Source organism: Miniopterus schreibersii (genome assembly GCF_964146895.1).
Source record: "Miniopterus schreibersii genome assembly, chromosome: 4".
NCBI classification, from domain to species: domain Eukaryota; kingdom Metazoa; phylum Chordata; class Mammalia; order Chiroptera; family Miniopteridae; genus Miniopterus; species Miniopterus schreibersii.
The window spans coordinates 83,212,759-83,501,116 of NC_138105.1; the positions used below are offsets into that span (position 1 = coordinate 83,212,759).

General features: G+C 45.5%; 1 protein-coding gene across 1 annotated transcript in view; it reads right to left on the reverse strand.

Moving 5' to 3' along the window:
• Nucleotides 1-285,585: 285,585 nt before the first annotated feature.
• The window catches only part of NMUR2 (neuromedin U receptor 2), a gene marked incomplete at both ends in the record, with an annotated part of 12,902 nt that continues 10,129 nt past the window's right edge, over nt 285,586-288,358 (reverse strand). The window contains one exon of the mRNA XM_081135489.1: nt 285,586-285,860. Within this exon, the coding sequence (XP_080991615.1) occupies nt 285,586-285,860 (275 nt within the window). The remainder of the gene's footprint in view (nt 285,861-288,358) is intronic.

The following is a 288,358-nucleotide window of genomic DNA, read 5'->3' on the forward strand; positions in this document are numbered from 1 at the left end:
GAACCAATTGCTGTTTCATTGCTTTTGGTTAATACTATAATTCCAGAGGAAGCTGGCCTGATGGGATGGTTTTTAGCGTTTCTTCCTCATTAATTTGGATGTTCTTTCCCAGCTGATGAACATTTTTGCTTAGCAGAAGTTCATTACCGCTCCCCTCCCCCACTCATTCCAGCAATGCAATTTAAACAACACTTAATCCCGTATTTAGTGAGAAAATGGAGTTTTTATAATGGGAAACACTCAGTTTGTGAGTTAATCTTCTCTTTTTCTTCTTAAACAACATTAAAAAAAAAATCCGAATTGACTGATGAATTTTCCATCGCTTGTCCTGGAGAACATTTGAGAGGGGATCCTAGATGTAGGTTATGCAGTTTGAGAGTCAGACGGACGCTTGTCCAGCCCCCTCGGCCTATAGATGAGGAACTTGGGCCTCAGGGAGGCCGAGTTGTAGGTTCTAGGCCACCAGAGTAAATGGCAGCGCTTGGGGGCGTGAATCTCTTCTCGCTGGTCCAAGCTGCGTCTCACTGTTGAATGAAGGTGTAATAAGGTTGTTACTATTCGTAGTTATCATTTACCTGAGTGTTTCCCATGTGCCGAGTCCTTCAAACAACCCTCTGTGGTAGGTAGTATGTCGCTACTTTTTAGGAGAACCCTGGAACTGCTGTTATTTCCCCATTTCCGTCTTGAACGTTACCCCCCCAGACCTCATCCATTCCCTATGGATGCCCCTAAAATGGGAAGTTCTGGGGGATCTGTTTCAGGACGGCAGGGAGGTGGTTCCTGGGGCGATGCCTCTGATTCCTCCCAGTACGGGGTGGGGCTTGGCAGCTGTGAGAAGCAGAGTAGGGAGAATCACTGTGGGCCCAGGAGGAAGAACTTGGCTAATCAGACCTTGTGCTAGTGGATCTCAGCCAAGGACAATTTTTCCCCCTATTCCCCCCAGGGGACATTTGGCAATGTCCAAAGACATTTTTTGGTTGTCACAGCTGGCAAAAGATGTGTGTGTGTGCATGCGTGCATGTGTGCGTGGGTGTGCGTGGGTGTGCGTGAGTGTGGCATCCTGTAGATAGAGACAAGGGATGCTGCTAAATATCCTACAGGGCACAGGACAACTCCCACAGCAGAGAATGATCTGACCTAAAATGTCAGTAGTGCCAACGCCGAGTTGTCCTGCCTTAGGCCCATCCTATGATTCGATCTTCATAACAAATTGTGAAGCTGGAGGAAGGGAGCTAATATTTAATAAGGGTAATGGGACCGGCCTCTTTCGTGCCAGGCATTGAATTAAGCTAAAGTTGGGAGAGTAGATTTTAATCTGCATGCCAACTTGATCAGTTCATTGGGGCTTCTTGGGCCGTGCTACTGACAAGGGCTCTGAGGCTCAGGAGGAAGAGAGGTTGCAATCATTTGGCCCCCAGCCCTACCACCTTTTAGCTGTGTAGCACTGGGCAATTCCATAGCCTTTCTGTGCATTAGTTTTCATCTCTATAAAATGCTAATGATAATAGTATCTCCCTCACTGGGTTGGGAGGGTTTAAGGAATGAATATACCTAATATACTGCAGTGCCTGGCACCCTGTTAGTTACCACCCTTCTCCTCCTCACTATTAGGGGCATCACCTTGCCATGTATTTACCATCCTTGTTCTTTTCAAATTGTATACAGAATCTTATGTCAATAGGCAAGACGTGTAACTAGTCTCATATTTAGGATGAAGAAGTTGTGTTTCATGTTGGTTAGAGAGCTCAGAGAAAAGACGCAGAGTGTTGAATGCGGAGGAGAGCCTGCACGAAAGGGTGTCATCCTAATTCATGAAATACTCTGTCAGCCAGCTTTATCCTTTGCACAACTCAGACATGTGTACAGATCCCCAGGGACACTCTTTACTGCACCTTTGTATTGTCCAGACTTGTCTGAACCGTGTTCTTGTCATCAGGCAATAAAGGGCACTGTAGCACTGACCTGCCCACGGGGCTGCTAGGAAAAGACAGAAGAGGAAGCATGGGGGCCAGACGTTCACACGGACGCAGCCCACATGTGGCATTGTTTTGCTTGCCTCTTGCAATTTTTCAAGTTTGAATTTGTAAAATGTCTTTAAAAATGTAAAGACAGCAAATAAAAATGTAAAGTCTCAGTGCCTTTGAAAACGAGCATGTCTGGTTATACTAGGCTCACATTACTGAATGGCAAAAATTGGTTGGGGTAGCCCCTGTTCCCTTCAGATGCCAGACTTGCTAATTTGGGCAAACAGCCCCACTTCCCACCATGCCTCAATGTCTCCTCAGCACTGAGACTGTGAGTGGTTCACTCACACTTGGTCTGTTTTCCATTGCCCCCTTGCCCTGCAGGCACAGGAGTCCATAGCGGTTTGCACAGAGCTGATTAGAACTACCCTTTATATTCAACCCATTTTCACATATGTTGACCTTCACCCAGTCAGAGCTGGGATTATTGTGCCCATTTTCCAGATGGGAAAATTGAGGCTCAAAGCTAAGCCACTTGCCTGGGATCACACAACAGCTTCAGTGCTGAGCGGGAATAATTTTATGGATGCTCAAGCTTTGGATTTGGTTTGTAATTGATGATGAAAACATGGAAACGTTTTACTTTTTTCCGGGGACCTCTGGTCCCACAGGTATAAAAGAAGAAGGCCGTAGTTTCTAGATTTCGTAGGTTTCTAAAATTGCCCGAAATTGGGACCCCCAAACACAAGGTTTTCAACTGTGCTGTCAACTTTCATTTTGCTGGTAAGAATATTAAAACAATACCCCAAACCAAGTACCATCCACTGCCACCACCACTTCATAGAAGGAGGAACATAGTTTCAGAATAATGGGCAGTCTATTTCAGGAAAGGCATCTTTGCAGACACACAAAACACCATTAAACATTTCCTTATTTTTTCACTTCATAGCAGATGTAGGGACTACTTTTGAGGGAAATCGCTGGACTGGGAGAGATTTAAGCCTCTATTCTCAATCTTCCCCTTTCCCAGGCCTATAGTGAGAGCTAGGACACCAATCCAACCCCCAAATATACATCAAAATGTGACAGTGTCATGGGTAGGTCACTGGGGCACATGCTCTCCAGGCTCTGTTCTGCTCCTGTTTCCTTTCCAGCCTCGATGAGAGGAAAGAAAGCACCTGGTCCTTATGAAAATATTATTCAAGAGCTGGGAGTTAATTCCTGGTCACAAATGGAGCTTCCACCAAGGAGAACCATGCTAAGGGCTCTCCATGGGGGTGACACAAAAAAAGCTGGACACACAGGGCCCACCCTACCTCAGAAAGCACCAGCTCTGAAAAAAAGCCTTGAAGAATTGGAGAAAAATAATCTGTAAATGAGAGGTCGGGAGACAAGTGATTGAGTTCCAATTTTGCTACCAACTTACTGTGCAACCTTGGAGAATCTGCCTCCCCATTCTGTGCCTGAGTTTCTGTATTCTCTGTGAGGCGAAGGGATTGGATCTGATGATTTACCTTCCCTCCTAGTCCTGACAAGCTGTGATTCAATCTAATTCAGTTCATAAAATCAAAAGATGAAAGGGGGAGGCCCTTAAAGGTCATCTAGCACAAGTACCCTGCAGTCTGTTCAATTAAACGCCAAGGAAAACTACTCAGCCTCAGCGTCAGGAACCGGAGCTGTCCCTCCCGTCCCTCAGAGCAGTGCTTTGTCCTGAGAGGCAGGGCCGCGGAGTAGGGAAATCACCCTGTGAGGCTTAGGTGGGCGAGGAGAGGGCCTCATTGTTACATTTGAATTCAGTTTTCCTCCATCACTGGGCTGCAAGGCTCTTACCACGGGTGGAGTCTTCCTTTTCCATTGCATTTGTTAAGACTCCGGTTCATCTTTTCTTTTTCATTTCAGGTAGGAGCAAATTGTGACAACCTCTGTGGGTTTACATCCCTGCTGTAGATTTTCTTTGGAGCCTCTGGGAATGAGGGAAGGATGGTGGGGTGGCACTCACTGGTCCATATAAGGTTTGGAGGGACGCACAGCAACGATTCGGTTTGGATCCCCAGCTGAAGCGAGAATCTCTCAGGTGCCTTCCTACCCAGTGCTTACCCAGCCTCCGTGTCAGTACCTAAGGGACCACTCTATATTTTGGCATAACACTGAGTGAGGGTCTTTTTACTGAGCCGAAAACTCCTTTCTGTGATTTTTTCTTTTTACCAGTTGTTTCTGGCTCTGTCTCCTGCAGCCACTTTGATGAAATCTGTTTCCTTCTCAGTTTTCAGGCCGCCCTTGCATCTTTTCTCTCAGCTAAGCATTCCCTTCACCCTCAGCTGTTTCTCATGCTATAATTCTGGACTTCTCATCACTCCTTGGGTCCCACCCAAATGGACTCATTCAATTACTTATTCAACACATATTTATTAAGTGCTTACCATGTGCCAGGCCTTGTGCTGGGTGCTGGTGATGGAGACCTGGTTCCTGGCTTCTGGAGGATGGTGGGGAAAACAGACACGAGCAGTTAATTCTGAAGTTAGATTGGGCGGGTTTAAGCTCTGGCTCCACCACTTAACATGGGTGACACTGAGCAAGTTGTTTGACCTTTCTGGTCCACAGTTTTCCCATCTGTCAAATGGGAAGAAATAATAATACTTTCATTAAGGTTGTTATTAGAAGTTAATAAATGAAAGTGCGTAGAATTTAGCTTGGCACATTGTAAGTACCGAGGAAATGTCAGCTATTGCTACTACTGCTACTATGGAGCAGAAGAGATACATAGCCCGAGGGATCAAGGACCCATGGAAAGCCTCACTAAAGAAGTAGCATTTATGCTGAAGCTTGCAGGGTGAACAGGAGCTGGCCAGGTGAAGAGAGAGAGAAGAGCAGTCTAAGCAGAGGAAACAGCATGTGCAAAGGTCCTGAGGAGGGGGAAGGTCTCAGCAGGTGGTAGGAGCTGAAAGCAAGCCAACGTGGATGGGTCTTAGTGAGGGAGAGAGCAGTGGAGATATGGGGCTGGAGTGGTGACGGGGGCTGTGTGTTGCAGGCTTCACAGGTCATTTGAAGGACTTGGGTCTTCTGAGAGCAATGGCCAGCCACTAATGGGTTTCAACTGATGGAGAAGCATGATAGAGATTTAAGATCACTGTGGCTGCTCTATGGATTCTGAGTACACGTAATTCTTTGGGATCATCATCTCTCTTAATTTTTACCCTCTATTCTTATTAGTATAAAAACCTAAAAATCACATCTGCTCTTTGGGCAGTTTTATAAAAACAGTGGCTCATATCCAGTGGTTCCTATCCAGAAGGCCCTGTTTTCACTTACTAGTCTTCAAACTCCCTAAAGAATTACATGATAAAATGTCACCAGTTGCAAAGCTTCAAGTATTACCCCACACAGAGGCTGAAAATCTTTCAGGCTGGAAATCTTTAGATTACAAGAGCACAAACCCCAATAGTGTGGGTTCAGGCACTGTAACAGGTGGTGGGGGTGATGACTTTGGAAAGGGGGATCTTCATATTGTCCTGAAATCCCAGGGCAGTCCTAGCCCCCCGCTCTCCAGGCATGGACACCTGCGATTACGTGCCATTTTGGGATGCCCAGGAGTATAGTGAGAGCTTTGAACCAAGACTTGCAGAGAGACAGTTCTTTTGTGGTGATGTTGCCCTCATTCCTTTCCAAGCAGCCGAAGCCCTGCTCCGAGCATCTCTTCCTTCTTTCGTCGGTGGCACTAAAATAACAGGGCAAGACTTGGGTGGATTGTAAGTGACCTGCTAACATCAGAGTGACAGATAAAATAATTTATTTTCTTCTAAATCCGGATTACGTTGCTGTAACTCCAGGAACTATTTTTAGTGCCCATCAGTCTTGTCCTTGTCACGAGCGTTTGTTGAGGCGTGCACACACGCACACATACACACTGCTCCAAGTAACACACTCACTTACACGTACTCAAATGGAAGCAGGCACAGGCATGTACACATGAAAACCTCAATAACAGGACACGATCAGCCCTGAGCCCGCACAGTCTCGGCTTTATGTACAGACCCACCCACCCACTGACATCACTCCCTTCCACAGCCCGCCTTCATCTCCGGAGAGTTCGTTTGGCCATCCTCTGCTTTCTCTTGGGTCTTAGTTAACTGCCTGAAGAGTGGTTAGGATCTTGCTCCTGGAAGTGATGTTGGTGGACCAGCAGGGTCGGCATCACCTCGGGCCTGTTAGAAATGCAGAGTCTTGGCCCCACCCCGGGCCTCCTGGTGAGACTCAGCCTTTTAACAGCATCCCCAGGTGATCTATATGCATGTTGAAGTTTCAGAAGCCCTGGGCTAAAATATTTGCCTTCCTTGGCAAACAGAGCAGCGGCTCCAACCCGAGCAGCGCTCCTTTTATGTCTTATGTTAATAGATTCCACAGAGAGTTTCACTGGAAGAAAGGGCTCCCCTGCTAGGTTGCCCGTGAAAACGGCTGCACCACACTGTGCTGGCTTCCAGGCTTGGAGGACCTGGTCTCCAATCAGAGCCGCCTCCGTGGCCACAGTTTCCCATCTGGGACCTTTTCATATACTCTTCCCCTTTCCTGGAACCTTCTCTCCTACACCCCCTCCCATTGCCTGGCCAAATCCCATACAGCTTTCAGATCACTCAGCTTTAAATATCCCTCTTGAGGGCTCCCAGGTCACAGTGAATGTCCCTTCCCTAGCACTGAGCACGCCTGGAATCGTGTGCTCAGTACCAATCTCCCTTCTCCAGGAGATTGCACACTCCGTCAGGTGAGGAGTCGTGTTTCGTTTCCTGTACAGGCACACAGTGACTATGCATGGAAAGAAGGAATGATACAGGCAGCTTACTCAAAGAGGAGTATGAGTAAAGGCCATTCATTCATTCATTCATTCATTCATGCGGAAACCATTTATTGAGCATCTACTAGGTGTCAGGCAGTATATGGAGTCCTGAGGACACACATAGCTCAAGCCTGGGTCCTGACTGCGGTTGCTCGCAGCCTAGGAGGTGCAGGTGGACATCAAACCCTTAGGTACAGTGGCAGCCCCTATGGGTTACCATGAGACGCGCAGGAACAAGGGGGGTGATGGTACCTCGTCCCTGAGATGATTTGAGCCCTCGGCCAGGGCTCTGGGCCCCTCTGTTTCTCTCACCCCTTGAACAATCCTGCCAGGCATTTTTACCTCCACCTATCAAAGGGAACAAGGATCCGGGCCTTGTGTTTCTCTGGCAGCTCCCCAAATAAGATGTTGTTTAGGAAAGGGCTTTGCAAGATGTAAACCCCACTCGTAAGGATGATTTGAAATTTTTTTTGATTACAGTTGATGTACAATGTTATACTAGTTACTTTGAGAGTGTTTGTGTGTAAGAGAGTTGTTAAACTCATTTGTATTTATTTCTTAATGTCCACACGATAGTCTTGTATGCTATGTTATACTTCCTTGCTGTTTTAATACTTTGTGTTTTATGGAATATATGTTGTTCTTTTTGCCTGGTGATGTTAAGTAGTTACATTCTATTTGTGATTACTTTCAGTGTTTTGAGAGTGATATTTTATCGATATCTAATGTTGTCAAGAGCAAAACTGCATTTACTTTAAAACATTTAGTGTGCTTTTGGTAAACTTCTAATCTCCTTCATGCACATCTCACTCTCTGTTAATGTGATCTTGGGATTTAGGTCTAGATTATGCTAAATTAGTACTTTTATATTCTATTTCAATAATGATTTTCCTTTTTTCAATTACAGTTGACATACAGTGTTATATTAGTTTCAGGTATACAACAAAGTGACTAGACATTTACATACTTTATGAAGTGATTACCCCAATACGTCTACTACCCATCTGACACCATACAACAATATTTTTCACATTATTTTATCTAGAATTATCATTATTGAGATTCATTTCTTGTTACCTTTCAGTGTTTATTGTCAGTTTTTTAGACCATTAATCCTCCATTTCTGAGGTATTCCTACTTTTTTCTCTTCATTTCTGTTTCTTTTGGGGGTGTACCTTTAAATAATTTTTTTAAAGAGGGGAACATGGGTAGCATGTTTTTCTGAGCTCTTGTCTACTTAGCACAAATTGGCTAAGTATACGTTATAATTCATTTCAGAGTAGAAATACAAAAACTACCCGATGTCTGTTCCTTCATAGAAATTTCATTTTTTTAAAAAAAACCACTGCATGTATTAAACCCTAATTCATGTAATTTCTGAAACAATCACGCTATTTTTAATTTTTTGTGTGAGGGTGGCTTTTAATTGAATTGATCTGGAAACCGGTGGACCGTTTTAACCTGCGTGTTCATGAGTCTGTTCCACCTGAGCACATTTAATTTCTATTTCATCTTTGATTACTCCTTCGATTTCTCTTGTGCTAATGCCATGTTCAGAAATGCTGTCTACACATTAGCTTTTTAGTTTCTGTCTTCCAGTTTCCTCGAGGTTTTCATCTTTTCCCTTTCTCTTTGCAGCCCGGGAGAGCTTCTTACCTCACCGTGACGATTTTCTGCTTCATCAAGCCTGCTCTTTGACTGCCCCTCCCGTGCATTTCGATTCTGTGATTATATTTTTAGTTTTTGTTAAATCTCTTAAGAAATCTCATCCGCTTTTCCTTCACCCTACCCTTTATCTCATTGGGCCACATCGTGCTCTTATCTTCCCACACTGGCCACGCGTCCCCGTGGGTTCCTGCTCATTTCACGGACGCCAGGACTCTGTGCTCTGCTGAGAACAGAAAACAGTTGCTTGAAATTTCCTTCTGTATCTTGCAGGAGATTATTTCTGGGGTCTTTGGGATAATCGTCCTTTTCTTGTTCTGCGTCCCCCCCGCCCCCCAAAGCCTGTAACGCTTTTTCACACTAGCTATCCAACGAAGGGTCTCAACACCTTCCGTCTGTCAGTAGTCAAGGCTGTAGCCGTCCCTGGCTCTCGGCCATATATATCTGTGTGGGGTGGGTTAGCTTTGCAACCAGGGGGCGACGCGATGTGAGTAGCTCCCCATATGATCTCTAGTTTCTTTTCTTGTTTTTTTTTTAAAAATATATCTTTATTGATTTCTGAGAGAGGAAAGGAGAGGGCGAGAGCGATAGAAACATCAATGATGAGAGTCACCAATCGGCCGCCTTCTGCACGCCCCCGACTGGGGATCGAACCCCCAACCCGGGCATGTGCCCTGACTGGGAATCGAACCCCGATCGCCTGGATCCTAGGTTGACGTTCAACAGCTGAGCCACGCCCGACCGGGCGATCTCTAGTTTCATAAACATTCATCTCTGACAGTGATTCTCAACTGAGGGTGGTTTTGTCCCCCAAGGGACATTTACTGATGCCTGGAGACATTTTTGATTGGTGACAAATTGGGGAGGGGTATGTACGTGCTATTGGTACCTAGTAGAGAGAGGCCAGGGATGCTGCTGAGTACCCTACAATGCATGAGATACTCCAAACAAAAAGTAGTTATGTGGCTCCACGTGTTAATAGGGCCAAAACTGAGAAACTCTGACCTATGACACTCCGACCTATGACACTCCATTCTGCTAAGGGGGCATTTCTTCCTAGTCTCTCCACCTTTCTTTCTGATACCCCGAGTCAACGGAACACATGTAAAATCCAATTTCCAGCATATGCAGGGTGGGCAAAGGTAGGTTTACAGCCGTGAGCACACGAAACAGAGTTTATTCTTGTTATTTATTAATTATTGTATTATTGATTTGTATTACAACTGTAAACCTTTTGCCCACTCCTGTATTGCTACCAGAAATCCTTTTTTTTTTCTTTTTCAGATTGAATTTTTTTCTATATAAGAGTGACACATTCCAGGGTGCAGCTGACTATTTCCAGCTCTCCCCCTGCTTCATGCCCAGAGTGTCTGTCTCATAAAGGATGGAGAATTCGGGCATTAGGAGTAGCAGTGAGAGAATGGGTGGGCCAGGGAAGGGCTTTGTTCATTCATTTAGTCATTGAGCAGATATTTGATTACTGTGCCAAGGACCAAGCACTATGTCCCAAGCACTGTGCTCCAGCCTCCTTACAAGGCAGCGTCCATGTGATGGCGAGACGGCTGTTTGGTGGTGAGCCCGAGGGAGTCGCTGAGTAGGGCAGACAATGGAGAGATCCTTCACAGGGCTTCATGAGGTGAAGCCTGGCTATCTTGAGGCAAGACTTTGGTAGATGTTTCTCTAGCAGCATCAGCTGCCTCACCATTAGTAAACACTCCTACTGGGTTCTGTTTTCATTTTTCATTATGAATTTCTGTATGTTTCCTCTGTCTTTTGGGTATTTTAGTGGAAAGTTGACCAAAGCTGCATCCAGACTAATAAGCAGATGCATCTTCAAATTTAGTGTGATTTTTTTTTTTTTTTTGTATTCATCCAAGGATATTTTTTCCATTGCTTTTCAGAGAGAGTGGAAGGGAAAGATAGAGAGACAGAGAGAGAGAGAGAACATCGATGTGAGAGACACTTTGATTGGTTGCCTCTCGCATGCACCCAACCAGGGCCAGGGATCGAGCCTGCAACCGAGGTACGTGCCCTTGGCTAGAATCAAACCCTGGCCCCTTCAGTTCTGCAGGCCAACTCTCTAACGTCTGAGCCGAAGTGGCAGGGTGAGCTTGATTTTTAATAAGTACATATTATGTCTCCCCTACCAAACTCTTAGCTCCTTGAAAGAAGGACCCACATTTTCTTTTCTTGGTAACCCTCATGGAGTCCTGTGCATAGTGATGTTTGGCCACGACTTGTTCAGTGATTAGATTTTATCTGCATTCATAACGTAAGGGCTGGAGAGAACTTACCACATTTCTCTTTGGAATTTTTAGTGTGGTTGGACTGAGGTGAGTGACTGGGCTCTAGAGATGGGGTTTGTAGAAAACCTGGGCAGTGCTGCCTGTGGGTCTAATCTGGGCATTTCGACCGTCATCTCTGCAGAACATTTTAAGCTGCTTTCCCAACATCATCTGCAGAAGAGCCCGTATGAGCGCCAGCAGCAGCAGCAGCAGTTTTGGCTGCTTCCTTTGTGTTTTATTGGCTAGAAACGTATTAACTCCAGGACCATCCGGCCAATAAGAAGAAGCCAAGGCATTCACCGTAAACATGGGGATAGATCGTCTTTAGATAGCCACAGAATAACCTTTTCCTTCCCTCTTGCTTGTGTCTGAAGCTCCCTCCCTTCCCCGGCGAGCCCTGCAGCAACGATACCAATGGCACGGGCCTCTGGAGCCCCCAGGGAAGCATGGCATGGGGACATTATATAATGCAGCGGGCTAGACAATCTCTAGGGCATGTCTGCAAAGCACGTGGGCAGGGAAGCTGAGGAAAGAGAGCAGGGAGGGCGAAGGGCAGATAAAGCTCTCTCACCCAGATGGAAGGGGCGAAAGCGCACCTGGTTATCCCAGGCGTCACTTTCCTGTGCATTTCCCTCTCAGAGGACCTGTGTCAGGGCCTGTGGGCCATAATTTCCATTTCTACGTACTTGGCCTAGTGGATATGATCTTGGACTTGGGTTGAGAAATCCTGGTTCTAGTCCTGACTGCCACCGTCAGGTATGTGAGCTCGGGGGAACGCCTTTCCCTCTCTGGTCCTCTACTGCATCATGCGTAAGAAGGGAGATTAGACGGAGAATCTACAGAAGTCCCTGTGGCAGGGAGAGGCTTTTCCTGTCATTGTGCAGAAATGAGTCTTTGGTCAGTAGCTTTGGCAGGCCGTTGAGAGCTTTGTCACACCGCTAAGTAGATGCAAGCAGAGGGTCCAGCCAGCTGCAGAATCCTTGGATGAAGCAAAGCTGCTTCTCTCTCTCTCTCCCTCTCTCCCTTCAACGCCCTTCCTTCCTTCTGCCCCCAGCACCCTGCACACATGAACGATTCCACCCACTGCCTCTTAAGCACTGCCCTGCACGTCACTGAAAATCCTAAGTATGCCTACGTCCCTACCCTGGCACTTTGATTTTTAAGGACCAGAGTCATCCTCCCGTGGTGGGGTATCAGGGACAGTTGCCATTATAAAGATAACAAGGATGACACTATCATATTATAATAATGACATTATAGTAATGATCATCATTTATTGAGTACTTATTCTGTCAGGAATGGTATCAGGGGCTTTACTTCAGTAACCGACACTAATAATGGTCAATGCTTATTAATGCTTATTATGTGCCAGTGCCTGGTGCTGTTGTAAATACTTCACATAGATAATAAATCACTCAATCCTCGTAACTAGCAGTTGTAGCAGGTACTGTTAGTGTTAGCATTTTACAGGTAATAGCACTGAAGCACAGAGAAGTTAAGGGACTTTTCCAAGGTCACACAGCTAGTATAGTACCGCTGGGCTTAAACCCACATAATCTGCCTGCAGAGCCCACGCTTTTATCCACTGCATTATACAGGCTCCATTGTCTGTGAGTTTTCTCAACCCTGTGAAATACTTAAAAATTAATTGCCCTGTATTATAGACAGACAAGCTGAGCTTAGAGAGAGGGGGTAACTTGCTTTGGGCCACACAGCTAGAGTTAGGATTTAAACTCAGGTATGAGTGACTTTAAGCCCAATCACTGGATCTTGTCAACAAATTCTCTGATGGAACACCCCACGAGGTAGCTCTGTCTGATTTTGTGATGCCCACTGGCCATGACTTGAGGCTCAGAGAAGTGAAGTATCTTACTCAAGGTCACACAGGACTCCCTCCTTCCTTCTCTAGCTTCTGATCATTCATCCCCACCTCATCCAATGGCCCCAGAGAGTGACCACCTTCCATTCCACACTGAGAAAGGAGGCTGGGCACGAAATATTCATAGCAGCGAAAGCACAGCCACTGACACGCTCGCTCTGCTGGAAAGGACAGACGCGAGGTACCTTTTCTGCAGGCAGTCCCTGAGGAAGGGAGAGGACATCATGAAGGCGCGGAGCCCCGGGTGGGAGGAGAAGGCATGATGGATGGCCGAGAAGGTGGAGGCTGAGGTGACTGACGTCAAACCCGCCGCTGCGCAGTTTTAACTGGGAACGGGCTTCATGTAATGCACACCTTTTCTGCACCGAATCAATTTCTCTCTGTAAATGTGGGTTTCCCGCAGCGCAAGATACATTTCCGATCCCGCCTCATTGCCAAGGGTGCAGTTTCCACCCGGGGAAGGGGGAGGGGGCTGGATCTCAACCCACCTCGCTGAGGGCGGTGGAGCAGCCCCAGCCCCAGCCCAGCCCCGTCTCGGTGCCGAGACCGTGGCGCACGTGCTCTGGAGGGGACGCGTGGGTTGGGTGGCTGCAGGGATGCGTCAGATGGGGGTTGCTGGGCTGAGTGGAGAGCTGCGGCCCCTCAGCCTCCATCCACCACCCCCGGCTTTGCCTGGCAGCCCTGTAGCTTCTGGCCCAGGAGGAAGGGAGCGCTGGGCACTGCTCTCCCAGCCATGCCTGGATTGGGAGAAGGCGAGAGAGGACCGTCGCAGTGCAGAGGCAGCTACGGCAGTCCTCTGGGCTCTCACGCGGGGGGCGGAGGGGGCAGAACAGGGAGGGTGGGTGACCTGTCAAGAGCTGGGCGACTGGTCAGCAAGGGCGAGCATTCAACCCGTTTTCTTTTATGGGGCAGGAGGTGGGCATGGGGGGTGGTCAGAGCATTCTTCCCATAGATCTGGGATGATTGAGAACGAAGCAGACAGAGGTCAGGGATCAGGCAAGAGCTAAGGATGCCGGGAGTGGGTGACCTTCACTTCTTGGGTTATTAGGGCATTTTCCAGTCACCATAGAGACCCTGAGGTATTTTGGACTGAAGGGTGGGGGAGGGGGACAAGGATCCTTTCCGTTCAGTGGCTGGGAAAATAAAATAAGTGCCTAAGAATTAAATTTGCAGTTAGGAGAATGGGGTTTGCCTTCTTGCCGCTCCGCTAATCTGCTCTGTGACCTGTGGATCGTGTCACATCCCTGGCCACGTGGGATGGGGATACCTGCCGCTCGGCTTCCCTCGCAGGGTTGACACAAGGATCAAGCGAAGCTCATTGCAAACAGAGATTTGCTGTAATATCACAGTCGTGGCAAATCCCATGCCATGCTCCCTGTGGAGAGCTGTAATAGAGAGGCCTGGGCTCAGAGACATTTCACGACTCCCCACCTGGGACTCACTGTGTCCCACACGAGGCGTCTCATGGCAGGTCTCATATGGGTAACGACAGAGCCAGGATGCGTTGCCCACGTCACACGTTGTGATGGCCAGTGGCTAGAATCCCGACCTCCAGTTAGGATGGATATTGTCATCCTAATAAGCTCTTGAGTAACTAGGAGGGTTTTCTAGACCAGGGCAAACAAACCATGCTGCCCCTGGCACAGTCAACTCAAGTGATGGATTCTCAAAGACACTTGATGCTAATTCCACAATCGGCAAACATGACTGACCAGAAAGTGGGCACCAGACCCAGGGAAGAGTGGAGCTGAAGGAGACTTACAGGTCAACTAGCCCAACCCCTCATTTTCTTATAAAACTGGCTGCTGCTTACTTATCACCTACTATGTACTGTGCTGCTTATATTCTTTACGGGAATTAGCTCATGTAATTCTGTGAAGTCAGGACCTTTATTCTGTCCTGCAGAGGTGAGGAATTTGAGTCATAAAGAGGTTAAGTAGAGCCCGAGGTCACACAGCTAGAAATGGGAAAGCCAGAATTTGAGCCCAAGTTGGGGAAGCTGTTGGCCAAGCTTATTTAGCCCGTGGCAGAAATTAATTCCATCTTTGAGCATCGCTGAAAAGATTTTCTCTGCTGCCCCAGTGTCTGACAAGCCAGACTGCAGAGGTGTCTGATAGCCTATCGCCATTCACTCGTTTAAGGCAATGAGGACTCATGTGAAGAAAAACCTCAGTAAGTCATTAATACTTTAGCATGAACTGGCTTTCAAAAGAACTTGAAGCCCGAGGGCGTGGGCTACGGCACAGGGATAATTGGAAAGATGAGGACTCTGGAAGACGAGGTTCAGGATAGCGAGCTAGAGGAGATGGAGGGTGTAAACCAACGTCCCCCATCTCACTCCCCTCAGGGCAGCCCTACCAGTGCCCGCTCCCCCAAACACTTCTGCTCATTTCTTTTTCCTTCTGCCCCTGAAACTAACACCTGATACTTCAGTCCAGCTTTTTCCTGCCATCCCTTCTGCTCAAGGAGCTGAATTACTCCCAGTTGCAGGCAGTGATTCTTAATTTTTATTATCGACTCCCTTGCGTCGATAATAAAAACTGTGGAGCCTCTTCTGAGAAGTATGCACATGTCACTGGAGCTTTCCCTAGCAATCCAGAGGGCCTCTGGCCTTACGGTCAGAAGCCTCTAGTCCGTCTAGGGGAAAGTGTAATGAAGGTGGAGTTAGGGGGTTAGGTCCTAGCCCTGGTTTTTACCAGTTATCAGTATGTGTTTTGGGGGAAGATCATCTTTGTGCATGAATTTTTCTATTTATATAATCAGAGGGATGACTCCAGATGCTGTGGACAAAGCAGCTCAAGTCCTCATCTTCAGAGGGGCCCAGGGAGAAGGAAGCGGAGCGGAGGGGGCTCCTTGTACTTATCCATTCTTGAACCTGAGCAGCCTCCAACCACTCAAGCTCTGTCTGGTTAACGCTAGAAATCCGAAGGGCTATCTGGCTGGTCCCCTCAGCTCTTCATGCAGTGGAAGGGAGCAGTCAGGCTTCCCTTCGGGGTGACTCAGTCCCCCTGAACATGCATGAATATTCATGTGCTTTCCTCTGCCCCCTGCATTGTTCAGTCTTCCCAGATGGCTTGTCTCCTGGGCCTGAGCCCCCAACTCCTTTGGGAGGTCGGGGTCTTTCACTGCGGGGCGGAACAGCTTGGTTTTGTTTAACCCCTCAAGAAGAATGGGACCCAGGTTGAGGAGGCAGGAGGGGGAGAGAGCCTGGGGGAGGGGTCTTCTAGCTCAGCTGTGGCCCTTTTGAGAGGTGAAAGGAAGATTTATGATGCCATTTGTCAACTGAAAGATGGATGGAGGTACCCAGACTGAACTCCGTGTTTGAAGGGGGAGGTTATGGTGATAAATGGGGCCTGTGGAGATGTAGCTGTTGGTGGTGGGGATCACCTCTCTTAACAGAGATGGTTCCCAAGCCCCCACCCCTTTCTCTCTCTCTCTCTCCCCCGATGGGCATTCTTTGTTTCTCTGCTGAGTCTGTCACTCTGTTTTGAGCAAAGGCAACTACTGATTGATTATCTGTGTTCATGAAGGGGAGTGTCATCATGCTGAGAAGAAATCTTTCATGTTAGTGTCCTGAAACAATGAGGCAATGGAAATGGCAAAAGCAGTTTATTTTGGCTTCAGAATTCTCATGTTTTGCTTGAACTATTGGGAACAGCCTATGTGCATACGATCAGCCCCTGTTTGACGTCTACCTTTGATCTCCATTCATGTGGGCTCTCCAGCCAGGAGCCAGAGGACAGGGAGGAGCCTGGCAATGCTCTCAGAGGATGCCCCTAGAATGCTAGATGGGGCACCACTCCTGGCAAAAGGTCTAGGGAAACAAGGGCTCGGTGATCGAATGCATTTGGGAAACGCTGTATACATATGATGGCCTTACTGATGCATGCTGGCGTAGGAAAGGGTTGGCAAAGTCCCGTCAGAAAGAATATAGTCTGGGTTTAGACTTTCCCATCCTTTTGATCACAGCCCCCGCCTCCCCCCCCTTTTTTATTTTTTGCATAACACTTTCTAACCCCTTGTAGACTTAGTGTTATTCAGAACTTTACTTTGGGAAGCCTTGATGTTAGGAAGGGGAACTGGCAACAACTAGTGATCGAATCAACCCAGTCCTCCAAGTGGAGTGCAGATTAGGTGGTTGTCAGTCCAGCATTGCTGTGACCTTGATGTACGACATCTGGCAGACTTTCCATGCCTTGGTTTTTCAACAATCCCGATATGTAGAGTTTCTCCTGTTTAAAATGGTCCTTTACCGGAGCGTGGTCATAAATGGATCTATTGCTTAACATCTCTTTATTGAGGTATAATTGGCATACGATAAACTGCACCCATTTAAAGCACACGGTTTGACGCCTTTTGGTGTATGTACGTATCTGTAAAACCATCAGCTCAGTCAAGATACTGAACGCACCTGTCACTCAGAAAGGTTCCTCGTGCCCCTTTTTAATCTCTTCTTTCTGTCCCCCCCATTCTTACCCTGCCCCCCTTTCTCCCCACCCCCGGCGCCCACTGATCTGCTTTCTGTCACCATGGGGTAGTTTGCATTTTCTTGAGTTTTACATAAACACAGTTATAACGTAGGTACTTGCCTTTGGGCCCGGCTTCCTGCGGCAGACTTGTTCTGAGGTCCAGCCACGCTGGTGTGCGCGTCAGTAATGCGTCCTTTCCCACCGCCGAGCGGCATTTCCCCTCACGGAATTCCTTTACCCGGCCACCTGTTGGCGGACATTTGGATCGTTTCCAGAGTGTAGCTGTCACATCTAAAGCTGCCATGAATATCTGTGTACGAGTCTTTATGTAAATGCATGATGGTGTTTCTGGGACATGTCGTGATATACTGTCCTTTTCATATTTTATTGGATTAGATTTGCTAAAAACATCTTAAGAAGTTGTGTGTCCATGTTCATGAGGGATGCTGGTTGTTTTCATTTCTGTCATGTCTTTGTCTGGTTTTGGTATTAGAGTGATGATGCTGCTCTCATAGGAAATGAAAAGTATTCCCTCCTCTGCAGTTTTCTGAAAGAGTTTGTTTAGGATCGGTATTATTTTTTAAATGTTTGGTAGAATTTACCAGCGAAGTCATCTAAGCCTGGAGGTATTTTTTTTTGTTTTTGTTTTTGTTTTGTGGGAAGGTTTTAACTATAAATTCAATTTATTTAATATATATATGGCAATTTAGGTTATTTATTTCTTCTTGAATAAACTTCCATAGTTTGTATTTCTCAAGGAATTTGCCTCTTTCATCTAAATGATCAAATTTCTCAGCATAATGCTGTTACAACATCCCCCTATTTTCTTTTTAATATCTGTAGAATAAATTTATAATGATATCACTGCTCTCACTCATGATTTTGGTAATTTGTAAGTTCTTTCTTTTTACCCATTGATCAATCAGTCTGGCTAGAGGTTTATCGATTAAATCAATTTATTTTTAGAGAGAGTGCGAGAGAGAGAGAGAGAAACATCGACATGAGAGAGATACGTTGATTGCTTGCCTCCCACACACGCCCCGACTGGGGCCAAGCCTGCAAGTGAGGTACTTGCCCTTGACCGGAATCGAACCCGGGATCCTTCAGTCTACTAGCTGATGCTCTAACCACTAAGCAAAACCAGCTAGGGTGAGGTTTATCAATTTTATTGATCTTTTTATAAGGAGCAGCTTTTGGTTTTATTAATTTTCTGTTTTTTTTTTTCCTGTGTTCTATTTTATGGATTTCTGTTCTGGTTTTTATTCCTTCTTATCTAGTGGAAACAGGTAATTGATTTTCTCTTTTTCTAGCACTATAGATATTTAATGCTATCCATTTCCCTCTAAGTACTGCTTTAGTGGCTTCTTATAAATTTTGATGAGTTTTTAATCTTATCCTATTCAAGTATTCATGGCAACTTTATATGTAATATCTAATTTCCATTTTGATTTTTTTCTTTGACCCATGAGTTAGTTAGAAGCATATTAATTATTTCCCAGACATCTAGTTGTTTTTCAGATATATTTCTGTTATTGATTTCTAATTTAATTTCATTATATGACTTGAATCCTTTAAAATTTATTGTGACTTAATTTATGGCCCAGTATATGCTCTTTCTTGAAAAATGTTCTGTGTCTACCTGAATAGAACATGTGTTCTGCTGTTTGGAGCTGGATGTTCTATGAATGTCAGTTAGGTCAAGTTGTTGACAGTTTTGTTCACATCTTCAATATCCTTACTAGGTTTCAGTCTACTTGTTCTACGAATTGTTAGGTAATTTCAATGAGGGTACTGAGGTCTCTGACCGTAATTATGCATTTATCTACTTCTCCTCGCAGCTTTATCAGTTTTTGCTTTGTGCATTTTGAAGCTCTGTTACTGAGTTCATAAACAAGACTGTTATGTCCTCTTAATGAATCTACCTCTTATTAATTTTAAAGTGACTTTCTTTATCCCTGATAATATACTTTTCCCTAGAATATATTTTGTATGATAGTAATAACTACTCCAGGATTCTTTTGATTCATATTAGCATGATATATGCTTATCCATCCTTTTACTTTTAACCCATCTAAATCTTTGTATTTTAAAAGCTTTTTGTAGGCAATGTATAGTCAGGTCTTGCTTTTTTTTTTTTTTAATCCAGTCTGACAATCTCTGTCTTTTAATTGGGAATCTACATTATTTATACTTACTATGTTTATTGATATGGTCAGATTTAAATCTACTTTCTTACTACTTGTTTTTTAATTTATCTCATCTGTTATTTGTTTTCCTTTCTCTCTTTTTTTCTGCCTTCTTTTAGGTTAATTATTTTTTATTATATCTTTCTTAGCTTATAAGTCATAACTCTTTTAAAAAAATGTTTTTATTGATTTTAGAGAGAGAGGGAAGGAGAGGGATAGAGTGGTAGAAACATTAGTGATGAGAGAGAATCATTGATGACTTCCTCCTGCACGCCCCCTACTGGGGGCCGAGACTGCAACCTGGGCATTTGTCCTGATTGGGAATCGAAGCGGAGACATCTTTGTTCATGGGTCAATGTTCAACCACTGAGCCACGCCGGCCGGCCAGTCATAACTCTTTGTTTTGTTATTTTATTATTATTTTTAAAAATATATCTTTATTGATTTCAGAGAGAGGAAAGGAGAGGGAGAGAGAGAGAGATAGAAACATCAATGATGAGAGAGTCATTGATTGAGCCCACAACCCGGGCATGTGCCCTGACCGGGAATCGAACCCCGATCTCCTGGATCCTAGGTCGACGCTCAACTGCTGAGCCACGCCCAGCCGGGCTGTTTTGTTGTTTTAGAAGTCGCTTTAGGGATTATAGTGTACCTCTTTACTTTATTACAGTCTACCTTCAAAGTGAGGCTATGTTACTTCTCGTATGGTATAGGAACCTTACAATATATTTTCATTTCTCCCTTCTCAGCCTTTGTGATAATGTTTTCATATATTTCACTGTTCTTTATTATAAGCTCCACAATTATTTTTATTTGAAAAGTCAATGATGTTTTAAAGAAATTTAAATAATCAGAACAAAACCTCATATATTTACTCACATAATCACCATTTTTAGTGCTCTCTATTCTTTTGCACTGATTGCATTTTTCCATTTGCTATTATTGTCCTTCTGCTTGAGGACTTTATTTAACATGTCTTGTAGGGCAGGTCTGTTGATGGTAATTCCTTTCAGGTTTTGTATATCTGAAAAAGTCTTTATTTCATCTTCATTTTAAAAAGTTATTTTTGCCGGACATTAAATTCTAGATTCACCATCTAAACTTAGTGATCTACTATTTCCTTGCTAGCTTTGCTTCTGATGAGAAATCTGCTGCCATCCTTATTTCTGTGTATATGTTTCTTTTTTTCTTGGTTGTTTTTCAGATTTTTCTTTTTATGTTTTAAGTAATTTGATTCTGATATGCCTCAGTGTAGTTTTCTTATTTATTTTTGTGCTTGGGGTTGGATGAGCTTCTTGGGTCTGTGTATGTTATGGGTTGAATCGTGTACCTACAAAATTAATATGTTGAAGTCCTAATCTCCCATACCTCAGAATATGACCTTATTTGGAAATAGGTTGTTGCAAATATAATTGGTTAAGATGATTTTATTAGGGTAGGCCCTAGTATAATATGAACTAGTGTCCTTATAAATGGGGGAAATTTGGACATAGACACATACAGGGAAAATGTCATGTGAAGATGAAGGCAGAGATTGGGGAGAGCCAAGGAATTTCAAAGATTGTCAACAAACACTAGAAGCTAGGGGAGAGGAATGGAACAGATTCTTCCTCACAGCCCTCAGAGTGAACCAACCCTGCCAACACCTTGATTTCAGACTTCTAGCCTCCAAAACTGTGAGATAATAAATTTGTGTTGTTTAAGCAACCCAGTCTGTAGTATTTTGTTATGGAAGCCTTTGTAAACTAATACAGTGGGTTTATAGTTTTCATAAAATATAGGTACCTTTTGGCCATTTTTGTCAAAATTATTTTTTGTCTCTCCCACCCCACTCCCATTTCAGGAACCCTCAGTACATGGATGTTAGGCTACCTAAAGTTTGGTTTATTTTTTAATCTTTTTTTCTCTGCTTCTTTTTTTCCAAGTAAACTTGATATACAAGTTTGCTTATATTTTCTTCTGCATTGGCTAATTTGCGATTAATCCCATTCAGTGTATTTTTCATCTTAGATATTACAGTTTTCACTTCTAGAAGTTTGATTTTAGTCTTTTGAAAACTTCTTCCCCATCCCTGATTAACATCTTTAATTTTTCCTCTAGCTTTGTGCACATATGGCATATAGTTATAACGTGTCACCATTCTAGTCTGCTAAGTTTTCCATCTATGTCAGGGTTAGGTTGGTTTGGTTGGTTGACTTTTCTCCTCATTATGAGTCATGTTTTCCTGCTTATTTGCATGCCTGCTGGTGATTTTTGATGGGATGGATGACAGACACTTCGAGTTTTACTTTCCTAGGTGCTGAATATTTTTGTATTATCATAAATATTCTTGAGCTTTGTTTTGGGAGACAGTTAAGGGTCTTAGAACCATTTTGACTCTTTTAGATTTTGTCTTTAAGTTTTGCTAGGTTAGACCAGAGAGACTTTTACTCTAGGGCTTATTATTTCTCACTGCCAAGGCATGACTCTTTTGAATTATCTAGTCAGTACCCCATAAATTATGAGATTTTCCACTTTGGCTTGTGGGAAATGGCTCTATTCCCAGCCCTCTCTAAGCACTGAGTATTGTTCCTGTTCATCCTCTCAGGTGCTTCCCTGGCCTCCGGTGGTTTCATCATACACGTGTGTTGATCGGTACTCTGCTAAGTACTTGAGGACCATCTGCCCATCTCTGAAATTCCCTCCCTTCAGCCCTCTCCTTTGTTGTTCTCTGCCTTTTGAACTGTAGGCACTCTGGTCTGCTCAATTTCTCCACTAAGTTTTCTCCATCAGTGAGTACCCAGGGCCCTGCCTGCATGGCCTGCGACATGGCCTGGAAATTCTTGAAGGCAAGAAGCAGGGGTAATTGTAGAGCTCATCCTGTTTGTTTCCCATCTCTCAAGGATTGTTGTCCTTCATTGCCTAATGTAAAATGTCTTGAAAACCATTCTTTTCATGTATTTTAGTCCAGGAGGGAAAGTCAGTCCAGGCAGTATTACTTCATATTGGATGAAAGTAGAAACTAGTAACACTTTTCAATCAGTAATAATTATATCTTGAGTGATTGTCATGGTTTGGGACCTCATCAGTGCACCAGGCTCTTAAGAAAGATGATTTCTTAAAAAAAAAAAAAAAGGATCGCAGTAATTCTGGATTAAGGACCTACTGGTGGCACAAGGATGTTGAAAAAGGCAGCGTAATGTTAGATTTAAAACCATGAGATCAATAGCCAATACACTTGGTGGTTTGGGCATGAGGTGTAAGTGAGTAAGTTTATGAATTGAAGCCCCACCCGGCCTATTTATTCTCTCTCCCCATGAGAGTGGATGGTAGGCCTGATTCTAGCTGCCTCTATGAACAATTGATTGGATCAGGGCGAACCAGTATAGAATATCAGAAAAAGAACAAACCAAAGGCTTGTGAGTTAGAGGACATGATTCTGAGTCCCAGCTCTCCTACTTGCCAGCTCTGTGACCTTATGTGACTACCTTATCACTGCCGAACTGCTTGCTTATTTGCGCAGTGGGAATACTAATCTCAGCTTCTGTAATTCTCTGTTGATGTGAGCATCCTGTGAGACAAGGGATGTGAAAGTGATTTGTCTGCAATAAGCCAGTAGGGTTATGTTATCATTAAAAATCAGAAATCCAAGTGCACTCTACTTGCATAATAAAACTCAAAGGCACAATCTGCTGAGAAGGGTGCAACCCATGTGAATCATCTGTGAATCCCTCCACTGTGTTCAGCATGAAGCTTTGCACACAACATGAAGGATCGGATAGGCTCACTGCACAGGGCGGTGCTGTGTAAGGATGGAAATTTTAGCACCGCCAAGAGCAGAATAACCCTGTATCGCATCCACCCTCTACCTCTACCATGAGTAAAGAAATCACTACGTGTTAGAATTGGAGAAAGTTTAGAAGAGAAATTACAGACTTACAATCTGTGGGCCATATGTTTATAGACATTTTTTATGGTTTATTTTTTATCAGAAATTTTCATTTTACTGGATTCTTTTCTTCTAATTTTATTGAGATATAATTGATATGCAACATTATAAGTTTAAGGTGTACGGCATAATCTCTTGATATAGTGGAAAATGATTACCGCAATAAGTTTTGTTGACATCCATCGCCTCATATAGTTACAATTTTTTCATTGTGATGAGAATTTTTAGGACCCACTCTTAGCAACTTTCAGATGTACCACACAGCATTGTTAAAACAATCATCAGGTTGTACATTACACTCCCAGTAATTAGCTTATAACTGAAAGTTTATACCTTTTGACCACCTTCACCCAATGTACGGTATTTAAAAATATTTATAAAAATATTTATAGTTGCTAATGTGTTAAAATTGGGAGATTCTCCACAAAAATACAGAAATATAGCCTCTCTTGCAAAAACAAACGTTTCCGGGAAACATTTCACTGGCAGGAAGGAGCAGGTACCCTGTGGATGGGTTAGGAAGGGGCTGTTTGCGTCGGTCTTTGTTTTGGCCTTGCCGGCGTTAAGGCTGAGTGACACGCACATGGATCATTGTTTATGTGCTTATTTTGTAGTAGAGTTAAAAAGAAAATACTATATTTTTTATATACATTTCTTTATCAAAATGGGAAAATGAATGATGGACTGGGAGGGCCTTAACTTTCCAGAAAAAATGGGAGAACATGCAGTATTTGTGGAAATGAAGAAGAAATATTAAATCTGTGTTGAAAAAAATATAACTTAAGATGTCATTGCAATAAAACTCGGCTGCTTCATCCATGTACACAACCCACCAGGCATGTCAGTTTGAACCAAGCACTTTAGGGATGATCTGTAGTTCTATTTATTCTATAGGGAAAGAAACTGGAGTTCAAGTCCACAAATAGTTGGGACTAGGGATCAGATATGGACCTTTTAAACTTAAAAATAGATTTAGCATTCGATGACTTATCATCTTTGTAAATGAATAAGCTATGGGGGGAAATTTTGGGGGAAGTGGAATGATCTCAGCTGTCACCTGGTTTAATACGTTCAATTTAGAGATAAACCCAAGCCCAGAGAAAGTGAGTGTTCCTCACGACCGAGCAGTAAGTTAATGCTAGAAAGCCGGCCCCTCATTCCTGCTTCGTGACAGCCGGGCCTCACCCTCGGCACCGACCGTGCCGGCGCGGCCCTGGTTTTGCTTCCTGTCCTTTCCACTTTGACATTCGCCACACACGCTCTCTGAGAAAGGGAGCTGTGTCTATCTCAGGTACTGCTGTGTTCCCGGCACCTAAAATACTGCCCACTCCCCTGGGCCCGCACAAACATATTTCTCAAGCCTTAAAGGCAACATCCAGAGAACTAAATTCTCATTTGATAAATTCTGAAACTGAGAGGTGAAGAAGTTTAGCTGTGGATGGGAATTTCAGGGAGAGGCAGACACGACTTAGACTTTAGGCCACAGCAGTACAACTCAAAGCTAATCAATACCCAATCGAGTTGTCCTTTGGGTACGCATACAAATCACCTCGTTCTCTCAGGGATGGCAGGGTGAAAGGAGTCAAGATTTGCGAGTGCGGGTTGGAGAAAAAACCGAGCCCATGAAGCGATGAATCAAAATAAGGAAATTGGCTATAGAGAAGCTCTGGTTAAAGAACAGGCAATGAGCATAAATAGAAAATAAAGACTAAGGCACTGGAAATTGTGATTACAAATTAGATTAGAAACGTTACACGCTTTGACAATGTGAAATAATGAAACTAACTAAAAACTCTAATGTGGAGAGGGGAGGAGAGAGTGCAAGTGTGTGAATTATGACTTTTTACCATGGGGACTCAGAGGACACTATCTGCAATTGAAACACGGTAGGAAAGAAACTATAAAGACCATAGCCTCTTAATGATTTTCCATATTTTCCCTTTAAAGGGAAATTTTTTAAGAGATACCATTTCTTGGAGTAAAAAACCCGTTTTCTATAGTCCAATAGTTACTTCTTTTTTTTTTTTTAAATATATATCTTTATTGATTTCAGAGAGAGGAAAGGAGAGGGAGAGAGAGAGAGAGAGAGAGAAACATCAACGATGAGAGAGTCATTGATCGGCTGCCTCCTGCACGCCCCCAACTGGGGATCGAGACCGCAAACCAGGCGTGTGCCCTGACCGGGAATCAAACCCCGATCTCCTGGATCCTAGGTCGACGCTCAACCACTGAGCTATGCCCGGCCGGGCCAATAGTTACTTCTGATTGCTTATTTTTTTCTGTTAAATTTGAATATAATTATACTTATTACATTTAATTTCAAAGGTAGATTTATATTATAATTATTTTAATTGTTATATGCCTTATACACACACAAAGTCATATACACACAGAAATAAATTAGGTTCATCTAATGTTAATGATAACATATTAGAATAATGGGGTTTAGGTGACTCTTTTTTCTCTAATTTGTATTTACTATATTTCATCATAATGATTTTTTTCGATAAAAATAATAAAAAAATTATTTTAAAACCACAACCCAGAAAAAATGAGTATATATTTTCTTCCATTATCTTTTATATTCATATACATTATTTTACATGTTTTGAATCTTACCATATATATGTATGCCCTCATTTGTTATACCCTCACTTTTCTATGTGTTATTCTATTATATTCATGTTCTGTTATCACAACAATTTAAAAAATATAAGTATTCCTTTTATATATGATAATTTAATTTATTTATTTGGGGGCATTTATATTGCTTATAAAATTTTGCTATATTAAATACTATAATAAGCATACACATTTGCCTATATCTCTATTTTTTAACACAAATTCTTAGAAGAGAATGTATTGGGTCAAAATATGTGAAGATATTTAAAACTTGAACTATATTACTGAATTGTCTATAATGGTAATATATAGGAAGGGTTTGGAAATACAGGTAAGAGCCTTTTGGGCAAAGATGAATCCAGTGAGCAATATCACAGGAGCAGAAAAAACCAGCTTTGTATTTGGGAAGATATATATATATATTTCCTGTCTATATCCTCTGTGCCTAACTGTACATTTTGGGAAATAAAATTTCGGTAGCAGAATGGAGCCATATATTCACGAAGGACAAGTCAAATGATATCTTGACAGTTACAGAGGCAAGTCAACTGATAATATCTAAGGTGGCTTATTTTCTCTCGACCTGGGTGAAGTCAGTCGGCCAGTGTGTGTTAAGTTCAAGTCCCTCAAAACTGTGGACCTGCTGACTCTGGATGGTGCCTTAGTCCCACGGGGCTCCCATTTTCCACTCATCTTCACTGTTTGGATTTAATTCTACATTAATTTTTTTTCAACAAGGACTTACAGGTTTTATACTCCCTGAACTATTTCATGTCAATACCTGAAAGATAACTTGGTAGGATATACTGTTCTTTGGTCATATTTTCTTTCTCTCAGAACTTTGTACATATCCCTCAATTATCTCCTGGCAGTGCTGGTGCTGTGGAGAGCTATTAGACCACATGATTTTTTTTGTCCTAGAAGAAAAAATATAGAAAATATATTATATGCACTACACAATATACGCTATGTTATACATATTTGTATAATATATATGCATACACATATATGGTGTGCTTTTTCAGTATGCAGATTTAGTTCTTGCTGCATTAAAGAGAATTGCTGTTTTTACTGTGTTTTTACAGTTACATATTTTTGTAGGGGGCGCCAGTTATCTTTGAGTTAGATCACCTTTGTCCATATTGCTTATCTTGTAATTATTTTGATTTTATTCTTTATTCTTTCATTGTGATTATATTAACTCTTACTTTCATGTCAGTAATTCATTTTACAGCGTTGTCCTTCTGGTTTCTTTGGTTTCTTATTTACTTATAGTTTTATAATAAGGGTATCTTGGCTCTTAGTTTGTCTCCATAGCTGTACGACCAGCCGTTCAATCTCACTCTGTTCTTTTATCATTTGGGATCTGAATTCTTTCACTAAGTCTTACAAAAACTTTAAGTAGTGTGAAGCACTTGTGGGGGATTTTCCTCTGTTTCACAGAGCATTTTTTTTTTCCCAGATGAGGTCCTTCAACTGCCTTTTGCATCCCACCTTCCATTCTTTTAATGTTTTACTACCTAGCATGTTTGCACACTTGCCATACTCTATTTTGTTTTGTTTTTAAAATTTTGCTTACACTTAGTGTGCGAAGTTCTAGCTAGTCTTCTGGTTGCTTAATATGAGTAAATTTTCCATGACTTTTTATAATCTATTTGTTTTATTTGGGTAGTGGTGGGTCCATATTTCTAAATTGAATTGGCTTAGGTGTGACAGAAGATTGGGAGCTGGGGCTAAGGGAATTGCTCATACTTAAATTTTATGTTGCAAATCAATAAAATTGTAGGGTATTTAGAGATGAAAGTACAAAACAAGTAGTTGCCGTAACTGGATAACACAAATATTTGCTTTATATAGACAATGTGATTATATAACTACTGCTGCTCACCAGAAAATGAACTAGATCTTGGTCTCTTTTTTGAGATTTTGTCAATCTCATTTTTGATAGTGTCTCTTAATATTGTGGTGGGGTGAAAGTGGCAGAATATGCTCTTGAAACTGCCGTTGTTTCCCCATTTCCTCATGGAACCTTGAATATTTTCTTCTGCAAAAGGAAGTTAACTCAGTGTTCACTCTCACTTTTTTTCAATCATTTATATTAATTCCCTCAACACTGTTTAAATCAGAAGGGGGAAAATAAGAATAATCCTTTCACTACTTACTGCTCTCCAAATTTGGGGATATTCATGAGAATTATTGGGATGGTATTAATCCACCATCGAGTCTTCTGGGGCTGGGGTAGGTTAGGCCCCAGAGGATGTGGGCAGTTAGAACTTTTTTGCATTCCTACCACCTCATGGGCCTGAGTAGTACTGGTGCTTTTCACATTTTTATTGATTTTTACAATAAAAAAATTTTAAAACATTTGAGGGATGCTTATTAGGTGTGGGGGAAAGAGAGCTTCAATGAATTCTTTTCCTACAATATCACCCTAGACTTCTTGGTTGTTATATTTGTGAATAATATGAACATTAAAAACACTTTTATGTGTTCAGTTGCTTGTGATAAACTTATATTACTTTGATAAGTAAAAAGTCATTCACAAATTTTATTTTTTATCTCTTTTTCAAGGACTACTTCAATTACTACTTCTTCCAAGAAACCGCCTCTGATATGCCTAGCCAAAATAATGTCTCTTTCCACTGATTTTTTTACAGCATCTTTCTAGTTATTTAAAATATATTTTATTAACTGCTGTCATGGGCCAGTCACATGTTTTGGTTCTTGGAATATGATATGTAAAATGCAATTTCTTCATGATATTACCATCTCAGTGCTTAGGGGTGGTGGAGGGGGCACTGAACTGCCATCTATTTAACTGTTTGGTTTTATACACTTTAGCTTATTGAAGTATTTTATTCACTGATGTGTCACCAATCTCATACAGTGTATAGCACACAACAGGAACTGATCAATGTCTGTTGAATTAATGAGTTCAAAAATGAATGTCTTATTAGCTGGGATGTGGAAAAACAGTGCTTAAGAGTCTCTTAAGCAGGTTAAGATTTCAGGCTTATTTGGCTGAGAAGATGCTCGCACAGGCAATTTTAACAGCTTCTCAGTGGTCCAGGCATGTAAAAATAACAAAGCTAAGCTCAATGGGTGGTCAAGGCTAAGAAATGATGGGCACAGAGAATACAGATGATTTTTAGAGCAGGAGGGGCCAGCCCAGTGGCGTTGACAGAGTCCCCGGAACCTGGGGCAGGGTGAGCGTCTTCAGTGCTCTGGCTCCTCTCCAGGCTGGGCATTTTTGCCCACATTACTCAGCACAGCAAGTGCAAAATCACTTGTAACTGACTCTCAGGGGGAAAGGCATGAGTGCCCAGAGACTTAGAAAGGGTTGAATTCTCACAATTAATTTCATTTGGAAAAGCTACTCTGGGAACTTTTTCCTCCTGTTGTTCCGAGGCTGCCACGTGGCTGGCTTTTGGCAAGATGGGGTTGACATGTTTCCAAATGAGGGATCTTCGCAGGCATCTCACTTACCATTCTTTGTAATTATATGACCCAGAGCTAAAAGGAGCCAGACATGGGAACGAAAGAAACTCAGAAAGCTAGGCTAAATCAGTGTTTCCTTATATTTTGCCTTTTAAAAAGTTAGTATCTGGGCTTCCTTACATGTCAAGGGCTTTGTATGGGGCCTATATACGTGTGTGAAGGGATATGAGGGTCTCACCCACGGGGATTTGTCAACGTAGAGAACAAAAGAAAGTTTTAGGGATGAAGAAGACCCAAGAAAGACCTTGAAATAAATGGGGAAAGCTGACTCAGGCATCTGGAATGAATGCAGTTTTGAATAATCGAATATATTTTGAAGACTATTTGACCATAGAGTTGAAAGGGTCATCTAGTCCAGTGTTTTGACAAATGCGGTGATTTTAATTAGTCCACAGTTGAATCTCATTTTAATAATTGTGCATATATTTTGGCATGTATTGGGGGGAAAGTCAACTCCAAACTCATTTATATGAAAAAGTATCTAATGTAAAGGAAATATTAAATAAATAATAGTACTGGCAAAAATGTAAAAGTGGGTCTTGAATTAAGTGTAAGAAATTTGACCTGCCCAGCCGGGCATGGCTCAGCGGTTGAGCACCTACCTAGGATCCAGGAGATCGCAGTTTGATTCCTGGTCAGGGCACATGCCCGGGTTGCAGGCTCGATCCCCAGTTGGGGGCGTGCAGGAGGCAGCTGATCAATGACTCTCTCATCATCGATGTTTCTCTCTCTCTCTCTTCCTCTCCCTTCCTCTCTCTGAAATCAATAAAGATATATTTTAAAAAAAGAAAAAAAAAAAAAAAAAGAAATATGACCTGGATGAAAATCATGAGCAATGAAGGAAGTTGTTTAGCAGGGAGTGAGGTGGGGTGAATGGCCAGGAGCTCACCTCCCTACCACATAGATCACCTCATTGTTAGACAAATCCAGTCCCTGTTTGAGTATCTGAGGTCAAACATTCTTAATTCTCACTACCATTTCCCATTTGACCCTGTGTTAATTGCTTTTCTTGGGGGGGTGATATCTAGTGATATTATCCTAGATGATGATAGATGGAAACTTAGACATCATCTGGTCTGGGATTTATCAAACTGACAGCACTAGAACTCCCTTTCTGATCTTCCTGTTCTTTTTTAAAGGAAATTATTTGTAGGACTGCAATGATAAGAGATAAGCAAAGAGCTTCCCTGGCTGAAAGGCATGATGAGGAAGGCATAGAGCCTTACAGGCCAATTTATTCCCCATCAGAGGTTCTCCTGGAAATTCTACGATTCTACCAAACACAGTCTGAAAAACATTAGTTTCGGTTATCGATTGCTTTTTGTTTTGGATTGGTGGTAAGCCATCTCATTTTTAGTGTTTCCGACAACAATTTATTGTCATCTCTCATGTTCTTGTATGTTGACTAGGTTCAGCTGGGTAGTTCCTTTTTGAGGTCTCTCATAAAGTTGTATTCAGATGGCATCTGTGGTTAGAATCATTGGGAGACCTCCACTCTCATATCTCCTGCTTGAGCTGGGATGGCTGGAGGAGCTAAGGGTTGATTGGGTATCTCTCTTTTTTTTTGACATTCAGTATTATTTTATATTAGTTTCAAGTGTATAGCATAGTGGTTAGACAATCATATGCTTTACAAAGTGATCCCCCTCATATTTCCTGTATGCACCTGGCTACCATACAGTTACTACAATATTATTGACTATATTCTCTATGCTGTACTTTACATCCAGTGACTATTTGAAAAAAGTGAAGGGACTATTTTGTAGCTACCAATGTGTACAGCTCTTAATCCATTCACCCAGCCTCCCAACCCCCCTCCCCTCTGGCAACTATCAGTTTGTTCTCTGTGTCTATGAGTCCGTTTCTGTTTTGTTTGTTTATTTAGTTCTTTGGATTCCACATATAAGTGAAATTATATGGTATTTGTCTTTCTTTGTCTGTCTTATTTCACTTAGCATAATGCTCTCTAGATCCATAATGTTCTCTAGATCCATCCATGCTGTTGCAAATGGTAAGATTTCATTCTTTTTTATGGCTGAGTAATATTCCATTGTATATATGTAGCACAGGTTTTTATTCACTGTTCTATTGTTGGGCACTTTGGTTGCTTCCATATCTTGGTTATTGTAAATAATGCTTCATTGAATGAGTGTTTTGGGTTTCTTGAATGATATACCCAGAAGAAGAGTTGCTGGGTCATAAGGCAGTTCCCGTTTTTAATTTTTAATTAGTGGCTGCACCAATCTGCATTCCCACTAATAGTGCACAGGGGTTCGCTTTTCCCCACATCCTCTCCATTGGTGCCTCTCTTTTAACCTGACTTCTCTGTATGGCTAGGTTGGGCTTCCCCACAGCATGGTGCTCTCATCTTACATGGTGGCTGGATCCTTCCCAGAGTGAACATTCTAAGAAGCCCAGATAGAAGCTACAAGGCTTCTAATGACCTCTCTTTGGAAATTTCACAATATCAATTTCACCATTTCTAGTTGTCAAAGAAATATTACACCAGTCCAGATTCAAGTGGGTGGCGGAATAGATTCCACCTCAGTGGGGAAATAGCTTCTGTATATGCGGGGAAGATATTAGTGGGAGGCATTTTGAGACAATCTACTACTGGTAATATTAAGCCCAGAGAAGGCAAAGAATGAACACAAAACCACAGAGCCCACAAGAGCGGAGCAAGGATTAGAGCCAAAATCATAAAAAATGAAATCTACCTTCTGAGGAAGTTTTAGTTCCAAATCCTCCCTCCCAATACTAAAAATTCAAAACACTTAAAGGAAGCACTTTATGGTTTCTCTTGGGCATATCCAAATTGCCAGCATCACCACTCCTGTGCTTCGGGGCCATTAGTAAATAAAATAAAGGTGACTTGAACACAAGCACCATGAAACCACTACAGCCAATATGATCATTGAGAGGCCTACTAAGTGGCTAATGGGCGGGGGGCACATACATGTGGACACGCTGGACAGAGGGATGATTCATTTCTAGGCAGGATGGAGTGGGATGTCTCGAGATCTCATCATACTACTAAGAATGGCACGCAATTTAAAACGCATGATTTGTTTATTTCTGGAATTTTCCATTTAATATTTTTGAACAGCAGTTGCTGCAAGTTACGGAAACTATGGGAAGCGAAAGTCCGTATCACGGGGGAGTACCGAAAGGGAGTCAATTCTCCTAAATTTGTTCTGGAGACTAAGTGGATTTCCAGTGGAAATTACAGCATGTTTTTCTTTCTTCCTCACAGAACCTGATTAAGATCATCCTAAAGTTTATACGAAACAGAGAAGGGATGACAACAGGCAGGACACTGCTGTAGGAGAGGGGCAGAGAGGCTGTAGAACAGCGTTCACAGCCAGGTTGTTCAGAATAGCGAAACCCTGGAAATGGCCCAAACGCCCGTTTGAAGGACCGTGTGTGACCAAACGTCACGCAGTTTAATCTTCTAAGTAGTCAAAGCAGTGGCACACAGAGCCTCGCTTCGCAACAGGGTGGGAGAATCTTAGCAACTTAACACAAAGGTTTGAAAAGCAAGTTCTCACATTGCCATCCAACTAGGCAGTCACTTTATAAAGTAAAAATAACTACAATAAAGCTACTTTAAAAGAAGTCCTGTAGCCCAGCTGCATGGCTCAGTGGTTGAGGGTTGACCTATGTACCAGGAGGTCACGGTTTGATTCCCGGTCAGGGCACATGCCCGGGTTGTGGGCTCGATCCCCAGCAGGAGGCGTGCAGGCGGCAGCCGATCAATGATTCTCTCTCATTAGTGGTATTTCTATCTCTCCCTCTCCCTTCCTCTCTCTGAAATCAATAAAAACATATTTAAAAAAAGAAGCCATGTAGATATATCTATATGGTACATCAGGGTAAGTTAGCCAAGGTAAAGGAGTATGTGGATGGAGTAGGGGAAGGGTAGGGAATACCCCTCTGTGGAAGCAACATCAAAAGCCCTGAGACTTAAGTGCCAAGAAGTCAGCTGTAATGTCTAGAAGGTCTTCCCAGACAAGTGCAAAGCTTTAGGGAGAACGAGCTGCACTTATTTTAGGGAAACAATAAGGCCCAGTGTGGCTGGTGCTCGGTGAACTAGGCAGAAGGCCGGGGACGCGGCTGGGGAGAGGGGCTGGGCCAGGTCACCGAGCACCTGTAGACAAGGCGCGTGCCTGGTTTCCCAGCATGGTGGGAAGTTATCCGTTTCTTATACTGATTGATTTATCCTGCTCTTTTATGTCTTTTCACTTTGGAGTATCCCACGGCCCAGTCTACGGACCTCCCTCTCCTCTTTTCCACCCAGGCTCACTCCCCAGGGGATCTCATCCAGTCCCCTGACTTTAAATACCATCCCTCTGCTGCTTCTCCCTGACTTTATACCTGTGGGGCAGACCTAGTCAATGCCTCCACTTCAGTGTCTTCAAGAAAACTCCAACTTAACATGCAGAATACAACTCCCAGTCTTCTCCCACTGTTCCACAAATCTGCTTCACCCCAGCTCTGGGAAGGGCTACTCTACCTGTCTAGTTTCTTGGAACAAAATACCTGGAGTCCCCCTTGATGCCCCAACCCCCAGATTGCAGTCTGCCCGCAAACTTGGATGGCTCTGCCTTCAGATTATACCTGGGGTCTGACTGTTCATCACTCCCCGCACAGCTCCCCCTTAGTTCAAGCCCCGCCACCTCTTGCCTGCATTACTGCACTAACCTCTTACCCGACCTAACTTCCTTTGCTGTAGTCTCAACACACAGCAACCAGAGTGTTCCTTTAAAAATGTAACTCAGATCATGTCCCTCCTGATCAGTACCCTCCGAGGTCTCCCCACCTCCCTCAGGGTGAAGGCCAAAGTCCTCCCAGCGGCCCACACGGTCCTGCGTGACCTGGCCTCTCATTTTCCCCGGAGCTCCCCTCCGGCTGCTCTGTCCCTCGCTCACTCTGCCGCAGCCACTCCGGCTTCTCTTTGCTCTTGCTCGAGCGTGCCAGGCATGCTCCTGCTTCTAGACCTTTGCCCTGGCTGTTCCCTCAGCCTGCAGAGCTGTCTCCACATAGCCGTACGGCTCATTCCCTCACTTGCCCAATTCTTTGCTTGATGCTACTTCTCCTTGGGGCTCTTCCTAACAGTCACAGAGAAATTGCACCCCTAGCACCCTCCATCCACCCCCCACCCCCCACCCCCCGCTTAATTTGTTTACTGTCTGCTCTCCTAAGTAGGATATAAGCTCCCAAGGCAGCCATGTCCATTCAGTTTGCTCACTAGCCTGTTTCTAAGAGTTTGGACAGTACTCCATAAATGCTGAATGTTGAAGGAAAGAAGGTTTATCTTTTTATAATTTCTAAAAAATTGATTTTTACAGAGAGGAAGGGAGAGAGAGAGAAAGAGAGAAAAACATCAATGTGAGAGCAAAACGTCTATCAGGGGCCTCCTGCACGCCCGCTGCTGGGGACTGAGCCTGCAACCTGGACATGTGCCCTGACCGGGAATTGAACCTGCGCCTTTCCGTGCACGTGACCACACCCGACCAACTGAGCCACACTGGCCAGGACTGAAGGAAAGTGATGTGATGTATTTTACAAAGATCGGCTGTTGTACGACAAGGGTACTGTAGGGGAGAATTGGAGGAAGCCGGGACATCCTTTAGTGGCCATTGTAGTCAGCAGGCGAGATGATGGAAGCTTATTCTAGGATGCTCTGGGGGGAACTGCTGAGAAATGGAACAGGCTTAGAATATATTTCGGAAGAGCTGGCAGGCTTTGCTGGTGGACTGGATTTAGACTGAAAATGAGGACTCAAGGAGGACTCCTAGGGTTCTAGCCTAAACAGTTGGGTAGATGGTATCGTTAGCCAAGCTGAGCAAAATCGGAGGAAAGGCTGCCTTTCATTCGTTGTTCATTTGTTTGAGGGTGGATTGAGAGTTCTTTGAGGGGGGGGCATTTTCGAGGACTTTCATTTATTTACATATTTATTTTTGAACTAAACAACTAGACGAACGTATCAAGTAGGCAGCTGGATATACTACTCTAGAGCTCATGGGTGAGACCCCAGGCTGGATATATACATTTTGGAGCATTTGCATGTTTAAAATAAAGCAAATTGGTTGAGTTAGTCACCCCCTACTCTGCAGGAATTTATGTTCTCCGGGGAGAGGGTGGCGGGGTGGGGGAGAAAGTACACCCAGTTACAAAGTAAAGGAAGTGACAAAGAAGCGGTACTCTCTGCTTCATCAGTCAGCACGGGGCTGGCCTGTGGAGCACCGGCAGTGCTCCATGCACGGCGCCTGGGGCTGGTGCTCCTGGGTAAACGAGAGGGACGTGACCCCTGCCCTCAGGGAATTTCAGGCTATAAATAAGCCTGCTTACTCCTAGTTCAAGAGCTATCAAGGTATAGTGGTAAGAAGGCTCTATCATTTATTTTGATAGAATTTTCTTCCCACCGTCCTAGGTTAAAGAGTCCTGACAGCTAAGTTTGGGGTGTGTCCAGAATGTACCGCTGCGTAGGTGCACGTGGATATGCGGGGATTGGAACCGGGATGTAGGTTGCACTTCAGAAAGGGAATGAGCCCGGCCGGGCGTGGCTCAGCGGTTGAGCATCGACCTAGGATCCAGGCGATCGGGGTTTGAGTCCCAGTCAGGGCACATGCCCGGGTTGCGGGCTCGATCAGTGGCTCTCCCATCATTGATGTTTCTCTCTCTCTCTTTCCCTCTCCTTTCCTCTCTCTGAAGTCAATAAAGATATATTAAAAAGAAAAGAAAGGGAATGAAATCCCCGAGCTATGTGTGTCTCTCTCGGGTCAAGGCCAAGGCACAGAGTAATTGTCCTTTATTTCCAATTCTCTGTGGATAGGAAGGAACAAACATTTATTGAGCTCCTAGTGTGTGTTATATATTTAATACCTTTTACCTATATTATTTAAGCCCTCCCTGGGATGTATGAAATAGGTGGCATTGTCCCCACTTTGCAGGCCAGAGAACTGAGGCTGAGAGGCTTAGTAAATCTTCCCATGTCCAAGAGCGAGGCACTGGCAGATCCACTACCCACTCTGAGCTCTGACATGAAACACTCTTTTAACTCAAAAGCCCAAAGGAAAACAAAATATTTAGTATTTCTTTCACATTATAGCATATATTTAAATTCAGTTTACTTTTCCTTCCCAAGCTGCCTTTCCTTGGGCTAAACATTTTCAGTTCTTTCACCTAATCTGTGTGTGACATGTTAGCTATTAAAGTGCTTGGCACAGAGCCTGGCACATAATAAGTGCTTACCAGTCGAAAGTTAATATGATTATGCTGTTTGACAGCTAAGAAAACAGAGTCTCAGAGGAGAGAAGGGACTTACCCAGTGTCCCACACTTAATTGTCTGCTCTACTTCCATTCTCTAGGTACATTCTGCTTTTATCAGTGTTTATTTCTTAGGTGCAGTCCAACTAGAATAAAGCCCTTCCTCTCTCCTCCTTTATTCAGGCCTCTATACTTCTTTTAATATGGTCCTGAGTGTCATAGCTTTCAGAGAACTCTCCCTGTACCTAAGGCTTGTGTCTCCTCACAAGTTCAACACAGCAGTTTATTTATTCATTCACTTTCTGAAACTGGAGCTGGCTGGCTGGCAGAATTTAATCAGAAGATTGTGTAACCACGTCAAGAGGCTGCCCAAATCCATAACTATAATGCAAGAATGGGCGACAGGAGAATTGGATTAAAAGGCAGCTCCCTTTACAAAGGGGAAAACTCTAACTCCCCCTCCCTTCTTCTTCTTAGTATCTACCTGCGAGAAGAACCCAAGCCAAAGGCAAAAATGTGGAGTGGGATCAGCCCCGAGGGACCCCAGGAAATTCCTTAAGGGAGGGGCTGAAGCAGACACGTGGAGGATGTCTCGTTCAAGTGGTGGAGTCTCTGAAAGAAGAGATGAACTCACAATCAGATCATAGAGCAGTGGGATGCAGAGCTGGTTAAGCCCAAGACTGTGAGAAGAACCCCAAGTCCTCCCTGCATAGACCCACCTGCTCTGGTGCCTGAGCTTTACCCGGTTGGCATTCACTGATTTAGCTTAACCGCCACAGCGATATGTCTGCAACAGTTTGGAACATGCAGTGATCTCCCCCTCTGTCTTCTTGGAATCGTACAGAAGTTCTGTGAAGGATACAGGGCAAGGAGGGGTGGTCTAGTGCCAGGAATGTGAGCACAGGTTTGAGTCAAGAGGATCAGCTTGTTATAAGACCTCGCCTTAGTATTAAACTGATTCAAGTTTTGGTTTTCTCATGTGTAAATTAGATATAACAGTACAAGTAGCCTGGGGCTTTTAAATAACAATGCAAGTCATAGTGCCTGGCATGTATTAAGTACTCAGTTCATATTATCCCCATATGACAGATGGAAAAACTGAGGATCAGCTTCAGATAGTGACTGACTTACCCGAGGCTTTCCGAGCTGGATGGGAGCCCAGGTCTCCAGACTTCCAGCCAGCTCTGTCCGCTCCAGGCCACTGAACAGCATCACTCCGTCTCCCTCCACAGTAAGGACAGTGCCGTTGGGCAAGGATGCTTTCAGTTTAGAAGGGGAAAGCCTTCTTGTTTTTATCCTAAGCAAGGATTTACTCTAGTGTCATTAAAATGCTGCTATGATTTGTAAGATTTGTTGCAGTTTCTAAGGATGGTTTAATTGCCAAGCTCCAGGGTGTTTGGGTTTCTTTATGCGTTTCGAACAAGATGAGTAAACTAACAAGGAGGACCATGGTGCTCGATGAGGAGGTGGAACTGGCTGGGTGCTGAGGCCCTTCAAGCGCTGACATTCTGACAGTCTTACTGCGCCTTCGTCACTTCCCACCACAGATCTGGCAGGGAATCGGTAAGCGCCACAGCCATGCCTTCGAACTTTGTGTCCCCAAAAACCTCCCAGGGAAGAGAGCCAATCTCGGGGCCACGTGGCGAGGTGACTTCTGGACTGTGCTTGCTTCTCAGGAGCGGTGTGACCAGGATCACACACAGAGAGAAAGCCGCAGGCTGGGTTAGAACTCAGGTCTCTGGATTCTCAGGTTAGGGTGTTGTCCGCTGCACCACAGATGCCCCTAGAGCCCTCAGGAGAGTTGTGTGTGTGGGGATGTATGGTGGGGTTACTGGTATAGGACTGGGAGAAGACTATCACACTGTGCGCTCTCTCTGTTCCCCTCTCTAACACATGTATGTTCAAGGGGACAATGCATACAGTAGGCATCAACTGCAGCCTTGGGACGGGACTGGTGTTCCCAAGAGGCGAGCTGCAGTCTGAGGCTCACACACAGGGGGGGGGCATCTCCATCATATCACCTAGGAGTTTGTCCCCCCGCCCCCCAAGTGTGGTCCCTGGACCAACAGCAGCTGCAACACCTGGGAGCTTAGTAGAAATGTGGCATCTTGGGGCCCAACCTAAACCTATTGAATGAGAACCTATGTGTTAGTGAGATGCCCGTGGGACTCGTGGGCATATTGAAGTTAAAGAAGCACAGACCAGGAGGTGATAGGCGCTCATAAGCTGGCAATGTATTCATGGGCCGCAGTTTGCCAACTTCGGGTCTAGGTGGGAGAGAGCAATGCTTTTGCCCACTTGCAGCCTTGATTGAGAGGTAAGGATTTCCTGGAGCAGTATTTATGTTGAGAAGTATTTATGGACTCGTCACAATCACTTAGTGATACTGCGTAGGTGTGGGGTGGGGAACGGGTTCTGTCGGCTGGGGAGTCGCCATCACTGAACTGGACCACTTCAGAAGCTCTTCCTGCTCTGACATTGTCTTACTTTCATGCTGGCAAACCTCTCGGACCAGAGGCTGGGTGAGGCCTTCTGGAAGTCACATCAGTACCATTAGCTAGCTCTGGGACCCTGGGAAATCGCTTACATACTTGGAGCCTTAAGTTCCACATTTGCCCCTGCCTAACTCTAGGTTTACTGGGAAACTTAAATGAGGTAGAGGGTACCAGAGAGCTCTGTGAACCAAAATATGCTGTAGAAATAAAAGGTATTTTTATAATGATGACAAAGATAATGAGGACAATTAAAAAGGCCCATAGAATATCAGTGGCATTTTCAGAACACAGTGAGTAATAGTCAAGTCAGGGTCAGAATTCAAGTTTCCTGATTCCCAGGTAGATTGACTGCCTCTCGGGCTTAGTCTTATGTTCTATTCCTAAGCTTTCTTAAAAAATATATTTTTATTGTTTTCAGAGAAAGAGGAAGGGAAAGGGAGAGAGAGTTTATAAAAACATCAATGATGAGAGAGTCATTGATCGGCTGCCTCTTGCATGTCCCCCCACCCCCCCAGGGATCCAGCCCACATGTGCCCTGACCAGGAATTGAACCTCGATCTCCCGAATCATAGGTCGATGCTCAACTGCTGAGCCACTCCGGCCAGGCTTCATTCCTAAGCTTTTGAACAAAGAAATCATATAGATGAACACGTCCAATATTGGTGATGACATGGTGATGTGGTAACTGCAAATATTTATTGAACATATATTTTGTTCCAATACTCTGGTAAGTCTACTACCTGCATTCTCTCTTTTAATTCTCATATCAAATTTTTGAGGTGGGTGTTTTGCATACCCTGCTGGACATGAGGACACTAAGGCTGAATGTGTTACTTCTCACTGAACATTTTGCTTTTTAATTGAGGACGATGTTGTGGGTCAAAGGGATGCATTTATAATGGTGTCAGTTCTGACCCTGTGATAGGCCAGTTGGGGGTGGGAGGAGAGGTACGTTTGGGGCAGAGAGCAGATTGGGATGTTCCAATGCTCCTGAAATTGCACTGCAAAAGTGGTGCCTCGCCCTGCCAAGAAGGGCTGGCCTGAGCTGAGGTGGTCACCTTGTAGCAACGTGTGCTTTCCTGGCCCGTGACAGCCTGAAGCTACTGTAGCTGGCAGTCCTGGGGCAGGGAAGTGCTCTGCCAAGCTGGAAGGCAGGACCTCAAGATGAGATGACCAGCAAAGGTGGGGTCACGAGCCGAGCGTGACCAGGCTGCTGTGCTCCATGTTCACAGCACGGAGCCATCTCCAAATTAGATCTGCTGGACTTCTCACTGGGGAGAGGTGAGAGAGCCAAGCAAGAGAGCAGAGGTGAGAGAACATGAACTATTTTTCCATCCTTGATAGCTGGCAGCCCAAGTAATCCTGGGAACAGTGCATTAGTTCTGACTTTAAATCTAATAAATAGGGTCCATAAGTGGATTTTCTCCCACCATTAAGCAAAGTGGCCTAGTGGTTAAATGTCTGGCCCTGAATCATTGACCCAGGTTCAAGTCCTCTGCCATCATTTGCTAGTTATGTGATGTTGGGCGTGTTTATTTGTCACTGAACCTGTAGAAGTAACAATAGAACCTTCCTCATAGATGTATCAGGGTCAGTAAGATAATGCATTTAAATTCATCACAGTGCCCGACACGGCAAATATTCAAAACATGATAGCTTTAAAAACATTGCTATTGTTAGTATCACTGTCACCATCATGACTGTTGGGATCTGAGGGGTTCCAATAAGTAGCAACCCTTGTCCCTGCTCGAGTTCTGTATCAGTTAAGAAATAAGAGAAAGGAGTAAGTCAGATAGGATGTCACCTTCACCCCTGGAAAGCAGACACTGGATGAGGTGGCTTGTGTGTGCAGAATTACAAAGCCTGTCCCGTCCTGGCCAGCGCAAGCCCACATCTTGGGACCTACTTCTGCAAGAGGATGGCTGTTAGCTCTCTGCGGGTCACCCGGCTCTCAACAAGAAGAGAGGAAAGCTTAGAGCTTTGTAAACCTTACCCTCAAGTTGTCACTCAGAGAAGCCACTCCTGCCCCAGGTGAGGAGTGGGATGGGAAAACGGGTGAAGAAAGGCCTGGGATTTTATATAACAAAGGCTGCCCTAAGTGGACGGAATATCAGGAGTAGATAAGAAGGGTTCCCCCAACCTTCGCCACATAACCAAGAAAAGTGTATTTTCAGTAATAATTATGTAATGATCATAAATAATAAATAATATAATTTTAATAATATAATTTTAAAAAAATTATATTTATAAATAATATAATTTTTTATTCAATCTTCAGTTGGAAAACAATTGACGAAATGAAAAGAATTGTATTGTCAATGATAGTATTCAAACTCGGTAAAAGATTTCACCTGTAAACTAAACTTACCAAACAAAAATATGACACTTTGCATCTTTCACTGTTTTAAATTTCAGAATAAAATAGAAACCTAAATAAAAACTTCAAGTGGTCACATAGGAGGACAGAACTGAGTGATCTCCAGCCCTGTTTTTCCTTCTGTTCAATCACGGTGCTCTCGTTGTCTGTTCCAAATCTGTTGCTTAGACGCAGGAAGATGCAGTTCAACAGCTTGGAGACGGGGACCGTTCCCAAAGAGAGCACAAATGATTTCAAAGTTACTCTTGGAATCACTGTGTGGAGCTGAGCCTGTGTCTCTGAGTTATTTATATATTATCAAAATTAAACAGTAGCCTCAGTGATTATTTAGAATTTAGAGTGAGCAAAGGTTTTTCTTTTGCCTGGAGGAGAGATGTATATTTTATTGTTGGCATTGTTTAGAATTTCAGGCACATGGCAATAATGACTTCTGGTCACTTTAAAAATTATTGTTTTAAATTCTGTACATCCCACTCTCTGGTCATACCACTGAGTAAAAACTACACTGGGTGGGAGTTAGATTTCTGGGTGCCAGTCTTGTCTCTGCCTGTAACTGGCAATTTTCAGTTCTTAACCCGGCAATTCTCATTTCCTTGCTGGGCTGCTTTTCCTACCTGTAAATTAAGGGGGTCGGACTGGGCTCATCTCTAAAATTTCTTTTCTGCTCCAAATTCCGGTTTGAAAAGTCATCGTTCACCAGGGAGAGGGAGACGGGAGGATGCTTTTGGAATGTGAATTTGTCTCTGTTCGGGGAGCTGTGCTGATTTATGGGGACGAGTCCACGAGAGGAGATCATCTGCCTTTGATTTATGCCAGAGGCCTGAAGCTTGGGCTCCTGCAGCTCCCGGGGAGAGGGGGAAGGAAGACGTAGGTTGGGCTATGGGAGGGAGAGAGAGGGAGAAGCTGTGACCAGGTGGGCTGGGGATGGTGATGAGGGGCCAGCAAACATTTATTGAGTGGTTGTTGTAAGCTAGGTGTGGAGTCTTCATAATATAATGAAGACACTTCTGTTTACTCTTACATTACAGATAAAATTGAAGTTGTGTTCAAGGTCATTCAGTTGGTAAACAGCGGTTGTGGGATTTGAACCCTGGTTGTCTGGCTCCACACTCCGCCTTTTAACTGCTGTGGTGGAGGTTAGGGGCGTGAGTTGCTGTTCTCTTCTAGACTGTGTGTCCCTGCTCAGGACTGGCCGTATCCTGGGCAGTGTGTATGGGGTCCCACATTACAGGAAGGACCTATGAGGCTCTCTGGAAGGCAGCTTTTGGCTTTGCTCCTGTTTCTGGCACTTTGTACAACCACCAATTGTTACTGTCTGGGGGGGCGTCTTTGAAAGTCTCTGATCTGAAGCTCCACGCAGGATGGGTGACTAGTTTAAGATCACCCAGATTTAAGAACAGGGGTGGAACCAGGCTCTCATCAACTCCTCCTGTCTTGACAGGCACACTGGTCCCTGTGAGCACTAAGGGTCTGGTTGGTTCTTCTCCTGATCTCCACCCTTGACTTTAGGGTTCCCAGGCCATGTCCTTCTAGGAGTTACCCAGGCCAGGGCCCTGATGTGGCACTTGGCTATGCTCACTGTTTTAGGGTTCAGTTAACCAGGGATGCGGCATTTGGCCCTTCCTGCCCTACCCCAGGAATGTTTCATCTATGGGTAGTGGTGTCTTTGTTCCAGTAAAATGAATTTTATAATAATTTTGAAATTGATCTATTTTATAAAACACTATTTCTCTCTGTGAAGAACCTAAAAACTCCCATTATACACACGCAATTCATTCAGCAAATATTGAGCCCTTACTGTGTCTCTTCTAGGCACTGGTGTCATAGACACAGTACCTGCCTTCATCGAGCTTAGAATCTGGTGGTGGTGGTGGGGGGCAGATGTTAAATAATAAGCCACAAAATAACCCTTTAATTGCATTTGTCATTATTTAATTTACATTTGCACCTGAGGGTATGGAGGCTTGTTTTCCTAAGTGTTATGAGCAGCCCCAAAAGAACTATGAGCTCTTTTCTAATCATAGCTTTCCTTGAAATCTTATATTTCATTTTTATTATATCTCACTCTGTTTTAAAAATGTGGCATATTTTACAGTACGTTGTCAAAAATGTCACATCGTCCTCTATCCAAAACAAATGAAACTTACCTTGCAACCGAGTCTCTCTTTCTGAAATAGCTATAGATCTGAGCAGAGAACAAGGCAAGGTAATGTATCTTCTACTGTGATTGCCTTAACATTCGTCATCTTTCCTCAATATATTTTTTTTTATTAAAAACTAACATTGAGAAAGTCCATTTTGTTTGTATTTCAAAGTTTGTTGAAGATCCCAGCAGGCTAGGGTTCCCCGAGTCTGCATGCAATAAGTTGTGGTACTTGGTATATGCTATGGAGCCTTTTATTTTCTCTCTGGATGTGTCAGTGGCGGCATGCTAATTTTCCAGTTCAGCCTCACAGTACACCATGGTGATCCCATTTCACAGAGCAGAACAGTTCAGGTGATGTTTCTCATATAACACAACCAAGAATAGAATTGCTGACTGTAAGTTTGGGCATCTTCTCGCAGTTGACATTTATTTTTCTGAAACCTAGACAGACCTGAGTTGGAATCCTACCATCTCCACTTTTATCCATCCATTCATTCATTCAACAGATATTTGCTGAATATCTTCCACGAGCCTGGCACCCTACTGGATGCTGAGAATTTACAAAACAGGCCAGTCTCAGCTTGCATGCAGCTTATATTGTTCTTGAGTTGACCACTATAAGCAAGTAAATATATAAACAGGATCACTTCAAATTGTGAAAATACCAGGGTTATGGAAATAAGACTGACTTCGCTGTGGTGGTGGTGGTGAGGGCCACAGCTTTTTCTGAGGAAATGACGTTTAAGTTGCATCTCAAAGGGAAAGAAGAAACCTGCAGAGGCTCTGAGGCAGGAAATGGGTTGGTGTGTTTGTAAACAGAGGAAATCAAGGTAGTTGGAGTCTGGAGAGCAGAGGGGTGGTTAGGAGAGTGATGGGATGGGGGAGTGGAGAGGAAGCAGGTCAGATCATCTGGGTCTTTAGGGCAAGCTAGGGAGTTCGGACTTTATTCTAAGTTAGTTGGGAAGCCGAGGAAGGCTTAACAAGGGAGCAGGGATTTACATTTTTGGAAGTTCATTCTATGGGATAATTTCCTCTAAGGGAAGCAGAGTTGAAAGGAGGGATGCCAGAGCTGAAAGAAGGGAGAGTGTCACAGTGGTCCAGGCAGAAGGTGATCACAAGGTAAGAGTGGCCTGGCTTAAGATAACCGAATGGAAGTGGAGATAGAAAGTTTCAAGATATATTGGGGGTAGGGGCAAAGGAAAGAGAATTAAGGCTGTCTCACTGATGTGGCATGAGCAGTTTATTGGTTATGTGGCCTTGGGAAAATTCTTATCTTTTCTGAGCCTGAGGACTGGCTGGGGTATGGCATGAGACCCTGAGCAGAAACTGCAAGCCTGCTGAGATAAGCCCGGGGGCAGTAAAGAAAAGATGGGGAACCATGTGTGTATCTGGGTAGTGGATTCAATGCCCCCTCCACCAAGAGTCATAAAATATCACTACCTGAAGAAATCTTAAAATACCAGCAGCATAGATTACTCAAGAAATAAACAGGACCATGACATATATTGCTTTTGCTTATACCTATAGTATCTACTTGATATAAATGAATAAAAACTTGTTTTCTGACTAAAATATGTATTATTCAAAACTTTTTAGGTTACAAATGAAATAAATGCAGGTTGAATTGGTCAAAGCAAAATGAAAAATTATTGGCCTATAAAATAAAAAGACAAGAAAGTGGAGTTGGACCTCAGGCATGGGGATATCTAGGTGCACCCATATTGTTATCAGTTATTTGACTTTCTCTGAGTTCAGGATCTGCCCTCCTTTGTGTTGGCTTCTTTCTTAGGCAAGTTTTCCTGAAAGAGTAGACAAGATAGATGTCAACCTCTCCTTCTGAGCTTATATCTTAGCAGCTCCAACAGAAAGGAAGCACCTTTTCCCAACAATTATGACAAAGTCTGGGTGTAGGGTCTCTTCGACCTGGCTCGGATTGCATATTCTTTCCTGAAACAATCTCAGTGTCATGGGCTGACTATGTGGATGGGCCAAGGTCCTGCTGGTGGGAGGGGCCACCCAATCTAAGTCATGGAGATCGAAAGGAGACAGTTCCCAAAGGAAAACTGAACTATTGCTGGAAGATACAGTGGATGCTGGGAAGGCCACATAACAGACCCCAAAGGATCCCCATGAAATCCATTTCAGAATCTCACCTGCCAAACCCTTGTATCTCCATTCACACATTGATTTCCTTGCAGGTGGTCTGGATGGGGAAGCATACATCCTTACAACCCTCAGAAAGTAGAAGTAGTGCTTTTCATGCTACCCGTGGTCTCAAACTTGCAGGAAAGGTAGGGGCCTACTATGGAAATCAAGCCAGGTATAGGAACCTTTGGAGTCAAGGGTTGGGAGGCTGAGCTTTTTGGTGTGAAAAAGTAGCGGTGAATGGCACCGAGACAATTTTACTTAGCTCTTCAAACCAGGCGCTTCTCAAATCTTCCAAATGCTTGTCAGGCTCTTTAGAAGGCATTTTATCACTGTCTCATTGACTGTCAGAGCTGGAAGGCAACCTAGAAATCTTTCAATCCAAACTGATTTCTATTCAGATAAGAAAACTGCGGCCCAGAGCGCTCTGTCTAGAGAAAACTCTCGAATCCAGCTTTGTGGTTTCATTCCTGTGAATTGTGTGTCATCTATCGCTTCCTTTGGTAAATTTGCCTCACACATGGACTGTCTTTTTTTTTTTTTTTTTTGTAGAGTCTGTTAAGTTTTCCACGGGGAAGAGTCTTGGCCCAGATTTCACTCAGTTTTCTAATTCTTGAGTTAAAAACCCCCTCTGAGAATGAGGGTTCTTTGAAAGATGATGGGTGGGTGATATAAGTGACCATGAGTCACTCTGAGCCCAAAGAACATAAGATCGTGGGTCAGTGAAACTCAGTCCCTGCTTGACTCCACGGGCCCCCAGGGTTCATTTGCATCTGAACCAAATTACTAACTTGCTGCATCTCCGTTTCGTTATATTTAAAATGAACAGATTCATGCAAGCCTACCTCATTAGGTGGTGGAGATGACAAAGTGAAACGAATGCATAAAAGTTCTCAGCACGCCACCTGGGAGCGCCTAGCGCTCCGTGTATATGTGAGCAGGGGCTGTTGTCGTCATTATTACTGTTATTCCAGGAAACACTGGAGTAGAGCTTGAAATATTATGTAACTTGGTCGAGATAGGTAGAGATTCAGACTGAAGTGTGTGCAGTGTGGATTTACTGAAAGATTAACTCTATTTGGTCCAACTCCCACTCTGTCCCTCTCTCTTTGGAGTCCCCCAAATGTAGACATTCTGCAGTTTCGCCCAGAACTCCCCTTTATTTTATCATGTAATCGTAGCGGCTGGTACATCATCTCTTGAATTCATTGATTAACATTAATACCTTTTCGTCCTTCAATGCAATGGGCTCCTCCTCTGATCAATAACTCACTCAACAAGGGACTCAATGAAATAATGCACATAAAGCACTTAGCCCACAGTGGCTGGCACTTGGTGACCAATCAATACAATGTGAGCTTCCAGTATTACTCTTATGACCACTCGTGGAATTATTGCCAAGCACCTGGCACGGGGATTGCAGAAAGAAGGAGACTGATGATGAAGGATGTCTGGGGTCACCAAGGCACACTTCTTGTCTTTTAAAAAGGCCAAGCCTTATTCACATTCATCATCCTGGGTTTTTTTTCTGGCAGAAGAAATAATTTATTAGGTCAACTTCTCATCCCTCTTTTTAAGGTCACTTAATGTCAATTAAAAAAAAACAGCCCTTCTCATGGATCGCATTTGTTACCTGCTGTTCCCCATCATTTGCTCTTCACTGATCTGGTTTGGTGCTTGAAATAGATCCCAGAGGCTGAAAGTTATCCATTAGAGAGACAAGAGTTCCCACATATAAGTCTGATTTCTTCGTAATTGTCAGTTTGCAGGGCATTTTCTCAAGCATCCTGTTATTTAATCCTCAAAATAGGGTGTAAGCATATTACTGTCCCTGTTTTTCAAGGATGACATGAGGGAGGAGTTGAGTATATGTCTAGTGCCAAAGAGAAGTGTTTGCTCTTTGGATTGAAATCTGTTCTGCATGCCAGGGGCCCTCCTGGGGTTTGGGGTAAGTTGTCTCTTGTCCTGGGTCAGCACAGGGATGAAGTCATTGCATCCATTCTTTGTGTTGGCCTGGGGACTAATGTGGGGAGGAACCAGGGCATAGCAGAGACACTGACATTCAGCAGAGACTGAGCATGGGACCTGGACTACTAGCTGTGGGAGTGTAGTTGGCATCTTTTACTGTTACCCTCAAGGGTCCTTCCATTGGCTACACTCACCGCCTCGTGTCTGTCGGGTTTAGTACTAATTGTACCTCTGTGTCGCAACTGCGATGGGCACAGTGAGGGCAAGTCAAGGGTACTGAAATCAGGTAAACCTAGGCTATTTACCAGCTATGTGACCTTGGGCAAATAAAGTCTTTTCTAAGCCTCAATTTCTACATGTGTAAAGTAGAGACAAGACTGCTTGGGCATATCTTCTATGTTATGATGAGAGTAAGTTAAATGAGCTGATTTATGAAAAGTGCCTAGGAAATAGTAAGGCTGAATGAGTGCAGCTGACCATCATCACCGCCATTATTATTTTAAAAGGGGAGCCCTTGAAGCGTGAGAGTTGAACAATCATAGGTCACTTCTCACTTCTTATGTGCCCTTGTCAGTGCCCTGCTATTCAGTACTCATTAGACACTAATAATTTACAGATGTATACACATACACAACTGCTTAATTAACACTTCTTAGATGCTTCAAAGGCTCTGCAACTATGTGTAAATGTCAATATGACTAAAACTTCCAAACCTGGTCTTCTCTAGGTTTTCCTATTGCAGTGAATGAATGGCCCCTCTGGCCTGTTTTGCAGGCCAGAGGAGTCTGGAGCTGTCCTTGAAACACCCTCCCCAGTTTAGTCCCCCGGAAAGTCCTGTCTATTCTCCTTCTATAAACATTAGATCTGTTTATTTCTCGCCATGCCCAGCGTCATCCTGGTCAAATGTACCATCGTCTCTTGCCCCATCTGCTACACTACATCTACTGTAGTCTCTTCCAGGCCAGCCAGAGTGATTGTTTCGGACAGGCAAGGATCCTGTGTCTTCCCCCATTCCCAGCCCATCCCTGAACACCTCTTTTGTGGTTTCCCATTGATTTTAGGGTAAAACATGCTCAAGTCATGACCTATAAGGTCCATCATGATTTGGTCCCTGGCTGTCTTTCCAGCTTATTTTCCATCATATTACCCCTTGTGTTTTCTCTCAGACTTAACAACTGCCTAGCCGTACTTCACACCCACTGTGTTTCTACCACAGGTGCTTTGCCCATGGTCTTCCTTCTACCTGGAGAACTCTTTCCTCCCATTTTCACCTAAGCTGAACCTACTCCTCCTTCAGTTTTCATATCAAGCCTTCCCTCACCTCTTTAACTATTTCAAATCCCCCTGTTATAGGCATCCCTGATCTCTTTTTCATCACACTTAGCACAGTTGCAATTTTACATTTGCTTGCATGATTTTGTGTTATATCTGTCCACCCAGACTAGGCTAGAGTCTTCATCAGTTTTGCTCATGACCATTTTCCAGCACCCAGCACAGTGTCTGGCACATAGAAGGTGGTAAATGACTGTTTGTCCCATGAATGAGAATCCTCCAGGAAGATTCATGTTTCTGAACCATGGAGCCAGAATCTGATCTCTAAGCAGCAGTTTATATATCATTAACCAATTTGCCAGCTAGTAAGTGTCAAGGTCAGGATTTGAACCCGGGTCTTTCCTGCTAGTAATTGTCAAGGCTGGGATTTGAACTCAGGTCTTCCATATGAAAAGCAAGCACCTTAAAAGTTTAACTTGAGGTCTTACTGCTCAAAGGGCTCCCTCTTGAATTCTCTTCAAGAGAGGAAGGGGTAGGTGGGCAGAGACCTCACCCTGGGAACAGTTCTGCTCCAAAGTCAATGAGCTAGAACTGTAGGTTTAGAGATGTGGATGAGTGATTCACTGGGAAATGACTCAGAGCCTTCTGAAAGCCTCAGGAAACATTCTTTTTACTCCTGGCTGGGTATGCATAGGACTTAGAAGCAAATGGGTGATAAAGGAATACATTTTCTACCCTTTTTGACATCATCTGAGTTTTCAACGAAATCTTGTCTTCTCTAAAGGGCGGAGGTAGAGCTTATGGAGTCAGGCATAGTCTTATTTCCTGTTCCTTCCACAACCCAGATTTATGTCCTATCTGCTTATTAACTTTTGATGAGTAGTGTCCTGGGTAGAACCTGCATCTGTATGTTCCTTGGATATTATCTTTTCTATTGCTTTCTCACTGCCATCATCAGAAGATCCTTGTCACCTCAAGCATTGGCCCTGATTTGAAAGGTAATATTTGGGTTAGAGCATCAGGGCCTCCCTTAGCTGATTTATTTCTCACCTTAATCTGATGGTCTTCCTTATGCAGATAAGCTCAGGAACCTACAGTGGCTCCTTGTGACCTGCAGCATCCACAGAAAGGTCTTCCTGGTCTTCAAGGAACTTCTTAATATTGTTCCATTTGTCTTCTTGCTTGTGATTTCTTATCAGATGCCACCAGGATGCTTTTACCCCCATTGGCTATCAATTATAATCAATTACATAACTCACATGTTCAGAATGTACTTACTGAGCCCCTACTATGTGCTAGGCATAGCATCTTCCCTCATAGGCCTATGCCCCATGAGGAGAGAGAGATACTTAAGTAACTCCATTCACAATCACTTGTTTAATTAAAGTGGTACCAAGTGCTACAAAGAAGGGAGAGATGCTAAAAATGTGTTAGAAGGGACCTTAATTGAGAGACTCAGGGAAGGCTTCTTTGGGGAGAATGGTGCTGTTTGACCTGAGATCATTCCCTGTATTTATTCCCATTTTATACCTAGTCCTGTGCTTTTCTTCCCACTAGGAAAATCATCCTTTCTTCCCTCTCCCTACCTAAACGTTCTCCATTTCTTTTGTTGCAACTTGTTAGGAGAGTTGGCTGAAAAGCATGAGAGTCCAGAGCTCCGGGTATTCCATTCAGGGCTGGAGTCTAATCCTAGCTCCGCCATCTCCTGTTTTTATGCGAATTATTTACTTGGTTATGCACAGTGTATGCTCGACTGTCAGATGAGGGTTATAATACATCCCTCCCAGGGTTCTTGTGGGTGTGGGTCTTAGCACAGTGCTGCACGCAGGAACTGCTCAGTTAATATGCAAGGTTATGATAATGATTGACTCCTGGGTTGGCTGTCAGTACTTGCTTCTCTCTCTCTCTCTCTCTCTCTCTCTCTCTCTCTCTCTCTCTCTTAATCATTCCATAAACACTAGCCCTGTATTGTTCCAGACATTAGGGTTACATCAGTAAATAAGATGGCCCCGCCCTCAACCCTAAAAGGTCCCTGTTGGTCTCAGTTCCACCACCATCCTTGGGCCAAGCCCACTCTGAGTTGGGTATGAGAGCAGCCAGTCCCCAGGGCCGTGACTCGGCACCCATTCCCTCACCTGCTCCAGAGACTTGGTTCTGAAAACTGACACTCTCCCTGACGCCCTGAGCCAGGGTCCTTTCCATGGTTACCAGCCTCTGCCCGGGTTTTTTCCCAGCCTGGCAGCAGCCTTTTACTTCTGGGCACCTTCTCCCATCACCCTCAACACATAGCTGGGCTCCTGGAAGGTGCTCAGGAAAGGCTGGATCACTGGTTGCGCTGTGAGCTTGAGACTGAGGTGGGTTCTCCATCAGTGCCCCCAGTTGAATGATCCCCCTGGTACGTGGGATTTTTTCCAAGCAGCTCATGTTGGCTGTGTAGCTCTGACCCTCTAGAGTGAGGGGCAGGTGGATGCCAAGAGTGCTGGCTTCTTGCTTAGGCAAAGCACATGAAGCGTTCCGCTCTCCCCAGCACGGGCCCAGCACTCAGGCCTTCTGACCATCCATTGGTGAGAAAGCTCTCTGTGGGGACAGCTCCCATATAGCCTGACTTGGAGTGGTGGAGTCTGTATGAGAACCCGTTCGGGGTAGGGAAGAGAGTTTAAATCTTATATAACGGTAGAGCCCTTTCTTTTTAATGAACTCCTGACCAAGGAATCAAAATAATCAATAGACGAGAGGACTTCGCTCTGAGGGGAAAAGGGTGGGTCGGGCCTCTTGGATCCCACCTCCCGTTCCCAGTCTAAGGCCTGGATTTGAGACCCATCTTTGACATATGCTGACTTAGGACTTGGGGCAAGCATTCCCTTACTCATTGACCTCAGATTCCTTGTCTGTGATGTGGGGATTCATTCATTCATTCATTCATTCATTCATTCATTCACTCAGCCACATTCGATACTGGATCTGTACCAGGCACCATGCTTGTGCAGGAAATACTATGAGTTGCAAAACAGACTTGGTCCCTCCCTTCATGGGGCTTACTCAGGTGAGGGAGACATAAATGTGAGAATGAAACCCATGACAAATGCAGTGGAGGGGAGTTTGCCATCCTGGGAGAGGTGTGGTGTAGCAGGGGCTGGGGCAGGAGGCAGAGCAGGCCTGTAGGTCAAGGAAGAAGAGTCTTTGTCTTAACAGTTTAAACAAGGCAACGATACTTTCCCTTCCCACCCTGCAGGTATCTCATAGCTAAGTGAGATGATTCGGGAACTCTGGCTTCAGATACGTGTAAACACTGCTTCAGTGCCACTTCTTCAAGGCAGCTGTCCCTCATCCTGTGCAATCTAACGGGACCTCCTGCTTTAGGCTCTCATGAAATCCTGCGCTTTTTCCTTTGTAGCTTTAATTATGATTATTAATTAATTAGGTAGTTAATTATTCATCAGCATCTGCTGCCTCTCCTAGGCCAGAAGGACAGGGACTGCGTCTGTCTTCTTCATTTGTCCAACCTCAGCCCTGAATGTATCTGAGTGAATGCTTGATAATTATTACTGAGTGAATCAATGAGATGACCAGAGACGACACTCAGATCCCGCATGGGAGAACCGTAGTGTTCTGTAGATTTGTGACATGTCTCAGTTCGTGATTTAGAGGCCATTGAATCAACCTCATCTTATGGCTGGGAAAACAAGGCCCAGAGAGGGGAGGTGACTTAGCCGAGCGGCACAGCGAGTCACTAGCGGAGTGCAGGTGGTTGTTCTCTTAGTCTGGGCTCTCTTTCTTATAGCGATGGCTGTTTTATCTTAGAAGCAGTGTCTCTTAAGGTGCAGGTCTTGGGCCCTGTATTGGGACTCACAACAGGAGGAGGGGCCGCCCTTGGCCATCCCTGTGCACCGCCTGCCGTGCACGCCCAGAATGCTGCCGCTTGGGGCCATTCCACGCGGTTTTACCCCCATACAGCTGCCGGTTTGAGGAGGCGGGCGCGGCTGGGAGACGTGGCCCAAACCTCATTTGGCAAAACATGTATCGAGGTGATCTGCTGCTCGGAGTGCAGAATTAACACGAATGTGAACGTTTGTTTAGAGAGCGCTAACACTGTAAAGACAGGAGCACACACACGGGATAAACGATGGGCGGGGAGGAGGCCCAGCCGGGGGTGCAAACACACACGAAGAGCCAAGGGGAACGGTTCGTAGAAATAACCCCCGGCCAACCACGCGGTTGCTGCGGGTTGAAGGCACTGCGCTGTCTGGAGGCAAAGAAGGGCTCTGACAAATCAGAGGCAACTCCGTGCTCTCATCTTCACATTCTCGAAATTGTTTTTGCGTGTTATGAGGCACCTGAGCCCCGCGCTAACTGCGGGGGGTTCCGGAGAGCAGGGGAGAGCAGAGGAGAGCAGGGGAGAGCAGAGGAGAGCAGAGGAGAACAGAGGAGAGCGCTCCAGCAAGGCGGTGACTGATGGCAATCGACGTAATGTGTGATCACATAGTAAGGTACGTAAATGTCCAAGCGCTATGTTGTACACCTGAAACTAATACAATATTGTATGCCAACTGTACTTCTATATATATATATATATATTTTTTTTTTTGAGACAAGCCATGAGACAGAAGAAAGCAGGTAGCAAGAACCAGGGAAGGTGAGCACAATGGGTGTAGAGGAAATGAGGGGGTGATTCCCGTGCAATGGGGCTGGAGATGTCAGGGGCTGAGAGGGTGGCGTAGATCTGGCTGACCCTAGGATGCCCAGTGCTACTCAATGAGTGGTCCGTGCCCTGGGACTGTCCCCAAACCGTTAGTTATAGATCAGTGACCTAATGCGACCCGGATCCCAGTCTAACTTCCCATTTTGTAGGTGAGCAATCTGAGGCCCAGGGAGGGAAGGGACTCCTGAAAGTCACATGGCTATTAACTATCTGTCCAAGACGGGAACCCAGGGTCCTTGACTCCCAGGCCAGCGCTTTTCCATTGTCTAGTTGAGTGAAGCGTTACAATCAGTATCTCTCTTCTTCCCTGGGAAAGGCTTAAGTCTGGTTCCATGGCTTGATTCTGTGAATCCGTGTCCTCAAGGGTAACCCAGCTGAGCACGCGGAGATGGTAATTCTTGCCTTCAAGTTATTATGGATTCATGAGATTAAGTCTTAAAGGGATTATTGTATGGTGAAGTCCCACATGCTAGGTGTCCCTAGTCTGGTTCCAGCACCGCTTTGGACACACGGGGATATAGATGCTCGACAGGTGTTGATCTTCAGAATTACCTGGTGGAGCAGTATACCAGGGGCGTCGGTGCCCACTTACAGGCGGTAAATGTGTGCGACTCAGAAAATGAAATGGCTTGGATGAGGTCACACTTGGAGATAGTAGCAAAGTGGCCGCTTGACCAGGTCATCTGAGCCCCCCAGTCCAGTGCCCTCTCATGTGATCAGTGATGTCACCCTATACTTAGATGTGTGCAATGGGATTATGTTCCCGTGACCCCAATAGTCTTGGGAAGGAAACAGGGGGACTGACATCCACACGTGGGAGTAAATGACTCCATCCATTATTCATTCCTCGGTTCACTCTTTTATACATCTGTCCAGCCGTCCCCTTATTTTTCCAACCATCACTCCTGGATTCCTCTCCCATCACCCAGTCGTCCGTTCAACCTGCCCGTTCATTTATCTGCCATTCATTCCCTCATCCTCTGTTTAATCAGCTGTTGGTCCCTTCAAGCACCATTATCCACCTCGTAGTCTATCAGGACGTGCAGGGTGACCTCTGATCTGTGGAATAGACCTGGGTCTACATAAATAAAGGATGTCAGAGAATCGCAAGGTGTCAAAAGATGAGGAAGACACGTTCCTGACTTTCAAGGTGTGAGTAGGAAAGAGCAATCTGTCTACAAAGGTCTGTACTACGAGGCAGACTGAGCGAGTTCATTTAGAGAGGGACCGGGGGGTTTACAGAAGGGAGTGTTTCCTTCTGGCCGGCAGGGCTTTGGGGAGGGGGGCCATTTGATCCGAGTGCCCATGCAGAGCGATGTTTCCTAGGGTGGGTCCTGTGGGCACCAGAGTCACGTGGGCTGACTATTAACGCAGATCGCCCCTTCCACCTTCACTGAATCAGAATTTCTGGGGGTAGGGGCTGGAAATGTACATTTATGATACATGCCCCTTAGTAGTTTGGGGAGAGGGGACTGAGTGCCTGTTGTCTACGGTGAAGAGGGTGGGGAAAGAGGAGGGACTGTTCGAGACACAACTCCCTGCTGCTCGCTACATTGCAGAGGGGACCCCCCCAGAACCCCCACAGGATGGGAGTCAGCTTACTAAACTGATCAATTCATTGACCAGCTCATTGATTCACCGAAGATACTTTATCGTGACCCACTGTGGCTTTATCTGTGAACGGGAAGGCTTTCTCTGATGAGCACCTCACTGTCTCAGTTCTGTGACTTCTTCATTCCTGCTCCTAGGCCTCTGCCCCACGTCCCCACCCCTGCTTGCCCCCCTCCATCCACTCCTCCTGCCCATGTCCTGGAGGTGGAATGGCAAGTGGCCGGTTCTCCTGGAGTGAGATTCAGAATTCGTCTGACAGCGTCACGTGAATCAGTCTCTGCAGAACTGATGCCCAATACGTTGGCTTTTGCTCACCAGCTTTTGCGCCCGGGCAGTTGGCTTTGACGGCCACTCTGCCGCTCTGTGATTTCTGCATTGACCCCTCTCGGAGCCTCCCTTTGCCCTGGGTACCCTGCCAAAGCCTGGGCCTAGAGAGGAAAGGACTGTAATAATGGTTGCGAACTTCATTGGCCTCCTGCAAAGCAAAGGGCGAGGTAAATAGAAGGCGTTGCTATAGTTATTAGGTGATACCACATATATTGGGCTTTTTCTCCAAATGGTTGCCTGGGGCTCTGATTTGAAATTGGCTTTTACGCTCTTGGCTCTTCCTGCAGCCTTCCATATTCCCGCTCCATATTTCACTTTTCTGCAATTCAGCACCTGCTCTGTTAGCGCACTTCCCTTCCAGGCTTTTAGCGGGAGGCACCTGCATGCAGATCAGCCTTAGCCGCGGGGGCTTGGCGTGCCTTCCCAGCCGGGCCTTCTGGAACTTTCTCTCACTCCCAGGAGGGTGGAGGTCAAGGAAGTGAACCCCAGAAAGACCTCTCCTTTCACCCTATTTAATGTAGTAACTAAGAGCAATGGACTTGGAACCAGATCTTGGTTTGAGTCTTCCTACTGCTACTTACTTGCTGTGTGATCTTAGGCAAGTACCTTAACTTCTCTGTGCCTCAGCTCCCTCATCTGTAAAACGGAGCCCACACTAGTACCAACCTCATCGGGTTGTAAGAAAGATTAAGTGGGTTAATGTGTGGAAGGCACTTAGAAAACTGGCTTTTTTTACCTTTTTTCCATTTTTGGTGTGTTGGGCTGGCATCTGGAGACTGGGACTCTGTTCCAGGCACAGTTACAAAGTTGCAGGGTGGCTGGGGTGTGTCATTTCTCCAGGATTCAGCTTCCTCCTCAGTTAAATGTCTCAGGCCTGCCCCGTTCACCGCCTGGGGTCCCTCTGAGCATGAAATGACATAACGTGTGTGATGGGGCTTTGCAAGTGTTGAAGAGCCGCCTGCAGGAATGGCGACAGGATGCCAGATAGTCTGTGAAGGGTCGACTTCATTAAGGCCCCTTCTTGGAAGAGACGGCTTGCTCTCAGGGAACCAGAGCCCCACGTGGAAAGAGCGACCTCCTGATTCCTCTGAGCCCCGACTGGCTTGGTCCTCACGTGCCGCGCCACCTTGAGACGTACTCTCCCTGGGATCTCCTGGGAGGGCAGAGGTTGTAGTGTCGGCATCAGGGTTCTTAGTGGCCAACAACAGAAGCCAATGCTTGCTCATAGAAGCAGTAAAGGGACTTACTGAACGGCACCGGGTGGCTCACAGAGTGTCCTGGAGAACCGGAGAGCCAGGAGGCTGTGCAGCCTGGGTCAGTGTCCAAAGCCACACGGCAGAAGTGGCCCCGAAGGGATGCTGCTCACACGCGACAGGGCGGGGGTGCAGCAGGGGGTACCTGGAGCTGGTGGGAACCCATCGTGGCCTGGCAATCTCTTATCACCACTGCTGTCCACACAGTGGCTTCATTCTTTCCGACCCCTGACTGGCTTTCCTCTGGGTCAGGGAACAAGGCCACAGAGAGCTCTGTGCCCATCTCTTCTGAGCTCCACCACCAGAGAGGAAAGGGCCACCTGCTTCGGCTCTCATTCAAGCTCGGATTGGCCCAGCTTTGGGTCATCGCCCATCCTTGGACAATCCGTATATGCCTTGGGGGTGGGGTACCATTATTGGCCCAGCTTGACTCCTGCGCCCACCTTTGGGAAGGAAACCGTGATTGGCAACCCTCAGTGGAAGTACACGGTTGGGGCGATGTGAAGAGGGTGGACTTCTCAGAGCAGGGATGGGGAGGGTTAGTCTCAGTGACACTTCCACCGTCCAGCACGGCTGGCCTCTCGCCTCTTTCTGGTCACACTGTGCTACTGCACTGGACCAGGCCTTCATAGTTCCATGCTAGGATTATCTCTGTGCCTCCACCGGGCCGTCTAATCACCTCTCTCCCTGAATTGAAACCTTAATTGCTTCCAAACTAGCATTCAAACTCCTTACTATATTACTTACAGTTCAACCGTTGTTGTTGTTTTTTAAAATGTTTTTGTAAAGGTGGGTTTCAAACATAAAGAAGAATAATGCATTTTCTCAGGTAAAAAAAATGTATTTTTTTATGAGCATATAGGTACCCACGATCCAACTGTAACAGATCTTACCATTTTGCCTTCTTTGCTTCAGATTTTTTAGAAAAGAAGTTGAGGATTGCAGATAGATTTGAACCACTCCAGGGACCTCTTCTCAATCTTATGTTCCCTTTTTCTTTTCTGGAGTTTGCGTCCCTATGCAGGGTACAGTACTGCTTTGCATATTTTAAACTCTATAGAAACGCTGCCATACTATACACGTTCTTTTGAAGTTTGCTTTTTTCTCTGAACATTATTTTTGAGATTTATTTACATTAGTATATGTAGTTCTAGTATATTCATTTTAACCATTATATAGTGTTTTGTTTATCTATATTCTACTGACAGATTTTCCTTTTTCTTTTTTTTGTCACTATGAGCCCTGCTGCAGTGAGCATTCTTGTGTAAACCCTGAGGGGTGTACTTAGGGGTGGGATCACATCAGGGAAGGGCAGGCAAAAACGGAGTCATAGCCCAGCAAATTCTCCACTGTCCACAGGTAGCAGGCGACTAAGCCCAGGAAATCCTTGCCAAGGCTGGTCAAGTAGGATTTAGAAGCTTGTGAAATGGGACTTTATTTTTTTAACTAACCCCTTGCTGGGGAAGAGATCTGAGGTCTGCTATCAGCTTGCCCTAGACTGGAAGGAGCAGGTGAGCCGGACAAAAACATATTTGCTGATTGCAGGGCTGGGCCTTTTGAACACCAGGAGATTGGCAAAGTGTATCTTTGCCCCTCTTTCTTCCCTTTGAGTCACGCCTCAGGAGGTGTTTACTTTGCTTGGGATAAATGCGGTGGCGAGGAAAAGCATAGCATTTGGAGACAGAGAAAGCCAAGTTTGTGTCCCTGGTTTTGCCGCTTACCAGCTGTGTGACCAAGTTCATTACTTCCATTCTCCAAACCTCAATTTCCTCCTCTGTAGAGCAAAGCTCACTGATGTCCTCTGCTTTCAGATTCAGTGTAACCACCACCTGGATTGTTGGGTTGGGTGGTAGCCAGAAACCTCAGGCCTACAGCGCCATGGTTCCTCGTGTCAGGTCTTGCTGGCCATAGGCCACCGGTGGTCTCCAAATCCAATATTCCCTTTTTACCCAGGACTCACTCTGTCTGCCAAGCACTCCAGCTGTCTGCCAGGACCCGAATCTTTCCTTTCTCAATGCATAACCGGACACCCATCTAGTATTTGCCAGGCCTCTCGGTGAAATTGGACCCTGATTTTTATGTAGCCCTTCCCCTTCCCCTTGGCCTTTGGACTTGGGGCTGCCAGGAACCCATATGTCGCCCTAACCATCACAACCAAAAGGTTGGGAGCTGCACACGTGGAGCCCTTGCTCTCTATTCACCTGGAGTTTGTAGAAAGAGGTTGAGAGCACGCTCTTTTGGAGCCCGATAGATTCAGGGTCAGAGTCCTAGCTTTCCTCATCTTTAAAGAGGTGATAATAATAAATGTTTCTCCTGGGATTGTTATCAAGAGTATAAATAGGACGAGGTAAAGCTTTTAGCACAGTGCCCAAGCCATAGTCAGCACTCAATAAATTATAATTAAACATGCTGCACTATGTTGAAGGCTCAGTGTCGAAGCGAGAACCAGGGCTCTGCAAAAAGATAGCCAGAGTTTAAATTCTGGCCCCTCCACTTCCATGATGTAACCTTGGGGAAGTTATCGAGGTATCTAACCTCAGTTTACCCTTCCTCCCAAAGGCTGTAGCAATACCGAGCCCTGTTATTGTGAGAAGAAATGATGTAATTTATAGAAGGCTGTGGGGACAGTGGCAGATGGGAAGCGCTCAATAAATTTAGTTGCCACATTGTTTCAATTATTATTGTTATTACTTTATATATATATGTATATAAATATATAGGTATATTTGCCATGCACTCTGGTTGTCATAACATAACTTTATTTTCCTAAAAAGGAACCTGCTTTCCTCCCTGAGTGCCATTCCACCAGAAGGCAGAACATAGTTTCTAGTTGCTTCCAGGAGAACTTGGTCATTTCCGTGACTTGGGACTTATTGGTTCAAACTCAGGCGACTTTAGGATTTCCCCCTCTCCTTCCTTCCCCTTGGAGCTGACGCTTCAAGGCGGCTCTGAGAGGTGCGCTCGGCCTGCCCTGCGCTTCGGTCATCAGCACAGCGTTGCTCGGCCGGTGGCACCCAGCAGGCCCTCCCGTGGTCCTCTCTGCCCTCTACCCCAGGTGGCCGTCTCATTCCTGCTGCCCTCAGAACGGCATAAGGGTTGATAGGAGGAGAGTGCCGTCCTCCCAGAACCCAGAAACTGGGGGACAGGGTGAGGATGGTCATGAGTGGGGCCCGGGCCTGTTATTCGTGCCCGAGGTTTCTTTTCCTGTTTTTCTCCAGCTGTTGTCTTCCCTGTGAGCTCGGAGAATTTATAACTTGGTATCAGGGTGGAGGGGTGTGTGCATATCTACATATCCCTAGTCTTTCCTGTATTATATACATGAAACAGGGCTAAAAGTAAAGAACTTCGCTGCCTTTCCCCCCAACTTGTTTTGTTTTACTTCCCATTCTTGAGACAGTCTTGACTCAAGTATTCTGGGTGAAGGAGGGTCCTGTCTTGGGGGAACCGAGGGAAGTAGTGCATCACTTAGTAGTTCCCACAGCACCCAGCATGTTTCACAACAAGCTTGGTAACTAAGGACCGCTACTGTTCACCCCATTTTTTCGATGAGGAAACAAACTCGGAGAAGCTAAGTAACTCACTGAGGGCCATGCAGGTAGGGAGAAGTGGACTTGAAGCCGGGCGTGTCTGGCTGCCCACACTCCACAACCTCTCTCCTATGCAGTGAGTCGTGGGGGAGCACAGCATCTCTCCCCCCTAACTGGAGGCTGCTGCTCACCGGAGCCCTCCTAGGCCACGGCCTGCTAGCCAGGTGGCCGTGTCCCTCCCAACCGGCCGAGCCAACCCTGACACTGCACGACCTGCTGGCCACCGATCATCAGACCGTCCCACTGCCCTGCTGCAGAGTGGCATCAACAACGATGTGAACTTTCTCCTCTGTTGTCCCAGTCTGTCCCAGCTCTCTCCATTCCCTGCTTGTGCAAGATATGGAGGTCCTATCATGCCATACATACGGGAATGTGCATTTTATAAATCTCTGCTAATAGACAAATGGGTATCACAGGGTTAAAGTCCTTGAAGGTGGCTGGGCCTGTTCTCTGGGGCCTGTGCTGCAAGGGGCTCCTGAGCTCCTCCCCAGTCATCAGGTTCGTGGCCAGGGCCCTCTCTAGAGTCTCAGCCACACAAGCTGCCCCTCTGTGTGACCCAGAACAGAGCTCAGGGTGAGGTGGTATCAATTTCATAGGAAGCCAGGCCTGCATTTTCCTCTCCGGGTTTGTTGGCTCTGGCCTGTGAGATCACTGAAGGCTGTCAGTTTTGCATGTGGGATTAATGAAAACAGATCCCTTTGACTCAGGCTGCCAATAAAACCTGTGGTCTTCAGCATTCGATTTAGGATGCTGAGCAGGAAACCATGGGTCCCATAACAGGCCCTGAGGAAGTTGTGGTGACAGGCATTTGGATGCCCAGGTGGCGAGTTGTGGTAAATAAGAAAGTACAAGAACGTGTGAGGAGATTTCCGGGTGAGGGCGGGGAAGGGGGATGGTACAAGGGCCACCGTGACTCAGTGAACGAGACGAGCAGCTCATTTCCTACGAACGATCTGGCTGAGAAATTGAAATGAACATTTGTGAACTTTGCCGCCGAGATGATTGTGAGCAAATTAATAGCTAGATATCTGAGACGTTTGTTCTTACACAGATAATTGAGTTCTGAAGAGAGAGGTCACGGGGACTCCAGCTTCCCCGTTGTCTCAGAGTCCAAATTATGATAAAGTTCTAGCTGTTAGTCCCCAGATGGCCTCTCAATTTAATTCAATTCAACAAACATTTATTAGAGCCTGCTAGGGTGGTGGGAGAGACAGTGTGTACAGGGCACCCGGGAGCAGAGGAAACGCTTCGCCTTCTTACGGAGTTTATCATGCACAGGCAGACATTTTTAGAAAACATAGACTTAAATTTTTAGAGGAGTTTTAGGTTCACAGGAACATTGAGGGGAGGTAGAGAGGTTTCCCATATAGCCTCTGCTCCCCCACATATATAGCCTCCCCCATTAACAATAACCCCATCAGAGTGGCACCCTGGTGGCAGTGGATGAACCTACACCAACCCGTCGTCACCACCCAAGGCCCAGAGCTCACGTCAGGCTTCGCGGGAGCCTTTTCAGATCGACTTCTTTCACTTAGCAGTGTGCACGTAAGGTTCCTCCAGGTCCTTTCACGGCTTCACAGCTCATTTCCTTTTATCACTGAATAATACTCCATCGTCTGGATGTGACCACAGTTTATTTGTCCATTCACCTACTGAAGGACATCTTGTTTGCTTCCAAGTTTGGGGAATTACAAATAAAGCTGCTATAAACATGGGTGTGCAGGTTTGTGTTGTGTGTTTTTTTTTTTTGCGGACATAACTTTTCAACTCCTTTGGGTATAAATACCAAGGAGTGTGATTGTTGGTTGTATCGTGAGAGTATGGTTAGTTTTGTAAGAGACCATGGGACAGAGATTTTCACACATCGTTAGGATGCAGAGAATAACACTCGGGAGGGGGTAGCACAGAGAATCAGACTGAGGCATTTGAGTATAGCCTTAAATAGGCTAACGGTTCCAAAAGAGCAATCCCCGTGAGAGGCATGTGCATCGGGCCTTCTTGGGTCCTTTTTTTTTGGGAACTACTGTGGCTGGAGCTTAGATATGTGAATGAAAGATAAGGCTCAACATGCACGTTGTAGCTAAATCCTGGAGGAACTGAAGAGCAGGCTAGGGCGTCGGGATTTGATTCTGTAACTAGTGGGGAGCTATTGAAAGTCTTTGAGGAGGAAACTCTTTGAAGTCACCATCAGAAGAGCGATCCAGAAAGCATAGCCCTGCATTGTAGACAGAGTTGGAGCAAGAAGAGAGGTGAGAAGAGATGCCCGTGAGGAGGTCATCACCATAGTCAGGAGGGAAAAACACGGTTGTGATAGGGGAGGCAGGGCAGTGAGGAGACCACTCAAACCTCAGTGTTCTCATCAGTAAAATGGGAATCTACTGTTGCTGTCTCCACGTGTTGAGATGCGTCTGGGACCTCAGGATACATGGCTGAGCGGCCAGTTTGCAGACGGGATTAACCAGGTGCTACTTTTCTGCCAAGGTCACTGGGCTGGGAGCTGCAGGGGAGCCAGGCAGACGGGTCAAGAAGAGGACATGTGGGCAGGACACCAGGAGGCTCTGCCTTTGACTGCTAAGTGTCCATGCACGAGGTTCCCTCTCCCTGGCCCTCTGTCCCCCGCTTGTCATTTAGGGCTCACGCCCTGGCCTCAGGAGACTTCTGTAAGGGTGAAGGAGACCCTGTTCCTTTTCTAGTAGATCAAATGCCCGACCGCCTGGGTTTGAGTCTTGTCTCTGCTCCGTACCAGCTTTATGATGATAACCTAACTTCTCCATTCCTCAGTTTCCTTTGCAGTAACACGGGCACAATCACAGTCATTACCGGGTAGGTGTGTTGTAAGGTGGACTGAAGTAATGCTCACAGCCCCTGGCACCTCACAGGCACCCGAGGAACGTTCGCAGTGGTGACAGCGATGCCACACTGGTGCGGTCACACTGCCAGCGGCGGGCTCTCTGAGTACTCCTAGCAAAACTGCGCTGCTCCCCTCTCCTTCCAGCTCCTGCCCAAATTCATGTTCAAGCGTAATCACAGTTCAGCAAGGAAGGCCCTCTGGGGACATTTAGTCCAGCACTTCGTCTGTTCCTTGAAGTCCTGACCAGAAGCAACGTCCCCTCCCAATTACAGGGGGTGCTCTGCTCTGCGCAGCCCAGTCCCTGTGCCGATACCACTGATGGTTGGGGGCCGGCCCGTGTGCCGGTGTCTTCTGTGCGTGTGCGTGCGTGTGCGTGTGTGTGCGTGTGTGTGTGTGTGTGTGTGAAACACACCCAAAAGAATGACTCCCAGGGCTATTTCTTTGCATAGAGGAAGTGAGTGCTTAATAAACATTGACTGAGGGGGGGATAGTGATAGAAAAAAATACTAAGGTCAATATTCAAGATTTGGAAATGCGGAGGAAGTACAGTCAATTGAGAACCGCTCCATCCTTATGAACTTTTTTATTTTACTTTTCCCTTTGTGAAGGGAACTTCCCAGTTCAATGAGAGGAAATGGGCTTCATGCAGCAGGAAGGGTTTGGAATAGACTGACAAGAGCTTCCCGCCTGGGAGGTGACCCAAGGAAGGGGGGCTCCTCTTCATCGGCCACATGCCTCCCCTGCGTGCGTCAGGTTCTCTCTGGTCTGGAGACAGAGGTGAATTAAATCTGGAAGGTGCGTTCACCCCGGGAATTTACTAACTGCAGAACGGGAAGGAAGGAAAGAAGGGAGGGGGGAGGGAGGGAGGGAGGAAGGAAGAAGAGGAAGAGTCTATTAAGATCCACTCCGTTAAGGAGATGTTCAAAGGAGAGGTCGGCATCTCAGCATGACTCATGCCTCATCTGACTACTGACAGCCGGGGGGGCTTGGCTGGCCTGCCCCCCCTCCGCCCCCCATTTTCTCAGAAGGGCTCGGAGGCCTCGGACTGGCTTCCAGGTTGACCTGGTTAGCACCAATATCACCTACAACGGGTCTTGAGAAATCTTTGGTAATAAAATAATAGCAATACAGTAAGAATCTTGGCTATCTAAAATGCCTCAGGAAATGAAGCATTTCCGATAGTGGAATTTTCCATAACGCTGAGGATTTTTCCATTTAAGTAGAGAATCTTATTTTTCTTTCTCAGAAGATGGATTGGATCAATATCACATTTTTCATTTACTTGGAGACAACAAGTGAACGATAGCTGTCCTCTGACACTAATATAGCAATTCCCCAGGGGGTTAATGAACTCTGCTGTTTGCCCCCAAACCAGATGCTGAAACCTCTGTGCTCATTAGGTTCTTCGGTTTGCCTTTCAGTTTTTCTAACCCTCCAAGGCGTCATCGCTTCTCATTTCTTGCCAATATCAGTGCATCTGACTCTGGTGGTCTCATTTTTAATTTGCATTTCTCTCTCTCATCTCCATTTGTAGATCCCAAGCTACTGTTGATTTTGTGTATCTCTGTCTAGTACCTGGTATCAGACCATTCAAAGTAGAGGCTCCGCACTTATGTTTATATTCATTATTTGTTCAATAAACAAGTGTTAAGCATTGACTCTGTGGTAGGCAACGAGGTAAGGGCTGGGGATACAATGATGAAAAACTCAGCCGAACTGACTGGCTTGTTTCCCCGACCCGGCGGTTCAGGGCTGAAGGGTGCGCCCGCTCGGCCCTCCCGACAGGCCCACTCTCTCTCACTGTCTTCCAACCTAGAGGTGCCTCCGAATCCCCTGGAGGGCTGGCTAAGCACACGCTGCTGGGCTCCACTCTGGAGTTTCTGCTTCTTGGGTGAGACAGACCCAAGGATGTCATTTCTAACAAGTTCCCACGGGATGCTGATGTTGCCGGCCTGGGGACCACACCTGGGGCACCCTGTTGGCCATGCGACTTTCCCTCTGCTCCTCAAATGCCTCTCCTGCTTCCCAGCCCAGGAATTCACCTGAGCTCTCCTGTCTGTCTGACCTTGGTCTGGTTGCCACATTTCAGCACCTCCTCAGACAGGCCTTCCCCGAGCCTCGCAGTGAACGGGGCTGTCCCCTTCCCAGGGACTCAGATGCCACATCCTTGGTCTGATGTTCTTCTTAGACTTCTGTCACTCTCTGAAGTTATCTCTGTATGGTTGTCTCCAGGGTGACTGTGATTGATGAAGAGATCCTAACAGACCCAGGCAAAGGATGCGTTTCTTCAGTGCAATGAAAGGAAATGAGAGTCTAGGTGCGTGGAGCCAGCTACACAAAGCAGGGACAGAGCGGCATTGTTTTCACGGGAAGCCCCAGACCTTCAGGTGCCCATGGCTGGCGTGTCAGCCGACTCTGGTGAGGACCTGTTCGTCCTCAGGGTCTCTCCGCTCCCCAGACTCCTAGGTACTGATCTGCAGACTCGGAGTGTTTCCTGCCAGGCCAGCTTCCCAGCTGAAACATGTCCTCGCAGGATGGAACTTCCCGCCTGCCTGTGCTATCCCCGTGGTCTTATATTTTTATCAGTTTTGCCCCCCTGATCTATTCATTGGTCCGCCTGTCCCTCTCAGCACTAGTACATAAGCGCCCCGAGAGCGGGCTCCCTCCTCTACCGGGCTTTGCTCAGCACACAGAGCCCCGCCTGGCGGAGAAGGAACATTTACAATCTCCAATCTCCCCCCTCTTCCCGCACCTAATAGGAAGCTAAGTATGTGCCTCTTGAATGTAATTGAATTCTTTCAGGGCCTCGCGCAGACACCTTCCCGGGGAAAGCCTCTTCTGTGCCCTGCAGCTCATTCCGGAGCCTGCGGCAGGATCAGGGGCCGGGGCGGGCGGACCGGGCCTGGCTTTGTCTCTCACGGAGCCGGAGCGCTCGGGCAGGAGGCCGCCGGCGGGCGCGGCCAGGGTCAGCCTCTTTCCTCTTGCCCTCATTTCCCCGCTCCCGCGTCGCAGCTCTGACTTCAGAGCTGTAATAACAAGCCTATTACTGTAATAAGGCGCCAGGAGGGGGGATGAGAGCGAGGCGCCGGGGAAGAGACGCGGCGCCAAGTGGAGCCTCGCCTCGTGGCCTGTGGCCCTGCTGGCTGTCGAGCAAGGGGTGCGGGTTTAACTGCGGCTCCCCCCTCGGGACGGTCGGGACGCGTGTGTGTCTGCCTCTGTGCTCTCTGCTACATTCACAAATCTTTTTGCCATAGGATGCTACCAGCATCTGCAGACGAAGCGCCGTTCTGTGGGTGTCCGCCTCCGGCCCGGTCTCCTGCTAGCCGCTTCTCCAGCCGGACAAGAAGCTCTTTGAAGGCAGGGAACACGTCCAGCAGAGCGTCGCCTGCCTGCGGATTCTGGTTTCCTCTCCGATGACAAGCACCTGCAGATTCTCGGGGAAGCAACTTTCCTCTTTTCCTAGCCCCTTCTCCTCCACTTCTGTCGGTTGACTCAACCCACGGCGGTAATAAGTGACGCTGACTTCCCTTCCTTGCTTTGCCCAAGCAGTGCTGACAGGTAAGTGTCTACGTTGTGGCGATTTGTTCATTTATCCAAATATGTTTTTTGAGAATCCTGCTACACACGTCAGGCCCTGTGCCAGGCTCCGGGAAGTTAATGGTGATTCAGACAGACCCGGTTCTTACTCTCTGGGATCTTGGATCTTAATAGGAGAAGAAGACAGGACTGATTTAGCTAACAAGTAATTAAAAATTACTTGTTAAAAGTAATTGATAAAAGCTAGGAATTAAAAACAAGGTGATTAAGATAGTGGATAGTGACAGAGCCGACTGTCTTCCCATAAGATGGTCAGGGAAGGACTCTCTGAGAGTTAATCTGGGACCTAGAAACTGAGGACCAGCCAGTTGTGTTGATGAATGAGGGGGATAAGCACATGCAAATGTCCTGGGGTGAGCAACATCCTGCTGGAGGAATGAAAAGTAGCTGGGGGAGGGTGGGGGAGGTAGAGAATGCACGAATCCAAGCTACGGGGGCAGGCTAGGGCTAGATCCTGAGTTATATGTTCATTTCGTTTAAATCCACTATCCAGCTCTATTCCTCTTCCTGTCATTTAGATCCTGAAGAAGCCATGGTTTAATTCTCAAACTTCCTGTGCATCAGATTCTCCCAGGGAGCTGGCAAAAGTGAAACACTTCCTCAGAGCTTCCGATACAGTATACGTAGTAGTTAGGACTCTTTCTGTCGCAAATAGTAGAAATTCATCTCAAACCAACTTAAGCAAAGGCAAAATGACTGTTAATGGCTCTCCTGCTTTGGAGTTAAAGAGTGGCTTAGCTTCAGGCATGGCTGGCTCTAGCAGTTAAAATAATGTCATGAGAGCACCCTCTTTCTGTCTTTCTTAAATATTCTTCATATATGTATACTGGCTTCATCCTTAGGAATGCTCTCTCTCCACATGGTCGTAAAAATAGGTGTGGGAACTCCAGGCTTGCATCATTGATACAAGATATTGATCATAGGTATTGATCCTAGAAGAAAGAGTACCACATCCTCTCTTTAAGTTTTATATGTCAACCCCTAAAATGGACTCTGATTATCCTTGCTTGGGTCAGATGCCCACACAGAGGTGTTTAAAGAGATGGGGTACATAGGGGAGCTGCCTGAGTAGCAGAGAAAGCAGAACCCCTTGAGTGATAGCATCACCACAGTCACTGGGGGTAGGGAAGGGACAGTTTCCATCAAAAGAAGTGCAGAAGCAGGGGAGACCATAAGTAGCAAAGACTCACCACCTAAGGCCTGGGCAGGGTGGACATCTGACTTCTCAACACTAACCCCGGTTGGGATTCAAGTGTAGGAAGAAGACATGAGCTAACATTTTGTTAGTTTCTGCTAGTCCCCTCCCCCCCTCCTTGTTTTCTTTTCTGTTTTGACCACAGTTGAAAGTATGTGTATAGGATCTTGTACCTTCCCCCCCCTTCCTAACTTAGGAACATGAGCGTTTCCAAAAGTTATTACAGTTCCTCAGGATCATCACTTTTCATTTCTGTGAAGTACTCAGTCATACGGAGGCATCGCCATTTACCTAATCGATCCCTGTTGTTTGCTTTGAGGTCATTTCCAATTTGTCACTATTATAAACGACAGTACAAACATCTTTGGGCATAAAGCATTTAAGAATTTTTAGATTATTTCTTTAGGATTGACATCTCTATTTTAATTTTTTTTGGTTATAAATATGAGGGTATTTTAGAAGGTTTAAAAAAGCAAGTAAAATTTAAAGAGGGAAATAATAACAGTTATTATTATTACAGGGATTTCTAGGTACCCCGGAACTGTTCGAAGCACTTTATGTAAATTAACTTACTAATTCCCACAATTATGAGATATACATCCATACACATTTTTGGTATTTCTTGATTATTTCCATAGGAAAAAATATATGTTTAAAAAGATATGAATGTTTTTAAGACTCTGCAGACTTGTTTCCAAGCTGCTATTCAGAGATGTGGTAGCTGTTTATCCTCAAAGTAGCAGTGCGTGCGTGTCTTCTCCGCGGTTTCGCCAGCATGCTGTTTTATCATTTAAAAAAGTTTTTGAATCCTGAGTGCTTTCTATGCCATCGCTTTACCTCCAGGGACCCTTGAAACCCACCGACCGGGCCATACAATTCTAAGCGGTAAGAGCTCAACAGCTGCTTTTGTGGCCGTGACTGGCATGTTCGTGCCCTGCTGGGAGGCACCTGGGAGTGGACTTGAGGGAAGGAGCGGGAGCCAGGAGACTGGGCGCCCCAACGTCTCTGGAGTCCTGCTGGCCAGGAACTCAGACATGGAGGCTCCTCCCTGGTCTACTCCTCAAGGGGAAAACCCCAAAAAGCTCTAGGCGGTGAGATACTCGCTTCTAGGGCAGAGAAAGATAAAGGTGGTAGACTAAGGAATCTCACGTCTGTGGTTCAGGAGACGCCACAGACACTCAACTCAGAAAGTAAACACTCACGCTGAGTTGTTAACAACAAAGACATTCTACTCGCTGGGCCCCTGGAACCTGGAGGATGGAGGAAGGAAGGAATAGGTGACACAGAGAGTCATGATCTGTTAGGCCGATGCCGTATCTAAAATCCCTGATATCCACAAAGAACCAAGCGTGGTCCTGGAAACCCGTAGACATTGAAGGCGCTCCCTTTAGTTTGATCACAGGGCACAGCTCACAGGTCTCTCTATCTTTTTTCCTTGTCTTCTCACTCCTCCTGTCTTTCCTGCTCTGCTCCATCCCTTCCCCCCAAATTTTTTGGGATCTTTTCACCTGAAAATAGTGCACATTTATTTTACCACGTCAAACAATTCCGAGGTGCATGAAGAAAATATTAGTAATCTTCCTCTATCTTTCTCTAATCCGCCCCCCTCCCCGGATAATCAGCATTAACAGTGTGCTCTGTATTTTTATACACTTTTAAAAAAATGCTCCTACAAATACAAAAAAAATTTTCCCACTTAAAAATAAATGAATAATAGAACCAAACCTCGAAGTATTATTTGTTTTTCTAACTTAATGACATATCAGGTAAGATGCTCTAGGTTAGGGTATATAAATCTCAATGAAATAATAATAGCTTCATAATATTTCATTGTATGGATGCACCATAAATTTACTTGACCAGCCCCCTACTGAGGGTCATTCAAATAATTTTCAAATCTGTTTTTCTTTTCCCTCCCTCCCTCTTCTCCTTCCTCCCTTCCTGTACCAACTGAACTATAATAACTATCTTCATGTATAATTCCTTCATACAGATGCTTATATTTTTATAGGACAGAGTTCCCCAAGTAGGATTATTAGGACAAAGGAAACACAAATTTTAATTTTCAGTAGCTTGTCTTGCCTCTTTTAATTATTTTTTGTTACCTGTGTTATTTAACTTGATATTTATGGCACCTCGTACAGTGGGCTGGGTGAAGGGCACCACCTCTGTTTTGCAGGTGAGCCTCAGGGAGATTAAGTGACCTGTCCCAGGTCACAGAGCCAGCAGTGGCCACGCCTGTCCCGAAGCTCCTGTGCCTCTGAGGCTGGTGCTTGATCCATCCAATCTTTCTCCTCGGCTCCTCCCTGGGTTTATTTGTGAAGGTTCCCGAGGAAATGAAAATGAAGCTCCATTAGAAAAATGGCCACATTTATTTAAAGAGTGTGATGATACTGATGAAGGGCATGCTGGCGCAGAATTAAACACTTGTCACTGGGAAGAGAGGAGTTTCCTCACAGTTTGGAGTTGGGTTTTGAGGGCAGTTTTGAAGTTTCGAGAGCTCTCAGGGGCCCTGTCACCGCTGGGGTGGTCCCCTGCTTCCGGGCCTCTCAGCTCGAATGCTCAGCAGCCCGAGGAGATGACAGCAGGTCTCTAGCTTCTTCCCATCTTCTGCCGCTGGCCCCCCTTCCTCCTGGTGCCTCCCCAGTGTCTAGCTCCTCACACGCGATGCCTGATCCCATTTGAAGGGCTGCAGCCTCCCGGGGATGCTCAGTTTCTAAGCAAAAAGTAATACGAGGCCCCCAGGGAAACAAGCCTGGATTCAACACTGAGAAAAACTGCTCGGAAAGTGAACACACCTCCAACCTCGCCGCTCCTGGCCTTTCTCACTAGCTGTGGCCCAGTTTCCCTCCCACCTTCACACTCCATTTGTGCTTTGGGACCTCTCCCTCTCCCTGTGTCAAAGTCTGTCCTCAGAGGAGAGCCTTTTATTAGTCTTTATACCCGAGCATGACTGCCTGTCTGTGGTTCTCTCTCCCCGAAGGATTTGCATTTTAAGGCTAGCATCGCTTCGGGAAAAGGTTCATTGCTAAAGAAAGAATCAATAAATAGGCGAGGAAGGAACGCGGGGAGCAGGTGACCTTCTCCCGGTTCCTGAGATAATCACCTGGGCGGCTGACATTCACCGAGCGCTAGTTTGTGTCAGACACTGTGAGTCCTCACATCCCCTCCACGAGGTAGTCGCCACCCCACTCTGCCGCTGCGAACCTGAGGCGCAGTGTGGTTCACGACTCGCTCAATGTCACGTACAACATCTCGCCCATCTTGGCGATTACTGGGGTACACCGTTATTTTATTTACAGTAAGAAAAGTTGCTGCCAATGAACTAAGACATGTAACTGATGTTAAGAAGTGATAAATGTGAACAAATACATCTTAGAGTCCAGGACTGTCCGTGACGGAGCTGAGACTCGAACCCGGGCGGATCAGCCACAGTCCTTACAGCTTTCCCGCCGAGCTGTGCTTACACCATAAGGTAGAGTCAGCTTAGGCCACCGCGCTAGTAAGTCAGCTTTCCTCAGAATGTTTTACAAGGGCGAAGGGGTTACGCCCAAAACAACAACACTATATATGGCCAGAGGGAAAGGGGGTGAGGGTAGGTGGAGGTGAGCAAAGGGGGGTGATGGGGACAGACAGAGGCTTTGCTTAGGATGGCGGGCACATGGTGCAGTGTGCAGAGGGTGTTCTGGTGAGTCGTACACTTGAGACCTGTATGGCTTTGAGAACCAATGCCACCCCAGTAAATTCAATTAAAAAAATAAAAACAAAACAAAAGGGGAGTGGCCACTATGGAGGAAAATGTTCTGTGAACCAAGTAAGCTCGGAAAAGTCTTCATTCATCGGAATAGACTAGATTCCCTGCTGCAGGACGTCTTCCAGCCTTAAGTGCCAGCCTGGGTGTTGTCCTTCCAAGGAGGGAGACGGAATAGGCATCGTTTCCCAGACGGTTTTTGGTGGCGGAGCATTTTATGCAACTTGTTCTTTGGAGTACATGTTGGAATCCTCAGTAGTAAGTAAGTAGGTCATTTCTCTCATCTGGCAGCCAAGGTGGACAGGAGGGCAAGATTCATTTTGCTTAATGAATCTCGTCTTTGGGGACAGTGATTGTGGATCAGGCAGGATGGGTCTTGTAGAGACAGGTTTGAAAGGAAGCCTGCATCTTTAAGCCGTTTTTCTTCTGGCCCACGTCTTTCACTCAGTGTTAATAAATAACAAAACCCATGCATTTAATACCGAGACTAGTGTTTATCAAAGCATACTTTATGGCAGTGAACTCCAAACTTCTTTAATAAGGCATCTTTACTAGAAAAGAAACATGTACTTTTAAACTCAAAATCATGGTTACCCTGGGACTGAGTGGACTAATGAATGTGAAAGACCCTTTGTGCTGAGAGGCACTAGTTTCATTGTTTGATTTTTTTTTTTTTAATTGTTTTACAGAAGCCTTTTGTATAGGTTACAATTGCTTTTAGCTCTGAGTAACAATCTACCTGACTCAGGATACTTAAGCCATAAAGACATTTCATTGTCTAACTTCCTAAAATAGAAGTTTAGAGGTATTTGGTCCAGGGTCAATGCGGGGGCTCAAATATATCATGAATGACCCAGACGACCCCTCCCCACACTGTTGTCTGAAGCCTCATGAACATAGGATACTTACTGCAGCCCCAGACATCACCTCTCTCCAAAGCAGAACAAAGGATGGGGGCGCATGAAGGATGCTGTCTTTTTATTAAGAAAGCAAGATGTTCCTGGAAGTCCCCAGCATGCTTCTCCTAATATACTTGCAAAACTGCTGATACCCACGGCCACCCCTGGTTGCAGGGAGCTGGAGACCAGGGCTGTCAGGATTCGTTTCAGCCACAGGTTCTCTAAGAGAGGTCTCCGAGCCAGCAGCTGGGAACTTGCTAGATATCCAAATCCTCGGGGCCCATCACAGGCCTGAATCAGAGTCCCTTGGAGTGGGGACAGTGGTTTGTGCTTTAACGAGTTCTCTGGGTGATTCTAAGATGCTCCGTTTTGAGAACCACTAACTCAGACCAATTACTTGTTACCCGGGACTGGGTTCCTTGTTGCCAGGAACAGAGCTGAGATTCCACTGATAACACAAAGTTCAGGGATGGGTATTGGGCAGGCGTCTAAGTATCTAACCCCAGGACATTAACCTTTGATTGTAATGTATGTTGCAAACGGGGATTTTTATTATCAATGTAAAAGACCTTCATGAGACGTCAGCATCCTTCGGCTTGAGAACTGGCACTTTACATCTGTCTGCTGTGTCACCCTGGGCAAATCACTGAACCACTCTGAGTGGGCTTCCTGCTCCTTTAAAAACAGATACCCTTTCAGGGCTCCTATAAGAATCTCCCAATACAATGTGCATGGAAGGACCCCGAAAACCCTAAGGCTTAGGCGTGGTGTCTGTTCCCATGAGTGGGCGGATCGCCGTCTCAGCTCCTTAAGCCTCCGGCTCTGCCGCTCCTGCGTGGCTCAGGTGGCCCCCGAGCCGTCCTAACAGGGGTCCCGCAGGCACAGCACACCCGAGGCCAGCAGCAAAGTCCAGGTCTCCCACTTGCTCGAGGCCGAGGCCGAGGCCGGGTGATGTCTTGGGGAGAGAGATGGAGAAGGAGAGGGTCATCCTCTGGAGGGTGCCAGGGTGAGCGGTGTTTTGTCGTTGCTGCGGATGCTTTTCTCTTGGCGTCTTACATGAGTTCGTTGAATTGAACAACCTGGGGCTTTTCAGAACAGCTTGCCAAGCACCTCACCGCCAAGCCATGGCAGTAAATAAGTTCACTGGGATATTGAAGGTGGACATGGGCAGGTAATTCTCTCCTGTCTTCCAGCTTCCTGGCGCTTGGTGGTTAAGAGGAGGCAGGATGGGATTTCTTTCCCATGTGCTAAGCATATAAATGGCTGGAAGCTGTTTCTCCCAGTCTGCGTGCGTATAACACCATCCACTATACTGTAATCTCAAGCGTGTTTACAAGCTTTGAAAGTATCACAACCATAAAGACCAACTGAGCATAGCTCTCCACGGTTCAATCAATTCACCAGCAAGGATTTATGTAGTTCCCGGGAGAGGGCACGCACTGGCATCTAGGCCAAAAGGGTGCAGAGGATGGTTCTTTTGGTTTGCTGGCTGCTGATCTATCATCGGTTGTCACCTTTCCACTAGTTGTAAGAGCCATCCTTGCCTGCTGGCCATGACTGACAGGCAGTGGAGAAGGGTGACAGAGCCCCGGAGAGCGGGGGTCTCCACTGTACAGAAAGCCTTTGAAATACAAGGTGTCAATTTGAGACAAGTTGGGGCCTTGTCAGACGGAGATGTGAGGTGGTTTTAGAGTAGAGGAAGGAAAGCTGGTGAGTCCAGATATTATGGACCAAGGACCACGATGATGAATCTTTGTAGGATTCTGGAATTCTCATAAATTCTGTTCACTCCTAAATGTGTCCACATAGAACTAGCAGTCATCCTTGGGGGAAAAGACTCCCGGTGGGGTTTTTTTCCCCCCCAATAGGAAAAGTTGGAGACACAGCAAGGAATTAGAGGGAGAATTGAGGAGGTGGTGGAACCCCCAGAAATGAGATTTCCATGTACCATTCATACCCTCGGGCTTCAACGGGTCACGGGTCTGTGGGGTCAGCACCCCTTTCCTTTCCTGATACCACAGCAGGTGAGGGATTGCAAGGTCGCCTCATATCACCTGCCAAATGTTGGACCAGTAGTTCATTTGTTCAGAGCACATGTCAAATTTATCGAGCACCTACAACCGCTGAGTGCCATATGTAGTGGTGGGTGCACAGCGGTGAAAAATCACGCAAGATTTCTGTCTCATGGGGGTTATCTTCTGAAAGATAACAGAACTCAACAAAGAAATCATTATAACTCATCAGAGTAACATGAAAGAAACCGTGATGAGCGCGAGGGTTACCAGCAAGACCACTCTCAACAGCCTGTTTAATGAGGTCCTCTTTGAAGACATACGTTTGGGCCTGAGATTTGAAAAATGGGACCGGGAAAGCCACACAAGGAGTCATCAGGAGGGCATTCCCGCTGGGGGAGCGACCAACACAAAGGCCTGGAGGTGGGAGAGAGCTTTGCAGGTTCCAGGAGCAGAAAAAAGACTAGTATGTGTGCAGCTTGGTGAGCAAAGGCAGGGTGGGGAGAATGTGATGAGATGGGGCGGAGAGTCGGGGAGGGCCCGGGTCGCGAAGGACTCCGCAGGCTGTGGTGCAGAGCCAGGCATTTATCCTATGAGCAATGGGGGATCAGCAAAGGGCTGGGACAGTAGATTGTCAAAGGCCGTTGGTAAAGGCTATTCTGCCGTCCAGTGAAGAATGGGTGGGAGGGGTCCGAAAGAAAATGAGGGAGACAAATAAGAGCTCTTGTGGGGATGCAGTAAGAAGGATGGTGGGTTGGGGTGGGTGGGCCATGAGGACAGAGGGACGAGGGTGGATACGAGGTCGGCTCTGCAGGTAGAATTGCAGGTGGACCATAAGGAAGTGAGTGGGTGGATAGAGGATCTTAGGGAGGGGCCGTGGGGGAAGAACTAGAAGGAGACATGGGGAAGTGTCACACTCGAGAAGGACCCTTGAGTCCGAGCCATAGAAAGTCCAGGGTGGAGTCCCCTGACCATGAGCTTTTACACCCCTCCCACCCTCACGCTTCAACCGTGCCGGGCGTCACTGTGAGTCAGCAGCGGCTGGCTCCACAGGAGTCACGACGGCAGTCATTGAGCATTTATTGTGTCTGACATTGTGCTAAATTCCTATTAGACTAGATCTTTTATTTATTTTTTTAATATGTTTTTATTGATTTCAGAGAGAGGAAGGGAGAGGAAAAGAGGGATAGAAACATCAATGATGAGAGAGTCATTGATCTGCTGCCTCCTGCACGCCCCCTACTGGGGACCGAGCCCGCAACGCAGGCATGTGCCCTGACCAGGAATCAAACTGGTGACCTCTAAGTTCATGGGTCAACGCTCAACGACCGAGCCACAACGGCCAGGCTAGCTCTATTATTGATTTCTATTTTCCAGTTGCAAAAACTGAGGCTCAGGAAGGTTAAGAAACTTGTTCTAAGTCAGACAGGTAGGAAGTGGCCGAGCAAGCACCCAGGTGTATCTGACCGCACGTTAATGCTTTTGCTACTACACTCTCAGTTTTACAGGCTGTACTTAGCATGCAATTCATCGGACAAGTGCTTTTTCTGGACACCTACGACGTGTAGCGTCTAAGCCAAAGGCATGACTGTGAGTGAGATGCGGTTGCTCTTTTAGAGTGGACTCTGTCATGGAAGGTAGAATGTGGCTGCAGGTGACTCTCCGACAAATTAGAAAGTGCTGTGTGACATGAGGGAAGCAATAACAGAGAGAGGACTTTTTGGATCCTAAGAAGGCAGAGAGTTTCCCCAGCCTGTGGGTAGGAGGCTGCAGAGTCAGACCTCCATGAAGGACTCAGGAAAGATGGGCCCCGCTGCGGCGCCCCGGGAGGAGCCGGCGGGCGGCACGCAAGCACAGGCCGTGGTGTTGAGCAGTTGGCTTAGGGCACGAGTTCTCAAAGTGTGCTCTGGGGACACTGCCGTGTGAAGTCAAAACTATTTTCATTATTTGCTTTTATCACGCTCGTTCCCTCATGAATATAACAGCCGAGTTTTCCAGAGGCGATATGACTTAACAGTATTGCAACGGACCCAATGCATAAGCGGATATGAGCATCCGGCTGTCTTCTATTAAACCAGACATTAAAGAGATTTGTGAAAAGGTAAAACAATACCATGCTGTTCAGTTTTGTTTTTTTTTTTGCTTTGGAAAACAGTTACTTTTTATAAAAATATTATATTGGCTAATGGGTTTATTATTGGGTTATGTTCAAATAAATAAATTTTTTTTTAGTTCTCAATGTTAATTTCTAATACATTACAGATGCATAGATATAACCTATGTAAATCAGTGCTCGTTGGGATCTTCAATGGTTTTAAAGAGTGTCGAGGAGTCCTGAGACCCACAGGTTTGCGATCTGCTGGCCCGGCGTAACAGTGAAGTGTAGTCAGGGTCCAGGAGAAGGGAGGGGATGCTTTAGGTGGCAGTGTGGGCTGGCTTCCCTACTTCCATCAGGGAGGGGAGCCAGACTCCCGTCTCTGGCCTCGTGGGGCTGTGAGACGTGCTTGGCTTACACTGTGTCATTGTGTGACAGCGTTCTCCTGTTTAGCTCCAGGAAGGCTCCTCTGCCACCTCCTCCAACACTGTGGAGAGTCCTGGAGGGTGGGCTGCTCTGGGAGGAGCCAGTGGGAGCTCTCAGCTGGCACCTGAAGGCCTTTCCTATTCTCACTTTGCTGCCTGGGCTGTTTTAAAGCCTGAGCTTCTTGCATTTCTTTGCTGAAATCCTCAGTTGGACACCTCCAGAGAGCAGAGCATCAAGCCCTCTTAGTTGTCGGGAGGAGATTCTGCACCGCGGTTAAGCACAGGAGTTTTTGCATTAGCCGTCCTGGTTTCTAATCCAGACACTTCCACCTACTATCTTCTTGTGCTAGTTACTTAACTTCCCTGATCTGTCTTTATCAGCAAATAGAGATGATGCCATCTACCTCATAGGTTTGTAGAAGATATTAAATGAGGGAAGCTATGTAAGGTATATAGTTTAGTGTCAGACACATAGCTAGGCCTCAGGTGACAGAGATTAGCATGGAGCTAGGCCCCGTGGGATGAAACCATAGCAGGCAAATTTTAGCTCAACGGGAGGGTGGACATTAAGGCATTACCATAGTGCTTGGCATCTAATAATCACTTAATAGGTGGTAATTGCTGTTACTGATGTGATTATTTTAAGCATGAATTTAGACGTTGCTGTGTAGAATTTGCTTATGCTTAGAGCTGTCCCCTAAATAAATTTGGATGTATTGGATTCCATCATTTGTTTGTTAGTTCATTCATTTATTTATTCAACAAACATATTGAATGCCTCACAAGGCACCACTCTCAATGCTGAGGATTCAAAATTGATTTTTAAAGATGGGAGAATATAGGTAAAGGGTGGGCAGTCAGCCATGGGATGCTGTAGCAGGGATTCACGCATTGGATGAGCCAGGGTAGGGCTCAGGCATGTCTGAGCAACTCCCCTGCCTGGTGACTTACAAAACTGTATTCTGAGAGGACCTCAGCATTGTAGAATGTCAGAACTGATATTCTGCAATGACATTCAGGCTCTAGAGAGCACTTAGTCTCAGCAGTTCCTTGTGCACATGGAGAAATTGAGGTCCTATTTCTAAGTAAAGATCTTGATAATGTTCTTTTTAATGCTTAAGATCCCCAAAGAATTTTGCTTTAGAGGGAAAGATGCAAGAAAAGGGAAAGATGATGAATTTTGGTGAGTTTTACAACAGCCAGATCAGTTATGCAAGGAGAAGAACTATGTTGGGCACAAAGTGTCCAACATAGCCCTGTGTGCGGCAGGAAGGAGACAGTGTAGGCACGTGGTTCAGAACAGTGGTTATACTCTCAGGTGTTACGTTGCTAAATGCGTGACCTGGGCCAGTCTTTTCAGTTCTCTGAGGTTAAGGTTTCTCAACTGGAAAATGGGGGGTGTAGTTAGAAATTATGCTCAGCTACTCGGAAGGAAAAAAATTCCCCCAATAGTGACTTCAACATATTAGGGTTCAATGAATAGTTGGACCAAGGCTTGTAAGGCAGTTATACAATCCCACAGAGACTCCGGCTCCTTCAGCCTCTTTTCCCCCCGGCCATCCTTAGTGTGTGGCTACCTCCCTCATCCTTAATGCACGCGTACAAGAAGGCTGCTGCAGCTCCAGCCATCACATCCATGTTTCTTGCAGGAAAATAGAGGAAACATGGGAGGAAGAAAGGTTACCTGTTAACTGAGTCAGCCCTCTTTTAAAGACTGTTTCTCGGAAACTCTGCCCTCAGACTTCTTACATCTCATGGCCAGCACTTGGCCATGTGACCATCTCTGCCTGCAAGAGATACTGAGAGAGAGAATGCTTTGTCTGGGTACTTTGCAGCTCCTAATAAAACTGGAGTCTACTTAGTCAGAAGAAAGGGGATGATGGATATTGAATAGGTAACTAGCAGTCTTTGCCATAGGAGTCAAATAATATTACCTATCCCCTTAGGGCAGGGGGGAGGAACCTATTTTCTGCCAAGGGCTATTGGAATATTTATAACATCATTCGCGGTCCATACAAAATTATCAACTTAAAAATTAGCTATGAAAAATGTTCCTAGGTTTAGAGAATTTTGAGTCCCACCTGTGGTTGTCTTGGCAGGGCCAGACCAAATGATTTTGTGGGCCATATACGGCCCACGGGCTGGACATGCCCCACTCCTGGCTTAGGGTTTGTGAGGATTAAGTGAGATGATGCGTGTAAAGCACTTAGCTCAGTGCCGGAGCATATAGAGTGTTTATCTAAGAGAAGACAACAATCCCTGCCCTCAATCAACTTGTCCTACTGGGGAGATAGATAAATAATAATTACATGATAATATACTGGAAGGCAAATGTAAAATTCAGTCACCTCGCTGGATTATCTCTGCCAGTTCTTCCCTGCTGCCACCTCAGGACCGTGGAACAAAAATCTCATCATCTGGCCTTTGCTGAGCGCCTCTCGTGGAGATTCTTTCTTATTGCTCTACATGCACCATCTCATTTGGCCCTCAAGGCAACCCATTATGGGTGGGTGATATGAAGTTTGTACCTTGCTGGGAAAACTGAGGCTCTTTGAGGTAAGCCACCCACTTATTAGGGGCTAGTTGGGATAGGATTCCAGGTCTCTGGGAATATTAACCTGTGTCACACACTAGCCCAGGCTCTGCCCAGCCCCGAGTCCTCAGACAAATCCTGTCCCCCGTCTGGGCCCCAGTCTCCTCATCAATAAAACACATTGAGCTAGATGAGCTTTTTGGCTCTGACAATGCAGGACTCTCTCTCTCCTAGGAACTGTGAAAAGAAAATTAAAAATAAAAGATAAAATCTTTTACATCTGTATAATTCTCATACAGATATAACAAACGAACACATGTTAAAGATTTTATTTAACTCATTTAATGAGGAAACAGCTGTGATATTGCCACCAGTTCAAAGGAGAAGCCAAAGAACTGGAGTGTTTAGAAATCAGGAATATTTCATTTGCAAATGGAAACAGCAGTAGTTTCCCCCTCTGCCTCCCGCAGGCTGGGGAAGGTTGTTCCCCCACCGGACAGAATTCATTTGCACGCCTACAGACAATAATTATTTTGCACAGCTATCCGTTATCTACAACTTACAGGGTGAAATAGTTCCCAAGCCAGGTCCAGTAAGGTGGACAGGCGCTGCAGACAATGCAGTTTCCACCGAAGCACAGTTGCCCCCGAGCCTTCCCCAGCTGCCTTCTAGCCCAGACAGTCTGCTCCAGTTTCCCGCCCAGGCCTGGAGCTTCCGCCTCCCGCAAACAGGTGCTGTCCTCTCCTCCCTGCTGCTTCGTAATCACGGGCTCCCGTTGGGTTTGACTTCCAGTTTTGCTGCTTCCAGAGTTGGCATCGATTGATCCTACTCTCTCTGGATGGGCGCAGGAGAAACCACTGGAGGGCTGTGAAGTGTCTGAATCAGGAGGCCTTGCAACAGAAAGCTTCTCCATCCGTTCTGCTTCCAGGTTTTGGTTCCCCTGGTGGCTCAGTAGCCTTGGGCAAGTCACTTGACTTTGAGTCCATCCTGGGTTTAGTGCTAAGATTTGATTTCCAGTGTTTTCTCTATTACTAGCTGTGTGACTGTGGGCAAGTCCTCTAACCTTAGTTTGCTTATCTGTAAAATGGGAACAATCACTCATGTCTGCGGCAGGCTAAAAAATGATCCCCAGAAGATCATCAAATTCCTGGAAGTGGTCAGTGTCATCTCATTTGGAAAAAGGGTCTTTGCAGATATAATTAAGTTTAGGATCTCCAGAAGAGGAGATGATTCTGGATTATTCAAGTGGGCCCCAAATGCAGCCACAAACGTCTTTAGAAAGGCAGAGGGCAATTTGACACATAGAGAGGAAGGTCATGTGCAGATGTAGCCCCGGAGGCAGGGTCTTTCCCACAGCTCCCTGGGGAGCACCGTCTGCTGGGTGTTGGGCTGCCGGCCTCCGGAATTGTGAGAAAGTAACTTTCTTTTGTTTTAAGGGACCATGTTTGTAGTCATTTGTTAGAGCAGCCCCAGGAAACTTATACAATGTCCCACTGGCGCACAGGATTGCTGTAAGCTCCCAGGCAAAGGAATGCAACAGTGCTTTATAGACAGAGCATATAAACAACTTAAACAATATAAATATACAATCATTATATATAATATAATCATTTTATTTATATTATATTACCACAATATATTATATATGTTATATATTGTCATAATATATAATAGTATAAATAATATTCTAAACAAATAGGTGGTAAATACGTATATATCCATTCATATATTGCACATTCATGGGGAACTTTGATAAGCCACAATAAACAGTGCGTGGAAAATAAATGAAATAGTGGCTCAAGTAAAAATCATGTTTGGAGCGAACATTCCCTCTTGCCGTCTCCCTGGGTGCTGGCCTCCTGTTGTCGGTCCAGGTCTAAAGGGCTGAGGCTGTGGGCTCTGCCTCGCAGCTGCCCTGCCCTGGAGGGATGGGCTAGGCCCTCAGAGCATGGATCAGTGCCTCCCAGGCACCAGTCACTATACTGAAATAGCACTGTTCCGGTGAGGAGGCCTTGAGTGACAGCCAGAACAAGTGGCTATTGTTTGGTGGGTCCCATCTCGGTGAGAACTGGCACAGCAGAAAGACAGCTGGAGCGGGATGCCTTTGCCCTGCTGGGACTCACTGTGGGGCTGAAAGACAGCCGGGAGGCGCTGCCTACCAACACCGATGGCAATCCAGAGGTGCAGATGCCAGTCAGGTGGCACGGTGCTGGGGGCAGGTGGAGCTTTGCCAGGACACACCTGCTCTCACCTTGCCCTCCCAAGAAGCCCACACTGCCCACCCATGGTGCTGTGTGGGGGCGCCAGCCCAGCTCTGCACCTTTCTGTGTTCCTGTGTGTCCTTCCCTTCCTCAGTACTTAAGGCAAGGCACGCTGCTTGCCAGCACCTCTTCCTTGCGCCCTAGACCAGTCGTATGTATCGTTTCCCCCTCTCTGGCACGTTCCCACCTGTGTGCTCTGGACTCACCATGATCACACCATTATCATAGCCTTTAATTAATTAACTGACTACTTACCGAGCCTTGAGCACCGACTCTAAGGCAGGCAGGCACGTGCTGGGATATGTGGCAGTAAAACAGGCGTGGCCCCAGTGTCCGGGAGCTATGTTGGGGGGACAGTCTTTAAGCAAATGATCACACAAAGAAGTCTAATTATAAGCTATGATGTACTATAGGGAGAAATACAGGGTGCTAAATGGTCTCTTTTAAAAAATTGGAGGAATTGGGAAGGCGTCTCCGAAGGAGAGGCTTTTATTGGAAGCTCTCACGGATGCGTGAGAACCTCCTGGTCCATAATTTGGCTTTGGCGGTTGGGGTGGGAGGTGCTTCCAGGAAGGAAGAACAGGTGCGGAAGCTGACCAGCATCTGAGGGGCTGACGGAGGTGAGGCGGCTTCCATGGAGTGAGCGAGGCGGCAGGAGGCTGGAGAGGCGGCAGAGGTCATCTTAAGCATCTTCGCCTTTGTTTAAACTCTGAAGGCATCCACAGAGGGATTTTAAGCAAGAAGGGGCCATGACCTGGGTTTTGGCTGCTGCGTGAGGGGCAGGTTGGAGAGGGCCAGAGTGGAAGCTGAGACAATTAGGAGGCCGCCCCCAGAGAGAAGGACCCTACTAGCCAGGGAGCCCAACTTTCCCCACAGAGACGGAGTTTGAGCTGGTGGCTCAGGCTCCCCCAGCAAGTTGGTGGATGAGGCAGGACTTGCACCCTGGTTTGATGATTTCTAGGCCAATAAACTTACCGCTGCATCACACTACATTTAAGTTAGTGATTTCCTTTGATAGGGATAGTAATCATTGGTGTCTTGTCCTTTAGTGGGAACTTAAGGTGGGTTGTGGTCTTGCTTCAAGCCTTCCATGGAGAGCGATAAAGAAAAATTCAGAAACTAATTTTTTCATTGACTCACCACCTTCCACGTGGATGAGCAGCGTAGGCATGTTCGCCGTTGCGTTCAAGGCAGGAGAGGGTCATGTGCTGGTTAGAAGACTTAGGGCTGCAGAGCCAGACGGACATGGGATCAAATCCCAGGCCCACTGTTTATTAAGCTGTGCCATGTCAGCAAGTTATTTCACCTCTCTGAGCCTCACTTTCTTCAACTAGAAATGGGCATAGCAATGATGGCTTCATACAGCATTGTTTTATTAAAAGCAGCACACACCTGGCAGGTAGGAAGTGCTCAATAGATGTTGGTTATTAGGATGTGATGATAATGTTGGTTTATATTAGTCAAAGATAGAATGTATCTTTGAAGGGACAGGAAACTTCAAAGCAAAGACCCTTTCAGAAAATAGTTATTTAATTTCACTTTTAATCAACCAGTTACATAAAATTTATGGAGTGACTCTTTCCTAGGCATCATTCATGTCTCCAGGGTATTTAGGAAGGGGGGTAAGACAACTCCGTATGTACACATGTAATTCTAAGAGCATGTTGAAATAATGTGTGTTTTTTCTTGCCTAATTGCTCTGATTAGAACTTCTTGGTTTTCAAATTTGTTGAATAAAAGTGGTGAGAGTGAGAACCCTTATCTTTTCCCTGATCTTAGAGGAAAAGCTTTCAGCTTTCACCATTGAATGTGATATTAGCTTTGGGCTTGTTATATATGGCTTTTATCATGTTTAGGTACATTCTTTCTATACCTAGTTTGTTGAGAGGTGTTTTTTTTTAGTTTTTTTAAAAAAATATATCTTTATTGATTTCAGAGAGAGGGAAAGAGAGAGAGAGAGAGAGAGAGAAACATCAATGATGAGAGAGTCATTGATCGGCTGCCTCCTGCATGCCCCCAACTGGGGATTGAGCCTGCAACCCAGCCATGTGCCCTGACCGGGAATCGAACCCCAATGGCCTAGATCCCAGGTCGACGCTCAACCGCTGAGCCACACCTGGCCGGGGGAGAGGTTTTTTAAAAATATGTTTTTATTGATTTTTAGAGGGAGAAAAAGAGAGAAACATTGATCTGCTGCCTCCTGCGCACCCCTTACCAGGGGTCGAGCCCACAACCTGGACATGTGCCCTGCCCAGGAACGGAACCGGCAACCTTTGGGTGCACCCGATGACACCCAACCAACTGAGCCACATGGGCCGGGGCTGTTGAGAGTTTTTATCATGAAAGAATGTTGAATTTAGTCAAATGCTTTCTGTGCATCTATTGAGATGATCATGTGATTTTTATTCCTTACTCTGTTAGTTTGGTGTGCCACATTGATTAGTATTTGTATGATCAACCGATTGTGCATCCCTGGAATAAATAAATCCCACTCGATCATGGTGCAGGGTCCTTTTAATGTATAATTACATTTGCTTTACTAATACTTTGTTAAGGATTTTTGTATCTATGTTGATCAATGATATTGGCCTGTAATTTTTTTTTTTTTCCCTTATAGTGTCCTTGTCTGATTTCAGTCTCAGGGTAATGCTGGACTTTTATAATGAGTTTGGAACTGTTTCCCATTGTATATTTTGAGAAGGATTGGCATTATTTCTTTAAACGTTTGGTAGAATTTACCAGTAAAGCCATCTGGTCCTGGGCTTTTGTTTGTTGGGTGGTTTTTGATTATTGCTTCAGAGTCCTTACTGGTGATTCAGTCTTGGTAGGTTGTATGCTTCTGGGATTTATCCATTTCTTCTCCGTTGTCAAATTTGTTGGCGTATTACAGCTCCTAGTAGTGTCTTTACAGTTGTATGAGGTCAGGTGTAATGTCTCCTTTTTCATTTCTGATTTTCGGTCATCTCTCTTTTTTTCTTGATTAGTCTAACGAAAGGTTTCTATATTTTGTTTATCTTTTCAAAAGACCAGCTCTTTTGTTGATCTTTTCTATAGTCTTTTAAGTGTCTATTTCATTTTTTTCCGCCTTTGTTATTTTGTTTCTTCTCTAATTTGGGGCTGAGCTTGCTCTCCTTTTTTAGTTCCTTGATGTGTACAGTTGGGTAGTTTAAGCTGGGCCGTGACTGAGCAGAGCTGGGCTGAGTTCTCCCCTCAATGTTGTAGTTGCCCCAGGCCTCAGCATTCCCTACTGTTTTCCTGAAGGTCAGTAGTTGTTAAATGCATGCCTGGCATTTTTTCCCCCCTCTTACCTCCAGCTGGCTTTGCTCCATCCCTTTGCTGGCAGGACCTTTTAGGCATCTGAATATAAACCCCTTGGTTTACAGGATGTGCAGGAAATAATTGTGCGTTTTGGTGGGAGCCTGGAGAGAAGTGGGAAAGAAAACTGGGGGCAGCTTATGACTGAGACCGAAAGAGTCTGGAAACAGAGCGAAGCACCTGGACTCTCTTTCTCAGGCACAAGGAAGCCGCCTGGGGACCAGGAGCTCTTAACTGACACGCTAGCGCCCTGTCCTGGGGCAGCTGCCTCCTGTTCATTTAAATGTTCTTTCCGTTTGCTTTTGTTTTCTCTCTGCCATCTCGGCTCCCACCGGGGAGTGTTTTCAGAAGGCTAGACAGCTGTTTACAGCTCCTTGCTAATGAAGGCGTGAGGTTCTTCCCTCCCCGGGAGGACGTCTCTAAATTGCTCTGTCTGTGAGAGGAGCAGCCCTTGCTGCTTTCCCGGCTGCTCCTCCCTGCGAGGCGGCCGGGCACACAGGCCCAGAAGCCTGCGCTGCTCTGGGGTCCCGTCCATCGCCAGGAGGGGGTGGGGGGGCTTCATTCGCTGCTGCCAAGAGGCTCCTGGTTGGAATCCATCTGTGTGATCACTGGCTTGGGAAGTCTCTGCTTGTTCCCAGGTGAGGTTCTTGGACGAAACCTGGGCGTGATGCTGAGAAGAGCTGGTGAGGAATTTCCAAACCCGACTTCTGACCCCGGCAGTGTTCTCATGAGCTCTCTGACCCCATTTGCCGTCAGCCTGGCGAGCCCTCCTGTCCTCATCTATAAGATTAGACCAAGCCCTACCCATTCGCATTTCAGGGACAGTTTGAGGTCGGAGCGGGAGACTATACAAGAGAAGTGGCAAGTGTGACACCAACACCAGCATGGTTACCGTGAAAGCGAGAAAGCGGCTTCTGGGGAAGAAAATGGGTCCTGGACAGGCATCGTTGTAGGGTGATGGGCGCCGTGGCTTGATGCCCAGTGGACTAGGAGGTTCAAGGGACTGAGATCTTTCAATACATTGCCTTTAATGGAATGTATCCCCATTAGCTCAAAGAAGATGGCCCTGGTGACAGCCCAGACCCATGACAAAATGCTGAGAGCATGGGTCCTGGCCAACGTCTTCATCTCTGGATCACAGTCTTTCTAGCTGTGTGCCATTTACGCCTTGTTTTTTTTTCCTCATTTGCAAAGCGAGTATCTCAACAGCAGTATCTATGTTATTAATTTGTTGTGAGAATTATATAAAGCATGGCAGGCAAAGCCCTTAGCAAAGTGCATGGCCTGTGTAGGTGTTAAATAAAACCTGATGGTGTGAGAGTGGGTCTCAGCAGCTGTGGGCACTGTTGGAGGGGAGTGAGGGAGGAGCGGAGTGCAGGCCTGCTGGGGAGCAGCCCGGAGAAGCAGAGGCCAGGCCTGGGGGGGGAGGGCAGGCCTGGGGGAGGCCAGGCCTGGGGGAGGGAGGGCAGGCCTGGGGGAGGCCAGGCCTGGGGGAGGGAGGGCAGGCCTGGAGAAGGCCAGGCCTGGGGGAGGGAGGGCAGGCCTGGGGGAGGGAGGGCAGGCCTGGGGGAGGGAGGGCAGGCCTGGGGGAGGGAGGGCAGGCCTGGCGGAGGCCAGGCCTGGGGGAGGGAGGGCAGGCCTGGAGGAGGGAGGGCAGGCCTGGGGGAGGGAGGGCAGGCCTGGAGGAGGGAGGGCAGGCCTGGGGGAGGGAGGGCAGGCCTGGGGGAGGCCAGGCCTGGGGGAGGGAGGGCAGGCACGGAGGAGGCCCTGGCAGTGTGAGACAGGACATGGCCCTGGGGGACGGACGATAGGGAATCCAAATGTCACCATCTCCATGGTGTTGTCCTGGAAACCTTGTAAAGGTGACTGATCTACCCAGTTGAACCCCCCTCCTGTCTCAGCAGGTGCTGCCACCCTTGGTGGTGAGGAGGAAGGGAATCGGGCTCTGGCTTGGGACCAGGCAGCAGTCCCCGGGGAGCCCGTGATGCCTTGCGGCCGCCTGGTGCAGAACGATGCAGAAGGCGGCCGGCAGGCTAGTTGAGCCGAGCTCCTTGCAGCTGGTAGCAGGCGGCGGGGTTTTATGGCTGTGGTGGCACAGGCTTGCTGGTGGCCGTTTGTGGGAAGCATTCTCACTTGCCTTTTTATTACCAGCATCCCAGACTCTCTCTCTCTCCACAGCCTGTCCCTTTGCCCAAATTCTCCCTCCATTCCTCCCTGGTTTATCAGAAACATACACACGTCAGCAGAAGCACAGAAACCAACAAAAGCGCATGACACACACTGCATGCACGTGCACACATACATCCCATGTGAACCACCTCCTCCTGAACCCCTAGGACCCCCGCACATAGAGGACAGGGGAGCGGGCCCTGGGGTCCTAGAGAAGGCCTGCATTTCAGCACCCCCCTCGTAACTCAGCCTCTTCCTGACCTTCATCTCCTCCCTCTCCCTTTCCTCCAAAGAGTTGCTAAAAATGCAGACACAGAAATTTATAGTCAGCTTTGCTGTCTCAGCTGTCAATCCACACATATTTAGTCTGCATCTACATATACAAGGAGACCCCGCTCGCTTATCGCCAAGAGCAGTACAGGTTACCATCTAATTGGAGATGTGGGGCCCCCACGGGGACCAGGTGGGGGATGAGCTGGACACAAACCTTGGCCGTCCGCTGCTCCTTCCTTGGCTGTGTGACTTTGCATCTGCCCTGCCCCTTCCTAGGTTTCAGTCTGCACATCTAAGCGATAAAGTTTCCATGCTCAGTGAGCTCTATGTTCTGTCCAGCCTCATGCTCTTCAGTTCTGTTGCTGTGATTCTGTTGAATTTGTTGTCTTGGTTTCCTCAAACCCTCTACTCTCTCTTCAGAATGAAACGTTGCTGGTAAAAGCCCACATTGCCGCGCCTTTCATCTGCACCTGCTCCTGCAGCGTCTGCAGCCCCCGGCAAGGCCCTTCAAGCTATTTCAGGGGGTCCCCAGGGAGAGTCCCATATGTGCACACAAATAAATCTGGTCAGCTAGTCCCCGGCATCTGCCACTTCCCCCGTCTGGATGCCCTCTGTGGTGCTCGCAGCTGATGTTCTGCTGTGCTCACGGGCTGGGCTGGGGGAGGTCACTTCGTTAATTCCCCCAGTGCCCAGAGGCAGGCCACCTCCCGCCAGGCCCTGGTATTTCCTCATGGCCTCCAAGGGAGCTCTGTGGTGTCCCCACCCTGTCCCAGGGCCACTGTAGGGATCAGTTCTCGCTCTATTAGCTACTGATTCTCCTGCCAGCATGGCGAACGGGCCACAGGGCCATTCCTGGGGGGTTCTGGGGCAAGGCAGGGGAGAACACGGTCCTTCTCATTCAGCTCTCTGCTGGGTGTGCACAGCTTTGCCTCCCAGTGGTTATGGAGTTTGTAGTGAGAGTTCTTTCCATTTGTTTTTCTTCTAGACATAAACCTGCGAGAAACCGGGCTGAGGAAAAATCGGACTGTGGGATATTGCGCTGGACTTAGAATTATTCTACCGTAAAATAATAAAGGACTCGGTGAAGGGAGAACATGGTATTTGGAATGTTTTCGTAGAATTTGCTTAGAGCGCGCAGGAATGTCTACATTGTATTCTGAGCCATATCCTTGGCTCCTCATGGCTCCCGTGGGAGTTGCGGTTACAGAGACTGCGGTAAACGGAACACAAGCATCATTTTACCCCCATGCAGAACGCTAGCAAACTGAGCTGGGCGCGCAGCCCGGGCCGGGGTCTGAAGGGAACTCTGCCTCTCACTCCCACTCCAGCCCCGAATCTTGAGATGCGGTTGCCTGCCTGGTTTAGGAGGGTGAGGTGACGGACCTTGCGCTGAGCACCCAGCATACAGGAGACAGATAATCAGTACATATCGGTTGATTGAGTGAGGGACTGAATATAGGAAAGGAGAGAGGCACAGAGATGGGAGAGAGCTGGGCTCGAGACAGATCAAGTCTTTGTCAGAGTAATGAGAACCTCTAGTATTTTTTTCTCCATGGTCTCTAATTCCAGATTTCCCATTATAAGTGACTGATATTTCAGCATATACACGCATGGCATATTCCTTCCTCCCTGGGTCATAGCACTGGGAATGCATACTCTTGGCCTCTGTATATATGTAAGCCAAGATTAAGAGCTGTGCTGATAATTTTAGTAAATGGCATTACCTATGTGCAAATCCTGTTAGCTTGTCTTGTATAGCTAAGGCTTCTATGCCCTCTAAGCTTAGGGATTAAGGGGGCAGAAGCCACAGGAAGACAATTCCACTCAGACATAAAGAAGTGATTTTTAAGATAAGGTACGTGGTCCTTGGGGTAGTGAGTTCACCATTACTGGAAGTATTCAATCAGAGGCTAGATGGCTCCTAGGTGAGAATGTCGTATGGGAGATTCAGGCACCAAAGGGGAATTAAACTGACATTTCAAGCCTTTTCTAAATGTAGGCGTCTACGTTTCTACGTTTTTCATATACTAGTCTCACTCTAAGTTTTGAGGAGACATCATTGAAACCCATGGGTTAGACTTCCTCCTTACGCTCAATACAGGGATGGAAAGGAGGAAGAAAGCCTTTGTGGCCAATGAGCCACCTAACGTTATCCTTATACTGTCAGAAATGGGGTTAAGGGATTTTAGACCGTCAACGACAGCTCATAATCCAAGTCCAAGCGGACTTTTTCTTTGTCATGTCAACTTTCCAGTGGAGACCTCCTTTCTCTCTTAATGACCCCTTCACCGCTGGGCCGTATCGTCAGTAAGGTGGACTCTCTTCACACTAGACTGTAAGGTGCGCAGTAGCAGTGACCGTGTCTTTTTGATATAACTGCATCCCGAGCTCCTCGCATAGCGCTTGGCACATAGAGGACACTGAGTTCACTGAATCAACATGGGGGCTGATGGAGCACCAAGCTTCTCCGTGTAAGTCAGAGTGCCGACTGCTGTGAACCGAAGGACAGAGGCCCGCAGATCAATGCCAGAGATAAAAAATACTTCCCACCGCATTTAAAAAAAAAAAATCTTTATTGATTTCAGAGAGAGGAAAGGAGAGGGAGAGAGAGAGATAGAAACATCAATGATGAGAGAATCATTGATCAAGCCCGCAACCTGGGCATGTGCCCTGACCAGGGTTTGAACCCCGATCGCCTGGATCCCAGGTCGACGCTCAACCGCTGAGCCATGCCCGGGTGGGCCCCACCGCATTTTAATCGTTGACGTAGAACATCAGCTTCATCTCAAGGCTGATTAAGGGCCGAGTGAAAGAGAAACGTGGGCGCGTGCTTGCATGCCACGTCGTCCGAACTCAAGGGTCCCAATGCGCTGGGTAGCAATGTAAACACAACATGAGTGCATTTGGTTTTGTGTGGCTGGCTGGTAAAGGGCAATGTTCCCAAACGGTGTGCATTTGGGAATATTAACTGGAAAGAACTAGTTATCCCCGGCCAGTTAGCTAAGGGGGATAGAGGAACTGTGCTGATGAGGCAACGTTAGAGGGCTGTCCTCATGAAAAATCTCTTGGGGACAACTTCTTTCATGGTTGCCTTCAACCTGACCAGCTCTTTTGCGAGCGCCTGTCTCTGACCCCAGAAGACGGAGCTGCGAGAGTAGCAGCGAGTGCATGTGCTCCGTTCATGTAAATGGTGACAATCTAGACGACCGATGTAATAACTGTTTGGGGGATTTTGGGGTCTCAGCTGGGTCCTCCATGCAGCTTGGCGGTCCCTCCACAGGTTCCAAATCCCATCCCTTCCCTGGTTCCCCTCCACGGCTCTCACACAGTGTCCCCCCCTTTCTGAAGGTGCTCAGTTCTGTCCCGTTTCTCTTTGCACTCGGGGGCCGAGTGTGAACACTTCACCGGGAAGACGGATTCCAGCCCCTTGTCTCCATCAGTTGCCTCTCTTGATACCTACAGGCTTATCTCCTCCCCTATAACGCCCCTCCTCCCCTGCTGTCTCGGGGAAGGAGACATTCTTCTGGCTGCGGGTAATACCTTTGCCTGCCTTTCCATCCTGCGCTCCAACACTCCCTTGTGCACCGTGTCCTGCCAGTCACCCACTTTATGGCCTCAAACGCCGCCTCCGTCCTACTTGTCCTTTCTCTTCAGCATACAAACACGATCAGTCCCACGTTCCCCAAGAGATGCAGCCTGACTTCTTTCTTCCCCTTAACGGGCAGTTTTCTTCAGAGGTAGGCACTGGTTTTCAGCGTTTTTTATCGCAGGCCGTTGATGGGAACCCATTTTAACTCTACCCACGCCATGCCCTCTCCTCCCTACACGCTGAGTTGCTCCCGCTAACTGGCAGTCGCCTGTGTCTCCAAGTCCCGTGGGTGCTTCCTGCCCTTTCCTTTTCAACCTCTTTGTGGCATTTGCCAACGGCCGTCTCCCGGGGTCTCCTGGTTTTCCGCGTCTGTCCAGAAGCCTTCCTTAAACCAGGGATCCTCACCTGAGACACGGACTACAGAATATGGTTTTAGGGACTGTTTTCCCAATTCTACCATGGACAGTACAAAGTCAGTGTGGTTCTAGGCGTGTAGGAGACGCGTTAAACCCTTACATATGGTGGATGCCTTAGGGCGTTCCAGGTTAATTTTCTCCGTGCCTGGGAAGAGTGGCCTTATCTCTGCTTTCTCCATGGGCTTCCCTCTTTTCCCTTCTCTCTCCCGCTGATGACTTTATTCTTCGAACCCTAAGTAGTCTCCCTGGGTGGCCGTTTCTAAGCCTGTGGCAGGAACCGTCAATTATAACCTGATGGCTCTGAAAATAAAACTCTAACCCACGCCCCTGTGCTGCATGTATCCCCTTGGGTCTGTTGGCCTGCCGGACAGCTCTCCTTAGATGTCCCCCAGCTGACTCAAATGCAGCATTTAGAGTAAACTCAGCATCTTTTCCCTGACTTCCTTGGTCTTCCAAGTGGTAGCATCATTCACCCAGAGACCCAAGTCATATCTGGGAGTCATTCTAAACCCTTCTGTCCCATATGTCCTTCCCCAATGGAGTCATTCACTAAATTCCTTAGGACTTGCTTCCTGGGTATCTTGTGATTTAATATATGAACTAAATTTAATTCAGGTCCTTAATCCCTAGATTTCAATCTGGTAGAAGCTTCCCAAGGGTCTCCTTATTTCAAAACACACTTCCCTCCTCCCTCTCACTCCCCCTTTCCCAAAGCACAGAGTGATTTAGCTGATATTCAAATCTGATTTTTCTTCCCCCTGCTTAAATATTTTCAAAGCTCCCCCCACCTCACTGTGTTTTAATCTATCAGAATGTATCCTGAACTCCTTAGTTGGTAGGTGGGCTCATCCATGATTGGGCTCTGCCCCATCTCTTGCCTCGTAGTCATCGCACACAGCATTTATCCCAGCCCTTTCGTGTGCTTACCTACTTCCCACCTATTCCCTGGGTAATATTTATATTTACAGTTTTTTCAGTTTTGTTGAGATATAACTGACACTAACGTTGTGTAAGTTTATGGTGTACAGCTTGATGATTTGATATATATGTACATCAAAGTTAATTAACACATCCATCACCTCGCACGGTTACAATTTGTGTGTGTGTAGACCTGTTAATACATATTTTCAGGGTAACTTTCAAACATACAATACAGTATTGTTAACCACAGTCACCAGGCTGTGCATACAGTATAGCCCCAGAATTTATTCGTCTTATAACTGAAAATTTTTTACCCTCTGACTGCAGTCACTCACTTACCTCTTCCCCTCCCTAGACCTTGGCTTCTTCTAATCTACTCCCTGTTTCTAGGAGTTCAGTCTTTTTAGATTCCACATATAAGTTAGATCATATAGTATTTGTCTTTCTCTGTTTGACATGTTTCACTGAGTATAGTGCTCTGAAGATTTATCCATGTTGTTGCAAATGGCAGGATTTTCTTTTTTATGGCCGAGTTACACACACACACACACACACACACACACCCCTTCTTTAGCCACTTATCTGTTGAGGGACACTTCGTTCTTTCCATGTCTCCTGGGGACCTCTATAAACTCTTTTTCTCACAGGGAGAAGATGACAGCTGCGGGGTTTTGTGCTCACTCTGTGTTGAGCTGTGGGCGGGGGCACTATGGCATCTATCAGCCCAAGCTGCCTCCTGAGGGGGGCAGACTGTGCCGGACTCCTCAGAGCTCCAGGACTCAGGAGCAACATCCTAGTTCTTTGGGCCACCTTGGAGAAGTTGGGGTGCTAAGGCATGGATCAACTTGTTCCCTCCCCAGGAGGTGGGAGGGAACCATGACATCTACCAGCCCAAGCTGCCACCTTCACAGATGGATTGTTCCAGACGATGGGGGCTCTAAGACTGGCCGGACACAAGCCAGTCCTTTGGGGAAACCCCTTGGGAAGGTTGGGGTCTGAATATCTGAGCCAACTGCTTTCCTCTCCTGAATGACAGCTAGGAGGCCTCTTTCTGATCATATGGAGCTGTGCCAGGGCCGCGGTCTCCAGCGAGGATGTCCCGAATCTCTCTCCTGGCTTCAGCGAATCTGGTTTCTCTCTATCCTGGGGAACAGGAGCATTTAAGTTAGCTTCTGACTTCCCACTAAGGGGATTTGTCCGTGAATCAGTGTGTTGGGGGGGGGGTGTCTGCTGAATAAATGCTTATTCAATGGGCAGCAAGTCTTAACTTTCAAAGGCAAATGGTAGATTAATTATTTTAACTCTTAGTAAAGAGGGACATCTTAGATTTAGAATCAGGCACCTGGGATTTCATCCCAGCCTACTACCAACTAGTGAAGGGGCTATGGAAATACAAGGGGTGTTATTTTTTCCATATTTTGAAGGTTCGAAGGTTATCTAAATCCTCTGTACCAGGGGAAAGAGTTGCAACGGTAACACTTCTCCGTTTAAGTTTTCTCTGCCTCACTAGCATTCAAAGCCCCATCTATGACTTTTGTGTTCTAGAGTTAAAAGAATAACCAAGCTGATTATCTTGCCAGAAAACAGCATCTGACGCTATGCTGTCATTACCGAGAAAACACAACAGAGGAAACGGCGACACCCATTTCTATAGTGTAAGTTAGTCCATTCATTCCGTTAGTCTCCATTAAGAAACCTGCGGAATCAGACAGACACTGAGCTGGGAGCCCAGAGGGATACGGGGAAGAAATGGCCACGGGTTGTGCCAGTATTTATGCCTAAATCATAAAAGAGGCGCAGGTCAGAGGCCGGAGGAAGGGCCCTGGGAAGACTGCAGGAAGAAGGTGACATTGGCCTTAAGAGACGGGCCCGGTGCGAAAGTACAGGGTGGGCGATGGGGAAGGATTCTCACCCACGCCATCAGCTCCACTTGCGGAGCTTCAGGGGTAGGTCAGAGGGGCAAATGGGAAACAAGTAGAGACGGCAAATGGGGCGTTTCAGGCGTCGACTTGGGTGAAACAGAGGCAGCAGGGGGTGTGGCCCTGTAGTCCCCAGTTGCTGAAGTTTTCCTCATCAGGGGAGTGAGACCCTGGGTCACACGCCTGAGCCGTGAGCCGATATCCGCTCTCCAACTTCTGCTGGCGTCACCGGAGCCCTTCTTATTTGACCTGACTTTCAGTTTCATAGCCCCATTGTGGAACTGCTCGGGTGAACATAATAACACTTGTCTTACCTCTCCGGGGTGTCATGGAGTATAAATGAGTACGCGAGGCGCAGCATTAATTGGGTTCCTCAGGTAAAAGGTGCTCGGTAAGTGAAAACGCTAACGCTGCTCTGCGTCTCCCCCTTCTCCGTCGCCCCGGGAAGCAGAAACGATGTTGACACAGCCGTGCGGAACCATCGTCCTCAGCACTGTCACCTTAGGGGAGGGTGAAACTATGCAGGCTAATAACCGCCAAGCTGGGTGTGAAGCACCGGGATGGAGGGCCTGCCCGCTGGTGGTTCCCTGGGGTCGGCAGCTTGCAAACCCTATTTTAATCTTTGTCAACGGGAGAGATGATCCCCTACGAGAGCTGTCTGAAAAGGTAGCAAATGTTTGTTCTTGCAAATTAACAACATCATGGACCAGCCTGTGGATCTAATTTTATTTCTTGATGGTTTACGGGAAACCGAAGGAGACACTGCTTTTTTTTTTTTTTTTTAAGGCACGTATGTGGCCCTGCTAAAGTCTGTTTACCTTCCCTTTTCAGAGGGAAACTCTCCAGTCCTGTACAGAGATAGGAAACACTCATTTCCAGCAGGGAAGACAGAATAGAATTCTCCCTGGGTCTCTTGCATTCCTGCCTGTCTTTTAAGTGAGAGACGTTGACAGCTTTGTTCAGGACTGTTTTTTGTTGTTTTTTTAAAAAATATATCTTTATTGATTTTAGAGAGAGGAAGGGAGAGGGAGAGAGAGAGAGATAGAAACATCAGTGATGGGAGAGAGCCATAGACCGGCTGCCTCCTGGGGATCGAGCCCGCAATCCGGGCATGCGCCCTGACCGGGAATCGAACCGTGACCTCCTGGTTCATAGGTTGACGCTCAACCACTGAGCCACGCTGGCCAGGCAGGACTATCTTTCTAAGGATGTTTGTATAGCAAACAGCTTTGGAAGTTTGAGATAGCATCTCCCTCCAGGGCAGAGGAAAGATTTCTTCCCTGACCAGGAAAGTGAAGGTAACTTCACTCTGGGGCACAGACTGAGCAGGTTTGCCAGTACCTCTGCCCCCTTGTAAGACTGGGGTTTCCTCAGTTTTGGGTCCCTCAACTGTATCATAAACATCTTGTGTTGGCTGCGTGCCCCTGGGCACATCTCTGCATCTCCCTGTGCGACTTGAGCGGCAAGGGAAACTGAGGCAAACACAAAGCCCACGTTGCCCGCTGCGCTTTGAGTAAGAAGGTTCCCCGTCTCAACCCCAGGGGTCTGTCTTCTGCCATCGTCCTGTGTCAGGCCAAGTTCTTATCTTACAGCGTCTCACCCCCTTCTTAGACCTTGATGACCTGTTATCCAAGGAAAGAATGTAAAACGCTGCTAGGAGTCCTCTCCGCTTCTATTCTCTTCGCAGCCGTGGGAGCTGCGCCTGCCTTAAATCAGCGCCTCGTTACGGCGCCCGGAGAGGCACCGCGGTGCCTCCCGGCTGCTTTTCTTGCCTCCAGTCCCTTCCCACCCTCCGTTCATATCCTCCACCGTTGCCAGACTCAAGTCCCTAGAGCAAAACTCCAGCCACGTCCCTCCCTCGCTCCAGAGTCTAATGGTCCCCATTGCCGGAATGGGTCGTCAGCTCCTGAAGCAAAACAAAGGCCGCCTGTGAGCTGCGCTCCCTCCTACCGTCCCTCGCTTGGCGCCGGGTCCTTGAACCAAAGCCAGCCGCCCGCCGCAGACACTCTGCCCTTCCCCCGGGCAGACCCTTGCCCCTGCCCCTTCCCCCGAAACACCCCTTTCCCTCTTCGCGTCTGGCTTAGGAAGTCTGTCATCCTTCCACCCAGGTTTAAATGCCGGCTTCCTCGAGGGCTTCTCTCTTTTCCACCCCGGCCAAGGCCTCGTGTTTCTCATGGCGCTTTTCTCGTTGGGTTTTGTTCCACGAGCTCCAATATTCATCTTGCTGCAGTTGAGGGCGAAGACCCCATGGCGGCTTCTTTGCTGAACTTCACCTTGCTTATCGGTGGCTTTCAAATAGGCACGCGGCAGGTGCCGGCGGAGTTGGACTGCCTGATGGGTGACTGCTGGGATTCCGTCGAGGCTCCACAGCAAGTTAGCGAGAAAACGCTTGGCCCAGGATCTCCGTCTTCTGATTTTAAGCCAAGGGTGTTGTGCGAGGAGCGTTTCACTCCTTGGGAAACCTGATTCAGGCATTATTTGCCTTAAAGCATTGACAATTACAGGTGCCGGGGGGGAAGATGTTTGTGACGGAGATCAGACACTACAGTCTAATGAGGAATTTTGCTTCATCGCAAAGCTATCAAACATTATTTCTTTTGATTCTACCTATAAGTTAACAGAAGGAAGCCCGTGGTGTGGCAGTAATGCGGACGAGCGTGGGGAGGCTGCGCCTGGCTGGCAGCTGGACGCTTGGGGAAGCCAAGCCCTGCCTGCCCGTTGGAGATCGGGACGCGGCGGCTGTAAAACTGCCCCGCGGCAAGTCTGGACGCCCGGCGCTGGCCTCTGGGCCGCGTCAGGAGGCGCGGGAGGAGGGGTGGCTCTCGGGAAGAGAGGAGAGGGGCCTTCCTCAGGCTGGAGCTCCCCGCGAGAGGAAGGCCGCCTGACTTGTGGTTATTCCTTCACTGCTGGGCGTCCCCCGTGGAGAGGTGAACAGATAACCTCCCCCCAAGTGTAACATCCCTGATGTGGCACAGCCTCGCCGGGTGTTCACCACAAGGAGACCCATAGTCTGTGAGAGCAGCCCGAAACAGCGGGGCTAGTTTTGCCCAATGCCCACCCTTTACTGATCGAGAAACTGAGGTCCAGAGACTTCAGACCTACTCCTCTTCTACCCCAAGGCCATAGTCTTTAGGGTGACCTTAGAAAGGGAAGGTAACATTGTTTTAGGCAATTGTGGATAGAGAAACACCACAGAAATACACCTGGAATCCAGGGAGCGTGTGCTGCAGGTGAGCATACACCTCGCTAAGGGAAACAGACTGTATCCCCAAAAAAGCAAAGGCAAAGAGACAGACTCACAGATGCAGAGAACAGACTGGTGGCTGCTAGAGGAGAGGGAAGTTGAGGGACTGGGCGAAAAGGGTGAAGGGATCGAGAACTATAGATTGGTGGTTATAAAATAAGCATAGGATGTAAAGTACAGCCTAGGGAATATAGTCAATAATATTGTAATAACTATGTGTGGTGCCAGGTGGGTACTGGAAATATCAGGGGACCACTTCGTAGAATATGTGATTGTCTCACCACTATGTTGTACCCCTGAAACTAATACAGAATAATACTGAGTGTCAACTGTAATTGAAAAAAAAAATTAAAAGAAAAAAAAAAACACCTAAGGTAATTCATAAACCCTGCAATCTAGATTGGACAGTTTTTTTTGTGTTTTTTTTTTTTTAAAGACCAAATTAAGAGGCACAAAAATCTGGGACGGGGTGACGGTGAATGTGAGGAAGTGATGTTGCAGACTTATAAAAATATAGCACGAATCTGTGTAGCATTAGGTCCATTAGGGAGAGTCTGGGGGAGCTTTGTCTGTGCCTTGAATCACAATGGGAACAGTGGAATCTCTGTCATTAAAATTTAGAGGTAGATAAACAGTAAATATTTTCAGGCATAATTACTTAATGCTGCGCAAACCGCAAAGTGTTGGAAGTCCCAGCTCCCGTTGGCTCAGCGCCAGAGACCTGGGGTATTTATCTAAAGCTTATCCAAACCATCTGAGCAGCAGAGGTGGGTGCAGCCTGGCAGGCTTCACACAGTTATGTTGGAGAGGTTTAATAATAACAGTTTAAAAAAACCACCTTCCCTAAGGAGACATTTATTATTATTCCTACGACGTCACCACTGGCAGAGTTGCTTCTCTCCCTCCCTTTGGCCACCCCACTGACACATCCCTACCACATCAGCAAAGCTTGGTTTGCAAGAAGGAAATCCTCCCTGGAATTTGTTTTCTGCAAGATTCTGTATCCGCCAGAATTTTTCCACAACTGGACCAGGAACATGGCTGTTTTTGTTCCTGAGTATTTTCAAATCTGGGTTGTGTTTATAAATGCTCTTCTATTTGTTTTTTATAAAGATTTTTAAAAATTGATTTTTAGAGCTAGAAGAAGGGAGAGGGAGAGAAACATCAGTGTGAGAACGATACATTGATTGGCGGCCTCCTGCACGCCCCCACTAGGGATCGAGCCTGCAACCAGGCACGTGCCCCTACCGGGAATCGAACCGGGTGACCCCCAACCAACTGAGCCACACTGGCCAGGGCTATAAGCGCTCTTATATTCTTATTATAGAGGAAAATATAGGAGAAGAGAACAATCTGTGCCTACCCAGAAGCCCTGGGTTCAGACCCCAGCTATGCCATCATCTTCTGGGGGTTTAACCTTGAACAAGTCACCGAAAAACCTTGAGCCTTAGTTTCCTCATGTATAAAATATGGATCAGATGATCACTGAGATATTTTCTAGTTCTAAAATATACAGGGCCCCTGCCGCAGCTGGAGCGGATGGTTGATGTGCTACAGTCCACTCTGCAGACGGGGAAGCGGAGTGACTGGAACAGCCACGGTGCCTGTTTGGGTATCCAGCTGATCAAAGTGAGAAGGGAGATGTTACCTTGCCACTCAGGACAATAAATCGTGCATTTTCTAAATGTGTGGTCCAGGAGCAAATCAGCACTTCAGGATCAAACCTCTCCGGGAGGCCCCATGAAGGAGAAATGGGAATTGCCAGGAGAAAGGGAAGGATCGCGGGGCTGGACAGCCTCAGCAAAGGCACGGGAACAGGGACGTGGGGGGACTGCCTGGGCCGGTGGACGCCAAGGCAGCGTGTCCCGGAGAACCGGCTGTGCCAGGTGGACGCCAAGGCAGCGTGTCCCGGAGAACCGGCTGTGCCAGGTGGACGCCAAGGCAGGGTGTCCCGGAGAACCGGCTGTGTTCCCCTGCCGGTCCTTCCCCTGTGGTTTTAGGTGACACGTGGACTTGGTATTGAATAATGTCAAAACGTATTTTGAGAAAGTTATTGCCTTCTCAATTCTTTTTTTTTAAATTATTCATTCATTTTTTAATTTTTCAGTTACAGCTGACATTTAATATTGTTTTATATTAGTTTCAGGTGTACAGCATAGCAGTCAGACAATTATATAATTTATGAAATGACTTTGATAAATCCAGTACCCATCTGGCACTGCACGTAGCTGTTACAATATTTCCGATTATGTTCCCTGTGCTGTTCTTTACATCCCTGTGATTACAATTCTTTAAGACCAGGTCTTTGGGTGAAATAAACATACACACACATTCATTGATTATTAAGTTTTCAAATTTTGCCTCTGCTATTTTCTGTTCTTTTTTTTTTTTTTTTTTAAATATATCTTTATTGATTTCAGAGAGAGGAAAGGAGAGGGAGAGAGAGAGAGAGATAGAAACATCAATGATGAGAAAGTCATTGATCGGCTGCAGCCCGCAACCCGGGCATGTGCCCTGACCAGGAATCGAACCCCGATCGCCAAGGATCCTAGGTCAATGCTCAACGGCTGAGCCACACCCAGCCAGGCTATTTTCTGTTCTTAAGTGTGCATATATTCATGTTTCCCTTGAGTTTTATCCTGGTCTCCAACATTGAATATTCTTCTTCAACCCAGCTGATCATGTCTGGGAGAAAGACTCATGTTTGTGCTAATGTATTTTTAAAACCTGCAATAATTCTCTGCCACTTTTTTTTTTTTTTTTAATCAAAGGAAGAGCAAGTCTTAGGCTCAGAAACATCAGCCAGTAACAGTGTAACTTAATAACTTTGTCTTGTTCTTGTGTTTATGTTGTGGTTTCCTTCTATTTATGGCAAGCAACAGGGTTTTTCCACTTATGTGGTGATGGGAAGTTTCCCTTTTAAATTATTTTAAGTTTAAAAAAAAAAAATCTTTATTGATTTCAGAGAGAGGAAAGGAGAGGGAGAGAGAGAGAGAAACATCAATGATGAGAGCGTCATTGATCAGCTGCCTCCTGCACGCCCCCGACTGGGGATGGAGCCCGCAACCCGGGCATGTGCCCCGACCGGGAATCGAACCCTGATCTCCTGGATCCTAGGTCGATACTCAACCGCTGAGCCACGCCCGGCCGGGCTTAAATTATTTTAAATGGAGATAAGTCATTTTAAGATACTAAGTAAATAAGAATGCAGTTAGTATAAGGGTCTAGATGAATCCTGTGCTGCGGGCGTGGCGATGCTCGGGAAGCCCTGAGGTGTGTGAGAAGCCTGGGTTCCTGCAGTAAGGCAGGCCTGGGTTTGGACACTGTCTCTGCTATTTATTGGCTTTTTGACCTTGAGCCTGATCTTCAGGGCGACATGGAGGGGTAATTCCAGCTTCAGGAAGGCATTTGCAGGATGGTCGTGACGCGAACACAGCCTGCTTCATGCCCGTCCTTGCCCAGACTCCGACCCTTCGGAAACGGGGGCTTTCCCATAACTGCTGCCCCCCCCCCTTCAGGCCCAGGCTGTTTTATCCCCCCTCATTGTGTGCTGTAGAGCTTCAGTGAACCCTCTCCAGTCTATGCAGGGAGAGGGATGGTGACGTGGTGGGAGAAACACTGGACTCGAACCCGGGACACCAAACTTTGCATGCAGGATCTAGCCCTTACTATGGACATTTTGGAAAAGTTACTTAACCTCTCTAACCGTTAACATCAATATTAATAAAATGGAGATGATTATAGCAACGATGGAGGATGGCTGTGAGAATGGCCATCAGTGTACGAGGACCTTCCTGGCATACAGTAGGTCTTCAATAAATGGCTGCCACCTCTCCTCGAGCACATATCCGGTAGCGCCTGGCAGCCTATCTCTTTGGAGCATCTGTCTGTTTCATTAATGCTGTGGTAGGGCAAGAAACAGAAGCTTCTCTTCAGGCAGCTAAATTTCTCAGGAGCAAACTGTAGGCTGTTAAAAATGTTCAGCATGGCTGGGCAAAAGGGCATTTCAACAAATAGTTCTGCAACCCAGTCTGGCAGATTCTTGACATTGGCATGATCTTGACTCTATAATTTCCCCTTCCTGACTCTTGACCTATGGAAAAGAAAAGCTATAGAGACGTCTAAATCTAGCTTTATATTATGTACTATATGTAGCGACCTCAGGTTCTAGGTAGACCGTGCATCCTCAGGTCTCTTTTAGTTGCAAGCGATAGAAATGGAATGTGGTAGAATTAATTGAGACAGGGGACTTTTCAACCCATGCAAGTTGAAAAGGGAAGGTGACCGATTCATGTAACTGGAGAGTCTGGCTTCAGAGATAGCTAGATCCAGGTGTTCCATGATATTACCAGGGCTGATGGGTAATGCAAATGTAATCTCACCTCCCATCAGTGAAGCAGGATTAGAAAATGCTGCAGTCGACATGTGAGATATTAGGGGTTGGCACGCTCCCGTGATGACCTGCTGTGTGGCCATCGCCATTCCTAATGGGTGGCATTGACTGAACACTCACTATGTCAAGAGCTAGTGAAGTGACCATGGGCAGAGGTTTTGCACGGCCTATATTGTGGAGGAGCCGGAATTCTAAATCCTCACAGAGACACCAGAGTGCTCAGGTACCATCCCACATTTAGAAGAACCAAAAAATGCTCTGATGTTAGGGCCGAAAATGCCAGAGAATCAAGCCTTCCCCTTGATTTTATAGGAGAGAAAATGGAGGCTCGGAGAAGTTCAGTGAATTTCCCCAAATTATACAAAAATTCAGAGCTATATCTGGTTATAACTCAGATTTCCTGGGTCCCGGTTGAATATACTGTTTCTTCAGTGCCACACTCCTGGGTGGCTCAGTCTCCAACTGCTGAGTCTGGCTGTCCCTCTCACTTAACCTAAATGCATCTGCTGAGGGCATAGATTCCTCTGAAAACCTCTTGCCTTGTCCCAAGTGGACCTCCGCCCTGGGACCCAAGCCAAGGCAAGATGTGAGGAGTCAGCTAGGCAGGGCAGAGTGGACGGGACAGAGCCGGCCGAGGGAGAGCTGCGGGGCACGCAGCGCTCTCCAAGGTCCTGAGGCCTCTGCCTCCTGGAGGCTGCAGAGCCATGTGAACAGGCTTGCTGACTTGCTTCTGGCTTATGCATACTGTGCTTGCTTAAGTATTGCTCCCCCTGCTCACACTCTCAAAAGTGCCCCCCCTTAAATGGTAACCCTATCACAAGGCAATCTGCTGCGATTCTGCACACCTGGACCCTGGTTCCGCTTTGCAAAATTCTCAGTAGCCCAGCCTCCCAGAGGTTTGCCTCTGTCTTCTTTTTGGCTCCAGGCATCAGGATGCGGAGGTTGATCTTTTTGAGGAATCACTTTATCCATTCTTTTCAATGATAACTGAGGAAACGAAGGCCCAAGACGCTGAGTGACTGGCTCAAGATCACCAGTGATCAGGGATAGGCCTTCAACCGCTCATTCAAGAATCTTTCTACTAGATCTTGGTACCCCCCTTTGGACCTTAATGACTTCTGTCTAATCTTGGGTCTGCCTCACGTTTTGCTGTTTTCTTGGTAGTGCCTGGGAAGGCCCATCTGACTATGTGTCCACCATGACCCTTCGTCATCATTGTAACTCCCAGATCGCTGGGTGTCTGGCTACCTGCTCACATGTGGCTGCTACTTTGGAAGCAATGCCAGTAGACTCGGATGTTCCAGGAGGTGAAGTAGGGGCAAGTTTCTGCACGCATTTTACAGGGGAGCCATGGGGTGGGCAAAAGGAGGTTTACAGTTGTTCATATGGAAAATAATACAATAATTCATAAATAGTAATATAAGAATAAACTGTTTCACGTGCTCACAACTGGAAATCTCCCTTTGCCCACCCTGTATAAGGAGAAATTTCTGGGTAATAAAAATGATCCCTCCAATACTTTAAATTGTCTGTAAAGTTCATAATAATTCCATCTCTTCTTATGTTAGACACATCCGGTTTGTCCTTGAGCCTTGGAACAGATGGCAATTTCTTTGGTTAAGCCCCACATGAAATGATGGCCTTGTGTTTAGCAACGACTTAATACCAAAATAATATTGTGTCTTTCAGCAAAACAGTCACAGTCATTTTGTGAAGATGCCCATCCTCAGAGAGGGACGCGGGACAGACGCTGCCTCGGGGACCACGGGTCAATGTCACTCACCCTGTGCACGCCAGGGGCACACTCTCATTGGAGGAAATGGTAGGGACACCTCTCAACTATTCAAATTTTCTCTCTTTCTCTGCTGAATACAGGCTGATGCATTAATGGATATTAAATATGTATACTGCATAAATCTACTGTGCAAGACAGGTAATGAGAAAAATCTGAATCACCTAGGGGCCTACAGTCTTTTTAAAGATTTAAAAAATTTTTAAATTATTTTTTCTATTTTTTAAAATTGATTTTTAGAGAGAGAGAGAGAGAAAGAGGAAGGGAGAGGGAGAAAAAGAAAAAGAAACATCAATGCGAGAGCGAAACAGCCACTGGTTGCCTCCTACACCACCCCTACTGGGGACTGAGCCCACAACTCCAGCATGTGCCCTGACTGGGGATTGAACCAGCAAACCCTTGGTGCATGGGATGACACCCAACCAACTGAGCCACACTGGCCAGGGCAGGGCCCACAGTCTTTTGATGATAGAGGTTAATGCCTAAGAAGACAGCCACCACCTTCAAGGAATTCCTCCCTCTGTGCACTCTTCCCTTTCCTGTCTGTTTAGCCGATCTTTCTCAGCTTACTGTGAGCCCCTTGTGCCTGGGACTGTGTCCAAGGTATCCCTCTTACCTCCGTCCGTGTGTCATAACGCTGAGCACACAGTGGCCATCCAATGCTTACACAGGGATGGCCTTACTGAGGGCACTGGAGTCCAGTGAAAGCCCTGCGGGCTTGGGACTAGGCAGCCCTGGTTTCAGATCCCAGGCGCTCTGCTCTGCTAGCTGTCTGAAGAGCACTCTAAGATTTTGTTTGCTCAGTTGAATAGATTGGATAACAATACCTAGCTGTAAAGTTTTGTGAGCATACAGTGGTGAGCATACATAATTGGTGGCCGCTCACCCTGTTACAGCGAATCGTGTTGGGAGAGCCACGTCTCTTATGGTTCCCTCTCTGGCGTTTGGCGAGAACTCGGGGACTTTGGGACAATGGTCCTCATTTTTGGTCACTTATTACTATTATTAATTAAAACCTCATTCATAGGCTTCTCAGCGAACTCCCTTGACTTCTTAGGGTCTCGGTTTCATCACTTAAGAAGTTGTGCTGACCCTTCTTCCTCTTTCTACCTCCCTGAATTTTTGTGAGACAGTTTCACCAATGAGAAAACATATGTGAAGGTGTTTTACAAATACGAGCATGTGGGTCCAGGGTAAGGCCTGGGTTTGCGTCCAGCATGCTGCCTGCCTGACCCGCGGAGTGACCTCCAGCAAGCGAGGCTCTCTCTCGGCCCACACAACCCCTCTAGGTTCTTATGAAACACGGAAGAGGTGCTGAATGTGGAAGTAGGTTATAACCTCTAAAATATTATATTCATGCATGAAGCAATTATGTCATTATTAGCAAAAGTATTAAATGCTCTATAATATCAGGGACATTAATAACATCATCCCTCAAAGGAAAGATGACCTCACGAAGCTCACTGAACTGCCCACAGATCCATCTGGACCAATTTTTGTCCCGGGAGGAGAGAGAGGTTTAAGAGGATCTCATTTTGGCTCCGTCGAGTCTCCCTGGGTGCGGAGTGATGTTTTCATTTTCGTTGGGCTTTGTTTGCCGAGGACTCAGCAGCGGGTCTAATTAATGCCATCAAAAGCATGACATTTAATTAACTAAATCACATGTTGAGCCTAATGATAACATATTTCGGCACCTGGCGGGCGGTGATGGTCTCTCAGGCCATTTCTAAGGAGGCCTGTGATTTGATAAAGAGAAGCCCTTCTCAACAAAATCACGGAGTAGCCAGAGAAGGCGCAGTAAGAGTGCGGGCCGGGCACCATCTCCTACCTTTGGGATCCTGCTTGGAGAGAGGCAGGGCAGGAGAAATGGGGCCACGGAAGGGACTTGTCATCTAAAAAGGTGTGTGGGGAATCCAGAGGCATATATGGAGGAACCGAAGTTTCTAAATCGCCCACCCCGTGCCTTGGTTCATTGCAATCCCCCCTGGCAAGCAGGGCAGGGAAGCAAAGTGGGACAGACAAGGAACCCCGCAGAGGGCCGTCTGAACTGAGTGAAGCCCGAGAGCCAAGTTAGCAGGCCCGCGGCGCCGCGGGTGTGGACGCGGGTGCCCTCTGCTGGACACTGGAGAATCTACTGCGGCGTCCATCTGGGCACTCGCCCAGGGCCCGCTGAGCTCCCAGGCTCTCACCAGTCACCAAAGAGCCCGCCAAGTTGCCCCACAGAAACGGATCATGCTGCGCCTTGGTTTATGCACATCCCTCTGGTTTGCCACCTTGTCCCGTTATTGTCACTAAAGAGATATTGTCATATCGCTTTAAACTCCGCACGCAGTTCTGTTCCCTTTCGGCTCTTGTGTCTGGATGAAATGACTTCTACGTGGCATCACAAACTGTATCAAGCTGACTCATAGAATTTAAACATTTGTTTTAGAGAAGATACAAATAGATGCTTGGAGAGGCAAAGGGACCTGTCCAAAGTCACCCCAACTCATCCCCTTTTCCTTGAGACGCCGCCTCCCACTCTGGACCCCGAGGTGTGGTAGGTGACCGGGATTGGCCCTTGCACAGAACCTCAGAGGAAGACAGCTTGTCCTTGGGGTGGGACGCAAGCTGGGAGACAGGCCCTGGGTTTGAATCCTTACTTTGCCTCGTGCTCTCTGTGTGACATTGGGTGGGTTACCTGACCTCTTTGTGTCTCAGTCTTCTCATCTGTTAGACTGGTTGTGAGGGTTAAAAATCTCAGGCAGGACAGCATTCAGTATAGTGCTCGGCACTTAGCAGGTGCTCAGCAAATGACATCTGTCATTGTTGCTACTATGATTGCAGGGTAGTATTGGTTGGAAGGTATTATTGATGGTATTGTAATAGAACTACCAGAACAGGTACAAGGCATTGCCTAAATTTCGTTTGTTTGTTTTTTGCATTAAACATGAAGACCTGCCTCCCTCCAAATGGCGGGGCATTCTAGGCAGAGCGAGCAAACTGGGAGGTGGGAGCATTTGAGGGGGAAATGTGTGTGGCTGATTTTCCTTAAAGGAATGGTACAGTTGAAGGCAAGACTGGAAAAGTAAGTTGGTGCTAAAAGATAGGTGGCCTTGAATGCCAAGAGCGTGATGCAGCAGGGGGTCACAGCTGATCCCTGAGTAGGACATTTTTCCATTCTCTCCTGTGACTTCGTCCTGTTCCTATGGCGCGAGGGCTTCAAGAGCCCAGATGATTGCTGCTCCCATCACGTGTGCACATGCCCATATGCACACGAACACACCCACCGTGGGGTATTCAGTGTTCCAGTCACCTTGAGGTTGTCGCCAAGGAGCCCGGTGTTGTTTGCAGCCACATCAGGATGAAGAACGAACTGGGCCGTCGCAGTCAGCCAGTGGGGACTGCCGCTCCGAGACTGAGTGCCTGTTCCCTTGCGTGGAAATCTCTGGTGTGGGTGCCCAGACACTGAGGACACTGGCTGCTTGCAGAGAGCGAGGAGGAGATACCTCTTCCTGCAAATGCTTTTGGATTGTCCCCAGGAAGAGGGCAGTTGGTCATGTTAGCAAAGGCTGCCTCCACCTCCTCAGGGTGCATGTCACCTCCTGTTGCTGGTTCCACATGACCAAAGCCTGTGCCTTTCTCCTGCTCTTCTTGGTATTTATATTTCCTGGATTTGAGCCAGTTTTTGTTTGCTAGGGTGGGCAGGAGATAGGGTTGAGGGAAAGGAAACAGGTAGAATCCTGACAGTTGTTGCAAATGGAAGCTCAGTGGAATTTAGCCTTTGGGTTCTGCAGCTCTGTGGCCCCATGAGGGGCTCAGTGATATGAAGCTGCAAGGTCCCTGGTGACCCTGTTGGGTAGTGGTAGCAAACTGGCAGGCCCGCGGGCTACTTGTGGGTGGATTTAGATAGGTACCAGAGTGGTTTTTTTTTTTTTCCAATATTAGAATGAGATGGCAAGGTTTTAATATTGGATGCTTTCATATAAAAATACCATTTCTGGCTGCTCTTAAAAAACTGTAAGTACAGGTAACTTTGTTCTTCTTTAAACAGGCAAGAATTCTCTGGGTTCCCACTGTCCCCACCTGGCCCTTGGACCCATTAACTTGACCAGCCTGGTCTTGTCAACATGAGTTTGTGATCCCCGATTTGGGCTGAACTCTGCATTTTAGAAGTAAGGGCAGTGAGGTTCAGAGAGGGCCTGTGGTTTACCCAAGGTCACACAGCCTCCCCTGAGGGCAGAGCAGGCTCCATTTATAAGATGTGATCTGAGGGCTGATAGAAAACACTTACCTTTTTTCTCACTTCCCAGTGGAAAATGGACCTCCCACCCCTGCCACCTGTTTCATAACCTTCTACAATGGGTCCAAAAAAGAGAAATGTTTGGCCGTATACTCTGGCCTCCTTCAAATCATATCACATATCTTTCGCTGCCTCTACTTACTCATAAAGTCAACCTCGCTCTGCCCCTCAGGCTCAGAGGCATCACGATTGGGAGCAATGTCATGATTGAGAATGGTATCATGGTGTCCCCACTGGGAACTGAGCAGGGGAGCCAGAGGCCCAGAATCCTCAGTGGCAGCTCAAGCTCACAAGGGCTCAGACTGAGTCTCCTCATCTGGCCATGGGGGATCATAACCGCAGGAGACTGTTGTGAAAATTAAAAGAAATAAAGTATAGACTGTCGTGTAGTTGTCACACTGGTGACAAACAGTAACTCAATGTTGGAAGTTATTATTCTAGAGAGACTCAGAGCCAAAGGTGCCCCGAGAGATCATATCGTGTAACTGGCTCATTTTTATGGTCAAGGCCATAATGGGCTCATGGTAAACGTCAAAGCGTAGAGAAGAAAATAAAGTAAATTGTAAAAGGCTTTCCTCTCCACCCCCATCTCCATCTCCGTCTCCTTTCCCCAGAGGCGACCACTGTTCAGTTTCTGCTGTGTCCTTCCAGAAATGTTATTTGCAAATAGCTCGCATCCTATGTTTGGAGACAACTGTAATCCAGTTACTCACGCTGTCCGGTGCTCGCGTTTTTATTTACCAGTATGTCGTAGATCTCTTCATGTCAGCGCATACGGGTCTTTCTTTTCACTTTCTACGGCTGCTTATTCAACAGGAAGGATGTACTTCAGCTTATGGGTCAACCAACTTGCTCTGCAAAGAGCCAATATTTTGGGCTTTGTGGGTATAGGGTCTTTGTACCATCTCTTCCTCCCCCCTGTTCTCTTAACAATGCTGAAAAAAAATATAAGGACCACTCTTATGTCACAAGCCATGTGAAAGCGGGCTGGGGGCCAGATCTGCCCGAGGCTGCCGCTCCTCTCTCCAGGCCCAAGGGTGCGGTTAGGTGTTGCTGTAAACAACGCTGAAGGAGACACCTCTGCCGGGGTGGAACGTCTCTCAGTGTTTGGGGAGTTTATCTGGGGGTTAATTTCATAGCAGTGAAATTGCTGGGATGTATTTTTAAGCCAGGAGAGAGATTGTTCCTGCCTCCTCATGTTACAGATGGTTCGAGAAATGAAAGGAAGGGTCCGCTGACCCCCAGCACATCAGTGGCAGGAGCGAGACTAGAAATGAACTTCCTAGCACGTAACCAGGGCTCTTTCCACCGCAGTGCAGGCCCTGTCCCTGGCTGAGTCCTCACATGAAACTTGTTTTGAGGCATGGATTTGGAAAGACCCAAGTTCCCTCAAGCTACAGAGCAGGGCCGCAGAAACCAGCGACCTGAATGTCCTCAGATCTTTTCCTTCCTGCCTCTTAGTTCTGCTCCCTGCGGCCATTCCCCTCCCTGCTCTAGGGAAGCCTTTTCCATGGTGAGGGGCTGTCCCTGGCGACTGCCAACAGCTTCAGGCCTGTTTGTAGCCGGAAAGGAAAGACTCACGGAGGCTCTTGGCTGCAAGGAACAGAAATCCCAGGCACAAACATGTTTAAATAAAAATAACTGGAAGTCCAGGAGGTAGGGCAGGCTCTAGCCAACACCAGGGAGTGGCCCGAGGGGCCCTCAGGCACCTGGGTCTTTCCAGTTCCTATTTCCATTCCCAGTGCTGGCGTCATCTTTAACCCGTTGGTAGGATGTTTGAACGAGTTCCCAGCGTTACCTGCAGACCCCACAACAGTCTGCGGCTTCTGCTCAGGAGAGAGGAGACTCTCCCAGACCCCCCACCCCCCACAGGCTCCCCCTCAATAGCAGAACTGGGCCACGTGCCAGTTGGTGACTCATGTACCGATTAGAAGAGTGAGATTACTGTCACTGGCTTAGAGAAATTATCTGGGTTGAATAGAACTGGAACATCTACCATTTTCTCTATTACAAGGTATGTATTCCTCAATTCAGGTCTAGAAAGGGCAGAGAAGGGTTTGGGCTGGCTTGTCTTGGGTCACATGTCCACCTCCTGGACTCATCGCTGCGGTCAGTAAGATGGGTCAATAGTTGTCAAGCTTGGATGGCCACTGGTTATGGTGTAAGAATGGTGCAGGTTTTGAGAATGGAGGGACAGCAAGGAGAGTCTGCCTCCCCAGTAGAAAGCATCCCCATTTGAGTCCACGACGCCCTCCAGGAGACCCCTGGTCTCAGGGCCACCTAAGGAGAGCAGGAGCCTGGAACCTGAGCCAGACCTCAGGGTGAATGCTGGGTTCTGCTGCCCACCGGGCTCGAGCCACTGTCTCTGTGCCTGAGGCCCCCCACAGGGAGGTTGGGGCCCCGGCTGTGCTCTCAGCGTGCTCTGTGGACATCAGTGGGAACGTGTGAAAAGCGAGGGAGCCTTCAGAGGTGCTAACCTAAGCGAGGGATCCCGGCTGGTCCAGGGTGTCCTAGGCAGCAGGAGGAAGGACTCTTTCTTGGCTTGTGTACTTACAATCCGTTGTGGGACAGGAGTAGGCTTGGAGGAGGGGCCTGGAGGGGACCGGGGACGGCAGAGGCACCGATGCAGAGACGGAGCTTCTGAGCGAGGCTTCCAGACTCCGTTCCCTCTCCAGGGGCCCTGCCGAGAAGCTCCTGCCATATTTCTCTGCTTTTCCTCCTCTGACATCTCTTTATTTGGCTGCCCAAGTGGCTAGACTGCTAGTTCCCAACAGATAGTTTCTTGTCTTTGCTTCTAAATGATTGCTTCGTTAGCATTGAAAAGATGTATTTAAACAAACTCTGCTTCTGTCCTGGTTTTCTGCTAATTTTTTTTTAAGCCTCAAAGGTTACTTTTCTTTTGAATCTCTGAAATGTTTTTGGGACATAACTGTCAAAGTTTCACTGGGCATTTATTTCACTCATTCACTTCATTCATTCATTCATTCATTCATTCATTCATTCATTCATTCTTCATTCATTCAGCAAATATTTATTGACGATCTGTGCCCAGAGAGAGGAACACAAGAGTGAGAAAACAGACATGATTCTTAATGCGAGAAGCTTATGTTCCAGTGACATCAGTGAGCAGAAGGTCACTGCTGTCCTAATCTTCTGCCACACTCAGTGCCTTACCTGGGGGACCTGGGCCTGTCTTTTGGGGCCAGTCTCCGAAAAGGGGCAGGTGAGAAAATGTTAAGGACTAAAAAGGCAACTGAGAGAAATGTGGTCTCTTCCTTTCCCATGAAGGTTTTATAGAAAATGGCAACAATTCTGCCACTTGCTAGCTGAATAACCCTGAGTAAAACACCCTTTCTTAGTCTCAGTTTACCCATCTGCAAAATGGAGCAACGTAAGGCCACTATGAAGATTAAATTAGATCATTCAAAGGAGATGACACATCGTACAGGCTCTGGGGTCAGGCTGCCTTGTTGACGTCCTGGCTCCGTCTGTCTCTAGCAATGTGACCTTGAGCAATTTAGATGACCCCCCCGTGTCTCAATTTCCTGATTGGCAGAATGGGACCAGTGTTCATTTCTACCTTATAGGATTGTTATAAGCATTAAGATTGTTATGTCATGCAAAGTTTTGGTCCAGGCCTGTCATGTAGCAGTGCTCAATATTTATTATTATATCTAATGAAAAGTATTTTCCTCCCAAATAAGACTCTCTCATAAATTGTAAGGCACTATAATGGCATCTATTATTTCTGCTGTTTAGAAGAGGAGCATTGGTAGGAGATTATTACCCCCATCCCAGCCTTCTAAAGCCCCAACTTCAGGACACAGATGTACTGTCACTGTGTTCATCAAGTGCTGGGCCATGTTATAATTGAGCCTGCAGTTCTCACACTGAGCTGTGATCAGTGCAGACAGAGAAAGACATGGGGGATTGCTCTCAGAGAGTTGACTTGGAGGGAAAATACATGCACACGTGACTATAAACGACAACAGGTACCTCACCTGATGGAGGGGAGCAAAGGGCTTCTGAGAAAGGAAAGAAATCCATGATGTCATTTGATCCTTAGCAGTGTTAGCTGGTTGTGTGACTTTGGGCAAATTGCCAGACCTTTCTGCTCCCCGGCTTCCTCATGGAGAGAAATGGGGGGGAGGGAGAGAGAGAGAGAGAAGGCCGGGGAGGGAGAGAAGGAGAGAAGGAGAGAGAATATTTTATTAGAGATCCCAAATTGGTACCCACAGATGGTTTTTGCTTGATCCATAGAGGTTTAACATTTTAAATAGATATCAACACTGAGAATTTCATAGAAAACTCTAGATATCTAGTTTTTTGGAAATCAGAGCAGTTGGCAATAGATAGGTGGAGCTGAGTAGCAACGTCCCACCTTTAGGTGAGGTGTGTGCTTTCTAGGCCCCTCCACTCCCTAGAGACTTAGTTTCCACCCACCCGCCCGGCTCGCAATGGCGTCTGTGACCCCTTGGCCAGGCGGTGTCCCTGGCATCTTTCTGTCCTCTCAGGAGATCACTGAGTAGGGCAAGGGTTACTACACTTTGTCAACAAAGAGGAAATAGAGAGTCCGAGAGGTTGCTATTTGGACACACGCAGAGCTGGAGAGAGCTGGCAGGACCTGAAAACGGTCCCAACCCCTCATTCGTCTCTTTCCTTGCTGGTGTTTTGCTCTTTCTGCTGGACCCAGGGAGTTCTGTTTCCTCTTCTGATGATGTGAATAATAGCTACTGTTCAGTGAGTATATTTAGTAGGCCTTAGGTACCTCCTGTCACTTAATTATTTTGAGCTATTAGTATTAATATCCCCATTATGTAGAAGAGGGGATACAAGTCCAAAGGAACCAAGTGACTTGTCTGTGGCTACATATTTATTAAACAGTGAAGTAAAGATTTGAACTCAGATCTAACTGACACCAGATCCCCTGTCCTCAACCTTAAGAGAAGCCCAGCCACACGCGCTGCTCAGTGACACCGACGTGTGAATCTTAGAGGGGTTCATCCACCCCATGCGGGGTGCCTGCTTTAGGGGTGAGACCCTCTGAACATAAAAATCAAACGTGACGCTCTGAGCAATGGGCTCGGCCAGCCGGAGAGGTCAGGGGGTGTCACTGTTATAAGGAAGGAGGACCCAGCTGTCAGGCTGGATATGGGGACGAGTCATCTCCCTGCCAATGTCAGGGAGAGGGGAAGGGCTGGCCTGAGCGTCATTCGCAGAGTGCGGAGGCCGTGCTCGTGGCGCAGTTTGACTCAGCAGTCCCCTGTGAGCTCCCACGGGCCTGGCTGTCAGAGCATCGCACATGTGTAGGGCCTCGGTTCGGAAGACGCTATAGAGGTCACCCGGACCAACTCTCACGCTGGGATCTTTCTGTAAAACCGCCAACAGGGACCCTATGCTGGCAGATTTCTGGCCATGGCACATTCGGTACTCTCTCTAACAGTCTTTTCCACGTTCGTTAAGATGTTCTTTATATCAAGTTCAAGCCTCTGTGCACGTCCACTGGAGGGACAGGCCTCTATTCAGCGTCCACTGGAGCGCCGTCTCCTCTCTGCCGTCTCCATCAACCCTTCGGTGTGGGTGGTAGATATGTTCCCACCAGGTTGTCGCTCCTTGCTCGGAAATTCCCGCGTCTGCCTAACGCGCCCTACAAAGGAGAGCTCCTGGGCTCCTTACCACCTGCGCTGGTGTTCCCGGGTCGCGCCTCTCTGCATCCATTTCCACGGCTCTCGGTCCTGCCCCCTCCTTGGGAGACTCACCCCTCGGGGCTGCCTCACCGGGCTCCTTTGCTGACTTGCACCATCTGGGGTTAGGCCAGTGGAAGTAGAGGAGGCTGAATGGGAGGTGGAAGGAGAGAGGACTGGTCCCTTGTCCCACTCCTTTCCTGCTTTAGCACGACTCTCTGGTTGTGTCTGTGTCCCTCCATCTCGGTAGCTCCTGCTGGTGGTCCCTCCGGCATGAATCTGGCAACACTACTCCCTACCCTTCCCTGCAGCCTGTGGAGTTCACGGCTGCTGTCCCCCTCCCAGTGCCTCAGCACCCCTCGTTTGTCACTTAACCCCACCTGTGCTTCTATCAATGCAGACGGTCCCCAACTGATGGTGGTTCGACTTACAATATTTTGACTTCACGATGGTGCAAAAGCAATATGTATTCAGTAGAACCCATAGTTTGAGTTTTGAATTTTGATCTTTTCCCGGGCTAGCCCTGTGTGGTATAAATCTCTTTTGTGTTGCTGGGCGGTGGCAGCGAGGTGATTTTGCCCAACTGTAGGCTAATGTAAGTGTTCTGAGCACGTGTACAGGCTAAGCTATGACGTTTGGTAGGTTACGTGTATTAAATGCATTTTTGACTTACTATATTTTCAACTTATGATGGGTTTGGGGGGATGTAACCCCATCACAAGTTGAGGATCACCTGTAGTCCCTTCGTGAACATCTCCATTGTGGTGAATTCTGTTTCTTGCAGTGACCCTGAACTGGGGCTCTGTCTCATTGCCCACTGCTAAATGTGCTCATGTGCACTCTGTTGTTTTTGGGGTTGTTGATTTCTCAAATGATCAGGCCTAGTACAATTGCCAAGATCATCGTATATGCTGTTGGCCAGTGGCACGCTTGCTGGTCCGCCCTGACGTTGTGGCTGACTATAATCGTTAGGTCGTTTTTATGGGGTCAGGTGTCAAGTCCATCTTTGGACCCAGGTTATCTGGGTTCAAATCCTGGCTCTATAATAAATAATGCTTATGAGCAAGTTACCACCCTCTCTGTTCCTCCATTTTTTCTCTGTAAAATGGGATGATGATAGTATTCATCTTAAAAGAATTATTGTGAGGATGCAGGGATTAGAACTTAGAACAGCACCTGATGCACAGTCATAAAGGTCACCTTCAGCATCAAGATAGTCGTCCTGTACGTACACAATTGAACATGTTAATCCAAATGCAGACCTTTCCATTTTTACCTGTTTTTTAACCTTCCTTTCCCAGTACACAATTCTGAATGCCATTGGTGTTGCGATCTTGATATTGTCCCCTAAAACTTAGTCACTCGAAATACGGGCAACAGATCAACAGCATAAACATCACCTGAGAGCTGGTGAGAAGTTAGGAATCTCAGATCCCACTCTAGAGGCACTGAATCAGAATCTGCTTGTTAACAAGGTCCCAGGGGACGTGTGTACATTAAATTTGAGAAGCTCTGTTCTGCCAGGCCTATCGATTCTGAATCATTGCCCTGCGCTGGGCTGGAGACCATCTCACACCTCTGACAGGAAGATACTCCGTTCCCCGCTTTTACAGCCACCGAGGACACTGGGCTGCAGCTCAACCCGCCAGGCAGCCCTTCCAGGACGAAAGCTGCCCTGGGGAGAAGTTTGGAGTCGTGTTTTCACCTGTGGGAGTGGAGTCCTAGCCGGTTTTGGATTCTACTCTACCGCTTTCTCTATAAATGCGCGCGTGTGTGTCTGTTCACGTAAATGCACACGTGACAGATGCACTTACCTGGAAGGCTGGTTGTGTGGATTAAGTGAGACAACCCCGTGAAGTGTTTAGTGCGGCCGGACACACAACATTGACATCCTTTCTCTTTTCTGTGAGTTGCATGACTCATGTCTGAAGGGGAACCCATCCCTTGAAAGAAAAACTCTGTTTGACGTAAGAGGAACATTTGCTTCAAAGAGACTGGGCGGAGGGGGCTCGTCTGAAAGCTGCAGCAAATGCGCCTGCTCGTCAATGCCACTGCTCGTTTCTCTGCCTGTGTGTTTCTGAATATAAACTGTATCTGACTAGATAACTGAAACGGAGGCATGATGTAATTAAGAAGCAAGGAAAAGATTACTGGTGTATAAATTTGAATTAAACACATTGGCGTACGCTGTATACATACAAGTGTTTGTATTGTGGCAAAAGTCCAAAGGAAGGTAGTGTTGAGGTTGCTGATTAATCTCGACAGCAATTAAAATGCAACCAGTAAGAGAGGAAGTGAGATGGCTTTCTGTGATCAGTAGCTGAAAATGTCAATCCTGGGCTCATCCCGGGGCAGCTCCGTGGACACCAGGGAGCTGGCCTTTCCTTCCTCTGGAAGCAGGGCCGCAGTTCGGGGCACGGCTCTGAAGTCAAACTGTCTGGGGTCAAGTGTCATCTTCTGCCACTTGCTTCTGTGACTCTGGACAAGTTACCCCACATTTCCCCAGGGTTCAGCTTCCTTTACTGCAAAATATGGTCGATAATAGTAATTCTATTTGAGGGACACACTCCTGAAGATGCTACAGGCTTCAGAACTCACACATTCCAGAGGACTGACAAAGAAAGGGGAGGGTACGTCTGCCTGTGATATTGTGATTTATAAGAAATAGACATCTGGCTTTCATTCTTGTTTTTGGCACAGAGCTCCTAGAACCTTTGGAATTTCCAATGGAAGAGAGCCGGACACGGGCATCTTTTGTTATGCTAATGAGCGACCTTTGGATCCCACCTAAAGGTGGGCCTGGTTGTCAGTGGAGTCAACCACGTGATTAGAGGGTTGGAGTTTTCAGCCCCACCCCCTAGCCCGTGGGAGGGGCAGAGGGGCTGAAGGTGGAATTAACTGTCAGTAGCTAATGATTTAATCAATCATGCCTGTGTCATGAGTCCTCTATAAAAACCCAAAAGTACAGGGTTCAGAGAGCTTCCAGGTGCTGGGAGGAAGGCGCACCCGGAGAGGGCTCAGAAGCTCTTCACTTTCCATACGCTTTCCCTACGCATCTCTGCCATGTAAAATTCTCGGAGGACCTGTGCCAGCGTGTGAAGAAGTGGCGAGGTACATACACAGCAGAGACTCCGAATGCCCTTTGATGTCCAGAAAGGGAGAGTTTGGATTTTCTTCTTGAAGCACATTCCTTCGTTTGATGTCTCATCTCTGAGCTGTCCCTAAAGCATGCCCCTCTTTTATCTATGACATAACACACTCTTCTCTAAAAATATCCTGGGCCCTGACCCACCCATACCTCTCATTCCCACGACAGCCTTGGTAGGCCTGAGCATCTGTTCCATCCACGTACAGGCCTTTGAAAGGGGTCTCTCCTAATGGCCCCACAGAAGAACCTTCAAGTTCTGAGCTCTGAAAGACCCTTTGGCCGTTGCCTTCTCTTGAGGAGATGGGCATCCGTGCCAAGGAACAAAGGGTGTTGATTCGGTCTGCACATTTCATTACAGATTTAAAGGCTATGGTTTCTCTTCTTCATGTCCAAGTCAAATCACCCTCAGTTTTTTCCTTCCCTGGGTTGCCTTGGCCTCGGCACAATGTTCCATGCCCTGGCCATTGCTTGCAAAGCCTTGGAAACCAACAGAGCTCTCACTTCTTTTCTTTCCACTCCTTTCCTTTTTCTTGGCTCAGCCAAATCGCACTATTTCAATGGCCACGTTAATTTTCTCCCTCCAATGCTTGGTTCCAGAGGGTCACCATTCCCTGTCACATCATTCCCTAAAGATAAGTTGCTCTTTCTTTCTTTTTTCTTTTAAATCTATTCTGTGCCCTCAGGAAGCAGAAGCTCCAGCAAAGCAAAAGGAACCAAGGACTCTAGTGATGGTTCCTTGGCCTGGCTTCTCTTTTCCTCATTTTAATTTTCGGTACTGGTATTTCAAGTGGAGGAATGATTTCTTTGAGTATTTCCATCCCATTAAGTTCAGAGAATATTCCAGAACAAAGGTGGGAGGGAACTGACTGCATCCCACAGGTCCTCATTGCCCAGCCTGACAAGGGTGATTATTAGCACAACTCAAGGGAATGAAACTCTAACTTTTCCAAAATACTCACTGTCAAAAAGCTGGTGGTATAAAGGGTGGGCACTGTATTGAGAATCAGCAGCTCTGGGCTCTTTTCGGGCTCAGCAAGCAGTGAACGTTTCTAGCTTCATTTGTCTCATCCATAAAATGGGCAGATTTATTTGCAGCATGAACAAGTACTTTCTGAGCCATGACTCAATTCCAGCCATGGTATTAGGAGCTGTGACCTGGCCCTGATCACCTCTCCAACCTCACGACCTTTGACTTCTCTCGTTCTGTTCCAGTCAGAACGTCAGTTCCCCAGGATGCCAGTGTCTCTCTTCCGGCCTACAGCCCTTCATACTGTTTCCTACTAATCCTTCAGTTTTCCTAAGCTTAGATATTGCCCGGCCCTGGAAGTCTTTCCTTACTCCTAAATCGGGATTAAGGATCTTGTCCGTGTACCCACTGCAGCCTATATTTGGGTACTCACTTTGCATTGCCTGTACTTTTTGTAATCAGCTCTTGTCTGTCTTCTCTATTACACTGAAGTTTCTTGGAGTGGAAACCAAGTCTTACTTACTTTTACATCCCAGCCCGAACAACAGCAAAAATAACTATAAAAAATATTTATTTACGCTGTGCCGTTTCTCTACACACTTCATATCTATGACCTCAATTAGAACTCAACCCTTTTTAAAAATATATATATTTTTATTTATTTATTTTAGAGAGAGAGAGAGAAAGGGAGAGGAAGAGAGAGAAACATTGATGTTAGAGTGAAGCATCGATCGCTGCCTCCTGCATGCCCCCCACCAGGGATCAAGCCAGCAACCTGGGCATGCACCCTGACTGGGAATCGAACCGGCAACCTTTTGGTGCCCAGGACAGCACCCAACCAACTGAGCCACACTGGCCAGGGGGAACTCATCCCTTTGAAGTAGGAACTATTTTTACTTCATTTTACATGTGGAGAGATTGGGGGGGGGGACCCTAAGAGAAATTATATTGTATGTTACGGTCACTCAGTCAGAAAGACATAGAGTGTGGATTCACACCCCACAGTCTGACACCAGTTTCTGCAACATGGCTTAGATGCAATTCAGTTAAATGGTGACTGCATGAATGCTTCAGCCAGCTGCAGGGATAAAATAGCAACACATTTGGTGCTTAGTAGGCTCATGATCTAATTGGGATAGGAGACATGCACACATGTCATGAGTGGTCTGCCCATCCTTAGAGCTCACAGCCCATCCTCTCCTGTTCTGGGTGTCTTTGTCCCCCTACCACTGCCGGGGCTGTGTTTTCTGTGACTGTTCTGTTCTATCCTGGGGGCTCAGAGGAAGGGGGCCGTCATAGGAAATGGGTGATCGGCAAGGGTAGAGGAGGAACTCACGTGCGCTGAGCGCCCCCTGGGCAAGTCTCCACTTGTTTGCTTTGCTTTACTCTTTCCAATGGCCAGTTGGATTAATTGGTATCCAGGTTTAGAGACAAGGAATTTAAGGCTTATAAAAGAAAATTAACTTGTCTAAGATCTTACAGCTAGTGAAAGGGAAAGTCTGGCCTCACATTTATGGCCTTCCAACTGCAAAGTAGGTTTCTGCGGCAGGGTGGCGTTGTGATGGTAGGACAAGCCTACTAGGCTAAGACTCCCTCCCACCCCCACGCTCCCTTCCACACTACCTGCAACTCTCACCGGTTTGGATTTTCCGATTCCTTCCTCCTCTCCCTTTCCCTCCTCCTCTCCCTCTTCTCTCTCTCTTCTCCTTGGGTATGAAACTAAAACCCCGTAACTTGTAGCAGAACCAGATTCTAACGGGAGGTGATATGAAGCAGACGTGTAGATGTGAGTAGGACCTGTTTGGGCCTTTAGGGAAATCCCTGCAAAAATGAGGACAGGTATTCTGTCCAACTGCCTTCCAACTGGTTTCATTGGCTTGGCTACTCTCTTAGTCATTTCCCCATCCCCTCCTTGCCCTGTAACCCCCCTCTCCACCCCACCCTCCAGATTTCCCCTGTGGGCTCCAGTAGCCTCAATTTGACAAGGAACACCTAGCTTATGGAGTCATATATTGCTTGGAGTCCAGACCTGTGGTCTGCTTTTTCACAACATGCAGCCCCAAACCCGATAAACAAGAAAATTCCCAACCCTGCAGGCTTCTGGGTCCCTCTCCCAGCCATTGGTAGGAAGGTGGGAACAGAAAAGAGGCTGCCATTCCTGCCCCTTGCTTGTAATTACCACTAAAAAGTTACAACCGGAAGAAGTGGTTTCCAGCAACCCAGCAATTAGTTGATTTTCTGCCTTTCCAGTAAACACACATCCCCTAAGACTCGGATGATTCTGATGGGGAGGGGGGATGCTCGGCTGGGACCAGCTGTGTGTGTCCTTAATGATCCCCTAAACTGGAAGTGGCAGCTCGGAGTTAGTAGTCTTGGAGGCTAATGAATTTGGAAGTGGAAAGGGAACAAAGGAAGAGAGTCAGTAATAGCAACACTAAAAAAAAAAAAAAAAAAAAAAAAAGTAGAAAAATCATCCAGGGAATGAATTTTAAAAACCCCATAATCTATGGTCTCTTAATTTGGACTCCATGGATGGGCTTCGAGGATTTTACAAGCCACTTGAAATCATAAGCAAAACTTGGTGTGTTTGGGCATTTTTTCTGGGGAGGGGATCCATGGGTTTATTAGTCTCAAAATGCTTTCTGATCTCTCAAAGTTAAAGACCTGTAGTCTTATCTACTCACCACTGGGCCAATGTCTTGACACCCGATCCTGTAGATTTCCTACTTGACTACACTTCCTCTTGTCCCAGCTTCAGGTTTAGAGCTTGAATATGTGTTTGGTGGAGGCTTGAAGACATAGCTAATTCCAAAAATATAGTATATTTGGTATCATTGGTTTTCAATATCTGACCATGTCTCCCCTCTTTCACCCTATCCCTTTGCAAGTCTTTTCCTACATTAAAACCTGTTATTTGACTTTCCCACACCTGATATTTGTTAAGATGCCATCATGTCATTTGCTCTCCCTGAAGACGTGGTCACTCTGAGGTAGGGAAGGTCTGCAGCAGCACAGAAGTGGCTTTGGGCAGTGGGGTAGGTCAGAGAAAATTTTTTCTTTGAGAGAAATCTTTCCTCTTGCTTCTATCTTTGAGTTTGTGTAATGTCTTCACCAACCTATGGGATCCTTATTATTTTTTAAACGTTTTTGTTGGAGTACAACTTACACATATTAAAAAGTATAACTTATAAGTGTAGATCTTGATGGGTTTTTTACATATACATTCATCTCTGTGACCACTGCCCAGGTCAAGGTATAACACATTTATGGCAGCTTGGAAGTTTCCTTCATTCTTCTTTCCATTAATATAAACCTCTCCCCTCCAGGCAACCACCATTCTGATCTCCATTCTGATAAACTTGTCTTGTAACTTCTTGAACACCATGGAAGTAGAACGTATGGTTTGTGCTCTTTCATATCGAGCCTCTTTTGCTCAACATAATGGCTGTGAGAGTCCCCATGTCAACTGTGGCAGTAGTTCATTTTCATTGCTGCATAGGATTCCATTATGTTATGTGTTCTGTTTTATCCATTTTCCTGCTGTAGTTCACTTGGATTTTTTCCAGTTTGGGCAACTATGAAAGAAGTTTCTATGGACATTCTTGTATATGTCTTTTGATGGGCATAAGCACTCATCCCCCCTAAAGAATGGAATTGTTGGATCATTGTGTATAGATATGCTTACAATTAACAAATATTGTTAAACTGTTTTCTAAGGTAGTTGTACCGAAATCCTGAATTTTAAGCCAGCCAACCTTAGCACTTGCCTCAGACTTTTCCCAGATCAACCTGCCTATGGAGCTACCTAAATTTACCCCTGCCCTAGTTTCTGCATTAACACCTCCCCTAATCCCAAACTCTCCCACTTTGGCTTTATTGAGTTATAAAAAGTTAGGTCTGGAAGAGCCCACGGCAATCATGCAGTTCAGCCTCAATGTTTCAGAAGTGGAGAAAGTGAGGCCCGAGTGCGGGTGGGTGAAGAATCTGTCCAGTGACACAGAATGAGTTCTCAGTTGACCCGGTGTGATAGCAGCAGACACACCCCTTGTTCATCTCGCTGATCTCCAAGCCTCATAAAGCACAGGACACATGAAAGCACTCAATATTTGTCCATGGAAGAAAAATGAAATAGAAGGATTCGTAGAGATCACTGAGTTCAGTGTTGGCCAAATTGTGCAAATGTGCCAGCCTGGCTTACAAAGAACATTTTAGGTGGTACTGTGCTAAGAAATAGTGGGTCCATTGCGAGAGAGGTGTCTCCTCTGCAAGCCTGTTTGAATCACTGCAGCGACCTGGGGAGGGGAAAAATCTCCGTGCACTGCTGCATGTCGCCTCATTAATACTTGTCAGTCTACCTTCTGAAAAAAATAGAGAGCAAGAGGCTCTGTTGAGATTTTCACGGTGCTTTTTATTAATTGAGGTATAATTAGCATATAACATTATATTAGTTTCAGGTGTACAGGGTAATAATTCGATATTTATATATATTGTGAAATGGCCACCAAAATAAGTCTAGTTTATATCCGTTACCATGATGCATTTTTTCTCTACCTTTTACAGTGATGATCTCCAATTTAGAGAAGAAAATAAAAGTTTTCTATTCATGGCTGTGGTAGAAAGATCCCTTCTTTTCAAATATATTTATTTAAGCATAATCAAAAAACAAGTGGGTTCACTGAAGAAAAAGGTTAGCTAAATAAGAGTAAATGGGGTAGGTGGGTGTGACAAAAAATCGTGAAAGTGGACAGGGATTGACGGAAGGCCGACGGACATATATCCGATTCGGACTTGATGTCGACTCGATGGGAGAATGGAGCCCAGGAGGACCGGCCTGACCGGCCCTTGAAACTGGCCGCAAGAGCTCTCAGCACAGCGCTTAAGCGCAGACGCCCCGTTTCTTTGGGAAGGAAAGAGGCAGAGCTGTAGCCCTAGGTTCCCCGTTTACAACAAAGGAGACTCAAGGAATCGCCTAGGGGCATTTTAGAAGCACTTCTGCTTAATAAACGTGTTTTTCCTCAGAAGACTCTGTAGGCAGCTATTGTCTCCAGAGCAGTAGAAGTTTGGGAGGTGGGGGTTCCGCGGACATTGCTGCCTTTACTGTGTAGTCCCCACAGCAGCTCCCCTCATCTGTGCCCAGACAGGGGCTGCCAGATGGCTCCTTGAAGGGCACTGGGCTCCTGCTGCGCCCCTGCTCCCACAGCTTAGATGGCTCCCCATGGGCTCCTGGTTGTGTTCCACTCCCGTAGCCTGGCCTTCAGAGCCCTCACAGCCCCGCTCCCCTTCCAGTTCCATCTCCCCTCGCTTCCCTACCGTCCCACGCTCCAGCCCCTTGTTCTTCCTCTGTGCCTTCTTTTCTAGTCTTCCCTGTTTCTGCAATGCCCTTCCTCCATCCCTGACCATTCACACCCCACTGACTCACTCTTTTAAGAGCCTTTTATGACTCCTCCAGCTGGGGCTGTGGTTTCTTGTCCCTCTACTGTAAGCAGGACCCATTCTTGGCTGAACCACCTCCCTGAACGTAATTTGCAATGACCTCTTCAAATGGATGATCTCATTTAATTGTCACAACAAACCTAGGCGCTAGGTATCATTGGGATTGTCGTTTTATGGCGGAGGGCACTGAAGCACAGAAAGGTGAAGTAACTTGCCTAAGGTCACACTGCTGACCAGTGGCGGAGCCAGGGTTTAGACAGAGGTCTTTTGGAGTCTGGAGCTCACACTCTTAACCAGTACCCCGTCCCGATCACCTTGCTGCTGCCTGCAGTGGTCTGCCTTAGAGTTGGCTGAATGAATTATAGAAAGCTCTCCACTCAGCTTTTCCTGAGATGCTGCAGGAGTCAGGCATACATCTGAGGCGAAGATAGAAATAGTAAATGCCTTTTCCTCGCTGTCAGTGGTTTGGGAAGCTGGGCCTGGCAGTGATGTAGAGTCCTGGTAACAAAGCCATGGGAGGGGGCAGGGTGCATTTGTTCTGCTTTGATGCAGGGAGAGCTCCTGGCCCACAGGAGGAATTGTTTCAGCTTCAAGGAGAGCAAGAGTTTGGCTCTTGTCCCTGGGCAGCCGCAGCAGCAGCCTTGTACAGGCTGCTCCTGCCCAGGGACACCATGAATCGCTGGGCCATGGACTTGACAGCCAGCCGCGATGTGATCAGAAAGCCAACAGAAGCCACTGCCAAGCCTTTGGTGGCTGTTTCCTTCATGGTTCTCTCATCTATCATGCCAGATAAAGTAGCCACTGGGACAGTCACCTTCTTTCCAAATAGGGACTCAGGGGTCAGACAGTCAAGTCCCAGGTGGGGAGAACACATTAACCCTTTTAAAGCAGTAATCCTTTATCTCAACAGAGCACTTCCACATGCATTATCTCATTTAATTTTCATCCACCCATCCATCCATTCATTGAATAAGTAGCTATGATTCAACTGCCAGATGCCAGACATCTTTTTCTGAAACCTTCTAAAGAAGAGAGGGAAGAAATGTTCCCATTTTATAGATTAGAGAACTGAGAGGGGAAGCAATGGGAAGCACATCAAATCAGTAGGCAAGAGCCTTAAATTTTAGTTCCAGGGCTGCTGTTATTATTTGAGTGAAGTTAGGAAAATAATTTCCCTTCTCTGAATGAGTTTTCTCATTGCTTTTCATGAGTTACCTATCTTTGAAAATTTATTATTTAAAAACATAAAAGTTATACTTGTACATGATTGAATTTAAACTTTCTACAAGGTATAAAACCAAGCAAAGCTATTCCTTACCTCTCCTTTTGAGTTCTAGTTTCTCTCTCCAGAGATGACAGCTCCTTTTTGTGAAAACAGTGTGTGTGTGTGTGTGTGTGTGTAAAACAAATGGGAATATATTTTGCTAAACCTTGCTTTTGTAATTTTTTTATTTTTACTTTTATATATTTATTTGTGTTTAAATGAACCTTGTTTTTTTAACTTAACAATGTATCTTGGAAATCTTTCCATGTCAGCAAGATAGATCCAGCTGATTCTTTTTAAGGGCTACTTATTATTAAGTTGTAGGGATATATAATAATTTATGATTTGACCAATTTGCTTTTGGTAGAGACTTGTTTTATTTTTCTTTTATTGTTGCTTTATAAACAATGCTGCAGTGAATTTTCATGCCCATATATCTTGACATACTTTTGGGTAAATTCCTAGTAAAGAAGCTGCTGAGTCAAAAGGTAAGTGAATTTTAATTTTTAAAAAATAGTTTATTGATTTTTAGAGAGAGAAAGGAAGGGCGAGGGAGAGAGAAACATTGATGTGAGTGTGAAACACTGATCAGCTGCCTCCTGCTCGTCCCCTACTGGGGACTGAGCTATCAACCTGGGCATGTGCCCTGACCAAGAATCGAACTGACAGCCTCTAGGTTCATGTGATGATGCCCAACCAACTGAGCCATACCAGCCAGGGCTAAATTTTAATTTTTGGTAGCTATTGCTATATTGTCTTCCAAAGTTTGCCTTAACATTTCAACCAACAGTGTATGAATGTCTATTTCCAGTGTATGAAAGACAACTTTTTTTGTCTTTTGTTTTTTGCCTTTTTTGGCCAGCTTTATAAAACCTATTTTTAAAATAGGTAGAACCCTATCACCTCTAAAATCCCTCTCTCAACTTGAATGTTTTGGTTATCTTTTGAGCTGTTACATATATTCTATTTATGTTTGGTTTGTTTCTTTGTTATGTACGAGGCTAGAAAAAACAATTGTTCATATGTGTGATAGCAAAGATTTATTTACTTTTTAAAAAAAGTATATTTTTATTTTTTCAGAGAGAAGAAGGGAGAGGGAGAGAGAAATATCAATGATGCAAGAGGGCATTGATCGGCTGCCTTCTGCACTCCCCCTTCTGGGGGTTGATCCCACAGCCAGGGCATGTCCCCTGACCAGGAATTGAACTGTGACCACCTGGTTCATAGGTCAATGCTCAACCACTGTGCCAGACCACTGGGCTATTTACTTTTTAATTTACCTGACAATGTAAGAAAGAAAGGCACGTCCACCTACGGTAAACTTCTCAGTTAACCGAAGTTGCAACAGCCAAAAAGTGCGAGATCAAAGAGAGACAGTGGTGCTAGAGTGTCAGGAATAATTGTTAAGAGTGAGTTCCTAGGGCACTTAATTATTCTACAAGGGTTTGGCATGGGCGGGCCCTGGTCCTCTGCCTGTAAGCTCCTAGAAGCAGTGTTCAGATCTCCCCTGGTGCTCGTCCCTACAGAACACAGTCAGAAATGAACGAGGCCCTGATGCTGCAGGCACTGCCTTGGGCAAATGCAGCATCTTACCAGGGTGCTGTAAACAAAAACTCTGTGAGTTTATAAACTGTTAAAAGAACTAATACTTAACTCCTGTCAATGCCACTAACCCCCTGGGTGTTCCTGGGCAAGTCTCTTCACTCTTGTGGGTCTCAGGTATAGTATCTGTGAAACAGAGCTGGGGATTGGACTAGGCCAGTTCTCATTATTGAAGTGCTATAGGTGACCCTCTAATGGACCATAACAGGATGTATGTTTACTTTTATTTTTAATATAGTTTTTATTTTTTAATCAAAGCTAGAATCAAATACTTCTATCAGAGTTATTATGAGAAACACACCACTGTATCCAATAATTTTAAATATTTTGAGCTAAAAAAAAAAATCTTCTCTCTAAGTAGCATGCATATAGGGCCTCTTTATGAGTTCTTCAGCTTAGACATATCTTTTTATATATTATGGAAATAAAAAGCTGTCTGTCACCCAGGACACCTCCCTCAATGCACACAAGTGCATGTTCCACTCTTCTCCCTCCTACTGTCGTCACTGCCTAGTTAGTTGCACGAATATTCCACGTTTACATCATGGAAATGCTATTCAGTGCTGAGCCAGGTAGAATTCCATGACTCTGTTTCCTTTTCTTTCTAACTTTCTGTGGAGTAATCATTGTCTCTTTTTTATTTGTTTAGCTTTTTAAAATATAATTTTCTAAAATTTATGCCCAGGTATGGTACCTGTCCCCCCACCTGTCATTATCTTCTCTCATTACATTTACATATATTAGGCATTCTGCTCAATTAAATATTCTTGGAGCCATCACTCTTAGACACTTGACTCGCTTTGATCTGGGTGTCATGTTCTCCGGTCGCTGCCTCACTCTCACTCTGGGGCCTCCCTTTATCTTCATCCTGAGTTGTTCCTTCCCTACTTTCTTGCTTTCAATTCCACATTTTTTATTCTCTTGCTTTATTTTTTCAGCTTAAGCACTTTGTTCAGCGGTTTTCTTATAAAGGATGCACAGGATGAAAGGGAAAGTAATTTGCATGTCTGAAAAGATCTCTATTTGTTTGGGTATAGAATTCTGGTTTGGAAGTTATTTTCCCTTATGACGTTGAAGACATTTCATTTTCTTCCAGCTCCTGGTGGTGCTGCTGATAACCCTGAAGCCTGTTTGCTTATTGATTCTTAGTATGCAGCCTGCGTTTTTTCTCTTTGCAGTAAAACCCATCAATAAGTCAGATCGATTGCACAATCAATCCTTCAATCACTGAGTGCCAAGTTAGAAGGCATTTTCGCCCACCCATGCCTGGAAAATAAGCATTAAAACATTTATAAGGTCAGAGTTTGTCTCCGCCCTCCTGCTCCCCTTCAGGATCTACTCTTCCTTGACCTGGTGCCAGCCTCACATGTCTAGTGGGCACATGCTGTCCATCCGTTTGCCCTGCCCATTTCCCCAAGATCCCCCCACCTGGAATGTCTTCGTGGCATGTCATCAATCAAGTAGTATTTATTTATTCAAAAGATGTCTATAGAGTGCCTACTAGATGCCAGAGGGTTAGTGGTGTGAAAAAATAGCCATGGTACCTAGGAATAGTCAGGTCCTTGAATTCCTATTGTGTGCTTTGTAAGGGATACAAAGAAGTGTGACAATATCTCTGCCCTGCAGGAGTGTGCAGTCTAGAGGAGAAAGCTAAATAAGCACACAGAAAATTAGAGCACACTTAGGAATAAACCCAAGGAGACTTTGCATAATGCAATAGGTGCTTCAAAAAGGGAAAGAGCAGCTTGGGTCAGGGTTAAGTGTGTACCACAGGAGTGTGCACAGACTGAGGATTAGGAATCGAAGAGTAAAGATTTTCTTTATAACAGTCTAACTTTTCCACTAGAATGTCAAGACCTTGCCTGCTCGGTTACCCTGCATCACATGCCTAAGACAGTACTCACAAAAGAATTATCGAATGAATGAATGAATGGAGTGTATTTTAGGGAGGAAGAGATGGAGGTAGAGGGATGAGACAGATCCAGAGCATCTGACTGTACTTTTCTCCCCTGAGGATATGGTTCTGATGTCCCAGGTGTTACTAAATTATCTCAAACTAATTTCTAAAAATCCCTTCCTGCTGACAGAACCTCTACTTCTGTGATTCTAATCCCTGTAGAAATGCTAATAGTTGGTAATGGCTTAACGTTGTTTAATGTTGTTTTCCTCCTGGAGCTATTTACATTTTAACACTGGACTCCTAAAAATACCTGCATCCTTAACTAAAGGAATTTAGGTGCTGAGACAGAACCATGTGGGGAGATACTTGTGGGCTGCCAGGGATGGGTCCCCGAGTATTAGCTCACGTGGCTTTCTGTGCTCTATCTGCCCACAAGGAAGAATGACTTTGGCAGCCGTTCTCTTACCCCAGGGAAAGTGGAAATTTTAGAGTTTCTTTAAGTTTTCCCCTCCTCTTTCCTCTCCTCCCCTCCATTCCTCTTCTCTCCCCTCCTTGCCCTCTTATTCCTGTGTCCCTGAGTTGACCAATGTGTATCTCGTCACTCAACCCTGTGGCTCTGTAAATTATGTTTCCATAACTTGTCCGCCAGCTCTGATTTCTACCCATGATGGGCTCTTGATGGACTTCTAAGCCTCAACGCCTGGCTGCAGGTGAGCCCCCAGGTTTCTAAGAGAGCAGTTGGGCTGGTGGTGGTGTGAGTATGTGTGTAAGAGAGCACAGGCACACAGGTGGTGTGGGGTGAGGAGAGAGAGGAAGGAGGCGTGGGATATAAATGGATAAATAGATATATCAGCCAACTGATCAATTGTTGAATATGTCAGGGCCTTGGTTTCTGTTGTATTAGTGCTCACTAATGTGCAGAATGATGTCCCAGGCCTCACTAGTGTTAGTGTCCTACCCCCATGGTACCTTCCCATGTGTCCTCTTACCGTAGTCCATGAACTGTCCAACATGTTTCCAAATAGGATCCCCACTTTTCCTGCCTTATGCTTGAATTCGTGCTGTTCTTTTCACTTGATGTGCCCTCTGCCTTGATCTCAGTATCACCAAATCCTAGCTCATGAAGCGTTTTCTCACCATCTCCTTATTTGAGTTGAAACCTGAATGAACTGAAGAGCAATTTATGCAAGAATCTGAGGAGAGAGGTTCTGGGCAGAGGAAACAGCAAAAGGAAAGGTACCGAGCCTGAAACCTGCTAGGAGGATATATAGACCAGCACAGAGACCCTTCAATGTCTGATTCACCTTTGCATTGTACTGAGTGATGAGAAGATGTGGTTGAATGAATCAGTGTTATTTCAATGTTTTGAGGGTTAGACTCCTGAGTGGGAAAAGGGACATTTATTTGCTACTGTTGGGGCTCCAAGGGTTGCATATACATTTATTCCCTTTTTCTCAAAATGACTCCACAAGGTAGGTTTTATTCCCATTTTAGAGATGAGGTAATTGAAGCTCCATGGGGTTCAGTGACTTGCTCCAGGTTACTGAGTGAGTATGTGTTGAGCTGGGATTTTCTCCTATGTCACTGACATTTAGACAAGACTCTGGTCCTTCAGCTTGCAACAGAGATAAGCCTTGGTTTGCTAATGAAATTCTTAAAATCCATGGCTGCTTCTAGCAGATGTCATCTGGAAATACAGAAGGTGCCAATTTCTGGATGCACTGCCCAGCTTTTGAGTCTTCCTCCCTCACCAGCCCTCACTTCAGCCACTATACTTGCTCCTAATACTACATGGTTGGGGGTGGGGAGGAGGAATGAACACTTGACAAAGGGCAAGGAGGCTTGGGTTTCAATCCCTGCTCAACGACTTGCTTTTTGACTATTCTGAGCCACTTAAACTCTGTGGGCCTCAGTTTTCTATCTGCAAAGTGGCTGCCCTATCTAGTAATATAATAAAACTATGATAAAGACAACCACAGCAACAGCCATAACTGCCATTTATCGAGCACTTACTATGCAGTTATTATCTGCACTAAACCTTATGACAGATTTAGAAAGTAGTTATAGTCAATCTCTACCCTGATTTAACAGATAAAGATAGTGACACTAGGGTCAAGGTGACTTATTCAAGGTCACACCAGTACTGACTCTTAGGATCAAGATCCAAATCCTTACCACAGCTTACAAGGCCCAGCATGAAGTCCCTTCAAACTACTGCCCCTCTACCCCATCCCCCACACCTCTCTTTCTATGTTCCAGCCATGCCATCCTACTCCTCATTCTCCCATAAGCTGTGCTTTCTTCCACCACTGGGCCTTTCTTTGAACAGGCTTTTCTCTGAAGATGAAATGTGCCCCTCCCTCTTCTGCATGGTTAATGCCTCCTATTCCTTCTGCAGATATTAGTTCAATTCTCATCTCCTAAGGAAGCCTATGGAGGTTTAAAATAAACCCATAACTTATTTGACAGACTTCCTGTTGAGAGGAGGGGTCCATATCCCTGCTTGTGGATCTGGGCAGTTTCATGACTGCTTTGACCAAAGGGTACAGTGGAAGTGATGCTATGCAACTTCTGAGGCTGAGTCATAAGATACCATGCAGTTTCTGCCTTGTTCATGGGAACAGCTGTGCTTGGAACCCTGAGTCAGCTCACAAGAACTGCACTCCTGAGATCTTGTGCTGGAAAGGCCATGTACAGGTGCTCTGGTCAGCAGGCAAATGAGCCCCCGATGACAGCCAGTGTCACAAGCACCACATCGTGAATCAGTCAGACCCTTCAGATGACTGTAGCCTCAGTTGATTTCTGACCCCAACAAAGGATTCCCAGCTAAGCCTTTCAAGAATATCTAACTCACAAAATCATGACCAAAATAAAATGATTGTTTTAAACTGTTCATGTTTGGGGTCAGTTTAATCTATGGAAACTTATAGCTGTAACAAAATTTTCCATGGGTCCTTTCTTCCCTGCTGGTAACCAGGCCAGGTCAGTTTCCTTTTCATATGTTCTTATGCAACAAAGTTTCTTTTCTGCAGAGCAGTTGTTTTCAGTTTGCAATTCCATAATTGTTAGTGTAATTATTTGGTCATCTGTCTCCCCTACTAGACTGGATGTTCATTATAAAAGAGCTGTGGCTGTTTTTGCTTCATGGTTGTCAGTTAAGAGGGAATTTGGCTGCAAGTAACAATGCAGTGGCTGTTTACATCCAGGCTTAAACTTATGGGGGCTTGTTTCTGTCACAAATAAAATGTGGAGGTAGGTGGCTATTAGTATTAGTTCAGTTACTCAGTGATACTTTCATGGACTCAGGCACTTTTTCTGCTCTTTTTGTTTTAAAAAAAAGTTTTTATTTATCTTAGAGAAGAGGAAGGAAGAGGGAGAGAGAGAGAGAGAAAAACATTGATTGGCTGCCTTATTTTCCCTGACCTGAAATTGAATCTGTGACCTCTCAATGCATGGGATGAGGCTCAACCAACTGAGCCACACCAGCCAGGGCTACTTTTCTTGCTCTTTTAGGCCATATTCAGCATGTTGCATTTTTATCCTGATTCTTGTCCCCTCGTTTTTGCAAGATTGAAGCCTCAGCTCCAGATATATCTTTATTCAACATCCTAATAAGCAGGAAGTAAATAAAAGGGCTTTTTTTCTTTCATACAGATTTATTATTTTTACAGAAAGTCTTTAGCAGACTTCTCTTTATGAATCATTGATCAGCACTGAGTCATGTGTCATGCAGCAGAGTTAACATAACAAGCCAGAGCCTGCTTGCAAGGCTGGCCCTGGGCTGGCATCTGGGCACTTGGTGTTTGATCCATTCCTGAATGCACAAGGGTGGCTTATGCATCCTAAACTCTTTGTACAAACAATGTAATTGATGTTGAGCACCTGCTTTCCTTTCTAGAGTCTGGAATTTTGTTACATTCTGGGCAGAGGGTACTGATATGACCAGTTCCAGTAAAAATCTTGGATGCTGAATTCAAATGGGCTTCCCTAAGCCCACATGTCACTGCATTTTTGCACACATGTCACTGCATTTTTTACTGCTGGCAAAGGGAGCACATGCATGTGTCCCCTCACCAGATGGAGGTAATATAATGTAGCCTGTGTGTGGATTCTCCAGATTCCACCTTGTGTCTTAGCTCTTGCTGATCCTATTGGGTATCCTTTTGCTATAATAAACTTTAGCCATGAAGCTTCTAGCAAAGCATCAAATGTTTGCATGGTCTTTGAGGTTTCAGAACCCATGTCCACCAGGAAACCCATAACAATCAAAGAAGAATGGGAGAGATTATAATGACTAGTGTAGACCAATGCGTATCCTCTGGGCCTCGAGAAGCACCTATCTTGACACCTGGACACATATTTGGGGTTCTGGGATTAATTGGGAGGGGGGAATATGTATGTCCTTTGGAGAGTGATGATAAAGCTCAGAACAGTTCCTGGCACATACGAGGTATATAGTACACACATTTTGAGGAGAGAGAAAAATAACGAATTGAACAGAGCCAGATTTTGGCTTTAGATATCATTTATTTCACAGCTTTGGTTTTAACTATTATGTCATATATAGTTTTGCCTTCTTTATACTGTTGGGAGAGTCCCATAAAAGGGCTTTTAGAAGGACCACATGCTACACAGATGGGAAGGCTGTCTGTCAGTCCACATGCAGTGGCACAAGGCCAATTTGCTTTGTCTTCTTGGAAAATGGGTAAAAGAGCATCTACTTCCATCCCATATGGTGTTGTGTCTGGAGTGGGTATTTTGGAAGTTCTGTTGGGTTGATTTGGATGGGAATTTTAGTCTGTGTTCTTAAATTTCTGGATCAAGCCAAAATAATTTCATTTTGAGAATCCTTGCTTTTAGCATCCTTGCATTTTAAATAACTGTTTCTCCATGAGGAAAGACTAGGAACTTGTAGGCAGCCTTTTCTTTTTTGGTGGAGATGCTGGGGAAACTGGCCAACAGGCCAGCTGAGAGGAGAGTGAAGTGGGATCTGTACAAGGTGGGACTGTCTGTGAGTGACAGCTAATGCAATGCAGAGCACTAAGCACAGCACACAGCGCTCATAAGGGGCTCCCATGGCTCTTTCTTTGAAATTTGTTGTCATATCTCCCAACAATGTTCTTTTTGCTGCCTATGAAATAAAAAGATATCATTTTGATTCATAGAATATCAATTCCCAGAGTGGCCTTAGATTTAAACCAGTCTAAAGACCCTAATTTTACAGATAGAGAAACTAAGATACAGAGAAGGGAAGGGACTTGTCCAATGTCACCAAGGAAATTAGTGTGAGAGGCGTCACAATGAGAGCAAGTTCTGCTGACTCGCAGCTCCTGTGCTTCTCCTTACACATCAGAGATGACAATGGCAGAATGAGACTAATAATATTCAGGTTTATATAGATTTTTTATGACTTTTCATATTCTTATGATTTTCAGAGGTACATCTGTATTTTAATAGTAAGGAAATGGAGACACAGGATGTTGAAGGGAGTTACTAGGATTCGAGCCCAGTTCTTCTAACTGAATTTTTGCTTTTTATGCTACTCTGACTAGTAAAATTTTAGCAGTGATAACAAAAAAACAATTATTATGACTGCCAATCTCAGTTAAAAGGCTTTGGCTACAATGATCAGGAAATCAAGTAAGAGAATTTTAGGTAATGGATTATTTCCTCATCTAGCAAGAACAGCAGTCTGGGAAAGGGCAGCTCCAGGGTTGTGAAAAATTTGGGGGCTCAATGACGTCATCACAGAGCCTTCTGCCTTTTTGCTCTGCCTTACCTGTTCTAACGGCAAGGTCTTTCTTTATGGCCATAGGATGGCTTCAATTAGTGGAATAACTTCAATGACCAAGAGGCTTACAGGTATCTCTTTTGCTTATTTATTTTCTCAGCAAGAAACACTTCCAAGAAGTTACCCAGAAAAAAATCTCAGGTCTCAATGGCTAGGATCGGGTCACTGGCCCATTGACAGGATTGCTGGCAAGCAGAAAAGACTACCATGACTTTGAGACCCATCAAGATTCACTCCCTGGGACAGTGGGGCGGGGCCCTCTGCTGTTGAGAAACATGTTCACAGATGTGAAGTAACATGTCCAAGTAACATATTCAAATCCAGATCTGCCTGACTCTGCAACCAGTGTTCTTAACCACTACACAAAACCACCTCCCATTCTTATTTCTCATGCTATCTCTCTCCCACCACTTGCCAAATTCCCAGCCTGCGTGCCTAAGTCGCTTTGACTGGTGATCGCAGGATGGCCTCCTTGCCAGGTCAGTGTCAGCAATCAATCCCCATCTCCTGGGCATGAAAACCAGCCGATTAGAGCTGTAAGTAGGTGTTTAACAACACAGGGCAGCCAGAGCTCCGTCAGCAGTTTTTTCCCTTTTCGGCCGGGCATTAGCAAATATGCTGAGAGAGGCACCCTGTTCCTCTGCTGCTGGGCAGAGGGAGTCTCACCAGAGCAGGTGACATGAGCAGGTGATGTGAGGAAAATAGAATGACAGGATGTCAGAGCTGAAAGTTCCCTTAGACCCGGTCTAGGCCAGCTCCACCATTGTTCTGACAGGAAAACGGGCTCAGAGAAGGGAAAGGATTGCTTAGGATCACACAAAATCAGTGTTGGATCCAGGACTAGAGCCCGGAAATACCCTTCTAGGTATGTTAAAGCCCGACTGTCTGTACCATTGTCTTATAATTCCCACTCATGAAATCGGTCTTTTATTGAAATGACATCTGAAAAACAAAGGTATTTTGGACTGTATTGTCTAGTCCCAGTTAGGTGTCCCCTGGCAATCTCCCGAGAGAAGTGATCATTGACACTCATTTGCATAGGTTAATTGCTCAGGGGTCCCTGCCAGCTTTCCCTTTACAGACAGGACAGCCACCTGTAGCAAATCCCTGCTCCTCTCCAATTTCCTTCTTTTTTTCCAGCCACCTCAGCTTTGGTGTTTTGAACATTCAGGACAAGTCCTGGTGTTGGAAAGTTCTCAAGGCACGTAAACCTTAGAACCTCAAGATCTAAGAGAGAATGTTCCCAGCTTGAGAAGAAAAGTTAATCAGCAGGTCAGAGTGCAGGGATTCCTTGTGACACATGGGATGGCTTGAGATTGCTCATAACTCATATAGATGTAGGTTTGGGGAAGTCATAAGAATTCAAGCAGTGTTTGTTGAATGCCATTAAAGATAATAGTAGCAACTGCTATTTATTAGGCCCTACTGTGTGTCAACCACTGTGCCAGGTCCTTCACATGCAGTTTTAACTTTAGTCTTCGAATACACTGCTTTTTATAAAAAAATTATTTTTTAATGCAGTTTACATTTAATATTATTTTGTATTAGTTTCAAGGGTGTAGCATAGTGGTTAGACAATCATACTTTACAAAGTGGTCCCCCCAATATTTCAAGTATCCATCTGACACCATACATAGTTATTACAGCTTACCGACTATATCCCCTATGCTGTACTTTACATCCCCAGACTGTTTTGTGACTACCAATTTGTAGCTCTTAATCCCTTTATGTCTTTCACTCAGTTCCCCAAGCTCCCTCCCCATCAGTTTGCTCTTTGTATCTATGAGTCTGTTTCTATTTTGTTTGTTTATTTTGCTGTTTAGAGTCCACATACAAGTGAAGTCATATGGTAAAACACACTTCTTCTATTTATTTGTTTATTGTCTGCCTCTTAAGATTAGAAAGTCTGTTCTTTAGTCAAAGGAACCTTTTATTTACCGCTATATGCCCAGCTCCTGGGACAGTATTGCACAGTAAGTGCATATAGGTAACATACTGAATTAACGCCCCGACAGTAGAGTGACGAGAGAGGCATTCCTCTGCTGTTTTACAGGTGTGACAGCTGAGGCTGCGAGAGACTCAGTGTTAAAGGTAACTATATCAGTTCCCTTTGTCTGCAATGAATAGAAAACTAGTTTTGCTTTAAACAAACGGGGTTATTTTTTCCCCTCAAATGAAAATTCTGGTGGTACTGCTGCTGCTGATTCCACTTCAGTGATGCCAGTAAGAACCCAAGTTCCTCCTGACATCCTGCTCTGCCTCCGCCACCTTCAGTGTGCTGGCCTTTCCTCTTTATGCGTGTGTGCTCCTGGCCATGAGATGGATTTGACCGGGAGTGCCTGCTCCAGACAGCAAGTCTGTTTCCAAGGAGGGAGCAAGAGGGTGGGGCAGCAATAGCCAAGTGTGTTTCTTTAACAGTGCAACGTGAATGTCTTCCCAGAAGCCCTGGCTTATACTCACTTAGGTCTCAGTGACCAGAGTTATGTCACCTATCTGTCCACCTCTAGCTGAAAGGGATGCTGGGAAAATGAGAATTTGCCTTTCTCAAGCTTTATAGAAGAGGCAGGCAAGGGAGATGGAGATTACTAATAGTTGTACATTAACCAACAAATGTAGAAAACAGCCAGGCAGATAGTAGTGATAGAGCCAAGACTGGAATGCAGGTTTGTTTGCCCCCAAAGCCCATGCTTTTACCAACCAAGCATTTAGCCAACCTGACTTTGACTCCTGATCTCAATAGAAAATGACCAACCTAGGAATATCTTGCTCTATTTTGAGCCCTTATTCTGTTCCAAGTCCTAGTTTCTGTATTTGCAGAATGAAGGAATGGGTTAAACAAAGTCTGCCTTTCCCGCTGGCTATCAAGTTGAATGATTTTACGTCTCAGTCTGGCTGATGACCAGTTTCCAAAGTCTTATTCAAAACCAAATCAAAATCAAAGTTACCATCTCCGAGGAGTAATGTATTTCCCAGCATACAAATGCATAAAATGGATTGATTTTTTTGGAGTTTGTTGTCCTAGATGGTGGTGTGTGTGTGGCTATGCGTGTCCCTTTGAGATATCTGATTCCGTTTTAGATGGCGAATAAAGATTGATTTTTGTCTGTTGCGATTTGGAAAGCTCGGTTGTTGTTGAGGTTTCTGTTTAAATACCTTGTGCTCTACCCTTTTCTAGCTTCCCGAACAGCCCCGTCCGGGGAGTCCGTATGTTTCAGGGGTTCATTTGATTTACTATTACATCTTGCTGGCAGCAGCTTCTCTAGTGGGGTATAAAACCAGGGGCATGAATCCTGGTCCCATATCTTTAACCAGCTCTGGGGCCCCGAGGAAGTCCCTCTGCTTCTCTAAGTCTCTGTTTCCTCATTTATAAAATAGCCAGACTAGGCAAGATAGTTTATATCATAGGATCCTCCCAGCTCTGGTATTTACATATCTGCAAGCAGGTGAGGTCAAAGCAGATCCTGAAGAATGAACAGAAGAACTTCCCAGCAGTGTGTTGGTGATCTCAGCAAAACATGACCCCCAGTGACGTGCAAAGAACATTGGACGCAGAAGCAGGCCAGCCGGGGTTTACATTTTAACTCTGCCATGGAATATCTTTGCCACCTGGGCCATGTTATTTATCTCCATGATCCCTGAGTTCTTTTCCTGCAAAATTAGGATTAAAAATACTTAAACCCCAAGGTTACAATGGGGACAAAGTAAGCAGATTTCTGAAAAGCGCTCAGCACAGTGGCTGGCACATAGTGAGGGTTTAGCAGAACTTAGCTTTCACCCTTCCTCCTCACTGAGGCATCTAGAACCAAACAAAAGACTTGGCAGTTGTCTGTTCCCTGGGGGTGAATGTCCCTCTCTGGTGGTAGAGCTGCTCTGGCCTGGACTAGATGTCCAGCCCATGCATCTTTACTAAGATTTCTTCTTGTTTCATGCATGAATGGAACTCGAGCAGCCAGGGCCCCTAGTTCTATCCTGTTCTCTTTAGCTTATGAGACCTGTGTCATTGGGAACTTTATTTAATTTTTCTGGGCTTCAGTTTACACATGTACAAGACATTAAAACCCATTTCAGAGGGCTTTTGTTAGCCCTCTAATAATTTGGACATGCTTGCTAATTTCTAGAGCATAAGGAAATATATCACTTTTGTTATTAGTTCACAGAGATAGCTTTAAACTAGTCCCCTCTTTACCTGTTCAATTTTTTCCTGAACATCAAGGTCAAAGTCATGCCCCCTGATGTAGAAAAGCTTTCTTCTTCCCCAATTCCCCAAAATCTCCCCCATCAGTAACTTTTTATAGCCCTCACTGCTTGGACCACTCAGTTGGCCCTTAGAATGGCTGCCGTGTAATGTTAGTTAGCTCTCCTTGCGTGTGAATTGTTTCTCCCTGACTTGACATTTGTGAGGCGTTTTGTACAGCGTTCTGACTCAGCCCTCATCTGTGCTATGGGGACAGGTAAAATACGTGGTGGTTGATTGGTTCTCTGTGTTATTTTATTGTTCAGGCTTGCCAATTTTCATTCAGGAACAACTTGTTTTTACTTAAAATTTTATTAATTATGTCTTTGGAAGCATGGGCAATACATGCCCATGGCTCAAAATTCAAAAGGTGAAATGCGAAACGTGCACTCTGACCTCAGAGCATTACTGTCCCCATGCGTGGAGCACCCTTTCCCAGGGCCACCCACACGGCTCACTCCCTCATTCCCTTCAGGCCTCTGCTCAGTTCTCACTTGATCAGGGGGGCCTTCCCTGAATACCCTCATCCCACCTCGGCACTCTCCCTTCCCTTACGCCTGATTTATTTTCTGAGTGACTCATCATCACCCCAAATATTGTGTATTCCCGGGTTTATTTATTTGTTTGCCGTGTGCCATTCTCCCAATGAATGGAAGCACCACGAGGGACGAAACCTTGTTTTCTTCACTGCTGTGTTGCTAGCACCTCCGACGGTACGCAATCAAGATTTGTTGAACGAATTAATGGATTAGCTGCTGATTCAAATGGTGTGTGCATTTAACATTTGAAAGATTAAAAAATTAAAATTTCATAGATATTGGCCAATTGCTCGACAAGGAGACTGTAGATATATGAGAGTTACACTCCCACTGATAACCTAGGAGAGCCCATTCCTTTTTATACACAAGCCGTCAAGGGGTCATCTCAGTTCTTGGTTTTGTAGTCCATCCGACAGGCAGACATGATGAATTCAACATCCACACATTTATCAGGTTTCTGGGACAAATTTCGGAAATATACCATATAGTCCTGGTGTTTTAACACTAAAACACGGTAAATAACTGGCTCTCAAGGTTTGTGGGTTCATATACTTTCACAGATGAGAAGAGCCTGGCAAAGTGCTCACAGCTTCTGCGCTTTGTGACACTGAAACGTCAGTGTTGATAGAGCCACCCTGTCGTCCCACTAGCCTTTCTCTCATTGTAGCTCAGAGCGCAGGGGAATCCTCTCTGGTGACTTTCTTGTTTTTAGGAACAGCAGTAGCTCGGAGGATGTTTTGGTGGGGGTGGGGGGGAGTGGGGAGAGCGGGTGTGCAGATGAGACCATCCCAAGAATTAGACCCGAGAGTAAGGACCTTGCTGTGCGCTGTTATATGCCCACTGCTGGACCCCTAACAGGGACAAGTGGACAGTTTCTGCGTATTGCCTTAACATCTGTATTATCGACACGCCTGCTCTAACAGTCCTGCAGAGCAGTACCGTGCTCTACAACCTGGAAGGTGGCTTTAGAAGGTTCCCGAACAGGGTTCATTTCCTGAGCAGAGTCTCGAGAGGGCAGGGCGGGAAGGATGGAGGCAGAACTGAACTTGGCCGTGGCCACGTCTCCCAAGTGAGTAACTTGGAATATTAATATGTTAAACGAGTTTCTTGGCAGCAGGGGGTTTCTTAAAGCCTCTTCAGAGCCTAGGGTGTGAGCATGCTTTGTGAGTACCTAAGACGGGAATCAAGTGTGTGGCGTTTGCCAAGTTCTTTGAACAAATCTTTTATTCCCCGAAGCGCATCACGAGCTTCGGGATTCAGGGAACAGCTTTCAGGAAGACTCGCCTAGGGCCCTTCAGCTCAGGGTAGCATCTGGAGACGGATGATCTCTTATTTTCGCCTGGTTTTTCACCGCGGTTTCAGGCCAGAGCTCTCACCTTAAGAGAGCGTATTGACACTTTGCTCTGATTTTCAGGGCCAAGTGCAGAGGACTGTCTCTGCAAGGCCCCTGATTTATTTAGGGTGTTTGGAGCAGCGAAACAGCTCCAGAAGGTCTGAGATACTCAGCTCTCTGGTTGTTTGATCTCCTAATTAGCTGTCCTTCTTAATTCATTTCTCACTGGCTGGCACAGCCTGCCAACATGCATATTTGGCAGAACCTGTTCAGGTGAGATCAGCAGAAAAGAGGAAGGAGCTGAAAGCAGCTAATGAAACTTGGGGATCTTCCCTTCACACTCATTTTCCTCCCACCCACCCTTCCTGTTCTAGGTGCTGACAGTAGGAGAATCGCAGAAGTTAACTCACATGCGGGGCTGCCAGCAGGAGGGCAGGCTGGCAGACAGGCACCAACGCGGGGAGAAGCGATCTGAGGACGAGGGGGTCAGGGTCCTGCTTCAAGGGAAGCTGTCCGCTGCTTTAAAATGGCCATTTGGGAGGAGTTACTATCGATTGAAGTTACTGGGGGCAACTGGACTATCAAATTTGAAGCGTATTTATCATACTCTATAATTCCACAGAGTTGCATAGCAACTCCATTTGTAGGAAGTACAAATGCGTATTTATCGCTAGTGAATTATGATTTATCCAAATAATAGAACACCGTGTAGACAGGAGGAAGAATGCAACATCTCCATGGGCCTAATATGAAAATATGTCCATTACGCATCCGGCTGAAACAACCAAGACACTGTACATTTCATGCAGATGTCGTTTTAATTTTCTTCAACTTTATTGTTTATTTGTTTTAAATATGCTTTTCATTGATTTTTAGAGAGAGAGGGAGAGAGAAACATCCATTGGCTGCCTCCTGCACGCATCCTACTGGGGGACTGAGCCTGAAACCCAAGCATGTGCCCTGACTGGGAATCGAAGTGGTGACCTCTTGGTGCCTGGGAAGACACTCAACCAACTGACCCACACAGGCTGGGCTAGATACCATGTTTGTAAAAAAAAAAAAAAAAAAAGTCAATAGCTTATAATACAGAATATACACTAGGCTAGAGACTTAGAAAATAGATTCAGCTGCTAACTTTATCTCGGGGGAGTAGAAAACTAGGAAAACTCTCATGCTCTACGTTAAATTTTTCTACACTCATTTTAAAAATAATAAGCACCCATTATATTTATAGTTAGAAAATAACGATAAAGGTTTTTTTTAAAGTACAGTTTAAGTTTAGTTTGTGTGACAGATTTTCTTTTTTCGTTACTCAAGAGACTTTAATGCACCTGGGAATCCCTAAACATAGAGGAAACGTATAATTCCTTTTTCTTTCTCTTTCTCACTTCTTTGAGCCCTCGCCTCACCTTCTAGAGTCCCCATTTCCATCCATCCTGCCTTCTCTCTTGGACTCTTCCCGACCCTCCCAGCCCCCTCAAGCCCCCAGTATTCAGCCCACCTGCCCACCTGCCTTCCTCTCCGCCCGCCTTTGTTCCTCTCTGCGCCCTCTGCACGTCCCCATGGGAATACCACTCAGGCCACTGAGGTCTCAGTCGTCTCCCGGGCAGATGGGCGAACAGCAGGGAAAGAGCCTGGCATCCTCCGCTCCAAAATGCATTTACTGTGTGGCATGGGCCTCTATTTCTCTCCCATCTGTAAGATGATAGAGTTACATTAAATTCTAAGAATCTTGAGAAAATATATTTATTTACTACTTTTAGGTTTTCTGGCTTTATGCCACTCTTAGCTGCTAGAGGAGGGAGGCTTTTTAACACATTTCTTGAAAATGTGCTGACAGCGAGGCAGCGTTGGAAGTCAGCAAATTCCAGATCTTGACTTGGCCACCACCCCATTCTTAGCCGTAGGCCGCTCACTTTATTTCTCAGTTTTCTCTGCTTGGTAGCGGGAGCGTCTGTCTATAACCTCCTCATCACAAGGACATATTTGGGGACAAATATGGACACTGACCTGGCTTTCATCCCAAGGGCAGGATAAAAACCAAATGGGCAAAGAGATGGGTGAGTGCTGTTAGCATCACAGAGCCATTTTCCAAACTCAGCCTCCACTGACTGGGTGACAGCAACGGCCTCTCCCCAGCTGTGACAATCAAAAGCGTTTCCAGACATTGCCGATGTGCCCTGGGGCATGGGGAGCGGGGCAGATGAACCCCGGTTTGAGAACCATCGATGTAGAGTCATGGATTGACGTCAAGCGTTACATAATTGTTAGTTATATAACCACTTTGGGAGGGAGCAAAGAGAAAGAAGAAAAAGGCACAGAAAGTGGCGTTCCAGAGAGTGCCAGAGAGGACCCCAGAGAGGAGCAGAAGGTGATACATGGGGGAGGGAAGACACTGCCACATACGGCGTCGTTTCTGGGCAGTCACATTTCCTATGGGGACAACCTGTACCCTATAGAAAGATGGAGAGTCAGGGACCTGCCCCCCAAGGCACAGGAGAGCAGAGATTGCGAGGTCTCGCCAACCTCTACTTACAGCTGCTGGTGGGAGGGGACCTCAGAGTCACAGGAGGGACACAGCTCATTTTACGAGGCCACAGACCCACAGAATTCCATGGCTGGTAAAGCACTGAGTCAACTCTCCCAGCCAAGCGCGGTCCCGCTCTGCGGGGTATTCTCTTTGCTTCCATTTCGTTTTGCTATTGAACTGTAGTTGACGTACAATATTAGAGTGGTTTCAGGTGTACAACGCAGTGATTCTACACTCACGTAGCTTATGACGTGATCACCACGATCTGTTAGCTGTTTGACCTTGGGCAACTGCTTTACCTCCTCTGAGCATTTGTTTCGTCCCTTCCTCTTTGATTCCAGCAGAATGTCCAACGTGTCCAATCCCTTAATAACCTAGTAAATGGTAGTGAGCAAGACTAGTTGCGTTAGACAGGTTTCCAGTTTCTCAGTTGGGCAGATAGCAGCCCCATACATCTTGTTATTGTCCCATTTTTTGGATGAGGAAACTGAGGATGAAGAGGAGCTTTAAACCCAGCTCTCCGTGTCTCCAGGGCCCACACTCTTGCCCATCACTTCAGATGTCACCGTTTCACAGCAAAGAGCTTAACACCCAACACAATGCACAGGGCCATTGCTGGTTGTTCATCTCGCTGTCTCATCTGCTAGACTGTGAGCAACTTGAACAACTTTGGAGCAACTTGAGCAACCCCTGCACCTACTCCCAGACTCCAAGGGCTACGTTACATGCACTGTGCCATTCTAAAGCCTCTATGCCTTAGTCTTAAGGAATGAAGAACTGATGGTGGGGTTTTCACACCAGGACCCCGCAGGGCAGCAGGAGGGCATGTAAAGAGCCTGGATGAGTCAGAAATGGCAGTCTTTCCAGGCCGCAAGGGACTAAACGCTATTCATGGATTCATAAACTAAGATGAAACAGTAATCATTTTTCCAGTGCCTTGGATTTTGAAATAAGCACAGAGAAGTTAAGGTCTTGTTTGTGCTCACACAGTGTGTCGGTAGCAAACCAGAGCTGAGACTGGGCACTGGCTCCCGGTCCAGTTTCCTGCCATCATCGGGGGAAGATGCTGTGTAGGGCGATGGAGCGGAATGCAGTGTCTGGGCACGTTACCTGGGTTGTGAACTGAGATCAGAGCAAAGATGCTTAACCTCTCCGACCTTCTTTTCCAAAACACTGGCTACATGGAAAGAGTAGGTGTTGCTGCTGTGGATGATATATCACTCATCAGTATTTTAGGAATATTGATAACTTCTTCTACCAAGATTTGATTATAATTATGATCATCCATCTGTCCACCCATCGTTCTTTTTTCAGCAAACGAGTGTGCATTATGTAACAGTCACTGTGCTAAGTGAAGAGTGGGCAGCATTGTTGACTCTGATCTCAAACAACACAGAAGGGCAGTTACAGAAGGGCGCAGGTTTATAACGATGCTCAGCCAGGTGCGAGGTTTGTTTCTCAGTCTCATGAGGAGTTAATTTCTTGGGTCGGAGAAGGGAGGAAACACGAAACCTGACAAAGTCAATTCTCTTACTTTTACAGCTCAATTCAGATCCTAGGGACAAAATAATCAGGTTTTAATTGAGCCAAAGCCATCCCCAAGGACTCTGAAAATGTCCTGTAAACAGTTTTGCTAGTGGACCAAATGCCCAGGGGCAGAGAGAGTTCTAGGAAGAAACTGTTTACCCGTCTCTCTTCTGTTATTAGCAGTGCACTGTCTTTCCTGTCTGCTTGAACATCTGTAAACAGTGTTCCCGCAGATAATTTAGAAAACCACTTGACATCTTCAGGCCCGTGTACATCAACTTCTTCCCATATATGGAATAGTAGCACGTACATGGGAATGGATCCACGGTCCATCTCTCAGTAGGCAAAACATCTGGTGCATGCTTTTATTTCTTATTACCACAGTTCTCTTACCTGTAAATATAAAATATTGTGCCATCCTTTCAGGGTTTATTATCTGCAGGGTTATCTTCATTGGACAGTGAAGAAATTAAAACAGTGAATCTTCTACTGTATCATGCTGCACATAGGGTGGGTGGGATATTTTCTACGGCATTAATTCATGCGAGAGCAGCACTGTGCAGTGAGTAATTTCTATATGCCAGGCGCTCAACTAGGCTTTGGAGATGACTGTGGCAATTTCAAAACAAATATCCTTGCCCATGTGGAGCTGTGGTTTAGTGGGGAGAGTGGGAATAAACCATATAATCGTACATGTATAATTACAAAGTGGGGGAAGTTTTAGAAAGTTGAATGATAAATGGGCTGTTCTGAAATGAATATCCTGATCATCTGATGTATACCTAATACATTTTGTGGGTTGTCCCTTTTCTAAATAATTCTGTGATCTGTAGGAAAGGATTGTTTCTCAACTCGGGATGAAGTATGTTCTCATCTAGTCTTAAAAGAGTCAGAAAATATAGTAAAGAAGCTTCAGTGAAGAGTCTGGGCACAACATGAAAAGTCAATGTCATTTTGTTGACCTAAATCTTAGAGATCAAACATAATTTCTGATTTCATTTCTGTATTAAGACTTAAAGAGCAGGAGTTAATCTGTGTTTGAAAAAACACACATGTTCTTTCTTTCGAGTAGATTCTCAGGCAGTTGAGTCTTCTCATGACTCAGAATTATCATCGTGAACATTACTCTTTTGCTCTGTAGAACTTATTTGGTGGGAAGGACCACATGGCTCTGCTCTGAATGTCCTTTGGCTATAATTTTCTGGGTTCTTATATCTGCTTTTGTAGTGTTTGTATTTTTTTTCCATTGTTGTCAGCTGTCAACCTTCCTGTTGTCAGTGTGTTTACCTACAGAGGCCCCTCCAACCCTTTTCATTTCTATTTCTAACCTGCTGTGGGTTTGGGAAACAATATAACTATGTTCATTAGAATTGTTTGTGAAATGAGAACAGGCTCCGAGGAAGATCTGAAACCTTCCTTTAGCAGAGTATATCAGCTCTATGCATGGAAGATTTTGTATGTTTGAATGTCAGTTTTGGATAGATCAGCACCAAAGTGTCTTTGATAAGTGAGATTATTACTAGAAACGAGAGAAATGGTAACCAATTCAAATCTATCATGCTGTTTTTTTTTACATTTTTTTGTTTTTGTTTTGGTTTTTACTTTTAAAAGTGCTTTGTTCTGCCTCTTAGCTTAGTCATCCTCACTGAGTCAGAGTTGGGAGAGATAAAATGGATATACTAAAGCTCATGAGCAGAGATGTGAAGTGATTTATCTCAAGTCGCTTAGTGTGCTGTTGACATAATCATGGCCAGAACGTAGGTCTCCTGACTCTCAACCTGAAGAATTTAGAAGGGCAGGAAAAATAAAGAAGATGAAACTCAAGAAGCAGGCATTTTACATTAACTCATACTGGTGTATTGCCCTGGAGGAAATCTCAGGTGCCTTGGGAACAAACTAACTTCATTTTAGGCCTATATGAGCTTCTAGACATGCTTGAATCACTCATAAATGCATGCCGCTGGCTCTCTTGGCCTCTTGGATGTTTTAAAGTCCTATTTTCTCTGCCAGAGGAAATCCATCAGTGACTACCAATGAGGAAGCCGGTGAAGTGTCAGAGAGAATGGAGAATGCGTTTGAAAGCAAGAACTTCAAAATTAGGTTGCTGTGTCGGATAAAGAGAAATGCAACGTGTCATGGTTGGGCATTAAGTTTTTTCCTTTCATTAATTCTTTATTTGTTCCACAAATACTTATTTGGTGACAGGCACTCCAATTACACTGTGCCCCGAGGGTCTGAGGCTCAACAAACCATGGCACCTCCCTCAAGTTGCTTGAACTAGGAACAAGGGTGATAGAAATGTTCTAAAATTAGATTGTGGGGATTGTTCTACAACTCTGTAAATATACTACAATTTATTAAATGATACTCTTAGAATGGGAGCTCAGTGGTTAGAGTGCCTGCCTGCACATGGAAGGGTTTCAGGTTCAATTCCCGGTCAAGGGCAAGTATCTGGGTTGCAGGTTCGATACCCAGCCCGGGTCGGGCATGTGTGGGAGCCAACCAATCAATGTGTCTCTCTCACATCAGAGTTTCTCTCTCTCTCTCTCTCTCTCTTCCCTTCCTACCTCCCTTCCACTTTCTTTAAAATGGAAAAAAATATCCTCAGTTGAGGATTAACAAAAACAATGGAAGAGCCAATTAAAGCAGAGTAATTAATGCTGTGATAGGAATAAATTCAGGGTACTATGGGAACTATTAAAGGCACCCAAATTCAAAGAAACAGGAAAGGCCTCTAAAAGAAGTGATATCTAAGTAGAGACCTAGAAGATGAATAAGAGATACCTGGGCAAGGAGAGGAGGAAGATTGAACTAGCGACAAAAGGAACATGAGTCAACGTCGAAGGCACGTTAGAGCATGCACGTCTACACATGCAAGAGGCGGAGTGGTTTGGTTTCGCTAGAGTTCAGCTCATGAGGGGGAGTGACACGGCTTGAGGCTGGAGAGATAAACAGGAGTTAAGCATTATGACCTTCTAAATCATGAAGAGGAATTTGGAATTTGTTCTAAATTTATGGAGCCATTGAAAGTTTTAAGGCACGGGAATGTCATGAATAAACCGTGCTTTGGAAGATGAGCCTGCCTTGTTTAGGAAGAGACAGTTGAGAGGCAAGGAGACCGGCAATGCAGCTGCTTCTACAAACTTTCTGAGTGGATTTGAACTGCACAGATGAATTTAAAAATAAGGCAGGAGTAAAAGGACTTCATGACAAATGAAATGTAGTTGGTGCGGAGGTTGAAAATGTCGAGGAAGATTCTAGTTTGTATTGGGGTGACTACGTAGTTGAAAGTGCTACTTGCCAAGAGGATGAATGCTAGGTGTACACCAGAGTTAAAAAAGGAGAAGGTAGTGGCCCTGGCTGGGTAGCTCAGCTGGTTAGAGGGTTGTCCCGATAAGCCAAGGTTGCAGGTTCAACCCCGGCCAGGGTATATACAAGAATCAACCAATGAATGCATCAATAAGTGGAGCTACAAATTGATGTCTCTCTCCCTCTTTCCCTTTCTCCCTCCCCATCCTCTCCCCCTTCCTCTCCCCCTTCCTCTCTCTCAAATCAATCAATTAAATAAATTAAAAGAAAGAAGAGGAATTAGTGAATTCAGCTTTGGGCATTTTTTTAACTTAGATTTTTAAAAACTTTTAAAAATGTAGGACATCTGAAGGATACATAGGCCCATATCCAGGCTGGGGTTACAGATTTTGGTGGTAACCAGCACATACATGATAATTGAAGTCAAGCAATTAAATGGGGTTTCTTAGAAAAAGAATAGAATATGTGGTAAGAAGAGAAGAGGCTGATGATAAAGCCCTAAAGGACCTGAAAATTCACTGTGTGGTCCCAGAAAGAGGAAACTTGAAGGGGGATTTAGTAGAAACAGTTAGGTGGGTGTGAGAAAAACAAGAGGATGATAGTGTCCTGGAACCAAAAACAAGCATTTCAAGGACAATCCAGTGTTCAGTGTCACATAGATTTAAGGCCCGACCTTAGAAATAGACTAAAACTTGTCCCTCGGATTTAGTGACAAAGGCCATTGCTACTCTTGGAAACAGTAATTTTAATGAGTAATAAGGGAGAAAGCTGTATTAAAGAGGATGAGAGGTGGATGGAGGAAAGGGAAGTGAACACATCGTGGTAGCCAGTGTAGACGAGCCCTTCAGGGAACCTGGCTCCAAAGGAGAGGGGAGAAGTGCGCTGTTTGGTATGTGAGCATAGAATTCCGTTTGTTTTTAAAATGAGACCGGAGAGACTTTTCCATGTCTAAGTGCTGCTGGAATGGATTGACGAGAGAGCCCGGGGGTTGATAATACATGAGGAGGGGTTAATCAACAGGAGTGAAGAAGATGAAATCCAAAGGCTTCCGTTGCTCTGTGATAGGAAAGCAAGGGTATTACAGTCACAGGTGGGATAGGTGATAGCTGTCCACTATGAGCGAGAGTCAGGAAGAGTGATGGGGTAGATGGCCTGGAGGTCAAAGAAGATTTGAAACATCCCTCGTGCCGAATGGGGAGCAATGCACAGGGGGCCACAGGAGACAGGGCATTTGCAGTGCTGCTGAACTCGAATTTGTTTCCAGTAGACAGAGCTGCCCTGATGTAGGAGGAAGGAAGGCCAACTGTTAGATTAACTCAGCGTTGAGGGTTTGGATGAGCAAAGATAACTCAGGACCTTGATTAATGGTAAATCATGAAGTCTCAGTTGGGTATTCTGGACTAAAATATAGGAAGAGGCTGATGGGGGAGGTTCCAGGGCCAGGCTTGGAGGACGCGTCGTATGGTTGGAGCTTTGAGGAACTGCAAGGGCAGGGGGAGCTAGACATAGGGAGGGGTGTCTGAATTTAATGCCATGGGTGAATCAGTTATGGGGGACAGTGGTAGCACGGCTGGACGTACATGGCTGAAGGAATGGAGATGAAAGTCAATGGAGTTAAAGATTAAACATAATAAGAGGCCAGGGCATTGGATTATTGTCCAAGCTCTTTCCTTGTCTTGCCTATTAGCTAAACCAAGGCGGGCAATCAACAGATACGTCTTGTCTGTCTACTTTGCACCAGCAGTGCAGGCACAGTAGTGAGCAAGGTGGTCACAGACCCGGTCCTCAAGGAGCTTACATTCTGGTGAGCTGAGATTTAAAAATAGAAACAAATAAATAAGTGAGATACTTCAGGTTTCATTGTGTGCGGGTTGGTAGAGAATATGGACTGGGGCTCCTTTCGCTAAGGTGGTCAGGGATGGCCTCTGTGAAGGGAGGGTGAGGTGGAGCTCGAATGGCGAGGTGGCAGCCGTGTGAAGAGTGTCCCAAACAGAAGAGCAGCAAGTGCAAAAGCCCTCCCACGGGGGTGAGCTCGGGGTTTAAGAGGAAGACCGGCATGGTTGGACTGTGGTAATGACAGGGAGAGTGTTGAAACTTGGTGTCTAAGATAAGTAAATTGGATCATTGGGGACCTTAAATGGCCACTCAAGGGATTTTAAATTTTGTTCTAAGTGCCACAGGAAGCCACAGGCAGGTTCCAATGGGGGGTATGTGAACCGATCTACGCTGCTTTGTGAAAGGTAAACTATAGGGGGCCGAGAGTGGGGAGGTAGACACCACTAAGGAGGTGCTTACAATTTCTGAGGCAAGAGATGCTGGTGAATTGGGCCAGGTTGTTAGCAGGGGAGAAGGAGAGAATGGTCAGATTCAGGATCTATTCCGGAGGTATAATTGATAATGGGTGGGATTAGGGGAATGAAGGTACCAGAGAAATAACAGATGACTTCTGGGTTACTGACCTGAGAAATGGGTGGATAGTGATATGGGGGCAGGGAAAGCAAAACCTGCCATTCTATTTTAGCCACGTTAAACTTGCAATGTCTATGACTTTGTGTGAATGTAGAGTACGTACATAGATATTTGAGTGTGGATCGCAAGGGAATAGTCAGAACTGGAGTTGTAGATTTGGGCGTCTCAGGTCAGCTGATAGTGTTTAAAGTTGTGGAACTGGATAGGACGGTGCAGGGAATGAGAACAGGGAGAAAAGAGAGATCCGAGGACTGACTCTTGGAGCACGGCAACGTTGAGAAGCTTGGAAGAGAAGGAACCTCTCAAAGGAGCCTTAGAAAGAACAGCAAATGAGTGTGGAAGGAAATGAGGAGCATGTGGTATCCCACAGCCAAGGGAAGAAAGTGTTTCAAGACTCTACAAATCAGATGAACTGTTTCTCTTCCCTGCTTGGGGGTAGAGGTGCATTTGGATGGAGCAGAAAGTCAGGAAAGGGCGTTTGGGGCTCTCTCCCCTATATCCTTCCTCTGTTCATTTTCGTGAACCCATTGAGCTAACTTGATAGTCAAGGCTCTTAAGAGCAAGCCACCTCTGTAACCCTCACCTTTGAGTAAGGAGATCAATATATCTCTAGAAAGTTCTGTATAGGCAGGAACAGGAGTAATTCAAAGTAGGAAGTAATGTGTCATTAAAGAAGAGCTTCAGATGAAGTGTCTTGAGGGTTTTTGTGCTGTCTCTCTGATAGGGAATTTAGGGAAGTCTTCTTGGAGGGGATTATGGTCACATGAATGTAGACACACACACACACACACACACACACACACACACACACACACACACACACACTCGCAGGGCCTTGAGCATTCGCAAATAGGCAGAAAGTCGTTTTAGCCTGAGTGACTAGCATAAACAGGGCACAGAGGAGGAAACTTGCATCCTGCATGTGGAGGCCCCAATCGGTTCAGTTTGTTTGGCTCACAAATAGGTTGGTTGGTTGATTCTGTGCTCCACCCATGCCCAGAGCTCACACAAAAGACACTCAATGCAATGGTTTTTGTGGGTTTTTTTGCCACAGATGAAAATGTAGATAGAGCCAGAAACTCAAAGGCTTAGCTTTGGGTTTCTAAGCACCTCCACTGGCATTGTTTCCTCTCCAACCTTTAATCCAAGTTTGTTAAAATCCTTGAAATTCCCCTGGTCTCCAAAAGGCAGGCTAGCAAGGAGATGGTATTAAAGTCCTAAATCCCCAACGGCCCAGCTTAATCGAATGGACATATTTCATTAAACAAACGCCTCTGCCATCTGCTATACTCCAATTAGGAATGCATGAGGAACATATTTCTCAATTATGCTGGAGAAGATGCCTGGGCTCAAGGGCCTGGCAGACAGCCTTTCCCCAGGCAGCGCTCAATGGGAAGACCAGCCTCTAGCTTGCTGTGGCCTCATGGTTTTTTGTGCCTTCTCTCAACTCTACCAGTAACTTTGTGTTACTACATTCCCTTCTGGGTTAGAACTGATCTGAGCCAACACCCCAAACAAACATGCTACATGCTGCTTTAAAAAATCATTGCATTTATTTTAACAACTAACATTTATTGAAATCTTTGTTATGGCCAGGTACTGTGCTAAGCCTTTTGTGTGAGTTATTTTATCTAAACCTTAAAACTTCTCTATTAAGTAGGTAGACTCCCCATTCAGTAGATGAAGGGAAACAAGGCTTAGCAATCTTAAATAACAGCCATGATCCCGCAGGTGGTAAATGATGGAGCTGGGGTTTGAACATAAGCAACCTGGGAGCAGAGCCCGTGTTCTTACCCAATGTGCGTCGCTAGAAGTACCAAACTGACAATGCTCAGAGTGTGGTATGTTGCCATCCTACTTCCATGGACCTCATGGTCTGGTGTAAAAGAAATAAAGAAATTAATCAGGATGGGTGGAGGCAAAGGAAGTGCTGAGTATGGACTGGGAGTGGAGTATGTTGCCCCCAGGATGCCAAGTCAAAACACTGGTATAATGTACTCAGAGCTTTATGTCCTGTCCCAGGAATGCGGGCTGCAGAGCAACCTACCGCATCTGCTTACCCGCCTATGCCCTCAGCTCCCAAACCTCTTGGCTATTTAACAAGTCAACTGTGCTAACCCTTAGGCCTGGCTCATCCCCATCAGGGCTGCTAATGCCATAGGAGAAAAATTGCCTGGCATTGTGATTTTCTAGTTCTACAAATTTATAGGTGCCCATCTCAGGTGCCTGGCTCACATGGTCCAGTGATCCTTTTACCTGTCCCTAGTCCCTCATTGCTCGGAAAAACGTTTACCAGCCTTCATCACCAACTCCATGCCTCCAGTCTCACCGCCTTGTCTTCACCGTTGAAAGGGAGCTTCGCCATCCCCTTCGCAGGGAAAATAGAGGCCCTCATATGGTGACTCCTCTAGCTACCTGCACTTCTTATCAGCTTCTACCCCTACCCAGCTCGTTCTCCATCTCCGGAGAATGATTATATAATTCACCACTGACGTTTACTTAGTACGTTTTAGAAGCCAGACACTACTGAATCTGAATGCCTCCATGTATTAGATCATTCAATCCTCACAACCACGTTATGAGAGGGGGACTATTTTCAATCCTTATTTTACAGATAAGAAAAATCAGGCTCAGAAAGGTTAGGTAGCTGTTCCTCAGGATTATGTTCTTACAGCTTTTGCTCTCATTATATATATGGTCCCCACGAAACTGCACCTTCTTACATGACGTCGGTCACCATCTATATACTCATGGCCAAATCTATATTTCCAGCCTGAAAGTCTCCTTGAGCTCTCAGTTGGTCATCTACCTAATAGACATCCACTGACATTTCAAAATTATATTTAGCCTCCACTCCCATCCTCACTCATTACCAGGATTGCTCATTTTACTACATTTTCTGTCTCCATGGATCGTGCCACTGTTAGAAGTCAAGGTGAGGTTAAGATGATAATATGATCGTGATGGTTATGTGTGAGAAAAAAAAAAATCCTGTCCTCAGTCGGCCACTAGTCTCTACAAGATCCTCAAAGGAGATTTATGCAAAGCAAAGGGAATAATCTGGTTATTGGCTGTGGTTTTGGACCCCACACCTGGTATGGAACTGAAAGTGAATCAGGCTGCTCTTGTGGAGGATTTTTTCCTCCATTCTTGGATGAATTTGACTGGTTTGGAAATGAGGTCGGTTAGAAGATCTGTTCTATCACTAATCTGATGCCCAAACTGGAATCCCAGCTCTTATATGACAAGCAATGTACTAGGCAGTACAGAAAAAGAGAGCATGTATGTAAAAATTTGTGGGCTTTTTACAGACTGGGTCCTAGATGCTCCAGGACAGAGAAAGAGGAACGAACATGTCTGGACTCTCTCTAGGCTCTTGGGGAAAAGAGGGTTAGTCAGAGTGACCATAGAATGACACAGACGGGAAAAGTGCCCATTTATTTATATTGCAGCCTCTCGTATCCTTTTGGAAGGTCCATTCTCTGGCACTGGACCACCATACAATGTCCTGGACTTGAGCAGTCTGGACCAGCATTCCTTCTCTTTGGGGATGAAATATCATGTCCTCGATCCCAGCCCTGGGGAGGAGGGAGGAAGAGGCTATGTGAGAAATAGCCAGAGACTTTGAATTCCTACTTCTAGAAGTCCTTCTTTTATTAGCTGTGTGACTTATTTTTTAACCCCTCCTAGCCTCAGTTTCTCCATCTGTAAAATGGGGATAACAACTCTACCTGGTACATCATAAGCCACCCAGTAAATGTGCTGTGTGGGGTGGAGAGTGAGAATGAGAAGGTCGAGGCACTGGAAGCTAGAGTGGCAACTGTGGTTGTGGTGTTGGTAGCGGAGGTGGAGGTGGTGACAGTGGTGGTCCTTGTGGTGGGCAATAATCAGCTACTGTTAGTCAGAAGAGAGGACTGTCTGACCTTTTACTCCCTCCTCTCCCTTATCACATGTACTCCATAGATAGCTATAAATTTTATTCTGTTGCTTTGTTTGAGACCTTTCATAGTCATCACCCTAGTTGGAACCCATGCCATCATTTCTTTGGGCCCAACAGGTGGAATGACTTTCCCAGGATCACCAGGAAAGACCCAGTGCTGGTCTAGGGCTTCTTATTTCATGTTCTTTCCCTTCAGCCAGGCACAGCAGACACAGTAGATAAGAGCTGAATGACTGAGTTCAGCGGCGGCTCACACGCATAGTGACCCCATTATCTGGGCAAATTGCTTACCCTCTTTACCCACCAGCCAAGTGTTCAATAGTAGTAGCACCTACACATAGGGCTGTTATGAGGGTTAACTATGTCACTGGATCTAAAGTATGTATTCGTTTCCTAGGGCTGCTGTAACAAAGCACTGCAAACTGGGGACTTTAACAAGAGACATTTATTGTTTCATAGTCCTGGAGGTTACAAGTCCAAAACCAAGGTGGTAGAGCCGTGCTTTTTCTTATCGCTCCAGGGGAGGATCTTTTCCCGCCCCTTCTAACTCCAGCAATCCCTGGTTTTCTTAGGCTTGTACATGCATCATCCCTCCAGTCACACAGCTGGCTTCTCCCATGCGCCCTCATATCACCTCCCTTTGTTGAGTCTATTGTCTGTTTCTGTGTCCAAATTTCCTTTATTTTTTAATTTTTAAAAAATATATCTCTATTGATTTTAGAGAGAGGAAAGGAGAGGGAGAGAGATCATTGACTAGCTGCCTCCTGCACTCCCCCCATTGAGGGTTGAGCCTGCAACCTGGGCATGTGCCCTGACTGGGAATCGAACCGCAATCTCCTGGATCATAGGTTGATTCTCAACTGCTGAGCCATGGCTCCTTGTCTATTTTTTTAAAGACATAAGTCATATTGGATTAGGGCCCAGTCCAATTATGTCTTTTTTTTTGAGAGAGAGAAAAACATCAATTTGTTGTTCCATTATTTATGCATTCATTGGTTGATTCTTGTATGTGCCCTGACCAGGGATCAAACCTGCAATTTTGGTGTTTTAGGACGATGCTCTAACCAACTGCACTACCCGGCCAGGCCCTGATTATGTCATTTTAACTTGGTTACCTCTGTAAAGACCCTATCTCCAATAAGATCACATTCACTGGCTGTTAGGCTTCAACATATCTTTCTGGGGAGGCACAATTCACCTTTGACAAAGTACTTTGCCCAGACTTGGGTACAGGGTAGACGCTCCAGACGTGTTTGCCCCTTTTTGCCAGGGAGCCCCTTCTTGGGCGGGAGCTCGGCGCTGAGGAAGGAGACTGGCAGCTTTGGCTCCGCAGTTGCCGGTGCTACACAATTACACATTCAGCTCCGGGGGCGGGCGGCCTCTGTGTTCTCGGGGAACATCATCAATATTGTGACACTCCGACATGTGTCAGCCATGGGGTTCTCCAGGGCTCTGCGAAGATGGAAAATTAGCCTCCAGTCCTAGGCAGTCTGAGCGATCACCTGCCCAGAGGCGGGAGGGTGAGGGGGTGTCGGAGACCTTGGGTTCCACCTCACCCCACTCCCCCCCTTAGAGAGGAGGAAATGGAGGCCGGGAGGGGGAGCCACTCACCTCAGGCCACCCAGCCAGCCGGAGGCGAAGCCAGGTCAGAGCCCTTGGTTTCCTAGTTGCCGCCTGACGCTCGTTGAGCTGTGCCCACGTCCCACTGACAGCACTGTCGTTTCTGTTCTGTTGTTACCTTTGTATAAGACTCTCATGTTGAATTCCCGCCCCCTGCCCAGTGGACGAGTCGCTCTAGGCCAGCGCCATCTAATAGAAATTCATTGTGAGCCTCATAGGTGATTTTAACTTTTTCAGTGGCTATGTTAAAACAAAACAAAACTGGTGAAATTAATTTTCATAACTTGTTTAACTCAGTATAGCCAAAATAGCATTCCAGCATGCAGTCACTGGAGAAAGATTGTTAACGGGGTAGTTTACAGTGTTCTCATGGACCCTTTGAGCTCCCGCGTGTGCTTTATGGCGCATGTGAGTCCCCTCCCCGCGTTTCAGGTGCGCTATCGATAGACACAGCGGCCGGCGGCTATAGGGGGACGGCAGAGTTAGCGTTCCTGCTTTCTGAGAAAAGACGGCCCTTCCTTCAAGTTTATGTCCTTTCTCCTCTGACATTTTTGGTCAAAATGTCTTCCCCCTTTAAATTAAATAATGGGGACACACAGGAGTTTTTTTGCTGCTGTTTTGTGTATATGTGTGTGTATACATATGTGCATATACATGTATGTATGTGTATGAAATGCTGGCCTATGAAATTGCCATCGTCAATCATCTAAGATTATTTCCTACTCTGATCTTCTGTAATTGTCATTAAATTCAAGTAGAGGCAAAGTGTCTCCGTGTCTTTAGGGATCGGGAAATGGAAGCATAAATACCAAGGAAGACCTGCTGGGCTCTCTGGTTCTTTGAGTTGTGGAGCATTTGGGCCTTGCCTCCCCGAGTTGTGTGTGTTTACAGGCTCTTATAGGTGAAGCCATGGCATTGGATGTGTTTTTTTTCCCTCTGGCTTTAAGGAAGATAGTGAAGGGCTGCTGAGAAATTATTACTTCTGTATTCTGTCCTTGGGCACGTGATCTCCAGTGCCTTCTGTTCACGCTCCAGGGAATGCATCTGCTGTGGGCTCAGGGCCTGGCTCCTCCAGGTATTTCCATATGGAGGAAGTTTCATGGGAAAACACAGTCAAGATTCAAGCCCCAGTCCCTTACTGTGACTGCTCAGTCTTGCAAAGTCTGTGCTCTGCTTACCTGTCATCTCACGTCTCTGCACCTCCACCTGTTCTCAACCTATAAAGGTCTGTGTTCAGTTTCTCAAGTGTCTCACGCTTCTTCGTGTCTCAGGGTCTCTGTATATGGTTTTCCCTCTGCCTCAAAAGCTTTTCCTTCCAGCTCATCTTTCTGGGCTCGGCTTAAACGTTACTTCCTCAGGAAAGCCTTCCTTGAGACTTCCTTCACACTCAGTCAAGTCCCCTGTGAGAAGCTCCCTTAGCTCCTGTACCTTACAATATCGAGCCCAATTATATTTCAATAATTATTAGTGTGATTGTCTTTTTGATGTCTGCCTCTTCTGCAACCCTGTAAGCTCCAAGAGGGCAGATACTCACTTGTTCAAAGCTATTTGCCTGACACCTAACCCTGTACTTGACTCAATAGACACTAGGTAAATATTGGTTGAATGACTACATGAATATCCTGCATGCCTACAGGATTTCATTTTGGGGTAGTTATTTTGCATACCAAGAAAGGGACAAGTCAAATCCATGTAATCATTTTTTACCTGGACTCCCCCTGGGCCAATACTGGGCTCTGTGGCATGCGATCACCAGTTATTGGAAAATCGAGACGATTCTGAGTACCTTCTTCTAGCAGAGAAGTTGTTGTGTGAGCCTGCTATCAGCATTGCTGTGGTATCACAGCACGAGGTACATCCTGGCTATAACCCCACTGCTCATTAGCTAAGAGATTTGGGGAAAGCCACTGACATTTTAACGCAATCGACTGAGCAGTCTCAGGTTCTATTTCTAGTTGGTGGCTTCAGACTGAAATAGGTTTGTCAGAATCTGTCCAGTGCTGGAGGGGCTGGGTCGCTGACCTCTGGAGGGCTCATCCTGGCTTCAGGCAACGGGGAAATCTTGTCAGAAATTGCGTTGCTTGTGACTCAGTTCTGAGAAATGGAAACTTGTCAGAGGAATAAAGGTTACCTCTTTTTTGTCCAAGGTTGCCAATGAGTCACTGACTGTGCCTAGAATAGAAATTGGCTCAGAACACAGTCTGATCGTTTTTGAACCTCACTTAGATATTTGTAGAAAATGGATATTTTTCCTCTATTTTTTTAGATGGATATGAACAGTGGGCGCTGAGGAAACAGGCCCAAGCAGTTAGGGAAGTCCAAACAAACAGGCCAAGCCCAGGGCCCCGGTCTGGCCTGGGAGAGGTGTGCTGGAGTGGAGGGAGCACTGGATGGGGAGCCAGGAATTCTGGGTTTTAGTTCCGTACTAATGCCACCTGCGTGGGAGGCATAAGCTGTCTGACCTGTCTCCTTTTCTAGAAAGTAGAGTCAACTCAATGGTACGTTGTAAAGCTGCAGCAAGTGCTGGTTTTGAAGCAGCTCATAAACACAAAGCCGTCTACTAACAGAAGGATGCCAGGGATTGTTTCTGTTGCCAGGGAGGACATCCTATGCTTTAGACGTAGCCCATGTGTGGTGAGTGTCCTCCGGGATCAGTCACTCACTGTGAAGAACAAGTCATTTACCTCCCTGGGACTCAACTTTCCTATCTGTGAAATGGGACAAGGAAATCATTCTCTGCAGGCCCACTAATTTGCTATGAAGATGAAAATGAGCAAAGTGAGGTCAAAACACTTTTAAAAGTGTTAAAACTTTTCTTCTCTTGCTTTCTAATCCCCTCCCTTCCTCCCTCCCTCCTTCCCTCCCTCCCTCCCTCCCTCCCTCCCTCCCTCCCTCCCTCCCTCCCTCCCTCCCTCCCTCCCTCCCTCCCTTCCTTCCTTCTTCCACTCCTTCCTTCCTTCTTCCACTCCTTCCTTTATACCATCTTTACTGGTTCCTGCTCTGTTTTAGGCGGTGTTAGTTATGGAGGACACATGTGGAAGACACTTTGACCCATGTCATGACTAATAAATTAGAATTTATTTGGAGAGATAGACTTGGAAATACATGAGTGTGACAAATGTTTTATAACAACATTGACTGAGCACCTACTATGTGTGAGGCACTGTTCCAAGCACTTATATTAACTCATTATACCCATACAAGGGCATAGTTTTCCCCAGTTTTGAAGAGGAGATGATCCAAGCCCGGAGATGTTAGGTAATTTTCCCAAGGACACAGAACTAGCGACTCTGGGGGATTAGGTTTTAGAGCCAGTTCTCTAAACCATCAAGCACAATATGTATAAAGTATAGTAGAAACAGGCAAGAAAGGGATAGTTGTAACCTAGAGAAATCAAAGGAAGCTTCATAGAGGAAATGACTGAGCACATGTTCTCCGTGGTAGGAATGGGAAGGGCATTCCGGGCAGATGGGACAGTAGGGCAAAGACAGGGAGTGGGCAATCGCCCGAGCAGCCCTCGGTGATTTGGCTGCTGCCAGCGTTCCTCACGCCCCCTCCTTCACTTCTGCGTTGCTTACTGTGTTCTAACCACACTCCCCTTCCTGCTGGTCCCCAGACATACCAGGCTGTTCTTTTTTTCTAATTAAATTTTTTCAATTTCAGTTTGCATTCAATATTATGTTGTGTTAGTTTCAGGTTTACAGCGTGGTGGTTATAGTCATACACTTTACAAAGTGTTCCCCCGGTATTTGCAGCACCCCGCTTGCCAGGCCGTTCCAGCTCTGGGTATGCTGGTCCCTCCTCTCTCTCCTAAGACTCTCTTCCAGCTCCTTGCGTGGCTGCTTCCCTGCCTCAGATGCCACCTCCTCGGAGAGACCTCCCCGGCCACCTGTCAGTTCTAATGGGCTGCCCTTCCCCGGGAGCTCACTCTTACTCCCCTTGCTTTCCTTCTGGCCACTGCACTACCTGAAGCTATATAGGTATTGGTTCCTTTATTTTTGCCTGCCTTTCCTCACTTGGTTATAATGCCCACAAGGGCTGGAAACGCACCTTTCTTGTTCGCTGCGTGGCTTCGGTGCTTAGAACAGTGTCTGGCAAACAGTGACTGCTCGGCGAGCGTTTGCAGGGTGCATAAGGGGAGGGGGAGGGGGGTGTGACGGGATGATGCTGTTCCAGTGGGCAAGGGCCAGTCTTACGACTCCTTTCCTGGCAGGGCCCTATTGTCTCTCCCCCAGGGGGCATTTGGAATTGGCAGGGATGTTTGGTTGGTCACAAGGAAGGGGGAGCATTGCTGACCTTGAGTGGCCAGGAGGTCAGGGATGCCATTTCTCCCCGTGGTGTACAGTTCTGCCCTGCACAGCTGGGACAAAAAAAGGCCCACCCAGATGACAACTGCACCCCCAAGCCCCCTTAAGAAAGACAATGTGTATTTAATAAGAATGGCCTTCAGGGGACAGGGGAAAGCACTGCTCGTCTTTGCCTTTCAGCAAAAAGAAGGGCTTCGAATGGTGCTTGGGCTTATTCGTCTGTAAAGTATGGATCTCTCTTTGCCTTTGGACCGCCTGTGTTGATAGAGGAGAAAATGCGTCATGGACTGCAGGATGCTTGGTTTTTTAGTTAGTTGGGGTCTCATACTAGGCATCTCTTCACATGTAGAAACTTATTATTGCTATTGGCATGGAAACATCCAGGATTTCATTGGAATCTGACAGGTTTCCCGGTGAAGTGGGGGAGCAATAAGGTAAATAACATTATATATCTGTCATCTACCTGCCTGCCTACCTACCTGCCTGACAACACAAAGACCCCAAGAAATTAAGTGATTTTCTCAACGTGATGTAGGGAACAAATGGCAGCTTGGATACTAAAACTCATGTCTCTTAATCTGCTGCTTTTACAGGACTGTGACGTCTTCAGACCTTTATTATTGCTTATGGAGATAGTGATGATGATGATAGTAATCCAGCAGTTTGGTAATTTAGTGCTTTCCATGTGTAAGGGGCTGTGCTTTATTTATTTATTTTTTAAAATACATTTTTATTGATTTCAGAGAGAGGAAGGGAGAGGGAGAGAAAGATAGAAGCCGCCTCCTGCAAGTCCCCTACTGGGGATGGAGCCCGCAACCCCGGGCCTGTGCCCCGACCGGGAATCGAACCCCGATCTCCTGGATCCTAGGTCAGTGCTCAACTGCTGAGCCACGCCCGGCAGGGAAGGGGCTGTGCTTCAGAGTCATCATCTCGTTTGATCTGTATCATAACCCTGTGAGCTAAGAAGAGTAAGATGCGGGACTTGGGATAAGTTTAAGTTGGTTTCAGGCAACGAGTGATCTAATCTCTCTTCGGGTTCCGTTCCATTGCCTACTCTGTGAGTCTCAACACCTCAGAGTTGGTTTTTGCATGCAAGCCTTTCTCCCCAATCAGGTACTGCGGAAAGTTGGGGATGCTGAAGACTCTTTCTGCTCCAACTGCTCTTCCTCAAGCTAGAGGAAGAGATGGGAAAAGGGGGGGAGAAGTGAAATGTTAGCACAGAAGGGGATGGGGCTGCCGGCTCCTTGAACTTATTTTGTCACCTAACTCCCCTCTCATTGCACAATTGCTCTTAATTTATTCCTAACAGGTAGTCAGACATTGCTTTAAACTGAGGATGTCTTCCAGTGGGAACTGACGGCCTTCCAAAGAGGCCCTTCCCAAGGTTGGACATGTCCGTTGGTTAGAAGGTTCTTCCTGCTCCGAGAGTCTTATCTGAGTTATTGGATTGTTGGGTCTTTTTGCTTTGGTTATGGTTACCGTCTGCATCTATTTGGTGTAAAAGTTGAAATTCTCTTTTATAGGGCAGCTCTCCATATATTGGGAGTCAGTTCTTAGCCTGAATTATTTAATTTTCAGGCTGAATGGTATGAATTTTTCTAACCATTTTCAATAACCCACTGTTTCCTTTCTCTTCATCTCCTGGATACTGTTTTATGGACATTGAGTTTGTCTGAGTCACTCTTGGGTTATAAAATCCAGAATGGTTGGAGGACATTCTGAGAGGAAAGACTGAACATAAACATGTACACAAATACACGAACAGGAAAGCACAGGCAGTGATAATTGCTATGGTGAAAATAAAACAGGAAATGGTGTCTGCGGGGTAGGGAGGAGGGGAAGCACTCTTTTAGATAAACGGAACCGTGCTCTGGAGGCTGATTTTACAGAGGGGGAGGGGGGTAGGAGTAGAAGCCTACTCAGTTCAAAGAGCAAGTCAGATGCTAGCAGGGGACGTATATAAATGCATGTACATTTTTATTCAAGCTTGGCCTGGGAATGGGTAGGGCATGGACACTGAGCTGAAGGTGGCCGAAACATCTGTCCACAGCCCGAAGCATTCGTTCATGATTTCAACAGGCTGTTACTACTTTTTTAGCGAGTGAGGACTGTGCGTTGGGCGCTGCACTGCGTGGTGGGAACCGGGTGAAGCAAACAATAGTCCTTCCCCCCGACACTGCCCACCCGCACCCGCACCCGCACCCACACCCCGCTGCCGAGCCTGGCCCCTCTCAGTGCAGGAGACTCCATCTCGGTGGGAGCAATGTTAGGCTGGTAGCCAGAATTTCATGACCGAATCTTTTTTGTTTTACTTTAAATGTTTTCAGATGATTTGGGATTTTTTTTTTGTTTTTAACACAGAGAAATCGATTTCTACCTCAAAGAGGCTAGCATTTTTATGATCATAAGGTGTTGGTGGGAGCAGGGATTTGGCTGAGAGGGAGCTGGTTTAAATCTGACCCTGCCATTTAAATCAGGCATTTTACTGTTTTGAAGATCAGTTTCATTCACTAAATGAGGCTAATTTGACCTCTGCCCTGGGTTTGGGGAGGAAGGAGTGGGAGGAAACGCAATGCTCTGGCGCTGTGTCTGACACTGGCAGGGTGACCAGTTACCCAAGTTAGCCTAGGACGGTCTTGGTTTTAGCATTAAAGTCCCACCTTTCGGAAGCTCCTTAGTACTGCGCAATCTGGAGCAGTGGGTCATCCTGGACCAAGTGAGTACTAATACATTTGTAGTGATTAATAGCAATAACAGTAATAATTTCTCTCATAATAGTGTGGGATGGAATTTACAAGGCCCTCCATTTTATTACCTCCCATGGATGGCCCGTGCTCTCATGCTCAATTGGAGCACATTATTAAAAAAAAAAAAATTCCCCTCCAAAACTGATAAGTGACATCCGATACCTTAATAACACTGACTCATTGACCATAAATCACATCTCTTCTCATGGAGTTGAAAGCTTTTGATTTAGGCCAACCACAACTACAGACCTGCTTGGCCTGTAACTTTGGCTCTAATTTAACCCTCTGTAGCCTCAGTTTCATCATCTTTAAAATGAGAATAATTTTTTCTCCTCTGCCGGTCTCAGGGGCAATTGTGAATATCAGATGAGATAGTAGGAGTTTGCAGGGTAAAGTCAAAAGCATATTATATACTGATACATGCCACACAAAGAAAGCATATTATGAAAATAATGATTTCTTTCTTAGCTATGAATTCAAGGATAGCAGCAGAGTCTTTATATTCTGGACTCCCATTGTTCTGTCCACAGGAGGTCCTCAATCTTATTTGGTAAATTAATGAATGAATGAGTGAATGAATGAGGGAACAAAGGAGTGAGCCAACAGATGAGTCTCCTCTGGTGTCAGTTTCTTGTGGTAATATGACCAGCTCCCTAAAGCTAGCTGGAGTATATACTAGGCCTGCAACAGCCCCGCCACCCCCAACCCAGGACAAGCATGCTTCTCCCTGACCTGCCTCATCCCAGGGTAACAGGTAAATTCTGCCCAGAGTTAAAGCTAGATTAACGGCCCATGAGCATTTTATTTCTCTCCTGGCTGAGCATAGTAAATATTGATGGTAATATCATGTTGTTGCTCATTGGAGGGAGACTGAGGGGAAACAAGAGAGGAGGAATTGATCTTTTAACTTGAAAGAAAAGAGTATTGGAGGGACCGTATTCCATCAAAATACATGCACACACACACACACACACACACATATGCATACATGCGTGCACATGCACACACATTTGGTAACACTTCTGCAATAATCTTCTCTTGGTAGATCAAATATTTTTAACCTTTTCTGAATTATGGACACTCTTAGAAGAGTCTTATTGAAAGCTCTGGACCTATCCCCAGAAAACACATGTGTGTACATGCACATTTTTTGTCATATGATGTCATGGAAAACAGAGAACTACTGAAGAGTAGTTTCTCTGGACTCAGTAAAGAAGAGACACAATCATAGTTCACATTTTGAGTTTAGTTTGCAGATGTATCTTGCTTGACTCCAAGGAGCTTTACAGTTTTTTAAGTTAGTTGGAAAGAACTATAATCAGATTTTCACAAAAAAATCCAAATGTCTAGTACACTTGGGTTTGCTGTGCTGTCTTTTTTAAACCCAGAAAGAGCTCCACAGTTGTCAACAGTCCTCCCTCCCCTTTCAGACCTTCCAGTTTTTTCCCTACCCTAGAAAGGGTTAAGGTCAAGAGCCCTCCCTTTTTTTTTTTTTAATCCTCACTGGAGGAGTTTCCCATTGCTTTTCAGAGAGAATGGAAGGGAGAGAGAGAGAGAAACATCGATGTGAGAGAGACACATTGACTGGTTGCCTTCTGCACGAATCCTGACCAGGGCCGGGGATTGAGCCTGCAACCAAGGTACGTGCCCTTGGCCGGAATCGAACCCAGGACCCTTCAGTCGGCTGGACAATGCTCTAACCACTGAGCCAAAATGGCTAGGGCAAGAACCCTGCCTCTTAAAGAAACTTCTTTTGGGTTCCAGAAAGAAAGATCCTCAGGAAACTATGAGGTCAAGTAGCCTTGGAAGCTGCCCTCCAGGCAGTTCTCACGTGCTGCCCAGTATATAAAAACCCAGAGAGGAGAAGGTGCCCTGCTTAAAGGGGACGCAGACCCAGCATCCCTGCCAGGGAGGTTGGCCTGCCCCAGCCTTGATTCAGCGGCCCTCAAAGTAGCTCTGGGGAACCTCCTGGACTTCACAGGTCAAGTCTGAAAGCTTCTGTGTATCAGTCAGAAACTGCTTCGGTTTCACGGGACAGAAACCCAGCTCAAAGTAGCTTTAGCTGAGAAGATCCTTTGCAGGTTTAGGTAACTGTGGGTATATGTCCTCAGATGGCTGGATCCGGGAGCCCAGATGATGTTCTCAAGGGTCTCCGTTGCATTTTGCTCTCTTCTGAGTTGGTTCCATTCTCAGGAAGCCTCTTCCCGTGTGGGAGCCAGAGGGCCACCAGCAAGACTCCATGTTCTCCACAGCTCACAGTCCTGCTAGGAAAACGTTTCTCCCCCTAATGCAGTAGCTCCGGCAGACCCTGGGATATGGTTCCACTGGACCATTTGGGGTGAGTGCCCACCCGTCCCTGAGTCAGTCACTCGGGCCGGGAACATAGAACCAACCCAGAGTTTGATCATGTGTTGCAGCTCCGTTCATGGAGCTCCAAGGAATGGGCTCAGTGCCACATGAACCTTGTTGATGAGGACTGGGGTAGGGCTGGCTCCCCAGAGGAGTGCCAGGGACTCATTCCAGACAGATACCAGAGAGGCATAAGCAGCAAAGGTCTTTTCTACATTGAATTAGCCCAACTTTTCATTTCACTCCTGAGGATGTGGAGATTCTGATTTGGAAGGAACTTGGCCCAGGCCACGAACCTGGGGATTGGCAGAGCTGAACTGAAGCACAAACCCAGAACGTTTGCTTCTAACCCTAGTGCTGCTTTCCTCCCAGGCACCAGTCCTTTATCATCTGTTTTTCTCTGATCCTGACTGATGTGTTGTGGAATAACAGTAATCATATATGACAATAAATCAATCCCTGAACCATAGAATTTTAGGGATAAAAGGGGCCTAAGTGGGCTTATCATTAAAATGAGCAAATAGGCCAGGAGAGACTAACTGACTGTACAAGGTTAACTGACAAATGATATAAGATGTCAAAGTGCCCTCACATCTCTCATCTCATTTGATAGAATCACCCTATGACACACGGGACTTGGGCGATTTTTTTTTGAAGTGCTTTCTCATCAGTGAGATCATTTTCTCCCCACAACAACCCTGTAAAATAGGAGAGGGGAAGAATTATTTACCCACGTTTACAGATAGGAGCATAGGGTGAGAGAGGGTAAGATATCTGCTCAGGTCCCGCAGAGTGTAAGGGACAGAGCCTGTTCTAGAATTCACCTGTCTGTCTCTGGGTACTTTTTCTGGGTCACACTTGAGTCAAATAATGAGTTTGTACTCAAATGACTTCTGCTTAAGTAATAATCTAAAGCAAGTTGATAGACTGATCACTATTAAGGCTTTCAAATCTTACCATTGTAAGTTTCATATTTGTCGTATATCAAAGACAAATGCAACAGAGGGCAATAGAGGTTTGATCCACAGGAATAAAATGTAAATAACAGATTTTTTGGGAAGATAATATGAATGGGCAAGATGAGATTAGATTTAGAGAGTTTTCCAGCCAGACTAGGGATCAAACCCACGACGTGGTTGGGTGCCCTGGCTGGGAATCAAACCAGCGACCTTTCAGGCGCTTTGGACGACACTCAACCAACTGAACCACAGTGTCCAGGGCCTCTTTGACATTTTATGATTACTTAAGAGGGACAGTCTCTTGGATTCTAATCTGACTTTAACCCCTCTCTAGCATTTGCTAATTTCCCTTTTTAGAAGAGCGTACATGCCTCAGGCTCAGGTAATTTGGTAGGCAAGTGTGCCTGGCCAGAATTTCATGACACTGTTTTGTTTTCATTGTATATATTTTACACATATGACAAATGATACTCATTTTAAGTTCATGAAGTGATATAAGGTTTCTTTAGAACTTTACTCTCAAGTTCTATTTAAATTTTATTTAAATAAGAATGAGTTGATTTATAAAAGAATCTTACACACATAATATGGTGCAGATTATGGCAACAATATGCAGACATGGCAAAAATCAAGACACCAGTGAGTAAACGAAGCTGGAGAGCTGTTGCATAGGCCCCGGGTTCGAGGCTGTTGTCCGTGTCGTGTTGAAGGGCGCCCCATGTGGACCTCAGAGGCCCGCACATTGAACTCCTAGCCCCCTGCCAAAGTCAGCTGTGTGACCTCAGGCTAGACGCTGCACACCTCTGAGCCTCACAGAGTCAGAAGTAAATAATAATACTTCCTTTGCAAGGCTGTTGTGAGGATTAAGAAATGTATCCGGCGGGGACAAAGCTCAGTGCTCAGCTCCTCAGTGCTAAAGAAACTGTGGCTGGAGTGGGGCCGAGCTTTAGGCAGTTCTGAAGGAAGGAGGGGACTCTGGCCGGCTGGGGGGAGCAATGAAGCGCCGTGTGCAGCCTTGTGCTCAATCTCCCATCTCTTGTTGCAGCCCAACTGGCCAGGTAAGATCACAGCTGGTTAAGTGCGTCTTTGCCCCGGGAGGTCTGTTTGTCACTTTCTGAAAAGGGATATTACAATTTCTGAGGCTCCTTTATCACTGGAAGATTGACTGCAAGTTCCCTTGATGGAAACGCAGCCTTCGGGGCACGCTGGGAGGTGGACTCATTTGCGATTCCGCGTAGGAGGCCTTAGCTTCTGGGTTGTTAAAGAACAAACAAAAATATCCCTTAAAAAATAGGCTAAGGTCTGCTGGAGCCTGAAATGTAATCCTGTGGTTCGGCCCTAAGAGGAAATCTTCATTAAGCTTTTGGAGGTTTGCCCTGGTGGGCTGTAGTTTGCTCTGCTGGGTTGTGGTTTGTTGATTTGATTTCTTAGAGAACTGTGTTAAATTATTATTTATCTTGGTTACTGAGTTGTTTTTGGCTCCTCCTCAAGTTTGACACCTTAGACAATGCCTCACCTGCCTCAACGTCATCCTAGCCCTGTCCCCAGTTCCAGGGTGACAAATGACACCCCTGCTGTGAGGAGGAGAGATTGTAACTGCGCTGTGAGGTCCCCTGATAGACCTAACAGTAAATATTAGAGAAAGGGATTTTTTTTTGGTTCAGCATAGGCTGGACAGCAGTGAAAGAGCTTGCCTCGTGGAGTGATGATGGCCCTGCCACTGGGAGAGTGCAGCCGGATTAGGGGCCTTCCCGTGAGGAGGCTAAGGGGTGGGGAGGAGGGGGTCATGCACCCAGTGGCAGTTAGCATGGAAGACCCTCCCTTGTAATCCTGGACTGCGTGGATTGAATCTTTTTATTTTTTTCTTTGGGCCAGTCTATCATTCATTCAACAAATATCATTTTGACTGTCAGCACTATGCTGGATGTTGAATGTGAATAGAAATGTAAAGAGGCCATGCGGCTATCCTCAGAAATTCACATTTTTTAGTTGTGAATGTGGCAAGGGCAGACGTAATAGCTCCAATAAATAACTAGCATAAATTGGATGTTTACTATCTCCAAGGCACTGTTGCTAGGTGCTCTACATGCCTTACTATATATTTGTTATTGAAATAAAATATACATGTAGTGAAATCCCCAAATCTTATGTGTGGAATATAAGTTTTGACACATATATATACACCCATGTAACCACTATCCCCATCAAGATCTAGACAGAGGACATTTCCATCACCCCGGTAAGTTCCTATGTGGCCCATTCCAGTCAATCTCCATTCCCTCAGAGGCAACCTCTGCTTTGTTCTCTAACACCATATAGTAGTTTTGCCTGTTCACAGACTAAATATATGTGACATCACGCAATGGATTAGAATTTGAATCTGTCTTTCTTAACTCAATGCATCCATATTGCTGTAGGTTTCATTAGCCTGTTTCTTATTGCTAAGCAGTATTCCATTGTATGAACATATCACAATTTTTTTAACCACTCACCTGTTGATGATAGTTGATTACAGTTTTAAGTTGTTACAAATAAAGTTGCTTTGAACATTTTTCAAATGTCTTTTGTTTGAAATGGGCTTTCGTTTCTGCGGGGCATGAGGTAGATTTCTATTTAACTGCTTAAGAAACTGCCAAATAGTTTTGCAAAGTGTTTGGACCATTTTATACTGCACAAGAGTTCCAGTTGGCCCACATCTTCACCAATATTTGGTGTTGTTGATATGTTTAATTTTAGCCATTCTGGTAGGTGTGTAGTGGTATCTAAATATGTTTTTTATTTGTAAAAATTACATTTTAAATTTACATATACAATTGACTTTTTTTTTTTTTTTTACTGTGTATAGTTTTATGAGTTTTAACTATGTATAGATTTTTGTAGCTTCCCACAGTCCTACAATCAGGATACAGAACAGTTTCATCACCTGAAAAAATGCCCTTGTACTGCCCTATTATGGCCAAATCCTTCTCTCATTGCAATCCTGGCAACCACCGATGTGGTCTGTCCTTATAGTTTTGCCTTTTTCAGAATGTCATACAAACGGAATCATATATTTAACTTTGGAGAACAGCTTCTCTCCCTTAGCTCAGTACCTTTGAGATTCATCCATATTGTTGTATCTTATTGAGAGTTTTTCTTATTATGAATGAAGATATCGTAAATATTTTTGTCCAAGTTTTGTGTCTACAGTAATTTCAATTTATTTTGGGTAAAGAAAAGTAGGACTGCTGGAGTCACATGGTAAGTGTATGCGTATGTCAAGTGTATGTTTAATTTTTATAAGAAACTGCCCATTGTGTGGTAGTCATTAGGCCAGTTTGCATTCCTACTGGTATTCTATGAGAGTTGTAGTTGTTCTGTGTTGTGGGTTGAACTGGGTCCCTCACAAAAGATATGTTGATGTCCTAACCCCTGGTGCTTATGAATGTGACCTTATAATCAAGTTAAAATGCAGTCATACCGGAACAGAGGGGCTCTAAGTGTAATGGCTGTGATCCTTACAAGGAGAGAGAGATTTAGAGGGAAGACAGTTCTGTTAAGATGGAGGTAGAAATTACAGTGATGCAGTTACAAGCCAAGGAATGAAATTGGGATACATGCTATAACATAAGGTTTCTATTCCCCATTCATGTGTTCATGAACCTTGAATACATTATGCTATAATAAGCCAGATGCAAAGACAGATATTGTAAAATTCCACTTGTATGAGGTGCCTAGAATAGGCAAATTCATAGAGACAGAACATAGACTGAAGCTACCAGGGCCCGGGGTGGGTAGTATGTGAATGAGGTGTAACTGTACATGAGTAAAATCTGCAAATGAGTACGGATTTTCTGTTTGGACTCATGGAAAGGTTCAGGTAGTAGTGATGGATGCCCAGCATTATGAATGCGTCTAATTGTGTACTTAAACATGGTTAACATGAAAACTTTTATGTTATATGCATTTATCACAACTACTCAGCCATAAAAAAAAAAAAAAAAAGGAACTCTTGCCTTTCGTGGCAGCATGGATGGACCTGGAGATTATTATGCTAAGTGAAGTAAGCTGATCAGAGAAAGACAAGTGCCATATGATCTCACTTATGTGTGGAATCTAACGAACAAAATAAACCGATGAACAAAATCGAAGCCAAGGCATGGATGCATGGTACAGACTGACGGACCTCAGAGGGGAGGGGTGTTGCGGGAGGGAATGGATGAAAACAGATGAAAGGATTAAGCAAAAATAAAATAAAATATATATACACATACATATATATTATATATTTACTTATTTAATACATAGACGCAGACGACAGTGTGTTGATAGCCAGAGGGAAGGGGGTGGGAGGCAGGTGGAGGTGGGTAACAGGGGGAAAGGAGGTGGGAAGAGATTTTGCATTTTGCCTGGGGAGATGGGAGCCCAATGCAGCATGCAGATGAGTTGTACACTTGAAACCTGTATGGTTTTGTGAACCAATGTCACTCCGATGAATTAAATATAAAAAAAGAGTAACAAAGAATAACATTAAAAAAAATCTATGGCATTAGAAATTAATTATGTATCACATTATGATGTATTTCAAATCCACAGCAAATAGGCCAGCGGAACAGGCCAGGACCTATCAGGACCTATTGCCATAATGATCTTAATCACGTCTAATGCTTAACCAATAACAACAGCAATATTTCTCAGTAGGAAAAATAATGTTTTAAAACATAGATTGGAAATATTAGAATTGAATTTTATCTGCACAGTTTTGCCTAGAAGTAGTATAAAATTAGTCAAAACTTTGGATTCCCATTTAAGATGAAATTATAAGAGGCTCAAAATAGCAACACAGGCTATGAGGGTAACCTAGCCGAGAAGGGGGAGACCAGTACTCAGATTCCGTGTTGTTGGTATAAGCATGAATCTTGGTATCAGTGAGGTTGATGTTATCAACAAATCAATATAGCAGGTTTTTTGTTTTTTTTAGCTCCCCCTCTGTGCCAAGCTCTCTCCTAAGGTTTTCCGGTGACTTTCTGTAGAAATCTTAAACACAATTCCTAATCTCAAGGATTTTGCAATCTGGTTGGGAAAAAACATGTAATCACACATAAAATGACTTTTGAGAACTGCGAGATTAAAAATTTAAGAGCTGGGTTGAGTGATTTAAACTATGAAGCACTGTGGTAAGTGAGATTCAGCAAGGGCTAGTGATGTGTGGGAAGGCCCTGACCTTGAGTGGTGCGTGCGTTTGGGCTAAGGTGTTGATAAACCTGACAAGCACCAGGTCTGCTGCATTATTGATGGCTCGCCTCATGAATGCTGAGCTGTTCATGGGCCTGTGATTCCAGCTAGAGGCTAAAGGATTTATCACAGCTCCCCAGGAAAGCTGTACTAACTAGATTAGCTGCTAACATGGATTGAGGCTTTGAGTGGGATTAACCCCAATTGCAGTGAATTAGTGCCTCTTTTTTTTAAATTTAATTTTTTATCTTTTTCCTTCCTCGCCTATAAATTGACTCTTTAGCAGAGCCAGGTGAGACAGTGGGCATAATATCTGGGTTTAGTTTCTTGGAGTTAAAGGAATCTGGACAAGGAGTTTATTAAGTGACATTTCTCTGATTTTTATACCCTGTGGGGGGGAAGGGGCAGGGGATCAATTCAGTGGTGAGGAGACCTTAACTTTCAACCTTTTATCACCGAGTTTCTCTAAGCCCCAACCTCATAGGCTCAGCATCCCTGAACATCTGGGGGAGAACTGAGGCCAAGAAGACAATTCCAGATAGTCCCAATGTGGAGGCTACAGAACTGCTCTGTAGGAGACTAGCTCAAGGTGGTTTGATCGACTAGATCTACTTGTGGAGCGTTTCCCAGGTTCTTGATGGTACCGCCATGGTTTGGTGGGTGGAGACTCGCCAGCAAAAGCCCCTCATCTTCTGCTCTGGCCTTTTTCTCTTCCTCTCTTTCCCCCTCCTCTTGCTCCTTCCATATGAATTATTGCTAACAGGTGACGACTAAGTTCTGAGTGTATAAATGAATAAAAAGCTCATAGCTGGTCCTCAAGACAAGTTTTCCAAATGGAAATGAATGGAGAAGGCTATTCTCCTGCTGTTGGGAGCCTCTGGCTGGCATTTAAGTCTGGTCATGAAATGGCCCCACTCAGTCTTTCTTCCCGCGTCTGTCCCCCAGGAGCCCTCACACCCAAAGGAGCTCGCCTTGGCCCTTACATGGCGTGGGCGCTCCACGCTCCAAGTTTGACGCGCCGATCTCTCTGCGCGGGTCCCTTTCCTCTGAGCCTGCTCGGCCCTTGCAGATCCATTGCCTTCCTAGCCGGTTTCTCGAGCACTGCTCTAGATCCTGTCGTTCTCTCCATGACCCGCCTCCACTTGTTCTCTGTCCTTGTTAATAGTGAAAGTGCACAGGGCAGACGTCGGGCCCACGCCTGGCCCTGCTGCTGAGCTGGAATCTGGCTCCATGGGTGCTGGTCTCCGTCTGTTTCGGTATCATTGGGAAACTTTATTGCTTTTCTCCACATCGCCACACACTGGATGATTGCTTTGCAGCTTGTCAGGTCTTTTTTGGACACCTAATCCCAGTATTGCCTGAAGAGGTTTTAAGAAATTCTTCCTATAATTCCTCCACATTTTCTGTTGGCATAGAGCTCATTCTCAGCTCTGGCTCAGTGTGTGCCTGGGGCTTATGAGTCAATCTGTGACTGAGGTCTGGGGTCAATTTGGAGTTAAATCATCACAGTAAATACATACAAAAAATGTAGTTAGCTGATTTTTTGTCTTGCACGAATTATTTTATTTTATTTTTAAAATTTATTTATTTTTAAAAATATATCTTTATTGATTTCAGAGAGAGGAAAGGAGAGGGAGAGAGAGAGATAGAAGCATCAATGATGAGAGAGTCATTACTGATCAGCTGCCTCCCGCACACCCCCGACTTGGGGTTGAGCCCGCAACCTGGGAATCGAACCCCATTCGCCTGGATCCTAGGTCGACGCTCAACCTCTGAGCCACGCCTGAGCTTCCACGAATTTTTTAAAAAAATTTATCTTTATTGTTGAAAGTGTTATAGGTGTCCCCCTTTTTTTCTCCCCATCAATCCCCTCCATCCCTCATCTGCCCCACCCCCAACCCTGCATGTAAGTTCTTTGATTAATCTCTCCCCACTTACTTCCATGGATATTTTTAAAATTGTCATATCCCCATTGCCCAGCAGAGAGACCGGCACATAGTAGGAACTTTAATAACTGTTGAAAAGAATTAATAAATGGCCTCAGTCTGTTGTCAGGATTAGGGCCCAGTTCTGGCTGGAATTAAGGCCGAGTTTGGGCCCAGGGTTCGATGGCGGTCTGTGGTTGGTTTCAGGAGTAAGTCTGCCTGTTGTCCCGGAGGGCAGGCTTTATTCGCCCAGTGGGAGCAGGACACAGTTTGTAGTCATGCTTAGGGCTCAGTGGGAGGCTAGGGTTGGGAGTCGGTGTCTGACCAAGGGACACAGGAGGAAAACTGGCCCAAACGGGATGAGATTCGTAATCCCTTGCTCACGCTCACTGAGTGCTGAACCCAACATTCGCTGTCCACTGGGAATGGGAAGCTCAGCACAGTGCACATCTAGAACCCACTGCCTGACTTGAACCTGGAGGAGTGGATAGATTCTACGATGTTCATGCACCTGCTGCATGCACTTCAAAGGTAGTTTTCACTGAATTGGGGGGAAGGGGATTTCTGACTTCATGTTTGAAGGCTTCGCTTCACAGTTTGGAAACGAATGGCCTAATTTCCAGTCCTGGGTTAGGGATTCTCCCGCAGTGATGATTGGGCAACAAAGGAGCTGATGAATTATGATTTTTAACTTGTCTGTCCTGGTTCAGTGTTGGCCCCCGGCGCCTCTATCGGGGTGTCTCTCTGACGCTGCTGCTGTGTCTGTCTTGAGCTCCTCGGGCTGGCTGGCTCACTGCTCACCCCAGTTTTTATTTTGTCTTCTGGTTTCTAGCAGTCACCTTGGAGGGTTCTTGCTGAGGCAGCACTGCTCCCAAATGATTAATAACTTGGAAAATGGCTCTGAGGCTGGTGATGGATTAATCCCAGTGGAGAAGGAATATCTGGGAGGCGAGATGAAAAGGAAGTGACCACCGGAAGCTCTCTACCCACATCTGGGAAAATTTTACCCCCCACCTAGACCACTGCTTGGATGTACAGAGCCTCTCTCTCCCTGCTGCACCTTCCTCAGCTTCCAGGGTCGTGCTACAACTTCATGATCAAAACCTACCAGAGTAGGGTCCTGGGCTCTAATCTCTCCTTTGAGCCAAAAGACCCATGTTTTGAACTTGGGTTTGTCATAAATCAGCCATTATACATTGCACAAGCCATTTAGTCCCTCTAGACCTCAGTTTCCTCATGTGTAAAATGGGAACAGTAGTCCCTGTGAGGATTAAAGGATGTGATAAATTTTCAGTGCTTTGCACACTGAAAGGTTCTGTGTCAAGGTAAGAATCAGTTCTATGGATCCGCCCATATAATTTTTTTTCACCTTAGGAGAGGGACCTCAACATGATGACTTGAAGTCATGAATAATATGGGCATGAGGGATGCATATTTGTCTGGGATGATGGGCATTTATCAGGGATTGTTATTGAAATAGTCCCTCTTTTGGTTGAATACAGACACATACTTATTCACGTATGTACATATAGCTGCAAATACAATGCAAATTTATACACAACAGAGGGCACGATTTGAGACTAGAAAGATCTTTTCTTGCAAGTTACCACGATTATCGATGAGTCACTTTTTTCTATAAATTATATTATTAATATGTTATTATTTGATTGGGCTCTGTTATTAGTATTCTCTTCAAACCTATTAGGAACAAGATGTTTTGCCCATACTTATAAAATTTGGCCACAGACTGAGGCCATTTATTGATTATTTTCAATAGTCATTAAAGTGCCTACTATGTGCCAACACCTTGGAAGAGGAGCCCATGCCACATAGGAAGGCTCTCATGCTTGTCACCCATCATCTTGAGTGAGGATTCTTTCTTAGAAACCTCTCTCAACTAATAATTTTGGAGCCCTTACAATACTGAGCGATTGGGGATCATCTACAACAAGATAGACATACTCTCTGTCCTCATGAAGCTCAACTTTGTCATTCTGACATTTGCTAGGTGTTGTTCTAAACACTGCGAGGAAATAGTAAACAAGATCCCTGTTCTCGTGGAGATGAACAATACACAGATAATAAAGACTATATTAGGGAAGTTCCATAAAGAAAACCAAATAGGGTGATGAAGCAGAGAGTGCCTAGAGGGCGACTATAGATGGTGTGGTCAATTTAGGACACCTCTGTGGGTGTGAAACTTAAGCTGAAGCTTGAATGACAGAAAGGAACAAGGCCTGCAAAGATTTAGGACCATGAAAAACCCCAAACGGTCAGGGTAGCTGGAGACAAGTGGGCAAGTGGGAGGGTAGGAGGAGAGCTTGACATGCTTAAAATTGCCTGGGAGGCTGTTTGATTCTAAGTGCATCCGAAATCCACTCATGTTAAGTAGCAAAGATGTATGTTCTGAAAAGATCAGTAGCTTATTGTGCTTATGTGCAGACAATGGGTTAGAAAATTGAAATGATTGCAAGCTCAGGGAGACATGCCAGGGGCTATTTCAGCAGTCTGGATAAGACATGCTTGAGGTTTGGACTAGGCTCTCAGTGAGCATGGGGAGAAGAGGAAGATTTCAAGATATGTGTCAGTGGGGAAACTGGATGTTGGGGTGAAGGGAAAAAAGGAATTGCTGCCATTGTATTTTACTGTTTACTCACCCATCTCTGTTTATAGGCTGTACGCTTCTTGAGTTCAGAACCTGGTTCTTAAACTGTCCTTTGCACTTAGCACAATGTTAGGTCTAAAGGGTATATGTTGAATGACTGAGTAAATAAATACATATGTACACAAGAATGCAAGGGGAACAATGATTGGAAAGTTACCCTTTTTCTACCTAAGTCTGAAAGAGCCTATATTTGCATTTCATATGTATTTGTTTGCCTATTTTTCCTCTCTGTAGCTGAGTTTTATTTCATAACAGCAGAGCAGCAAGGTGATAATTATATGAAGCCAACTAACCCGTGGCTGATCAGGAATGATCGAAAAGCTTCCAACAGTGGCCACTTGACTTCCCCAAGGTAGATTCTATGAACTTCATCTTCCATTTTGCCTTTTACCCTGTTAAAGCCTGTTTCCCCCAGAAGCCTAGGTTCTGGGCACAGGCCAGTTGCAATTGACTACAATTGATTGCTCCTTGAGAAATAAGGGCTAAGTAATCAAGACTGGAAATTGGAGCCGCAAGTTCCATCAAGTCAGACTTTCTGAAAGGACTCCTCAGCCTGGGGAGCTAGGCTCATCGAGCAGAGACTGGTGTGGACGGAGAAAGATTTAAATCGGAGCTGCTTTTCCATAGCCTTTGGGAAGCTGCTGATTCATCTTCTAAACTAGGCCAGATCAAAAGCAGAGCTGAAACAACTTTCTTAGGCATTTGCTCCTGGAGAGAAAAGACAGTCTGGCCTTCCACATAGAAGTAAAGTGGATTGTAGGTTGGGACTACAAAGACCCTACTGACTGCCTGTTGCCCTGCTAGGATGCTTGAAGTGCCCATTTGTCCCTTGATTCAAAGCATCAAAGATTCCCTTGGAGATGCCAGTGTTATGACAAAGTAGGATTAGATGATCTACTGACCATGTCAATGCTGATATTTTAGGATATTACAGTTCTTAGTCTCTGGGTAGAAGTCCATGGAATTGTAGACCCCTCTCCAAGTTAAAGCCAGGCACAAGCTAATACATCCATTCTGAGTTCTTCCAATCCCAGCCATGGCTATTCCTCAGCCATGGTCCAGAAACAACTGCTCTAGCCAGAGGGAGAAACCTGATCTTCCTGAGATCTTAGAGCGAATAGCACATTGGAGGTCAGCTAAATATATTCATTATGTGTCCATTAACCCCAGTATCTATTCACAAAGCATCTGTCAAACATCTCAACTGTTCATATGGGGAAATCCAGGCCTAGAGAAAGAAAAGAGACTTGCCTGAAGTTAGTCCTTTGGTGGCAGATTTGAGACCAGATAGAAGCTAGATATCTTCATTCTTTCCCAACCCTTATGCTAAGGAAAAGTCTCCTTCTTTAATTCACAATTTCATCATGATGCAACCATCTCCCTAATCACAGAGCAAGGAGATGTCAGCACTCTGTTAATAAAAAAGAAGCCATTTTCTAGTCCCCAGTCATTGGCTGCATGGGAGCTTGGAGAACTGGGAATAAACCACCTTTATTTACATCTGTTGGGTTCAGGAACATCGGAGTAAGAAGAAGCTGAGACTCGTGAATCCGGAGCTGCAATCCAGGGAACTGTGAAGTTTGCAAAGTCAGTCAACATCTTATATCTCATTTCAGACCCTCCTTTCCTCAAGCTTTTTAGAGCCATTCCATCCTAAATGAGAAAACTGGCCCAAATTAGGAAATACACAGACTTGCTATTTTCTGCTACCTACTGAAAGCAATGTTGCCTGGTGGGTATCCTTAGTTAATTTCATTGAAATAACAGGCGAGAATGATAGTAATTAACATATAATTAAAAATACCCTAAGTGCATGCTTCCAATTTGAGTGAGAATGCATGAAAAAATAATTTTCCCTAAGGTTTCTTAAACATTTTTTCTGAATATGTTAAAAATACCAATTTACTTGCTTTTAGGGGGCATTTTAGCTTATGGCTTAAGTTAAATTGAAGTCAGAATAATTCTGTCCCAACAATTGCCAGCTATGTAGCCCTAGAAAATTTTATCAATATTGTTGAGCCTCAGTTTTCTTAACAGTATAATAAAATGGGCATAATAATTCCAACTTTGGAGGATTGTTGCAAGATTTCCATCAGGCAGTACATGTTAAGTGTTTAGTGTAGTACCTCTCCTATAGGTGTGAATAGTGTTTAGCGTATACTAGTATTGCTACTATTTATTAATACTAGTGTCAGTCATTTCAGATATTGGCTTCCCGCTTTCAGATTATCACAGGTTTTATATTAGTGGAAGATGACGAAGGCTAAGTAAGCAAAGGGCACATTCCATCACTGTAAATATTGGCCATGGTGGGCCATGTTGACCTTAGCAGGCCCAAATCTGACTTTGCAAGGGAGAGACTGCATGCTCATTTCCAGAAAAACCTCCATGAATTTTGAATTATTTAAAACCGCCCACTTGAAAGGACATGCATCCTGCATTGACATCGTATTCCATTATTTTGATGTATGTTCCTTCCAAAGCTCTATCTCAGTGCAACCCGGGCCCCGGCCAGGCTGCCGGCTGATCGCACTCTCGCTCTATTGACTTGCCAAGGGGAATTTTTTATTTGGCACTGATAATATGCTCTGTCCTGTGTGGCACTTGGTGATAATAATAGCTTGGGCTTATTTGGTACCTTTCCTCCAAGGAGTTGAGAGGACGTTCAGATACACAGGGAAGGATAAGCTGCCACGTCGCTCCGTTGAACTTACAAAGGACTTTGGGAGGATGGTGATGTTGGGATGCACATTGAAGATGACAGTGGGGATGGAGATGAAGACGAGCAGCGGAGGAAGGAAGGAAGGAAGGAAGGAAGGAAGGAAGGAAGGAAGGAAGGAAGGAAGGAAGGAAGGAAGGAAGGAAGGGGAAACGGAGAGGGGCATGGAAAGGCAGATAGTGAAAGTCTTCATTTCATTGCTGTAGGGCCGAGGAGCATTGTTGTATACCGTTAGAGGGAACCAGTAGAGTAAACGACACCTCAAAAATATGGCACCATTATTTTTCGGGGGGAACCAAATTCTCATCCTGGCATTCAAGGATAGCCATAGCTCTGTTCACCCAACATCTATAACTTTCTCTCTTTTGTCCTTCACTTTGCCCGAGTTAGACCACCAACTCTCAGGGCCTGGAATGCCCCACCTTACAAGGCAAACTTGGGTTAGAATGAACTCCAAAATAATTCACCATGATCTCTGATGATAAAGTCTCAGCATCAGAAGGGATGAGAGTGGGTGGCACTGTTCTTGTCACCTCCCCAGACACGAATCCCTTCTCAAATACGTGAGGTAGTTGGTTCTCAAACACCCCGGGTTATGAGAAGCACAGTAGCTCACAAGATAAGCCGTCACAGGGTTGAGAAGCTCTGGCTGTAAGAAAGGCCTTCCTTAGTTGACTCGAAATCTGTTTTCCTCTAGTCACTAGTATTATGGAAGACTAACTAGCTATTGTTCTGTGTATTTTACGTACATAATTTCCAAGCCTCCCAATAATTTTGAAAAATAGATATAATTACCTTCATTATTACCTTCATTTATTTAAATAGGAGCAACCAAGACCCAGGAAGGTTCAATAGCCTGCCTCAGCTCACGTAGCTTGTGAGTGCTGGAGTCATGCTCTAAGCCAAGTCTATTTGATTCTAAAACCCAGTCTCTTTCCATTTCTTAACTGATGCCATTTCCTTCCTTTGCAGCTATAAAACCCCCACTTACTTCTAAGGTTTTCTTAAATCCCAATTCTTCTATGAAAGCTTTTTTGACTACCCCATTTTGGAGAGTTCAACTTTCTATTATGAGCCCTTACAACAATTCAGTTCTATAGAATTCTTAAGACAGTTACTCCATAAGATCATGCATCATGAAATCTCTTCTACTGTAAACTTAAACTTTATACAAATATTGCTTGATTATTTAGAATCATGGAATACCAGAAGTGGAAGGGACATGAAGCATATTAAAAATGACAGTAGTTGGTAGCTACAGGAGTATTTACTATAAACTATCACTCTGGGTGATTTACTTACATTAATTAATTCCACCTAAACAAAACCTTGTGAAGTGGGCACATATATTATTCTCATTTTTACAAATGAGGAAAGAAAAAACAAAGAAATCAGTTATTTTTCCCATGGTTGACAGCTACAGGTTCAATCAATTAAATCTAAAAGACTTTAAAATGGAAAGTTATTATTTTTTTAACTTATTTGTCAGCAAAACCTGATCTGACTTGAACTGATTTTGTGGCAAAGCCTGATCTGAACTGACATCAGACTATTTATAATTATATATCTCAATGTTAATATTCATATGTTTTGCTGCAGGACTATTTATGTGTTTAATTGAGAACTACTCCAGACCTTGCTAAGGATAGGAGCATGTTGTATAATATTTCCATATTACTTCCCTAACACTGTCCCCCACCCCCAAATCCTGTATTTGGAGACACATCTGGCTCTAGAGGCTTTTGCAGAAAGAATTTAGATCTGTAGTTAATGGTAAAGGGGCCATTTATAACAACTTCACTAATTTTCTAACACTTCCATGCAAAATATAAGAAAACAAAAAGATAGGGAGGAACAATGACCTGACTAATATTAGTGGTTTAATAGATGCTTTTCATATTCTGTCAAGTTCATGTTGTCTCTCAACTGAACTTTTACCTGGCTGGGGACAGAGGCAGTGCCTGAGATGCAGGTATTTCCCCCCTGGACCCACCGTGGCACAGTGGTTCAGGGAAGACAGGCTTTGTGGTCCCCAGGGACTAGTGTTTGACTCATCGCTTCATACTTGCTGGCCAGTATGTGGCTGCAGGCCATGTCCCTGAGCATAAAGCACAGTGAAGATGGAACTCTGGGGACCAAAGATGGATATAAAATGTGGTACAGAGCAGAGAGTAAACAAATGGAGATTTTTCTTCTTAATGAATTTTTTAATGGTTGGATTTAACCTAACAGACTGGAATTCCCCTTCATTGTATCCTCACGGTATTAGAAACAACCTCCGTGCCCAGCTCTGGGCCCCACCTTTCCCTACAGTGAAGGACACGCTCTTCCCGGAGCTCTTTGCTTTGCCGCCAGCCAGCTACTTGTGACCCTAACTCAGCGAGGCCAACACGGGAGTGAATATGATGAATCTTTCATTCCAAAAAGCATGGAGTTGGGAGCTTGACTTGAGAAACATTGTCAGGCTGCGTAGATAGAGAATATCGTCACAGAAAAGCGTCCACAGTTGTTTCACAGAGCATGCCTATTCAGTCACTGATGAACTGTTGCTCCCCAGCTACTTTCAAAAAGGATTGATATTTACCAGAGGTAATCCTTCCCTGTCCTGTTAGGTGGGGTGTATCTGGATTCATATACAATGAGCAGCAGCTGGACTGATGTGCCTTTTGTTCTCTATGTGAGAATATACAAGATGTAAACCAAGGGCTTGGGTTAACCAAATGGTGAACACCAGTAGGAAGATTGACTACAACCAGGGAAGCTTTTAAAAATATAGATTCTTGGCTCCACTCCCCAAGATTCTGTATTCAGTAGCTCTGCTAGGACCCAGGCATTTATATTTCATGTTGCCAAGTGGTTTTACTGCATAACCAGATCCTGAACAACTTCTCTAAGCAAAATGTTGATCTAAGAACCAAAGCTCGGTTTTCTGAGGTTTCTCATTTGTCAAACGGGAGGTTCATTAGCCTATCTCTAAGTTTTCCTGGTACTGATGTTTTACGATCATATTTCTGAAAGCATAGTGATTGCAATAGATGCCTGTAGAGTGCACAGAAGGTTAGTTGGTTATTGCTCTTTACCAAGATAGGCGCATTGCTTAACACAAGGCATACACTGTGGGTAAGTGATCCCAACAATTAGAACAGAAAGCCAGAGAGCCCCCCCCCCTTTAAATTACTGTGGTAAAAAACATTTAACATGAGATCTATCCTCTTAATACATTTTAGAATGAACAGTACAGTATTGTTAACTACAAGTATAATGTTGTACAGTGGATCACTAGAACTTTTCCATTTTTCATGACTGAAACTATACCCATTAAACAGCAACTCCCCCTTTTTCCCTCCTCCCAGCCCCTGACAACCACTATTTTACTTTGTGCTCCAGTAAGTTTGACCACTTTCCATACCTCATGTAAGCGGAATCATGCAGTAGTTGTCCTTCTGCGACTGGCTTCTCTCACTTAGCACAATGTCCTTAAGAAAGGAGACAGGATCTCCTTCCTTTGCATGGCTGAATAGTTTTCCACGTTATGTTGATATCACATTTTCTCTGTTCATTCATCTGTTGACGGACATTTGGGTTGTTTCCACTTCTTGGCTATTGTGAATGATCTTGCAATGAGCCCGGGATTCCAAATATCTCTTTAAGATCCTGTTTTCAATTCTTTTGGATAAATATTCCAAAGGTGTAATTTCTGGATAAAATGGTAGTTCTAAAAATAGAAAGTTTTAAAATTATTAAAAATAATTTTTTTGAGGAACCTCCTTACTGTTTTCCATAGTGGCTGCCCCATTTTATGTTCCTACCAATAGTGCACGAGGGTTCCAATTTTTTATATCCTCACCAATTCTGCTTATTTTCTGGTTTTGTTTTTTTTTAAATAGCCATCCTAATAGGTAAGAGGCAATACCTCATTGTGACCTTGCATTTCCCTTAGTGATGTTAAGCATTTCTTCATGTACCTGTTGGCCATTTATATATTTTCCTTGGGGAAATGTCTATTCAGTTCCTTTGCCCATTTTTAAATTGTATTATTTGTTTTTTTCCATTACTGGTTTGTAGGAGTTCCTCATATATTTTGGATATTAACCACTTATTAGATACATGATTTGCAAATATGTTCTCCAGTCCATAGGAAGCCTTTGAGAGATACACAGTTTGGAAGCAAGAAAATAGATTCCTTTCTTTAGTTTTTCTCTAACATTTTGTGGCTAGTAGTCCAGCCCTTAATTTATGTTGGCTCGGTCTCCATATCTACCAAAAGGAAAAATAACACCATTCTCGACTGATTATCTTGTGAGCACCAAATGACTTAATATTTATTAAAATACTCGGCATCATTTGCTTAAATTATTGGCATTTTACATTCCATTATCACAGTCCAACTCCCATGTAGTATGGGTTTACAGAGAGCTAGTTTCTTTCAGATTTCTCAGTAATGAGTGTCATAAAGAAGATTGGTTTTGCAATCTCTATTAGATGCTGGGGATGTGCTTGCATGTGAGTTCTGAAAGGCCTGATTGCCCATCTCTCCAACTATTCATCCATGTATCCAACCACCCAGTTGAGAATATTTCACTTATTGTAATTATTATAATCATACTAATTATAATGACATTTTAAGTGATTATTGTAATTGTAATTATACCTCACATGCACATGGTCCTTTATAGTTTACTTTGGTGTGCATTATCACAGCAGCCCCGAGAGGCAATGGTTTGTCTCTATTACAAGGCTCTTGATTGAAGGTGGCCCACTGAGCCCAAATTCTAGCTGTATCCTTGCTAATGAGAAGCAGAGATGGCTGTCTTAAATGATTCTTTATCTCTTTAACACATTTATCACATAACTTGTGTCCTCATGTTAATATCAAGCTAGTTAGAGGAAGTGCTTAATTTGCTTAATTACTTAGAAGGCCCAGAGAAAGTCCATGACTTGACTAAAATTAAGTAGAAAGCTCACTGCAAGGCTAGATTTCAAGGCTGAGTTTCCTGAGTCAGTCCTGCTCTCTAGACTCTGAAACTCTGTACTCCTGAGGAACCCTAGTACCCCCAATGAACCCCAGTACCCCTGTCCACGTAGGCATTCCTGCTTGCCTCATCCCAGAGAGTTCCCATCACTGGCTCCCTGCCACCTCTTTCTCTGCAGTGCCTTGGATGAAAAAAACCATGTCACTCTTCTCCATGTCCTAACCCCATTCTGTCACTCCTGCCTGCATGCTGGTGAAATATGCTTTTGGCTGGGGGAAGAAAATTTGCAAACTGCCGACCCAGAGACAGTCGTGACAGGGGCCGGAGTGATGCATTTGACCAGATTCAAAGGGGAGAAACTGTTCTCTTGGGAGGACCATGTCCTCTGTGGTCTCTGTACTGAGAAATGTCACCTTGTTTTCTGTGCCAGTTTTCCTAAATTCGTTTTATAAAGGGCTATATATAAACACGTATTTTTATATATACTCACAGATGCGGGAATCATAGTGTAATAAACATACAAGAATCACAGTGGAATGAAGAGACATTCAGGTTCATCAGTACAGCCGATAGGCAAACTGAGGCCTGCTAAGTCTGACAATCCAGTAGGATTGTCATACATATGAGGCGGGGCAGAGCCAGCTCAGACCTCAGGGAGACCTTCCCCGGCTTTGCACAGAAAAGGTACAACCACCAAACATTTTCAAAGCTAGTTAGAGGGAGTGGTTAATTATTCCTCCTATAAAAATTGAAACTACATAGCTGTTTGTTTACATTTTGTTTATTGTCTTTCCCTTCCCCTGGGCTGGGGCTCCTTGTGGGAAGGAGCTGGGTTTGTCTTCATCACTGTACTATCTTCTGTTTAGCATACTGCCCAGCACAGAGAATTCTTAATAAATATTTGTTGACTGAGTGAACAAATAGATGAACATATTAAAGGTAAATTAATAAACAAGCTGGGAACAGAGCCTGAGTTTTAAGATTCCGGAGTAGCAGTCCTCCCTTGGAGCAAGCCATCCCTCCATATTTTATACCTTGTAACACATTTTATATTTAATGATGGCACGAATGCATTTTTCATTCATTTTGTGTGCAAAGGCAAAAGGTCTCCTTGCTTTTAGGATGACAAACACAAAGTGATTTTAAATGATACAGTATATGCAGGACTGGAACAAGCCCAAGGAAGGGCTCAAAGCTGGGGCCGTAGCCGACTGACGCAGGGAGGCTGGCTGTTCCCGAGAATTTTTCCCTGCCTCTTTTAAGTTCCCCATCCCCACCTCTGGCCTATCTTCTGCCTTCCATCTCTGACTGTCCTTTCCGTCCCACTCTTTCCCACCCAGTTAGACAGACCCTTGGCCAATGTTCCCTTGGAGGGTAGGGAAGACTGCTTCCCAGAGCTTGGCCACCCTCTCGGCCACTGAGGGTCGCCTGGGTGTTAGAGCTACTGTTTGCCCAGCTGCTTGAGTCAGCTGAATCCTTTTCAGAACATACAGTCAAGTCTTCCCCCTTCTTTCTGCCCTTATCCCCAGATGTTTGTGATCAAAGGCAACCACGTGGCCCGGTGACGCAATTCTCCTGTTTGGTTACACCTAAGTCACCAGATGGGGAACAGGGGGATCGGGCTGCTGCATTGTTTTGTCCGGGTGGACTTCCTGGAGTAGCAGGACTTAGAGAGGTTCAGATAGCTGGGATGGACTGTGTGACCATCCGCTAAATTTTGTCTTTGTATCTTCTTATGTGGGTCATGGACCAATAAATTCCTTTGTCTGGATTTGATTCTTGCCTCTCTGCTATGTAGTACTATTCCTGTCTTAATTTAAGCACAGGGGTTTGAAAATTGGTTAATATCAGGCTGACATGATGTCCTATTTCTGACCTAAATCTTCTTGCAGTAAGAAGTAGCAGACCGCCCGGCTGGGTGTGGCTCAGTGGTTGAGCGCTGACCTAGGATCCAGGGGATCAGGGTTCGATTCCTGGTCAGGGCACATGCCCGGGTTGCGGGCTGCAGCCAATCAGTGACTCTCTCATCATTGATGTTTCTATCTCTCTCTCTCCCTCTCCCTTCCTCTCTCTGAAATCAATAAAGATATATTAAAAAACAAAAAAAAGAAGTAGCAGACCAAGAGGTTCTAGGGGTTAGAACGTCAACGTATAAATGTTGAGGGGGCAGAGTTCATCTCATGACACTGCCCTGTGCTCACGGAACTGATAGGGGACTGAGAGACCAGGCTCAGTACGGGTAAAATCCAAGTGGCAGAGTGGGAAGGGTGAGCAACGTGGTTCGAGGGGTGGGAGAGCAGTCTGGCCTGGTGAATTTAAGGGTTTTATACCACCCCTCTTCTTCGAGTGACCGGCATACTTTAAGTCTTGCTTTGTTTCCATGAAATGAGATGGAATTAAATGTAAGACTTTCATCCAAGTTCAAAAAAATCAACTGCACAGATACACGCTGAAGCCATGATTTAGCAATGGTGAGTGAAGGATCATTACTGTTATTTGACTTTCTCAAGGCAACCATGAATAGATTATAGGGCTGTACTGACACATCTAGATTTAAGTCTCTGCTTCTACTTTTTGGCAAAGATGCAATAAAAGAAAGCAACCAAAAATGTAACTGATCATGCAAGGAGAGACTTAAGTGTACCAGCCTAGTGCTGGGCACTGTTCTCAGTGCTTTACGTATATTAACTGTCCAATCTTCACGGCAACCCTGGGAGGTAAGCGCTGTTACTGTATTTATTATCCAGATGAGGAAGCGGTACTGAGAGGTTAATGTTCTCAGGATCACCCGGCTAGTAAGCAACAGAGCCGGGAGTCGAGCCTGGGCAGCCTGACTCCAGAGCTCTATACGAGGTTGTCTCCCAGTGAAGAGTTCAGACCTGGAAACTCTTCTAGAACAATCTGTTTTCAGATATACTTCAAGTTACCATATAGAAATGTGTCTGTTTCGTATGAGGCATCACAGTCGATCTAGAATCAATGGCTGGGGAGAGACAGTGTTAAGCAGTTTCCAACTCAATATAATGAAGAACTTTGAAATAATTCCACAAGGGACTGGGCCACTGTAGCAGATACGGTCAAATTGCCTACACCTAATAGCCATTCCCCTCTTTTGTTGCTTATGAAACTACTCTTTGTTCAGAGGGCGGTGGGTCAGACTCCAAGGCGTGATTCACAATTGGTCAAGGCTGACTGTGGCCTTGGTTTAGGGATGGGCCTGTGACCCTGCTCTGACCAGTGAGATACCAGGGAAGTCTTCTGGGGCCTGGGGAAGGGTTTCCACCTTGGGTCAAGGGGAGGGACCCATAGGGAGACAGCCCCTGGTGTGTGCCACTTTCCTCCTGCTGTGACAGCGTCAGACGAGGAAAAGGTCATTGGACCAATGAGGAAAACCGTCATCGAGCTCCTACGGGCTGGAAAGAGCCTTGGCCCTTGGTGACTCTCTTGAGCCACTAGCCAAGTCTGGTGCTACTTCCCAGGGTTAAGCGAGATGTTAAAAGTTTGCGTTGCTTAAATATGTTGATTCCTTTGCCTCAAATCTTCCTGATACAGCTGCCTTGAAGATAATGAGTTTAATGTCCTTGGAGATCTGCAAGTACAACCTGGACGCCCACTTCTCGGGAATATTGTAGCAGGGGCTCAGGCTTTTACTAGAGGACAATTAAGGTCACTTCTAGTCCTAATAGCCTAGGACTGCCTAATAGTCTTCATGCCCCTACCAAACCCCAGCACGAGCAGCTCTGTGTGAGTCCCTAAGTCTGTGTGTATTAGCAAGGCTGGTGGCCACAGTCCACTTTCTCTAGGAGTCACTTGTAGTGTCAGCCCCGGTAAAAAGGCAGGGGCTGTGATGTCACAGCTCCTCCAGTGACACAGCACCAGGGGACAGCCAGAAATAGACATGTGGAAGCCTTTGCCACCGGCACTCTCCTGTACTCTGGCACAGTCACATTCCTCTCAGCTCAGACACCACGCTGCCAGAGAACTAGAGAACCAAAATAGCTGGAACGCCTAGCTGCCCTCCTAGAACTCTCCATCCACTTTGACAGAGCTCTGGGGACAGCCAAGGTGAAACCCGCCCAGCAGAACACCGAGAGCACTGCGCCTAGCCACAGTGGGCCGCTCACAGAAGCGCCCTGGGAAAGCGTCTTGAATTGGCGTTGTCCTCTGTGCATCCCTGAGCTCCGAGGCTGGGACGCGTTGGAGACTGTGCTCTGTTTCACCTCTGGCTTCTGGCTGGCAGGCCGTTGGTTGCTGCCGGATGTAGCAGCCAAACCCTGTAGGGCCACCGAGCCGCCTGATGGCTTGCAAAGAAGCTGGAGACAGACCTCCGGTCCTGCTTGGAAACAGTTTTTCCATAATGTTGACAATCATGGCAGCAGCTAATATTTGTTGGGCTCTTAGAGGATCCGTCGATGGTAACTACTTCTTCCCTAAGTCTAAACCGATTAAGAGACAGATGCAAGAATCAGAAAAATGGGTATCAAAATGTCAGATGTGCTGTTGGTGAAGGTGAGGCTGGAGGATCTGGCCTCGGAATGAAACGACAACGGGTCCCTTAATACTGGCCCCCGGGAAGAACTTCCTCAGACCAGGTGGGGCTGTACAGTGATGACAGGCTTCTCCTTACAGGGTGGGGTCCCCTTGTTAAGCCTGATGCGTGGCTGAGAGTGGACCCCAGAGCACCCTTCCAAATGCACACCCTGATAATCTCCCCTGTCCCTTGGGGAATGTGAAGGCGGGAAGAGGGGCCAGTAACGTCAGTGCAGCGGATGTCCCTGCACATTGTAGCATGAGCAGGAAGGAGTGTTTCTCCCGGCAATACTGGCAGGATCCTTAATATTTGCTACATGCTGTGTAAGTATCTGCATGGACTGTGCATTTTAATTCCCTTTCAAACTTATGAGGAAAGTACTAGTATTATTTTCATCGCACAGGTGAGCAAACTGAGGCCCAGAGAGATCAGGAACTTCCCTGAGGTGACACAGCCAGTGTGTGGTGAGGTGGGACCGAGAGGACCTGCCTTGTGAGCACCACGCTGCAGAGCCTCCTCGTGGCTGCACACTGTGGCTGTGGTGCCATCAGGGCGTGGAGGAACATAGGGCTCTAAATCAGGAGACTTGGGCTCTGGCCAGGCTCTGCCACTCCTTAGCCCCCTCAGCTGTGGCGTCCTCACTTGCAAAATAGGGACTGTGATACCTTTTCTGAGAAGCTCAGGGAGCCTCTATGAGGGTCAAGTGAGGTCAGGGGCACTAAAGCATTTTGTAAGTGGCCAGCCCAGAGCACAGATGTGCATGGGGGTGGGGGACACAGAGGCTCAGAGCTTAAATGACATGCCCAGGATCTCACAGCTCATAAGCAGTGGAACCAAGATTTGAACCTAAGCAGCCTAACTTCAAATTCTATTGTCTTAACCGCTAGAGAAGGACTCCAGAAGCAGGACGCCTCAGCGCTGAGGAGAGCCCCGCGTGTATCCTGCACCCCTTAATGACTTTCTCAGTGACTTGCCTTCTAGTACCTCGGTTTTGCCACCCGTAAGATGAGAGCACTAGCCCTTGACTTACTAACCCCTCCGGGGTGTGGCGATGCTGAAGGGGGATGTGGTTAGAAAGTGCTTTCTCTTTGTGATGTGGATCTGCAGGGAGATGATGAAAATTATTTTTTGTGAGAGTGGTGTTGAGGGCAGTGATTTATTTTTGTGACAAATTTGTTTCTCAGACTCTCATAGACTCATTTATCTGAAGAATTTAAATGTTGAGAAATGTAACTTTGCATCGCAGACATTTTATTATTTCAAATAAAACCTAAAGTAAAAATCTTCAGCTAATTCAAATAACTCAACCGAAGCATAAACAAGTATCAGCTTTGTACTCAGCCTTATGGGCATAAAATGAAAATGGCAAACATGCATATAGTGCTTGCTATGTGCCTAATACTGTTCTAAATGCTTTCGCTACATTAATTTATTGAATGTTCATAACCAACATAGAAGTAGACATATTATTATCTCCAGTTCATAGGCGGAGGGTGGGGGAACAGAGGCGCAGAGGGTAAATGACATGCCCAGGATCGCACAGCTCATAAGCAGCAGGACCAGGATTTGAACCTAAGCAGTGTAGCTTCAGAATCTATTATCTTAACCACCACAGCAGGGCGTTAAAAGCTTTGGCCCTGCCTTCTAACAGCGTGCAGAACAGCTTAGAGACTGGTCGAGAGGCAAGAGCTACACGGATGATAGATGAATTGGAAGCAACATTAAAGTAGGCTGGCAGCTGGGGTGGGGGGGCAGCTGGGTCGGTGGGTGGAGGGATTGAGCAAAAAAAGAAAAAGAAATGACAAAGAATTTAAGGACACCGGCAACAGTGTGGTGATTGTCGGGGGAGGGTAAAGGGGGAATAAATGGTGCTGGGCGGAGACTTGACTTGGGGTGGTGAACACAGTGCGGTGCACAGATGATGTGCTGCAGAATTGAGCATCTGAAACCTGTGTAATTTTGTTAACCAGTGTCACCCCAGTAAATTTAATAAAAAGGAAAAGACATAAAAAAAGAAAGCAATATAAGACATTGCTGTCTTGAATTACATGTCAGCTGACGCTGCTGGAACATAACTCAGAAAGGACTCAAAGTGAGCAAGGTCGTGGAGGTGACACGGGGGCGGGGGTGCTGTCCGACCCGGCCTTTAGGGCAGGAGGACTTGGACAGGTAGGTAAAGTGATGGGACCATCCGTGTGGTACTTGGCCCTGCCTAATGGGACTCATTCCTCCAGAAAGCACTGGCTAACAAATACCACTGAACAAAGAAAAGAAATATGTACCATAAAAGAAGACAGCTCTAGGAATAAATAAAGGGCAAAATTCCTCACCACTTCCTAACCAGGTGATCATCTGGGCCTCAGGGTCTTCCTTTGTAAAGTGCAGGTGGTAATTCCTACTTTGCCTTCCTTACAAAGTAAAACTCATTGTGAAAGTCGTAAAGTACTACATGCACACACACACAGTGGGATAATATTTTAAAAGTATTCATATTTTTTCTTTTGTCTTTCCAGTTACAGCTAGAGCTTTGCCCTAGTTAGCTGGAGGTGTCTTTTGCTTAGAGAAAAACGGGGAGGTTAGGAGTGACAGAGGAGGGGTAAGGGGCAGAAGGAACACCCGCAGGACACCTGGCTGCAGCCTGGTCTGGGGAACCCAGGGCGCCTCGTCCAAGGGAGGGCTCGGGGGAGGCCGCGGGGGAGGCCGCGGGCAGCAGAGGGGAGAGGGAGCGGGAGAGCCGAGCAAGGGGCCGGGGCCCTAACTTTCTCACCCCTGTGCTGGCTTTGGCACAGGAAGCAGGAGGTCACTAGATAAATCAGGGCAAGACTGAGAGCGGATTTGTCTCCTCCCAGCCCAGGGCACGAGACAGACCTGTGGGCCCGCGTGGCACAGGCTGGCCCCAGAAGTACCTGAGAGTGTGTTTGGGATGTTGCCCGAGTGCGTTACATTGGTTGGGACAAGCTGACCCCGCAGGAAGGACTGTAGGCCAGACCCACCAGGAGGGAGAGTGGAGCTCCAGACAAACCTTAGAGGAATCCATGCTGCCAGCAGGAGGGGGGTGAGGTGAGGCCCCCCGTCTGGGCAAGAGAGCCAATGAGCGTAAATGTCATGCCAGCTCCCCTTTCTGCTGGGCCAGGCAGGGGGGTCAGCAGAAAGCAGGCAGACACAGGGTGGGATCCCTGGGCAAGGATGGCAGCCATCCCTCTACCCCACCTGTCACCGTGGCTGCTCGTAAATCACACAGTCACACATCCTTCCCTCTCCCCGCACTTTCCTTACACCCAGGGTTCATCTTAGTAGAGAAGCAGGGACAGGTTATTTGAGAGATTTAAAAAAAATTCTTATTCTAGGAAGACCGACACTACCTAAAGTGACAATTTAGATAATAAGAAGAGACAGAATTTAAACTACATTGATCATTTCGTTCATTTTTCTACTAAGCATCAGATGGAAGCTTTAGACAAATGGAAGTTCAGTAACAGGCAGAATGAATTTATTTTCCGCCTTCTTCCAGGTTGAAGTGTGAACAAAATTGTGTGATCCAATTACATGTACTGTTATTGTTGTTAAACATTTCTGACTGAGAGTAACGTATCTAAATATTGTTATTTTTAAATATTTAAGGGACATTAACCTTTGACTGAGACAGGTTAATATATGTAAAGGTTCCTGGCACACATCAAGTGCTAGGTGAATATTAATTTCTTTAATGTCGTGTGGGGTCAATGACAGGATGCATAACAACTATGTTGTTCGGATCATGGCTCTTAGTTCTGAATTTAGAGCCTGAGTGCTGGGCAGGATGGACCCAGGAGAGCATCGGCACTTTTCCTGCAGGATGATTTTCAGAGCAGTGATTCCCAAACCTGGGTCAGCACCAGAATCATCTGGACAACTTATTTAAAAATATAGGTTATTTCTCCTCTGTTTCCCCTTGTGATTGTGATTCAGTATTTCTGGGGAGGTGCCAAGGCATCATTTGAAAACCATTAAAAATCAATTCAGATGGCACTGTAAATACCAAGGGGCACCGTGGTCCTTCAATGACTTATTTCCTTCTTTGGTTGTTGTTGACTCCAGCAGATTCACGTGAGGTAGACTAGAGAAGATCAGATTCGATTGGTTGTTTTTTTGATCTTTTGGGTTTTGTCGGCACAAGCTTCTGTGCCCGACCAGCTTAGCTTCTGTCAATTCTTTAAATTCCCAAACAAAACAGATGTAAGGCATGGTGAGCGTTTTGTTGGCCCACGTCAAAGAAGATGGCACCTCCCCTTTATTTCAGCAGAACACAAGGTCTGTGTGCCCTGAACAAAGATTAGGTGCCAGGCGAAACCATCAATCTGGACAGAATAATCTTGTTTTTCTCTCCTTTTGGTCCTTGTTTTCAAGTCCCAGAGGTACATGGTTCCTATTAACTCTCAAACAGAGGATTTTACTGCAGCACAAACGGTAACACAGGCAAGGTGTGTGCTAGAATTCCTGTAAGGAAAGTCTTCTTTCTTTGGGGTCCAGCGCTTCGATCCCACCTCTGCCACCATTTTCCGGGCGCCGTTGCCTTAACGTAGCCTCTCCAGCACTTTCTGAGTCGTCATTTTCGGTTGGCCACCTGACCAAACGACGCTCTGGCTGCAACTGGCAACCGGCCATTGTGCTGAACACAATCGTTCCGGTAAAACATGGCTGATTAGCATAGAAATCTCCATAAGACTTTCTATTCTAATTTAGCTGTTAGAATTCTGGTCCCTCTCGGAGGTCATGCTAACCTAGTTAAGGCTCTTGGAGGAAATGCTGTCGTTCCAGCTCATTGCATTTGCATTAAAATATATTGTCCTTCAGCTGACATGCTAACCAGCTACCCATCATCTGCAACTTTGTGCAGAACCTGAACCGCAGGGCATCATCTGTTATTGAAGTTGGAATCTGGGAGGCTCACTGAAAATATATGATGGGCACTGGAACATTAAGGTCCTTGGAGTTCTAGCTGTGTGCACTTCCTTCTGGATGAAGTGAAAAGATTTGATGAAGAGCAGATTACTGCAAAGTGCAAGGATGCTGACTGCTGGGGTCCTTCTAGTGTCATATCCCATAGAGACCCTGTGGTGCTGTGAGAGCATGAATGCCAGCGTCAGACTGCCTCGTTGAAATTCCTAATATGCTGGGTAGGAAGTCTGGGGATTTGGGCAGGTTACTTAGCTTTTTTGTGTGCCACAGTGTATATTTCTATCAAATGGAAGTGATAACAGAACAGTTCGTATCTCACTGGGTGACCAGGAGGCTTGGATGAGATCATCCATATGCTCAATCAATTTAGCTGTTGTTATTATTATTAATTATTATTATTCTTTTTAATCCTAACCCAAGGATATTTTTTCCATTGCTTTTCAGAGAGAGTAAAAGGGAGAGAGAGAGAGAAACATCGATGTGAGAGAGACACATCGACTGGTTGCCTCCTGTGTTTGCCCCGACCGGAGCCAGGGATCGAACCAGCAGCCGAGGTTATGTGCCCTTGGCTGGAATTGAACCCAGGACCCTTTAGTCCGCGGGCCACCACTCTCACTACTGAGCCAAACCGGCTAGGGCTAGCTATTATTATTACTTAATTATTAATATTATATTTGCTCGATCAATGTTAACTTTTTTGTCAGTAAAAATAACAAACCTACAGAATGGTTAATTCTTCACGTGGCTCATTGATGTGATTCTTAAAAATCTATTTGAGAGAAGACATCAGGTCTGGGACCAGCAGAGTAAATGAGAAGGGATGATTTCTGCCACTGCAAAGAATACGTTGCAGAGAGAGAGCCTGCAAGTTAATGAGTGCCCATCACTGCAGGTGCAAATAGAAGGTGAGCGATCGCTCTTTTAGGATGATTTAGATTTGTGTTTATTGGTTGGGAAGTTGTAAATTGCTTAGAACAATATCCGATGCCATATAATAAGCAGGTAATAGTTTTTTAATATTATTATTATTAATGTAATTTCCATCTTTACTTACCTGTATTATCTTGCTTAAACCTCATGACAATCTAGTGAAAAAAGTACTATGATTATTTTGTGTTACTGATGCCGAAGTCAAGGCTTAGAGAGGTCAAGCGACTTCCCCAGTGTCACACAGCTTATATGTGACAGAACCACAGCATAAGCCACCTACAGGGATTTGAGTGTCAGGTCACTTAATTCTCTGTTTAGTGCTCATTTCATTTCCCTAAATTCTCTTCCATCAAGATCTTTGTATCCAGCTGAGTTTTATCCGGCTTTAGCCTGGCCCCTGCCCTCTGGTTCTGTTGCAGCCTGAGTCGCGCGCCTGGCCCCGTCCTTCCGGGCGTCACCTCCCCACAGTAGGACCGCAGGCCTCGGGGGTCGCGCAGACCCGGGGCTGAGCTGCAGGTTGCGCCCCGGCTTCCTTCCTGACTGAGGTCAAAGAGGAGCACATTCCAGGGCCTCTGCGCGGCGGGGAGACGATCGCCAAAATGAACAAAAGGGAAGGGGAGGAAATGTTTGCGAACCGAACGCTGGGTAGGAAGCTATCTAAAATACATAAAGAACTACAATTCAATAGCAAACACCAACAACAAAAAGCAATGTGAAAATGATGAAATGAATAAGCACTTCTGCAAAGGAGACGTACGAACGGCCGGCCTGAGAAGATGCTCAGCATCGCTGATCACCAGGGAAACGCGAATCGAAGCCACAATGCGCCGCTGCCTCTCGCCGCTGAGGGCGACACACCTGCGAAGCGGCGGCAAGGACGGGAGAACAGGCCGCCCCCGGCCGCTGTCCGTGGGAATATAAATTGGTGCGTTCGCACAATTTACAACAAATTTAGAAAACAGTATGAAGGGCCCTCAAAAAAATTAAAAACAGAAATACTGTTTTCTAACTATCAATTTGTACTTCTTACTCCCCTCACCTTTTCCAAATAGTCACTGGAAGGTAAAGTACAGCACAGGGAATATCGTCAATAATATTGTGGGCCCGGCCGGCGTGGCTCAGCGGCGGAGCGTCGACCTGGGATCCGGGAGATCGCAGCTCGAGTCCCGGTCAGGGCACATGCCCGGGGTGCGGGCTCGATCCCCTGTAGGAGAGATGCAGGAGGCAGCCGATCACCGCCTCTCTCATCACTGATGTTCCTATCTCTCTCTCTCTGCCTCTCCCTTCCTCTCTCTGAAATCAATAAAGATGTATTAAAAAAATAATATTGTGATAACTATGTAGAGTACCAACTTGATATTGGAAATATCAGGGAGAATGCTTTGTAAAGTAAAGGATTATCTAATCACTATGCTGTACGCCTGAAACCAACACAAAATAATATAGAATGTAAACTTTAATTGAAATATAAAATTTAAATTAAAAAGCATAAGTACCATATGATCCAGCAACCTCTCCGCTGGGCATATCCCCAAAGGAAATGAGATCAGCACCTCGAGGAGACACCTGTGCTCCCACGTCCGTCACAGCATCATTCACAATAGCCAAGATGGGGAAGCAGCCTAAATGCCCACCCATGGATGACTATGCATAGAATGGAATATTATTCAGCCTTATACAGGCCTAAATCTTGTCATTTGCAACAATACGGATGAACCTTGACGTGGGGACAGAAAGCATTAATGCAAGTCAGAATGTTTCAGTGAACAAGTTTCAGCAGTTCAACTTCATAACAATTACAAATAAACCTGTTAAAATTTTCTGGACAGTGCCAGCGTTTGGGTTTTTTACGAACAAGTCCATTTCTTACTGATGGCACCTAAATGGTGTTTGTAGCATTTTTATCATACAGTAGGTTCCATCCATTCACTAGACTTTTCGGAGTTGTCCTCCATGCGAGTGCATGTCTGTAATGTTGTCTGTCTTCTGTGCTGTTCCTGTAAGTTTGCTATTAAAATACATTAAACTGTTTACAAAAGCAGCAAAATCAGACAGAGCGGTGCCCTGGCTGACATCAGGACCAGAGGCGACGACTAATGACCCCCTGCCCTGGCGCTCACCGAACAGTGGAGGGCACGGCTCTGAGGGGCGCACCTGGGAAGCCCGATACCATTTATGTGATGAATCTAAAATAGTGAAACGCATGGAAGCAGAGAGTAGATGCCGGTTGCCAGGGGCTGGGTAGAGGGGGAACTGGGGAGGTACCCGTCAAAGGGCACAAAGTTTCAGTTACGTAAGTCGAGTGAGTCCTAGAGATCTGCACAGCAGAGTGCCTGCCTTAGTCTGTTTTAGCTGCTATTAAAAAGTACCACAGCAGCTCCTCTATGGAGCAAGCCCACGCCCCCCTCCCCCCGGCTTGTTTTCCCTGCCTTGCTGTTTCTCCTAAGCTCCAAGGGCCCTTCTTCAGCCTCCGTAACTTGTTTCCTGAGGCTATTTCTTGTACAGCTCACTTCTTCTGCCTCTGTGACTTTCTAAATAAACTTTCTCTTATAATTGGAAAAAAAAGGAAAGAAAAAGAAAAAAAATCCGCTAGACTGGGTAGCTTCTAAGCAGCAGGAATGTATTCCTCATGGTTCTGGAGGCTAGAAGTTCAAGGCCAGCATGGTCGAGTGAGGGCCCTTTTCCAGGTTGCAGACTTCACGTTGTATCCTCACTTGGTGGAAGGGACTAGGGATCTCTGTGATCTATCTTATAAGAGCTCTAATCACATTCATGAGGACTCCACCCTTATGACCTAATCACCCCCAAAGGTCCCACCTACTAACCATCACTTTTGGGGGTTACGATTCCAACATATGAATTTAGGGGGGACACAAACATTCAAACAGTTGCTATAGTTAACAAGACTGTATTGTATACTTAAAAATTTGCTAAAACTATAGATCATATGTTAAATATTTTTATCACAGAAATAATTTATTATTAAGAGGGTGGGAGGAAACTTTTGGAGATGATATGTTCATGGCATAGATTATCTCCAAACTCATCAGGCTGTATACAGTGAATATGTGCAGCTTTCTGTATGTCAATCACACCTCAATAAAATGGTTTTAAAAACTCTTATTTGTATTGCTGATAGAATTCAATGAGCAACTCTAGATAAAAGCACTTAGCAGAATGCTTGATACTTGTTAAGTGTGTATTTAATACATGCCAGTATATTATTATTACTGTCTTTACAGCTCCTTGTGAATTTTTCCAAGTCATAGGAGTATTTTCCTCTTTTAGATTATCTGAATAGGCTGAGCCGTCAATGAAAAGAAGCTGAACATCTCACAAATAGAACTCCTGAGGGTATGAAGCCACTGTGACACTAAGGTGAGTTAGACTTAAAATCCCCAAGCATCAGTTCTTGGACCAGATATTTCAGGGGAACTTGTTAAAATATGAATCACTGAGTCTCATCTCATATCTGTTGAATCAGAATATCCTAAGAAAGCAGGTCCCAGGAATATGTTTTAAAATGCCCTGGGTATACCTGATGGGCTTCCTGATTTGGGAACCATGGGATTAGGCAGCCACCTAAGTGGAGTGACTTAAAGAGAGACAGAAGACTTTCTTATAGTATGATTTGTTTCTCTCATGACCTTTCATTCATACACCCATTCATCCATCTGTCCATCCATCCATCATCCAAATGTGTTAGCGTTGGCCTCATGACCGGCTACTATGTGGTTGGTGCAAAGATAAATGATCAGTGTTCTTAAAGAGTTGATCATCTGAGAGAATGGATAAAATAAGTAAAATAATATATAATAAGCTATGAAGGGCTATGAGAGTTCAGAAAATGATGAACACTTCTTGCAAGTTGTGGTGGAAGAGCCAGGAGAGGTTTCATTGTACCCAAGGGCATCAATGCTCTTGGGAGCCTTCTGTGATTCAAGCTTCTCCTGCTCCTGACTGCATTAGATGCCCATCCTATGGGTTTTTATCGCTTTCTGACTTACGCTTCACATAGTAGATTAGAGTTATGTGGTTGTTTACATGCTTGTTTATGAGCTGAGAGCTTGATGAAAGTGAAGATTGCATCTTAATCATCACCTTCCCCCCTCCCTCCCAGCTAGGTGCCTGGCTCTGGCTGAGCATCTGCAGTAAGTGCTCAGTAAACACAAAGCAAGTTGGGTTGTTGTACCTGTTATATAAAGTGGGGAAACAGTGGGAGCAAGCCCGAAAGGGAAGGGCTGGGACAAGGTCCTGGAGCACTTGGAATTTGAATCAAGTTTGGCCTTTAGTTTTTAGGTAATGAGCCTGAGACCATTTTGGAAGCCATATCCTTGGTCTACAAAAAGGTAGAAAGGGCAGGAACTAGGGCAGTGTATCTCAAAGTGTGGGAAAGGTACAGAGATATTTTAAGCATAAACTATGATGAATTACATTGAATTATGAAGTGCGACAATCATTCCCTTTTCAGTTCTATTTCAATCCATCTGATTATTTCAAGGAGACATTCTCAATTGGGTGCTAGTGTTTTAACACCTCTCTACCAGTTTTGAATGTACCTTTCTAACAAAGAGAAAACACACTTCAGGCCCAGAGCCTTGGCAGGTATGTTAGTTATCTATTGCTAATAATGTATGTAGCCAACACACAACAAAACCTCAATGCCCTTTCAACAGTAAATATTTAGCTTGGAAGACTGGATTTGCTCTCAAGTTTAGCAGTTAGAATCTCAGCTGACTCTTGGCTGGGGCAACTGGGCTCTGCTCCATGCATTTCTTCGATCCTTCCATGAGGCTAGCCTGGGCACATTCTCAATGCAGAGGATGATCCCAGGCAGGAGCTTTTCATGCCTCTGCAGGTGTCAAGTCTGGGAACATAACATTGGCCAGAGAAAGTTCTATGGCTGAATTCAGAATCATGGGCTCTGTCTGTGTAGTGAGAGGAACTCAAAGTCATGTGTCAGCGAGGCATGGATACAGGAAGGGGTGAAAGCTCCATTCATGGTCTCAGTGCAGCTACTCCAACAGGCACGATTGTCTAGCTAGAATTTAATAGTGTGCTTTTCATTTTCTTTTCTTTACAATCTCTTTGTGGCAAGTAACATAAGTTTTCAATTATGGTAGCAATATAAAGTTTTCTTTTGAAACAAATGTATTTGAGACAAAATAAGTGGATGTAATGAAAAAGCCTTTTTTAAAAAGTAGCACATGTGATACACAGGCATGGCAAAGTCACCAAAGGAAGTGATGAGTTTGGAAAACTGTGAACCAGGATGGCTGAAATTGGGACTGTAACAGGGGATGCATCTAAGAGAGATGTTGCACATTCAGCAAAATAAGCTTAGTAACCACATAGGTTCAGTTGAATTTGGTTAAATAATCATGTCAAGTGTCAACAAACTGCTTGACATAGTGACAAAAGCCAGAGATACAAAGATTAAAAAAAAAAAAAGCTTGAGGTCCTTGTCCTAAAGCAGTGCATAGTTCATATAATCTAGTGAATGAGATGAATGTCACAGCTACTCGGACACCGGGGGTAAATTGTATGTTTAGTCCGTGTGCCCTGGCTGCCTATAGAATGGGCACTGAACTGACGCTGGAAAGGGGCCTTGGGGAGGGGCTCCCTGCAAGCTTCTTGAAGGAGGCTCTGGAAGAATGAATAGAAGTTTCCCTGGTAAGAAGAGGGAGCAAAGGCATAGAAATTCTCTTTGGGAACCTTCATTCTTACTAAAGGAAGATGTTTGAGACAGGAGGGGAGACTGAGCGGTTGGAGGCAGCTGGGTGGTAGACAGCTCTGTTTGCAAAGCTAGACAGCTTAGGACTTTCTCTGTGTGTGTGTGCGCATCTGTGTGTGCACATGTATGTATCTATAAGATACACATGCACACACACATATATCTGCCAGGTGGCTTTGTAGCTTCTGTTTGCAAACTTTTGGTGACGGGGGCTCAATTTTCTACAGTTGAGCCTGTTATAGTCCTGATTTTACCACAGGAAAAAGATAGACTTGATGGACACAAAACTGGCAATGGGGATGGTTTCAGTAATCTTGGTAAGCGACACAGAGGGGCTGAAGTGAGTGGGGAGAGTCTAGATGCAAAGACAGAGGAATGAACTTCTTTGGTTGATGCTAAGAGTTGTAAAGATGTGAACTGTGGCTGTGCCCACTTTAAAGTCCAAACTTACCGCATAAACAACTCCCAAACCACAGAAGGATCTATTTTTCCCTTATAATTGGACAAAGCAATGCTGACACCCAGTGGCTGGTTCAGATTACTCACAGCTCCCAGAGGATCCCCAGGGAACTGGAAGTCAGCTTGCCCAACCTCAGCCGTCACAGCATCCCAGGATCCTTAGCTAAAAGGGCAAGTCTAAATTCAGCTAGAAACGGCCGACCATGTGATGTGTTTGGCACCACACAAAGGATGGTTCCGAGGGCATTTAATGCAGACAAAAGAGCTAAATTAAACCTGAAGATGAGAACAGCATTGCATCAAAGTCAGCCCCTTCTAAAGCAGAAGCAAAAGCAATTACCCTCAGAGTTCCCTTGAGAGCTCTTATCCAAAGCACCAATACAGAAATGGAATATTTAAAGGTCAGTTTCTCAGTCAAATCAATAAATACTCTGTTTGTATGGCTGTGTCCCAGACTCGCCGCTTTGGATGGAAGCTACTCAGCCTCTGCTCTGACAGAGTCAGGGCATGTTAGAGCAACAAGGAACTTGACAGATCAGATGGGAAAACAGGTCCAGGGAGGGGAGATGAATTTCCCAAGGTCTCAGAGCAAACTGACAGCAAAAAAACACACCACCAGGGTGATTCCTGTCTGGCTAGACTTAATGGCTGGAGCTGCTGCAGCCATCCTGGACCATGTGGCAAGAGCCGCATTCTAAAAATGGTGGAGCAGAAAGATGGAAGGGGTCTGGGTCACGGACAAATTCACAGAGCTGTCATGGCTACTATGGACTGCAGACCTTTAGATTTTTAAGAATCATCATCCATTTTTGTCTTAGTCCATTTGGGCTGCTATAACAAAAATACCACAGACTGGGTGAATTAAACAACAAACATCTATTTCTTGCAGTTCTGGCGGCTGGGAAGTCTAAGAGCAAGGTGTTGGCAGAGTCAGTGTCTGGTGAGGGCCTGTTTTCTGATTCATAGATATCCATCTTCTTGCTGTGTCCTCTCGGGGTGGGAAGGGGTGAGAGAGCTCTTTGGGGTTTCTTATATAAGGGCACTAATCCCATTCATGAGTGCTCCACCCTCATGACCTAATCACCTCCCAAAGACTCCACCTCCTAATGGTATTACATTGGGGGTTAGTATTTCAACATATGAATTTTTGGGGGACAGAAATGCTGAGTCCATAACAGTGCCCAAAGCTTCAGTTACCATCTGTGTGATACCCATCATCTTGACATCACTATTTGAATGTCACAGAGGAATGTTCAGAACCAAACTCGGGGGCTTCTCTACACCAGTTTGGTTTCCCCACACTCTCCTCTGTCTTAGAGAATGACACCTCCATCCATTGCACCAGCCAGAAATAGAGGAGGTACCCTTGCCTCCTTCCTTCTCCGAGTCCTCATAACTAAAGCATCACAAGGCTTGAGTATATGACTTCCTAGGTATCCCTTATATTAATCCACTTCTTTTTTAAAATATTTTTTTATTGATTTCAGAGAGAGGAAGGCAGATGGAGAGAGAGATGGAAACAGCAACGATGAGAGAGAATCATTGATTGACTGCCTCCTGCAGGCCCCCTGCTGGGGATCAAGCCCGAAACCCTGGCACGTGCCCTGACTGGGAATCAAACTGGGATCTCCGGGACTGTAGGTAGATGCTCAGCTGCTGAGCCACACCGGCTGGGCATTAATCCACTTCTTAACGTCCTCCCCACCACTGCTCCGTGCCTTCCTGCTTTATTTTCACTCGAGCGCTTCTCACCGCCTGACACATATTTCACTTGTTTGCTCTTCGTGACTTTCCGCCCTACCAGAGTGTCAGCTTCTGTCAGCCCTCATTTATGTGCCACTGTCCCTTCCTCAAATACACTTTATTGTATTATACTTTATTATTTTCTTCATAGTGCTTATCAGCATCTGAAATGATATTTATTTTACTTATGAGAGTAGAAATCTTGTCTGTCTTGTCTATGGTTGTTGACGATTTTAGCAAGAAAAGGACTGTATCTGTTTGTTCCACTACTGTATCTACAGTACTTAAATCAGTGCCTAATACAAAGTAGAACCCAGTAAATGCTTGTTGAGTGTGCACAGATGCATGCACCCATGGACCTGTAGTTCTGGGGCTGTAGCAGCATCGGGCAGGATTCATAGGGTCAGCAAGTGCCTGGTTATTGCCTAAAACTCAACTCCCTGTGCCTTGTAATTTTTGAACTTTGTAGCCGTGAAAGTCAGTGTTGCCTGTCTGGCAAGGACTCAAAAAGGTGGTCTGTTCTGATGGAGAAAAATTATTTATTTCAAACCTGGCTTCTGAAAAGGGGAGTAGGCTACCTGGAGGGTGTTGTCTCAGGCTGACCTGGTCTGCTGCCTTCATTTTCTGCCACTTTCCCTTATCGCCCACGTTTGCAAGGAAGATAGTTGGTTGCTGGCTCATGCCGTGGATTAGCTGGTTCTTGATGGAGTCCACTTTAACTTATATGCATATATGCATTGCCCGTGGGCTCAGACAATAGAGTGGTGAAGGCCGGAGGTGGGGGGGAGCCTGGTGGAGGGGGGTAATGGGGGGAAAGGCGGGGTTATCTGTAATACTCTCAACAATAAAGACCTAAAAAAAGAAAAAAACAAAAGAAAAACACCAAAATAAAAAACAAACAATGACCTAGTCTGTTCAAGGCGCTGTGAGAGAAATGGATATATGGAAGGTCTCCTGCTTCACTGAAGTTCATTCCTGACCTGCATTTGATTTTCTTGTGTAGCAGCAGGAATTCTCCTTTCCTCTGCCCCCGCCCCCCTTTCTCTTCTCTCCCTCCTTTCTTACATCCTTCACTGGTTTAATACATAAGGTTTATTTTTGCTCCCCAACAGCCCAACATTAGTGTTCCTGCTCAGCCCGAGGATGCTATGAGATTATTTAGAGACCCAGACACTTTCTATCCTGTAACTTGGAGCTCTTTTAGGGCCTCAGGGACCTTTGCAAATGGGGAAAGAATGGAAAGGATCATGCACAGGAGGTTTTTAAAAGTCAAGTGCATGATCTCTTTAGAAGAAGTGTACAACATCTTACCCTGCCTGAAACCCACTTGCAGCAGAAAAAATTCCAAGCTCTCAGGGTGGCCTACAACACCCTACGTGCTTGGACTCTGCCTGTATCTTTGATGTTATCTCACACTGTTTCTCTGTCCTCACTCCCTCTGCTCCAAGACACACAGGCTTTTTCCCCTTGTTTCTTAATATGCTAAGCTTTGATCTGCCTCCAGGCTCTGCGCGGATGCTCCAGCTCAGCACGGCCGGCCTCTTCTCTCGATTCAGTAGAACTCAGCCCAGAGAGGTCTTCTCCACCTGCCCTTGCTAATGCCCCTTCCCCCTTCCTGAAACATACTCTATCTTATTACAGTCTTCAGATTGTTTTATTTTCTTCATTGCACTTATCAGTGTCTGAAATTACATATATATGTTTATTCATGAGAGTAAGTTTCCATGTGCTGTACATGATTGTCCATTCCTGTGGCTCAGAAGAGAGTCCGGCACCTGACAGTCCTTAGCACATGTCTACCGAGTGCTCACCACATGGCAACCTCCCCTTTTAAGCACTGCACACACAGTAACTCGTTTAATTCTCACAACAACTCTATAAGGTCACTACTGTCTAATCCCTATTTCATAAAATAAAAAATAAAAAAAAAAGGAAGCCCAAAGAGGTTAGGTAACTTGTATAGGGTTATACAGCTGGACTTCTGATATGGCCTTGACCACTGCATCGTATCACCCTGATCAGAATCTCAGTTTTGGAACAGAATTTGGTGTCCCCTGATCATCTCACCTTCTGAGGTGTCCTAACTTTTCATGAGCGTTGTGGGGACAGAGCGCCCACTTCCTATGGAATGTTAATTTCCCTGTCATATTGAGGTACAGTCTGCCTTCCTATAGCTTCTCCCCAGAAGTTCAGTTTCCACCTGCTCAGCCCTCTGTGCCCTAGGAAAGCCAATCAGCAGTGACAGTCTTCCTCCTGACGCTGCTCCCTCCCGGGAAAGGGGGCCAGGGCCTCCGGGAACGGTAAATCTCCCTCATCTTGCAAGGAAGTCCAAGTGTCTGTCCAGGCAATATATGGGTGAACTATGCCTCTTTGCTCCCATGCCTCTTTTGGGAAGCCATAACCAGCCATGGGTTAGTGGGGTTTCTAAACCCACCACATCTGATTTCTCTGACTCTCATCTCACAGTCAGGATAGTAACAAAAAACCCACAAGGCACAAAGGCACTTCCTCCCCGGGACTGTGAGCTGTTATCTGCTGCTCCTTGGATGATGCTATTAGCATTACTTACAGCTCCCGTCCCTCCTTCACAGCCTGAAATCACAAGCATGGGAGAGACTGATAAAGAAACTGGCTTATATATGCCTTTCCTTTCATTGCTGATATGCTTGTCCCTTGTGGGTTTCTTGCCGAATAATGGAATTGTGAAGTGAGGAGAGAAATTATCATTGGGTTAGGGAGTATGGAGATCCATTGGGATGGGCTTTCTTAAGGTTACTGACTCAGGGCTGGAGTGGGCAGCATTTACAGGCAGAATAAAACAGTTGCCAAAGAGAGGGAGGGAGGGAAGGAGGGAGGGAGGGAGGGAGGGAGGGAGGGAGGGAGGGAGGGAGGGAGGGAGGGAGGAACATGGTATAGGGGGGACTGGCTGACCTACGTAAAAATGCCAGCTCTATTGTTTTGTTTGTGACTCAGGCAAGTTACTTTACCTCTTTGAGCCTCTTAAAAATAGGGAGACAATGCCTAGCTGACACAGCTGGAATAAGGTTTAATTACACTTTTGTGTGTTGTGTGTCGTAGTTCCTCAATACACATTCATTTAGATCAATTGGACTCAAATGAGGTTTCTTTTATTTGTTAAAAGTCTATGTTTGTGGGATTTAAATCTCTATCCCAGGCACCTGACTAAATCTGCTTCTTAAATAGGGTAGCACTTTAGTGAGGTAGGAGAATGTCTAATAATGACAATTTGAATATGCTGAGTGCTTTACACTTTTGCAAAATGCTTTCCCATGTGCTGTTTCATTGTATTCTCACGGCAACCCTATGAGGGACAGATAATCATTTTACATTTTGCAGATGAGGAAACTAGGACACAGAGGTCACTGACCTTGTCCAAGATCACAGGTTGTGAGTGATTGTTCACTGTTGGAGCCCAAAAGACCTGGCCCATGACCTTGCATTGTGCCCAGGCCTTTTGCCTTCATTGAACACAGAGTCCCTTGCTGGGCCTGTAGAAATTAACCTCATGTTACTTATCCTGCATCTTCCAGGTTAATGCCTGGCACACAAAAGGCATTAAGTAGGTTTTTATAGAATTTTAAAAGTTCTATGCAAATATGGATAATAAATGAATTTTGAAGGAATAGAGCTTAATGGGCCCAGCATACTAAATGAGACAACTTATGAATGAGCTCTTCCCCTCCCACCCCAGACCCTGCAAAAGTTATTCCTAACTCCATTTCTTTACTTATTTGTGTCTTGGACTGGAGCAGTAAAACTACTGTGAAGACAATTGTGGGGAAAATTACAGTGGCTGGTCCGCAGAATCTGTGTGTGTTTCTAACCGTCACCTGAGGATATGTTTTTATTGACTTTAGAGAGAGAGGAAGGGAGAGGGAGAGAAAAAGAGAAACACTGATGTGAGAGAGAATCACCATTTGGTTGCCTCTCATACGCACACTGACTGGGGATTGAACTGGCAACCTGGGCATGTGCCCTGACTGGGAATTGAACCCCAGTCTCCTGGATCCTAGGTCGACACTCAACCACTGAGCCACGCCTGGCCGGGCAGAATCTGTATTTTTATAAATCCTGTAATGGAAGAGAAATGCTTTGAGGATCAGACATTTCTTAGGGAGCAGCATATAGTAGAGGCAAGGAAGTAGGGTTGGGGGACAGTTTCTGACCCAGGCCATATGGATCTTTATGGATTATACATATTTATCTATCTGCCTATGACTCTAAGTCAACCAACCCTACACTGCATGGCTAGCAATAAGACTAGACTTCTAGTCACACCTTAATTTATTATCTTTTCTGACCTGTCCCTTCCTGCCCTTCCTGCCCTTTGCATCCTTACCTATTCCTAGCTTCCAGAGCTCCTGACCCTTTGCCTCACCTCCCATTCCTGGTCTTCTCCTTGGGCCTTACCCTTGGCACTACTTCCCTGGTTCTGACTTCTGGCTTCTCTTGTTGATTAGGATGAATTCTGGTTTTTTGTGTGTGTTTTTTCTGGCTGCCCTGAGAAATATACACTCATGAGAGTAATGACCTTCAATTAGCCTCATTTCATCAAATAAGAATTGAGCCTAGGGAATCTTTTATTTCTAATGTGTAATGATTCTATTCATTACTTCCCATATCCCTTCATTCCATCTTTGTCTGTTTGGGCTGCTATAACAAAGTACTGTAGACAGGGTGGCTTATAAACAACAGATATTTATTTCTCATAGTTCTGGAGGCTGGGAGTCTGAGATCAGAGTGCCAGCATGGTGGAGTTCTGGTGAGGAACCTTTTCTGGCTTGCAGACTGCTCTTTTTCTCAATATAAGCGTGCCTGACAGAAGGGGGCAGGAGAGCTTCCTTGGGCCTCTTTTCTAAGGGCGCTAATCCCATCCCAAAGGCCCCACCCTCCTAATGCCAACATCTTGGTGGTTAGGATTTCACCATACAAATTTTGGGAGGATTCAAAAATTCAGTCTGTGGCACTTTCCTTTAATTAGCAAATATATATTGAGTCTCACCTACTTGCAGGGCACACCAATGCTAGAATAGCATGTGACTAAGACACAGTCCTTGCCCCATGGAGCCCAGCACATAGGAGGGGATGTGCTATGCAACATGTGGGCAGATCCGGTTTCCAGCACAGCTCTGTCAGTTGCTAGGAAATAACCTTTGTTAACTTGGTCAAGATATTTAACCTCTCTGAGCCCATTTCTTTATTTGTAAAATTAGTATATTACCTTATAGAATTATTGTGCTATTAAGTGAAACACATATTAAGCATTCAATTGATGTTGGATATTGTTTTTATTAGCGAGGGACAGATAAGTAAAAGGCCATTAGAATATAGTGTGATCAATGCAATGACAGGGAAAGTATAGGAGATCCTTCCTTATCCAGGGGTCAGAAAGCTTTCTGGAGGAGGTGACATCCCGGCTGTTACCTTAGGAGTGAGCATGAGCAGTATATTAAGCAGAATGGAACATTCCAGGGGGCAGGAAGAGCAGGTGCAAAGGCCGGGAGCAGAGAAACAGCGCGCAGCCTGCGTGTAGTTCAGCATGGTTCGGGAACAGTTTTGAGACTGGGCGGTGAGAGACGAGGCCAGTACCCTCCTTTATTTCTTTTCCTTAGGTCTCCTCTTCCTCTCGCCCCTTCCCAGGCGGTGGCCCCATCTCTTCACCCCACTTTTACTCTTTGCGCAGCTGTGACTTGCTAGGGGCAAAGCCGCTTCCCCTCGGCGACTTACTTGCAGAAGTGCTGATGCAGGTACCCCCTGGAAAACCTGGAGCCATATTCTATTTAGGGACATTTCCGCCTTACACAGCAGATCCAGCTGCTGCGACCTGCGTCATCACCCACCGCGGGGACGTCTGCACGGAGGGGAACGGTTTCTTCCCCTTGCTCCCGGGCAGGTCCGTCTGTCCTGCAGTGGGCAGTGTGGGGGAGCGAGCAAGAGGCCCTGACACGGGCTTCCACCTGCCCCTGGTCGGAGCCCTGAATGTCGGGCGGGGGGACACTCGATGGATCATTTCTACTTTACTGTGACACAGAAAACGGAAAATTGCAGTCCTAGGCTCCAGGAATGACAGAGTGTAGGGAATGGGTGGGACTGGTAGGAGGAGGGTGATGGCGGTGTTGACAACGGGGGACAGCAGTTACAAAGCTGTTCCCATTTGCCTCTCTGACCTCCCATCAATGGCCAGTATGCCTCCTTTAGGCACGCCCGGCAAGAGGCAGCTCTTCACTCAGTTGAGGTTGTCCCCAGGTGGGATACACAGTCTCGTGCGGAAGGAAGCTCCCTGACCCTAGAGGAGTGAAAGCAGGAGTCAGAGTTTGGGGCGGGCATTAGAACAGCAGGAGGATGTTTGACCCAGGTTCTCTCTCATAGCTTTGCGAACTTCCTATCTAAAAATGATTTGTTATAGGGATCATGATTCTGTTTTATGGGCTGGAAAGCATTTTCTTCTAAATCGTATGATTTGATCTCCACAAAGAAAAGATTGTACCGTTCCCATTTTACAGAGGCGCAAACAGACCCCAGGAGTCCTGTCACATCTGGCCATGCTGGGACTGTGACGTGAGGCTTACGATCCCACTGGGAGTGCTCTCCCTGCGGGGCTTAGACGCGCTTGTTGGCTGAGCTTACAAATCAGGAGTGACAGGACAGGACTGACAGCTGCTCTGCGCCCTGTACGTCCCTGATTTTTATTGTTTGACACGGCCACTGTTGTGTCAGCTCTGATCTTCTATTCCAATGCCTATGTTTCTTGCTACTTTTTGACTCTCTCTTTCCACATTTGAAATGTACGTGCGTGTGTATATGGGTGCGCGCATGCGTATTTCCTCTCTGCAAGTTACCAGGCACCTTAGCTGGCTGATCTAAGAAGGAGTTCCTAAGGGGCCAAAGCTTATGGAATTATGCACATGAGGCCTGGAGGATTTTATTGCTGCTACTCCAGTATTCCCATTTTCTAACCAATTTTAGTCCCTTTAGTCAAGGTCCAGACTAAATCTCGCCGTTTCCTGGATGTCTTAGGTAATAACCTTCTCAGGTCGTGGAGTTTTCTGCCTTAATTGATCACCTGTAGCGTCTGCTATATATTATCTTCATTTTGACCCATGTAAATTCTATTTTAAAATTGCTTTACATTTGCAAGTTACCTGCTGCTGCTTAGACTATGAAATGCTCAGTTGTATGTTTTCCTCTGCCGTTATAGATTCCAAATTCCTTGCCCTAGCGTTGGGCACCAGGAATATTGAATAACTACTTGATGACTTTGAATTTACCTCTGTGGGCTTAATATGTTAAAACATATTTCCCATTGGCCCTAAAAAAAGCAGAAGCAGCATATAAGTTTGGGTCAGGGACCCAATGACCTTGAACTTGAATCTTGGCTCTGCCACTGTCTAGAAACATGACCTTGAGAAAGCTCCTTCACCCCTCTAAGACTTACCTATAGAGTGGGGGTCATAGCAGTACCTGTATTGAAAGGGCACCCTGAAGGTTAAGTGAAGAAGTGAGTGAGATTTGTGGGCACGGTGCCCGGCACATCATTGCAGCACCCTGAGTGTTAGCAGTTATTGTTAAGTGTTGTTTTTCTTCTTACCACAGGATCTGTCAGAGAAAATGCCCTGGATTTGTTGAAATGATCTGGTGCTCTGAGTCTGGGGATATATACTAGTAAATCAAGAGCCCTATTTTAGGTATGCATGTATACATTTGTATGCTCGCACTTACTTATTTATGCCTACCCTTGTCCTAAACAAGGATTTAAGGCAGCTTATTAGCATGCATAGCATAGAGCAGAGGAGAGTAAATCTTAAATGCACAAGGAAAGCCAGGGAAGGGAAGAACAAAACTTAGAAATGAGGACAGCATATAAAACACATGTCATGAAATATTTTAACCCTGGTGGAGGCGAGCTACAAATCTGATTTTAAATTTCTGAAGAACAAAGAGTAAAACAAAATCAGTTACCCAATTTGCAGGGCACAAAAGGTATAGACAATCAAGCTGCTTATGAAAAGCGTTAGGGTTTTTCCTGGTGGGATTAGAGAAGATTCTCCTATGGCTTAGAGAGGAAGCTATGCAATATAATAAGCGACATCCTTGTGGTGGCTTTAAAATAAGCCCACAGTATATTTTTTGAGACACCTCTCTTCCAAAGGGAGGCCCTAATTCTTCTACTCTTAAGCGTGAGACTTCTGAAATTAGGACATGTAAGGCATTGTGGCTTCCTCTTTGCTCGCTCTCTGGGACCCCCCACTCTCAGGGAAGCCACCTGCCACATTGTGAAGATACTCAAGCAGCCCTGTGGATAAGTCCTTGTGATGAGGGACTCAGGCCTCCCACCAATGCCCATGTGAGTGAGCCAGATTGGAAGCAGGTCCCTCAGCTCCAGTTAGGCCATCGTGTGTCTGCAGCTCCTCCCAATATCTTGACAGCAATCCTGTGAGAGATGCTGAGCCAGAGCTGTTCCGCCAAGCTGACTTCAGATCCCCAACCTGCAGAAACTGATGAGACAATACACAGTTGTTGTCCTACGCTGCTAAATTTTGGGATTTTTTTGTTACACAGCAATAGATAGCTAACACAGCATCTTCAGCAACTTCCCAAAGTGATCACAGCGAGGAATTTCAAGGGGATGCTCCTCATGGTGGCCCTCAGTTTGTGATGAGTGCAAGTTATGTGCAAACTGGTCAGGGCTCAGGCAGACATAAAAAACGACTTTGAGAGCTTATAGTTTTGCAGGAGGAGGCAGGTAGACATACAGACCATCATCGTGAAGAGCAATGGATGAGTCTCAATGAAAGTACAAGCTAAGCTTTGGGAACTTAGGAAGAGGCACTGAATGCTGTTGAAGGTTTTATGGAAGAAGTGGCATTGGGCTGGGTCTTGTAGGATTGTATGTTATTAGAACTCCTTTGGTGACAAATGCAGACCTCACTGTCTTAGATAAAGTTTCCCCAGGAAATAGACTCTGAGATGAAGACTTGCATGCAGGGAGTATGTTGGGGCTGCTCTTGGAGACAGCATCTGTGAGGCAGTGAGGGGAGCAGGATTCGGCAGAGGGAGGTGTTAAACTGCAGTTTGGGGAAATTGGATCCGGGACAACCTTACAGAATTGTCTGGAATTGAGACAAGGGGCCCGGGCCTGTGTACCCCTGCATTGCTCCATCATCGGATGTGAGCTGCTTCTGGGGAGGGAACATAACCTCAGGTGAGACGGTTTTATGCAGCTAAGGGCAGTTGCTGGAGCCTTAGCAGGCAGCACTCATGGCCACTGATGGAAGGAGTGCCCCGGTCTTAAAGGGACCTTAGGGTGGCACCCCACGGCATCCATCGGCCAGCTGCTGCTGACCTAGGCAGCCGTCACCCTCATCATCACCCTCATCATCTCATCGCTTATCGGCCCACAGGTCTGGAAAGGCAGTGGACAGGGCTAGTTTCGTGCACGCCGGGATTCAGGATCTCAAACCGTATTATCAATAACATGCCTTCTCTTCTGGACTCTATTCTCCTTTCTGTTGGCTTCACTCCCACTCCCAAGTTGTGGCCGAGAAAGCTGCTGTAGGCCTAGGCTTACATCTTGCCACCCCAGCGTCTCTGTGCAAACTGCTGTCTTTTTCATAACATCTGGCAGAAGTTCTGGGCTGTCATTGGCCTCCCCGAGTCACCGGCATGTCTCTGAACCAGTCACGATAACTAGGTGACTGTAGGCTTTGACTGGCCCAGGCTGGATTATGCATCTGTCCCAGAGCTAGAGGATGGGCCATTCCCGCTCAGACCTACCTGAACTTAATCACATGAAAGAGTGGATTTGCAAAGGAAAATTGGGGTTTTGTTACTGAAGCCCGATACCAAGAAGCCTTCCATATGTGAATGGGATGGCAGTAGGATGTAAAGGGACAGAGGTCCCTCTAAGCCCAGGACCGGCAATGACCTGGAAGTGACTGGCAAGTAGCATATGTTTATTCATAAACACATTTGATACATAGCAACCTTTCTGTCTGTCCCGATACGGATGCAGACCCATCCCCTTTAGCCAGGGGATAAGAGCACATTGGGAGTGATAGACTATGCAGGTCATACTTCCATATGCTCACAGTCACCCCAAGGGACACGGCTCCCCTGGGACGCCCGCCTGAAAGACGATGGGCCGCAGAGGGCAGAGCGCCGCCGAGGGGAATGGGGGCTGGCAGGTTGCGCTTGCGGCCGGGGAAGCGGAATGAGCCATTGATTTTCCCTGAGGCTGTTTCACTGTGACCAAAGGGGCGCCGACTGGCTGTGGCAGCCTGGGCAGCCGGCTCCGAGGCACGCGGCGACAGTGTGGAGCTGATGGGAATTTGTGTCGCGCTCTGAAGGACGGCAGCTTCGGCGATTTCCAAGGCCGCTGAGAGCAACGAGTTGTTTGGCGTAATCAAAAGGTCACGGTGCCTGGAGAGTACTGGGCAGGAGACCAGGGGACCTGTGCCAGGCCGCGCACATCTTGGAGGGCTGCGGGCCGATACTGCGAGAAAGGCAGCCGTCTGCGGGAAGACAGCGGAGCGCTCTCGGGGGGCCGCCCTGGCGCTGGGTCTGGATATGAGGAGACGTTAGAAGGGGTGTGCCGATAAGTGCGGGGGTGTCATATCTTCCAGGAGCAGGATCAGAGGACCCACCAGGGAAGATTTGGGCTCACACCGGGGAAGATTGGGTTTAATTAAGTCACTGACCTGTCAGATAGTTTCCAACCTTGCTAAGAGAGATCAAAGAGACTTTAACCATGACATTGACTATACAGACACAGAGCTAGAAGAAAAGATCATCTGATTATGCCACATTATTTGAAAAATACAGAAAAAAATGAAGCCTCAGTTGGGTTTTATTTTTTATGATGATGTAAAAAGACATTAACAAAGCTAGGACTTGCACTTGGTCTTCTAACTCTGCCTTCCTTGCTTTGAAAATAATGCTTCACACCAGGGGCCCAGACAGTACAGACCAAAACCAAGTGAATTGATACTTTCTGAACAACAGGAGAAATGAGAAGGAAAGAGTGAGCTAGGCGAGCATATGGTTTATAAGGAGGTTTTCCGAGGCAGGTGGAAGGTGGGGCAGGTCTGTACCTGGAAGATGCAGGTAATTCACCTAAGTAATGAGAGGCAGTGTGATCCAAGGCAAGAACACTGGGCACCATCTCCCAAAGTATTTTTTATGACAAACAAGTCCCCAGTTATTTGGGAAATATATTTACCTCACTCTGGAAGATTCACAGGGAACTTTAGCATTTTAAAGGCTCTGAGAAGTCCTGCAGTCAACAAAACCACTTAAGCGTTTCCTAAACATATTTGAATTTCTTTTCACTTTTTACTTTTCATGCATATCTATTAATATTCTATAGCAAGTACAGCAGGTCCTCAAATAACCTTGTTTCATTCATTGTTATTTTGTTATAACATTGACAAGATGTCATAGGAACTTAACTCTTGTTTGTTATCAGTTAACCTGTGGTGAAACTGGTTTTGTTATACATCATTTCACTTAAAATTGCAGAACCTATTGACATTAAGTGAGGACTTACCATACTTTGAAAAATCTTACAATAGATAAATTTTGTGACTTTGGGAATTTCTCTCTTAACCTCAATCTTTCTCTGTAAAATTGCATGATTAGGTTAAATATTTTCTCCAATTCCCTCTGAGCTCCTTTGATGCTAATTATTGTACTTTCATGGGGGGATTAAAACTGGAAGCAAGGAGGCAGGGTGAGCCTCCCCAGGCTCCTATAATCTCTTGCCTAGACCACCTGCAGTAGCCTCCCATCTGGTCTGCCACTTCTAGTCTTGTCCTTCCCCAAACCATTCCCTCCACTGCTGCCAGAGACACTTTCTAAGATGCAGATGCAGATAAGATCATGTCAGATCTCTGCCCCCAAACCTTTAACGTTCCCTCCAAGATCCAAGGCAGAGTCCCCAAGACTTTGCTAAATACCTCACTAACCAGCAAGACATAGTGAAATCAAACATTTTTAGGCTAAAAAAACCTCACCTTGTTGTTTAATAGAAATGGAGGACGTCGGGAAGAGAAGTTTCCTTAGATAGCTGGATACCCAAAGCGCAGCCTACAGGCCACATGGAACTTTCAGAAATGCAGGGACTCAGGCCCTAGCCCAGGCCTCTGAGTCAGAATTTGCTTTTTAACAAGATGATTTGTGTAAATGGTACAGCTTTAGAGGTACCGTCGTAGACATAATCCAGGTCGCTGTATGAATCACCAAGGAGGCCTTAGGAGTTGGGATTAAAGTACAGGCTTTAGAATCAGGCCTGGTTTTGAGTCCAAACTGTGTTGTGACCTTGGGCACGTTCCTTAGTATCTCTGAGCCTTGGTTTCCTCATCTGTGAAATGGGAGCTAGTACCTAGCTCACAAATACATTTTGAGGATTAAATGATATAACGCTAGAGACAGCCCTTACTAAAGGAATCTGATACTACTCCTGGAGGACCTCCAGCACGTGGCATCACTGGGTCAGGACACAGAGGGGTGAGACAAGGGGAGGGAATAGTGGCAGGATTTATGAACTCTTTGTCTAAGGAGTTAGCGAGCACCCGCGATGGACCAGGCTCCCGGAGGAGCGAGGGTTTCCGTGGCAGGCGGGGCCCAGGGCCTCCCCTCAGGAAGCACACGGCCTGGTGTGGCAGAGACATCATCAGCGGGAGCCCAAGTGCCACTGAAAATAGACTTGGCCCCGCTCTGTCCTTGTTCAGCACGGATCTCGCTGCCGCAGAGCTCGGGTTCCAGCCCAGCCTGCTCACTGGCTCACCATTCTCTCCGGAATTTCTCCCTGGGGGACTGAAAAGGGCCTCATTTCCCCCCCTTCCTCAAGGTATTCTTTTGTCCATTTGGAAGGGAAAAAGCACCCATCAGCTGTTTTAGATGGAAAATACCTTTTTTTTCCCTTTATGTGAAACTGTAGTCCTGCTGGGCTTTCTGGGTTGCCGAAACCCCAGCGTGTGTCCATTTATCGCAGACTCTTGGGTGACCCTTTCGTTTGCCGAGCAATCTTTCCTGTTTACACAGAGCTTGGCAGCCGCCAGGATGACTTTTCTAATGAAGGCATCTCGCGTCCCCGGCCTGGCAGAGCTGGAGGCCCTCTGTGGGTAAGGCCTGAAGCCGGGGCGGGGGTCAACGCGGGAATGATCTGGTGTCCGGGTCCCCCACCTCCCGCTGCCCTCCAGGTTACCCACATGTTGGGCCCGTGCTCCCCGAGTGCTCAGAAGGCAGTTTGATGCAAGAAACCTCATACTGGTGTGAGGGAGGCACAAGGACACTGCTGGCTGGTTTCTGTAATTTTGACATAATTTAAGCAGTAGTAGTTATTGGAATTTTCCAGCAGATAGTTGTGGGCGAATAGGGACTTATCAGCTGAAATGCTGTCTTGGGGGCCACGTGACTGGTGGTGGCGAGAAACAGCTTTCTGAGGAGCCAGGAGGAGTAAAACCATTGGCCTGAGGAAGGGCCGCCTAGGCCAGAGAAATGGAATTTCTTAAATAGGTATCTGAGGATATCAGGTGGAGGACTTGTGATCAGATATCATTAGCAGCATGTTCTTATTCTAACAAAAAACAGAAATGAAAGCAAAAGCAGAGCGGATTGCACTCGGAGGCTGGCCTGAGACGCGGTGGCCTCTAGGACATGGGGAGTCAGATTGTTCCCTTTATTGAGACAGAAAACACAAAGTATGTGAGTGTCCTGCAGCTTATGCCCAAATGTATTTCTTTTCTTCTCTCCTTCCCTTTAAACTTTTCTCTGAGTTTTTAAAACCTCTGGTTTGTCTCTTGTTTATAAATGCTAACAATATGAAGTTCTTGTTTGTATGATTTAGCTGTGAGATTTGGGAACAAGTGCTTAATCTCTTAAGCCTTGTTTTCTCTATCCGTAAAATGATTCTTTTGGATCAGATTATTTCTAAAGCTTCTTCTGACCTAAAAAATCTGATTCCCAGGGATGCTATACTATTTGACAACTACTTGCAACAGGTTGGCAATTAGCAATTAGCTGGCAGATAAAACAGAGTTGAGTAGAAAACATCTTAGCTGAGAACTTAAAAATGCTCCTTGCCTTTTAAAACGATGGGATCCGCGTTGCATTTTGTCTAAGGGGTGTCTGTGGGGTGTGTGTGTGTGTAATGGTAGACACTAGTGAAAAGTCTGCATGGAGTTGGGGATCCGGCAACCATACAGGGCAGGAGGGGTGAATACCTGGCATGATGCCATTATTCCTGTGGGCCCTTCCGATGCCCAAAGGCAGGCTTTGCTAATCGATCTTATCACTCATTTTAGTGCTCCAGGGAGCCACTAACGAAGCTGTGATGGGATCTACGCATTTCCCCTAGCACCAGGCATAAAACTCACAACACGGGCACTGTCCGCTACACTCTCTAACCCTTGAAATACTGGAGGTTCTTCTCGTTTGAATAGTCAGTCATTCATTCCATATAGTTTAAGTCCCTGCTCCATGCCAAGCCCAGTGGTAGGGGATGGTGATAAGCAGTGAAAAAAGCAGGCACAATTCCATGCCCTCGTTGAGTTTTTATCCGAGTGGGAGCAGGGAAGGAGACAGACGATAAATAAGTAAATAAACTATGCACTGTTTTAGGTGTTAGTAAGTGCTCTAAAGAATCCAGAGCAGGAAAAGGTAAACAGAGCGAATGTGTATGGACTTGGAATTGGACTACAATTTTAAGTAATATTGTCATGAAAGGTTTCGTTGAGGTGACATTTGAGGAAAGACCTGAAGGAGGTACGAGAGGTCAGGTGAGGACGTGAGGTCATCCAAGGCCATGTAATGTTGAGGTTGTACAGAGAGGAAAAAATTGTCTGACCATGAAAATACTCACTTATGAACTGACCACTAGAACAATTAGCCCCACTCGAGCATTCCTCTCCGCTTAATAGCTGTTTCCCCACCCATCCTGCTGATGTTTTTGTTGCCAAGTCTGCTGATAATGAACAGATGTTATAAACATCAAATAATAAACATTCGAGATAGTTGTAAAGTAAAATTACAGGTTATCACACAGATGATTTCGTGAAGCTGTTGGAAGTTATGTTGGAAAAGTGCTTGAGTTAGAAGCAAATAAGGATCTGGATTTTTGCAATGAACAATTGGAGAAGAGTGAATCACTGAGGAAGAAACACATTTAGCTCTTCCACAGAAAATGTTTGATTGAAAGATTATGAGAGGCCTCTGGGAAAGTTTTCATTGCTCTTAAACATTTTTGGAGACATGGCCCTGCTAATGACCATCTGTGAGCGTCAGCGTAAGGAAGGCTGTATCTCGATTTGTGACTCTTTTTGAAAAGGTGTGCCCCGCCCCCACCATACTACATTTATTCTCTCTTGCCTTTTAGATTAGCACAGAGTCACAACAGTACCCTAAATATAAGCTAGAAATAACTTCTCTTAAATATTTTGGTGTTATTTTTAAATTGAAGTCCCAGTGGTATCTCTTTTTCTGTTTAGTATAACATTTTAGGATTTGTTTAAAGTGAATTCACTTTAAGCTGTCTGATTTCCATTACCGGTAAAATGCCCTTGGCGAGGCAAGTTAAGTTTGGAAGCATGAAGGGACTCACTCGAGGTCACATGGCTACAAGGTGGCAGAGATTAGGCGATGCTTTTTCTGTGCTTCCCAGAGGAGATGAAGTTAGATTGAAACAATCCTCTAGCAGATACGTGGTTGGAGCCCACATGGGAAATCAGGGCTTCCAGACAGTTAGTTAATCAGAAAACCAGCACGGTGACTTTTTTCTTTGAAAGATAGTTAAAAAAAAAAAAAAAATTGGCCTCTTGGAAAAAACAACAACAACTAAGTGTGGGCATGATTGTGATTTAGAAGATACTCTTCATAGCTCATGGCAGGCTTCAAGGAGGCGGTGTTCTCTTACAAGGCCTAGAGAAAGAGGCTGAAATGTGCTTATGCATCTGCAGAATGTTCTGTTGTTACTCTGACCGACTTCTGCCCTTTGGGTATAAGGCCTCTAATTTTAATTAGGAAACAGAGTATCTACGGCATTAAGTAATGAGGAAGCAACTTTAGGGGTCATTTCCCTTTTTACTCCCAGGACTCTTAGAGAAGAAATGGAGACTTTTCTGAGTTTCTAGACTGTTTACTTTGGAAACACCTTGCGTTTCCTCATTCGACCCACAGCTTGGGATCCCTGTTGTTTTGAGGAGTGTTTGGGAATTTCTGAATTTACATTTTTCTTAAATCCACAGAAAGAGATATTTTACTTGCTGTTCACTTCTAGTATAGCTCGATAGATGAAGAGGTGGGACTCAGTTTCTAGAGATACCTAGACACTTACAGAACTGATTTTAGAGATCATCTGATTTCCCTTTTTAATTTTAACCCGATGTTGTACAGAAAGGAAGAGCAAGGTACGTGGGTCACATAGTAAGGCAGTGACAGATCTCACGCCAGAATTCCCGTCTTCTGCACCATGGCCGGCTGCTCTGGCTCATCCCAGCATGAATGTCACTCTCATGCGCACTTATGCAGGAGTAGCCAGCGTATCCTGGGTTTTGACGTGTCTGCTAGCACTATCTTTTCTGCACGAATCTCAGTACCTGAAGAACATTCTGCAGTTGCCCCCGTTAAACTGATCACCGGAGGTTTTGGTTAAGAGTGTGTCACAGGGGGCTGTGCCGAAATACCTCCCCCGATGCTTCCTAGCCAGCTGTGGGACACTCGGTAAGCTTTTAAAGTTCGCCCTGCCTCAGTTTCCTCATTGGGTAAATAAAGGTAATAATATTCCCTTCTCGGGTTTGTTCCGAAGGGATTGAAATAATTCACATAAAGCAATTAAGTACCTGAAAATGCTTAGAGCAAACAGGATAGAGCTGAATAAATGTCAGCCGTCACCGTGTTCATCTTCATCGTGAACTACAGTGGGAGCAGCAGCTTCATCATCACGTCTGCGATTGTAATTGGCAAGTCGAAAGGAAACCACTGAGTTGTTCCTGGGGGATATCCAGTCTAACCTCGAAAGATGACTTAATTTTCTTTCTAACATGCCAGGAGCTAGCCAGTCTTTGCTTGGATACCTCCAGTGCCAGGGAACTCATTTCTTCCCAGAGTAGCCCATTCTAGGTCCAGAAAGGATTTGAAATACAACTAAATTAGGCTTTAACATCTCTAATGTTGAAAATAAATGGCCTATCCTGGTATCATTACTCACATCTGAAATGATTTATATACCAATTATGTAAGGGTTTTGTTTCTACTGTTTCTCATAAAGATTATAGATCAGTTGGGTACTTGTGTTTCCTTGTCTAAGCATGACGATTCCAGGAGGAAATCTGGAAACTGGCGGATCAGGGAAAGAGGCAGGATGCACCAACCGTCTCCATTTACAACCTGACCTTTGTCACCAGTTGTCATTCCGGGCTGAGGAGCCCCCACTGGTCCTCCAGGCTACTCCTTTCCTGAACCTGTCTCTTCCCTCACTTCATCTGGCTGACTGTGGGTGTTTGTGAATATGTAACATGTGCTGGGCACTGTCTTTGATCCTAAGGATACAGAGATGAATTAGATAGATAGGCAGGTTATGTGGTTCCTAACATTTACCATTTTATAGGGGAAACACAGCAGACAAGTGAAGAAAGATGACAATTTCAGCGAGTGATCAGTGCTCCACAAAATTAAAACTGGGCAATATGACAGAATGTGTGTGGGGGTGGGGGAGATGTTTAGATTAAGCAGTCAGAGAAAGAGGTGGCATTTAAGTGGACATCTTCATAATAAAGAAGTGGTGGTCGTGTGAAGACCGAGGAGCACGGTGTCCCAGGCAGGGCGGACATCAGACAGCAATGAACTTGGTGCGTTTGCTGAGCAGAGCAGCTAATCTGAAGGGAGCTCCCAGGGCATGAGGTTGGATAGGCAACCAGGCCTGAAGGCCAAGGATAGGAGGTTAGATTCTATTCTAATTGCATTGAGATTCCATGGAAAGGCTCTAAGAAGTAGAATGATACTGTATAATTTACATTTTTTAAAGATCCCTTTGGCCGGTAGATGGATTGTTAAGGTGGCAAGAGTAGAAACAGGAGGTCAAGTTAGTAGAGCGTTGCAGTCATCCAGGTTGGAGACAATGGTGGCTTGGAGATCTTAGCGGTGGTGATGGAGAGACAAGGACAGACTCAGAGAGTGCTGTGGAGGTAGAGCTGCCGGGAGCTGCAGGAGGCAAGACATCCAGTAGGACACCAAGGAGGTCCCAGGCGTTGGGCTTGAACAACTGGATGCCTGGTGGTACCCTTTGCAGAGCTGGGGAAGACTGGGGATAAACACATTTGGAGATGAAAATTAAGAGCTCTCTTAGAGACATATTCCACCTGAGCTGGGTATTGGGCTTCTAAGAGGACAGAGGATGCTAAAACTCAGCATACAGGTCAGGGGTACAAGCCCAAACTTAGAGAGCCATCTGCCCAGGATGGTATTTAAAGCTGTAGGGCTCTGGAGAGTGTTGGCAGCGTGTTGGAGCAAAAACCCACTAAAAAGTGTTAGCTGACAGCAGCCATTGGGTTAGCAAATGTGCCGCTCAGATTGTCTTCCTTTGTCTACCTCCAATTGAGAAAACATACCCAGAGGGCCGGGAGGGTAGACGCCATGAAGATCGGGATCAATTTACAGAGATGCTATCTCCCTCCCGCTCAGCGAACCTGCAGCCATCACATGAAAGAGAGATGTCACTAATCACAAAGCAGAGCAGGTTCAAGGGGGTGCGAGGTGAAGGTACCAGCAGGCCCTGGGCCAGAGCGGAGAGAGGAGCAGTTAGTTCTGTGGGCATCTCAGGGAAGACTTTCCAGGGAGGATGCTATTTGTGGGAGAAGTTGAATGATAAAAGGTATTTTAGAGCTTAAAAAAATAAAAAGGCAAAAAGTATGCTAGGCAGAGAATGGAATTGGGTGGGAGGGCAAAAGGGGCACATAGTAGGATCACAGAGTAGGATCACAGAGTAGGACCTCAAAACAGATGTGTGGAATGTGTGCCCGGGGTCCCACTGTTACTGTGCCTGGGGCCAGCCATTTCCCTCTGCCTGGAGCCAGCCTTGAAATGGATTTGGGCCCGTGTTCGGAGATGCAGACCTCGCATCTCATGGGGGAAATAAGCAGGAGCCTTTCGCCTTCTGCTGAGACACCGAAGGGCAGGGAGGAAGCAAACTTCTCCCACGAGGCCAATAATGATGACACTCGAGATTGTGGATGGCGCGCTTGCTCCGAAGGCACCATTGGGCTTCCGGGCCGCCTCGCAGTAAATCACGCTGCCCCGGCCTCGCGGCGCGTAACTGGCTGGCAGGGCGCAGTGTCTGGGGGAGCAGAGGCGGGGAGGGGGATGCAGGAGTGCAGAGAATGCCAGGGCCTGGTTTGAACCCTGTTCTGCCCATGCCCCCCACTCCCGAATGGGGAAACTGAGGCTCCGAGAGAGCCGTCACCCACCCTGCTGGCATAAAATTAGGGGCAGTGCAGGTGCCAGAACATGAATCCTCTGATTAATTTCCTTGAGTGAATTTTCTACTCTGCCTCCACTTTTCCCTTTCGTTGAGTTCAGGGTGTTTTGCAGCCTCAGCTTGTATTCAGCCCGGCTCCAGGAGAGCTGCCGTCACGTGCCAATGTGGCGCCCTCTTCCGTGGCCCTTCCCTTGCTCCCAGGAGGCTGGATGGCAGCTTGATGGGTCCCCTCCCCGAGGAGTCATGGCGTCCTTATAATTAAGTTCGACCGTTCAGGGGAAGGACCCATCAGCTATGGTCATTGTTGGGCTGTCTTTAAAGTCCCTATCACTGGGCCAATCTTCCTGAAGCCAAGTTCGACTGGAAGGGATTGAAGCTATTCTTGGAACTTGATGTACTAATTTGATGCCTCCCCCGAGGCCAAAGCGTCCTTTCCTCCCTCCAAGCTGCTGTCTGAATGGTGCCCCACGTGATTCAGGGACAGACGGTGGCTTTGGCTCCTGCTCTTTCCCTCCGCCTCCCTGGAACTTTCTTGTTTTATGGCTGGGGTGGTTGTTTCTCTTGGAAACGAAAAGGGAAGATCCTGGGGCGGCCACAGGGAAGCTGAGGGTGGGAGCCTGTGTTAGAGGAATGAAAAGGGTGTGGGGTGAAGGCATGTGGATAGGGCCATAGGGAGAATGGTGGCGGGGGGCTGGGTAGTTCAACTGAGAGACAGGGTGAAGTGTGACTTGTAAATCTATGAGCGGCTTCTGGATGCCTGGAAGGTAATTTATTCAGAGTAAATGTTTTTAAAAATGAGCCTGGATTAGGGGTCCTGCAGTATATGCCAGCAGGCCCTTCGTCTGCAGGCAAGTAACGTATTGAGGATGGGAAAGACAGAAAAATTCGCTGCTTCTGGGAGCTTCCAGCTCCATGAGAGCTGGGATCGAACCCATCCTGCTTACTGCTCTCTGCTCACTAAGACATTGTACAGCACATAGTAGGTGCTCTGTAAGCTTCTACCGAGTGAGCAAATGACCCCTTAGAAAAGAATCAGTCCCTAAAAACTCCCCACTTTTAGGCTTATCACTCAGAAGTATCTATCAGAAGCTTCGGCCTATTATTATGGTCACAATAAGGAACCCAATAGTCGTTTATACTCGCACAGCATTTAACAAAGTGTTTCACATTCATTCTTCTCCTTATGCTCCTCACTGGATCGATGGCTTCTTTTTTATTAAATTTATTGGGGTGACGTTGGTTAATAGGATCATGTAGGTTTCAAGTGTACATTTCTATGACACGTGATCTGTATATTGCATCGTGTGCCCACCGCCCAAAGTCAAATCATCTTCCATCACCATGTATTTGGCCCCCTTCCCTCTGGCAACCACAACGCTGCTGTTTGTGTCCATGAGTTTCAGTTTCATATCCCACATGTCAGTGAAATCGTACGGTTCTTAGCTTTATCTGACTGACTTATTTCACTTAGCATGATGTTCCCAAGGTCGGTTCATGTTGTCGCAAATGGCAGTATTTCATCTTCTCTTATGGCTGAGTAGTGGTCCATCGTCTATATGTCCCACATCTTCTTTATCCAGCCATCTATCAAAGGACACTTGGTTGTCTCCATGTCTTGGCCACCGTGAATAATGCTGCAGTGAACCTAGGGGTGCATATATCGTTCTGAATAAATGTTTCAAGTTTTTTAGGTAGATGCCCAGAAGAGGGATTGCTGCGTCGTATGGTAACTCTATTCTTAATTTTTTGAGGCCCCGCCACACTGTTTCCCATAGTGGCTGGACCAGTCTACGTTCCCACCAGCAGTGATGAGGGTTCCCTTTTCTCCACAACCCCTCCAGCACTTGTTATTACCTGTTTTGTTGATAACAGCCATTCTAACAGGGGCGAGGGGGTATCTCATTGTAGTTTTGATTTGCATTTCCCTAATAGCTAGTGAGGTTGAACATCTTTTCATATATCTGTTGCCATTTGTATGTCTTTTGGGGAGAAGAGTCTGTTCAGGTCCTCCGCCTAGTTTCTAAATTCCATTGTTTGTGTGCCCTTGAGTCATATGAGTTCTTTATACATTTTGGATATTAACCCCTTATCTTCTCCCATTTGGTTGGTTGCCTTTTTTGTTGTTGTTAATTCCCTTTCCATTGATTTTTAGAGAGAGTGGAAGGGATGGGGGGAGGGAGAGAGAGAGGGGGAGAAACACCATGTGAGAGAGACACACTGATTGGTTGCCTCCTGAACGAGCCCCAGTGGGGCCAGGTATCGAACCTGCAACCCAAGTGCGTGCCTTTGACTGGGAATTGAACCTGCGAACCTCTGGTGTGAGAGCTGATGCTCTAACCACTGAGGCATGCCAGCCAGGGTGCCTTTTTGTTTTTTTGGTGGTTTCTTTTGCTGTGCAGAAGCTTTTTAGTTTGTTATAGTTCCTTTTTTATCTTTTTATTTTTGCCTTTATTTCCCTTGCTTTTGGGATCAAATTCATAAAACTTTCTGTAAGACCAAGGTCCATAAGTTTAGTACCTATGTTTAATTCTATGTAACTTATTATTTCGGGCCTTATATTTAGGTCTTTGATCCATTTTGAATTATTTTTGTACATGGGGACAAACTGTAGCCTAGTTTCATGTCAACCCTATGAAGCGGGCCGGCTGACTTGGTTAGAGTTATATACTTTTATAGATGGAAAAAAAATAGTGACTTGAGGCAGGACAAAATTGGGACTTGAGCCAAGATGTACAGACTGAAAGTTTCTCTAGCATTTTCCACACCTTCCTGGGTTATAGTCATCTGGCTATAAAGTGTCTGATGGCAGGGGGACATCACCATGGGGTGAGCTTCAGGCACATGGGACACACACTAAATCATGTTAGAAATGTGACCTTCAGGCTCCATCACTTTTACTCCAAATGAAGAAAGAAAAATAGCAGAAGTCTTGTAAACCCAGAGCTGGGGGGTCTAGCCCCTGTCTGTTTGGTTTTCAAGTCTCTATACTAAGTGTCATGTCCAAGGTCAAACCAACCAGGGCACATTTGAGAGTCTGGGCTTTGTAGAAGAACACTTCTTTTACCTGATCTTGTGTCTAGCAAATATTTGGACAAAAAATGAAGGCCTACTTAATATCCTTGACTCTATCTCCAAAAAGTTGAGATAATTATCTTGGGCAAGAGGAAGCCTGCATTAAACAAAGTATCTTATCTAGTTTCTTTCATTTCTCACTCTCCTCCCTTTCCACATCCTAAAAAGCATCATTATTACCTCCTGAAGGGTAACCCATCATTAGGGATAAACTATAATACCTCCCGATCGTGTGACATTTTAATCTTCCCCCGACCATCCATTCTGTTGGTGCCGATGAGGACCCGTGTGAGCCTGGAGATGCAGCGGGAGCTCGGGCTCTGCAGCCGGCACGGCGCTCCCAGCCTGGCAGCCGTGTGACCGCAGGCAGCCACCTGGTCTTCCTGGGCTGCTTTCCTCTCCTCCGTGAAGCCCAAATGAACGGTGACGGGGAAAGGGGCGGGATCGAAGCAGGACGCCTGTGCCGAGCACATAGCCGAGGCCAGGTGGTTCTCAGCTGGTCCTCACTGAACTCTGGTTTTCACATCACAAGTGTCCCCTTTTGCAAATGAAGCAACACTAGACTCAGGGAGCAGAGGGAGCTCCCCGGGGGTCTCACAGCTAGTTGACACTTTGTCCCGACAGAAGCCCACACCCCTGCATCCCAGATGTCCTGAGCCCTATATCTCTACTCAACCGTGTATTCCTCAGGCAAACGACAAATCTAAGACGTCTTTTGGGAAAATAGGGTTCATCCGGTTGCCTACTTGTGACCCGGATTCCTGGGATCTCAGGTCATCCATCATCCCGCCCCCTCCAGCCCGCCCGGCTGCCCCCCGAGTTCTCTGGCCGCTGCGGGGTGCAGGCGCGTTACTAGGGAGAACATGCCTGTCACCTTTCCACCCCTTCTCCTCTCCTCCGGGGCAGCCTGTCTTCATGAAAATGGGACGGGGAGGGGGAGGGGGAGGAGTATTGTTACGATCTTTATCATCATTTATCTGAAGCAAACTTGAATTGGTTTCTTTGGGAGGAAAACTTGGTCTGAAACCGACAAGGCAGCCGGAGATTGTACAGCAGCTGCTCCGGGGGCCCAAGGGCGGCAGGAGTTTGTAAGAATCCCTTACACGCCGGCTTTTCATTATTATCGCCCAGTTTGATCCATTTCAGTGGTTGCGTGAGGCAGGCAGGAGAGGGAGTCTCAGTCTTAGCTAGGTAAACTGAGTCACAGTTAGTCCACCTCAGCCACTCACTTCTCTGCGACCTGGGGTACACAAAGCTCTTTCTTTCTCCTGCTGTCCTTTCTTCCACACATAAGCTGGTGGAGTAGGACTGGCTGAAAACCCTCAGCTCTCCTCTCCTGCGACTCCACCACTGTGGTCTACACGAGGTCCATTCTCAGCCTCTGCAAAGCCTGGGGACATCCAGTGCTGAGATGTCTGACCAGACCTCGGGTCTGGGCCAGAGCCTGGGCTGGGATGCGCAGGGGCCACCTGCCACTGCCTGGGAGGGGAGCTCCTGGCTCTGCGCCCATCACACAGACGCCAGCCCCACATGCCCACATGCCCACATGCCCACATGCCCACATGCCCACATCCCCACAGTGGCTGCTCCCCTGCTGCATCGGAGGCCAGGGCTGGGAGCCTGGCCCGGTGCTCCTTCCCGCAGCCCCAGATACTTTCTTGAACTTGCGATCCATCTGGGACCCTTGTCGCAGGTTTGCTGGATTCAATACTCTTGTTCCTTGTTTTACCTCCTCTGTGGGATTTGTGCCTGATCAGCCAGCAATTGGCAGGGACAGAAGATGGCCCAGGGTCCAGAAGAGGGGCATGGAAAAAAAGAAAGCAGAGGCCAGGAAGTGGGTGCTGAACGAAGACTGGATGGGTGCGTCCCCTTCGCACCATGCGTGGAGTGAGCGTGACTGCAGAGGTGGATGGATGGGTGGTGCAGAAAGCCTGGGGAGGACTCTGGGCTGCACCGTGAGGCTGGTGGGACAGGTGATCACAGGAGAAATCTAAACTCCACAGCAGGGAGGTGGGGCCTCAGGAGATCCCCTTAAGAGTGAAGTCCCCTGACTTCTGTGTCACTTGGCCTCTGCCCATTCTTAAGAGCTGGAAGGCCCTAGAGAGTGTTTAGCCCAGGGATCCCCATTTTGGGGTATACACACCGTGGGTGGGAGGGAGCAGGAGGATTTTTTTGTGTGGAACTCAGGTGAATATTTTTTTTATTTGAATAATTATATTTGTGCTGATACAGTTATCCTCAACTAATGTAGGTGATGCTGGTTTTCCATTTATAACAGTGATAAAGTCTTCTTGTTAAAATGTAAGTGAAGAGAGTTGATGTAAAGAAAGAATATTAAAGAAGTGGTAAAGTGGCACAGCTAAAGTTGGGCAAATGCGTTTCTAGTTCAAACTCCTTATTTTACAGACAGGGCAGCTGGGGCCCAGAGAAGGGAAATGATTGGCTCAGTGGATCAGAGCCGGGGTGGAGCGGGGCTAGAACCCAGGTCTCCCATCCCCACCCATGAGCTTTCCGCCTGCCTAGGCTGCTCCATAATCCTCCTCTGATAATCCTTCTCAAAGCCCCAAGCAACAGATCTGATAATTAGGGGTCTGCTTGACAGAGTCTAAACATCCTATTGCTTCCATTCAGGATGAAAATAATATATTTGCCTTATAACTCCTTATCAAAATAGCTACCTCGGAACTATATCAGCGTTAGACATGGTATGAGTATTGCGGGTTGTTCCTTGATTTATAGAGCAAGTAAATGTTGGGGAAAATGGCATGTAAATCAAATTTATACAAATCAAATTCCATTTTTTCCATTGATTTACTTTATCCTAGAGGGGTTTCATCTTAATTTTTGAATTCTTTTCCGTTGGTAATTTCTCTAACACATTTTTTTTCTTTGTAAAGAAAAGAACACTAGGCCGAGAGCCTAGAAAAATGGGTGTCATTGTGCCATCAACTCGCACACAGTGTGATCTTAAAAAATCTTGAACCTCTTAGCTCCCCAACTTCCCCCAGTGAAATGAAAAGTGCAGGGTTTGAGAAGATCTCTGTGAGCCCTTTCCTCTACCTCTAACATCAGGGGCTTTTCTGACTTATGTCTTTGATCCCAGCTGGCTTTCCTCTCTAACCTCGTCATGGTCAAGGACATGTAAAGGTTAAACCACCCACAGGAACAATTTCACATCAAGTCCTTGTCAGGATTAGAAACCTGGAAGCAGGGATACATGGGGAAGCTGAGGGATGGCACAAGGTGATGCAGTGGACAGCTTTAGACTTGTCTGTCCAGCACCCCTTTGCCCCAGCCTGACTCATTGCCAAATGATCCGTCAGCTATTTTCTACTATGATGTCACCCTTGAAATGCAACTGACGGATTCAGGAGCAGGCAAGCACCTGTGCAGAGTTGGGCTAACCGGTGTCTCATGGGCAGTTTGATTCCAGTCCCGAGAAAGAGAACCTAGGCTCCCTTCGGGTGCCTGTCCTGGCAATAAAGCTTTAAAGCTTTAACAGTCATTTTTGGTTTTAGCCATGAATGCTATGCTCCTTCCAGGAAGCAGCAGGCCTGAATAGAAGCAGGCACACAGGAGGAAAGAGAAGAGGAAGAGAGTATGACTTCTTTTTTTTTTTCCCTTTATCTTTATTGTTGAGAGTATTACAGGTGTCCCATTCCCTGCCCCAATTGACCCCCTCCACTTCGCTCCCACCCCCTCCCCAGACCTTCACCCCGTTATTGACTGTGTCCATGGGTTATGCATATATGCATATAACTTCTTTGGTTAATCTCTTCCCACTCTCCACCCCCTTCCCTCTTTCCTCTGAAATATGATCGTCTGTTACATGCGTCAATGTCTCTGGATCTATTTAGTTCGTCAGATTCTTTTGTTCATTAGCTTCTTCTTAAAGAAGACCCTTCAACTTTTCCTGTAGTGCTGGTCTGGTGGTGATGAACTCCTTTAGCTTTTCCTATCTGTGAAGCTCTTTATCTGACCTTCAATTCTAAATGATAGCTTTGCTGGGTAGAGCAATCTTGGTTGCAGTTCCATGTTTTTCATCATTTTGAATATTTCCTGCAACTCCCTTCTGGCCTGCAAGGTTTCTGTTGAGAAATCAGCTGACAGTCATATGGGTGCTCCCTTGTAGGTAACTAACTGCCTTTCTCTGGCTGCTTTTAAGATTCTCTCTTTGTCTGAAATGAAGAATTTTAGCATTTTAATGATGATGTGTCTTGCTGTGGGCCTCTTTGGGTTCCTCTTGTTTGGTTCCCTCTGTGCTTCCTGGACTTGTAAGTCAATTTCTTTCCCCAGGTAGGGGAAGTTTTCTGTCATTATTTTTTCAAATAGGTTTTCAATTTCTTGGTCTCTTCCTTCCCTTTTTGGCACCCCAATAATACAAACGTTGGGCCTCTTGAAGTTGCCCCAGAGGCTCCTTATACTATCTTTATATTTGGGGATCTTTTTTTCTTTTTGCTCTTCTGGTTGGGTGTTTTTTGTTTCCTCATGTTCCAAATTGCTGATTTGATTCTCAGTGTCCTCTACTCTACTGTTGATTCCCTGTAAATTATTCTTCATTTCAGTTTGTGTAGCCTTCATTTCAAATTGGTAGTTTATTATGTCATCGATTTTGTCAGTTATTTTCGTCATACTCTTACTAATATCCTTGAGCATCCTTATAACCATAATTCTGAACTCTGTATCTGTTAGCTTGCTTGGATCTATTTCATTTAGTTCCTCTTCTAGAGATTTCTTCTGTTATTTCCTTTGTGACATGTTTCTTTGCCTCTGCATTTTGGCTGCTTTCTGGTGTTTGTTTCTATGTATTAGGTAGAGCTGCTCTGTCTCCTGGAATTTGTAGAGTGGCTTTGTGTAGTAGGTGTCCTGTGGGGCCCAGTGGCTCAGCCTCCCCAGTCACCTGAGCTGGGCCTTCTAGGTGCTCCCCTGTGTGGGCTGTGTGCACTGTCCTGTTGTAGTTGAGCCTTGGTTGCTGTTGGTGTCACTGGGAGGAATTGACCCCCAGGCCAATCAGCTGTGAGGACCAGCTGCAACTACAGCCAAAGAGCTGCTGTGCTAGAGACACCCCTGTGGAGCAGGATTTACTTCAGTGGAGCTTTGGTGTTCACCAAGTGCGCCCCTTGAGTGTCACTCGTGGATGTGGCAGGGTTGTAATCCAGCGTGGTCGAGTCTGACCACCAGGTGCACTGTCTCTGGGGCCTCCGGGGAGGTGCAAAGTCAGCCTCTGCCGGTGCCCTGCCCAGGGCCACCCAGCATGAGCTACACAGCAAACCGTAGTTGGCTGCTACTTGTGCTGGGCTTGGAGGTGCCCAGGAGAGGCCAAGCTATGAGCCAATGCAGCTGCCGCTAGTGCCAGGCCTGGGGCCGCTTATCAAGCCGTATGGGGCCCGCTGCTGCTTGTCTGAGAGATTTTAGGAAAGTCCTAAGCATGAGACTCCAGAGGCCACTTGCACAGAAAAGCCCCTGGAAATGGCCTGGATGAGCTGCAGGTGGGGAGGGGCGGGGCCTCCGGGGATCACGGGGCGGGGCCAAAGGTGCGAGTCAGGTGCTGGCGGTTCAAATATGGCGCCTGCCCGCCGGCTGTGTGCGGGAGGACTCGCCACAGGAGCCATGGCCTCCGCCAGCCCCTCTGCCCGGGAGGAAGCCGCCCTCCGCCTCTCGCCCGGATCTCAGGCAGGTTAGTTCCCCCGAGTGTCCCGGGTCCTTTCAGGCTGCTCCCGGCGCTGGGCTCAGAGGGAGCGTCCGAGTGAGTCCGCGCCGGGCCCTTAAGGGGAGCTGCTGGGGCTCCCGCAGCCTCCGCGACCCTCAGGGACAGTCCCCACTGGTTTCACAGCCCGGAGCTGTGGGGACGTCTCTTCCTAGCCTGACTCCCTGGGTTAGGAGCCCGATGTGGGCCTGGTACCCCTCCCTCCTCCAGTAAACCTCCCCCTCGGAGATGTCCTCCTGGGTTTAACCCACGGTACCAGGTGTGGGCCCGTGGCCGAGTCTCCGGGATTCAGCCCCCTTCTGCCCGCGTCTGCTCCCCTCCTGCCGGTCTCTGTGCTTCTTCAGCTCCCTGGTTGTGGGGCTTCTGTTCAGCCAGATCTCAGTAGGTTCTGAGTGATGGTGGTTCTGTATTTTAGTTGTAATTTTGGTGAGGTTGCGGGAGGCGGCGGGTGGAGCTGTTACCTGCGCCGCCAGCTTGTTTCTCTTCATTCAAGAGTATGACTTCTGATGGTATTGGAGACTTCGGTGCCATTATTTCTGATGCCCAACTGCATTTTATCCCTACGTCCAATGAGACACCCCAATGTCCTTATAAGTTATTCCCCCAACACTTTTTTGTTGCTAAGGCTGGGCTTGTTACTTGCCTCCACGGAGAGTCTAATGCATTGCAGTGGCCCCATCCCAGATCCACTGAGTCAGATTCTCTGGTGCTGGGCTCTAGACATTGGGATTTAAAAGAAAACCTCCTTAGATGATGGTCACCTGCAGCCCGGCTGGAGAACCTGCTTAAAGCGACAATGAAGAGAAAGCAGGTGGCCACACAGAGCCGAGCATATAAGGATTCCCACGATGATTCATCTTTAACTGCTCAAGTGCCCTGGAGCACAGTCTCACATCTGGTCCTCTGTCTCCTTGTCTGCTCAACGGAGATGATATCCTTACCTAACGTGCTTCCAGAGCTGCTGTGCTGAGTAAAGCAAACATACCTGTGGCAGGCTTGTGTTCCCCAGGAAGCTGACTTCCAGGTGGAGGTGAGCGCACAGAAGTTCATTAAGGGGCGCTCCAAGGAGCCACATCTGGGCAAGGAAAGGAAGGAAGGAGCTTGGCAGGGATGTCAGAGGCCCCACAGGGAACTCTGCTGCTGAGAAGACCTGTCCGAGTTGTTCTGAATCAGCCTCAGGGGGGCAGCCTTAATTTCCATCAGTCACCGGCAGTAGACAAGACACACTCTTCAGCTGAGGCCTTCATCCTGGAGGGGTCCTGCGCAGCGCATCTCAGTGTTAGTCGACCCCAATATGTAGCACCCTGTATTTGATAAAGAAAGGGATTTCCTCTCGCACTCACACCCTCTCCTGGAACCTTGTCCACCTCTAGTGTTTCCTGGTAGAGTGACAGGCCCCACTGCAGACTTAGACACCCACCAGACCTCCAGTCAACCTCCCTCTCAGCCTCAGTCCAACCCATCTCCATATGTTTTGGATTCATCTTTGAATATTTTATTATAGTTTTTTCTCTTTGTCTTTGCTACCATTGCCTTAGTTCACTTTGCCATCCTCTCATCTGAATTGTTCCACCTGATTCCTAATTGGCCTCCTTGCTTCCTGAAATCTCTTTCTTAAATTCATCCTGCACATGCCTGCCAGAGGGGTCTTTCTAGAATGCAGAGTATGTCAGTTTCCTGCTTAAAACCGTTCAGTGGCTCCCACTGCCCTTGGAATCGAGGCCGAATTGTAGCGTGGCCATCTGGTTCTGTGGTCCCCTCACCCCCTTCCTCACACCAAGCCGTTCGTAGCTTCTATTATACAGGGCGCTGCTCCAAGCCCCCTGCCTTTGCCTGTGCTGTGCACTCTCTTGGAATGACCGTGCCTCCCTCATATGGCTAATTCATAGTCATCCTTCGAGGCATCACTTTCTCCAGGAAACAGTCTTGGACTCCTGGGCTTCCAGAGCTTTTACCCGACAGAACTCACTTCTGTATGTTGTGTTTGCTTCTTATGGTTAACAATTCTAATTCTAATATCTAATATTTATTGGCTGCTGACTTGGGACACTGTGCTAAACACTTTATATAGATTATCTCAGTTAATCCTCCAAATAACTTTGGAGTTAGTACTGTTACCATCTCTACTATATAGATGAACGAGCTGACCCTTGATGAAGTAACTCATTCAAAGCCATGTGGTTAGTGTAGCTGGGATTTGAGGTCAAGACTGTCTGATGACACTATTCTTGTTTCATTAATCTTTTACCCTCGCTGCGCAGAATGGTGCCTGGCACGTAGAAAATAACTTAGGAATTCAACATGGCACAGTGTCTAGATCACAGTTTGTTTTCAGTCATTGATTTCCTGCCCCTTGTGCAATAACTGTCAACCTACTTTAACATATTATTATTATAGCAATACTAGTGTTTGATGTAATTTTCATCCTTGTAAAGGAAAGCAAATGGAGGCCTTTCATTTGTTAATAATCCCTGACCTGGAGGCCCCTGGGTTCTGAACCTGGACCAGTGACCAAGAGAGGAGTGAAACCAAGATTTGATCTAAAATTTACTGCATTTGTTTTTCATCTCAGTAGAGATCACAAAATGTCTGTTTATTTTTCCACATGGTAAACACAGATCTGTACTGTTCCTCTTAATTTTCAGATCGTGTACAGAAGATATAACTTCTCCCTGAGTTGGCAGGGATCCAAGAATTAAAGTAAATAGCAAACACTTGTCAAGTGTCATTTAATCTCCCCTGTAACCTCCCTCAACCCCAGCACAGTAGGTTTTACCATCTCATGGTACATTTTTGGAAACAGAGGCTTGGGAAGGTAGAGTGACTTGATCAAGGTCACATAGCGAATACATGGGGGAGCCAGGATTCAAGTTCAGGTCCGTCCAATTCCAACTCTTTGCTGTTCTGCTCTGTCACTCTCCAGTCCTGCCCGCCTGTGTTCCTGAAAAGTCTGGCTTGTCCCCAGAGATCTGGAAGCTTCTAATGGGCATTAATGTTCCCAGGCACCTTCGAGGCTGGTGCTGTGGCTCCCCTGGGGGAAGGAGCTGACTGTTCCCCAGCACCTGTGCCCTTCAATTAGGTAATTAGCAGGTAGCTCCCTGGGGAGCCAGCAAAAGCGCTGTGGCAGAAGCTTGAGCAGAAAGGGAGCTGCTGTTTTCTGAAGCGGTGATCTTCCAAGGGTCTTGTCTAGGTACAGTTTGCAAGAGGGAACTAAGAGTGTTAGTATAAATCTATAGCAACAGAAAGTGAGTTAGTGGCTCCCAGAGGCTGGGGTGGAGGAGGGGAGGTACTGGGGGCTGACTCTTAGTGGGTACTATGGAGTCTCCTTTGGGGTGATGGGAATATTCTAGAACCAGGTAGTGGTGATAGTTGTATAACATTGTAAATGTACTAAACACTGCAGAATTGTACATTTTTTAATGGTTTCATGTGTCACCCTGGCTGGTGTGGCTCAGTTGGATGGAGCATTGTTCTATGCACCAAAAGGTGGCAGGTTCAATTCCCGGTCAGGGCACATACCCAGGCTGCGGGTTTGATCCCTGGTTGGGGTATGTGGGGGAGACAACTGATCGATGTTTATCTCTCACATTGATGTTTCTCTCTCTCTTGATCTCTTCCTACCTCCTTTCTTCTCTCTAAGATCAACAAAAAAATAGTTTCATGTGTATTTTATTGCAATAAAAAGTTTCTATAAACATATATGTATAGGCCAGATTTGTGGACCATTTGCAGACAGGTGCAGTTCTCCCACCTGTCTGGGTGTCTAAGGCGGTTTCTTACAGCCCCTTTGGTAGTAAAACACAACCATGAATAGCCAGCTGCAACCGTGCCTGCGGCCTGAGTGTGGGTGTGGTGGCTTTTACCCTTCACTCCTGCCCAATACTTATTCCATGAGTCCAGGGAGATAGCAGAACATGGTACAAACAAACCAGGACTGTGGAGTCGAGTGGACCCACATCTGAATCACAGTTTGTATTTACTTACTGTGCTGCGTGAGACAGTCACTTAATTTACCACTGAGCCTTGGTTCCCTCATCCATAAAATGGGAATGATAATAGCACTTTATAGAAGCTGGTGAAGATCAGAGTGACCGTCTGCAGAGCCTGGTGTATAGGAGTGACCGTAAGTGGCAGCTGCTGCTTCTGCTTTTCTCTTCCTCATAATTAACCAAAGAAGAAATGCCATGGCTAGGAGAAGAGAGAAAAGCCAAAGGAACGGGCTTGGAAAACCAGAATATTCTGTATATCATAAAGCAACACTAACGGTTCTGATGTACGTGGACAGTGCTGTGAAGCCCGCGGGTCCTCCTCCCACCCACTCTCCCCTTTATTCCTCCCAATTATTCTAGTAATACTCAGAATAGACTCATCACCCCCACTTGACAGATGAGGACACTGAGACTCAGGCAGGTCAAGTCAGTGGCTCCAAATCACACTAGAAATGGCAGAGCCAGAATCGAAACAAGAGCAAGGACTTGTTCACTCGTAGCTTGCTGCTCTCTGTAGCCTGCTGTGTAGTCAGAGCCACTGAAATACGTGTTCATAACGCCTTTCATCATAAAGAGTCATTGCGTTTTGTCACGTAGGAGTCTGTCTTCACAGGGTAGCAAGAGATTCTGTGGGAATGTCCCACACTGTTCTGATTCCCTTCAGCAGGTGGCATAATCCCAGTAAAGATCATTAGCATCGTCATCAGGAGTCCCGAGTTCTAGTCCTGGCTTGGCCATGAGCCCAGCCTTGTCCTGAAGCCTCCAAAAAAATAGCTTAAGACATGGTCATGCCATTCACTATTATTCATTAATTCATTAATTCATTTTTCACTCAACAATTTTTTAATGAACGGGTGTTCTGCTAGGTGCCAGAAATAAACCAATAAACACAATAATGAAAAGCAGGATGTAGCCTTTCACTCTTCCCCACGGAGCTCACATTCTAGTAGAGGACACAAATAAAAGAATTTTTTTTTTTTTTTTTTTTGTAGGGAGGAGAGGTGTCTATTTTCATATTGTGAGGCCCTGTCTTCCTAATGGTAACAATGAGAAAATCACCTTCGCACCCTGGCCTTAAGTTTTATTATCTGAAATAGGAAATTCAGGTCATTTAGTCTAGTCGTTGGTTAAGAGCAAGAGGCCTGTCCCTGCAGTGGTGTTTTCTGGGGCTCCAATCAGTAAGAGGCAAGTAAATTCAATCGAAAGCCATATATGGAAGACTCAATATCTGAGAAATGGGAAGCCTGGGGACATTCCTCCTTACCTCATAAGGGTGAAGCAGAAATAGAAACCACTGTTTCAAAGAGGAGATACGACTTCCAGCTTTTTGAGATGGATTTTCTTACTCAGTGTCAGTTTCTCTGTGGAATATAATAAACCTGAGAGGTAGGAGCACTGGAGAAGATTGAAATACGATTGCATTTTCTCTTCCTCCCCAGCTTTGAAGTTTAAAAGACATATTCACTTTCTTATTTACCCAAAACTATGAACTTCCAAAACTTGGTAAAAGCAACCAGAAGTATGGGTTGTGTTGAGCAAAGGGTGAGGTCTCCACATGGCCCACACCTCCCTGAGGTTCCCTCCCAGGCTCCAGGCTCTCCCCTTTGGAGGAGATGCTGCTGCCTGGGAAAGACCAAGGCAGAGAGTCTCACCCGGGCCCTCAGGACCCTGGGCTTCGCCACATCAGAGCTCGGGATGCATTCTGCAGCCTTTGGAGCCAAGCAAATGTGGGTTCAAATTCCACTTTTCTTCTTCCTACGTGACCTTGGGCAGCTCACTTAGCCTCTTTGAGCCTTGGTTTCCACTGGTACAGAAGGCTTTAAACCAGGCTCCAGCCCCTATTCGGTATTCATTACACCTTCCCCCCCAGCAGAAGAACAAGTCCGTAAGACATTTTCGAAGTCTGCAGCAAGCTAGACTGTTCCTTTCTGCATATACAAATTGGGATAGAAATCCGACTTTGCAAATGCAATCATTCCTTTTTTCTTCCTCCCTGAACCAACCTTTACCAAGTGCTTAGAAAGGGCCACTCAAATCCATAGCCCAAGAAAAATGTATCTTTGTGATTAATATGTGTTAAAATGAGGAGTGACACGGTAATAAAATGGGAAAGGTTTGGGGGCCTTCGGGGAAATCCATCTGACTGTGGGCTGTGGTTTCAGTAATGAGGCTGCTATTTTGCGGTCACGGAGGTAATGTTTTCTGATGCAGGTAGAATGATTAACAAGGTGAACATATCTGCCTGGAGGAAGGAGGGGTGGAGAGAAATGTGGAAAAATGGCTCAGGAAGGAAGGCCACGTGCATTTTTTCCTTTGTTTCCAGGAGCCGTGAGAATTTTAAGGAAGCACAGATGCCAGGAGTGGTCTGTTCTCTCTCCGCTCTTGCTCTCACCCTAATTCATTGAGTGGTATGTGAGGGGGAGGGGGCCACACAGGCTACAAGAGGCAAGAAGAAATAGAAGAATGGGTTTCCTTTATCCGTGTTTTCCATTGTCTAGAAGTTTAAGTTCAATAATTCTTCCTCCATTGACCTGTAGGCCTGGCTTGCCTGGAAAGTAAAGTGATAGCTGTTAGGGGATACTGGGTGCCATTAACGGGAGCTATTATGATTACATATAGCCAGAGGACCCAGGAGTACACATATCCTAAAAAGATATATGCACAAATAACCCTAATATTAGTTGACCTTTTTGACCTTAAACCTCATAGTAAGGATGGGCTGGATCAGGTGTTAGCTTCCTCTTGTTGAGGCCAGAGCCGTTCAGGAGGAGAGTGCAGCCATATGGCCTACTTCCCTCCTGCCCCCCAAATTTAGGTACCTGCCGGTTTAACAGTATAAAAACTTATACCAACTGGGACAAAGGGAAACGAGCAGAGAGAGAACAAAGGTTGGAAAGATGGTGACCTGCTCCTACTGTCTCCTCGATAAAGCTAAGGCCTGGCCACTATGCCTCAGGAAGAGAAAACATCTAGAAATGTGGAGATGGCCGGACAGGGCTCCCCCGGGAAGTGGTATCAAGCCTGTGTGTCACCCTGAGAGCACCACCTTCAGAAAAAGCAGGCCAATCACTTTTCTGGACTCTGACCGACCCAGTAGTCATGACCTTCTTCAAGGATGTTTGGGGGTAGAGTGGGGGTATGGAGAGAGTGGTGGGGTTCACGCCTTGCACCCCGGTTCATCCTTGGGAGTGAGACAGCAGCTGTGCAGGCACCCAAAAAGACCAAAGGAAAAAAGTTATTGATACTTCCTGTGTTCATAGTCCTCCGCCCTAATCATGTCTTTCCGAATGAACGCACTGGTGTCTCCCTCATCACTCTATTCTACATTTGCTGTCAGAATGATTTTCCTGAAGCACAGCTCTTAGCCTGTCACTAAATGCTCAAAAATTTCCATGGCTCTTGCTGACTAGAGCAGCAATGGACAATTTGGCCCACCTTCTGTGTTTGTAAATAAAGGTTTATTGAAACAACCACACTCACCATTTCATATTATCTATGGCTCCTTTCATGCTACAATGTCAGTGTTAAGTGGCTGCGACAGAGCTTATGGCCCACAAAACCTAAAATATTTACCACCTGGCCCTTTATTTAAGAAGTTTGCCATATCCTGGTCTAGAGAAATGGGCCCAAACATCTATTCCTGGAATTTGAAGTCCTTATTAATATGGTCCCAATGAATTCTTCTCGTTTTATTTACCTCTGTTCCTCTTCAAGCACCTCATGTTGCAGCCAAAGACTTAATGAATCCTGTTTAAGAAAATTTGCCATCTTCAAAATTTTAATATTTTAAAAATATATATATATATCTTTATTGATTTCAGAGAGAGGAAACGAGAGGGAGAGAGAGAGAGAGAAACATCAATGATGAGAGAGTCATTGATCGAGCCCACAACCTGGGCATGTGCCCTGACCAGGAATCAAACCCCGATCGCCTGGATCCTAGGTCAAAGCTCAACCGCTGAGCCACGCCCGGCCAGGCGCCATCTTCAAAATTTTAAAGATGATCTTATAAATTTTCTTCTATAAGCTTTATTGTTTCTTTTTCTACTTTTATATCTTTATCTGAAAATGATTGTGTGTGTTTGGTATGTATGAGTAAGGATCAATATTTATTTTCTTCCCTTATTTCCAATCGATCCACTTTTGTGTTAATTAAAAAATCTTTACCCACTGAACTGCAGCGTCACCATTGTCACATGTCCGTTTGTGATTTTATTGCATAAATCTGTGCAAGAAAATCACTATATAATAAAAGAGTATATCATTTATGATAGCATCAAAATCCATCAAATTTCTAGGAATAAATGAAATAAGAGATGCATAACCCTCTACAGTGAAAACTATAAAACACAAGATAAAAGAAAAACAGAATTATAGTATATGTGCACATATACACATATGTATGTGTATGTATTCAATAGCTTTAATGATCAGTCTTGAAATACGGTAGCGTATATGTGCAGCTTTGTTTTTCTTAAGATTTCCTTGGTTGGTTCTGGCACTTTAAATTCTCATAAAAATTTTAAGATTAGGTAGACAACTGGTATTTAAAAATCTGATGAAAAAAATCTGATGAGATTTTGAATGGCATTACATAGAATTTGTAGGTCAATTTGGTGAGAATTGACATGTTTACAATATGCCAATATGTCTAATCCATGGCCATATTTCTCCATTTACTTAGGTCTTCTTTTGTTTTTCTCAATAATGCTTTGTAGTTTTTAGTGTAGAGGTTTATACAGCTTTTATATTTATTCCTAGAAATTGGGTATTTTCGATGATATTGTAAATGATAAGCTCTTTAAATATTTATTTTTCTAACTTCCATCCAGTGTTACCAATAAGTGAAAATTCAACTCATTTTTGTAAATTCACCTTCTATCTAATGTCCTTGCTTAATTTGCTTATCAATTTAAATATTTTACCTGTAGATTTTTATTTGGATTTTATACCTGTATTTTTCCTATCCTTATACCTTTTCTTTCCTTGTTTTATTACAGTAGCTAGGACCAATACAGTGTTGTATAAAAGTGGTCATAATGCCAAACATTTTCTCTCCAGCTTGGGGTATGTGTCACTCAATCCAACATGACTTCTTATTTCATTGATTTGGTCTCCAGAAACTACCTTAGTGAGAGGAATTAATGGGCTGGTAACTATTTGCAAGGGTGCCTTATGGCTGGGCAGAATTATTTATTGCTTCTTCCTCCCTTACTCTATTTTGGAACTTCTCTTCAACTGTATATGGAAGACCAAGATCTACTTATTAGATGTTCTGGGCTAAGTGAGTTTAAAGCTCTTTTATTGGTGTGAAAAACAAAGGTATGACCATAACTCTTATATGTTGAGTGTTGATGGCTTTGTTTGCATTAGTTTATTTGGTGGTACCAACAGTCCTATAAGGTAGTCATCATCATTTCTTTTGTACAGACAAGGAGCCTGGGGATTAGAAATTACAAGTTTGACCCAGATCACTTAGTTGGAAAGAGTAGAGCCGGCTTTTGAACCTAGGCAGTTTGATTCCAGAGCCCTTAACCACTGTGCAGTACTGATTTGTTCATACCAAGTTGAAATTTGCCTCCTTATAACTTCTTTGTGGCCACACAGAACAAGTGTATCTTCTCTTTCCTATGAATCCCCTCCAGTTGCTTGATGATAGCTTTTATCAGCCTTCTGAGTGTTCTCCACATTCAACGGTCCTAATTTTTGTCATTTCTTGCATGACAAGGTTTACAAATTTCCTTTGCTTTTTTAGTTAGCAGTTTCCTTCTCAAAATTCCTCTGTAAGCGTGGTGCTCAGAGGGGGGAGTCCTTGCTGTGCTTGAATGATTTGAACCATACAGAGAGGACTTTACCCTTCTTTATTGTGAGCTCTATACTCCTTGTAATGCATCTTGAGACTGAAGCATCTCCGTATGGATTTCATAGTTCAAAAATTCCATTCCAATCTTGGCAAAGCTCTTTACTAGCTGTATGACATTGGGTAAGTCTCTAGATCTCCCCAAGCCTCAGTTCTCTTGTCTATAAAATATGGGACCATAAATGCTACCCTGGTAACCGCCCAGAGAATGGTAGGAGACTCATTTGAGATAATGGATGGGAATGTTGTTTGCAAACTGTGAAGTGCTCTATCAATGTCAGTTATTTTTAGCAGACACATCATGCTGTTGACACATACTGAGTGAGTATTTGTATAGAGTGGAGCTGAATTCAGCCATAAAGAGAGTGAACAAAAGGGAATGTAGTGGCATTCAGCCAACACACAAAAAAAATGCTAGTTGGGCTGTGTAAGGGGGAGGAGAGGAGAGGGGAGGGTGGGGTCAGCCCCAGAGAAGGAGGACAGATACAAACCAGAATATTCAGCCAAGATTTGGAAGCGGCTGCCGTGGTCCACAAGGTCAGTGGGGACCAGGACATCATAATCAGATCTGGTGACCTGAGATGCTGAATTGTGTTTTTTCTTCCAGTGAAATTGCGAGGCAGAGCCATTCCCTGCCTCCCTTCCCCCCATCCCACCAGGCTAATTATTATAAAAATTCTCTGTCATTGCTTTGCAACGGTCCACAGCCTAGCTAATTTAAAAATGCAAATGAATGCTGAATTACAGTGAGGTTCTGAGCTCGCTTCCTGCCTGTGCGCCTAGCGATGGTAGGCATCGTTTCTACAGCTGGAAATCAATCTTGGGCACCCCGGGTGCTTTGGTAACGGCCAGTGGCATCGCTGCTGATGTCACAAGATGCTCAGTGGATGGTAGGGTTCATCAGCATCGTGGACGATCAATCCCAGGCCCGTCTCTGCCTCTGCAGTGGCATCCTGCAGCAGTCTGGCATTTCTCCTGCGAACCGAGGGGCCCTCCCCCTGCCATCTGTCAGCCCCACGACAGGCCAAGTGATGAGCCTGATTCTGGTGGATGGACGGCTCTGCCTTACCACCGTCCCTCCTGGCTGCGAGCTTTGGGCCTGAACGCCTGTTTAATGATTATAATGATGATGACAGAAGGGGTCCTGCCTGTCAGCTAATCCTGACATGCTGTGTCTCACAGTGCATTCTTGGGCCCTGGGAGGCTTAAAATGCAGATTCCTGGGCCTCACCTCAAACCTACAGAATTGGAATTTTGACAGATGGATCCCAGAAATGTATCTTTTAAAAAATCAGGCTTTTTAGGTGATTCTTATGCATATTAAAGTTTGAGAACTACTGTCTAAGACTATAAAGTTCTGGAACATTGGGGCTGAAAGAAGCCCTAGGGACTGCTTAGTCCATGGATTTCCCAGCTTGGCAGCTGCACATTAGAATTATTTGGGGAGATTTTAAAACTCTCAATGCAGGAGGGTTTACTCCACACAAATGCCATCAGAATCTCTGGGTTGAGGACCAGGCCATCAGTGTTGTTATTTTTTAAGCTTCCCAGGTGATTCCAACATAGAACCAAGGCTGAAAATCACTGCTACAGTCCAACCCTTTGATTTTACAGTGGGGCACAGTGGCCTCCCACAGAGGATCTGTCTCAGAGAAATAGTCGTGACTCAAGAGAATCAGTGGCCCTGACAGGTAGGAGCTCCAATCTCCTGACTCCTAAGTGGTGGTGCTTCGACCATACTAATTGTTTCTCTTTGTTGAGCTAATGGCAACCCCGTTCCCTGTGTTCTAGTTCATTCTCTTCAAAGTAAAATGACACCTAATGAATGGTCTGATTTCTTTCTAAGCCAGAGAGCGTTCCTGTTCTCACAAGGTAAACCTCTGACTTCAGCCACAATGATCCCTGGTTGGAGCTACAACCTAAAGGTCACCCCCAGCCGTAGACTCACCCTCACTTCACCCCAAGTGCCCAGAGGCCCCTCAGTCAACTGGAGAGGGCCTGTTGGGAAAACAAGCTTCTGGTTGGCATTAGCCCTGCACATGTGACTTTTGAGCAAGTAACTAAACCTCTTTGGGTGCTCTTTTCTTGCCTCATACAGAGTACACATAACCAGCTAAAGTCTTTGCTGAGAAAGGGATTGTTTCAATAACATGGCCTAGTGCTAGACATCCAGGAACTACTTGATGAATTAAGTAATTAATTCAGCAATGCACGTATAAACATCACACAGTCATTTTCCCCAGCTTATCTTCTCCCCCAAAGATTTACATATTAAAGCTTATTTCAAAAGATTAGGTTGCAATGAAATTTATGTATAGCACGTCTATTCCAGCCCCAGTGAACGGCTTAATGCTACCTAATATGTATCTTCCACAACAACATTTTGGTGAACAATATAATTTGAACTATCTCTTAGAATTTGATACAATGAAATTTCCTTTAGATAGGTAGTAATCCTATCTTTACTTACTGTAAGTCCTTTTTTTAAAAAAAAAATCTTTATTGATTTCAGAGAGAGGAAGGGAGAGAGAGAGATGGAAACATCAGTGATGAGAGAGAGTCACTGATCGGCTGCCTCCTGCACACTCCTGACTGGAGATCAAGCCCGCAACCCGGGCATGTGCCCTGACCGGGAATCAAACCTCAATCTCCTGGATCCTGGGTGGATGCTCAACCGCTGAGCCAAACCGGCTGGGCCAAAAGTCCTTTTGACGCTGTGTAAGAAGAACAGGAAAGAAATTTTAAGAATGAGAGACATGCCAAACCAATGAAAACATGAGTTGACTTTCCAGATTTGTAACTTAGTAGCAATGTGTCGTCTTTCACTTAGGAAGGTCATTCAATATCTGTAGGACCGCCACCTTGCGTATTCTTTCGTAAGTTCTTACCTTTCACTCAATTAGACCAACACGCTTATTTGATAACTTTGAATCATATGAGTTTTCAGCTCATGACTGGAGTTAACGGCCTGTGGCTGTGAGTAGGACCTGGTCTAGACATTCACTGGCAAATGTTTAGTGACATGAGCCAGGTGCTAAGAATGCTGAGGATTCATTGTTGTTCTGAAAGAGACGCACCCCCTGCCATCCTGGAACGTATGGCCTGGCAGGGGAGCAAGGCATTAATGGTTGAATGATAGTAGATGGAGATAAGGGCTGTGAAAGACAAGAGATATGGCTGTGTAAGAATGTTTAATAAAGGAACCTGGCCCAGGCCAGAGTCAGGAAGACATTCGCAAATGATGACGGAACTGATACTTATGTGAGCAGGGGCAGGGGCAGGGGCAGGGGCAGGGGCAGGGGCAGGGGCAGGTTCAGGCAGCAGGCACAGCATGTGCAAAGGCCCTGTGGCACAGGGCGTAACAAGCTTGAGTTTGAGGAGCTGAAAGGATTTTCAGCTGGGCTGGGCACAGAATAAAATGCACACAGGGTGGTAAAGAGTCAGCCTCTGACTGGAATCAGGTGGTCAGTGTAATCTGACCAGGAGGCTCAGTCTAAAGCTGAGTTTTAGATCTGGATTAGGGCTTAATCAGTACATAATGGTCAGACTATGACCCACATGAGGAGTAGGTGTGAGACCATTTAATCATTCATTTCTTTAACAAACATTTAATGAATGTCTACTGTGTTCCAGGGAAGTTAGAGGTGGGCCGGGTAAGTGGAGTAAAATCAGTTTACAGCAGTGGTTAAACATATCAGCTGTCAACAGACAACCTTGGAATTACATTGGGACTTAAATGCAAAAATTTGTTCATGCCATTTAATTGCTCTGTTTCCATTTTATTACCCATTAGACAGAAGATAAGAACAGACTTTTCATAGGGATGGTCAGGAAGATCAAGTGCGTTAGTGTGTGAAAAACACTTAGCGTGGAGTTGGATGCATCATAGAGATGTAATGTTGGCTACATGCAAACCCCCTGAAAAAATCAGGAAAAAAAAAAAATCAATCCTTGTTTCTAACTCTTTAGACACTGAGAAAACCCCTCCAGCACCTCAGGGGACAGCTGGGGGGACGAGAGGAGGTTTCCTCTCCAGCTGCATCATCTACCCAAGAGACCCAGCTGGCACCTCTCTTGTCCCTTTAGACAGCTTGCCGCTGGCTGGGATGGTGGCAGAAGGCCAGTCACTGAGTTTAAATAGAATTTTCTTTTCAAATTGACATAGCAATGAAATGACCAAACTGCTGTGCTTATCTTTCTAAATAAAAGACAGATTTTAAGTACCGTACATTATACCGATGTAATTGAAAATCAGAAGCAAATGAAGGAGGTGTGTTGGAACTTCTAAGCTAATGGGAGATCCCACTCTCAGGCCCCCAATTTGTTATGGTGGTGGGGGTGGGGAATTAGGGAGGAAGGTTTGCTTGCAATATCCCGGTGCTCAGAACTGTTAAGATGAGCTGGGTTCTTAGAGTGATAACGACTCACCATTTGGAAACTTGGAGGCCCCAGGTTCTCTCTAGGGATGCTAATACAGCAATCTGGATTTCAATTAAGATTCTGCTATCCCCATGATAGAGTCCTCTTAATCCTTTGTCAGAGGTGCTGCCTGAGTAATCAAACCATTGCTGCAGGCTGCAGGTGGCTTTGTTTAACCCAAGCTTTACTGCCAGAGCTCACCTGCTTGGAATCCACATGCCACCTCCTGTCGTCTGCGTGCAAGGAATTGCAATGCCTCCCCGTGGTGCAGGAGGCTGGCTGGAAAATACAGAGCTGGGAACCTCCACGGGAAATCCTGGGCCTGGCTGGCCACCTGGCTCCCTGCTTGGGATCTTCACCTCGTCTTTGTGTTCTGTATGTAACAGTGGCTCCGAGGAAGGTGGAGGTGGGTTTCCCTCTCTTCTAACTCCATCAACTCCCACTCACATCATACCAAATTAAAATAATATTATTTGATGAAAAGAATTGCAGGTATTTTCTCACCTTTGTGAAAGAAAGGAACATCTTTAAAAAAATAAATTTGTTTTAAAAAAAAAATTTGTTATGCAAAATCTAGATATGCTGAATGTCTAGACAAGGGCTGGGCCCATTCCCACCCTAAGCCTCTCCGATTCTGGTCTCCCCCACTAATGCCTGGTCGTCCTGTGCTTACTCAACAGTGTCCTTGGTTCAGTCCTAAGCATGGGAATGGTTAGACACTCGTCATCTGCACATCCAGGCTGAAAAAGGAGCATCCGTGAGGGAAGGTTGGTAACTGTGCTATCTGAAGGGAATGGATAATAGTATGTAGCTTGAAGCATGTTGGCATCGGTATTATTTGCAGAATATTAATGGTTGAGTGATGTTATAGCGACTTTCTTGATAGAAGTGTTTAGAGAGTTCTCACCCTGCGCTCTCTGTGTGCCACTTACACTTGAGTGAATTCTTAGGCCAAGGTCATGGATGACAGGCAGAAGTTGCTGACTTAGGGTGCATTTGGATTTCTCTGTCATTTCCACCTTGATTTGAAATTCTCCTCCCCGATGCCCTCACTTAACGAGGACCTCAGGGTGACCTAGAGAATCAAGCATGTCAGTTTTTATTGGGGAACACGTAGCAGCAGTGAGGTAATGGTCAAGATAAGACCCAGCTGTCACTGCAAAATGCCTGTGGTATTGAAAGAGGTCCAATGACATGGGTGTTATTATCTGTGATACGGGCCGGAAGCCCTCGGCACAGAAATGCGGATGCCATTTCCTCTTTCCTTCAGTGAAAAGCATTGGCAATAAGACCTGGGGTTGATCTTTGTTCTGAGCACCGCTGAGCTGGCTGACCTTCTCTCTTTGTGCCCCAGTTTGCTCAACTACAAATGAGGTGTTGGACCAGAGGGTGTCTAAGATTCAAATGCAGTGGAGAGGGGCTGGGAGTCCTGAGGCCTGGGCTTCAGTCGCATTAAGCACTGACTGGGCAGGTTCCTTTTCTTTTCTTGGCCTCGGTTTCCTATAAGACAGGGAGTTTGGATAAGATGTCTTTAAGATCCCTCTGCATTTGGGAAACTAGATGGCTTACCGCTCTAGCAGGAAGGCAATGATCGGACACTGGCCCCTGAAACACTCACCTGCCAGCTGCATCAAGCTGAGAACCTAATAGAACAGAGTGAACTTGTAACAGAGAGGATGGCCCTTCCTGTCCCCAGTAGGCACTTTCCCTCCATCTCCTTGCACCACTTTGGGCATCCTCAGAGGCTCAGGCCATGCTCACTGCTCAGCTTGGCCGAGCAAATGCAGACAGATGGGATGGTGTTGGGAATGCCATTTCTTTCTGCCCTGGAAGATGCTTTTAAATGGCCATAGTCTGCAGAAGATGAAGGGAATGTGTACAGAAGGGAGATGTGATAAAGGCAGCTTAGTTCTATAGTAGTTCAAAGGAACAAGTTTGGGGGTGGGGTAGCAAGTTCATGCAAATGCATTATGGCAATAGTTAACAGGGTCTCAGCTAGATTCACCCATATCAATGGGGGGAGGCATGGCTACAGCCCCTTGTAGGAGGGAGGGGGTGCCGAACTCCAAGTGGGTGTCCCTGGAGGTGGGAGTCAGTTTTGTTTGGAAGGGGAGTGTTAATATAGGGCACATCTAGGAAGAGAGATAAAAAAGGAGATAGGTAAAAAAACACATGTTTATAAAGAATAGTTGAAGATCCTGGGTGGGAGGTGAAAAGCTGCAAGTGATGGTCCCAGGAAGAACCCACGATGAGGAGGAGCGTGTGGCTGGAAAGAGGAGAAGGGAGAAGCTTGTCCTTCCAGATGAAACAGTATTCAGACAAAAATACTGGCTCAGGATCAGGAAAAATGTTCAGAATTTTACAACAGTGGGAGGGGTTTGGGCATTGAGCGCCGCAACTCCTTATCACTGAGGGGCGTGCGGAGGAGAGTGGGGTTGAGGGGTGCTCAAGTAGAGGCTGGGGGCTTACGTTCAGAGATGCTGTACTGGACTAGACGTTTAGCAAGGAAACTCTCCTCCAGCTCTGTGATTTTATGCTGGGAACATCATTATGATTAAACCTTGAAGGTCTAGTTGTGGTGCCTCTACTAACTGGCTGTGTGACCTTGACCAGATCATTTAACCTTTCTGGACCTCAGTTTACTCATCTTTAAAAGGGAGACAGTAACCCCTGTCTGACAGTATCCAACAGTGATGTTACAGAAGGCTTGTGATGATAAAGCCGTGCGTGTGAAAGTGCTTTAAGGGCCCTAGATGTGAACGAAACGTCAATGCCGCCACCGTTCAGGGCTCCCAGCTGCTGGCTAGGAGGCTCAGGGTTTGGCTGCCTGGCTTGGAATCCTGGCTCTGCCTCTTGCTGGCTGTGTGGTCTCTGGCAAGTTATTAAACTTGTTTCGCCTGTTTCCTGGTCTAAATAATGGGGCTGGTAAGGATAACATTGATTTCAGAGGGTCACCGTGAGGATTAGAGACATAATATATGGGAAGTGACTTTCACAGAGCCTGGCGCAGACTATGCCGTCCATGAGGCCCTGTGCTTCTTACCATTACTATTGGCCTCAGGCAGTGCTTACGTCTGTCGTGGTAGACTGTGCCACCTGTGGGCTGACTCTTGGGGTATATTCCAGACACCGTCTGGAGGGATTTGAGCCCGTCTCTGAATGTCCAAGCAGCAGGGAATGTCCACGTAGATCCCTCATGGGAGATGGAAACACAGTTACCCAAGTTTGTCAATTCGCCGACCCAAACGCTTTCCTTTTTTTTCTTTTTGAAAACTCATAATATTCCATCATAAATGTTTCATAATTGCCTCATGAATTATTCACCTGCAACTTAATAACCTTAAATTTTATGGGATTATGGTTTTATGGGAGAAAAACATTCCCAACCAGGGACCCAGCTGTGAAGAGAAAGTGCTGACGTTACCAGTTTGTTTGCACTATGCAGTGGAAGATTGTTTTGTAACTATGAAATATAGAATATTAATAAAGGAGCAAATGAAAAAACTAAAAGAGGAGAAATAAATCCTTGCACTGCTCTATTTAAAAATTTTAATCTCAAAGCTATGTTTGCAATGTTTTTACCTATTGCCAAGAAATTGATGCACATCCACGGTGTAGGAATCATTTTCAAAGAAAAATCATCCTTCATTTCCCTTCCTTACTTATCTGGCCTTTGGCCTTCCTATGCATTTATCCATTGCTCAGTTATTTTTTTAGTCTGCGTTCATTAGTGATTTTTAAATTAGTATCACCCTCTCACCATCCTAGATGTTAGGGCATTAGTTTTGGGATGTCCTTGCGTTGCCTAAGCAGAGTATGGTAATACAGTGGAAAGAACAGTGGTTGGGAGATTTGAGTGTGAGTCTAGACTATCATCTAATTGATATATAACCTTAGCGATTCAATTACGTTTTCTCAGCCTTGGTTTCTTAAAGATAAAATGGAGATAATAGTGCCCATTTTACTTGCCTCATAGGAATCTTGAGAAAGTCCAGTAAGATAATAGATGAGATAGCCTTTTAAAGACAGAGCACTATGTGGATGTAAGGAATTGGCCCAGTAACACAGGTGAGGGTGTAGACATGACTGAGCCCAGTGGAAGGGTGAGCAAAGAGATCCAAAGAGAAGGCTAGTTCCTATCAGATAGCTGGTAAAGTAGCTTACTCCTTAATTCGGGTTTGAATTTTCATTGGGAGCAGGAAAGAACAAAGCGAGACCATCCTGTCCTCTGATGCCAGGTAGGGGTGCTTGCTCACCAGCTGTGACTAAAGCCCTTTTCATGCAAATCATGGGGGAATCAAAGACTAGTAGAAAGACAGTAGAGGTAATGAAAGAGCTATTTCAATGTCCCCATTTTCCACATGAGAAAACTGAGACCTAGTGACGAGGGTAGATTTTGACCTAAGGTTCCACAATAAATTAGAGGCAGGAGCAGGGACCAAAAACCTGGTCTTTGATTTCCAATACTGGGCACTTGTCTGCCATATAAAGTTCCAGAATGTGCTGTGAAGTAGGGGCCTCTGGAATGGAGGGCAGGGGGCTACTAATAAAAGTGGGATGGGGGCAGATGTTGGGCAAGGTGGAAGCTGAAGGAGGGGAGCTAAGAAATGTGATTCTGCTATAGGCAGATGAGCCCCACAAGCACAGCTTAGAAATCAGCGGGGCATTTTTTTTGGACTGGCTAGACCTGAGTCATCCAATTAAAACAGGAACAGGTGCCCCCAAGGCTGCAGCTTCTCCTCTGCCCCACAGTTTGCACTGACTTCTAGTAACATTTTATTAAAATTCTCTGGGTCCTGATTAATTTTCCTGGCTGCTTGCTTTCTTATTACTCTCCAGACCGTGAGATAAGAACTGCGAGTGCTCTAGCGAACGGAGTGAACAGTTGGGCTCCACTCATTTGGTCTAAATGGCTCTCTGTCCTCTGTAATGAAGCTTTGGGGGTTTCTCCCATGCATTTTGGGGGGATGATGGGAGATGACACCTGCTGGCGTCTGAGAAGATAGGCTACCATCTATAAGAAGATGATTGATTTGGCAACTTGAGGAGCTGCCTGTCAGCTAAGGGAGGAAGAGAAGCCACATTTTCTGAGTGCCTGTTGTGTGCTTAGCATTTTTCTGTGTCCCTTCTCTGAGTTCCAAGCGCATCCTGTGCCCATGCATTCTTCTGACAGGGTGGTCAAGATCTGTTTTCCCGAAAGCACTCTGAGCAACTCAAAGACAGGCACTATCTCTTCCTCACAGTGGATCCTCAGTCTCACTACAAGGGCCAGCTCTTAGCAAGTTCTCAGTAAATAGGTGTTCAATTAATGGATGACCGTTGGGCGATAAACGTAGGCTTTCCTATTTCATGCCAGCCACCACCCTTACTCCAATTCTTATTTCCACTTTATAGGTCTTTAAGGCAAGGCTCAGAGGGGTTTGCCTAAGGTCACACATATAATATGTACAGGTCTGTATGACATAAAAAAAAGGCCATGATCTTTCTACTGATTAAACATGCTGCCTACTTGTAGGGACAGTGTCTTATGTCTGAGGACCTGCTAAATTTCAGCCTTACATCCAAGTGAATTTCAGCCACAGATTGCAATGAAGTGTTGCCTTTGGAAGTTATATATTTTGGACTTATCCTCACGGCAGACAAGATGCTAGAATATCAAGGTTGGCCTGTATGGAAAGTATTTTTGTGGACTAAGAGGTGGCCTCAGAAATGGCAAAAGTGGATGTAGTGGCATATAAATGGGAGCCTAAGGAACTGTGGTTATTAGAAGGGAATATAATTCGGGAATTATCTTCTCTGTACAATATTACAGTTCTCTCTAACCCTGTCAACGTATACTTGGAATTATGGACTGAATAATTATGTAATAATTATTATTCTTAGTGGTTGTGGGGGTTACCATTGGATGACAGAGCTTCGTCACTTAGAGGCAGGCAAGATGGGGGGGGACTCAAAACCCCTGCACGTAGAAAGAATCAGGGAAAACCGGGAAGTGACAGCAAAGGAGCAGGAAGGGGCAAGGCCCTGGGAGCCAAATCAAGGGTGGAAACACTTACAGAGAGAGCTCTGGTTTGGTGAGCGTGGCTGAGGCATAGGCTTCAGGGGGTCAAGGTACTTTCCTGAAAATGAATGTAAAACTTGCATATGTTTATTTCACTGAGAAGAGAATGCATAGCTTTCTCTCCAAAGGGGTCAGCAGCTTCTCAAAGGATTATGATCCAGTGCTTGGGGCTAAATAAAAGCAAGTCAAGGAGTCCCAGGACCAGTGTTCCAGAATGGGAGGAGGGGACCTAACAAGTTCCCCAAATTTGCAACTGGCAGAGGGATGTATGGGCAGGCTATCACGGAGAACATTTATGGAGTATATGATACGCTCACAATGTTACTTTAAGCTCCCTTTAAGACTCCTTTCAATATTACTTTATGGGATCCTCACCAAAGTGCTTCGAAGGGAACCCTACATCATCTCCAGTTTATAGATGAGGAAAGCTAGGCACACAGCGAGTATGTAAATTACCCCACGTCACGGCATTCACACATGACAGCTATGATGGGGACTGAGCATCTAATCCCTGAGCTTGTCCTAATTATACACTGTGTGGCCTCTCTGGGGGCATACCAGGAGAATGTCCTTCGGGGATGGTAGAGGACTGCGTTCCTGTGTGTCTTCTGAGGTCACGGGACTCCATGTCTCCATGACTGCAGTTTCCCCAAATGGTGTCAAGTTGGGGGATTGAGGGAACTGTGTGGGAAGAGCCCTCGCGGATGAGGGAGGGATACTGAGAGTCCCAGAGGACCGCCAGGGGAAAGGCACCCAACAGTGGCGGCAGCAGCAGAAAGGCCTGCAGACGGGGGCGGCTGGGGGAGCCTTCTGTTCATGACGGCGCTCTCTGGAGCAGGCTGCTGGAAAGACTGTGCAAGTTGAGGCTCCACTTTAGAATTTACCCAAGGAGCGTTTCACAGATGTTCCTTTCCACCCTCACAATGACCCGAGTGGCCTTGCATGGATGCTTCTCTGGTGTTTAAGCAACAGTACAGAAAAGTTGAAGGAATATGGACTTTAAAGCCACCTAGGCCTGGGCTCCTCTCTCAGCTCCTGTCCCTCTTGCCTTATATCCTTGGGCAAATTTATGAATGTCCTGGAGCCCCCTTTCCCTCCTCTGTGAACCTGCAGCTATTACCGCCTAGTACCACCCCCTTCAAAGTGCGGCTGGGAGGATTAGATGAAATATAAGGTAGCTGCTGATTTCCTTCTTACCCAAGGAAGGCCCATGCCCACCATTCGCATAAAACATCCCTGGCCCCAAAACACATTCCTTTTTTTTTTTTTTTGCCAGCCTCTCTTAAACTTCTTTTTAACTTCTCTCCTCTAAAAGAATATGAAATTTCCTTCTCCCAATTCTGCATAATCTCTACTCCTTCAAGGAACCAGGGAGACATTTGTTAGCCATCTCTAATCAGAGAGAGAGAGAGAAGTTTAATATAGTGGGAGGCTGTAGCTGGCTAGTGTCATCTCATGAAAGCTGATTGTTCAAGTTTTGTTTTCACATGCTATCCCAAGAACTTTACATATCCTAACTTAACCCTCCAACAGCCCTTTGAGGTGGTCATTATTATTTCCATTTTACAGACTAGGGAACCAAGAAAGTGAGTTGCCAAAGGTCACGTAGCCAGCTAGTGAGAGATTGTAAACTAGGGCAGGCTGGCCCCAGGGCCTGCATTCGTAATGGCTACACTGCCCCAGTGACTTACATACAGGGCTTGGCCCAGGGCTTGGTACTTAGTAATTGCTTGATAGGCATTAGTTGTTATTATTTATATCAGGGATTTTTGAGTTTTTTGAGGTAATGAGAATTTCATGAAAGCTGTGGATCATTTTCTGCTAAAAGATGCACAATTTGTACACTACACACACACACACACACACACACACACACACACACACACAGAGGATGCAATATTGGGGACTCTCCGGCAATCATTGACCCTGGGTCGTCTACCTTCTTGGGCCACATATCATAGATCAGCCAGCTGCTTCTCATTCCCCAAGCAGTCTTTGAGAGATTGACCCAAAGATAGGGATTGAATTTCCTTTGTCTCTCTTTTTCTAGGATCACTCACATTTCTTCAGCTCCTTTGTGCACCCCTCCCCAGCCACTCACTCCCCTGTGGGTGCTCTGGTTCGCTTTGTGCTTCTCACAGCGTGGGGTCCAGAATTGGGTTGTGTTACAGTTTTCCTCATCTCTCTGCCAACTGATATTTTTTCTTGTTTCATTTTGCCTCTGGTGTCCTGCCTCCAGGCGGCTGTACAAGTTCCCTGGCATCTGGGAAATAGTTTTAACACTGCTAACTTCTCACACACCCCATTACACACCCTACAAACACACAACGGGAAAAGAATTCTGAATATGTGAATCAGCATCTCAAAGTTTCTTTACTTGCTCCATCTGAACTTCAATGAGCTGGAGACATCTACTTTGGCTTTCACTTGCCTTTTAAGCCCTCCTTGGACCCCTGACCTCTTTTGTAACTCCTAATCCTCTGGCCAGTATGCCTGCTCTCCAGACCTTGAGTTCATATCTTACTTAGACCTAGCAAAAGAAGATTAGCAATTAATAAAAAATCACTTAGCCTTCTTACATGTGTGAAATTTTGTATGTGTTATCTCATTTAACTAAACTCATTCAAGGGAAACCAAAGCTCAGAGAGGTTAAGTAACTTGCCTAAGGCTTCACAGCCAATCACTAATTAAGCTAGAATTCAAACCCACATCTGGGAACTCCAGGTTTGCACAATTTTTCTTACAGTGCACTGATCCCTTTTCATGCTTAACAGCATCTAACAGTGGCCTGACACATGGCCCCTTCCAGGGATTTCTGCATTTATCAGTGGGCTTTAGGAGTTTACCGTGTTTATAAGACTTCCAGGGATTTCAGTCACTGGGCTTTGGGAAAATTTTTGGAGGTGGAGGATTTTCCCAGATTTCACAAATGCTGCTACACAGGTCCTTCCTTCTGCACCAGCCTTGTGGCTCGCTGAGTAGGTAGGAACAGGCTACGGGCCATCTTCCCTTTCCCCTAACCTCAGGAGGAAATGGGACTGTGAACACCCTTAGAGAAAATAAAGGCAGCCTTCCTTGCACGGGTCCCTGAGCTGGATTTCTGAGAGTCCAGAAAGTGCTTCACATAAGAAACGCAGTGTTTGAAGCCTGACAGGTGCGGCATCTTTCCAGCTTCTGCGGCTTACCAACGGCCCCTAGTGGCCGGTGGCTCCAAGTGCCAAGAGCCAGGAGCTTCGCCTTTTCCCCAGCTCTCTATCCCCTGGCTCCGTGCCCTGCAGGGTTTCAACATGTTTTGCAGTACTGGGACAGAAAAATATGGCAGAGCCTAAAACTCTGGGCGGAGAGTTTTACAATGGGTGATTTAATCTATCAAATTGGGGGCCCAGACTGTCATAAAGCCTTCCCCCCACTTTTTAATACTTACCCGAGGACATGCTAGAGAGAGGAAGGAAGAGACAGAGACAGGGACAGACAGACATCAATAGATGGATAGGTTGCCTTCTGTATGCTCCTCATTGGGGATCAAACCCACAATCCATGTATGTGCCCTGGCTGGGAAGCGAACCGGCAACCTTTCGGTGCAGGGGGCGAGGCTCAACCACCTGAGCCACTCAGGCTGGGCAGAGCCTTGCCCCCTTTTTAACAGTCCTGTCCACAAAGTTGGGAGGTAGACGATACCAATATCCCTGTTCATCTGCTGGGTAAACCAAGGTTCAGAGAGGATAAGTAACGAGGCCACACACTGGTTAGCAGGAGGAAACACCCCGGTTTTTGCGGCACAGGTCTGTGTCCTTTGCCAGGATGTGTGAGGCTTATTGGCATGGCGGTGGGCTGGCCTTGGGATTAACAAGGGAAACTAGCGCTAAAGAACATGCTGTGCCAGGCGCGTGCTAGGTGCTCTTCTGTGGAATAGCCCTTCTTTTTTCCTCGCAACCACGTAAGATAAACAACTTCAGTCCACAAATGAGACTGTGGATTGTTAGCAGGATCAGGACTGCCAGAGGTCATGCAACTTAGCTGAGAATCAGGACCTAGGTTGTTCCAACCCAAAGCAATCACTTTATATTAATGTAGTGAGTGTGAATGCTCCTTGTCGCAGATCCGGGTTGCCGGTCTTAGTGCTCACTCACCTAAAACATTCCCTTCCTCCCCCGATCAGCTATGTTTTAGTGAGATCTTTGGCTCATAAGCGTGCAGGGGACTGTGGAAGTCTGTTGCTCAGTGTCCCTCAGAACATAGACTTTGTAGTTGGGAGAAAGTCCACTCTTCTTTGTGTGTCCGACGCTCTCAGATCGCCTCTCTGACTGCTAGTCTGTCACTCCCTGGAGTCTTGCAGGATCTCAGGGAGACAATGGTGACAGTAGAGGAGAATGGTCATGAGGCAGATCTTGGAGTCAGGAGACATTGCAACAGTTCCTAGACTGTCCAGTACTCAGTTTCCTCATCCAATAAGTGGACGCAATAGCTCCTAACTCAGAGCTGCTGCAGGAATGAAATAAGACCTACATGTGATAATTGTAATATAGGGTCAGTCATAATAGTGTGTTGATGAGCGAAGGAACACGCGGAGACTTGATATGGTTCCTTAGGCAGGGTACCAATGGCAGGCACTAACCATTGAGGCTCCTGGCCCCCTGTTTCGTGTTAGCAGATGAGATTAGGTTGTTTCCCTTGCAGCAAAAAACAATGGACTTAAGGGTTGGAGCAAGAACAATACGCCGATGGAAGGCAGCCAAAGCAACGAAGTTCCCCTCCCCTGGGGATGAGCGGGTGGGGGGAGATGGCGAGAAGGCCTGTATCTGGAGCCAGGCCACCCAAATCTCTTGCCAGAAGAGAACTGAGTCTTGGGAGCAACAAGGGACACAGCCATGAAGGAATTAATTTGCCTCGAAAGGAATTGTGGTGATTTAATGGCTTTATTGAATCCACGGTTCTTAGCCCATTGATTTCCGTTTACTTTAATTCAGGGATATGCAGGAGCCATGCCATTACTTTACCTGGTCATATCGATTAGCCAGTGTCCCTCTGCCTCTGGTCTAGCATCTGTCCTTCACATATGTCACCGTCTCTCTTGCCCCCTACTCTCTGTCCTCATTTCCCCCATCTCAGTGACTGGACTGGGCACATGCGTGTGGTCCAGGCCAACCCTCTGGATTCCTTGTTAATTGGAAATACTGGTGTTGGGTGGATCAATGAGGACACCTCCCTCTAGGGCTTTTTGTTCTGGTTATAACCATACCTTAGCTTTAAGATTTTCTTTCTTAAAATCAAGCTTTGAAAAACAACTTTTAATTTGGGGCATCTTTTGGATGATTGTCCTGTTTAGCCGCACCGGGAGTTTTCTTAGGAGTGTTTTTCAAACTCCAATATGAACCAGAATCAGCTGGGATCTTATGTAAAAGGACATTTCCTGGCCCAACTATTTTGACTCAGGAGGTTGTTGCTCCCCTCACCCCCTTTTTAAATTGAGGTAAGTTTCACAGACTTAAACTTAACCATCCTGAAGAGAACAAATCAGTGTCATTTAGTATATTCAGTGTTGTGTAATCATTACCTCTATCTAGTTCCAAACATTTCTCTCAGCCCTAGGGGAGACCCCATATCCATCAAGCGGTCCCTTCCATTCCCCACTCCTCCCAGCCCTTGGCCATCACTAACCTGCTTTCTGTCTTTGTGGAAATATCTACTATGGCTATTTCATATGGATGGAATGGTCCAGTATTTGTCCTTTTGCACCTGGCTACTTTCACTTTGCATAATGTTTTGAGGTTCATCCATGTGTAGCATTCCTTTTTTTAAAATGTTTTTCTTGATTTCAGAGAGAGGAAGGGAGAGGGAGAGAGAGAGATAGAAACATCAATGTGAGAGAAAATCACTGATCAGCTGCCTCCTGCATGCCCCCCACTGGAGATCAAGTCGGCAACCTGGGCATGTGCCCTGATCGGGATGGGAATCAAACCATGACCTCCTGGTTTGTGGGTCAAAGATCAACCACTGAGCCACACCGGCTGGACCTCCATTCCTTTTTTATGACTGAATAGTATTCCATTGCATGCACATACCACATTTTACTTATGCATTTAAACGAGAACCCTCCCTTTGTTCTGCAGCAGGTGATCTTTGGTCCACACTTTGGGAATCACTGGCAATGGTTTGCCTGGGCAGCTTGATGCTTTGTTGGAGTAGAGTTTGGAGAGTGCCAGGCGCCAGCTTTCCATTTGGAGATGGACCTAGTAGCGGATGGCCAGAGGATGGCCAGCCAGGCAGGACAAAGCATTATATCAGTGTAGAGAGAGAGACTCGGGTAAACAGCAGTGGAATGCGGGTAAGCGAGGCTTGTGCTTGCATCCCAACCCTGCTGACAGTGGGCAAGGTAGCTCTCCGACCCTCCTGTTCCTCATTTGTAACGTGGAATGACATCACTCTCGTAGCACTGTTGTTTGGATTAAATGGAATTGTTTCTATTAAGTGCCTGGTATAGGACCTGGCACAGAGTGAGTGAAGTGCAGCCCTAAGTGGCCATGATTTGTGTTACTTTTCCAGAAAGGAAAAGGAGAGATGTGCAGCTGGAGCCTGGCACGGGAAACTTGCACGGACAGAGGGCAATGCTCTCGGCAGGGTTGGCTGCTGTTCCAGGATCCGTAGCATCTCCAAGAGAACATGAGAGCAAGACGTGGCCCCTGGTGTGGGAGAGTCAGGAGACCCATTTCCAGCCCGGGTCGCTTAGTCCCAGCAATGAGGCACGGCTTTGTTTTTGAGACGAGACATACTGTCAGAACGGAAACAGTAACAAGGCTGCACTGTTCAGTATGTCATTGCTGGTCTGATTTCCCTACCAGACTGTGGGTGCAGGGAGGGCGTCTTTCTCATTCCTCTGTTTCTAGCACATGTGTAGAGTATGCAGTCAATGAATATTTGTTGCATGGATGGATGGATGGATGGATGGGTGGGTGGAGGGAGGGAGGTAGGGAGGGAGGGAGGATGCTGTGTTGCCTCTTCATCAGCTTAGGGCTCCTTAAATACTTCTGAATCAGTCTCATGTACTATTGGAGGAATACACTCGGCCTGAGCTACCTTTCTATGAGATTATTTGGAAATCTACTCCACAAGTCTTAAAAATGTGCACATCTTTTGACCCAGAATTTCCACTTCTAAGTATTTAACCTAAGGAAAGCCTTAGAGACTCAGAAAGATTGAGGCTCAAGAACATTAATTATGAGATTACTTTGATTAACAAAAACAGTGGAAATAATTTGCTGTCCCACCAAAGGGCAATTGGTTAACTACAGAGTGTTTCAAAGCCATAGAAACAATGAAGAAGATTGTTTAATAAAATGAGAAAATGCCCAAATTATGTAGTTAGTGAAAAAAGCAAGTCACATAATAATATTATGACATAATACCATGCTTATGTGCGAGTATAACAATGGAAGCATATATACTAAAATATCATCTGTCGTTCTGAGTGATTAGAGATCATTTTATTTTTGAGCTATTTCAGCGTTTCTGTAATTTCCAGTGTTTTTACATTAAGTGTGATCAAATAAGTAATAACGAATGCCATTAAGAATTATTTCTGATGAGAATTTGGGTCTTAGATCTCTGTATATGGTATTGAATGGCTCCTCCTATCAGGGTTGCGGAGCTACGGGGCTGGGCTGGGGACCAGGCATCAGGAAAGGCTGCTGCAACGTTCCCAGAGTAGGACGTGTTGTTCTTGCTTTGCTGGGAGAGACGATGCTCTGCACCCTCTTTCGTGTCCTGCACTCTAGCTTCTCCCATTTGTTAGCTTTAAATACTCCCTGGCTGTCATAACTTTTTGGTCTACACGGAGACTGGGTCCGTGTTGCAGGCTCCTAACTACTGGGATAATCAGCCACACACTGATTTCAAGAAGGTACATTTAAGCCTTGCATGGGCTGAATCAGCCATGCAAATGATTTCTGTCCTGTTTTCCAGGAAACTAAGAGAACATCTGGTCTGAGAAATCGCAAATGGAATATGTACTTCTATGGAAAGGGCAGCAAGATGACCCGTCTTGAGCACTGGCCTTTTAGATTTCCAGTTGACTAATTACAGGTAACTGGCCAGGTTTGAGGCTTTGTTGCTGGGTCAAGCAGGTCTGTGTGGCTTCATCTCCTTTGAGGTTAGGGTCTGCCCAGAAGCTCCTGGGCTCTTTACACTGACATATGTCCTCTGGTTGCTCCTATGGGATTCTTCAATGTATTGGCATCCTAGATGTGAACATGATTTGGAGTCATGCTGGGACCTCTACAGAATTTGCAAGTCGACAGTGGTGCTATGCTGCGGAGCGTGCATTAAAGGAGAGGGATAGGTGCTAAAGAGAGCATGCAGGGAGGAGTGTCTAACATGACACGGGATGCAGTTAGACAGGTGGGTGGGAGTTCCTCAGGACAAACTGGGAAGCAGAGGGTGCAGTCTCTGAAAACCCACTGAGGCAGGAGGGAGCTCAGCGTATGACAGGAGAAGTTCATATCCCCACTTAAGGGAATTCAGTGTAGGCAAATCTTTTTATTTGTAACACAGAGGGTGTGCAAAGATGTTGCAGGGACTAGATGATATAGGTGCCTGCAGGATACTCAGGAGTTGTGCATTTTATCCTATAGCTCATAGGTTGTCATTGAAGGATTTTAAGCAAGAGAATAACATTTAGTAGTACATACATCCCACCCTTCCATTAATCTGTGAGTTCCCTGAAGGCAAAGGCTTGATTCTGAGTCACCACAGTGGATGCCAATATTTATCATAATATTTATAATAGTAGCTATTTTTATATTTCTTATAATAGCTAACTTTTCAAGTGCTTATTATGAGTCTTATATCATGCTAATTGCTTTATATGGTGTATTAGTTAGGATTCTCCAGAGAAACAGAACAAATAGTCTCTCTCTCTCTCTCTCATATATATATATATATGATAAGAAATTGGATTGTGCAATTACTAAAGCCAAGAAGTCCCAAGATCTGCAGTCACCAGGCTGGAAACAGGAGAGCCAATGTGTTTGCTCCAGTCCTAGCCTGAAAGCCTGAGAACCAGGCAAGCTGACGGTGAAAGTTTCAGCCTGAAAGCTGGCAGTCTTGAAAACCAAGAAGAGCTAATGTTACGGCCTAAGTCTGAAGGCCAGAGAAGACCAGTGTTCCAGCTCAAGTTGTTTTTTTTTTCAGGCAGGAGGAATTTCCTCTTATTTGAGGGAGGGTCAGTGTTTCTTCAGGCCTTCAACTGACTAGATGAGGGCCCCCACATTAGGGAGGGCAATCTGCTTTACTCAGTCTACCGAATCCACTATTAATCTCAGCCAAAAACACACTCAAAGACACACCCAGAACAATTTTATCTGGGTACCCTTCCCCCTGCCCTCACCACCGTGGCCCAGTCAAACTGACACATAAATTAACTATCACACATGGACTCTATCATCTGATTTACAAAGTGATCTTACAAGATTATTTTTATTTTTATTTTCATTTTAAAGATGAGGAAACCAAACCTTAGAAGGTTTAAGTCATGTCCATCAATAACAATAGCTGGTAAAGGTTAAGGCTAGGATTTCAGCTCAGGCAGCTGACTCTTGGGCCACATCCTGAGCCATTACTCTATAATAAATGTTTTAAAATCGATTATTTATAGGCCTCTTACATGGAAATTTAACAAAAATATAATCACTAATACTTGATTCATTATATTAGAAATCCATTAATTCCCATGAAATGAGTAAATAAATGCACTGTTAACACATGCCTTTCAATGAACCCAGGTGTTAAGTTTTTTTCTTGATTCTAGAGAAGAAAGACAAGCTATAGTGAGTAGAGGGTGGCCCAGCAAACATTGGTGAATCTGCTAGAGAATTCAGTTTCTCTCTCACAGTGAGTGTCCTAGTCATACCATTTGCATTTCAGGAAAAAAAAATCAAAAAAAAAAAATCAGTACATTCAGATGTGGAGACAGCCAGGACTCTCAGGATTAAGATATATGTGCTGTGAAAAGAAGAGACAAATGTAACCAGCTCTCAGTAAGTCTTGATTCTTGGAAAGGTAATGCTGTGAAATCATTTTCCGGGATTGTCTTGAGTGCGTTTGAATGAGGTTGGAATGAGGTTGGAGTCAGCTAAACTCGTTCCAGAGCCTCAGGAGTCATAGGCTGTGGGGTTGACCATCACTAATAAAGTGGCATTTCCAAAAAATATACTATGCAAATCAAATCTTGCTTTCCCCTTGATTCCCATGGCGCATGAAGATATCCTTTTGTGAGCGTCACTATATTTTCTCCCTCTCTCGCTCAGTTTCCTGGGTAGTTTTTCATTTTGAAACGCATGCCTACATGGAGGAGAGTGCTCTGAATTTGAAGAGCTGCTTTGGAAAAGCACATCACCCTCATCATTTATTATAAGTTGCCATGTTTGTTGTCATGAATTCTCTCAAATCAGGGTACACCTGGATTTATAAGAAAGCATGGAGGACATCTCTTAATTAAGGTGCTAGGATTCATTTAATATGCTATTTACCCAACTATTTAATACCTTGTCAAATAGATATTGATTGACTGGAATATTATACACACAATGGAATATTATTTATCCTTAAAAAAGAAGGAAATCCTGCCATTTGTGACAACATGGATCAATCTGAAAGGCATTATGGTAAGTGAAATAAACCAGACAGAAATTCAGGTAGAGCTCATGGAAAGCAGAGAGTAGAATGGTGGTTGCCAGGGGGCTGGAAGTTGGGGGAAATGGGGGATAAACTTTCAGTTACAAGATTAATAAGATCTAAGGATCTAATGTACTACATGGTGACTATAGTTGATAATAATGTATCATATAATTAAAATTCACTAAGAGGGTAGAACATAAGTGTTTGCATAAAAAAAAGGTAAATATGTGAGGCGATGGATGTGTTAATTAGCTAGATGGTGTGAATCCTTTCATCATGTTTATACACATCAAATCATCTCGTTGTAAGCTTTAAATTATTTGTCAATTATACCTCAATGAGGCAGGAAAAAAGAGGAATATTTGCAGAATTAAGATGGACTGAGCTGAGGAATGTTGGGACTTGAGTGGCCCAGGCTCATAGGAAAGGACGGCCTAAGACTGGGTAACAGTCTAATTTGTTATACCCAAGAGGCAGCTGCAGGCTAGAACATGACCAATGTTCACTTCAGGGAATTCACCGCAGGCAAATCTTTTTATTTGCAAAGAACTGAACCCATTCAGGCTGGTTCAAGTAAAGGAGTGGTTGGAACGTTTATAGGGGCATTTCACAAAATGAAACACAACTGTACACTTGGCTTCAGAAAGGCATGTGCTTTGCTGAAAGGGTCCTCAGGCTTGAGTTTCCTCCTTTGCCTGTATTTGTCTCTGTCTCTACCTATATTAAAAATGTTGATTGGTTTCTCTGTAATACAACTTTCTAAGAACATGTCAGTAAGAACATGGATGAAAATAAGCCCATCCATGAGTCCACATGACCTTTCAGCTAAAACATACACCAGTGTTTGATTATAGCGTTTTCTTCTCTTTGTCCAGACTCTCAAGGAAGAGCACTAGTTATGTGCTAGCCAATTAATAGCTTGGCTTTCCTGGTGTTGCCATTTTTTTGTTTGGTTGTACAATGGGCGATGGCTTACAGTGGATCACATGATAAAATACACCCACCTTCATTCACCCCTTCAACAGGGGTTGGGAAGGAATTTCCCTGAAAAGGAAATGTGGACTTATCGATATTCCAACATTATACCCCACAATGAGTCCCAGGAGGGCCTCTCCTTTAAGCAGTGACATTGCCTTAAACCATGGCGATGCCATGGGTCTGCCCCCTGTCATCTATGTTAAGCAGAACTCAAACCAGTGACTAAGAGTTTGGGTGACAGAATTTAGTTACAGAATAAAGGGATTGGGATGTGTGTGGTCAAGACTCCAGTCCAGCAGGCTTAGGTTCAGAACAGAATCCCAGTCTCAGGATGGGAGTAGGCGTGCAATCAGGAACCAAGGTAGAGGCTCTGTCAAACGGATGGGCCAAAATGACCTGTGTTATGAGAAGGCTTATGACGTAGAGTAATGACTGCAAAACCTACATGAAGCATCGAAGTTCCCTGGCCACCCACCCAGATCTAGTGATGTGCTGAGATAATTCTCTTGACAAGATCAGGTGGTGAAATGAGTGGAGGGTCAGGTTCCAAAACCTCTGACTTACTAAGCCCTCAGCTTCCTGCACACACTGGATTCTAAGCCAGCCTACAGCCCCCAGAGCCTAGGTCCTCTCCTTTCCAGTCGAGGGCCCTTGCTTTAAATGCTTCTGCTGTCTTTACAGTTGAAGGAAGATATCACAGCATTCTTCAGTATCAGAGAAACAGGGTTTGTCGATTAGCTTTTATGCCAGATGGGCAGGCTAGGTAGAACTCAGGTTGTTTCATGGGAGATTGAATGTTGGATCTATGTGTCCATAATAACTGGACTCTATCAGTCAGAAAAGGTTAGATTTTAATAAAGTTTTTTTCTTTAATGGCATACAACAACAAAAGTTTGCTTATTGCTTATGTTACGTTTCTATGCTGGATCTTCCGGGGCCCTACTATGAGCCTAGCTAACTCCAGGACAAAGGCTCGTTGCTGAGGAGGAGGGAAAGGAGAGCAAGGCAAAGCATACCTTGGCCTTTAAAGCTTCCATCCCAAAGTGACACACATCAGTACAGTCCCTGTTTCGTTGGCCAAATCAAGCCATTACTTCACATAGGCAAAAGTGTAATCCTACTGTGGGCTGGAGAGAAGAGACCCATACAGAAAGCCCAGCGAGGGACTTGGACTCATTTTCTACGACAGCCCCACCATTTAGAACAATGTCTGGCACATGATAGGTGCTTAAAAATATGTGTTGAATAAACAAAGGAAGGAATAAATATATGAAAGTAAAATAATTCATATCACGTAGGGTTAACATTGATTCCTGAAATTATCTTTGTTAGAACATTTTAAGAATTAACCCTGGAAAGGGCTACATTTGGGACAATTGTCTTCAGTATAAATTATTTATGATTGGAAATCCCTGGGCTTGAGGAGGATCTGGGCTGCATGAGTCCCTAGTTGCATTTTATTGGTCTAGGGGTCACTTTTTCATGTTTCCACAAAGGGGATTTGGCAGGTCAGTTAGAATAGTTGTCTGATTCTCAGGATAGTAAAGTGTGGGAGGTAGAGTGTGGGGTCATTCATGGATTTCATAGGAGACCTGAAAGTAAAACCATGACATTGACAATTAACTTTGCAGAAAAATGTCATGGGGGGTCCCCTTTTAACCAAAATCATTGCTTCTCTTGGGGTTAACACTGGTTCTTGCATGAAATGGCCAGAAGACCGCACTTAAGTGACTATCCTGGGAGACCTGGCTCCCAAATCCGCAGCACATGAAGATTAATGGCCACTTCCAGTTCCCTGCTTTGTCCTCAGTAAGCATGGGTCCTCAGAGCCACTTTATGCCAAGAGAACAAATGTTTGCAAGAGCCCCTTCCATTTCTGGGAAATCGAAAACCTGCCCATAATTTGGCTAATTCATAGTTGACCGTGGGGAAGGTAATGAGCAGGGAAAACTGAGGGAGCAGGGGACAGAGTTGCTAGGAAACGGATTTACGTCTCACATCCAGACAAATAAACTAAAGAAATGACGTTAATGAAGTCTAGTTACTGACAATCTCACTTCCAAGGAAACACAAAAACAGAAGTAGCCTCACGATGAAAGAGCAGCAGACAGAGGCAGAGGCGGGGGAGCGGGCGCGGGGGCTGGGCGCGGGACGGCTCTGCTCGGAGCGGCCCTGGAGCTCAAACCGGGTCCCTGACGGGCAGGGCCTCGTAGGGCGTCTGCACCGGGCAGGGGGCCGTCGGCTTTGTTCACAGTAATTATAGTGTTATAAATATATGCGTGTAAACACTAAGTTACTGTTAGTGACATCTGACAGGTGCTAGTTTTTCCACTAACTGCAAGCATGTCTTCTGTTACTAGGTAAACAATTTCTGAGTCTGTCCCCTCCCCCCCCCGCCCCCCGATTGCTGTAAGGGTCAGGGAGGGCAGGGCGTGTAGGCAACTTATAAACTTCAAGGGCTTTTATGTCTACAGTGGACATAAGTTCTCCTCATCGTTATTGCCAACAGCCACTCCCAGGATCCAGGAGGGATTTTTATAGAGATCTTGGGGCTCTTTCTCTTCTGCTCTCTCTTTTCTCTGCAGTGCAAATGCCTGTCTCCTGAGCGGCCAGCTATGAACTCTGATCTCTGTTTCCCCAGCCCAGCGAAGCTGCTGGTCTGCTTGACTTCTCCTCTCTGCACCACAATTTGGCAAATTGCCTCAGGAAGAAAGTTGGTGTGAATGGGAGGGTTCCTGGGAGGTTCACAGGCCTTCATTTGTTACTGGCCAATGTCTGAAAACAATGGTTTGACGTATTTTGTTCAGCTTTCACAGCAGAGATTAAGCCTGATGACAGCTACTCCATCAAGGCTAGAACTAGAAGTCCTAGCTTCCTAGGTGCTTTTGCTTATATTCTGCTAAATGACACAACAAACAAAGAATTCTCCAAGTGAACAGAAAAATTAATAAAGTAGTTACCCATTGAGATAAGTTCTATAAAAGAAAAAAACACAAAACAAGCCAAAAGCGGCGCTGAAATAGAGATGACAGCTGGGGAGGGAGGGCAAGATTTTGGACAAGGCTGCATTAAGATGCTTCAAGTTGAGATTTAAGTGATGAGTAGGACCTTACTTATGTGAAACAGAGGTTGGAGGGGGGAACAAAAAAGCATTCTAAATAGAATATGGACTCTGAATGAGTGCTGCTTGCCAAATTTAATGCCGCACAAACAAGAGGCAGAGTATTTCATTTCATCTGAGTGCTGTGTTTGAAAATAGATAACTCATGATAAGTGCTACTAAGAGGGAGGCATTTGGAGACCTTGAAAGGCGAGGGGTAAAGAAGCCAGGCCATGGGTAGGAGGGGGTTAGGGGGCAGCGTTTGGGGGTATGTCAGCCTGAGTGCTGTCTCTAAACACCCGAAGGCTGTCATGGAGAGATTGGCAACCTCAGGTGCATGGTTTGGCAAACCATAGCCCAAGGGTCAAATCCAGCCACACAGCCTGCAAACTAAGGATGGGTTTTTTTTATATTTATAAATGATCACATTTTAAATGGTTATGTTACTACAATAAATCCTCGCTTCATGTCGTCCGTAGGTTCTGTGATTTCAAGCAAAACGACTTATAATGAAACCAATTTTTACCATAGGCTAACTGATATAAACAAGAGTTAAGTTCCTATGGCATCCGATCAATGTTATCACTAAATGATGTTGAATAAAGTGTCATTTGAGGACCTGTTGTACCTACACAATAGCCTCAATATTGTCGTCTGGCCCACAGCACTTAAACTACTTATTATCTGGCCCTTTACAGAAATGTTTGCTGAAATGTTTGACTCTACCTCTCTGCACCACAATTTGGCAAATTGCCTCAAGAAGAAAGTTGGTGTGAATAGAATTGATCTCTAGATCAATTGCAGGAATTTAACTTGTTGTAGCTAAAGAAATGAATAGCGAATTGGAATTAAAAATTCTCTAAGGGAAAGGCATTTTCCTGGACGGGGTGCTGGAGAGACCTTCCTTGTAGGTGTTCTCCTTAGCCCTCCGACTCAGCTCAGGCAGGAGAAGATGGCATTTGGCTTCTTAGAAGAATGGGGAGGCACTGGGCCAACTGGCTAAGAGTTTGATTCTGTGAAATTGGACAGTTTTCTATTTGGCTGAGACAATAGTTTGATTTGAAAACGCCTAATTAGTGACTGTAACTAATACATTGTTTCACTGAATTAAATTATTTTATCATCCCTCCAACTGGATTTAGAGCATAGGGAAAGTTCTGGAGGAACAGGTTAATGTCTGAAATGAATCTGTTACAAGTCACCAGCGACCAGGGGAAGGCTAGTTCATAGTTTAATAAACCAGGCCAGTTCTCCAGAAACTAGGCAACGAGCCTAGGCACTTCAAAAGGAAAATACTAATTTTAGAGCAATCTTTCCAAAGCAAAAACCAAAATAGAGATGGAACATTCTCGAATGTGCTAGAGACTTCACTCATTTGTTTGTCAAATAAGGGGCTCATAGCCTAATGGGGAGACAGAGAAACAAAATAGTAAGAATGTAGGCTATCCACTTCGTTTTTGTGTGTATAGCAGTAAGTCCTTAGTGCAAAAGATAGATCAGGCATGTCCCTTGGCTTTTGAGGGAGGTTAAAGTGTTTGGGAAAATGACACTTTGATGAATCTTAAAGAATGTCTCAAGCTTATTCAGGTGAAGGGAGTAGGGCAGCTATGCAGGTAGAAGGATTTAGGCAGTAAAGAAGCAGAGCCTTGAGAAAACTCGGGCCCATTAGAAAGCTTGAGAAAGTTCTAGCTCTGTGTGACTAGATCAGAGCCCTGAGAAATGATGCTGGAGAGTCAAAAAATGGCAGGGCCGCGCTATATGGAGGAGCTTGAATTTCATCCTGAGGGCAGTGGGGAGCTACTGAAAGATATTGACAGCGCCGTGATTATATTTGAATTTTAAAAAGGTTGTTCTGGTAGCACAGTGGGGAGTGGAGTGGAGCAGAATCAGACCAGAGCTGGGGGTGATGTAAGATCGCTGTGGCGGATATCCAGTTGACAAATGACAGCCATGCAGGCAGTTGTGAGGGTGACGGGAAGAGGGCGATGAAACACCAGGGAGGCCAAATTCACAGGATTAATTATTGCTTGGGTGTGTGCAGCGAGGGAAGAGAAGTGAAGGATGCCATTCAGATGTATCCTAAGTGAGATGGCTACTGCAGGACAGACGCATAAAAAGAAAATGCCAGGGAAGGGACGGTTAGCCACATAAACAGTACTGAGAACCATGGGAGAAATGACTTGGGAGCTGGTGAAGGCTTCATGGAGGAAGTGGTATTTAAGATAAGAGAGAGTTGGAATTTCAGTTCCACCCACCCCCACCCCCACATCTGGGGAGGGGACAGGGACTAGAGATGAGTCCAGTTGCCAATGGCCAATGGTTTAGTCAATCATGCCTTTGTAATGAAGCCTCTGTATGCCCTGGGTTCAGAGAGCTTCTGGGTTGGTGAGCACGTGGAGGTGCTGGGACCATGGTGCACCAGGGGAGGGCGTGGAAGCTCCTCGCCCCGTCCCCATCTCTTGACATCTCTTCTGTCTGGCTCTTCTTTGAGTTATATCCTGTTACAATAAACTGGTGAGCTAGTAAATAAAATATTTCTGAGTTCTGTGAGCTGCTCTAGCAAATTAACCAAACCTGAGGAGGGGGTCTTAGGAACGTCTGATTTATAGCCAGTTGGTTAAGAGCATAAGTAACAACCTGGGCTTATGACTGGTGTCCGAAGGGCAGGGACCACGGAGGGCAGTGTCAGGGCACTGAACACTTAACCTGTGGAATCTGATGCTATCGCTGGCTAGATCATGTCAAAACTGAGTTGAGCTCGGCCAGCATGGCTCAGAGGTTGAACATAGAACTATGATTGAGGAGATCGCGGTTTGATCCCCGGTCAGGGCACATGCCTGAGTTGGGGGCTCAGTCCCCAGTGGGAGGCATGCAGGAGGCAGCTGATCAGTGACTCTCTCATCACTGATGTTTCTATCTCTCTCCTCTCCCTTCCTCTCTCTGAAATGAATAAAGACGTATTTTCAAAAAACCGAATTGAATTATAGGATACCTACTTGGTGTGCTGAGAATTGCTAGGTGTGGGGGATTCACCCCACCCACACTGGAATTGGTACCAGAACCTATTTAATGGGTGCTCAGTAAGTATTTGCTGAATGAATGGATATTATCGAATGGTTGAGTTCTGGGGTGTCAGAGTTTAAGTGTCCTTGAGAGACTAATCTATCCATCACAACTGGCTGATGGAGTTCCAGAAAAGGGGCATGACTTCCCTATGTGTTTTTAATTTATTTATTCATGTTGCCCAATTAGCTTGATCATTGTGGCAATGGAGAGCAACCTATGGGTGATAAAACATCCATGTCTATCAGTGGCTGATGACAGATTTACTTGTACATGTGAAATGTATATATTATTTTACATATTACTGTTATTTTAAAGTTTTACCCCTAGCATTTTGGAAAGAGACTTAAGATTCATTTGCTGATCTTTAGTCCTCAGAGGCTAGAAACAAACTCTAAAGTTATAAGAAAATCTTGTGGTTTTTGTAAGCATGCCATTGAAATAAAAAAGCATTAGTTTTTATTCATTACTTTCTCATTTTATCTTCACGATCCCATTACCTGCACAGTCGCAATAGCCTGGTAACTGTCTCCCCTTTTCTGCTTTACTTCCCACAATCTGTTCTACCTATGGACAATTGAATCTTCATAAATCTAAGCTTTGATTATGTATTTCCCCACTTAAATGCTTTATCTGGTCTTCAAGTGGCTACAAAGGGAAGCTCAAACTGCTTAACCTGGCCCTAGCCGGTCTTTCCAGCTTTACTCCCACGTCCTGCTTATTAAAAGAACATAGAGGCCCTCCTGACCCATAGACCGGTGCTTCTCAAAGTTTAATGCACATATGAGTCACTTGGAAGATCTTGGTACAATACAGATTCTGATTCAGTAAGTCTGGGGTGGCAACTGAGTTCTTGCCTTTCTAACAAGTTCTTAGGTGACGCTGATAAAGCTAGTCCGAGTAGGGGGTCCCTGGCAACATTATGCCCGCCTCCTATGTGCACTCATTTCATTGTCATGTGCTTAGTACCTGCCTTTCCTCTGTGTGTCCCAGAGGGCCGTATCGGATCTGCCAGTTTCACTGTTAAATCCTTTGGCATCTATCAAAACGTATCTGAAATTCTTAATGCTCTAGCTTTGGAAGGACCTAATTTACCCCTCCCCCTCAAACAACGGGCAGTGAATCGAATCCACAAAGTGACCTTTCCAGGGAGACACCATGAGTTAGTGCAGAGCGGGGATTAGGAACTGGTTTCTGAAATAAATACCTACTGTGGCTCAAAACTTCAAGTCAAGTACTTAGGAGAAGGGGCGCATCCTTCAGAACTTGCTCCCCCCCAGGCATTGGATACTTAGCACAGAACTCCCATTGCAAGTCCTTTGGCAAACTGCCGATGTCTAAGGGAAGACGGGAAATACCTCTGGGGCACTTTTCAGAATCCACGGAGGCTCCACAATTAGACTAACAGCCTATAGGATAACTAGAGTGTAGCCAATTGAGGAGGATTGACCTAATTCTTCCCTTTTAATTACCTTAATTTTATGCATCAGGTAATTAATTGAATGACTTAGTGAGTACAGATGCTCTTTCTATCTCCAGTCAGGAATGAAAACAAGTTGCCTCAGAAACACAGACAGGAGAAGGAGGGGATAGTAGGGCGTGGCCTTTTGAAAGGCGTCTGAATGAACCCCACGCTGCAGCATAAAACTCACTGAGCTGTTTTCTATCTGAGGAATGTATTTTTCTGCCTAAGAGGAGGAAACGGCAGGGGATTCCCCAAAATCGCTTCTAGGAATAGGTCAGCGTTTCTCAGCTTTGGCACTGTTGACATTTTGGGCCAGATAGTTTTTTATTTTTTATTTTAGGGAGCTGTCCTGTCCATTGTAGGAAGTTTAGGAGCATCCTTGGTCTCAACCCACTAGATGCCAGTAGCACCCCCATCCCCAAGTTATGACAATGAAAAATGTTTCCAGACACTTCTCTTGTCCCTTGTGAGAGAGGGAAGAACATCATCCCTACTCAAGAGCAGCTGGACCAGACCATTGGTCAGGCTAAGTCTGAGCACGCCTGCAGGGCCGCTGTAACAGCCACACACGTTGTGCAGCAACAATTCCATGGAGCCTTTCTCATAGATTTCAGCGTTTGGGGCAACTTAGTTAACATTTTGATAATATTAAGGGACTGGATCTGGATTTTTTATCTCCCAGAATTTCTTTAATCCACTCCAATGTGGTTTTTACCATCTTTACTTCTCTAAAACCATTCCTGTCCATGATGGTCCTGTTGCCAAAGCGAATGGACACTGTCTTTGAACATCTGGCTCACCAGTTGCCGTTTACCCCCCTCTCCTTTGTGAAACTCTTCTCTTAGTGTCTAGAACACCCCCTTCACCTAATATTTTCTTGCCCCTTTATATCTTCCCTAAAAACATTTTTAATTATGGTTACATACTATGTACAATATTATATTAGTCCCAGGTGTACAACATAGTGATTCAACATTTATATACCTTACAAAGTAATCGTCGCAATAAGCCTAGTAACCGCCTGTCGCCACACATAGTTATGTTATTGACTCTATTCCCTATGCGGTACATTACATCCCTATATTGTCTTTTTTCCCTCGTGATTTTTCCTCCTCAATCCTACCTTTAATTGTGGGTCTCTCCGCTGATTGGGCCAATTCTCTGTCTACACATTTTCCTGCAGGGATCTCCCCCACCTCAGGGCTTTAAACACCGAGCAGGTGACTATGGCTCCCAAGTCTGTGTGTGCATCGTCTCTTCTTTCCCGTGTTGCAGATTTATGTACCCATCTGACGCTTTACTATTTATAACTGGGTATATGACAGGCACGTCAAATGAGCATCTTCAAAACAGTTTTTGCATCTTTCTTTCCTTTCATGTTTCCCCCAAGACTTTCTTGTATCACTAAATGGCACCTTCAAGCACCTCAGGACCCACTCAGCCCCAAACCCCAGGACCCATTCCTTAGTTTCTTTCCTACTTATAGTCCTTCATCACGATGTTTCGTTTTGCTTCTGAAATGTGTCTTCTTTCCCTGGTCAAGGAACAACAGCACCGGAAACCTGTTAAAGGTGGCAAGACAGACTTTATTCAGACTGATGCGATGGGGGAGAGAGACTGCAGTAGAAACTGAGCTCACCTCCAACTGAGACAAAGGTAACAGAGATTTTTTTTTAAAAATATATCTTTATTGATTTCAGAGAGAGGAAAGGAGAGGGAGAGAGAGATAGGAACATCAATGATGAGAGAGTCATTAATCGGCCGCCTCCTGCACACCCCCGACTGTGGATTGAGCCCGCAACCCGGGCATGTGCCCTGATCAGGAATCGAACCCCGATCGCCTGGATCCTAGGTCGACACTCAACAGCTGAACCACGCCCAACTGGGCATAACTGAGATTTTTGATTAAATTTATCTTTATTGTTGAAAGCATTGCAGATATCCCCCTTTCCCCCCATGATCCCCTCCACCCCACATCCCTCCGCCCCCCCCAGGACTTCCCCACACTATTGTCTGTGTCCATGGGTTATGCATATACGCATATAAGTTCTTTGATTAATCTCTCCCCACTCACTCCCCCACCCCCACCTTCCCAGTCAGTGAGATTTTTAAAGGGAAAAGAGGGAACAAAAACGGGGCTATGGGGAACTGAAAAAGGGGGAACAAAAAGGGTTCGGGGAGCTATAGTGGAAACGGAAAATCACAGACAGGAATAGGTGGAGAATTACCAAAAATGATCTGACAGTGTGAGTTGGAACAATGCACATTTTGTGGTTTAGCAGCTTTTCTATTCAGCATGGGGACTAAGGCCACTTTAGAGACATGGCCTAGTGCAGGTGAAAGCCAGGCTGAATTCACAGTGTGCGCCCAAGACCTTTGTGCCACATGGGAGTACACAGCTCACACCCTCTTCACGGCTACCGCCTTGTCTGTCACTTGTCATCTGGACTTTCGAAAGAGCCTCTTCGGTGGTCTCCTTGCATACATTCAATTAAATCGTGTGTTCATTAGTCATTAGGGAAATGCAAGTCAAACCCACAATGATATGCGACTTCACACCCATTGGAATGGCTATAATAAAAAAGACAGACGACAAGACGTTGGATCTCTCATACATTGCTGGTAGGAATCTGAAATGGTACAGCCACTTTGGAACACAGTATGGCAGTTTCTTAAAACGTTAACATTGAGTTGCCACATGACTGAGCAATTGCATTTCTAGTTATCTGCCTGAGAGAAATGAAAACATGTCCACACAAAAATGTCCCTAAGAGTTTCTGCCTGTCCATTTTATGTATCAGCAGAGGGGCTCTGCCTATTGCGGTCACTCAGGGACCTAGGATGACCCAACAGCCATCATTCCCACCAACAACTGCTAATTGTTATTCCAGAGGGAAAACATAACTCTGGCAGATCTTTCATCAGCAATTAAATGACACACATTAATTATGCTCACAATTTAAAGGCTAGAATTCATCACAAGGCCCAACTTCTAATACAAGATCAAAGACTTGCAACCCTACGTGTGCCTGGGAGTGAAGAACCAGAGCTGGTCAGCACGCATGGTAACGGCTCCTCCGCCTGTGCCCTGGGCAGCCCCTTGGCCTGGTATGGTTTTCCTTCAGCTCTGGGCAGAGCTAGGTCCTTCTCTTCCTTCAGTTCCCAGGACCTCCCCGCGAGAATGTCTGTGACAAGCCTGTCCCAAGCCGCGCCTCTATCTCAAGCGCAGTCCTCCTGAGTCCTCGCCACATCCCCCGAGGTGTTATGATCCTGCTTATGGCATGATCTGAAATCGTTGGCTGTATTTCTTTGCTTATTTTCTTAGTGACTAGCTCTTCAGTGACTAGGATGTAAAGTTTTCGGGGCTGTGATTTGCATCCTCGGTTTCATTCATTACCGAATCCCCAGCATTTAGAGCAACGCCTAGCAGGCTCGCGGTAGAAAATCAGCAAATGGTCACTAAATGGATGTGCGCACGTGCTCTCTTACCCGTGGAATCATGCTTGCTGCTCCTTTGTCCTTTCCTTTCGACAAACGACTATGCGTTCTCTTATGTTCAGCTAAATGCCACCTGCCCCGTAAAGCCTTCGATTTGTTTATAATTATTGGCCAGAGGTAATTTCTAGCTCAACCATGCTCCCATAAAATTGTGCTCATCTTTTTTTTTTACAGCAGATACTCTGCCTTATGTCTTTGTAGTCGCGTGCATGACTCCTCCGCTTTTCCTATCTCACACGTTGAATTAGATTCGAAGAGCATTACTAAAGCTAAGTGACGTGACTTATAAGTATCTTATATCCCAGTGCCCAGTCCATTCTGCAAATATTTACTGAATATCTGTGTTCCAGGCAGTGTTCTGGGTGCTGGGGATAGAGTGTGGGCAACACAGACACAGTCCCAGTCCTCACAAAACTTATCTTTCTGTTGTGGCAGATAGGCCAACCAACAATTTAAGATGTGATAAGCACTTTGAAAAACATTAGAGTAGGGTAGGGGGGTAGGTAGGAAAAGGGAGTGTTGGTCAGGGAAGGCTTTTTGGAGATGCGATGTTTGGATAGAGATCTGCATGAAGTGAAATGCAAGCCATCAAAGGCATCACCTGGGAGGGTCTGTTGCAGGCAGGTAGGACAGCAGGCACCATGGCCGTGAGAAGGGGATGGGGCGTTGTACTGTGGGTGGAGTGCGACTGGGAGCAAGACAGACAGTTGCTGGGGCCATGTTTTGTGCAGGGCCTCTGTAGGCCACCTAGTAGTTTTGGGTTTTGTTCTGAGTGTGTTGGCATGTCCTTAGTAGAGTCTGAACAGATCAAGAATTTTTAAAGCATGAAATCTACCATCACTCCATCTCCTGGGTAGAGAACAGTCTTTGGGGGACAAAAGTGGAATCAAGAAAACCAATTCCACATCTGTGTGATAGATCAGGTAGGAGAGGAGGGTTTGGATGAGTGTAGTGATGAAGAAAGGCCTGACGAGTGGCCAGAAGTGGAGTGGAGTGTCCAAGGAGCCACGTGAAGAAAGGGTGTCAGCAGAGAGGCGATGGAATAAATCAGTGCTGTGGAGAAGTCGAGCAGAAAGAGGCCTGGTGATTGACGCCTGGAGCCATTGGTGAGCTCAGCAAGCGTGGTTTTCTGGAGTAGTGGAAGAAAAGCTTGACTGGAGTCATTCCAAGTTAACAGTGAAAGATGAGTGCATGGAAGCAGAGAACATAGACTGATGGGATTTTGCTATAAAAGAGAAGCAGATAAGCGGAGAGAGGAAGTGTATAGTGTGTGCAAAACTGGTTATTTAATGGATCAAAAAATTTTAAAGATAACACTCAGAAGGAAAGATAGAACAGAACGGATTTATTTATAGTTATTGGTCACCCTAATCTTAAATGGAAGTTTAAGACTGTCCTCTCTCTACCCCCTTAATCTCTCTCTGTCCCCAGGGAGAAGAAAGGTTCTTACCCTACCTTCCCCACCCTGCCATGGGTCAGGGATGAAACAGACTCCAAGAGCCAGCAAGGCCACCTTGCTAATGGTGAAAGTTCTAGAAGGAAGCGTAAAGGGAAAAACCTGTAGATCTGTGCTGGGCAAAAGCTCTCTTGGCCCTTTTTGGTTGGCTTTCTCTTGTTCCCATCCTTTCTTGGCCATGATAGTTTTTTCTCCCATTTTGGATTTCTGCCCAGTGTTTTGAATTTCACTTTCCAGAAAGCCAGTTGTCCTGGCCAGAACTCTTAACTGCAGATTTAAAAGAGAGATCAAAACAATAAAACAATAAAAAGCAAAGCAAAAACTAACTCAAATTGGTTTAGGCCAAAACAATGAATCAATTCTTGGTTTTGCCCTCAATATTTTTTCTTGTCAAAGAAATAAGACCTTAAAAAACAGGATCAGTTTGTAGAGTTAGGAGAAAATGATAAAACAAAACAAAACAAAGTTGCTTGACTGTTTTTAGTCTTACCAGGGATTAGCAAACCATAACCCATGGGCCAAAGCTGGCTTACTACCTGTTTTTGTAAATAAAGTTTTATTGGGCCACAGCCATGTACATTCATTTGCATATTGTCAACGGCTGTTTTCCCACTACAATGACAGTGTTAAGTAGTTGTGAAAGAATAAGAGCCTAAAATATTTACTACCTGGCCTTTATAGAAAAAGCTTGCTGACCCCCTTGGTCTATACTAATGTTTCCCCAAATGTGCCCTCAGTGAGATTGCCTCATTGGGATACGCTGAACTCACAGGCATGGGAACTCCAAATTAAACAAGGTTAAGGAAATTCACTTACTTCAGGGCATTACAAGGCCTTTAATATGTCACTATGAATGTGAGTCTCTGAAAAGGGAATAAAATGTGCGTTGCAGGTTGAAGGAAGAAATCTTAAGGGAATTAGGATGATATGATGGTTCTGATTCCTAAAAATGCCTAAATCTGGGCTGGAAGACACCTCTTCTTTTCATAGGGTCCCTGGACAAGTAATATCCTAAGGAAAATGGAGTGAGAGCAACCACATGCCGCTTGATAAAGAGATGCTCGAGGTTCTAATACTCCAATGCAGGCCTTTTCTGTAAATGGCCAAGGGAGCACATCGTTTGTAACTTAAGGCAGACTAGGGGCTTCCTACCCTCCCCGTGATTTGCATCTTGGAATATTATCTCATGCGAGGCTCATGAATAAAGGAAGTTGAAGGAGATCAATGGAGAGCAATATGGCAGGTCTTCAGAGCAGGCCCTACCCTAATTTATATGCATGGAGGAGGTGGAAAGAAGAGGGAACAAACACAGCCACCCCTGCACAGAAGTAGCAGTTTCTAAATGGAAGTATGGGGCAGGGAGTGGAGTCTTGTTTATGCTTTTAAGGCACAGTGGTTGTATCTGATCATCATAATGGTCCAGTCAATATTCTAGAACTCTGAACAATCCAATATGCAAATCGCCCTCCTTTGCTGGTGGTGAGGACAATGAAAGAGATGGGCAGTTGGGGGCAATTAAGAGTGCCCCATAAGGGCAGAGGATGCTTGTTTTTCTTAACTTGTCTGAGTTCAGTATTTTTTACATTTCACAGAATTCAGAGTGAGACCAATCTTCTAGGGAACACTGTTGGAGAATGTTGGCCTAAACCAACAATCTTATGTTGGAAATAAGGTATTTTGGAGATTCTGATAATAATTTATATTCCTGTACTCCACCTCAGAGGTTCCATTTCAGCAGTTCTGTAGCCTGCGTGATTTTAACAAACTCCCCAGTGGTTCCAAATCACGTAGTCCACTGGTCACATTTTGAGGAATGATGGTCTCAACTTTTTTTTTAGTGGTTGCCCTAGAGCTTGCAATAGAAATTTACAACTAAGCCAAGTCCACTTTCAATCTTTTTGATTCATTCTGACAATCTCTGTCTTTTAATTGGTGTATTTAGGCCATTGACGTTCATTGTGATTATTGATATTGTTGGACTAATATTTACCAGATTCCTTAATATGTTCTATTTGTTGCCCTTTTTCTTGGTTTCCCAGTTTTGTTTTCCATTCTTATTTTGCCTTTTGTGGTTTTAACTGAGCATTTTGTGTTACCCATTTTTTTCTCCTTTCTTAGCATATTAACTATCCTTTTCTAATGGTTGCAAAGGAGTTTGTAAGCTGTAGTCCTGCCCCACTTGGTAGAAAGTGTTGGAATGAAACTCTAGGCTGGTAACTAAGCTTTAGTTTCACTCCAAAATAGTTTATCTTTTTGGGAAACCTCTGACACAGAGAGGAGGTTGGTCTAGACTTATAGTTTGAAATTTTGGCAAACTGAACCCTCGGAGGCATGATTAAGAAATTGAACGTAGGAAAATTTGAAAGTCTTAAAGACTAAGGGGTTCTTTGTATGTCAGAAACGGTTGAGTGAGTCATTTTAGGTAAAATCCCAGAAGAGTTAAGATCTAGTTCTCTGGGTTATGTGAATATGCTTTCCGGAGAATGATAGTATCTCCTTTTCTGGAAATCACAAAGAACATTAAGAATGGTGTGGATGACATTAAAGATCTTGCGTGGTTTATAGACAGTTTGCAAGAGAAATGAAGACTTACTGACTAGCACAACTAAAATGGAGCTGTCTGCAAAGAGAACGAGCCACTTTGTAGGCAGCAAACTAGAAAAGTACAAGCATAAGATAGATTGTAGAGGGGATTCAAATATCTCATAGGTTCTAGGGTTCTAAATTTCAAAGTTCCAAATTTTAAAGTCCTCACCAGCTCTGAGATACCTAGTCTGATGTGCAATCATTGCATACCATTTGGGGGGGTTACTGATGGAAGACAATGCCAATTTTACATTTTATTTCCGTAAAAAATAACTCATATGTCCACTTGGGGGTAGTAAAGTATTTTTTCAGTATCCCCAGGGAGTCTGAAGTGTTTCCTCTGCAAATGCATTAGATGTGAGTGAAAACAGTACCAACTAGATGTTGTGCTTTTTTTATTTTTATTTTGCAAGTGACTGTTTCTTCCAGTGCATACATAAACACAATAGAAATTATAGGTAAACACAGATTTCACTTCCCCCTTTTAAAATTCATTTCTTGTAATGCCATTGGAATTAACAACGTACACATTAAAATTGTTTCATTAGCAAATATACCCAGAGGCTGAATGGCATTTCAGTTAATTCTGTGATGGTGCTCTCATTATATGTCAACTTCAATTCAAAATTCCATTCCATTCCATTCATTAAGATAGCCCTAAAATGGTTTTGAAAGTTCCTAGGTTTTAAAGATTTGCTAACCTCTGAATTATTCTCTTCCTCTTAAACAATTTCAAGAGTTTTTTACATTTTTACTCTAATAATAGTAATGCAACAAATCACTTACAAAACTTATAAAACAATGCATTTTTATTATCTCACAGTGTTTGTGCGTTAAGGATCTGCGAGCGGCTTAGCTGGGTACCCTGGCTCAGGATCTCTCAGGGGGCTGCGATGGAGGGGTTCAGTCCTGCAGTCACTTTGGGGCTTGGCTGGGGGAGGACCTGCTGTCAAGCTCCCTGGCATATGACTTCCCAGGGAAAACTAAGAGGGGGGGGGGACCATACCTAGGAGAGAAGCCAGTCTTTCTGTAATCTAATCTCAAAAGTGACTCCTGTCACCTCTGTCACATTCTAGTTGTTAGAAGAGGGTCAGCAAAGTCCATCCCACACTCACAGTGAGAGGACCACAGAGGACTTGAGTACCAAGAAATAGGGATCCTCATAGGGGTACATGTTAGAGGCTCCACAACACAGGTACAGATGAGACAGCTACATGATTTTAAAGTATTTTTCTTTTGAAAAATTACTACAACAATGTTCAATAGTTAGTCAGATTTCTGTTTTGTGGGAGGATTAACCAGAACCTGTCTTGCACTGGTGTCAGTAGACACGGGTTCTAGTCCTTCCGGGGCACTCCAGTCCCGAATCGTGGCTTCTTTGTCAACAGAGAGGCAGTTTTATTAGATTCTTTAAGATCCCTCTAGTTTCCCAACAAACGATCAAATTCTCTCTTTCCTTTAGGTGAGAGTTTTTCAACCTGAGCACTACTGACAATTTAGGTCTGATAATTCTTTGTTTATTTTATTTTGGGGAGGGGGGCAGAGCTGTCCTGGCCAGTGTAGGATGTTGAAAAGCATCCCTGGCCTCTACTCACTAGATGTTAGTGCAGCCCCTTATTTGTGACAATAAAAAAATATCTCCAGCCCTTGCTGGTTTGGCTCAATGGTCAGAGTATCAGCCTGCGGACTGAAGGGCCTCGTGCGAGGATTAGAAAAAAAAATGTCTCCAGACATCGAGGACTGCAAATCTAATCAGAGCCATGCTCAATCGGATGTACACAAATGATTTTCTTTTCTATAATATCTTGAGGTTTTTTTCCACTAAGGAAAATATATTTAAATTAATAAATACACATGTGTAAGTAACTTACAATTATTCATAATTTAAAAGAGAAGTGACCTTTGGAGGTAGAAACTCCAGGCCTAGGGAGGAGGTGTTTCTAGTGACCGTGTCAGGGTGTGGGTGGGATCGGGAATGGACACTACTCATACGAAGCATGAATCACACTTATTCCACACACACAAAAATGAAATTCCTGGAGAGAAATTTCCAGGATACCCAAGGGATTGTGTGAAAGCACACGGAGCCCTGTGATGGTTAATTGTACATGTTAACTGGACTGGACATGGGCGTCCAGGCTTCGGTGCCTGTGCGGGCGTTCCTGGCTGGTGGCGCAGGCCCGCTTTCATCTCCACGCGTGGCAGTGTAGCCTCAGGACCCCGAGGCTTGTCTCCTTGCCACCCGTCTCGAGCTTGGCGTCCAGGCGAGAGCGATCCCATCTGTTGTCTCCTTGGCCCCCTGTTTTCTGATTCGGAGAGCCCCAAAGCAGACGTGTAGTTCCCCGCAGGAAGGCAGGCCAAAGGCCTTTGGAAACGATTAAAATGCTTGGCCGTCCTTGCAGCCTGCGTGCCTGCGGTTTTGCGGACTGCCCTATCGTAACATTGATTAATCTTTCATGTAGCAGAGAAACAATCTTAATACATATCCGTGCCTCCATAATTCATGAAAACCCAGCAGTTGGTGATGGAATCTTGAGCGGCTTGCTTATCTGGTAGAAATGACTACAGAAAACGCCTGACACGTTTCCTGGTGGAGAGCTCATTTAAATTGTCTTACACTTGAATGCTGCCAAGGAAAGTAACATTCTCCAAGAATTTAAACAAAGTGAAATGGCATAAAAAATACATCTTCATGAAACAAAAAAACGCCCGCATTCCTATTTATCATTCTCTTACAATCACTTACTATGGCACTTCCGAGGTGCCAGGCAAGATCCTAAGAGCTTTAGAAATAGTATATTAATTTATATAACCCTCATGTAACCACCATGATATAGATACTGTCATTATATCTCTTTCACAGATGGAGACACTGGGCCACAGAGAGACCAGGTAACCTGCCCAAGGTCACACAGCTGATCATGTTATAGGCAGGATCTGAACCCAGGCATCTGGCTCTAGTGTCCATGCTCTTGACTACTGTTGTTTGCTGTCTGATCTGTATTAACGGTTTAGTGGGAAGTAAATGAAGAGGTCACATTTGAGGGTGACATTCAACTGAGAGGCTTTTGCAGGGATGTCAGTGAAGTAGAGTCATGTGTGGAATCAGTATAGTGTAGTGAGGGAGCTCAGACACTGGAGTCCAGATAGTTCTGGGTTCAAACTCGCTGTACCACTTACTAGATGGATGTCCCTAGTCCTGACACATTGGTCCTTCTGGTAATGTCATACATACCACCCTTGGTGGGGCCATGGCTTCATGGTGAGTGGATTGTACTTCGGGCCCCCTTACTTTGGGATTGGCCATGTGACCTGCTCACTATGAGAGGCACATACTCCAGGTGGCCACTGTGTCTCCTGCCAGTGCCCCAGTCTGGGGTGAGGTGGAGCAGAGCCACCCCAGCTAACCTGAGTGAGATGTGAATACTGTTGTACGTCTCACCCAGACCTTGTCTATTTTCCTAGGAGTAAAGTGAGGATAGGTCGTATTTCGTCCACTGAAAAGGGGGAAGGGGAACAATACCTCCTTTTTAGTGAAGCTGCAAGGACTTAGCGAGCTAATAGTACAAATGAATGCTCTGAAGTAAAACTTTTCTGTTGCTATTATTAAAGAATTGGTAATAAAGTTAAGATCAATATTAAAATTTTCAACATTTAGAAAGGGAAACATGAAATTATGATAAGATACTCCTTTTGTTGGTATAATATTCAAATAAGAAAGCTTTACCCAAGTCTGGTTAAGCCCTATTTAAAAATATCTATTTGCTCATAAATCATTCTTATCTATGCACTGATGTAGGCTTTTTAACATACAACTTATTTCATATCTTTGAAAATAATGAATTGCTTTTCTTTTTAATTTTTTAGACCTGCTCAGTCTAACCACTCCAGCCTACTGAATTCATGGTATATATTTTTTTACAATGTATACATTTCACTGGCAATAGTATAATTTAGGTAGATGCAGCAATTTCTAGGCCGTGTGTAGGTTAGTTAAAACTTTCAAACATTGACATTACCTAGAAAATGTTTTCAAAGCATAGCATATACGTATATCTAATGCAGAGTTAAAATGTGACTTAATGGTTTAAAGGGGATGTAAAAAGAAAAGGGGTAGATTCTTTGGATGGGCTGAACCTTTGCTTGGCTTGCATAATCCAGTACAACCTCGAGTTTCCTTATAATGTTTATATAGCACATTCCCACATATTTGAAAAACGAAGCCTCCAGCCAAGTAGAGAGAATGTGGAAATACTGCATCTTTCTACAATGAATCCTGTGAGGTATTTAAAACAGATCCATAGGGGCAATGGAAAGTAGCTCTGTTGCTATTTCCTGCGCTAATATTAATGGACAGCATCCAAAGGTAATTCTTCCACTCTAGCTTGATTATAAAATGCTCATGAGGCTTTCATGTCATAATTAGCATGCTTTCAAGAGTATTTTATCTTTTACCTCTGGGTCAAAATATGGCCCATTGACTATTTTTTGTCAACGAGTTCACCACAATTTTAAGTGGTCTGTAATTACAACAGTGTTATTGGCCATCTATTCTACAAACAAATCACACATGTTAGAGCAAGGTGGCAGATTGATAGATAGCATATTAAAGTTAGTGATATGCTGATGTGTGGTGTCAGCCAGTTTCTATGGTGTAAATATTCCCACTGTGGCTGATTTTAAGCTATCTCTTGAAAACAGGCTCTCAAAATTCCTGTGTATGCAACAGTTTTGCAAACCAGCCCTAGCTGGCACCAGCACATCATTGAACAGCTGACACTTATCCATACCGGATTCTTATGTTGGAATAATGATACTTTTAATTATCCTGCAATGCCTTCATTTAACTACAACGCAGCCATTAAGAGTGTCCTTATGTATGACCGTTCAGGGCACTTTACAATAGTGCTTATAATAATTTAAGTAATAGGCTATTTTGAGAAGCTAATAAAAGCTATAAATCTTGTCACCAAGAAAAAAATTGCAAACTAATAATTATGAAATCAATTTCAGGGGATTCTTGGACCTCCTGACACTTGTTCATAGGTCTCAGATTAAGAATTTCTGCTATCTAGACCAACTAATTTGGTAAGCAGCCAATTTAGAGATAATTAGAGTTAATTTACCAGTATTTTATGAGTTGTGTTTACTATCTGACTGACTTCTTCTATCATTATTCTAAAATTCAGAGATCACAAGGAATTCATGAGGAGATGACGAGGTCAACTGTGGAGTAGTGTTGAAAACTTTAGTTTTAGTCTCTCCCTTGGTTCTACTAATTTTGTGTGAACTATTATGTAAACTAACTTTAGGGCTTGTGACATTTCAATTTTCACCTTGAAATATAAACTTCCCTTGTGTATATATGTGTGTGATGTGTGTGTGTATTTATGCGTATATAGACAAAACCTTAATTAACACTCACCCCCCCTTTATATGTGTATATATATATATATATATATAATTGATTTTAGAGAGAGAAAAGGAGAGGGAGAGAGAGAGATAGAGACATCAGTGATGAGAAAGTCATTGATCGGCGGCCTCCTGCACGTCCCCAACTGGGGATCGAGCTCGAACCCAGGCATATGCCCTGACCGGGAATCGAACCTCAATCTCCTGGATCCTAGGTCGCTGAGCCACACCCAGCCAGACTCCCCCTTTTTAATGCTAGGCTTCATTAAACCTATTACCCCCTGACTTGGCCAAACACCTTTTTTATATAGTTTCATAGTACTTGTATTTGTATTTGGTAGCACACTTCACAATTAATTTAAATAATTAATTCTGTAATGGTTTTCAAAAACAACCTCTTTTATTAGATGTAACCTTTCAGAGTCAGAACATTCGTAACCTGGCATGGGCACATCACCTACTCTGTACTAAGAGAAGGTCTGTTGAATGAAAGAACGAGTGAGTCAATGATAATTTGTGTGTTTGTGGGGGGGTGTATAAATTTTTAGGAGTAAAAGGTAATGAGGAGAAAATAAAAAAGGCCAAAGTTTAAAGCAATCAAATTACTAGCTTCAATTTTAGTGTTGTTTCTTTTTCTATCCATCCACCTATAACAGCAGCATTTTTCATCCTGGTCATTGGGAGTCGGTGGGAAGGATAATGGCCCTTCTAGGTCTTCATCAAGAATGTCTCTACTTTATTTTTAAATTTTTATTATTTTTTAAAATATGTCTTTATTGATTTCAGAAAGAGGAAAGGAGAGGGAGAGAGAGAGAGACAGAAACATCAATGATGAGTGAGTCTACTTTAAAAAGCAAGAAGGAAACTCACTTCTTCCTTTCTGAGGTTTTTGTTCTGCAGTCTTTTCGACTTAACCCACAAATGACCAGAGACTTCTGCTCACTGAAATAAATCATCACTGGAGAATTCTGGTTCATTAAAGTTGGCTTGTAATTAGTGAAGAGATTAAAAGAAAAAAATATTGAATCACTTTGGAGATGCCTGTTCAGTTAGGAAAGGGTGACATCAGAGACCAAGACCCCCATTTTTCAATAGGATGGCTCATTCAATTTAGGGAAAACTCAGAGGCTAAAAGCTGGAACTTGCAAGTCTCAGCATCAGGAAAGCCTGGCTTTGGGAAGGGCCTTCCTGCAGCACAGGCACAGCAGGTATGCCATAACAAGCTCAGCTCAAGAGAGGGCTGATGAAGGTCGGGTATCCCTGTCAGAACAGGATCTCCTGCCCGGCCGGGCTGGCTCAGCGGTTGAGCGTCGACCTAGGATCCAGGTGATCGGGGTTCGATTCCCGGTCAGGGCACAGGCCCGGGTTGCGGGCTCAATTAATGACTCTCTCATCATTGATGTTTCTATCTCTCTCTCTCCCTCTCCTTTCCTCTCTCTGCAATCAATAAAGATATATTTAAAACAAAACAAAACAAAAAAAACAGGATCTCCTTATTCTTAATACAGTTCTCTTTGGAGCTGTAGTTTGGCTCAGTACCTTGGAATGTGAAGCCAACTCACTTTCCAAGTATTTACCGAACATCTACCATTGCAATAGATATACTGCCAGGGTTCCAGCAACAGCAAAAATGAACACAAGATACCTCATGCCTTTGAAAAATTTACATTCTGGCAAAGCAAGAATATAAACCATAGAAATACAAAGCAGAGTGAAGAAAAAGCTTAAGAGACATAAACCGACAGAGAATTCAGATACCACATCTATTCAAATAAACCAAGCAAGACTTCATGGAGGAGGCACCACACTGAGATAGACGTTGAAGAATGGGTAGGATAGCAACAGCTGGAGACTGGAGACAAGGAGGACATTCTAGAAGCAGATCTGTGCCTCTGGGAAAACTGGCACGTATTTTCATGAGAACAAGTTATACAGTTTCAATAGTAGATGCTACTTGAGATGACATAATGGAAGGTGAGTCAGGAAAGTAGATTTTCCCATATTATACACGTGGAGAGTGTTATATAGGTAATGCAGGGTTGAGTAGCTGAAAGTCATGGGTTTGAGACCAGCAGTTACCTCTTGACTTGACATTTTATCAAGATAGTAGTAGACCACACTTCTATCTACTTATGAAGTTAGGCTTTAGAAATCCAAGTCTGGACCAAATTATGAAAACAACTAAGTTTGCACTTGTATAGTTTATGTCTCTCGTGACCTTCCACCACAGCCTTCTCCCTCATCCCATCCTTCTCTGGGTAGAGCTTGTACCCGATCTCATTCCTGGTGAGGACCCACCGAGTGTGACTTGGGCACAGGGACGGTGGGAATCATAGGTGTAAGGAGCATTCCCGTGTTATCCGGAGGACTCTTCAAGTAGAAGTCTTCAGGGCTCTAAGGAATCACATCCTGATGGCAGTGGGGTACATAGTTTGCTGGGGAGGAACTCTGGCATGGACCCTTCAAAACATGTGAAGGAAAACCATACCCACATGTCTCCCTTTTGTGGCTGACAGGGACGGTTAGTCAGAGTGACAGCCTGACTCAGTGCGGATGACTCAGGACAAACCATTTGCAAGAGTGGAAAACACTCAAAGTTAGCAGCCCTGCTTCTCTAGTCGTGTTCTCTTTATAAACTAGTGAAGGGGCTCCAGGCTGTTAGGCAGTGGAAAGACAGCTAAACATCAGGAGGTTGTGGGTTTTAGATCCAAATTTAAGTAGCAATTTTCACATTTAAAAAAGACACACCCGAAATGGAGCTCTAAGAGCCGTTTTCCCTCCCTAATATCACATAAGGAGGCATAAGCTATGGCCTGTCCCTCTTCGGAGCGTGGAGGCAGAGAGGAATGTCACCTCCCTGAGAATTCCCTTCATGGTGTCTGCCCCATAGAGAGCGCTGTGTGGAGGTGAGAGCTGCTGATGGACAACTGACAAGGGAAGTGGGGACCCGCCTCTTCGGTCAGCTCCATAAGGTGACATTCTGTCAGGAAGACGTGCCGCTGGGCGGGCGGCCCTTTCGGGTGGTGCTGGGGGTGCCACTGTTTGCAGGCAGGAGCGATCACACTGCGGAAGGCTGATCGGAAGCGGTGAGAGAGCAGGTTGTAGATGATGGGGTTCACGGCCGAGCTCAGGTAGAAGAAGACACCTGCGAGGCAGGGGTTAAAGAGACGCGAGGGGCGGCTGAGCGGGAGGCATGCTGGCAAGAGCGTAAATGTTTAACAGAGCCCAGATCCCCGCGATCGCCTCTCTTGGAAGTGATAATATATACAAGGCTCTAATTGAGAATACAAAATGCTCTGCCAACTGTGTACATAGGAATCAAACACAGAAAGATTAAGGAGCCTGGGCAGATTCAGGCTGGCAAGGGATCTCTCTGAAATGTTCTGCAACTTCCTTTGATCCCCGCTTGTTTAATTAAAGAACATGTTCCCCCCGCATTAACGAGAGATGCTTAACTATCAGAAGAAGAGAGATGTTTTTGTCTCGCCGGGGTTGTAATCTATAATTTGAAACTTGCGAGCAATGGCAGGAGGGTAAATCAGTCAAGGCGTCGTCCCCACCGAGATTCCTTACATGCTTAATGCCTCTTCAAAGAAGTATTTGCCAATGCCCCTTCTTATTTAGCTTCTCCCGTCGACGGTTCTTTCCACCTAATTTCCAACCTTAGTAAATAACTGTATTTTGCCATTCATCTTCCCCGCCGGGTGTTGGCCCGCTGCCACTTTCTTGTCTGGTGTATGCCCGTCGTTTGTTCCCATACCCCATTTTACTTCCCCAAGGCCCCAGGGGAGCCTAAGGTTGAGAATCAGAGGACTTGGGTATTGACCTTGGCCCGTGCCTATTCTGTGGCCGTACACAGAATTGGCACGTCAGTTTTTCCCCCTGTAAAATGAGAGCAATAGTACAAGCCTAACGCACCTCCCGGGATGATTGTGAGAATACAGTTGAGATGCTCATCACAAAGGGGCTGGGGACATAAAGCAGGTGATAGGTACTGTCACCAACATGTTCACCACTGTCCTCATTTACTTAGCTCAGGACATCGAGAGGCCCATGTGCCCACTGCACAGAATTGGGGAGAAAGGACTATAGAAGAAAAACATTTCTACGGACTGTTAATTCATTCCATAAATAAATATTGATTGAACTCTTATTATGTGCCAGGGATTTTGGGGTACATTAGAAGGTAATGGATTTAGACTTTGTTTTACCTAAGGACTTGGAATAGTATTACAGAAGCAAGGTCTCAGCCTACCATCCATAATTAATAATAGGACGATGCCAAATAAATCTGTTAGGAGCAAAATATGTGATACCGACAGTCATGTTATGGAAATTCACATAATGGCATAGATCCAAGGAATATGATGGTCATGAAAGATTTAATGGGGTGATTGGATTCCAGCCAGACCCTGAAACGGGTAGGAGATAGTTGGGGAAGAGAGGAGAGAGCACCGAAGGTAGAAGGCATAGCATGCAGGCATGTGAGGGGCAGGAAGGGCTACATTGTGCAGGAACATGCAGAGTGTGCAGAGCTGCTCTCAGCAGCTGGGGTGGCAAGCATATGTTAGTGACTGGAATATTACAAGATGTTCATCAAAAGGCAGGTTGGGGGCATTTTCTGTAGCCCCCATTTAAGGCTTCACTTGGTTGGTATTGTGGTGGTGGTGGTGGGGGAGATATCTTAACAGCAAATGTTATAAAGGCCATAATTTGGAAGTTCTTAAAAGGTTGTCTTGATCTGTTTGGAGAGGTATAGCCAACTAATCAAGTCTCTTGTGATCGTGTAGTATTTTCCAATTTATTCAAACACTCCCATTTTTCTCAGATTAACCATGAAGATAAGAGCTGTAAATAATTTTGAGATGCTGCCTAGAATAATAAATAGTTTAACATGGCAGGAAGTTCTGATGTCCAAGTATAAGCTGTGCACAAGGCCTGATGAGTCCAAAAAGAGGGCGTAGAAAATAAACAATGTACATGATATTCTATGTACGTATGAAGCTGTCGTTTTTGCTCTGTGCACATCTGGAGCTTAATTTTCACCAATTGGCCTTATCTTTCCTCTCTGAACCAGCTGGTGACTAGCAGAAGCACAAGGACAGAAGTGGGCTCCACCTAAGGCTAACAGACACAATGACTGAGAAAGAGGGACCTACGTGGCCATTCTCTACTTCATTTTAGGCGCAAGAACTCTGAACTTCACGTTGGATGATTTGACCCCAACCCTGCTTTTACTATTTGTCAGAGGTATGCCTTTGGGTAAGCCATTTCTTTCTTGTGGAATCATTTCAACAGTAAAATGCTGATGTAATATGTACTTAACAACCTTGTTGTGATGATTATAGAAAGAGACGTAGCATTTTGCAGTTTAAAAGCTCCTTAGTCGCTAATACTTTTTTGCTTCTTACCATTAGCCCATGGTTTGTAGAGAGCAGGCATTATGGCCATTTTATAGCTGAGGAAACTTTGACATAAAGGAAGCCACATACTTAAGAATATTACTGGTGGAAGTGAGGTGCAAATCCAGGTCCTCTGACTTAGTGGCCTTTCCACCCGTTTCCTCCATATTCTGCGGTATCTTCATCAAGCAGCATTAAAGTAGCCTAACTGCAGACCTTGATGCCCATGAACAATACCCTT